The sequence below is a fragment of the Diadema setosum genome, chromosome 4 (assembly GCF_964275005.1).
Source record: "Diadema setosum chromosome 4, eeDiaSeto1, whole genome shotgun sequence".
In the NCBI taxonomy this organism is placed as follows: domain Eukaryota; kingdom Metazoa; phylum Echinodermata; class Echinoidea; order Diadematoida; family Diadematidae; genus Diadema; species Diadema setosum.
Genome location: NC_092688.1, coordinates 15630479 through 15918836, shown reverse-complemented (window position 1 = coordinate 15918836; position 288358 = coordinate 15630479). Strand labels below are relative to the sequence as shown.

The window sequence follows — 288358 nt, the reverse complement described above, 5'->3', positions numbered from 1 at the left end:
CCAGCTCTTGATCTCATTTTTTCGCTATTACTCAATAGCTGTCCATCGCTTTATGGACTCTGCACATGGACTGTTCTTTTCTCACTTGATGATTGACGGTAGGACAGAAATGTCTGTGCAGAAAAAGTTGTACTTTTTTGTGTAATGTGGCATCTGTTGAATTCGCTGATTGATTTTGTGAGCTGTGAGGATAAAAAAGATAATGCATCAATAAGCGTTATTCTCTTCTCGCATCTATTTCCTGGTCACGCGTGTCAGGTGTTCATAATGTGATTATTTTTTTTTTTTCAATCGAGTGGATTATCGAGGATCAAGATACATTTTCATTTTACATAATGTACGCTTCTCTCACATCACCAACCACCTGAAAGTTTTCCTCTTGAATTGTTTAGTGGAGGAAGCAGTGAAATGACGGCTGGACAATCATTTGATTGCTTTCAAGACTATTCTGTCATTACTGTAAACAAGATCCTCCTCGTTATCATGTTGATACGATTTTGGAAGAAATTTTACCCCTAAATATCTACAAATATGTAAACCAAAAGGGAATCGAAGCCAGAGAGAAGAGGTTACTTCAAAATAAATTATATTAACTACTTTTCCTTTTTTTTTTAGTTTTTGTTGAAACGGATAATTTCTTATTTTCTGTGAACTCGTAAATATAATAGATCTGATCATAAGTGCTGTGTGCGTAGCAAACGTTATCATGGTTATACAGTTAATAGTTCCTTTGGCCAACCTCCTTGGGCTGATCCATAATTTTGTTCACCAAAATGGCGCGAACTTGTACAACAGACGACGATTGTCATTGCACACGGAACACTCGTCTTCATCACTGCACTGTTCAACTACAAGGTGCGTGGAGTCGGTCGCTGTGTGTATAGATAATGCCTTTACGCCTCTCCGAAATTTAATAAACTAGGTAGATGGCGTAACTTGAGGACTAATCAAACTGTAGAGAAGAAAGGATTCTTTTTATTTCGATCGTTTGCTGAAACTCGACACCCAGGTGGTGTGCAAGAGCATGTGAGTGCGTGTGTGTGTGTGTGTGTGTGTGTGCGTGCGTGTGTGTGTGTGTGTGTGCGTGCGTGTGTGCACCTGCATGCAGATTTTTATGTCATTTCTCTTATAAAAACAGGGTATGATTTGGTAAAAAGAATCAAATATATCGTACTGTATGTTTGAAAAATGATTTAGCAACACAAGAAAGAAGAATACAGCTGCTTTCTTTTTTTGTTGGGGGACGTATTAATTTTATTGTTAATATGGATTTCACATTGAATGAAACTCAAATAAAAGAATATCAAAAAAAAAAATGTGTGCCTGCTGCGTGTGTTGCCGCTGTGTAATTGGAAGGTAGTTTGAAGATATTCATGGAAATATATACCGCCAACTTTGATTTTGATTTTTTATTGAACACTTTGTTTTTCCTCGGGGCTCTTAAAATCAACAACTCGCCAACCACAGTGTGATCAGTACCATGCGTTTATTTGAAACGAACGTCAATTAAACTTTGACGGAGGTTCTTTGGGTCAAGGTCGGTTATTTGTCTTGGTCGATCAGTAAAAACATTCATGACTGGAATGTGTTATTGCACACGGCATCATTAGCCCAAATTCTTCGCCGTGTTCTGGTAGAGAAAAACAGCTCTGCTGAGTTCTCGCTAGTCAAACCCTACTGGAAGGAACACAGTGTCAGGCATTGTGTTCACAGTGTGGTCTCATAGTCGACTAATAATGTGAAAACGCTCGAATTGAATAGTGTGGAAATGATTTCACACTGTGGTTTGGTTTGCATGGTAATGTTCTGTGTCACACTGTGAATGAGTGATTTACACTGTGTTCACGCTGTTAAACGCTCGAATTTGACAGGGTGAAGAGATTTACAATTTGTTCACATTGTGTTCACACTGTGATTCTCACACTGTGAGACACTGTGTTCTTTCCAGCAGGGAAGAGTCGACGGTATGCGACAAGGCACGACGATTGTGAAAGATCTTTATACAGGTTGCCTGTATGTGTGCAATCTCGAAGAAGTCAATAGGAGGCTTTCTCTAGTCATTAAATCCCAAGTAAAAAAAAAAAACCAAACAAACAAAAAAAAAAAAAAAAAACGTTGCAGGTGTCATCAAAGTCCAACCTTAAAGGGTTGCTATAGTCGATGGCATTATTGCTTCTTTTAATTTGCATGTGCAGTTACAATCCAATCGGTTAAAACTTGAGAAACTCTATTATCATCTACATTGTATTTGAGGCATTTTAGCGTTACCTTTGTCCGCTTGACTTTCGTGTGCAATATCAGAGCATGTTCGATGAAACACACCCGTAGGCTAGTGCATTTATTCCCCACGGGCTTCTGTAGTACACGGCCGTGCAATAATGCACCGTATTTTATCTAGTCTGTTACGCGAACTCGTGTCACAAGTGTACGACATTATCAACAGTATTATTTTTATTTTTTAAGTATGGAGTCTTCTTCAAATTGCAGTATCTAGGACTTGCTTTTTGACTTCTCTAGACAAAGATTATAGGTGATGAATAAAAAGTATATTGGATGGCTTTATTTCAGTAAATACCACTGAATTTATTTCAGTGAATATTCATCTCCATCGAATCGTGCAATATTGGCCCTAACTCGGGCAATATTCCATGGCATCACATTCATTGCCTCAGTATATTATAGTCCCAAACTTTTTTCTTTTTCGTGTCTGGTTTTGATTAAACTCCTATTTTTAAGTTCAGTTGATTAACTCTGTTTCTTGAACTCACATTGCAAATGTGGAATTTTGCGCTAATCTGGAAAAGAAAGCTTCATTGATCAAATCATAATTAGACAAGAATAAAACTTATAAAATATCATTAAGTGTGACTGTTCAAAGTCATCACAATGCCGTTTTGCAGCTGAGATGGGATAAAGTATACCTCCATGTCAATGACCCACTGTTTGCAGTCCAAACATGGTTTGTCATGAGTAATAGTAAAGGGTTCGAGCTACACGTTCGAGACCAAACCTCTAGAGAGTGTAAAATAAACTAGTCTTCATGAACACTTCTAATGTATCCACACGTCTACAAGGTATTACAAAGGTTACAGCTCATTATTCCAAAGAATCGTTATTCAGAAGGTTCGATATTCCGAAAACAAAGTGAGGTTCGTAATTCCGATTTGTAGTTTTGTTCGGAATTAAAATCTTCTGAATAACGAACATTCGAAATAACGTCTCAAATGTTCCGTTTAACGAACCCCTTTTCATTTTATATTAACGAACATCTTGGTATAGGAAATTTGTTTGTTATGGAATAACGAGTCTTCGGAATTAAGAACCTTCTTTCATTTTCTGATTAACGAACATTTGGAATCACCCATCGCAAGTAGCATGTCTTTAGGTAATCTTAGGTAATAACAGACATGGTCTAAAATCTGCAGTTTAGCAGACGACATTGCATTCCGGACTCCCGGGTTTGAAGGAGTAAAACGTGCTTGTGTGCAAATGTGTGTTTCTTTGTGTGTGGGTGTGTGTGTGTGTGTGTGTGTGTGTGGTGTAGGCGTCTATGTCTGTGTTGGTGTCTATGTATTGCTGTCAATGTGTGTGTATGTAAGTTTCTGAAGTATCAATATTGCAAACCCTAGAATTTAGAGTATCCCAGTGACTTGATACACACGTCTTGACGCATAAGTTAACTACTTCGTACTCGTCATAATTCATACAGTCCAACGTTGGTACCTATCAAACGTGTCAGACTTCAGAAGAAAAAAAAAAGTGTGTGTGTGTGTGTTTACCCGGTTTTTTCTTTTCTTTTCTTTTCACAATTAGACTGACACGAAATGAAATTATAGTGATCTTAGTTGATCAATAGCATTTCGGTAAACGCTAAAATGTCAACTTATAGGAAAACCTATCTTACTCCTAATTTTCACTCAACATACCAACCTTTAACCCAAAATTTCGGCTGGTCTCGGACGCATCGTAAGTTGTTGTTGTTGTTGTTGTTATCTTATTCACTGCGTCTTCTCAGACCCTCTCTCTCTCATCATTATTGTCATAACGACCCGCCAGAAATCATCTCAGAAATTTCCCAAGTCTCGTCAGATGGATGGAGCCCAGGAGAATTTCTGCCCAAGCTCGCCGATTACTTCTTAATCCATCGCACACGGCGTGGCTGACGTGCAACAGTTCCCCCGAAGCAGACGAGAAAAAAGACTAATCCGTGATTACTTTTTGTTTTTGCAGCGTATGCTGTGATTGATTTCACTGGTTTTTTTTTGGTTTTTTTTTTGTGCCTGTGAGATATATATATATATATATATATATATATATATATATATGCGTCATATTGTAAAAACAATACATAAGTAAGGCATGTGTAAAGTAATCCCCTAGACAAAACTATGTCATTTAACATCGCTGTTCACACGGACTAATAATGACTGCGAAATGAAAATCGGTGTCATAGGGTCATGTTGAGTTGAATCGAGTTGAGTTTACTTATTTCTCAGCAATTCCATAAAATGATAATATATATATATATATATGAAGAGTTTGTTTGCAAAAACCGATAAGTCCATATTTGTCAAATGGAGATATTTGCGATTAAAGTTCAAGAAAAATAAAGAGAATAATAAGAAAATCTTTGCTTCTTTTGACCATAACTTCAAAAATATACCTTTCTGTGGAGTGACCAATATATCATTTAAAAGGTATTATTTTTTACTTTATGACAGAGACCATATTTCAAAATCTTCAAAAATGGAATTATCGGTTTTTGCAAACAAACTCTTCATATATATATATATATATATATATATATATATATATATATATATAATACAACATAGAAATCACACAATGGAGAGAACACAACTAAAAGATATGAAATAATCACTACAAACAAACGCGAAAACAAACCGAGAAAAAAGTCACCAACTGTAAGTACAGATAGATAAAAACAAAACAAAAAACCCTAACAAACAACATATAGGCCTATTTGCAAATTTAATCGGACGGTAATTATTGACATTGTGGAGTAAGAAAATTTGATATAATCAGGTGGAATAATCTTACAAGGTATGCATGAAATTGCTTTTAAGAAAGTGGTAATTGAATTTATGGATTTTTGTTTTCTGTTGGTAATGATTGTCTTGAATAATTCTTGAAGTTGCAAGATTCAAAAGGTGAGAACGTTGTAACCGCTCACAGGATTTTCCTGAGCCCTATAACACGGAGTGTTGGAAACAATTTTGGAACTAGATCAATTTTGCAAGCAAATGTTTTTATTCATTCGAACCACTTTCCCCTAGATGGATGACACAGAGTGATTCAACAATAAAAACAAAACAACAACAGCAGGAGCAGCAACAACACAACAACATTCCTTTAGTATTTACAGAGCCAAGTCAAGAAAAAAAAAAAAACTCATTCCCGTCTTCTCTAGGTGTCGTCAGTAGACTCACACGAAGGCAGAGCAAATTTATTCCAAGGCAAATGCAAGGCCCTGAGGTCAACCATTAGGCCTGGAAACAGTCCAGAGGTTCGCGACCCGCGGTCTGATTATTGATCCAGCTGAATGGAGACCCAGATCCCAAACGGGTCTACGAGGATTGTCAGGGGTATGAAGTGAAAAAACAAAAACCCGAAAAAGGACAGTGAGAAAAATGTGGGGAAAGCAGTGGAACGGAATATCGAGCTGAATAAATTGGCCTTCAAAACAGAGGCTTACAAGCCATGCGGTTGCGCATGAAGTCACATTTTTGTAGAGCCAACCGCACCCACAAACTTTTCTTGCGCATTCAAGCGCGCCCACGCTCAGTTTGTGTTCTTAAATTTAAATGTTATCACCTACGTGATTTATAATGAAGGAATAAATGTATTAAGAAAATAAACAAAAAATAAATAAAGATTTAAATGAATTAACAAGTAAATAGATACATAAATAAAAAAATAGATGAAATAAAAAAGCAAACATGTATTTTGTTGGCATTAAGCATTGTTGGAATCTCATCGTATAATGTCAACCCAATAATATTCACTTTGCATTTCGATTGGGAAATTTTACATGGACCAACATGGTAAACGATCACCAATTATTACTTTAATATCAAGTTAGTAATAATGTGATGAAACGATCAATGTCCTTCGTTAGTACATCATAGGGATACTCCAGTAGACCAATGTATTCAATTGGACTTTCATGATAACAGTAGAGTCAAGCGAACACGGGAGAACAGTAAAAACTCTTGAAGTCAGACAGTGGATTCAATGATGTTGAAAAGTCATATAAATTTGAGGCTTAAAGTATTTTCGCCAGCCAGTCACAATCACAAATGCAAAATAGACAAGGCGAAAATTGGTATCACAAAATCCCATTGGTTTGCATGGTACCAAATCTCTCTCTCTCTCTCTCTTTTTTCATCTGTATTAAGGAGTCATTATCTCCGAATCGCTGATTTTCTAAAACAATTTGATTGGATTTAAAATGTTTTTATTTGAAAGCGAAAATAATGTTGTTTTTGCTTTGCTTTGTTTTGTATTGTTTTTGTTCATTTTCTTTTTTGCTGAGAACAGGAGACATGATAGCCGAAGACGTCACCATAATATCTAATTAGTTTTAATTTCTGTTTTGTCTAAAATAATGATGTGAAACCATCACTTTCAAGTATTTTCCAGATTTGAATGAATATTCAGTACAACGTGCTGATTTCATTCTAAACTTCTAAGTAAAGTTGAACATTGAGTGAATTTTTCATTATAGAGGAAAAATTCGACGAGAGAATAATGCCTACAAATAAATGCTATTCCAATCCAAGTTTTGCCTCCTCCCCGCAACGTGAAAACGGATCGACGCCCCATGGTCACTTGCTGGTCGCTGATGACTGTGTCTCTGTATAGCCATTTTCGCTCTACTTCAGCCACGGTGTGTTACCTCTGGGTTTATCTTTCCTCTGGGCTCCTGTTCCTCTTCGTGCCGCTTTACCTCAGTGATGCTGAAAGTTGCCATCGACGAAATTTTGGCCGAGAGTGCGCCGTCTTCCAGCATCATTTCATGTCACGTGATGTGCATTGCGCAGTTGTTTTTTTTTTTTCTCTACGCCATTTATGTAACTGTTGTATGATGCGCGCCATATGTCGTCGAATCTGCGTCTATTTTTGGACAGCAAATATGCACAATCTTACCTGTGGCAGCTTGTATTGTTGAAATTACGTGTATGATGGGCTCAGTAATGTGACCCCTGTGACTAATTGCTGTGCTGATCTTGTATAGTAGTCGAATTAAAAAGCAACTGCAGCCAGTGAGTTCAGTTTCGGGTGAGGTTTTTTTTTTTTATGACGTCATAAATAATTAGTCACAAGCAACTGAGGACAGTGCAGATACTCTTAATGACAAAAAGTACTCACGGAATTCTTCTTGTACGCGTCACGAGTTACCTGAATCAAACTTGGAAGTATCGATTACTTGATCAAACTTTGACAAGCCGAAGCATTCGTGCTTCGATAATGTTGAAAGATTAACTCGGGCCAACTCGGACTGAAATCAATTAATCCTGTCAGAGTTGCAATTTCACAATAGCATCGACAGCATACGAATCAGGGCAAAAGTGACAATGGAAGAGGTAAAATATTTCGATCGACACAAAAACCCGTCTATATGACGGATCAAAAAAATGTTTTAATAGAGCACATTGTGTCACACAATGTAAAATTACCGAATTAAGTAATATTGTCTTATTGATTATAAGCGTTGATTACCAATTAATGATATTCGAGTCACTTGTGTACATGAGCACGTAGGTTGCTGAAAGGGCCGTCTACGTGGCATCAAGGCGAAATAATAATTTTATGCACCATATAGTAAGGGGGATAGGTTGTCATTGTTCTTCGCATGTGCGCGAGATACAAGTGGCGCTTGCAAGTGCATTTTTTTTTGGCGCCATTCAGCCATGGTATACACGACGATCCAAATCGATTAATGCTAACGCGAAGCGATACCTAGCTGTCTGTTCTCGTCAAGTTAAGATGATCGTGGCAAAACAGTGTACTGCCATGCACGGCGACTAAAAGACAGTTTTTACTTCCCCGATGCAGGAGCTGTTTTTCTAGTTTGAACTCGACCCGTCATCGCCACGGGAGACCGGGCAAACACCAATCTCACCCGTCATCAGCGGCATCATCATCGCCATCATCGTCATCATCAATGGCATGCGAAGACGAAAGTGGAGACATGACAATTCATTTCGCTTAGACATGAGCGCGATCGATCGAACCGTGCAATCGATAGTTTCCCCTCCGGGGCTGAAGCTGTTTTTGTACACATGTTGTTGTTGATGTTGTTATCATCATTTTGCATTGCTCCATCGCAAGCAAGGTTTCGCCGGGATCCCCTGAACTTGCAAAGGAAGAAAAAAGAAAAAGAGAAAAGAAAGCTCTGTATAAGAGGGAAGAGAGAGGTGTCTGACAAATGCATGTTTGTGTTCTGTGCTTCAAAGCCAAGTGCAGGCACTTGCCCTCACGCTGATGAACATTCTTCTTTTTAATCTCTCTCTGCTTTCTTGATGACGTCTTTTTCTAGGAATCTTGATCTGAATATGTCTAATAGACTTAGTTTTCTGGATTCTCTCTCTGAATCTTTGACATTAACCTTGTAATGAAATCCCTCTGCTTATTCACATTGTTGCAAAAGAGTGACAGAAGGGTAAAGAAAGGGAGAGAATTGAACATGACATTCCTAGTATTCTGACAAAAGAGGGATTCAAAAGAGGACCATTGTTGTTGTTGTTGTCTTGACTTGATTACAATTTCAGATATCACACAGTGTATTCCTATGTCCATTCTGTGCAAAAAGTAAACGTGATGAAATGACTGATTGTTATCAGGTATCATGCACATTAGACTATTCGTTTTGGTCAATCATGACATACCGGTAATTATCAAAACGTCTTTGACATCAACATCCTATGAAACCTTAATGCATTATCTTATAGCGTTGCTCGCCATCATTTTATAAGATATTGTGTGTGTGTATGTGTGTGTGTGAAATTCTATTTCACAAAAAAAAATAATTGCTATTTTGGAATATTCAATTAACGTCAGAGAAGCTAAAATACTGACTTTATTCTTCAAATTACAACATGTTTTTAATTTCACCATTTAAGTACTAAAAATTATACTATAAACCAATCTATCATATATTATAGGAGGTACTAAAAATTTTGAAATAATGATAGAAATAATAACAATTTTATTTGTTACAGGAGGTATTAACAATTTCAATCACAAACTATTGTCTGCAAAAGAAAGACAATCACTGTGCATATATTGTTGATGATTTTAAAAACTCGAATTGATCCGAGATTTTTCCAAAGCGTATCCTGCGTTAAAGAAAAACAAAACAAAAACAAAACAAAACTAAACAAAACTAAACAAAACTAAACAAAACCCTTGCAAGCACACTGACGGAGCAATAGTGTACTGTTGAGCTGTATTTGATAAGTCAACGATCATTGAATCATGTGAACATTAAACGTTGAACTTACGTAATCACTGACACCATTATAGCCAGGTGTCGGGGATCAATTCTCCATCTGGTCCGATGAGATTTCGCCGTAATTACACTTACAACAAGATGATGAGATATCGAGTGACAAGGAGAAACGAAGAGAGATAGATAGATAGATAAAGATAGATATATAGATAGATAGAGAGAGATGAGATGAGAGTATGCATAATATATGATATTTATAGTATATGATACAATGTAATATGATATAATATAGTATAGTATCATACAATACAATATGATATAATATAATATAATATAATATAATATAATATAATATAATATAATATAATATAATATAATATAATATAATATAATATAATATAATATAATATAATATAATATAATATAATATAATATGATATAATATAATATAATATAATATAATTATATTAAGATATAACACATCATGATGTAATATTGTAGCAACAAAATAGAGACAGAAAGGGAGAGAGAGATAGAGAGGAATACGCAAATAAAGAGCATGGGAGAGAGAGGAAGGGAGATAAAGAGAGGGAGAGGGAGAGATGGGGGAGAGAGAGGTATAGGTGGTATAATAGCGCATGGAGAACAGTACTTCAAATAGATGAGACTGACCGGAGGGAGCTACGCAGTGGATGTATAAAACGGAGGCGTAACGGCTTTTTAATACGACTATCAAAGGGTACGAATAGAGACGGGGGTAATCTTTAGCTAGAGTCATTAGAAGACAGTGACAGAGGTGTGTATGCTGATGGCAGACGCGGCATCAAGGGGTTGTATTTGATTAAAAGAAATGGCGCGAGGGGCAAAGGCTCGCGTAAATTCGGCCAAATTAATTCGAACGCCTCCTGTTACGGCTCATTACAAGCGCACTCTCTTAAAGGTTAATAAGACGGACCGCAGCGCTACCAATTTCCTGCTTTATTGGGCGGTTTATTGAAATCGTATCCGATACGACGCTCCCTATGTAATGCTGTATTATCATGCGAAGGATTGGGGAGGGGGTGGGTGAGGTGGAAGAATAGATAAATAAAAATAGATAAGGTTTTTCGTCGGAGTGTGTGAATGACGTAACCGTCAATGTCTCACCCGCCCGCCATGTTGATTTTGTGGAATATAAGAGCAGTAATTAGCGCTCCTTTTATTCAACCTGTACGGGTGATTCACGCATTTCCAGAGCAATTACGCCTTTTCTTCAACCATTATTGGACTCTGTTCACATCTTCTTAATACCCCTTCTGTTATAAATTTGCAGCATGGTAAATCAAACTTTCTAAAAAGAGTGCTTATTATTTCTCGTTCGGTTTGATGAAGAGGCATAATTATTCAGTTGCGACGTTGCTTTCTGGGCCCTGGGAGTTTGCGCTTTTTATAAAAGACTATATTTGTGCTGATAATTTCAACTGGCTTAAATCCTTCCTTCAGAATTCATTCAAACACACTAAGCTTGTACATTTTACTGCATATAATCTTTCCTGCTTGTGACGGTAAGAGCTCTTATACGCACTAACATAAAAAATCTATTTTGGAGGCAGTTTCTAAGGTTTTCCTTTGTATTTGGTTTAATTTTTTTTCATTCTTTATTCAAACGTTTAGAGTGGTTATATGATTCCAGATTGCATAATGAAAGGTTCCTATCGAATGTTAATTTGAAGGAAATTAAATATATGCGCGTAAGAACATTTACTATATGAGTGTTAATACGTCATCAAACATGGCGCCCCATGGGGTTGTCTGGATTGCGTCACAATGACGTCACAAGACCAGTTCTAATCTTTACGTGCTCTCCTAACCAGATGTTTACTAACTGATATCTTATATACATTCAACGTCATCGAAGTCGAATCCAAATTGACCGGAGAAAAATCCTCCGACTTTCATGAATTTGACTTCCACAATAGAATTAAGACATACAATATTACAGCTGTACCTAACTTTCTCTTCGACTCAGCCAAATTTCCGACCTATGTAAGGTTGACTTTATACATACATAAACATTATATATATATATATATATATATATATATATATATATATATATATATTAAATGTGATCATACTCGTTTTACTGGTTATTTGAAAATGAAAGAAGAAAAAGCCCAGACTCATATAAGCATGGAAGTCAAATTCATCCTAATTCACGTAATTTTCACATAGTAGATACAGTGAACAATCAACTCTACATTTACATCAGTCTTTGTTACGGTATTTTTTTTTTTTTAATTCAAATACTGCAATTAACCCGTGATGAGAATCAACTATACCTGATGCCTGCAAAAAACCTTTAATCGTGAGTGAACATTCTTCATCAGGCTGAAAAGAAAGCTATGAATATGCACCGACTATAAATCTGTGTTTTTATAGGATATGGGGTGGATTGTTGAAACGGGTGCAAACCCTCCATGATTACTGAAAACAGGCTAGACAACATTTTCAATGAAACCTTCTTGGAAGTTGTAAATGCACTGTCTACTGCGGACAGGGAAAAAGGATTGTCAAGAACACTGAAATGTCTTCTTTGTTGTCCACTCGATCATGAAAACTCATAGCAGAAATTAATTTCCTGGAACGATCTCAGTCTTAATTTTCTGATCGGCGGCAATATAGATCTCCCCTCGTCCTTGATGATTAACCCCCTATGTATCAATCAGTACAATATATCTTGACAATGTATAGGGCCTATACGCTTAAAGATAATTCATTATTTGATTAAAATCCCTACAAATGCACAGCAATGTATGAATAACTTCATACTAAGCACAACTGATAAATAGATACTGTGTGTGCTTGTGTTTACGTGCCCTGTCCACTTCCCAATAAGATATAAACATGAATGTATCGGAATGCGTATGAAAATGTACGTAAATATTTCTTTTAATTGGTGGATTCAGTGCACGATTGGTCCGATTCAGTCGGTCATTTTCCCCCCAACATTTGGAAGATTGCCTATTTCCCGAATTTTGACGTCACGCGAACGAGGGCCTAACGAGAAAGCTGCGCGTTTAACGAGAAATTCGTCGCGGATTATTTACATAGTGGCGTCCCTTTGCGAAGAATGGAGAGCAGAATAAAGCGTAGTGACATAGACGGTACCCTGTCCACTTCTGTTTCCTTAATTAAATATCATATTTAAGACTATATGACTGGAGAAGAAACAGCGTTTGTCACATGTACATTTAAAGCACTTTGTAGGTCTGATGGCATGATTAAAGAATTTGGTCGCAAAACTTTCCAAACCATTCCTGTCAAGTTGAGATATTTGCGATTAAACACAGAAAATAATAAGAAATATTTGATATTTGTGATCATAACTGAAAAAATATTCCTTTTTAAGCAACAGGTGAGGTATCACTGGAAAGGTTTTTATTTGGCTCTAGTTGATGATGGACTAACTTTAAAGTGTTTAAAAATGGCACTTAGCCCCTTTTGCCATCAATATCTTCATCAAGCATAGTAAAGGAGGGGACCACGATGCAGACAAACTCATGTTGCTCGTATATAGTTTCTAAAAGTTTGCTAATCACCTCTATAGAAACCTTGAAAGTTCTCAGAGCTGCACTGCACTGGGAGACTAATGCGTTCGATTGTACCTAGCTGCTCGGAGGTGAGATGAACAGACTATAGGGGGACAGACCGCTGGGGGAAAATGAAGAGTTATTCGCGAAATCGCTTTCATCTCACACTCCTTGCGCACTTTCCGGTAACCATTGATGGAAAAGGGCTCAGAAAGCAGACAAAACGAGCTGCAAAAAAAAAAAAAAAAAAAAAAAAATGTAGAGAGCGTTTTATGCCGTGAGCAGCAGAACTTGGAGCAAAAATGTTGAATCCCCAGCAAGAGCTGGTGCAAGGGGTGCGGACCTTTTTCGGGAAAGGGGAGAAGGATTTCGAGTCAACCGACTGCCCTGGAAAGGGAGCGAAGGAAAAATCGATAATAATATTTTCACGAAGCTCGTCGAAGAACGAAAAGGGTGCCCAATTTACAATCATGACGGTGCGGAGAAGGTTTAATTAAAATACAAACCTGCGAGCGACCGGACCGACGGGGTGGTGGTGGTGAGGGGGGGGGGGGGGGGTAGGGGTGAATGAAAACATTATTGGCTCGTACACACAGGTCGTAGATATGGACATGAAAGAACTAGAGTCGGACCTCGAAGGAACACACAGACTTTCAGACGAAAAGATGACAACAAAGTCATAAGATGGGCAAGAAAATGAAAAAGACGCATCTATTATGTATACCTCATGTCTATAGCCATTCTGTGGGTTTGTCTGTGTGTGTGTGTGTGTGGGGGGGGGTGCCAGTGGTTCGCTATCTTATGATGGCTAAATTAAATGGCTAAATTCTTTAATGTACGGATTAACATTGAAGAGTGTGTAAACTTCAAAAAATGGAATATAACATTGGGAAGGATATACAGGGTTGCAAAATGAAGCGACCTAGTTCCCAGAAACAACTGTAAATTCTTGCAGAGAAGAACGTATGAGAAGCACGTACTCGATAGTGACAAAGCAAGAGCGAGGGAGAGAGAGAGAAAAGAGAGAGAGAGAAAGGGAGAGATGGAGAAGACATGATTATTTTACAGAAAGGAAGATGGAGAAAGGGAGAGAGATATAGGGAGAGAGGGAGACAGAGACAGAAATAAAGAGAAATCATGTTTACGCATGCGCGCATGCATTGGGGAGGACAAGCCCTGTCGAAAGTTTTCATACAGCGTAGTGGCGTGAATCGACCTGTTGCGCGCCTGCTCAGCAGCCTCCGCACCAAACCCTGATTGATGTCAGAAGCGGCCTGCGAGCCCGGAGTCAAGCGTCCGAAACCCTGCTCCTCTCCGCCTCTCTTCTGCCACGGGAAATAAGATCGTTTTTCTTCCCCCCTTGCCCTCGTCCGGGGGAAAAATATCCTTGATATCCGATAGTTTGGTTTTTTGTCTGAAAGTGCTGGAATCCTGGATGTTTTAACCCGAGATATCGTTCATGGGGATGCTATGATTGTCTTGACATAACCACCAATTATCTGTGACGCTGTCATACTCGGCTTTCAGGCTTCCGTTTGAAAGAATTCCAGAACGCTAACTTGGACTTGCCTTTGTGAGTATATACACAACTTTTTGTCATTCTTTTCCAGCTGATGCGGTCTACAACGTGCATCTTATTTCGCAATCTCAATTATTCTTGGATCATACACAAATCTACTCGTTTTTAGTTTTCAATGTCTTCACCTTATCAGTTTTGTTCCTGTTTTTGAGAAAGTTATGAAGACGTTTGCAGGATTACACAATAGCCTAGATGTCATTGCATGTAATACGTTTGCATGATTTTTCGAAGTGTTCAAAGAGTTGAAAAAAAACCTTGGAAAATGCAGCCAATTTCTCTCTTTGTCGTCACCCTTCATCCTACACGATCATGTCCCTGTCCCGTCGTGTAATATCCCCTCCAGTTAAGTTGATCATGCCATAACTACAATGTAATAGGAAAATGACGTGACCAGCCACTAATCCTTGGTGAAATATTCACCTAGTATAATTATAGTACTCGTAGTTCTATTCAACGAAAACGTACTAAAATTAATGTCGCTGTCTGGTATCACCGACACTGTCACAACTCCCTCTATACTTTTCCGTCCGCGGAACTGCCACAAGTTCAGCAAAGGCAAAAACGACTACCAATGAATTCACTCGACACTTTGTCTCGGACGTATACTGTCCGTGTCAGGGCAAGCTACGTCGAAGTCACCAAGTCGTGTATGTTCGTCAATGATGTGGTGGTATTCATGAATGTTCCCCCCGTACTGGTCTGACGATTGTTTTGGCCAAGCACCCCTTCGTTGACAGATAAGAATCCCTCGCGTCGCGTCGCGTCATCATCCAAAAGGAGCGACCTGACAAAGGGCTGTGATTGTTCACGCTCCCGTCTGAAGTTCTGAAGTGAAGGGCTGCTTTCATAAATGCAATTGAAAAAAAAAATAATCAGAAGTGTTCGTACGAATTTGTTCGCTTTGAACCCTTCTAAACTCGGGAGCCACACATGTTCTTTGACCTCAAGGTTCTGATCCCATCACCTTCCCTATTTCATTAGCCCACTAAACCAACCCGTTGACACAATATTGCTTCTGTCTGAATGGCATGGCGAGTAAGGATTAAAGAGGAATGGGTGAAGATCGGAGGGAGACTGAGGGGCAGATATTTTGCCCACACTGTGGAATATACCAAAGGAGAAAGAGAGAGAGAGAGAGAGAGAGAGGAAGAGAGAACAAAGGGAACACATACACACACACAGTCACATAGACACACACACATATATTCGATCTAGATTTTTTTTGGGTTTTTTTTCCGAGCTATAACAACTAATGAGACCAGATGTTCGTTTCATCAACGAATGTTATTTTTTCACCATGTTGTGGATGAGGAAACTGATCTACTTTGTCATTTATTGCTAGAGGCCAAATTGAATCGTGTCTTTAGGTACCGTTTTACAGCTCGCACCCTTCTACCAGCATCAGTTGTCAGACGTTTGCCCCCATGTGATGCCCTCCCTGTTCAGCTCTAAGAGTGGGCCGGCGGGGTGTAAGTCCACTCATCACCGGGTTCTGCCCCGAACACCTGTCGCGGGCAGAACATGTGATGGAGATGAAGACAAATTTTGGGGGAAAAATCTAGGAAATCATCTATTCTGTCCCAGTGGCTCTTGTTGGAGATTTCGTTGTGCTTTCTGTTTTCGTTGAAATTGAAAATTTAATGTTTGATTTTCCCTCCGTTCTCCATTAACCAATTTCATCGTGTGAGGTAATACTTTTCATCTTTTGTCCTATAAGAAAACAAACCCCAAACTACATGCATTCGGGGGTTTTACTGATCAGACATGAACATAATGAAATCCATGCAGTGTTATGGGTGCAAAGTCCTCGACTGACCTTGTCACCTACTCTACTGGGGCCTCAAAGCCAAGATTGCACTGACATACGGGCAGCGTAGTTACCGGTAGTAATCATGTCAGAGCTAACGTGACTGCTGAAATTTTGCCTACGTTTTGGGCAGACAGTAATCGTTATGAACATTTCATATTACAACTGTCGCAATTCAGTACGAGGTAGATTTGATATCGTACGAAAAACTCCTTATTTCATGCTCCGAACGTATTACGAAAATCAATACTACGCCACAAGTTGCATACGTCTTGTCTGTTAAAGTATTCAGAAAGAAACATAAATCTTTTAAAAAGATCACAATAAATGTCGTACTCAAGCAAATGAATGTAACCCCGTCAGGTTTTCTGTCGTTATTCTGTTATGGTATGCGACATAAATGTATGCATCCTGGAAATCATAAAAACTGGTCTAATATTTCTCGTTTAAAAACAAAGGTAATGGACAAAATAGCTTGGTGACGGCATCAAACGCCATGTCTGCGACGGGATTGGCATACTTGTTAGATTTAAAGACGATACTTTTGACATGAAAAATTGTGAGAGTTTACAAACAGAATACACGAAGTCAGTTTCCTAGAATGATCTATTTTTGTGGGATGATTCAAAATCACAACACTGACCGACATTGACTTACTACAGCATTTAAATTGTGCAAGTTTGCTCGCAAAATATCATGCAATGTTGCTTTCGAGTCTGGCGACCCGTTGCTGACTCCTAGCATTTCATTGTCTATTAAAAATTGGTGTAAGTGCCTCAAGAAATGTGACAATGCATTAATTTGTTTGAGGTGTTGAAGGAACGCGATGATGACTCGATATTGAATACCTGCTCCAACATCAGTTCTGTGTAAATGGTCGGAGAAGAAAAAGATGACTATTGAGGTGATACTATTACACCGCTAAAAATCTGTGGCCCGTATGTATTTCCTGGGACGCACGCAATCTCTCGCCTGCTACCTGGCACCAAGCAAACATTCAGGGGTGTACACTACCTGCTCGTATGGTATCGCGACAGCTGCTGTCGAACAGTCGAACGCCAATGTGGGCGACATTTGACGGCCTGGATTTTGTGCTTTTCACCAATTGTCCGACCTGAACGACGAAAATGAGGAGAGGCGACAAAAGACACCAGCCCAGCGATCTGACTTTAAAATGCTCTCAAGGTCCCCCCCCCCCCGTCCAGTTATGTTAGCAAACAAACGGGATTTTTTTTTTTTCCGCGCCACTCCCTGTTACGCGCCTCCACAGGAGAACCCCGTCGCCTTGTGCTCCAGGCCGCAATCTCATTGTCATGGTGACCGTTATGTCGCATTTTAGCGAAAAGCATCAATATTTACAGTTCTTTTTACCGAAACATGACACGCCACTTATGTATTGTTTCTTTTTCTTTTCTCCATCCCTCTTCCTCAACCCCCCCCCCCCCTGACTTTCTCTACAGGTGAGTGGCCGTGGTAACCTTGTGCTAACATCATGGATAACGCGGTAGCACCGGGAGGAGCCATGCAGGATAAGGTCTATGCGTTTAATATGAACCCGGTTGGGGGTAAGTTTGGTTCCACCGGGAGCTTGTGTGTGGATGCATGCTCCTTCGAGCTCCCTCTCTCTCACTTTTCTCTCCCCCTCTCTCTATGTTCAGGTATCTCCCCCTCCCCCTCCCCCCTCCCCCCCCCTATATGGGCTATGACTCTGAAGCCCAGTTTTTCTTATTCTGACTATGATACGTTTTTCTTTTTCTATGAAAATAGTTCTATCCTTCACTGATTTTCCTCTAAATCTATTACTTTTTTTAAAACTTGATTTCTTACGAAAAATTTTTCCACACAGGGTCTACTTTTGGTAATCATTTGAATCTCAGTTGATATTTACTTTCTTTTGTATTTTATTTCCCCTGGGCGATGCCAAACTAGTCATCTACATGAATATCAACCTGCATTCCCACAGTTTCTTCGTTATTATAATTATCATCATTATTATGATTTTTTCTTCTATTGCTTTTACTGTCATTATTATCATTATTATCATTTACAGTGTTTGTCTGTTAAAGCAGCACCCTTTGCTTTTCGTCGTTCTAAAATTCTAAAATACGATTCCAAAATAACTCTGAATATAATTATTATCTAAATTAACAACTTTTTTTTTTCATTTGACGCACTGACTTCTCAGTTATCCCAGTCTTCTCCTGCAGTGAATTTTATATCTATGTAGGTTTTGTCAATTCTTGTTTTTGGCATGCAAAAGCAGATTTCCTGATGTTATTAGCATTTACTCATTTAGCCCACATCCTTATCAAGTAGCAACTACAGTGTACTTATACTAGTCTTTCCAAGGGGACTTAACATCGTCGGTCTCGTATAAATGTTCGTCTACAAGTAATTATTGATTTCCCCCAACAGCCACGCCAAACGAATCTTAATATAAAGACAAATCATATAATACATATCCATGCAAATTTAAAGTTTAATGCGTCTTTTTGCTGCTGCTATGACGTCATAAAACCATCTGTCATATATCATTATCTGTATACGTTAAAGCTGAATATGGATTTTTCTGCTGCTGTGACGTCATAAAATCACCTGTTATATATTATTACCTGTATGTGTCCCGCGTGGACTCTTGTTCCCCTTTCGTGTCCCTTCAGGCATCCCTTGAACTTTTCCGCTTTTTTTTTCCTTCAAGTGTTTATGTCTACGTGTGAGCCTCCGTAAACTGGTAATAATTTCGGCCCCTCCATCCCATATAGTGCGTCCCACATTGTATGATCTGGAGCTCATGCCGACAACCCATTCACCGAAAAATCGAGCATCGATTTTATTCACAGCGCAAACTATTAAAAGCCATGTAGGGCCGGGGAATATAGGGAGGAAAAACATTTACGGAGAGGTCGCATACCGAACATGACAATAACGACGTGAGCCTTGGTTTAAAATCACTGTTTATCTTTGAGGACCAAATACTCCTTTCTCCTCCTTAAAAAAACCCCCACGAACCAAACCAAACAAAACAGAAAACCACACCATAAAAAGCTACAAATTGAACGAGACTCAAGTTCGACGTACCGTTTATAATATCCAGAACAAACTCGCTTACCTGAGGTCAAAGGTCAGGGAAGACGGGGGATAAAGAAGGGCACGATAATTAGCCCCGATGGAGCTCCAGTACCTCCAGGTGATGGGATTGACATCTACTGTCACTCCTCATTTTATCCGAGGATAGTGGTACTCGACGACTTATAAGGTGTTTAAAGTATAGCTTCCCTCAAATCTAAGGTGACTCAAATCATCCTGGTCTTACGAATTCCTCGCATCATTTCGCATTTTATCGTAGAGGTAGTATAGATAAAACGTTTACATCGCACCCAATTTTTTCTTGAAAAGGGATGGTACAGTATTGGTTGAGGTCAGGATTCAGCTTTTAACTTTTTGTGAGATATTTAGAAACCGTTTAATGAAATGTTAAAGAGCATACAATTCTTAAGAGGAATTCAAAGTTTATTTGACGAAAATTGGTTTTGAAATGGCTGAGGTATGCAAAAAACAAAGTAAAACCGAGCGATCCCAATAAAAGGTGGATCCCACCTTTTATCAATAAGATCGCTTTGTTTTGGATATCTCAGCCATTCCAAAACCAATTTTCATCAAATAAATAAACCTATAAATAAATTCCTTTTAGAATTATATGCTCTTTCACATTTCATAAGAGGTTTATCATTATCTGAAGTCCCATCTCAACCGAAACTGTACCATCCATTTAATCTTTATCATTATGTCTTAGTGCCGAACTGTCTGAAATGAGCATCAGCCAAGATTTCAAAGAGATACGTTGGTGACGACATGCCTATCTTTAATATACCAATAACACCTTTTTTCAATATGAAATATCACCCTTACGCATTACATGGTGCAAATGAGTATTCGTCGAGGTTTCGATTTACAATTCACACGTCTCTATATGGAAAAGAATTATGGTGAAAAGTATTTTAGTATTAAATTCAGAGCTACGTTTGGTTCCGTCTTCTGCAACCATCACCATACGGGTCTTCGTCGGTCTATTGTCAGTGGTGTCCAAATTCATAATATCACTGTCAATTTGAGAACACCTTAGGTTATAATACAGTCTATAGGACTTATCTCATTTAGGTATTTATAACTTTATCCAAGCAATAACTTCCAAAGACCGTCTAAGTAATCGTTATTTTCATTTTATTTATTTTTTTGCTCGCCCTTCTGAAGCGTGCATTATTTTCAAAGTTACTGTTGGTGTAACCATCCGATACTAATCGTTCTACAGAGCCAGCTAGATTTTTGTAAATATTTCCTTGATCACATTTTATCTAACCATAATACCGTCTGGGCGTTATAAATCGAATGGCATCAGATGTGATCCTTTCCCTGCCCCCCTATTCATCTGGAATCTTTCAAGTTTTGTCTGCATCACTTAGCTGATGCTTGAACTCTGTATGAGCCCTCAATGCAGACTCGCCAACTTCGGCCTCCATCATAGTAACTGGGACTAATCGTCCACATCAGAAACCTCCGCCGGTCGTAATGAATGTGACAGCTAGGATCCCGTTGATGTCATTGCGTTTGTCGTGAGAGCTATTCTCAACGACTTGCACATGCCAACGGAAGGCATGAATAACACTCCTACAGACGCCGGCACATGCCAAGTGAGCCCCTTATAGAGTTAAAGGTAAAACATGTATAGTTTCCGTCAATACACGCCTGCAAAAAACCGTCGATTTTTTTTCTCTCTAAATCAAATGGTCACATAGGCATTAAAACATATTATGTGAAATAACGCTGTGATAACACGACTTCACTCGGATAACGGCGAAATGCGAAATAATAACCCAAAAGGCACGCCGAGTGTATTGTAATCTACGAAATGCTTTTTAATCGACTATCGATAATCGAAATATCGGGCCCTAACACTACAGTATTGATCGATCTTTCCCACGAGAGTGAGAGCTTGTTGTCCTACCCATCCGTTACTAAACGGGGAGGTCTCTTCAGAAATAAAAGTCGGATACTTCCTTTTAAAATATTTTATTCTTTTTATCTCAAGATACTCCAAAACAAACTCATTATCCTGACAAATTGCCTCAGCCACACAAGTTTCCTGCTAGACAATTTCGTAATATCAAAAGCGAATTCCAGATGGTGGGAATGAATTTTGAGCCCTTCTGAGAACTTTATTTTGCCTTCAAAGAGACTCGAGGCCCTACCTATTATTCTAGAGCTGACGTCGATCAATAAACTGAATTCAAATAAACAAAACGGCAGATGTTCAATGAACACCGACATGAAATGAGAAAGTCGTAGAATATGAATATGTCACATGTCGTTATGAAACAATTAGTTTAAAGAAGTCCAAATAAACAAATAGTGGGGTCTATAAACATATAGATAAATAACAGTTAATAGGCCTAATATCACAACCACATTATACCCCCCCCCCCAAAAAAAAAAAAAAAAATCGTCGTCTGACAGCTCTGACACGTTTTTTTTTTTCAAATATATGTATATATATATATATATATATATATATATAAATCGCATTTTCTTTTAGTTAATTATCAGCTGCAAGATTCCCGTAAAGGTTATCTTGGCAAAGTTATCCCAATTTTACAATAAAAATAAAGGAATTCCTACTGGAAAGAACACAGTGTCGCACAGTGTGTTTACAGTGTGGTCACATAGTCCACTATGTGAAAAACGCTCGAATTTAACAGTGTGGAGATGATTTCACACTGTGGTTTAGTTTTCACAGAGTGTTCACATGGTAATGTTCTGTGTCATACTGTAAATTGATGATTCACAATTCATACTTCACACAGTTTAAACGTTAAAACAGTGTGAAGAGATTTCACACTGTGTTCACGATGTGTTCACACTGTGTTTCTCACACTGCATACTGTGGGACACTGTGTTCTTTCCAGCCGGGATACCATCCACTCTCTTTGTTGTGACTTCATTTCTGAAAACCCGGTGAAGTGGTCCCGCCTCGCATCCAAACTGGACGCCATGGAAGACCAGTTTAGCATAGCTGAATATGGGTTATCCAGACATCTTCGCAGACTGTCAGACATGCCAGATGGAAAATGAACAAACAAAAGGAATTCTGCGAAAAATTTGTCTGAAGGTCAAAGGGAAGTCTTTGATTGAGATGATGACATCATTACGTCTTCTGCTTTGTATAATACATCTAGCTGTACAGGAGGGAAACTTAACAACCCTATTGTGGTTACGAAAGTAAGTCGCTATCACTGTAAAACGCAAACGAAGGATAACTTATACTTCATGCCCAATTTCAAAGAAAGTTACTCCGTTCCTCTTGTTCAATATCTATTCCACTTACCAAAGTTAAAGGGATGGTACAATTTTGGTTGAGATGGGGCTTCAGGTTTTCATCGTTTTTTGATGATGATTTTTTAGATAATGAGTAATCTCTTTTGAAATATGAAAGAGCATAATATTCTAAGAGGAATTCAAAGTTTATTTGATGAAAACGGGGTTTGAAATGGCTGAGATAACAAAAACAAGGCATATTCTTAATTAGGATCGATTTGTTTTACCAGCTTTTTTCTTTGATATCTCAATCATTTCAAAACCAATTTTCATCATGTAAACTTTGAATTCCTCTCAGAATTTTATCTCTTTAAAATTGCATAAAGTGGTTTCTAAGTATCTCACACAAAGTTAAAAGCTGAATACTCAACTCAACCAATACCATACCATCTCTTTAAACTGAAAAGAGGGCAATATTTTTACCAATGATATAGATACTTCATTGATTTTACTAACAAGCCTGCACCTAACATATACAGAACATCAGCAATAGGCATTAAACTCTTTTACACATTCTCGTAGAAAACAGGATTGGGTAACGATGTCTCTTACATATGGTAGTGTGTCCTGTTCAAGTCGAAGTGTAAACTACTATTTCTTAGTTAACGTTTTAAGGGGGATCTACACAACAATACAAAATTCAATTTTGGAAGTGGATTTCATAACCTTATATGCTGATTCATATTCTTTATGGAAATCGGTCGATAATCGATTTATCAAGCTATTTGCGAACACATTAACTACTTTCTATGAATCTGCAGTCTCGTTAGTACCAACGGGAATCAGATGTAGGGCCTATAAGCCAAGGTGGAGAAAGTAAGATCAAACTAGCATTTCATAATCATATATCGTGATCAATAAACCTACAAAGCTCTGTTAATGGCGGTCATTTCTAATTCTGGAAAATACTTCTGCCAAGAATGAACCAAGAAGAAAAATGCCACAGACATATCACATCTGCCACAAATGCTTATAGCGGCGTGTCCTTTGGGGTGCTTCTTAACTTCACTGATACAAGGCAGATGGTCCCTCTCGATTTTAAATTTATCATTTGATTTTTGTTGGGATATTTCTCCAAATTACGTCTGCTTTCTATTCGTTTTGTTTCTTCTATCTATCGTGTTTCCTTTCAAAGCTGTCTATTCTATCTTTGGCAATCATTAGAATTTTTGAGGATGTGTGAACTATTTTTAGTATTTGCAGAAACTCAAAGATATGTTGGTTTAAAGTATCAGACGATAAAGTCAATGTTTTTCCCCGGAATGGTTCCCATCACGTCTGCGGGAGATGTGAATAATCTCTTGTATATCACTTCATGATAACATCAGTCTCTTTTGGGGGCTGTCCCTGGTGGGTGTAGACACTCCTGGGGCGACACGCTGGGTAGCTCTCCTCCCAAAAATTGGCCTCAATTCGCTCAGCAGGGAGAAGATTCGTTGGCTGCGGGGCGAGAATCCTCTTCGGGTTTTTTTTTTTCTTTTCACTGTTCTCTATATAGCTGCTCAAAAATAGGGGAGGTAATGATCTGATACTGACCACCAGATTCGGTCATTGACCCAATTGTTGATGTATCGATGAAAAACGCATGACGCAGTTACCTGTGAATGCTATATAGAGAGAGAGATGCCCCACCCTCTCCAAATAAAAGGTCTCTCCGAAGATCCCCCCGAATCCAAGAAAAGACTCCCAAAGTGAAATCATTATAATGTATTATTGTTATTATTATTATTATTGTTATTATTATTATTATTATTATTATTATAATTATTATTATTATTTTCATGAGGCATTTCAACATAAAGTACAAAAAGAAAATTATATTAAATATATGATATAAAGAATGTATTTATTTCAGGTTTATTGTGAAAATAGTTCATAGCCTCCCCTCCCCCCGCCGACCACACAGGACACACCGACACACGTTTACTACACGAAAAAAAAAAAGGTATGAACAAAAAAACTCCAACAAAATAAAGACAAAAATTGCAAGCCTTTGCTATATATACAAAACAAAACAAACACATGGAAAGGAAGGGGGGGGGGGGCAAGAAAACAAGCAATCAGAATATTCGACAAACCTGGTCCTCATGCTTGGTGTCTGATTTCCATTTCTTCGTCTTGAACAGGGAATCACGTTATTGCAAAATGGCGCAAAAATTGATCGTTGGCTGTTAACAGCCATATGCTGGCCAAGGATGATAGTATCAATCGCTTTCCCCCTTGACATCCGCCTCTCATTGCGAAGGTGTCAATTTCCACCGGAAGCTAATTTGAATTTTTCCCGAGCGGAGTTCACAGGAGGGCCACGGAGTACTATATCTGTAGTTTTATCGCATCCGGGAACCCACATTTCGTTTGGCGCTCTCTCATGTCTTTTCACTTATAGTAGGCCAGACAGGAGGCAGTGACTGTAGTGTATGTACCCTTTTTTGTAGAATTCAAAGCTGACAAAAGTGCAATGATGGTTTATTTCTTACATCCGTAGAGACTCACTTATACACGATCACTTTCTTCTCATATCCAGGTAGGTGTTAAAATGTTTAAAATGTAGAGTGAATGAAGAAAATCAAGAGAGAATGTTTAAAATAATCTTGCGGGGGATACTCTTGAAAACATTTCATTAAACATGGATGCTGCGAAAATAAACTGTTTCCTAAAGAATGTTGACATAAAATGAATCGATGTAATCTATCTGTTATATCAAAGGAACTGATCCTGACGCCGATTACTCATGAGTGACTTTTACAAGGCAATGGCGAGTGACTTGTCACAAGGCAATGGCAAGTTAATGAAAAGTAGATGGCGAACTTGAGATTTCGTCATCCTAAGATTCAGATTTAAATCAGTTTAGTTCTTGGGGAATATTTAAGAAGTATCTGAAGGCGAAGAAGCGTGAATCCAGATTAAACCTACCGATGTCTTAACTCTCGTGCGTCTCAAAAGAGTAAAGTTTGTTTGTTTGTTTTCTCGCTTAGGCGCTTCTTTTATTCTTTCTTTAAAATAAGAGAGAATAAGGTGGCAAAACGATGATATGAAGAAAAGATTGTGAGTTGTATAGTCCTGTATGAATAGAGCTGAATTAATAAGAAAATAAGTACGCTATCATATAAAGATAAAAGACATTACACCTGTCGTTGGTATGAATTACCAATCCTGCTCTTATTTTTGAACAATCCAAATCACACGAAGCGAAGTAGACTATTCAAAAGTTACGGAGGCTGAATAATTTAACAAACGTCCGTCCAAGTAATGAGCATTATTTGTTTTATAAAATGGTAACGTTGCGTCAAATTTTGCTTCAAATTTCCAGGCCAGCAACATCTCCAAGCTATAAAAGTGAACTGTACACACGAACAATAAATTGCAATGCATTTTTATTACAAAGATATGAGCAGTATGTAGCACCGGTCAATAGTATGCTAACGCCCGGCAAAAAAAAGTAAATTTGGGCATTTAGCACTGTTCACGTGATAGCTCTCAGCCAATCGTTTTATCAGAGGCCATATCACCATATTATAGATGATATTTGGAGAGACGTAGGAAGGATTTCTCAAACATTGTGGGATGTCCCGTTGATGAAAACAAGCTTCTTTGAAACAAACATTGTGACGCAATTCCACGTCATGATGAGCACGGCACGTGATTTTTAGCTTGAATTCAAAATCAACTTTAAGATGAATAGATAGATTGATCATGATCAAATAGCGGTATGACTTCAGCAACTCCTTTGAGAGAACATTTATTTTAAGAACAGAACTGATGATTATGTATTGTGGATTATTTGTATTGGTAGTTGATTTATATGTTTGTTCTCTTTTGATAATTATTGTAAAGCGCTTCAAAACCTGTTTGTCGTAAGCGCAATGTAATTTTTCCATATTATTGTCATTATTAACATTTCAGTTGCTGTTTTACGAGTACAGACCCCTTTCATGCAGAATACGTAATTCTATTTTTATTTTTTACCTTGCATATTTTCGACAAAACTTTCAAAACGTCATCTTGTCTTTTGCATTTTTTTGTGGATTTTTCAGCATACTCTCTCAAATCATCTAAATTTTGGGGTTAGCCGAATATTATCTATTTTGGTAACGAAATTTATTCGACGACGTCTTACAATTTCGTCACAGTTCTATCATGTCTATAAATATTTTTTCCGAAGTGTGGGTAGACCTGACCTATCGATCCTGTTGAATCTAAAGCAGTTTTAATCAGATAAGGCATGTAAAAAGAATATGAAATGATGACGTCTGCGACTTAACATTATCAACTTTCCCATGGTAAAAGTTGGTGAGCCCAAACAACATTTCATTGGCAAATCATAAAGGCGGCTCTTGTGGCAATACTTGTTAAAATCACCAGTCGTTTGCGACAAACAGAAATCGTTGCACTTCTTTTCGTACACATTCCTCTAACCAACCTTGATTTCGGTAAACGTCAATACGGCGTCTGCTGTGGACTGGAAAATGAATTGAAAAGCGTGGGCAAACCGTCGACAGTCAACGTACTATTTTTTTTTTCTTTGCCCCAGCATTCACGAATTTCATGTCTTTTTGCGCCATCCAACCGCACGGGCATGTGGCGATATAGTAGAAATCCCCAAACGGCGAAACTTGGGTGGAGCTCGTCTTCCCCTTCAATCCTCCTATCCTCTCTCTCTCTCACCCTCTCCCTCCCTCTCCCTCCCTCTCTCTCTCCCTCTAGCTTTCCTCCTCGATTTGTTGCCCTCTGACAAGATGGCGTCTGCTCAATAGATGGTAATACATGGCCCGGTGCAGAATAATCACTTGTTGGTCCCGCGCGAGATCGATAAATGCACCGAATAGCCGTGAGCTAGACCCTAGCGTTGCCCTGCCGTGCAGCGCGCCAGAAAACTAGGTGAACAAAAAAAATCGAGAACATCGCGCGGACCGCGCGTCGGAGTGGGGTGCGCAGGAGCTGAACGTTGAGTGGGTTCATGCCCAATTTGATCGATATGAAAGGCTGATATCGTAGATACTTTAATTATCTGCCTTGTTGCTGTTATCATTAATTTCATATTTCCCCCTCGACCGACACATTTCCTCTTAGTGATGACAAACAACTATATAGATACACATACGAAGGGAAATTACAGAATGTTTTCATTATGGAATGGTCTGGTCATATGGCAAAGATCATGCTTGTAAACATAATTGGAGCATCTCACTGAAAGTCATGAGATAACACATACAGAAAGGGCCCGTCAATAATTATAAAGTACATTTTACGACCATCATTATGCACAACAGCGAATATAGAATTTGTTTTTGTTTTTGTTTTTTATTATCAAATTTTGAGACATTGTTTATCGAGTCAGGACAAGGGTTCTTTTCCTCCTTTTTTTTTTTTTTTTTAGAATGGCACTAATCATTCTGCTCAGCGTGTTCAAATTTGAAGACACAACCTTCTAAAGAATTGATTACCGTCCTCTTCGATCATTCGAGATGGACTTACTCTGCCAAGAGAGAGAGAAAAAAAAATCTTGCATTTATCAACATTATCGCGTATCACTTACGCGATATCATATCGATATCGATTCTTGGCCATCACGGGCGAGGAAATGAGCGCAGCTCCTCGACAAATATCGGTCGGCGGCCAGAGAAAAATGACAGGATAAAAAAAAAAGGGGGGGGGGGGGGACTGGGAGAGTATTGGGAAATGCGCGCCATTGTCATGGACACGTGTTCACCTGACACGCGGCCACATTTCGCTGGATATTGAACCAAAGAGAGAACAGCGGACTCTTACAAGACAGCTCCCCCGTCATGTCTGCCAGTTGTACGGGCAGGCAGCGGAGTGAATGACATTGGCGAGAAAGTAAATTTGTTTAGTAGCGGCGTGCCATACCTGCTTAACAGAGAGTCGTAGAGCCGCGGCAGAAGACACAGACTCGCCTAAACGACGGTGGATCAACGCCTTCATCAAGAGTTTGCTCTTAAAGTTTCAGTCCAGCACAAAAAAAAAAAAAAAAAAAAAAACCGTCAGCACGTTGATAAAGCAACGTGCCCCTGTTTCCAGCTGGTTCTGATATATTTTTTTTTTTATCTTCGTTATTTACATTGCAATATATTATGTACATATCTTTCTCTCGGGGATATAGACATATAAATATTCACTTACCAGAAGCATTTTTCTTTCATTCTCAATGGAACATTCTTGAAGAGGGTCCCATTACCAGTATATAGTGTGCCGATCCCCCCCCCCCTTTTTTTCTGGCCTCAGTCAGACATTATTACAATATCAGTCAATTGTTTTGCGATATGAGCACTAGAAATAAGTATTAGCAGAAATGGATGAAACCTTTAGCATATTTGCATTCTTCTGTCTGGAGGAAGAGATGGACACTGTTGAATTTGGGAAGCTGAGATGCATCGAAAGATCAATATCTGGATACCTGCTTCAAAACAAGCAAGCACACACAAAAAAACTAACAAACAAACAAATGAATAAATAAACAAACAAACAAACAAAAAGGAACAAAAAAACATTAACCACAAACCAGATGACATTGTTATCGTGTTTCCTTTTCATTTTGGAAATCATTGGCTTTTTTATGCAGGCTCTGCTTAATTTCATTACAGGAAAGTTAAGCAGTCTATAAGAGCCTATAATGGAATTTGATACACAACGCAACACATTCATTATAACAAAACAAATATATCAAATGACACACTGCGACTTACTAATGACACCTGTTTCCTTTTACAATGACACCAGTGTCAGTGGTTAAAAGTTCTTCATTGTTTTTTCTGTTATTCCATATTTTTTATGTAATAGTGTTCATTAGAAGTCAAATTGAATGTTTCAATCCAAAGGATACCTAATTCTTTAAACACCAACTTGTACAAAATATACTTCTCCACAATCGCCGTATCTCATAATCGTAGATTGCGTTTACCACTGTATTTCGCATAGTGATAACACTTGAAATATGATCACTTCATTCCCTTATTCTACAGTCTGACAGTGTCTAGATCTCTCTTACATGAAAAGGTGAGACCGGCTTTGGTTTAAAGTTTTTAAACTTTACGTGATGTAGTATATGGGGTATTCACATCACGTCAATGGACGCTCCACGCGTAAACGGCGGGACTGTTTGTTCCGTGCCTATAGCAAAGCTTGAATGATTCAACAGTCCTCTACTTCACTGATCTTTAAAGACCCTCTTTGTTGTCAGAATATACGAAATACTATCATATATATATATATATATATATATATATATATATATATATATGTGGATATGTGATTATAGTGATACTTGGTAAATTACGGTGGCAGTCTTTTCACATCTTCAGGAGACGAAGTGTCCGCACCTCTGCAGAAATTTTACTTTAATTGCCAAGGCGTCACTTTCTCACCGTAGTTTTCACACAAACTTCCTGTTCTTTTCTGTGTAACTATTCAATCGCAGGCTTTGCACCTTTATTTCAAGTCATATCTTTTACTTCGTAGTACCTTAAGGCATTGAGTGTAGGCTTTTACTCACTACTGTGATTTCATATATTTTCGAAATATATATCAATATCTATGTCAACATCGAGCGACTGCGAAAATTCAAGATATCATCGGCATCACAAAAGATATGTAAGGATAAAAGGTGCTCATGGAATTACAAATCAAAGGAAGATAGGAAAAAATGCATACAAAAGATATAATAAAATTTAAAATAGCTGAGCACTGAAAGTTACAACTCAGATCACGAAATTGTAAGAAATGTGTGAAATATATTTAAGCTTCACTTGAACTCCATGGCATTAGCCAGAGTCGCATTTTGAAAGGAAATAAGGCATTAACGGCAGGGCCTCACAACTCCCCCCATTTGTTTATATGCAATACTAAAATATAAAATCTTTCAATCCGCTTCTTTTGAGAACATGGTTATTGTCTCTGCCAAGTCATTACAACTCTGGAATGCTTTACGGTAAAGTAGGCTACCTGCTTTTTCTCTTTGAATTCATTCGAAAGTATAGAATTTTGTGCAAATATCTTTGCAACTCAAAGGAAGACTGGTGAGAAGACCAACATCACTAACTTTGACTGCATAACTGTGTGGTGGATATCTCCGTTTTGTGAAAACGCGCAAAACGGTATAGTTAGGCGATATTCATCAGTCAATCAAATGACGTTTTTGTTTGACCTTACTGTGCTTACTAAAGTGTAGCTGAAATTGGAGTGCACAACACATCACCAACATTTTACTAGGAAAAATACAATACAGTGTATGACATCTCTTTTGCATCTAGCAACTGAGCACATCAGACTAGAATACGAGTTTGATCATCATGTCTAAAAAAAAAAAAAAAAATCTTGTGGAAGCATGCATATTTCTGATGTATTAGGCGTCTTCTGTTTCTCATATGTTGCTCATTATGAAAAAAAAAACACAAACCACCCAACAACAACTAAACAAAACAACAACCTTACCTACATCATTATATTAATCATACTTGGGCATTGCTTCATCGGAAGTTTATTGCGGAGGTCAGCGCCCCATTCCTTGTTGTTGGTTTTATCCCTAACCATCTTTTGGTTACCTTCCAATTTATAGATACTAATTGGTGTTACGTAATACACTCTGACAATTCCGTCTTCGATAATCATTGACAAGACAAATCGATGAATGCTTCTCAGTGTTAAAATATCGTACTGATGATTGAGCAACACGTGTATAGTTTCACTCGAAAGTCAGTCAAAAATAAATGAATGAGCCGAGATCAACAAGTAGAATAAAGTCTGTCAGACACATCGCCACTGTGTATAGATATAATCATATAAGGCAAACCAAATCAACTTTGATAGCGCTTGAGATAGGTTTATAATCGTTGCCCATACTGCACTGTGTATTTTAACACTTGATCAGATTCCATTAACCATACAACGGAGTCATGATTAACAAGCACGAAGCAAAATTAGGATGATGGAATTCACTGGACAAGGTGCCGGGAGGTGATTATGGCGTATCGAATTTACATAATCTGTATCTAATTGACGATTTGCACTGCCCTGTAATTCGCGTTAACACTTTCCACGGGGACCGTAGTAATGAGAGCACAGGGTTCGGAGAAGCAGTTACTGGCATTGCCCGCTTTAATGAGTTTCCTGCTGGCCTAGCTGCTGATCGATAATGGTACTGGCTATGCAGTAACTTCGATTTAATAAAACCTTTCGTTTTGTTTCACGATTTTAGCCTTATTTATTTCTAAACACAAATAATTCTATATGTGTCACTTAGTTTGAGTATTTTTTTTGCATCACTATGTTTGAATAAAAGAGAAGCTCTTTCCAGTTATTTCATGGAAGAAAACATTAACGGTACCTGGCATTCTCAAAGTATCTCTGTCAAAGAGATTGCTTCTGAAAGACCGAAAGCAAAACGATAAAGCGGAATAGATTCTGTCACTACCATGACTACCACTGCTCCAACATTGCATTGTTCTAAACTTGTATGAATAAAGTGTAATATATATAAATGCATGCATGTAATAAATGCATGATATCATTAAATTAATGTACAAATTGGATTACAGGAAACATTAATTTTGTAACCTTGCGACAGTGAGGCTTACTCGGCATTCCATATATGAAAATGATAGTTTACGCTTTTGTTTAATTGCTATAAACTGATATTAATCATGCGGTATTTAATCATTTAAGTTTTTACTTTGCATGTTGTAACCATCGGATACCAAGACGCGCTTAACAAATTCGGAAATGTTGGGAATATATCATTTTGTCCCGGTCAGATGTGTGTTTAGTCGATAATTGAAATGTAACCAACCGTCACGTGGCGCTAAGTAACCTCATGTGCGCCAAATATTAAACCACTAATTGGTGGTTTCTTTTTTTTTTCTAATATGAAGCTTTTGCAGACATGCGTGTCCAAGCATTCCTCCAGAAGGAGAACCCTATTCGGACAAAAAAAAAAGAGAAAAAAAAAAGAGAAAGTCTTAAAAAAGCATCAATAAAAGAGTCCTGGTCAACTTTCGGTCAATGCTTGACCATAGCTGAAGGTTTGGTGCGAATATTTATGAAGGAAACGATAATTAGCAAACAGGAAGAAGAAGAAAAAAAGAGGACTTCGATTTCTCTCATCCGATTGAAGACAGTAACCAAAGGCGTGACACAAATTGTACGGTAGCCGCAAGGGCGCGACCGAGGGGTATAAGACGTTGCGTCGGCGTCCTTTTACCAGATCAGTTTACCTTCGCGCCGCGTTTCGCGTACTCGTCTCTACATTCAGTTTGGGGTTGCTAGCCGCGGGCGCCCAGGCTTTCTTCTGTTTCTCCGAGACTGGGGCGCAATAACTGATTCTGTAGGCTCACCTGCTTGTTTTCTAGCCTACATTATTGCATGCCGCACCGCTCTTGTAATCGTGTCCCAGAATAATGTTACTACTTCAAAATACGACACATCCAGGGTCTGATGCTCGTTCCCTAGAAACTCTCTTCTATTTTTTGTTTTCATTCAATAGGCAAAGGTAACGAACGTAGAGATCTTAAATTCGGGTTGCGAGTGTTCTAATTCTTTGATGCCGTCGCAGACACCGCATAATGGCGTCTGAATTCAAGTCCAACCTTACTGATATCTCTTCCCTTCAGGTTTGCTCCACATTTCAGGGATTAGAGAGACACGCAATGTGAAAAAGTTGCTTTCGGGTCAGGAAAGGTATTGTGTAGCTGTCCCACATTCCAAACAAATGAGCAAAGATCAAATGTGTATCGTCGTTACGCGTAATCATTATTAGCAAGAGACATGACACTTTATCTAAACAGACAAAATAAACAAGTGTGCTCGTGAGGTTCATTTCTCTTTTTTTTTTTACCCGAAAGATAAAAAGTTGTCCCATTAAAGAGGCAACTGTTATAGTTGCTGGTCTAAAGTAGACTGATGTGCGTGGAACGGGACACAGTTAAGGTCGCACTGCATTATAAGTTGATAGTGATCGTAAGAGGTATATTCAACCAGTCTGTAAAAGGGCACAAATTTGATTTTTCCCCCCAAGGATTTGCAAAAGGGGCTTGTCTTGCGTTCTCCATGAGGACAATCGAACGTTTATATAATAGACAGGATATGGTATGAAAGCAGGTGCACAACAACTAATACACAATGCAATCTGCAGAATTTTGTAAATATAGAATAGAAAGTTTACATTAGAATGCTGATCAAGTGACTAAGTGAATAGAAATTCCCTTGATAAAGGGTCAGAGTGAAGTCTGCAATGAAGTTTGTAACAGAAATATTTCTATTTATAGCTTAGTGAGGATAGATTTCAGTTGTTGTTTTTTTCATTTGTCTTCTGATGGCTGCAATCGATACCAGTAGGGAAGTGTCAGAAAGTTGTAGCAAATAGTGCGTTGGTATTAAGATTGTGATTGGTCGACAGTGGAATCACGTGGTATTCATTGCCTTCGTGTACCTTTTAACCACAAAATATTGCACGCGAATCAATGTTAAGAGAACCCCGCCACCCACCATTGACTCCACACTCCAAAGGTTTGTTAGCAATTTGGCAGTATACAAACGGGTTATTACGCGTTGTCCATATTTAGATGTTTTCTAGATCAGACACTATGTTTGCTATAGCAGAGTGCTTCGCATGCGTTGTTTTGCACGAAACATGGAACGTGGGGGTTACCTTCATCCGGTCATTTTGTATGTGTCGTTCGCCGTTGTTCACAGCTTATATGATTCAATTACTGCCGTTGTTATTCCACTCTTCTCATACCTTGATTCGTTATGGAAATTGGATTGTGGTTCGCGCAATGTGCTGAGTAGCTCTTTCAACTTATCAAAAAAACAAACAAACAAACAACCTCCTCCCCACAAAAATCAACAAAAACAAACAAACCCCTGTGAATTCTCGTCATGCACCTGATCTTATCAGTGTTGCTATGTTCATTTCCTTGACATGTATAAAATATGACCATATGTGTGTTTATGCGTTTGTGTATTTTTCTTTTTGTGTTCAGCGGATCAACTTCAACGGGTATGCAACATTCTATTTTTCTAAATGAGAAGTGATAAGGGATCTTTTTGAGTTAAGAATCTCACGCACGGAAGCTTTATTATCTTCAGTAAAAAAAAAAAAATGTAAGAGGTGCATCTCTGTTCTTTCATTGTATATCTTTAAAAAAAGTCTGCAAAAGGCAGATTGTAATCATAAATGCGGTGTCATCACATCGTCTGCATATCCATCAGAAATTTGTGCTACTACTGGCGTTAACGTGGCAAAATAACTTGAGCCCCAAGTGACGACTGCCGGGAATGTGCAAGACCTGGGTAAAATCTCGGGGGGAAACTCCTTCTTTGCAGGTGCGCATTGCCCGGGATGAGGGGGGGGGGGGAGGGTCTAGGGCTCATTGCTTCCACTATATCATTCATGTAGCTCTTAACCTTAACTAAATTGAACGCTGGATTTCGCTCTCCTTCTCAAAAAAAAAAAGTAGAAAACGTTCGACTGGATTTTTTTTTTTTGAAATTTCGAAATGACGTATGCATCATTTACCCTGCTTTATTAAGACTGCTGGCCTAATTATCCGCAAAGATTGGAATAAACGGGTATATGCCAGTTGATTGTGCTCACGAATTTCACCCCTTCAGAATATTTTTTTCACTAGATATTTGTTCTTCCCCCCATTTTTGTTATACGTTTTTGTTTTATGACTTCTAACCAGTAGCCATATCGATGCACTGTGAGTCAACTGTTTCTGTTGGACTAGAGGTCACTCACAACTAACCACATTGTGTGTACAGAAAAGGGAATATATCCACAAACAAACTCTCAATTGGTTTTATTTCATGGCCCGGTTTGTGTTTAACATGAGTGGTGATCAATTTCAAGCCACTTTTAAGTTCAATTCTCCTGATGCATTCTGCATAAAAGCAAAACAAAGCATATATTCCCAGACCTGATATCCGTTCTAATTTTTATAACATGATGTTCATTTGAAATTAGTGTTAGCATTTAAAACAATGTTGGAACAATTATATCCCCTCCTTATTTTGTGTAGAGCTTGTTTGTTTGTTTGTTTTTTTTTCTTCCAGTTTTTGATGCATTGTGATTCCGTAATATTTCTACCCGCAGTTATGAACCATGTAAATTTAACAACTATTCTCACGAGAAATGAAAATCGATTTCGTTTTCTTCTTTTTTCAGCGGCCCAGGGCAAACTGATGGAGGTGACAATGGACGCAGGGTCAGAGGTCGCAGGTCGTGACCGGGGCAACAGCGGCAACCGCGAGACGTGGGGCGGGAAAATCGACTTTCTTCTCTCCGTCATCGGCTTCTGTGTCGATCTGGCCAACGTGTGGCGCTTTCCATACATGTGCTACAAAAATGGAGGCGGTGAGCATTTTATTCCTGTATGACTCCTATACGGCAGCGCCCTCTACCATTGAGGAGGTTCCCACTAGGGGTAACATAAACCAGTAGGCATGGTAGGACCTATTCTTTCCAGAAAGAATTTTGGACTGGATGAACAGTAAAACAGCCAAGGCCCTAAATATAGCAGAGTCCTTCTATGAAAACGCATTTGGCTAACTAGGTTTTACAACCTTTTCAATCATCATGCCGGTTTGATACTGTTGACGTACAATTCAGTACACCTTCCAACTCCAGATGGTTAACTGTATCTCAGAGTAACCATGTTACGATATTCCAGTAAGCTCGAATGTTATACGCCATAGGCCTACTGTTTGTGTACCATGGTGAAGCTATGTGCGGCGAAAAGGCAAACATCAGAACATTCGCAACATATTATTGCATAAAATGTACGTTCTGCGTGAACTAATAATAGACTATGATCCCTCGCGCCGACGCAGGTCTCAAACACACCTTGACGAGAGTCACTTTGACTATAAAGAGTCGATGTGAAGACGTGTAAATTGAGAAGCAAGAGATGAAATTAAATGTGTCTAAACACGATCATTGATTTGTGCTGGTTTAACAAGTGGTGTCATGGCTAATGCGCGAGCTGAAGCGCAAAATTCATTCATGACTTCCAGTTTTATGGAACACACACACACACACACACACACACACACACACACGAAAACACACGAACACCCGAAAACACACGAAAACACACAGATGGAAAATGTCTCCAGTGAGCCGGTCGAGTTACCTTCGCCTTCCTTTAGCTCACTCTTGGAGCAAGGCGGGCATGGCTCGGATGAGTAACTTTGTAGCCTGCGTGCCAATTCACCCAGAAAACGGCATACGATTCCTACGATCGCTGAGAAAACAAAGTAATGATCCTGAATGGCGCCCATTACGGAAATGAGAATGTATGTCACTACCTAGGTTAGTCTCTTCAGCAGTGTCCAGTGTTGTAGGGTTCTGAAGCATTCTGAAGGCAGGGCACACTTTTATATATAGCAATGACTTTTATTTTGTTTTGTACACCATTGCAAACCTGATTTATACACAAAGCCTCTTCTTCATTAATATAGTATGGCAGGACTACTGTGCTAATTGCCATTTCGATAAAATACTTCACTTTTCTCGAGAAGAATAAAAGTCTTCTCAAAAGGTATTATAAACATTAATCTAATATCCTTTGCAATAGCAATGTGCAGATGCGATCGAAGTAACATGCTAATGGTTCGATTTCGATTCCTCAATTTTGCTCTGACGTGACAGCAATACAGACTCTTGGTTTTCACTGTAAGATGGCATTGAGATGGCATTGGTGATTTCTTTTCTTTTTCAACATCGATTGAGTTTGACATATGAGACGAGAATCACGTTGGACTGACATCATTGCATCCACGCTTCTTTTGGATTCTTCCGACCTGGATTCGTCGGGAGGTGACGATATAGCGGGAACAGGACGGGCAGCTAGTGGCGTTTAGCTGATGAACAATCAGCAGCCATCATTTCATGAACACATCGGTTTTTCTAAGGCTAATTATCATTTACTCTAACTCGTACTCGGCGTTGTTGAGCACAAATTAGTCATGAATAGCGAAGCACCTTGGTCAGATATACTCACAATCGATAGACATTCTAGTCTAATTGACTAACTATTGCAAACCAAAGCTGTGAGCATCATGCCTTATTGTTTTGTCTCTTTTTCGGCTGTACTATATAGACAAGCGGGCCGCGAGCTGGCTTCAAAACACTGAACGGAGTTGTTCCGCTGTGGATTATTAACATGTGCATCAATTTGCAGGCCGCTTACATCGAATCCGCGCGACGATTAATTCCGTGATCATCATAAATCGATAAAAAGAGACGACCCCCCGCCGCGGGGAATTGTGTTTGATTAAAAGCGCCCAGAGCATACCAAGAGCGGAGCAGGGACAAAGAAGAAGAAAAAACCAAAACCAAAGCGAAGACAGATGGGGAGAGTTATGGGGAAAGACAGATTATGGGAAGGAGAGAGAGAGGGGGAGAGAGTGGAGGGAAAACAGTCTGCAACAAAAAGAAATGAAGAGATGGGAATGAATTGAGACTAGCGTACAAATTTGCGAAGTAAGACGGGGTAAGCAATATAGAGAGACATTAAACAAAAGAGATGGAGGAGGGGGTGGGGTGGGGGTCGGATAGATGTTTATTGGGACCCTTGGATTATCAACAAACTTCAGTTATAGCGGGCTTTCCACGGAAACTTGCAGAGTTTTGACAAGTAAATCAGAGGCATGTAGGAGACGAGCGAACACTGGAGCTTGAGAGCAAACCAGATAACGAGAGATCTTAGGGGGTAAAGTATAGCGCTCATCACTCAAAATGAAAATAATCGTGAGTGGAAAAGTAGTCAGGTAGTACTGGCTCAGTAAGAGAAATGTGTGTGTGTGTGTGTGTGTGTGTGTATGTGTGTGTGAAAGGGAGAAGCATAAAGACAATGAGAAAGATACATAGACAGAATGAGAGAATAACTAGAAACTGAATGTAAAATGCAGTGACCTATGGTTTCAAAGAAACCCTTGCAGAATCAATAGTTTGAATTAAAAACCCGAGAGACACGAAGGCACGCAAAATCTCAGACGATCAAAGGGTACCAAAGTTTCTAAAATTGACCATATTCTCATGAAGGTTTTTCTCATGGGGTACATGGAAAACAAATTCTATTGTTCTTGTATTTTTTTTGAACACAAAACGCTAGAGGTATTCAACAACTATTGAAGTATGACAATGATGGCTACCTCTAAAAAGGCAATGATAATCATGCTAAGAATATGAAAGTCAATCGAAAGTTGATAGTTGCATTATTTCGTATGCAGAAAAGAGAAAATGCTTCACACGCAAGAAGTAGGGCCTACAACTTACCAAGAACCTGTCTCAAAAGGAGAGATCGAGTGTATTTGCTAAAAGTAGGTTAAAGTATAATAACTGTCAGATGGGAGACAAATAGCTTTGAGGATATGAAACGTAAGAGAGTACGAAAGGAGGATAGACGAGTGATCGGAGTGTCAGAAAACTGAGATTTCAATCAAAGAATGATAGATTAATACGAGGAAATGTAACTCCCTCTGGTGAGGGCTGGATGTTCCGAGTTGATGTTTCATAAGAGCAGATAGGAGAAAGCGCGAAAACACCCTTTCACATTCACGCAATAAGAACGCATAAAACGATGTAACTGGAGTCCTGCGACCGCGTTTCGGGTGTGTGTAAGTGCCCCTATACGTTTGTCACGAGAAAGGAGTTGGAAGAGTGTTGCGACATGAGATTGCGCTCAACTCGGGATCGTCAGCGAGAACGCTATGAACAACGGTATTAGATTGCACATGTGAATGGGATCTTGTGACAGGAGATACATTAAGGGATATACGATGAGACGGAACATTGAGGACCGAACGAGACATGAGACAGAACGGGCGGACGAGGGGAGGTATCGAACTGTCTCCGCCAGTGATGAATTTGTTCCACCCCCAGTAAAGACGCCGAAGTCCTACACATGACCTGCCAAGAATGTGGCGACACATTTCAGACACCGAGACATGCTTTCTCAGGGTCTGACATTATTTGGAGACCCAAAATATCCTTCCACGAAACGGAAAAGTTCGCTAACTTCAGCATTATACTGTTATTGTTAGTCTATCAGCTACACTTCTTTGCATCCAGGTAATATTTCTTTTATTTTTTTTTTTTTGAGCAGAAAATGTTTAGCAAAACAGTATGACGATATTTTCATGCGCTTCTTTAACATCCACAGAAGATAACAAAGAACTATCTTCAACTTTTTATAAAGTGTTCCGCAAATGTTACTATTCATTTACATATACTATCATTGCTGCTTAAGATGAAAACTGTTTTTTTTTTTCATCTTAAAAGTAATGAAAAATGATGTTTTCACAAAGTTTGCAGTTTTAGCAAGAACATTATTTGAAAGTCGACTAACTTCTATGAGTATACGATACAGAAGACGAAATGCATTTCATATAAAACAAAAACATGCCTTACAAACTTTCGCTAATCTCAAAAATACGGCTAAAATAAAGAATTTGTCGGTAAAAACGCAAAGAGTAGGGGAGACAATCTAAACTCTATACAGCCCTACAGTGTATAGCCATTACGGTTTCATACGTGTAATTTGTGTTTATCGTGTCGCAAGTGCAGTACACAGAAACGGAGAGTCCAGTAGGCACGCATCACATCTAAAGCCAGTTTAAATCCTACCAGACTCTGCAATTATTCTGATGCACGGTCACTTACAATGATTGATCTTGCACGCCAGTCTTAAACACACAGATATCCTCACCAGTATTACCCCACCCCACCACTACCAGGCCACCGTATCATCCGCCGGACGGCAGGTTGACCTGTACGCCCGCATTGCCGCCTGGCTCGCTGACAACAGCACACGGCTGGGCCATTTGATACGACGAGCAAGCGAAGTTAATGGGTCAGGGTGCTTGAAGAATAGATTTCCCTCGCAGTGTAGAGGCGCTACTAACCTGCGATGAACAACTCCAACCGATGGGTCAAGGGTCACTAGCTAAATCTAGATGACACATTGATGTCCGTCGACAGGTTCAAACGCATTTGGTGTCATCTCCATCGATTGTTCTTGTTGGTCTTTCTATCTGTGGTACCAACATTAAGTTAAATACTGTTTTGGAGAGAAGCCAACTTTACTTTTTGATTAATCCATCTTTGAGTCTTTGTATTTTTTTTTCTTTTCAGTACCACCAAGATCACATTCTTGAAAAAAGTGCAATAAAGTGAGCCCTTCATTTTTTGAACTCATGGAGTATAGCGAATCTGTTTAGATACGCGTTCAAACGACATCAGAACTTTGCCCAACAAACATATCAGGGAAGGAAGATTAATTGAATGCTCAAAGTGGCGAAGCTGCACCTTAAAAACAAACTTTGGGAAAACTTGAACTTCATGCCAGATCTTAATTACCTCTTTCAGGACGTGCTTTCACTACTCACACATCTATAGGAGGAAGATGACGAAGAAGAAGAAGAAGGAGAAGAAGAAGAAGAAAGAGACGAAGAAATAGAAGGAGAAGGAAGAGGAGGAGTAGGAGTAGGAAAAGGAGGAGGAGAGACAGATAGTCCAACTCTGGTCCCTTCTTCGCGTGAAAACATCCAAAGCGAGGATTTTAAGCCTTTCCTCTTCTCATTTATAGAAACGAAAAGTAAACGAAAGGCGGCCGCTGGTGTCAGAAAGGTCCTCGGAAAGAGCAGAGAAGAAGATGTGATTGGTCGCCTTTCTGTTTCTCGATTTCCTCCTGTCTCTTTCCTTTTTATCTCTCGTGATTTATCAGGGACAGATTTTTCCCCCTAAGTCCGAGCGAGCCTCATCAAACACCTCGAGACAGCCGCCGCGAGGCGCGCTTTTTTTACGTGGTCCGACTAGCGATCGGGGAGGGTCCTGTCACTTCGGTGTTGGCTATAGACTCAGAGAGGCTCGTCCAGATCATGAAATGTTAACTCTGCCAATACCGTGGGCAAACTGTTTGTATGCGAAGTCAAGGGCACTTCAAGTTGGTGGTTCTGTGAGGGGTTAATTTGTTCAAAGACGGCACCTTCCCGCCCCTCCTACCAATCTCTCTGTGTAATGAAAAGTTTGAGTGGGTCAAACAAGATTGGAACTCCTTGCTTGGCGAATGCAGAAGAACAATCACAAAATGTCATGGATGCATATAATGACTGGTTTAGATTGTAATCAACTGTCTTCACGATAAACAAATTAGCAGGAGACCTAAGTAACCGAATCAGCAGGAACAGCCGTCTTTTTTCTTTTTCTTTTTTTTGAGATCACATGAAATCAAAGCCCAGCCCTCAATCATTACTTATGCATAGCAATGTAAAGATAAGAATATTCTAAAGGACACCAGGGAACGGCTGTACACTCTTAAAACATCCGAGTCAGAACTGACCCGGAACTGGGTCCGTTGGGGTCATACACCGTTCCGGGTCAGAAATGACAAGGAATGTGGTCAAATATGACCCATTCAGAGTCATGAATCGGGTAAGGATGATCCCATTCGGGGTCTTCATGACCAAATTCCAAGTCATTTCTGACCCGGAACGGTGTATGACCCCAACGGACCCAGTTCCGGGTCAGTTCTGACTCGGGTCTTTTTAGAGTGTATGTTTGTACAACTACTACCATCTGAAACTTCCTTCCCTTTTTACATATGTGTCATTAAACAAAGACATTGTGTTCACTGAAGGTTAACGTAAGTGCTAACACTCCTTTAGACATAATTACAACTCAATGTACGATAGCGAACATATATATCGTTGCAGGTACAAGTTTACTTCCAGTTTCCAGGGTATAATTACTTGTCAATGGTTTGAGCACCACGACCATTACTCCCTACCATTGCCAGATAGGCCTATCCATTTACACATGCACCTTGCTAAAAAAAAAAAAAAGAACATAATAGGTAAGTCATCTTGTCCCAGTGTACACACTATAGGCAGCTTTCGAACCTATCATCTTCTGACCATGAACCCGAGCTTTAGCCATTAGATAACACAGTGCTGCTAGGATTTAAGGGGAAAATATCAAGTGGCAAAAGACTTTATAGCAAAACTTCATAGGCTCTTGTTTCAACATAGTCTTAACTTAAGGCCTCGTGGCTTAGGTATTGCTCCACACCAAGCGTCTTGCTAGTCGAGGTGAACGCACGAGCGAGTGTCGTCAGCCACGTGACACCATTACGGTGCGATTTGACTCCAGCCTGTGGCTTGTCTCGCAGTTCTTTCCCGTACCCCGCTAGTTTCGAATAAGTAGCGGGGTGTGTACTATGTGGAATATAAATTGAAGCCACGAGGCTGGACAAAAGGCTAAATCTAATGTAACACAAAGCATTCAGTAAGGAGGAGAACAATTGCTATAATATGAATATACATGTACGATGAGTTCAAGAAGAATGCATTTGCAATGTAGTCACTGTATTGTAACAGGAAACATCAGGAAAATTGAAGAGAAACCGGAAATGTCTCAAAGTCTCTTAGTCCATAAAGTGAAGAAAGATGGAGCTGGATGTCGAATATGTGCCCAATATCCCGTTTGTGGCTGTCGAAGAACAATGCAAAGTACATTAGTTTATGATAATCTTATAATGAGATGGTGTTCATAAAAGTATATGATTATCCTGTGTATCTTTTCTTTATTAAGTGTAAGCACGGGCAAGTTGAAAAAGAAAAAGATGTTTGGTAATGCTTATTGTGGAAGGGAATTATAATTGATGAAAGTGTAAAATCACATTTCACCAGTTTTAACATTCTTTCTAGAATGTACATTTCTTTGTTTTACTGACATCATCATGGTCGGACGTCACATCACAGTAAAAGATATAAGTATTGTTTATTTGTGTAAAGGCAGAATGTCGGCTGACCAATCGGGGTCATCCAATTGCACGAGCTGCAAACACACGAGTCATATAGCCCACGAGCTTGACATCAAGTATAACAGGCCCACTATAGCTAGACAGTATAAGCTCTTAAGTAAAACGCGCCCTTGAGCTAGACTCTAAACAAAGAAGGCCCATGAACTCGGCACTAGATAACTAAGGCCCACGAGCTCGACACTTAGCAAAAAAAGGGTCCACGCGCTCGACACTAATTTTGTACATTGAGCCCCGTGATATAATGTCGAGCTCTAGGGTCTTACTTGCCACGCGTCGAACTCATGGACCTAATTTGCCTCGTGTCTAACTCGTGGACCGTATAGCTCGTGGACCTATTTTACTTGATGTTGAGCTCATTGTCTTCACATAAGAGTGTCTAGCTCGTGGGCTGTATGACTCGTTTGTGTATAGCTCGTGGACTGTATGACTCGTGGGTGTCGAACTCGTGACGTACATCCGACCAGCTGACATGACTACAAACGGCAACTAAACCTCACTTTATCATCGACATCCTTCACAGGCAGGTTGCCAGAAGCAAAGATTAAGTTAACCGTTTTCGTTATATCTTCGTGATTCGGCACGTCACACTGCGTTAATATAGATAACGCAAATAATGAAATCTGATTGTATCTGAAATGATATCGCCTTGCATCCCCTTGAAAAAAACATATGGCAGAGATCAAGAATGAAATCTACCTCAGTGATACGTGAGTCGACTGCACTGGTGCTCAACAGCTATATAAATTCAATCAAATTCAGTTTAACAAAGAAGGTTTTGCTGCGATCAGTTAAATGACTGTTCGTAACATATGAAGTGTAATCGATTGCAAATTGATTTCGTCGAACTGTTCCAGGTATATTATGACACAGCTACAGGTAATTTCTACTAACCTGGGAAAACCCCAAAACAAAACTGCAAGCAACAACATAGACATCTCTTTCAATTTAGTAGCCGTTAAATTCTTGTGCAGCATAATGGGACAAAAGTATTGTTTTTCATTGTTTTTTCCTTTTTTTCAGTAATGAAACATCATAAAGATGGGGTTTGTTGAGACTCTTCCATCAAACTGTAATAGTTCTGTAATAGCTGGTTCTGTAACAGTAGCTTGAACACACGAACCGTCTAATCAACCTTGAGTAGGCAGGCTGATTTCAGCAAATATTGATCTGAAGTATTGTTTTCCGCTGAGATGGGTATGCAAGGGCAAAAAAAGAAAAAGAAAAAAATCCAGATACAGCAATACCTGTTTCCCCATTACCAGTTCGTCTCTCTCGCAGAGATGTCCGATTTTTAATCTGGGCCCACATTCGATGGCGATAACCGGGCACCGTTATAATTTCGAAACGATACTGCCGATCGATGCGACATGGCGAGGCTTGCCCGGGCGCGCTCAATATCGAGAACCCGCGAAGAATACAACGGCGGAAACATTAGGCGGTATGGCTTGACAACATCAACAAACCATCGTGGTTTGTGTCTTAGAAATGACCGAGTGATACGGATTCTAGTCAAGCTATTGCCCTTTCAGATATCTTGGTTTTTATAATTGTTGTTTATGTATGGACCAAGAACTTCGGGAAATCGAAGGAGTCTAAAAGTCAATTATACGATGACAATTGGTGATGTTATCTTTATTTATTATCATCTTATTTAAGATTTGGATTTTTCGTCGACTGAGCAGCTCCGTGTTTGATGTCGGGATATCAGTTACACGTTATCTGATGGAAGTTTTATATTCGAGATATTCTTGAACATGTCTGAGAACCCGTCTAGAATCCGTCAGTTTGTTTTGACGTTAATAAAATTATGTGGATATTGATTGAGGCTACTCCAAGGATCATGTCGTCTTTTCTTTGTCATTGTGCTAAGTCGAAGTATAGATGGTGCTTTTATTTATGGTGATTGCACGCTGAAGTCATATTTCGCCCTGTGCGCGCTATCAGTGTATTTCGGCGTGCTTTTGCAACGTTGAATCCGATAGTGATGTGTGGAAGAGTAACGCCCTTTCCTTGGTCCGAGTGTGCCAGGGTAGGGAGAGGGCAGTCGGTGCAAAGATTTAGCAACTGTCTCGTTCCAAATGAAAACATCATTAAGAAAACTATATTATCGCTTTGCATCCCATAGTCACGAACTATTGACTTATAACCCTTTAGTTGATCATGTCACACGTTAAGGAGACTATACATACTGAAATCAACCTGATGTGGACGTAAACATGGTAAAGGGGATAGAACTGACAACATTACCGCTAATCTCAAACCTCTGTGCTAAAAGATGCATTTAAAACAAAAAATCAATTTCTCTGCGGTTTGAGTCGCAGACAAAACCACGATGAATGTTTCCTTTCTCTCTCTGTCTTACTGAATACAATTACTACGTGAACGCGCGTAAATTCAACCAAACGAATTCATTGTAATCGACTTTAGCCCCGACGTGCATCGATGTTAATGACGATCACGGTGACTTGTATTTATCGCACTCACGTTTGTCATAGTTAGTCTTTCTCTCTTGTTTTCGTCCTGCCTTGTATGAACCGTTTTATTACGCCACAGAATGGCCTGTATGTGACATAGTTTTTTTTTTTGGTCTTTTATGTATCATTGAAATTAAATTTCATGAGGTAGAATATAGGAAATGTGCAGCATGAAAGTTTTCTTTACAAAGCGTGGTGCACAAACCATCTCCTAAAGATAGCATTCAACTTCAGTTGTTGAACTATTCCGGCGCTAGAATTTCTCATCCCGCATCTTGCTAATATTACAGTTTTACTCCACCACGCACGCTCATGGGTACAGTCCGCTGGGTGCTGGATTGAATTGAAATTACCACTCATTATAATCGACAATCTTGTACCCCCGCGGCTACGCTGGCCTCAAGGGTGCAGCTGTGCTACAGGACAGGTCGATGCCAGCGATACGTCACGGAGACATCCTCGCGAGCGGACGGATATATACAGTAGGCACTGGTGAGGACGGGAGAGTGGCTGGGTTCAGTCGGCCGACTGGGTGTGGCGGAGTTTTCTAGTTAATCATTTTCACTGCTACCGTCAGCTTCCTGAGATGACTCTTGAACAAACTCGATATCTCACAATCGTCATTCTCTGTCGCCGTGTTATTGGTTTATTTTTGATCACGTTTATTTTCGGTGGTACAAAAGAAACTACATGTATAGTTTGCTTACGTGCCACTTTAGTATTCAAGCTTGCGGAGTCTTCACTATTCCTCTCGCCTGCTCTATGATATTACATATACAATCATGGAGGCCTATCATTGTATCTAAGACGCAGAACACTTACCAAACCTTCACGAAGAATACTTTCATAATGAAAACGTAGGATTTGTTTAAACACACACGCTTGAGATGAACATGATGAATGTGCTGCTCTTCCTCGTAAAATATACCTTCCTACGAACCACTCCTATAACCATGATAAAAATCCCCAATCGTGCAAATGATGATTTTAATTACAAACAGTCGTTAGTGCATGCATATTTTTATTTCTCGCAAAATAGCTCGAATGTTTATTCCCCTGTCGTGTTAGGATTTCACTGTCACACAAGCGGCGCCATTCTCTACGTCTCCTTGTAATACAGACATCGACATCAGTTTAGTGTGTCTGTTTCAGTAATGGGTGTAAGAAGTGTGAATGTAGATTTATCTCCGTGGCCACCAAAGAAGGATTGAAATGCATTGTACTCGTGAGCAAACTAGCTGTCACTGGACCGATGGCTTCAAGTCCCCTCCGAAAAAAACTTAAAGCGCTGCTGTCGGGGGACGCGGACCCCATATTTCAAGAATTGAGAGACCATGGTCTTGTCCACTGAGCCACATACACGGGTCATCGTGGAACGTGTGTCTTCATAATAATATAGGCCTATCCTTTTCTATGTTAAGCCAACTTTAAAGTCTCTCTCTCAACCAGGTCTCTCTCCGACGCGAGTCAGTTTCCGTTTTAAGATATTAGCAAGGTTAAGATCTGCAACGCGAACGCTAGAGTCGACGCTATTAGGCCAAAAATTGTGTTCTGCACATGCACGGGACGGCTGTTTCCATTGTCCAAGCCGAGAGAGTACGTCATCTTAGCGTTTACGTCGGCCATCTAAAACTCACTTTTATGTGCCATGACGGGGCAAGACTGAGATAACTCTAAAAGTTGCTGCCATTTTACTCTTTGTTTGTTTGTTTCATTGTTCGTTACTTACCCCCAGATAAGTCAAGGCTGTATAGTGCCGAGTCATACATTATAACACTTCATTAAAAAAAGTGTAAATGAAGAGGGAGAAAGGAAACTAAACTGGGTGAAAGTCAAGCCATGTAGATTCTTAAATTAAACAGCGCCACCATGATGATGGTGGATCCCGAGTGGGGTCTACCGTTTAATTGTTCTTGGCATAGATTGTAGACCTTTGTTAATTAGCTTTCTTCCTTTTGTGTGTCTATACACTTTGTACTTTGTTTGCAGAAGCAAAATATAAATCAACCAACTCTTTCAGGTAAAGCGTTTGACGATATTACTTATTGATTGAAGGGTCAACTGCAATTTGAAGCAACGGGCACGCATAATCCCTGCTGCCTCCCCCCCCCCCAACTTTCTCTCGTCCTCTCTTTCTCTGTATTGGTCGCAATCTCATTCATTGCTCATGGTTTCACATATCGTGCATCTTGTTTTCCGTATCATCACAGGCGCTTTCCTGATCCCGTACATCTTTATGCTGATCTTCATGGGCATCCCGCTGTTCTACATGGAGTTGGCCCTCGGTCAGTTCAACCAGACCGGGCCCGTAACGGTCTGGGACAAGGTCTGTCCGCTCTTCAAAGGTAAATGAACACCGTAACGTACAATATTCAACATCATTATGTGACATCAAAACAATCAAATCAGTAGATCCTGGCATGTAATCTTAATTCAGTTCAATTCAGTTCAATTCAATTCAATTCAGTTCAATTCAATTCAATTCAATTCAATTCAATTCAATTCAGTTCAATTCAATTCAGCTCAATTCAATTCATTTCAATTCAATTTAATTTAATTTAATCTAATTCAAACTTATTTTCATTTTCTACAAAAAGTAATAACGTTTGTCCTTCTTCCTGTTTTCTCCCATCGTCTTCTGTAACGAAATGTTCCTTCCGTCATTTTCTTCCCCCCATCCGGGAATTCAGGTGTCGGCTTTGCGATGATCTGCATCGCTTTCTTCGTCGACTTCTACTACAACGTGATCATCTCTTACTCCATCTACTACCTCTTCGCCTCCTTCAACCGCGTGTTGCCGTGGAGCACGTGTGACAATTCCTGGAACACCATCTACTGCTTCCGACCTATCGACGGCCCGACCTATTACTACAACTACACCACCGAGATCGACGGTATCAATACGACCTTCGTCATCAACAAGACGAAGTCCGCGGCCACGGAATACTACGAGTATGTCTTCCTTAGTATAATCGCCATCGCCGTCGTCGCACTTGTGTTCGGAAACAAAAAAAAAAAAGAAAAAAAAAGGGGGAAAAAGAGCCATGTGCTTGCTGTGGCTCCTTTGTTCAGATATAGATGGTGTACGCAATAATCATGTTTTTAGTGTGTTTTTAGTGCAGAAATGCAATAGGAGTGCTTCGGTACAGTTGATTATGACTGAACTTTTGAAACTTGAGATCCAAAGTTCTAAGTGCTAATATCCTTTATTTTCTTTTCTTTTCTTTTTTTTTCATCCACGATGTCCTTCTCAAAATGGGTACTTGGCAATGCTGAAGTACTGTAATAATGATGGTGGGGCTATAATGTGGAAGCCCTGAAATGGTTCGAACCTGTCTAAAGCCTTGCCAGTGAGGTTTGTTCCCAGAGTTGATGAAAGTTTTAATACCACCGATTCATGAAATGCGGCTGTGTGCCATTATAATGCTTTATTTCAAGGAGCATTTAACAATTATACTACCCCTTTGTGTGCTTTGAGTGCTGATTGCAGTACAAAAAAAAAAATCCCATAACGTTGTATACACACACTGTCCAAAGGCCCTGGTACAGAAAGAGTTTTAAAAAAGTAAAAAAAGGGGAGGGGGCCTTAACTGCGCTTTTCTGGTGCCACTTCCGGGTTTACAGATGGGTTTCATCAGCATAAAACATCTTTTCAACACCAAATGAATCTATTAAAGCTTTCAAAGGAAATGCGTACAATGAAAACAAGACTGGGCCCAGTACAGATCCTTGGGACCTTAACCACAATTTTCTGGTGCCACTTCCGGGGTAAAAACAAGTGGGGAGTCCCAAGTGGGCCTGTCTATTAAAATCACTTCAGTTTAATAATTCTGCATATCCATGAACGCATCACAATCGTCTGTAACTTTACTCTTAATCTAGGATTCTATATTCGACGATTTATGGTCTAGACGCTGGACGGTTGCGCTATATATTCCCCAGTCTACTCGAATGACGGATTTTAAGCCCTTATGTCGTTTCCCTGCAAATCAATTCATTGACTTTCTCACTCCACTTCTCCGGCTACAGGCGAGCCGTCCTGCAGATGCACGAGAGTCCGGGCATTCACGACCTGGGCAAGGTGGTGTGGCAACTCGCGCTCTGTCTTCTTGCTGTCTACATCATCTGCTACTTCAGTCTCTGGAAGGGCATCAAGGGGTCAGGAAAGGTCAGAACCCAAAATGCAACACTACAAAACAACAACAACAACAACAACAACGACGACGACGACGACAACAGCAACAAAAAACATACAAAAACAACAAGAAGAAAAAAGATTACTATGAAAATCTATTCATGTCCAAATCATATTGTCATAACTTGAATAGGACATACAAGGTGTAAGTCTATCATAATGAATGATTTTACTCCGTTTCTATAAAATTCTAATCATACCTATAATATTCCTGTACTCGCATGTAGTTGAGAAGTGCCGGAACGGTTAAAAACCTCCTTGACGCCACATTGATGACATCATTATCATTATGCCTTTTACAGCTTTGAATATGATATCGAAAATTCAAGCCAGCAAGAGTTGCATTTGCAGATAATTTTTTACGTACCTGCATGTTAAGTCTGGAAGATCAATTTATGCGAAAAGCGATAGTTCCAGGTGCTGACACGGGAAACCATTTTAAATGCATTCTTACAGGAAATAATGATTAGACTGAGATTTTGATTGTTTGCAGTTCAATTTTGTATTACATCAAGCTTCAGTGCTTTATGAAGCATTATTCTTTACAGAGGCGACAACACCTCACACATTAAGCACTTGTGAAGACCTGTACAAATTTCCAAGACAATATTTGACAATATAATTATTTTCCCACGACGTCCCACGAAGTGCTGCAATGGTGAATCGAATTATAGCAACTACAGTAAGACCTGTCTATAGCGGCCACCCAAGGGAGACACAAAAGCGGTCATTATAGACAGGTGACCGCTCTAGACAGGGTTCTTTGGCATGCTCTTTCTCTCGGAGGGAATTGTTTTTATTGGCCGTATGTGACAGGTGGTCACTAAGACAGGTTTGACTGTACAAAAAAAAAAAAGACAATCTCTATCCATGCTAACTCCAGGTTGTGTGGATTACGGCCACCCTGCCCTATATGGTCCTCTTCTGTTTGCTGATTCGCGGTGTGACTCTGCCGGGAGCCGGCGAGGGCATCAAGTACTACCTGATCCCCAAGTGGGAGCTTCTCCGCTCCCCTCAGGTGAGTTCATTAAAGAAGACCTCCGGGTGATTTTCAAAATGTTACATTTGAACAACTATAACTCAGTTATACTGAGTACAGAGTTTCAGAATTTATAGTGATCGGGATGAGGTAGATACGAATGTTTTCAAAATTTATAACAAATTGCAATGAACAAGGATGATGACATGGCAGCCTCACCATAAGAATGCATGAGTTGGGGCTTGAGGAAACAGAACAAAAGAAGAATGCATGCATAGATTATACTCAGGTGAACTTGTTAAGCAAGCGGTATTGTAATGGAAATACACTGCTACATTTCTGAAATATGTGAGGCTCCTATGTCATCAACAGTGTTCCGTGTAAAGAATTGTAATTTGTTTAAGATTTTTCGTAGTATTCGTTTCTCTGCTCAAAGACCACAATAAATTCCACAAATTTAGACATTGAGCTGTCGATTTATGTACTGCGTGATGTGAAATTATGAAAATCGTCTGGAGTACCCCTTTAAGTTGACACTGTAACCATGTCCCACTGGCAAGCGACCTTAAAGGCTGCGGTCACACGGGCAAAAGATCGCGATCTTAAACTTCGCGATCTTTTGCCAGTATCGCGATCTTTTGCCAATGTGACCGCGGCTATTGTGTATATAGCAGGGACGACATTTCAGATGATTGTCCAGAAGAAATCATGCAGACGGTTGGTTGTTGTTCTTCTTTTTTCTTGTCCTTCTTTCTCGTCTTTCTCCCACCTGTTGTTGACGTAGAAGTCGAGTTAGCCAAGTGTTTCCTGTCAAAAAGTCCGCACAATTTTACCGACAAACAGACGAGAAAAAGAAAAGTCTCATCAATATACGCTAATCCTTCGAAACGAAGATTAAACCATCGATTTTTTTTTTATTTACACGATTTTGAAATAAGGGAATAAAAGCGAAAAGTAACACCGTAATTTGTTGTCTACGCCATCCACACTGATTATTGTTTATATACCATAACTCTCTGTTTGTATGGGGGTTGAGTTTATTAGACATAGTGGAATCACTTCTGTTAACATTCGGCGACAAGCGCTTTTGAAGCAGTGATACGGTCCTGTCGGAAAATGCCCCCAAAATAGCAACTGTATAAAAGCGGCATTCGTCTTATTCCATGCGTAATATTCTTCCCAATCTCCTCTTTATGATTCCATCATTTCCTTCCACTAGGTTTGGGTTGATGCAGCCGCCCAGATCTGTTTCTCGCTTGGTCCCGGCTTCGGTGTGCTTCTGGCTTTTGCCAGCTACAACAGGTTCCACAACAACATTTACAAGTGAGTCTTAGAAAATGAAAAGCGAAGAGGCCATTTTTAAATGTATATATTCGGTAGGTCTACTTCAATGTCAGGAGTGAATTGAGAACATTAAGATTAAAGAATACATTTTCCCCTGATTCTTTTCTACACTTCATTATAATCTGTCCACAAATTTTGGCATGATGACGAAAGAATATGCCTATATCTTCTCCTGCCACAGTCTTGAAGATTAAGTGGAACAAAGCATGATATCATGTTCTCATGTATCAAAAAATGCATTATTTTCGAGAAAACTTGGGTGCCTCGCGCACTGATCCATTTGATATTGTGTCACATACTATTATGTCATTTGTAGAATTTACGATTCAACAATAAAGGCAATGAATTAAGAAGAGCGCATTAGCTATACCCCTGCGATTGACTGGCTTGCAAAGTGTTTATATACGTGCAACCAACAGACTAAAACTTGACTGAAAATATGCGTGTCATGTAGGGCATATTATTGCGCGTTTGCGAGTGCATGCATTTACATTGTACACAAAAGCTCGCATTATTGAATTAGCCATACAGTAGTTTCCTAACGTCAAGATTTGTTCCACTGTAATTCAGAGGGGAATTTAGAAGATGAATATTTCTATGCATCGGTCATAGGCCAACACAGAGGAAGACGACAAAGCATAATACATAATTATGAACCTTCATTCTAGACCCAGTTTCTCTTACATGCTGACGTAACTTACTTTATAATTTGCAGCCATTATTCAGTTCCAGGAAACTATTATAATTATTCTGTGAAGGAGACTATGAATTTCTTCATAGGCACGCACTGAACAAGATGGTAAACGAGTAAGAAATAGTTATAATGTAGGAAAGAGTGAGGTGAGGTGAGGTGGAATTTTCTTCAAACTTTCGTTTTGCCATTCAGAGACGCTCTGCTTACCAGCTGCATCAACTGCATGACGAGTTTCCTTGCTGGGTTTGTGGTGTTCGCTGTCCTGGGATACATGGCCGTCAGGAACGGACAGAGCGTCGACGAAGTGGCAACGGAAGGTAAAGATACACTATGCCCCTGTCACACTTTGCGGTCAAGGCAAACGCAAGAGAAACGAATGTCGACTATTGGCATCCGTTGATATCCGTTATAATGCGTTTTATGTCATTGTTTATGTTTTGGATGGACGTTTATCTTCCGGTGATTTCCGTCAGAGCGGCCAGAAAATTTTGTGCATGCACAATTTTTTTTTTCTCGTCAAAAACCGTAGTAATAACCCTAATGTCAACGTACTGATGTCTACGCTTGCCAGAAATAAGCCGATAAATATGTGTAGGGCCTACATACAGCACCGTACGTAATACACTGAGTACACCTCCAACGGCTAAAGTACCAGGTAACCTTCCACGCTAGCATGCTCCTTGCAGAGCAGCAGCGCTGTTACTAAAGATCATAAAGCATGCGCTTTTATGATCTTTTGTCATTACCATTCGCAACTAAAATGAGGACAATTCCATTGGCATATTACGAGGGTAACCCAGAGAAAGTTGAGTTTGTGGTGTCTTTTTGATCTGAGGAAGGGGTGTGCCGTGAAATTTTGGCCTATACAACTGGATGTATAGACGAGCAAATTGTCACAGGTACATTAGTAGTCGAGTTCTGTGTGGCATATGATAGTAGATCAGGCAAATCAGACATGGGGTTCGAAACTAGATGCGGCTTCGAATCATATACCTGTGGTGATACCTATACGACGAGGATATGGATATCAAAGGAATTATGGATGGTAGCAAATAGTTATAGGACTGGTCCTTCAAAATTAACATAATCTAACCCGATTTTGTTTGATTGTTTGTTTGCTTGTTGGTTTCTTTCTATCTTGCAGGACCTGGTCTTGTCTTTGTCACGTACCCCGAAGCCCTGGCCACCATGCCCGGATCAAACGTCTGGTCAATTCTGTTCTTCCTCATGCTTCTTACCCTTGGTCTCGACAGCTCGGTAAACTTTACTCTCCCCATTTCCTTGAATAACCCTGTTTAAACAGTTATGTACGCAGCAATGATAATGATGATAATCATAATCATAAAAGCACTAACAATAACGACAATAGACCTGATGCTAATAATAGTAACAATGACAAAATAATGGTGATGATGATGATGATGATGATAATGATGATGATGATGATAATAATAATAATAATGATGATGATGATAATAATAATAATAATAATAATAATAATAATAATAATAATAATAATAATAATAATAATGAATAATAATACTGCTTTCAATTTGAAATATTCAAATGCTAATGATTTACGGTACACCCAATAGAAGATCAGACAGATTAACTAAGTTGTATGTAGCATACATTATGTTGAAGTGTTGGAACCAGGCGCTGAAGTGATCACTATAATTCTTTCTTGGGGTGTAGTTACAAAATCTCTGTCAAAACAAATGTAAATTGTTTCCTGCTGGATTTACAATTTCGCCTTGATTATTGTTTCTTATCAGGAGAATGACTGGATTGCTCAATATCCCTACAAACTCCTACACCCATGAAATGATAATATTAAGGAGTCGTATACTTAGTGACAAAAAAAAAAAGAAAGAAGTAGAATACTCATTCGATATTACTTTTATGAATTTGGTGTGTTTCAAGTTTGGAGGTTCCGAAGCCATCTTGACTGGATTGTCCGATCAGTTCCCGCGGGCCGTTAAAAAACATCGCGAGGTGTTCATCGCCATTCTTTTCGCCGTCTACTACTTGGTGGGACTATCGTTCGTTTCGCAGGTCAGTTCATTGTCTGACATTTTTCCCTGCTAGTCGACAATTGAATAGACAAAAGGTTAAGTGCTTCTGCATTTGCGAACTCTTCACCCCGTCGTTTTGATATTTTTCCGTCTTCTTTTTCTTCTGCGTCTTCTTCTTGTTATTCTTTCTCTTCATTTGTCTGTCTTTTCCAAACAAGGTTATTATCACATCCCTTAATATATACACCGCCTCATTACCCCATCTTTTTCCTTACAATAAAGTCAAGAGTGTATTATCGATATGCTTAATGTCTGTTTGAATTTTCTTGTTATACAGGGTGGAACGTATCTTGTGAACCTGTTTGACAACTGTGTAGCTTACTACGCGATTTTGTTCACTGTGGTATTCGAGACAATCGGCGTCGCATGGCTGTATGGTAAGCAGCGTGTCACAATTAATATATTATGATTACTGTTTAGTATAGAATAATATGATTATCGACCCCCGTGGCTAGAATGCTCATATAACAGCTGAATGCTTGACTCTTGTCTGAAATCTACAAGTACGTAGAATACACTTCTTAATACAGGTGTGATCGAATAATTGCGTCTACATGTTTGCATGTGTTAACGTTTAGGCCAATCTTGATTTAGTATCTACTGTGCATAGTTACCGTGTATCAAACTGGCAAACCTGATATCATAAAGTTGATTATAGATGCATACATAAAAGCCTGCATAGCATCATTGATAGTATCAATATGCTTGAGTTTGACACACAGTTATTCTTACAGGTTTGCAGAAAGGCATTAACAGAATCGACAAGATTTTATGTATTCTGCAGTTGACCAGGGATAAAACATGGCGATACCATCAATATCCAGTGTGCAACAAGTCTAACCTATGATTTCAATTTCAACTGCAAAAGGCGTATTCAAAGTTACCTTGGGATCATGCATTACATTTGTCTACGCACTAATGCTACAGGTCTGACGATACCAACCAAACGCATTTCAGAAGACATCAATCAGATGTTGGGCTGGAGACCCGGCTATTACTGGCGGTTTTGCTGGATGTTCCTCAGCCCAGTAATGATAGTGGTAAGTACACGTGTACATGCCACTAAGATAAAGCTCAGTGGCTTCTCTTGATGATGAATGCATTGCTGATGACGTCGGTGATAATGATCAGATTGTTTTTGTTAATGATGATGATGACGAATGTGATGATCCTGATGATGGTTATTATTTCTGATAGGGTTAGAACGACGAGGATGTTGACAATAACGTTGCGATGCGATGTGCGTTTTTACCATTTCCTTCTGGCAGTTCATCATGGGGTTCGGTCTCGCGAATGAAAGATCGCTGCGTCTGGACAAATACGTCTACCCTGAGTGGTCAGTGGCAGTGGGCTGGTTGATCACGTGCACGTCCATCGCCATGATACCGATCACGGCCATCTACCAGATGGTATCAACACCTGGCTCATTAACTGATGTGAGTTTCTTACACCTTTTATACATGGACAGGCTATTGACCAGTCTGTGAGTAAAACTGTTGGGACTTGACGGCCAAAAGAATACGCCCTCCGATTTTTCCCCACGATTGGGATCGCTGCCCTGCCCAATTGTAAACACAGAACTCTATCACATAGCGAGCTAAACCTTGCCATATTGACATCTATGGCAAGCCAACTGTTCCTAAAAGTGAAAACTCAGTTTATCGACAGAAAAACCTCAGCTTTTCCGCGATGAAATGAATTTACGATAGATAAACCGAGTCTTTCGTTTTATGGGATAGTTGGCTTCCACAGGCAAGCCAATTAATGTCCCTTTAAAGCGATAAACTTTAATACTTGTAGTTTATCGTCGAAATAACTTAGTTTATTAGTCGATAAACCAACTTTTCCGATTTATACCACCTTTGGCGTGCCATAGACATCTGTATAATGATATCGAAAATGTTTGAACACCAAGGTTCATATTGCCGGTTAGAGAATCACGCAAAACATTACTTAAATTGCTTTGTCACTATTCATCTCATCAGTGTAAAGAAAAATTGTTCGACTTATACCCATTTTTCACTATGTTACCGACAGGCTCATAAATTTGTATTATTATTATTATTATTTTTTTTTGTAAACGTCGTAAGCGCCAAGGTTTACTGATTCTTCATTTTAGTGTAAAGAAATGAATTAAAGCAGTTTGTGCATCATTAAATCGTAATTTGACGATTTCAGCGGGGTTTGCTATTGGAGCGTGCTATAATACCCAAAGAACATATTTGTAAGGGCAATGAAACAAAGAAGCCGCAATAGTTACAGATAATTATATTTTGTTTAAAGAATGGATGTACCAATTCTTGATCGTTTTTGGGGTCCATATAAAAAGTCTCAAGATTTGTAGATTGAAGACCCGCTTGCGTAGGGATTCATGGATGGCCCGATTTCCATTCGCTGCCCTCTGGGATACATTCGAAAAATCATCGGTCAGCGATTGTATAACGTGCACCGGAGTGTACGCTCATCAGTAGCGGTCGACACCCGTCGAGATTTTTTGGCTGTTTGAGTACACATGTACCTACATTTAGAGATCAGTGATAAATCTGTACACAATTCGATACTCGAATTCTCGAATATTTCATTTCATTTCTTAATTTTTCCACACAAACTACATTTTATCATAGGGGCCTACATCCAATCATCAATGAATAGTGATAAATATACATTAAAGAAATTGAGTGTATACGGACTATTATGTCATAATACAGAATGGATATGAATTAGTCTAGAGAACGTTACATTCATATTGGATAGTTAACCTGAGCGGGGCCAACCTTCCCACTCTATGGTATCCCTACGTGACAGTTTCATGAGTACCATCAAACCATCAGTCTTAGCGTTAGGATTGTTAATGAATGTCCATTATATTGTAAACATAGAGGTATGATACACACAAAGCTTGCTTCTAGTTGGCTCAACAGTAGGCATGTGGATTGGATCAAGGAGAAGACGCAGACCCTCTCTCAGAGGGCGAAGAAAATGCTCCACTTCGTTGAGACTTGTCGTAGAACGTTGGTGTATAGTCATGATAGTTCCGAATATTGTTATGTTATAGAGACAGTGCTGTTTTTTCATCACCTCGTGATTATCATCTACGTTTTCCTTCATCTTCCACAGCGTCTGATGAAGAATCTGTACACTCAAAAACAGTGGCCCAATGGATACGACAACAACATGTACACGGCAGAGCAGGAAAGTAGAATGAACGGAATGGTGCTTGAAGCTAAGCCAGTAACGCCTGTCTGAGGAGGCTAGCCGAAGTCAAGCTGTCAGGGGTGGATTGTAAATACAAGTAGACGTAGCAGTCAGTACTGCTGCTACTCCTTTACAGCGCGTGCGTCACGAAGCAATATGGAAAAGAACCGACATCGAATTGGAAGGATGTTTAGAGCGCGCGCATGCGCAAAGAGTGGTCAGGACAATTAATCATGTAGCCTGATTGTTACTGTACATATAATTCTGACAAAACTCTGAGCAACATTGCAATTACCATAAACATCCTCACTATTCACCGTCTTAACAAACTTTTTTCATCAAAACTACAGAAGAAAAGAAGAGCAAAGTAAACAGGCCACGAGGAGACGAACTGTGGCATTCATATTCCAGCAAACTCTCTCCCTGTTCGCCGTATATCGATATAGCATATTTCCGGTAGGCTCGGAGTGAAGATTTGTCGTGACGTGAATAGGCCTATAGGCTTTACTGGATATTAAACACACACTCCCAAACAAACGCAATCAACATTTAATGCATTATTCTGAATTAACTGCATAAAATGGAAAATTGTGAACAGAACTCTTTGTCTAGTTCGGAAAGGTTGATTCAGACTTCGATATGATTTAAGAAACAAATATTGTATAGGTAAATCGTGATGATAAAGTTGCTCATGAATCTTTCCCTGTACATACTCACCTAACATACTCGTGTGGTTTTAATGAACGTAATCAATATGTATATTGTGATAGAAACCAGATTTCATGTTTTGTTTTGGTTTTGTTTGCCCGGACCAAAAACCCCAAATGAACTAACGCTCAAATGCTGACGTGTTTTGAGTCCGACTGGTGATATAGACCAAAGACTACTGTTTACTTGTACACATTCATGTCGAGAAGACAACGGTGTTCCTTCCACGTGTGTAAAAAGCAATATTCCAGTTATCAGTGATCGTGTGAGAGGCGCCTCATGGTACAGTCCAGTGTTTTGCGTGTAGGGCAAGCGTGCCACGTCTTATATCTGTACAGTATAATCTTAACATACATTATCAAGCTTCGTACATTGTTGCGACTGTCGATCCCCGACGTTATCCAAGTACAGCATGTTATCTGAATGTTCTTGACAGCAGCATTCTTGAAGGTATAGGAGTCATTTTACTCTAGATCGATGAATTCTGATCACTGAATATAAAGAAGACTTACACGACATCGGCATCGATTTTGTCTTTGAGCTGTAAATTGTCAATCGTGACAGAGTCATGAACAAGAACGACTTTATTCATCAGTATGGTAAGATAGGACCGTTGAAGATCCTTAACTGTATCATAACATTATGAGGAGCGACAGTACTCCAGTGCGCCTTTGTCGACGTGGTGTCGCAGTCGATTACTCTCACGAGTTTCGCACTCGACATTCCAAGAGTGCAGACCGCGCGGGGCCCTCTGTGCGCGGTACATCACGTGGATGGTAATTGTAATGTCCAGGCTACACAACTCACTCTCCATTGAGTGAAATCGTTTGGATAATTCGCCATCACTGATTGAAAAGTTGCCCTCCAATCTCAACTGTTAGTTCTGCAATAATTCACATTGCTGAATTAACATGTATACCCTATACGTCGATTTCGCCAAGGACAAAGCTCACAGACCGTATAACAGATACCAGTCGCCAAGAAAGAGACCGGTAATGGGCAAGATATTAGTATTATGCAGTGGCGGATCCAGGGAGGAGCGCACCGGGCCCGCCCCCCTTTAATTTTGTAAAGACCTCTTTACGGAATTCATGGATCCGCCCCTGTTATGTTAGTATTGTAATGACGTTATTTTGATCAAGATGTGAATACACAGAGTAAATATTTATTATTCTCCCAGGGACAATCACTCTAGTTTGATCACATTCTCTTACTTCGGTGCTGGAAGGGAAAAGATTTGTAAGCCTAGTTTGAGCGCTATACTCAAAGTGACGGCAACTGTCTATTAGTATACTTATCTGCTGATCATGCACAAAAACTGCATTTAAACGTGTCGTATTTTATTTGAAGTGAAAGGATCAGCTACAGGAAATCTTTCCTGTGCTTGAAAATCCCTTTTATGACAGTAAGCGATTGTCATTTTAGTACCCTGCAGTATGACATAAATAAAACAAAATGAATATATAAATATTTCACTGCATTTGTCCAATTTTAAGGATGGAATATGAGTAACTGTTGGACCAATACAACACATTTATTTTATCATTCTATTTTTTCTTATATATTTGGACATACAGACAGCGTGGTTGCATTATGCTTTGCTCTGTCATTAATAAGTTAGAGGCTTTACTTATTGCTTTTAAACAGTGCAACACTTTCCTTGTGATTCATTTTGTCTTGTTAATTGTTGAGATTGAAGTGAAAAGTTGATTTGTCCATTTTGAACATATTATAATAAGGCATTTAAACTCTGGGAGCATAGTCAAGCGATCGAAGAAACATTATAGAATATGATGCGAGCACCATTTTTACGTCCATAGACTGGATGAAAGTACAATAAGAACAATCTCAGGCATTCCGATCAAAATGGCCAAAAATATTAGTAGAATATTCCCAGAACAACGTCATTCGTAAAATCATTTTTGTGTGTGTGTGTTTGGTTTACAATTAAGTATACGACTTCAACTGGGAGAAACAAAATGTTCGGTTTACTCGGCACAGAATATTGAACAGCTAGAAATGTATGCAAAACAATTCCTGACAGTGTGTATAGGGTAGGGAAAATATTCGATGCAGATGGTGCGTCACGACTTGCACTACTTAATTTACTAGGTCTTCAGCTATTACATTGACGGAAGATTAACAGTTAGGTACACGTTGTAAAGTGCACCAAGTTTTCCTTGAAGGTGCTTGGATTTCCTTTTTACCTTCATGTCATTTCTGTGCATGCAGATAAATGTATACAAATCATAGCCCATATGAAACTCTATTACCACTTTTAGAAACACTCTCTCAAATCATTGTGACGTTTTGTGGTTATGTTTTTTCACACAGCTGGAGAGCAGAGAGTCACAATAAATACAACTACATATCGAGGAATACGTATAGTGTTCCTTTTTTAAAAGTTGACGGGGCATACCGGTGACAATTTGAATCAATTGATTGACGCGTGGCATTGAAATTATTTCATTATTTTCTTTTTCAATACACTGTGTCTAAAATTTGTTCTGTATCTTGTACAGTTTGTTCATATTATCATTTATGGATTGAGCATATGCTCCTGAATTAATGCGCTGACGACGTTGATCACTTTTTCTTTGTGATTATTTATTTATTTATTATTATTGTTATTGTTATTATTATTATTATTTATTTTATTTTTAAGGGGAAAGGATTCGTAAGGCTGGTTGGGAGTGTCCCTGCTGAATATAACAATTACAGTCACAGGAGGAGAATACTGCAGAGGCACATATATTCCAATTCTTCGAATTCTGTGAAGAATCATTTGAGAGCATGGGGGCCAGGAGAAATGTATATATAGAGATCGTACCAGTGGAGACGGAAGTTAATCACTCGTTTAAAATGTGTCATAAAAATATATATATAAAGTGGCTAGAGCAGATGTGTTCTCCATTGGCCATTATTGAACAATTGCGATACCGAGAAACCGTCCGTATGATTTATATTACACAAACAAAACAAACAAGCACACGCATGTATAAGTACATACATGTATACATAAATATATACTGCAATACTGCGCAACGATGCTCACGCGAAACATCACAAATCAATGTGAGCATGGACTTTGTGTTATACAATGTAATATCAAGAGACGAAATGAAATGGTTCATAGATATGGACTGTTTCGATGGGCATAGTCAAACTATTTGCCAAGAGGTGACTTATCAACAGAGCTATGCCCCTCGACTTTGTTTCGGGGCATTGCACTGTTGAGAAATCACCGAGGGCAAATAGTTTTAACCGCAACTCGATCAAAAGCAGTCGATATTTGTTTTATATATCGCATTGCTATTTAAGATATTATGCTAAATTAGGACATTGAAGTTGTCGTTCTACCGGTCAGAGAGAAATTATATTAAGTGAAATTTTACAATGCACAAATATAGATACGCGCGCAAGATATCCCAACGCGCATCTTGAAAAACCGCTAGCTGACTGCCGGGCAGTATAACGAAGCCTAATGACTGTACCTTTGACCAATCTGAATCGATGATTCATTAAAAAAAAAAAAAGGTATATACATTTTAGTCAATGTGATGTGACTCCAGTAAAGTTCTTCACAGACGTTAAAAAAATGTCTAACGTCGACGGGAGATGATAAAAGCAGAAACTCGAACTATGTTATGAACACTGTTGATTTCTCTCATTACGGAGGGGATATTTGACACACACAGCATCTATGCTGCGATACTATTTCTTAGAAGAGTGTAGATGAACTAGATTCACTAAAAATGTCTGGACTTTGTGCGATGTGTGTTATGAAACATTTTTTTTTGTGACAAGAGTGCGAATTTGTGTGACCAACTGTTTGGACTACATTCTTACGCATTTCCTTTACCACTCCACCCGTCCACTCCGTGTCTCATATACTTCCACACTTGTGCATTTGTATCGATAGTTTTTGTTAACGTGTGGTGCTGCAAGTACGGAAGTTTGTAGAAGTTTTTGTATTCAGTTGACACATGTTTATATACTCTAGCATTGATGATGAGCTAGTTATGTCATCGAATATTGTATAGACATATTTGTTCAATATTGCAGTCACAGTTGATGATGCTTTAATACTGTGTAATCAGATTTGTATTGAATGGAAATCAGTTTGTCGCTGTATAGAGATATACTACTGCTCAGTGGGTGCTAAATTGTAGCTATAGATATCTTCACCGTACATTCAACGATTTGAAGCGTCTGCTTCTGGATTTACGTGACAGGAGATGGTTTACAAATTTACTGACGTAAATTTAAACCCGCCACTTTTGAACGAACACCTATACAGCCATACTATTAACATACATACACCGTACGTTAAGAAATGTCAAAAGCTGTGGACCGTCTACCCTCTGCAATGTACAATATCAACTTAGCCATTTAAGTTATTTATGTCAGTTGATATTCTTTTTCCTGATAAGAAAACCCTTGCAAGATTGCCGATTTGCTGGTTTGAGCTTTCAGGAGAAAAACACAATTTTGCTGTAAAGCTTTACCCCTTGTGCACAAGGACCAGATGTGTTTAAAAACTTTTTGTTTTAGTAAACCATCTTGCCAAAGCCGTGTTATGTCACCCTAGAGGACATGTACTCAAAGATACACGTGTCTACAATGTAACATTGCATTTAAATTTACCCTTGTGTGATCAATAAATTACTGCAATTTTCCCCTGCATTTTTTATAATCGTTTTTGTTTCCGTACTATTTCTGACTGTCTGAATAATGAAAGTGTAGCATATGTATTGAACGTCTGAATGAAAGACTACTAAAACGTTTACACATAGCCAGTTTGTGGAATAGCGTAAGACAAATGAACCTACAAGGCTTATGAATCAAATGTATATGTGGCATTTCTTCCCCGTCGTGAGACTTGTACTGATGGAGTCACGTCAGACCTTGTGTATTGTAGCAGAGACGTGTTTATGTATAGTCTTTTATCTAATCTCTATTCCTTGACGTTGAATTTCGTACATCCAATATTATATTATATTATATTATATATATTTTCACCTGCGAGATGTTTTGACGTCCAGAATCATATTAATAAATGGTATCGATATGAACATCTTGGTCTCATAATCGTCCTAATTACTTTGTCTCAGTCTCATCCTGCAATATTACTATGTATACCATATATCATATATACAATGTATGTGTATACATCAAATATATGCATACATATACAAAGATATTTATCTACATTTGCTATGTGAGTATATTCTGCAGCAGTAATAAGTATATGATGCATTTGGTTTACTATCTTTTATAAGTCAGAATTTGTGGATAGTTTGAAATCATTTTTGGTACGTAAGTCCAACATTGATTGCTGCATACGACTGAAGGGGAGAGCACAGGATAAGGTTAGAAGCTTCCTGTGTATCTGAACACAATCGACACCCTATTCGATTCAATGCATAGAACCAAAATAATCAGCGAGTCAGGATTTATCTTTTACCTCTTACTAACTTGTGAATTAAGTTGATACACATAACAGACACTCGTATTCTGCAAGACAAGGTTTTCTATAAACATTTATTTTTTATTTACATTTGTGCAGTCAATCATACATGCAAATTTGAATTAAAAAAATGAACTACTCAGTCGTACTCACTAGAAAGTTGACATTGTTTCCTCAAGTTGTACAAATCCAAATTTGAAATCCACCAATCAGGTAGATGTCTGTGTATTGACATGACCAATGAGACCCAATTCCCTTTACAGATTCCAGGAATTTCATGTAAATGTGTACATTTCACAGTAAAAGAGCACACAAGAAATCATTTTGTGTCATTGGTAAAACTGTGAAGATCTAATACAGGGCTCGACACTAACGGTGGCCCGGTGGCCCTGGGCCACCAAAAATGAAAGTCGGGCCACCAAATTTTAAAAAAGGGCAAATTTGGTGGCCCGACTCGGGCCACCAAATTTTAAAAAAAAGTATGTCAATAAATTCGTAACTTTTTGCTCCGGAAATGCATAAATGCATGCAATGAGTTAATGTTTTTTATTGTTTTTTCGGGCCACCAAATTTTGCTCTCGGGCCACCAAAAATGTGAAATTGATGATTTTGGTGGCCCCATCGGACCACCAAAAAAAATAGTTAGTGTGGAGCCCTGTCTAATGTGTACATGTATTTTATTGGAACACCTGTTCCTACATGTAAAAATGCGTACTCAGTATTCTGTGACTATGATGTAGATAATACCCGCATGGAAAGTAGCTTAGCAACATGAATTTTTAATAGTTGACAACATTTCTTCTCCCCTTAATTTATCAACGTGATTTCATCTGGCTGCATGGCTTGCTGCGATACAAATAATATGGCTGTGTCCCACATTGAGCGAGATTATCTGTTTTATATTTCACTTATCTGTTTAACAATGATTTTTTTATTTTTCTTCTTTGAGATAGGAGTAACTTGCAGTGGAGTTACACTTTCTTTACAACACATTATCACACTCAATGTCACAAGCAGTGACGGCATACAGCCCACTGTATCATAGAATGCTTGTAAACACTATGCTTATCCAAGAAACAGAAGGAACAGAAATAGGGAATGAATGCTTTTATGGCATGTGATTTGATACAGAGACCAATTCCAAGTGTGTTCTCTTCATTAATGGAGAAATCCAGAACAAATAAAAAAGGTTAGTCTAAAAAGAAAGACAAATACCTTACAAGCACAAGAGTGAAAGTTTGATCAAAATGGGAAGAAAATTACAGAAGTTATGAAATTGCACAGTTCTATAACAGTCAATATAAATATGTAAATGGTGAATTGATGATGTCATCCCCTCACAATTTGCCATATAGAAAGTACATGACTTTAGGAAATTTCCAGTTTTTGGTCAAATGCAATTATGTCAATTATGTAAAAAATGGCAATTATGCCATCTAGACGTGTACTGGAATGCGCTCCCAGCCACTGTTAACAGCGGCACACCATGCACACAGGCAAAGGCATCCGTCAGCGAGCCGCCACTTTATCACACACAAAGTTCTGCCAGCGGTGATCGCTCTGCGGCGACAGAAAATTTGTCTCCAACGAGCAGTACCGATTTCAATTTGAAAATTGACCATTTGGACTACTACAGCGGCCAAGATAGCAACAATGAGGGGAGTGATATTACGACCAAGCCTCATGACGTTGACATCCCTCATTTCGCCTCCAAATTTGCTGCCCCATCGGATATCAGCGTGCCTCTGTATCCAAGTATCACTAAGGCAGTGGATTTTATGATGGGGAGAAAAAAAAGTGAAGAAAGAGCTCTGTCGCCGAGAAGTATAAGCCCTGACAGCTGCGAGTCCTTCAATATACCCAAAGTTAATACAGCCATCTTTGAAAATCTTTCTACACCAACGAGAATCAAAGACCAACTACAGGGCATTGAAAAGTCGCTTACAAAGGGACTCTGTGCATTTGCTCACACACTCCACCCAGACACTATGACTGAAGCACACCAAGACACCTTGGCGTTGTTATGCGATGCTGTATTGCCCTGAACTGCCTGAGAAGAGACTGTATTAAGCCAGAGCTCAACAGTAAATATCACCACCTGTGTAAACCAGCCAACAAAGTGACAAAATTTCTCTTTGGCGATGACCTTGGGAAACAGGTCAAAGACCTGCAAGACCAGAGAAAGGCAACTGCAGGGTGTCATGAAATTAAGACAGCATAACAACACACCACATCACCATCCATACAGGAAGTATGGCACATCCAAATGCCAAATGAGACAAGCAGGCTGGATCCCTAGGGATCCTTATTGCAATCTTGCTGCAGGTACTGGGCATCCTGTTTAAGGCTGAGGCCAGAAAAGGAACTAAGGAAAACATCCAGACTCAGGTCCCCACACGTACACCCCAGCATCGATCAAGACAGAGCACTGGCCACCCGGCCTCGCAGGCAGGGACTAAGGAGGAAGTAGTTCGGCGCTGCAATCCATCAGAGTCAGACCCAAGCCCCAACGAGGTAGGTGCTTTTGATATACCTATAGACAGCCTACATCATGTACATCTCATTTGCACATTCATATCAACTTTATGAGTTGGATTGCAGAAATTAGCGAAACTCCACAATGTCACAACTTCTCTAATTTTGCTCTGAATTTGATCAAAATTTCACTGCAGTGGTTGTAAGAATATACTCTTTCTTACCAGACTAACTTATACAATGTAACTGGCCGGGAATTCCCTTTAATATTCTATGAAATCCTGGCACCTACTGTAGCTGTTGAGGTCTGTGACTGAAATTCCTTAGAAAAGAGGAAGTGCCATGCACTAGATTAGCAATGAAAACTCAATGCATATCGGCCATATTCACGGATGGACAAACTAATCAAGCATAGAACCAATATCTCGTGGTTTTACCACAAAATAACATGTGATAAATAATATTGGCTAATCATATGCTTAATGGGGGGGGGGGGGGGGGGGAGAGGGAGGGGTGAGGTACCTCTAACATGTTGTCCACCTTGTTCTCCTTCCCCTGATACAAACTGCACATCAAATAGCTTGCTCCTACCACCCAGAGAAGCTTATGACCGCGACTGCAGGATACCATTGACATGAAAAATAGCACTGGCAGGAAAGTCTTTTGTCTTGGAACCAGAGCTTGGACAGGTGTGTCAGGTTGAGACACCACTTTTCTGCTATCCCATCACCAGGCACTGAAGTCGTTGAGTTGAAAAGCACTCTTTATCTTCTTCTTATTACCCTGGTTACCGCTACTGTCTGTCTCACTAGCTCTCTTTGATGACACGCCGCTTGTACCTACCGCGTCTGTTAATGAGCTGCTCGTTGATGGCCTGGGAATGAGAGCAAATGATCAAATTTGACAGAAATTAATGAAAAAAAAATTCTGGTGACACAGAAGATGCAGTCACAAAAGTGGCAAAAACTTAATCATTAGTATAGCTACAATAATATCTGTTCAAGTTGAATGAAACTGGCTAATTCATAACAGTCAAATTCCTGTTCATTTTTTATCCTCACAACTTGGCAAATTTGACATCTGTTTAATATGAGGACATGTTCAGGCAGTTACAAAAAATGCTAATCATGGTGTGCATAATTGGACTGTGAGTTTTTGTTTGTTAAATTTGTGAAAAATTATGCCTCTTATCGAATGGATAGAAGTTATACATTATGTTTTCTTTACTGAGATTTAGCAAATACGTACAAAAAGTGTACATTATTATGATATGATTAACATACATAACTGGTTAACATGAAACGAGTGCCGACTTCCCATTTTTAGATGATATACGTTTGTCTGAATCTTACTTGATTACATGTTATGTGATGTCCCGTTCCTTTAAAGGTAGGGGATACCTTTTACAGAACTCCCAAAATGCAGCAAAACATTAAATATGAACCTCAGGGGACTTGTTTAGGCCACTGCTTAGAAATTTGGAAGTCAACAGTTATCTACAATTTGAATAATGCACAAAACTCAACTACTCAATAGTTCTGTGTGTCAGCCACACTTAAGCCTTTTTGTTGCAGTCTTCTGTATTTTTTTATCTATGAACACAAATCTAAAAGTATAAGAGCTGATGTAATAACATATAGAGTGTGTGGCAATAATGTATATAGAAATGTTTGTAAGTTTTGATGAACTTTATTCACAAAATATACATGATGGACACACATGCAGTGCATGGGTCTGCAAAGGTAGCCTAGTAATGTACTGGAATTTACGGTGAGCCCCGAAAAGAATTCAATTCAAAATCTAACGGTCAATAAAAATGTACTAAATGTTACCTTCCACTTTCAATACTCTATGGGAGTTTCTAAAATGATACTCTCTTCAACATACCACTGTGTTTATACAACTCTTCATTTAAGGCATGCAAATGGGATTCCCTACCTTTAAACAATTGCCAGAAAGAGAAAAAGTATGATTATACATATATACAAGAGAGCATAATGGTTACACAAGAGAACTACTGAATACTGAAAACTTGACAATAGTATCAAGATTAGCACCACATATATGATTGAACATTTTCACATCACATTATGACTACACTCTTGATCACTGCAGAGCATGACAAGACAATTCACCTGTTTTCTTCAGCATCCAGTGTCTTCTTGGCCATGTACTTGCCCACCCCACTGCGGTACACCCTGGGTGGTTCCGCGGTACCTGGTGCCACCGCCGTGGAGTGGCTTGGTGCCTTGGTCTTAGCCTCCTCTTCAGCCTGAAGTTTTGCTCTCTCCTCGGCAATCTATCGGTGTAAGCAGTTTACAAGAATGTGGTGCAGGATAGCTTTATTAAACCATGACAACTGGCATTCATTTTTATATCTTTACTCAGCATTAGAGGAAGTGTAGCGATACAATGCTAAATCAGCCAAACACTGGAACAAAGATGACAACACACACGCACACACACAGACACACACACAAAAAAAAACCCAACAACAACAACAACCTTGCGCTATTTCCTCAAAGTTAAAGTGGCAAGAATCTTACATTAATCTAATAAGGCTTATTGCTAGAAGAATATACTGGGTACATGCAAAGTTCAAGTATAAATACCCAGTTATATAAACAAGGTGGGGTGTGGTGTGCACTCAAATTTTTGAAGAATGTACATACAAAACATAGGTTCCAATGAGATCAAATACGAAAAATCATTCATCATAAGTACAAAACATTAGTAAAAATATTATGAAAAACAGTATATAAGGAAAACAATCTTTAGCAAGCTTAAAAGAAATTCCCATGGCAATAAATATTCTTAACTCATACATAATTTGAAGTTTTATAACGGACAACAAATATATCTATCATCTTTTAGAAAGGAACTTTTTTTTCTTTTTTTCTTTTTTTGGACCGAGGAATCACTTTAAATCTGTACAACAGGTCTTCTGAAGTAGCTAGCAAAGTCTGCTGGCAATATGGCTTTCTTTTATAAACTGATCTCTAAACTCACTTCATTGTGGTATCCGAGTACTTATGCACAGAAAATGAAGAGCACAAACCTCCTTGTCGACTTCTTCATAAGGGTCCACAAAGATGACGGTATCTTGGATGATGATGTCTTCCACCGGCCGGTCCTTCTTGTCCGTCTCCACCTTCTCCATGGCAACAAGGGTCTCCAGTCCTCCTACCACACTAGAAGCACGATCAAGGAAAACCTTGATATAATAATCACATCATTTTGATATTTCTATGATGATATGAAGATACCACTCACTCTACAACCAGTCGACCCTCGTTATAGCAAATTCTAATAACCAGTAAAAGTAATCTTTAATATTGAAATTTTGCCATATCAGGGGTTGAGAAAAAATGAAATACAAAGAAACTTTGAGCTCTGGGGCAAGGAAATATCTTTATTATCATATATTGAGGACTTGATGAATCAGCATTTCATCTCATAAGGATCCACCGTACTACCACTGTAATAGTCACATCAATGACAATGGTAATGGTAAAGATAATAATGGTTACACATATGTAGTAACAGCAAATCAAAAATATATATATATATTTACCAGCTGTATTTGACTTCTTCAGTTACTATTTTCTGCATTGATTTTTTTTTTTTTTTTGTCTATACATAGATCAGCACAAATCAAAGAGACTTTCACGAACTTGGGACACACCATGAATGTTGTATAGTTCTAATGCTCATATACATATATAAAGCAATGCTTTTTTTCCCCACTTAGTTTGGTTTCTGTGGGTGTGCACATTTGTATCAATGTGCAAGGATATTTGATTGAAAACATTTTGGTGGTGAAGTTATGCCTTCATTTGCTGATATTTTATCTCAACAACAAAATTAAATCTTTTATGGGCACTGATTTCAAGGCTAACACAAAACTTAGCTATATTTTGTATGTGCTTCCCCAGAACTTTCTACATCTACTTTGGCTGGAAATAGCACCAAATGCTGACAGGGTAAAAAAAAAAAAAGGGAAAATTCCCTGCAGACTCACCTTCCAAATACAGTGTGCTTCCTGTCCAGGTACTTGCAGGATCGGAATGTGATGAAACTGGAGAGAAAATAGTTTGTTTTCACAGTTAATTCATGCTTTGCCTCACCGAGGCAACACATACCTAGGTATATTTTGGTCATGCAGTTGCTGATTTCTGCAATGTATGAAGTCTTTACAGCACTTGCTACGATTCAAATGCTTGTGACACAGAAACACACCAGTGTATGTATATGATATCAAAACATATTCTGGAATAACATACACCTACATGTAGCACTTGAAAGAATGCTGCTGTATTACAGCATTTTCTTTTCTCCATAGATTCATTATTCTTTTTAAAATACAATATTACAGCCACTGGGAGAATGCAGTACCATGCAAGACAGACTCTCAAAGTGGAAACATTGTTCAACAATGCCTCACAAATGGAATTCCAATTTCAGAAGTGAAAGTTATTAACATTCTATCAGTCTGGGAGCTTGCAGTAATTCAGGCCAAATACATAATTACCTTGTCTCATTGCACTATTCAAACTATCTTTAATACTTGATTACACAACTGATAGAAATTTGCACAACGATGGCACTGATTGGCATCAAAAAGCAGAATAACTAAAAGTATTTAAACTTTCTGAAGAAGAGGTGAACTAGAAATTAAAAACAGTAATGCCAGTAAATAGGACATATTTACGCATATCAACATCTGTTCAGCAAAACAGTAATTTCCATGAATTCTTTACCACTATGTTCAATCTGATAAATTCTAGCCTAGACTTTTTTCCCCATCAAATAATAGAGAAACCAACATTGGCAGTACTAGTATCTTCTGGAAATTCCCCTCCCCCTCCCAGCACACAAATAAGCAGACAAACACACAAAACAGACAGACAAACACACAAAAACAAACACACTGCGCATGTGTAAGGAAGATACCCAGGAGGCTTACAACTGTGACTTGTTGGTGTCTGGCCCCGAGTTGGCCATGCTGAGTATGCCGCGCCCTGTGTGACTCAAGTTGGACTTGAATTCATCCTTGAAGGCCCCACCCCATGCCGACTCTCCCCCTGTGCACCACAAAGGAGATGTGGAAAAAGACAAAAATAAGTCATTGGTGATTTCGCTAAATGCGAAAGAAAGAGAGGAAACACCATTTGTCATGAATCACAGTGGCCATAAAGACACCATGCCCGACCTCCTTAGGTCAATTATATGTATGAAGGTACAATGTACCTCTCATTTACTCAAAGACTGAGGAAGACATTCATTGTCATGGTTGCCACGGTAATGCCTCATGGCAATATTTTGCACAGTGACATCTTTAACCTTGTTATGGCTAAATTTTGAAAATTGCGGAACTTAGCTGACTGAGCTTAATAATGATGTTCCAATGGATGAATAGACACTCAGAGACAAAATTTTGAAAATCATGCTGCCACTGTTAAACAATGTATGACAACAATCACCTTGCTACTGAACTCCTAACTAAGTTGTCTCTTTAAACACTACTGTCTTGTGTAAAAATTGAGTGAGGTAAACCCGACCAATATATTTTCACTTCATTGAAGAATTCATGATTCATTTGCAAATGCAATCCCTCCGCCCCCCCCCCCCCCCCCCTTCCTCCCTTGGCTTCAGGTTTAAATAATGCACAGAGCCCATGAGGTTAGCATGACATGTGTGCTGCACAGTTTTGGTGAAATTACTCAAAATTTGGGGAAATATTCAAATCATTAATATCACTACTAACTACTGCATACACTAGCTTATATGCAATTCATTTATAATCTATATGGCCTGGGTATAGGATGTAGGCAAGAAAACAGAAACTCAATTGCAATAGTGCAGATAGGGGGAACAGTGTGTGCATAATGATTAAACCAACATGCATCACAATTCATGGCTTAAATAGGATGCATAAATTCCCCTTGGAAGATATCCCCTTCCCAGTAAATTAGAGTCATAATACATGGGACAATGTTGTACAGTGTCACTTTTCTGTTTTTATTTCTCTAAGCTACAGGGCAAACGAAGGACCCTTCCGGTCACGAGAATCGGGAAAAAAATGTGGTCAGACTTACCGGTCCCAGTACCAGTGGGATCACCGCCTTGAATCTGCAAAAGAGATGAATAAATTTACTAGCATAATGAAGCAAATTCAATATACTGGAGATCATGACAAAGTGATAACGTGGATAATCCATTTTATTTTTCCAGTCAGTGATTCGGAGGGGCCACTATAAGCTGTGATGGATTCTAGTTGACTCACCATGAAATTCTTGATGGATCTGTGAAATTTTGTGCCCTTGTAGTAACCGTTTGCACAAAGCTTCAGAAAGTTCTCACATGTTTTGGGAACCTGAAATGAAAAAAAAAAGGAAGAAAGAAAAGAAGAGGAAGTCACAGAAGAAAGAAAAAAATAATGAGCTAGACAGTGGCACTCTGGAACAGGCTGATTAACATCTTGATGAAAAAGGATTGCACAACTGTATGATGTACTTCAATTTCTATTATTCTGCTATTTCTGATTTCCTCAGGCTTGATAGATACACATATACAAATGTACTAAAACAAACCAGAGTGAACGTCTGATTATATTCTATTTGAAATAGCCACAGTGAAACTTAAAGGTTCCCTTTGCAGTGTATGTTACTACCACACACTATGATATCTACGTTTCAAAGGTTAGAATCTGTTGACATGCCCTGCCTTACTTTCCTTGCTACACACATACATGTATAAGGGATTCTTGAAGTCTTTGAAGGAATTGCTATATATAGATTACAAAATATCATGAAATGCCACATATTCTATGAGCACATTCTATTCTAAGTATTCTAAGTATTCTAAATTACGAGTGCTCATCTTGCGGACAAAAGGGATTTTCTACATACATTTTCAAGACCTTAAAGTGGAAACTGGAGAAAGACACTGCAAGACTGAAAACATTGAGGTTCTACAAGAAGGTTTGACAAACACTTAAATTTATTTTGTGCCTCTAAACTTAAGATTTAGATCCTAATGATTCTCTATTGACAAGAAAAAAACAAACAAACATCAGCATAGAACACACTATCATATTTAACCCGTTTAAAACTACTGTCATAGCAAAATCAGTCCATCCTCAATGGGTTAAGGACAAAAAGTAACTGTGAATGTGCAAAAAGTGTTGCGTATTTGTTTGGAACGTCACATATGCAAAACACATTGTTCCCTCATGCTTACCAAGTCGCATCGCAGCTCAATGTTTAGCATACCCTTGTTGGTGGTCATCCTTACATATCCCTTCTTCTTTATCCTCTCATAGCGTACAATGTCTTCATCGATCACCGCTGGAGAAATACAGAGCAAAATATGACACTTATCACATTTCATTCATTTCAAGACAGGAGTAGCATGCAATTACTGTACAACCAGAAACATTCATGCGTGTGAAATTTTCACAAATTTCTCAAGAAGTCAAAATTCGCAAAACTAAAATGCACACTTAAGTTTTTGTCAACACAATGCATGATTATGTAGTATACTGCAAAATTTTTTATGGTCAGCAATTCGCGAAAGTTTCATGCCGCGAATGCTTCTGTATTTACAGCCTCCATGAAACAAGAGACCTGTGGGTTTAAAGCTGACCTGAGCATCACACTTAACCTTTACAGCACTTCACAAACGACAAAATGTTTACAAAATCTTGAGATTCGAGGACTGCTACACACCCCCTGGCCAAATAACCTGCTCATCTGGGATACTTGCACCCAACCTAAAAACCTCCCTCCCCCCTTGACACACCCCCACCATTTGTACAAATTACGATCCCCTCCCCCATCGATGATTCCTGCCAAGTTTTAGCCAGATCTAGCTGTCAGATTTCCAAGAAAAAAGGGAAAATGTCAAAAATTGTAAAACCTAGCTCTAATATTTAGTACTTGGGTCCTGCCCTAGTGTTCCCATTAAGGGCCATTACCACTGTTTGTACTAACTTAGATTCATTCCCCCTCTCCCTACCCCTTCCCCTCGGGTCATATATAATGTCCTCAAGTATCCAAATTTGAAGGTTCCTTTGACTTCCAATTCAGAACATCTAATGTAAGAAGAGAGACAAAATATTACCTGCTTCATGTATTGTTGCAGGGGCCATGGCAGTAGAGGTAAAGCCGGCTGCAACCATGCCTGTGCTGTAGTGAGCCTTGGAAATGAAAATCATTTGATGATAAGATCAACTACACTTAGGATGTGAAATCGACAAACGGTAATGGCAATGCATTGCACATCGCAAATGCCCTCTGTACTTTATGAATAGGCCATATCAGTTCTAACACACACACCTCTGTACCCACGAATAAAGAAACAATTTCATTTCTAAGATAATTCAGAGAATTTTATCAATTACAAAGCACAACAAACACTCTTATATTTCATATTTGCATGTTTGTATTAAAAAGATGCTTTTGACCATCTAACTAGTACAATGTGTTGTCAATTCCATTTCCAGTTGGTTGGGGAGTCTAAAACCCCCCCACCCTTATCTTATAGGTCAAGCTACAGACATAACACATTTTAGCATCAGACTTGCATACACTGTGGGGTAATTGCTGTAGTCATGCTGTAATTTCAGCCTGTTTCATCCAGAACAATGAAGCCAATATTCATCCCTTCTTTCTATCTGAAAACAAATACTGTTAAAGTGGATATTTTTGTGCGACAAATTTTTCACGCCCTGCCAGGTAAGAAGAGTTTCGGGTGCTTTTAATTCCGCGGAATCAAGACATCTACTACTGGGACATATGACAAGCAAAAATATTTGTGTGCTTTTATTTGCACGCTAAATTTTAGTTGCTGTAAACTGTATTTTAGTTACAGTACATTCATGACTATTAAAAAAATACACAGGAAATTTTCAAATTCGACATCAATGTTCACATTCAAACGTCGCTGTAGGGCAATTTGTCAATCAGTTGCAACACAGGAAATGCATTCAATATACTTACTGAATTGAGTTTATCTGCTTTTTGCCTCTCCTCTTCCTTCTTTTCCTATGGAGGACAACAAATACAGGAATTGAATAGGTACAGAATGTATATATACACGCATAAATATCATTCTGAACTGCTTCGTCAAGCTGAAGATCAAAGAGAAACAAAATCTTGAAATCTACATGCATAATACCACTATAAATATCACATCATTAGTTGTCTAGTCCTACTGGCTATTTTAAGTCTATTTCATCTACTCAAAAATTATACATTCTTACATGTAACAGATTCCTCACATGTGATTATTTCTCCAGCATTCTATAGCTTGTTAAAAAAACAAATGTGGAAATTGTCACAAACCATAAAATCACGGAGAGCATAGTGATTTTCTTCCGATAGCTTATCTCCTAAATTCTGAAAGAGAAGATGTTCAATCTTAACAGCTGTAGGTTGTGACAGTTATGTAATAGACTTTCCTTGCATGTTCAAGTTTTCACTTCTTACAAATGTGAAAGATCAGTCATGATACTCCAATGGAATTGTGACATTAAGGACACAAAACTGTGCAAATTAGGGTAATCTGGCTGACAAGAAATCTGCAATTGATATTTGAAATTATACATGATTTGACAGGACTGAATAATTATAGCACTACCTCCTGCCACAATTTCAGCTCTGCACTGTAAGTGCATGTTGAACTTGGATTCCTTTTTTATTTAGATGCAGTGTGCCATAACACGAATACAAGGCTTTCCCCATTTAGTCATCGTACCAGTGTTGAAGAAATATGTTTCTGGTCAATTACTTTATAATTTAACATATGACGTCATCATGTGCAGTGTAGCATCTTATTAAGACTTTTCCACACACTTACAGCTGGCTGATACTCCTTGTATAGGGTGCCCAGAATATCTTCTGTTTCGACGTTGGTTTTGTTCAGGGTGTATTTTGGATCTTGCCTGGCTTTCTTCTCGGCTGGTGGAAAGGATGGTGTTTGGGAGATTGTAAGGGAGCAAGTGATAAATAGACATAAAACCAAGTAATGAGACTACTGTTACAAATTACATTAACACAAATGCAGTTGCACATCTCTGTTTCTAAGCAACCAGACAAAAACAGACAGATATGAACCTATTGTAAATATCACAGAAATTGTTCATTTTGCATAGAGATTACCTAATACCCCTATGGTGACTGCGAAAAGGAACAACTACTGTGAAAGTGCAAACTTTCATGAGTAATTTTTTGTGTTTGGTTGGATAAGATGAAATTTGCATGTTATAAATTCCATGAAATCAAAACAGTAAATAGTGTTGCATATATAATAAGCAAATATGTTTGTGTGCTTTTATTTTCACGCAAAATTCTGGTTGCACGATATACGTGACAATGTCCGCTTTTACAGTATACTTTGGACATGATTACAGAAACATGTGATCATCTCTTTATTGTGTTTATTACACATTAGTGTTTATTAGTGATGTTTATTACTGTCATTAGTTTCTTGAGGACGCCTTACCCGCACTCTCCACCTTGAGGTTGTTCTTGACATGATGGAACTGAGAGATGTTGAACTTGTCCAGCTGGTTGGGGTCCTGCAATGTGATGAGGTCAGAGCGCTTGAAGGGTTCATCAGTCAGTAAGTCCTTCCAGTTCTTGGCCTTGATGTTCAGCTGGTCGATGGCCTGCAGGATTTTGGACCAATGAGACAATCTCATTGAAAGCTACACTGCATGAAGCTACGCTGCAAACTGGCACTGGTCAGATGGTCCCTGACCAGTAAAAATCACTGTCAGACCAGTAAGGTCCCTGACCAGTCAAAATCACTGTCAGACCAATAACATACCTGCCAACATTTCAAGATGAAATATCTTACTCGTGGATTGCAAAAATCTTATTTTATATGCAAACTAAAGTTAAAAATCCTACTTTCGGTCAAATCTTCAGAAAATACACATGAAAGGTATATCTAAACATTTTTTTTTTAAATCTGATTTCTCTGACAGAAAATCTGATTTTGCTATTTTTAACATAAAAAATCTTACTGAATCTGATAAAATCTTACTAGTTGGCAAGTATGCAATAACTTTCCAGGAATGGACCATTAAAAAATGTAAAAAAACAGGGTACCTGTTGGTTTGACAGAAAGCGTATCCGGGCACTTACCCCCTGGGCAACCACCCTCCGGATAACTACCACCCGGATAATTACCCACCAGGTCTATTCCCCCTTAGGGCAACTACCCCCCGGACAACTACCCTCCTAGGGCAATCACCCTCCAGGGCCATTACCCCCTAGGACAACTACCACCCGGTCATCTACCCTCCTAGGGCAACTACCCCCAATGGCAATTACCCCTAGGACATCTACCCCCCAGATAATTACCCCCTTGGTAACTACCCCCTGGATGACTACCCCCCGGATAACTACCCCCCAGATAACTACCACCCGGATAGCTACCCCCTGGATAACTACCCCCCGGATAACTACCCCCTGGGTAACTACCCCCCGGATAACTACCCCCTGGATAACTACCACCCGGATAACAACTCCCCGGATAACTACCCCCCGGATAACTACCCCCCGGATAACTACCACCCGGATAATTACTCCCCGGATAACTACCCCCAGGATAACTACCACCCGGATTACTACCCCCCCCCCCTTTAACCATACCCCTAACCCCCCCCCCCCCCCCCCCGCCCCGAAAGTTACCACCCGTTGTAATTTTTCCATAAGTTCATAACACCATATCAGAAGAGGCACCTTTCTCTTACACTGTCATCATTTACTCTTTTGGCTTGTCATTTTCTACCGTTATAACACATTAGACGATAAACATAAGAAAAGGAGAGTAATGTTGATTGCACTGCAATTCATATTCACTTAACATTAGCGAGGGACCCTTCGATTAAAGCCATAATTTCTGATAGGATCCGGGCACGGTTTTATAAAAGTTATCAGTCCTGATAAGCTGTCAGTTCCACACAATTACCAATCGTTGTAGGTCGATCAAAGCAGGTCCATGGTAACAAGTCCACTGACTTGTTACCGAGCTTATCAATCAAGCAGAACCCATGGTTTTATTGAAATTATTAGAGACTAACAAGATGTCATAACTGGCAGCTTTTATCAAACGGTGCCCTAATCTGTCATAAGAGTAAAATTACAGCTTGTTTTACATACAAGTAGAATTGTGCTAGTTTCCAAATTAAATGTTCTCGACACTGAAATCAAGTTCAAATATAAGTTAGTCTGATTAGAAAGAGTAAAATATTACGAGTTTAACGGTATTTTTTTTCTTTTTTTTTTTTTTTACAAAACACCCCTAGTTGTTAACGAAGTCTTTTGTCCTGCACCCTCTTTTTGAATAGATCTACAGAGAGTTGTAGTTGACAGAATCCTTTTTGCATTATAGGGCTGCTCTGTTTTATCCCGGCCACTTCAAGAGTATTTTTTTTTCACAAAAATTTGAAACCTTCTTGGAATAACATGCTCTTTAATATTTCGTAAGGGGTTTCTAATTATCTCACCCAAAAGATGTTTAAAACCTGAAGTTAGGTCTCGACTAAAACCAGACGATATGAAAAAATGTTGTTTTTTTTTCCAATTCAAATAGCAAACGTTGTTCGAAAATAAAAATGAGAGACGTAATTTTCTGGGGGAGAGTTACTGTAAGAGGGGTGATTGGTTGGAGCCTCATTTTAATAAGGAGTAATTGTCAAGGGAGGTAATGCTCCGCGGTGATCATACCAAGGAGGTGACAATCTCTTCCCACATCCTTGATAAGTACTAGTTGTTAATGCCCAATGATACAGTAGGGCAATTCTGAAATGAGTGTTAACGGTATAACAGTAAAATAGTTACAAAATTGATGAAACAATGCAAAGAAAGCAAATTAAGACAGAGACGAAGTACACAAATAAAGATACAGTGAACTCCCGTTACAACGAACACGGTTATAACGAAATTTCGTTATAACGAAGCAAAACTTCTGGTCCCAAAATTATCGCCATTAAAGTCTATGGTACAAAATTCGCTTATAACGAAGACGGTTATAACAAAATTTTCGTTACCACGCAGTCTTTTCTGAGCGCCACTGACAAAGAAAAACAAAAGAAATGTGCTCCTTTACAACGAAATGCGGATCGCATTCGAAAATGCGTAGCGGAACAAGCATTTTTATAGCGTCTCTGCATGCATGCATGAGCGAACGCTTCACATCATTGTATGTTCACTCCGTGTATCACGCACAGTTTCCGAGGGGAACTTGCGTTATTGTAATACAATAATCTGAATTCAGATAAGGTTTGTTTCATTGTTCCGAAGTCCTTTGATACAAAACACACAGATTTTGATATAACTAAATGTCCGTAATAGTTCGGAAATGAAATATTAAGCACATTTTGGCGTTATTCCAAAGGTTCGTTAATCCCATGATAAAATATGGTTCTTATTCTTATACGGTTCGTTAGTCCGAAAATGATAGGAATTCAAAACGTTCGTTAATCGGAACATTACAAAAAGAATCGTTAATCCATGGTGGAAAAAGGAGAGTACACTAACAAAACTTAAGAATTGCAATCCTTATAATCGTCTTAAGATAAATAAATCTTCGAAATAACTAACCTGTCTAATTTTTTTTTCATTAACAAACTTTCTTCGGAATAACGAACCTTATTTCATTTCGGATGAAAAAGCCTTCGGAACAACGAACTTTCTGAATAGTGAACCTTTCTCATTTTTTTTTTTTTTGATTTATAGTTAACCTTCAGAATGACGAACCTCATTTCATTTTCAGATCAACGAACCTTCGGAAAATGAACAATATATTATTTTAACTTAAATTATGAACTTTCGGAATAATGATTCTTCGGAAATGCGAACCTTCAGATAAACAAACCATCGGAATCCTGGGAATGGCAAAACTTCGGAATAAGGAGCCTTCGGAGTAACGTAGTTAAGTAAAAATAAAAAAAAAATAAAAAAAAAAACTTTGGAATATCGAACTGTAACCAAATCCTACACCGTCATTTTCTACACATGTGTGACAACACAAACAACTTTATGCTCTTTTTAAAATGTAATATTTAAACGAAATTAAAAAGGTACTCTCCCATTTCACATAGCTTTCCAGCGTATGATGAGGATTCAACAAACAGAAATTTATTTTTATGCGTGGTTTCCTTCTTTTCGTTATACATTGCATATTATTATAAGGATATTACGCTAAAACGAAAAAAAAAAACAAACAAACAAACAAACAACTGTCGGTCCTGGGCATTTCGTCCTAACGGGAGTGCACTGCACATGAACACACACGAGATAAATCCCTTGTAATGAGAGAAAGAGGAAAGGTGAGTAATGAATGACAGGAATAGACTACCTTCACGGTACATGGACAGAGAAAAGCGAGAGGGAAGAGGAAGATGATGGGTCAAAACCAGGGCACGTGAGGCATGAGATATAAGCTCCTCAAAATAAAGAAGTGTTACATGGAGTTGTGGTAAACGATAGACGATTGTGGTTAAAAAAAAATGCTAAAAGTGAAGTGTAACATTTCTTCAAAGTGTCTTTAGTTCAATGGTAAAGGCATTCAAACTTAAAACTTCTTTTATACTACTATCAAGAGAAATCCGAAATTTCGGAACAGTAAAAGAAAATACAGATTTAGCGAAAATAGTTTTGGTTAAAGGCATTGACATTTACTGGATTACCGGGTAGGATATGCAGGGACAGTTTCGTTTTTGATGAACATAGAGTCAAAATACAGAAGGGAGGAATTAAGCTTGTACATAGATCGTCCTAAATTCAAACCATATCGTAAATCCGGTGTTGTTTTCATAAGATGAAGTATCAGTATGGCATCTCCGTGATTCCTGGCAAATGATACAAAGAACTTCGTTTCCTGCAGTAATAATATTCTTTTTATTAAAAGTAAAAGTTGGGGGGGGGGGGGGGGGGCAATGACCCGGGAGGTAGTTATCCAGGGGGTAATTGATTGGTGCACTGTCCTGGGGGTAATTTTCCTTTTGATAGTTATATAGGGGAGGGGGAGTTACAGGCCTACATATCCGGGGTAATCATTCACGGGAAGTTATCGGAGGGGGTAGTTATCGGGTGGAAGTTATATGGGGTCTAGTTATCGGAGGAAGGGGTAGTTAACCTGGGGATAATTATACTGGTGGTAATCATCTGGGGGTAGTTATCCGGAGGGTAATTATCCGGGGGTAGTTATCCGGGGGTAGTTATCCGGGGGGTAGTTATCCGGGGGGTAGTTACCCAGGGGGTAGTTCTCCGGGGGGTAGTTACCCAGGGGTAGTACTCCGGGGGGTAGTTATCCAGAGGGTAGTTCTCCGAGGGGTAGTTACCCAGGGGGTAGTTCTCCGGGGGGTAGTTATCCAGGGGGTAGTTATCCGAGGGGGTAGTTATCCAGGGGTAGTTATCCGAGGGGGTAGTTATCCAGGGGTAGTTATCCGAGGGGTAGTTATCCAGGGGGTAGTTTTCCTAAGGGGGAATAGCCCTGGGGGGTGATTGCCCTAGGAGGGTAGTTGTCCGGGGGGTAGTTGTCCTAGGGGGTAATTACCCTGGAGGGTAATTGCCCTTGGAGGGTAGCTGTCCGGGGGGTAGTTGCCCTAGGGGGGAATTTTCCTGGGGGGTAATTATCCGGGTGGTAGTTATCCGGAGGGTGGTTTTCCAGGGGGTACTGTTCCTAGAACCGACAGAAAGGTCACACCAGTAGAAAATAAGGGCCAGTGTGCAGCCCTGCTGAAGGCATGCTACACTTCGACATGAGAGATATCCACTACTCACCCATGCATAAAAATGTGACTGTAACACAATACAGACTAGGCAAATTTCAGATACATGTGAATGGAAAGATCTAGATCTAGTCCTCATATTTATTTATCTTCCTATATTCTATACAATGTAGAGCATAAACACATGCACAAAATAAGATGCATAGAACACGTAAAGACTTGAAATAGAAAAAAAGTCAGTTAAATTAGTTGTTATTATGTACAAGATTTTCTCCACACCTGCAATGATTGCAATCTTTATTCTAACAACCATTACTACTGAATTATATCCCTCTAACAACCATTACTACTGAATTATATCCCATTTTAGAAAAACAATCGGATCAGCAGCCGATAGGCTTCATAAGTAGCGGTGAACATTGGGTGCTGAATATATCACTTGACATTCAGACTAGGAATAAACACCTTTCAAGCTCAACAAATGACAACAGCAACATACCTCATTACAGAAGACATTGCCTGTGGTTCGGACAGCCACGATGTGAGAGTGATTGTTGAAGACTTTGAAAGTTACCGGACAGTGATACTTCCCTGGAAATAGAGAGATAAATCAAGCAATTACAAAGTGTTTGCACAGTGTTAGAATTCTCATATACTACTATTCAAGGCAAAATCACTTGTGATATATGGTTGCTACAGGATGAACAAACAAGATGAGACCTGACCGAAAAGATGGATTAATACCTCAACCTGCCACTAACAGGAACTTAGTACGGCCTGTACAGTGGACTCCCATTATAACGAAGTCATCGGGACCGACAGTTTCCTTTTGTTATATTGAAATTTCGTTATAACCCAGCAAATAAACAATAAATAACATAAAGCAGATAATGCTGCGGCCTGAATTTTCATTTCATCGTAACTTGAATTGTGTTACAACTGTGTTTGTTATAATGGGAGTGCACTGTACAAACAAATTTGTGGTCTACAGTGATATAGCACAGTACACTGTACAAACTGTAGAGCTAGAGGGATTTCAGATGGTACCAGCCTCAGGGATTTCAGACTGTACATTGTCCAGAGGTTTTTTTTTCAGAATATCTGAGGAACATGAAATCGACTTTCCCTTACCACTTCACCTTAACCAGATGCTGACATAATGTAAGAGATTAGGAACTCAGTAAAACAAATTGAGCTGGTTATGAAAAGACATTAGGTACTTGTTCATGAGTCATGACTTTATAGTTCAAGTTTCAAATAACTAAAACTTTTTGGTTCCCATGAAGCATGTTACTTCTAGCTATTTATGGAGAAAGTTGTGCTTACATGCATCATCTACTACACAAGTGAATTCAGCTTTATACTGTTGAGAAGAGGCTGATTTTGCTACAACACGCATTTCCGATAGACACTTGCCCGAGTATATTAGGGACTTGTCCTTGACAGGTTTAAAAAAAAATATACATAAACTTCAAACTAACTTTACTCAACAAACCAGCCATCTTACAATTTCCTCTGAGGCTACATTGAACTACTGCTGTATAGAAATGAAATTACATGCTACTGGCAGGCTCACGGTCCAGGGAATTTCAAAATGTTCAAATCAGACAAGAAATGTTCTGCTAATTCATTAGATGACTTTCAAGGTTCACAGATCACAAAATGTGACATATATGGACTTCTTTCATCACATTTTCCCTATTTGATGAAACACGACCATGAGTTAGTCCTTGACATTACAGCACTTACTTTCCAGATTCTTATTACACATTAAGTCAAGTCTAAGCAAAATTGACAATGTTGCATGGACTTATTACATATCTCTACTTTCATCAATCTTAAAACAAGATCTGGGCAATTCTAGCACCAAAATATTTTGGTATGCTGTACAATGTAATATCTTAAACCTGTACTTGGAAACGTAACTTCTTGGAGCGAGAAAAATGAGAAAACATTACCATCTGCATTTTTGTGAAAATTCAGCTTGATAAGGGACTTGGCATCAAGAGCCTGAGAAACAGAAAAAAAGAAATTGATTCATTTTTCAAAACATAAACCAGAACTTAGCTGTGATTACAATGTCTGCTCACAAGTCAAGCAAAATTATCAAATTCTTCATTCGCCTGTGTACACAACGTGTAAGTCTATATGTGGCAAAAAAAAAAAAAATTACTTCAAATAATCAAAATCATTTCTGATTACTACTGTAATATTAGTAATTTTATGTTATGAATGTAGTTTCTGGTTGGTGAAACAATAAAATTTAGCAAATTTTACAGGCAAGTAAGTACAACATTGACAAAAAAAAAATACACAAGAAAAAGATGCCTTTTCTTCAGGTATTTCTTCACATGAAATCAGTTTGTTATGAAGAAATTCATGCTTTTACTTTACACTGTATCAAAAAGTGTGAAAATGTGATTTGCTCACTGCAAAAAGTATATTTCCTGTTCACAGAATTTGATACTATCCTTCTGTTTTGGGAAACATACAATAGTAATATACAAACTGTACAAATCAATCGATACATGAAAAGACCAACAAGTGGGTAAAAGGATTAGATTATGTGAGTATAATAACAAAACTGCACCTTACCTCTCCAGTGATGGGATTGGCCTTGAATTTCTTAATGTAGGGCACTATACTCATCAAGTCAAAGATGATACCATCCAATGTGCAGTAGGGGTGTTCAAATGGTTGGAGGGACAAACTAGGAGGGGGAAATACAATGAACACAATGAAGGAAAGGAAAGGGTTATGCAGCCAACATTCAACATGTACCTGATCCTGTATTCATTACACAAGTAATTTCAGTTGCCACTGAAGTTACAGAATTTGGGATTGAGTGTAACATATGTGACCGTGCATCACAAAACGAACAAAAAATCGCACACATTGATTTTGTGTGAGGACTGAAAATAGGTGAAATGGGTCAACCTAGACGATCTTGACTTTTTCATATTTTCTGAAAGGGCAAGTCTTCTTCTACATTATGCTAAAATTTGGGATCATAAAACGGGAAGGAAAGTGTGTTTTTAAGCAGTTTATCTCAAACATTTTTTTGGTAGAATAGTGTGATTAAGTGTGTCTTGAGAGTCCCCTTTTCATTTCTTAAAGACCTTGCACACACTCTTCACTTTCAACTCTCATAACTTTTGACAGGATGATGCTACTGCTTTGAAAGTTGGCATGAAGTATGGACAGAATGTGTTAATAAGACATGCTCAATTTCAGTTTAATCTGATAATCTCTTCATTGTTGTTACTCCAGTGATTAACATCACGTTTTTTGTCCCATTCATCGCACAGCCATCACGGCTTGGTAAAGATTAAGTGCTTGAATAGACACTGTACAATGTACTTCAGAGCCTCTTTTCTTAGTTCACACTTTTCCAGAGTGTGTGCTTTCTTTCCAAAATTTAGATAGGTTAGGAGAGTCCATTTGATTTGAGTTATACATCATTTTAAAGCTTAAAGTCTGCTCTTTCAGAATATGCTCTTAACTAAAATTTCATGTCTTGCGACTTATTGTTTGTTCTGTGATGCAGGGTCACATATGTAGTACAATGTATTTGCAGAGCATACTTGTATTATTGCACTATGTGACTAAACCCCAGCTGACTAGGGTATAGTAACCTGAATAGGCTAAAAATCTTTATTGTTTACTTCTGGTACTCTTACTTTCTTCCAGTTCTCCTGCAGTTACATGCTCTGTGATTTGAAGTTGCCCCTGAAAATGTCATTCTATCAGTAGTTTAATTACCTTAAACCTTTGTGAGAGATTCTACCCAAAATCTAATCAGGGTATCTGTACTTCATGTTCATACAGAGCTGGGCCAAGTACCACGAAAATTCACGCAATGTTCTTTTTGGGGCAGAGGCATATCAAAGACAATTAAAAGAAGTAGCAGTAAAACAAAAACTACTGTACCTGCAATGATCAAAAGGTAGTCTTCTGAATTCCGCCTTCTTTCCTTGCTCTGAAAAGATGTACAATTGGAATTATTGATCAAAATTCTGTTGTGTTTCTGAACAAGCATCAACCAGTCAACTCAAATAATCTATTGTTTTAACAAAACTTCCCCAAAAGGCACCCTAAACAAATGAACAAACAGGAACAAAACAAATTTTTGCTGACATAATCTACTATTGATAGGGTTAAAGGGATCATACATACATTGTATAGTGTAGTTTTGGTTGAGACCAAACTTCTTTCTGGGATAATGAGAAAGCTCTTATGAAAATATGAAAGAACATGTCATTTCAAGAGGAATTAAATGTTTATTTGATGAAAATTGATTTTGAAATGGCTGAGATATCAAAACCAAAGCAATCCTAATAAAAGGTGGGACCCATCTTTTATTACAATCACTTTGTTTTGTTTTTTAATGTCTCAGTCATTCCAGACCAATTTTCATCAAACATAGTAAACTTTGAATTTTTCTTAGAATGGTATGTTCTGTACTATTTCATTTTAAGTGGTTTCTTGGTATTTTGCAAAAGCTCAATCTTCATCTCCACCAGTACTATACCATCCCTTTACTATCTTATTAGGTTAGTACACATGATATATCTCTAGCTATAGAAATACCAGTAGATGTTCTGTGTGCATTTGTTCTGTTTCAATTTTCAATTTTGAGTTTTTGGTCAGTCAGTTTTTAAGCTTTTTTATGTTTGTTTCATGATCTAAAAAGAGTCAAAAAAGACATTTCACATCTTCTGTTTATAATACTACAATTCACTGTTTTGCCTCAGAATGTTGGTTTTATAAATTCTTACAAGTTTTTCATACAAATATTCTTTTAAAGCTGAATGAGGTCAATTATTTTTCAAACTGACTAAAGAAATAATATTCCTTGAAGTCGGAAAGTAACACTACATACAAGATTAAACACACACAAAGAAAACAGAATCAAACTTACCATTCTTTTTTCCTCCATAGAATGCTGTCCATTCCTTTGAGGTAATGTACCTAAATAGGCAAGCAAACAATCTCTTTAAAATCATAATGTTTACGGTAGACATCATTCCATAGTTTTTATCTCTTATTCCACTGTCAGATAATTCAACTAATTGACAAAATGCCCTACAATCAATGTAAATAAGTGCTCATTAGTCGTAGTCATAATGAAAAAAATCATGGGTATACTGTAAATACTCGAGTTCGATTCGAACAAGCAGTGCTGGTTCTCATCCTTATAGCATGCAGTGGCTCCTGAGTAACTTTGATAAAGGGCAATTTGTCATTCAGTTGCAATGAAAACTGTAAATATCTCCATGCTCCATCTTGCAAAGACTCGAGGCCTAATCCCTAGTAATATCAAACATCTCCAAAGTTGACTCAGAGAAAACCAACCACAAGGCACTCTTCCAAGAAGTTAATGTATGACCACAATAGATTATTATAAGCCCATTTGTTGCCTAAGGGCAAAAAAGAGATGCTACCAGCAGTCACTCTAACCAAGGACAATTCCCCAGTTGGCAGTGGAATGACCTCCCACTGTCCCAGATATAGATGAAGTAAGAGAAGCTCCTACAATCCAAAAATTTATTGACCTCCTTGAAAATATTAAGTTTGAGTAAGATATGCCTCCAATTATGCATTGCTACCTAAATGTAGGGGATAGCCTTGCCAGGCGTTTGTACATCAATGACATCGTTAAGAATAAGATCAAGATCTCCATGCCATCATTGGCATGGAGATATTGTATCTAGCTTCATGTACCCATACAAGCTGCTTCAAGGGATTACTGCATTAAGGCATCAAGCTTGAAGCCTTGTCCTGAAGGCCTGCAAAGGGTAAAGTTCATGCATGTTCTACAACGTAATCTAAATGAGTGCTAAAAAGAGTAGATTACTAGGTCTACCATGTGGCCGAACTAAGTAAATTAGATATGGTATATCTACAATGTTGGTAGGGCCCCTACCTGAAACTTTTATAATGTATCTATTAATCTAATAATATCACTTCCAATAGACTATACAGGGTGGCCCAGAAAGAACGGAACACCTAAGATCTGTAATTTCACCAATATTGTTGCAAATATGTCATTATTTTGCATATAGTATTGGAAAGGCCATTCCTTTTCCAATAGCATGAAACCAGGTTCTTTAATTTTATTCAATGTGTTATGATTTAAGAACCATTTATCTCTACCCTAGCACTATTCAAAATAAGAACATTTTGCACTCTCAGAGATACCACAACCAGTGACAATTTGGCTTGCCGTAGAACGAGTAGCATTCACTATGTGTGGAATGTGCTATGGGGCGGACAGCGTGACTGTCATTATCCGTTATCATTGTGAATGAGACGACTTGTTGGGCTCATTGAGATGCTAAATTTAGCTGGAAAATAGCAAGGTTTATTCAAAGGCATGATTGGCAGTGATGTGAGTTCATGAGTGGTTTAGGAATATTAAAAGCCAGTACAAGTTTAAGGCCGTACTGTTACCAAGTGTTAGTGTGAATTAAATAAATTTACATTGATAAATACAGTGAGAACTGAGTCTCCTGAGAATATTAGTAAATTTAAATTTAGGCCCTACCAAAATTAAAAGAACTTGGTGTCATTCTATGGAAAAAGATGGTCTATTCTATAGGCCTTTCCGATCTAGTATGCAAAATAATTACATATTTGCAACAATATTGCTGAAATTAAAGATCTTAGGCGTTCCGTTCTTTTTGGGCCACCCTGTAGCTCTGTATAGAATCCAAGTCAACGTTAGACACTCTACAGAGTCTGCCACGGCCAAAAACACAATGCACAAGCGATCAACAGGACTGGTACACACATAATTCCCAATACATGGGACTGTACAATGGGACACCAATACGCTCTCAGTCGGTCTCCGCGCGCCGTCAGGCTTTCTAGCAAATTTCACAGGGCAAAGAAAGAGCGGTTGGATGCACTTACATTTTATCTGACTGATGCTGACGTTTCCCCATCTTGTCGCTTTATTGTCGGTCTCCTGCCAGGATATTTAATAACTCAATGAATTGTTCTGGTTCTTTCACCTGCCACCGAAAACATGTAGGCCTACAGTTTGTACTGCTCTGCTGTGCTTGGATTATCTTTGACTCGGCTCTTCATGCATGCGCTGTGTTGTTATTGTTGTTCGTTGGCGTTCACGGTGCACCTTTGTACACCACACCGGCGGTAGTTGGCGTCTTTTTGCACAGCCAACAGCCAACAGGTGTATCACGATATTAGTATAAAATGATGTGATATACTCAATCCGCGTAAGGGTTACTTACTATCACGATTATTATTTTAGCTTTTTAACAGTGGAATATTTATTTTTCCGTCGTTGAGAAAAAAAAATATATATTTGAGTGTGAATTTCTCTCTCTCGACTATATAAGATAATTAAAGGCGTATACCGGTATTCAACATTGAATGAAGCACCTTTAAGCGCCAACAACTCTTTCACCAACAACTCTTCAAACCTCTCTAAACAGACCAAGAGTAATATCATATGCACTACATGTACCACTATATTAAATGTGTACTTCATTACTTGCAGATTTTCTGTCCAGTCTTTGGGGAAACCAGTCAGACCCCAAGAGATGCTTCTGAGATGGGCACAGATCCACTGTTAACATGACATACAGCCAAGCTTGGCAGTACACTCCAGTTTGTCACCTTCACTTTCCTACCCTTCATCTTTGTGTTGTTCCTCATCTTGTTTGATGTTGCCTCCCTATTCATCTTTATCTTTCTCAGGCTGCCCCACATGATCCCTGGGATCATTATGGCCCCACCTCTCCCTTTTGTTTGATCCTTGGGATCATCACTGGCCCTATACCTCTCCCTTTTGTTTCCTCACCCCTTTGCTTTAATCCCCCTCCTTACTTGGCAGCCTCCCTGCTATCAACACCCTCTTGATTTCTTTTGTTCTGTCTCCCTAGCTTCTCCAAGACAGTGTCTGTTACTTTGTCTGTAGGCCTAGTCTTTTTCTCAACCTTTGTCTTTGTTATTTGACCTCTGACAAAGATTCTGCCAGGATGGAAAGCTAAGCCTCCTTTTGATTCGTCCTAGTTAGAATGATTAAGGTCAGATGATGAACACAAAGTCAGCAGCATCTTGCAAATGGAGTACGTGTACATGTACCATGTGCATGGATTCGATCCTACATGCCTATCCTACTGATTCCATAACACCTTTTGTCTGTGGGTGCGAATGGATTGGGGGAGGGGGTATCAAAGACGATTTACAGGTCACAAGACATGTAGAGCCCTTAATTGATTACCTCGTTTAAAATAGTTATCCCTCACAGAGATCTACTGCTGTTCTGTTTTGTTTTGTTTTGTTTTTTATTCAGATAAATCTGGTTTTTTTTCCTGTAATCCATGGCAGTCTATATCAAAGTTTTTCTATGGAAAAAAAAAATTGTTGTATGATGATCATTAAAACTGAGTCCAAAGGGGCCTGAAGTTTTTGATCCTAGCAGAATCTCAGTCAAGGTCAGACTGACAAATACAGAAAGTAGACATCAGAGACTCCAACTCTCCCATTTTCGACGGGAGATCTCCCGCCGAAAACCCATTTTTGCAAAATCTCCCGTTCTCCCGTTTGAGATTTGATTTCTCCCGCCCTGGCTCTGTGTCTCCCGTTGGATAGGATTTCTTACTTATTGCTATTGTATGTTGAAAATAAGCCTTAGATAGCACCAGAGAGCATCTAGAACCCTAGGAACTTTGCGCTTCGCACTCGTCAACTTGGAGTCTCCCATTTGCTAGGGGTTTCAGGCGGGAGAATCTCCAGATCAGAAGGTGCTTTGGGTTGGAGTCTCTGAGACATATATCTACATGGATCACAGACACACGCCATCGAATGGGGTACCTAGGCTTGTTGTCAGAACAGGGAGCCAATCAGGTAAGGAAGGATATGAAAGCAATGGAACAAACAGACACAAAAAGTAGGCCTAATGATAGTGAAAGGCCAGCAATAATCCTAAAGCCCAAGGGTAGGCAATCTGTCAGAGATATTAAGTTGGAAGGAGAGACAACATCCTATATCCAAAGATTTTAATCACCAAACGAGTTCAGGGCACTTTTGTCAATTTGAGATAGTTTTTGCGAATAAACCTGCTAACAATTATTTAAAAAGAAAATAATAGAAAAATGTTGGATATTTTTTATCATAACTCCAAGAATATTCCTGTTATGCAACGAGTGAGGTACAATGTACAACCATCTTTGGAAAGGTCATGCTTTGCTTTATTTGATGATGGAGTTACTTTAAAATGTATAAGAATGACACTTAACTCTTTCTGCAATCACTCTTCATATTATACATAGATTCCAGTGTACAATGGGTTTGCTAACTTTCTACTCACTACACACTGTATGTACATTTGTAGGTCAAAGCAAGAGAGTACTAAGTTGAGGGGTGAAGGTTGAGGTGTGAATTTTCTTCAATCTTGTCTCCCTCTAACAAATTAAATTTGTCAGATTGCAACTGCTGATCTGTAAGTTTTTCGACATGCTTTTTAAATTACAGACCAGCACTTGTGATCTTACAAATTTATTATGTACGTCAAGTTGGATAGATTATTGAATGCTGATGGAAAATCTTTAAAGTTAGGCTTAGTGCCCAAGCACATAAAGGGTTTACCCAAGACCATCTAAACATAAGCTCTGGTAGTTACAGGGAGAATGTGTAGTAGAATAAGGCTCATAGTTAGTCCCCTGGGAGTGACCAAAACATGTGTAATCATGCAGAGAAAGTGAGGAGATATGAAATGAATGTTATGAATGAAATTGATTGCTCACAGGTACAATGTATATACACACATAATATTGTAGTTTTAACAGGAATTCAATACATTTTCTACAAATACAACTAATGAATGGAGAATGTTGACATTACAATGTATGTGCATGTTCAGATTTATGCCACTGATAAAGCAGTCAAAATACAAAATTATTTCACTTTTCATCAAAATCATTTTAATTCAAAATATGAAACCATATGATTTCATGTCACATTTGTGCATCTCCTGTGCCCCATGCATGCACACCTGGAACAAACTTGCATGGGAAGATGCATAACATTACAGTGACCACAGAATACTACCATTCAGTGTCTATGGGTTGAAAACTTTATGCATGGACAAATAGTCAAATTCATGTCCTTTCTTCTATCACCAAAATATGATGTTGAATATAATCTCATAAATAAAGATGTTCATACACATATTTTTTGCATTCACTGGGTGAGTTCCCTGAAAATGTGGTTACAGTGTAAACACAGTACTGCAAGAGGAGAAATGTGAATAGCAATCCTGAAAAGTAAGAGTTGACAATGGGATCCCAGTTAGACTCATGACAAGGGATGTACATGTATCTACATTTAACATTGCATGTACATGTTGTATTGCCATTCATTAGGTTGAAAAAATACACAGATTTGAGACCTGCAAAATCCCCTTGCCATCCTATAGTGTTTGTTATACTGTATACATCATATATTTCGTGAGTCTAAATTTTCGCGAAATGGGAATTCCTGACGATATCACGAGTGGTTAAATTCGCACTCGTGGAGTCCTGAACTGAACGGAGAAGTGTACATGCGTACGTCACATTCTCATTGGATCAATATTTTTGCACGTCTTTAATTTCCCGAATAGCACCTCGCAAAATTCGCGAAAATAAAAACCTCGCGAAATATTTGGCGTATACAGTATATGCCTGACCTCTTTATAACACAGTTCCATTGCACTATGTGACACCTGGATGCATTAAAAGTTCTCACTGATACACAACTGTCATAACAATTAATTGACAGAAGTGACTTGGACACTTTATTTACCAGTTGAAATGAGTTTTCAGAGCGAGCACAGGGAATGACACCAAGCACAAACCATGTAGTTTGAATTGTCATACAATTATCACTAAGGCAGATGAACTTTTACTTTGCATGGAAGAGACAAAGCAAACAAAAACTCCTTTTCATTGTTGCCTTTTTATACATATCATTAGAAAAGCACAAAAGGCCTCATTTGAAAAGAGCAAACTCCCCCCAATACCAACAGACTTTTTCAATCAATCTGTTTAAAGGTATGCTCCAAAGTGTTAAACAGTCAGATTAGTGTAAAGCCACATAAAGCAGAGTAATTTTGATGTTTATTTCATCCATTTAGGCGCAATTTTTATTCAAGCATCTTGTGTCTATACCACTATGCATTGCTCCTCTTTCATAAAAAGGGATGGCATCGTAAATACCGTCATAAAGGCATATCTTCTTTCAGAGTGACTGGCTATTCTGCAGTGACACATGAATCCACTGACTTGTTAACTGGTGGGGGCAGCTCTAGTTTAGCACATGTTTCAAATAGTTTTGAGTGGCGGCATCAAACAGGAGATCAAAGGGAATAAGACTTTTGTTTAACACTCCCATCTCGTGAACCTTCTTGGTGTGACAAAAGTTAGTTGCATTTTCAGGAAAACACACAATGAATGACATTGACACAATATACGTGTACTTCTCCATTACTGAGATGATGTCTCAGGTGAGACCAATCTTCTTCTTCTCTCTCTCCCTCTCTTTCTCTCCTTTAAATATCAACAATTTTGAAGAAATTGCACAATCCTAGAGAATGTGCGTAAATTTTGTGGCATGGCTTTAAAGACTTACACAGCCATTTCAGACTTGACGTCAAATAAACAATCTATTGTCATCACAAAAATGATGTTGATATTGGGCATTTTGACGACCAGCATCTCATCACAAAATAAAATAAAAATGTGATCAGTTGCAATTTGAAGTCTTTTCACTTGGGTTTTGTTCAGTTTTCAATCTCACAGAAAGGTTAATAATATTAGCCAGAGAAAGCTACGTAATGGGTCCATATCTTTTCTACCTCTCCCTGGAATGACATTATGAAATTTGGAATAAGTGAAAAGGTCAAAGTTCAACTTAAATTTTGCAAAAAATTAGTGATTCTTGAGCCTCAACTCGGGCTCTTTAATACATCATGGTGGCATCTTCATCTTATTTTACCATGAACACATATCAAACCTGTGACTTGTTAGCATCAAGAAGTCTTCTACCTCACATTCCTGGCCAATTGCTTATACTTTTATATAATCCTTTTTTCTTTATACACATATGCACAGCTATATGTACAATCAAAAGTGCCATCTTGGATAAATCTGGTGAATGTGCATAGTCGTTGTGCGAGCTACTAGCTCATCATCTCCGCGTGCTTCTTCAGCATCTGTCCGGCGATGACGAGTTTCTGGATTTCGCTGGTTCCTTCATAGATCTCGGTGATCCTGGCGTCCCTGTAGTGTCTCTCAGCTGGCATGTCGGTGACAAAGCCCATTCCTCCCAGTACCTGGATGGCCTGGGTGACACCAAGAGGATTGTTTTATTATCATCTTTTTTTTTTTAAGTCATAGGAAACAGAAAGATTTACAGTGGACTCCCGTTATAACGAAGTCCTTGGGACCAGCACTTTTCTTTCGTTACATCAAAATTTTGTTATAACAAGACAAATAAACAATAAAAAACATACAGCTGATAATGTTATGGTCTTAATTTTTACTGCGTTGTAACCGGAATATTGTTATAAGTGTGTTTATAACGGGAGTGCACAGTACCAATTTACAGGGAAACCTCGTAAAAACTTGATTGGGAACAACAATTTCCTTGTTATATTGGGTATTTTGTTATGTCAGGGATACAAATAAAAGTAATGGGACCTGCAAAATAACCTTGTTTTATCAGATAGCGTAAAACATAAATTATCACAAATATCACAAGGAGCCAAGACTTGCAAAATTACGAAAAGACTTACAAAAACAGTGGCAATTCTTGAAAATTTTGTGCCGGGGAAAAAGGCCGTCAGCTTGAATTCGTAAAAAATTACATGCCACAAATATTTCTTCTTTGACAGTATCCTGCTATATCTGACTCGTTAAAACAAGGTTACACTGTAATCATTAATGCTGTGCCTATCTCCACCACAATGGGTGACCCTGACAACTGGAAACCTTGCTCATATCTTTTTCCTTAACATGCCAGGATCTAATGCATACAGATTGCATCTTCATTGAAATGCTTTAACTTACCTGGTGAGCACAGTAAGTCGCTGCCTCTGATGCTGCTAGTTTTGCCATGGCTGCTTCCTAAAATGTGTTTAAAAAGAGATTGAAAGAGAGCTAAATGGACAAGATTATGCACAGATAATTTCAAAGCAATCAAAAAGACTTGGTACATTACAGGCTTTTCAGCTCACACATTCCTAAAACCAACCGACACTAAAATGGACACAGATATAAGCAAACACACCATAATCAGCTAATAACTATTCAAACAAAGTACTAATCAAACTGAATACAGTGCTCACCCGTTAATCGGGAACCGCTTTTAAAAGCAGGAACCCCGCTTATGTGCAACAAAACTTGATGCAACAACATTTTCATGTGTTATTTTCACCCCTCAATCGGGACCATGAACCGCTTTATCGTGACAAATCTGGCTGAAACACTTCCATTGTCCGTGTATTAATGTCTAAAAATAATCCTTAGAAAAAATTACAGGGATTTGATTTCCTTGCCAGTAGGACTATTTTCTTAGTAGTTCCCGATAGATTATGCCGCCTGCAGTCTAAACATTTGCCATTAGACAATGAGATGTAGCGCAGTAGAGGCGGTCTTATTGAGCGTCATCTTATTGTGCGCCATCAGACTGAGCTCTCTTCCCGCTGTAGCTCTCTTGCACCATACCATCAAATTGTCATTACGATCGCTAATCATTTTGTTTTTCTGAAGTCCCAAAGTCAGGTTGTGTCTTATACACGGGTGCATCTAAACACGGAACTTAACGGTATGTATTTTCAACTCTAAAAGAGGGTTATTTTGTCGATCAAATAAATGGAGGTTTGTTCCGATAATGCATTTGCCAAAATTGTGAGACTGCCGTGTCATGTCCTTTCTTATCGCCATTTTGGGTCTGCGTGTTGTAGAGTGTAGGTATTTGACACCGTGGCTATCGTCGGGTGTGACGACTGTGCATGGTTTAATGTTATGCCCACATACTTGGCTTCATGTTGTGTGGGTTGCACGGGCCAATACCGGCCATCGCTTACACGGGAGCACCCCTCAAATGGGAGAAAAACTTGTCTCCTGAAGCGGTGAGCACTGTACAATTATACACATCATGTTCTGTAATTCCATCACTGTAGAGTACAGTACCATTTGAGGAAGATTCTCTTGATATTTTGAAGTGACACTCTACGCAAGTGATGCACAAATACTTCAGTGAAATTCCATGGACACAGAGGTAAAATTCAAAATAATACATATTTATGACCAAGAATGGTGGTGCAGTCTTGAGCCAAGACTAACCTTTGTATAGGGCAATCCAGCATCCTTCAACATGGCTGCCTTCCAAGTCAGCAGCCGGGCACTTTCTACCCGCACCTCCATGTCGGCCAGCTTGGTCTGGATGATCTGGAACCGTGAGATTGGCTGCTCAAAGGCAGTCCGCTTTGTGGCGTAGTCCACAGCGCAGTCGACGGCTGCCTGGGCGATTCCCAAGCCCTGCCCAGCTATACCGATTCTTCCTGCGTCCAGTGTGGTCTGTAAAGGGAAAGAGATGACCATCATGCCAAAACTTGAAATACGTTAACATCATGTCTGTGGCTACAAAAAGCAGTTTGTAAGATGCTGTTACTTCTTGTTGCCACGCTGAGATGACATTTATGTATTAAGCAATTAAAGCAATGGTCCTGTTCCTGTTTATGTGGCGTATCAGAATGTTATTTGCTAGTATTTGCAGAATACTTGATGAAATTGTGTTGAGGAAGGATAGTATCAACATCCATGATGGTTCGTTTCACATTACAGTGTGAAATAGATGAGAAAATTACGAATTTAGTACATAGTAATTTGCTGCAAGAAGGCAAAATCTATCAGGATGACCGTTACCTACAGAGCGCCACCTGCCGTTTCCATTGCAATAAGATACTGTCTTTGCGTTTTGCGAGCCAAACTCCAGCCACCACTCCTTCCATTCCACGAAGCGACAGGCCCTCCTGACCCCTTGACCGAAACACATCTATTTTTAGGCCTTCCTAAGGTTACACTCTGCGAGCTCCCCAAGGACTCTCGGCAGAATCTCTCTCCCCTTCTCCCAACTCTCGCCGTTCAGGCCTACACACACCACTTCTCCCAACTCTCGCCGTTCAGGCCTACACACACCAGAGAGACACACACAATACCCAATGCCCAGCCACTTGCTTCATTCAAAGTGTACGGTGGAACACACACCGGTATCGTAACCCCATTGAACGTGTTGGGTCGCCGATACCAGTACCCCTACCTACCTGGTTATGGAAATGATCCAAATGTCTAGTCATGTACAGCTCCATCCATTGAATACTATGTATTCACGGTTGTGCCATTGGGTACTAAACTTTGCGAGTCCGAAGAAAGTAATTGAATGATTATGGCACCGACTGTAGATATTTCACGTATGTCTGTACTTGAGAACCACCGGCATCAACGATTTTATCATCTATTCGAACATGAAAGTTTGAAGACTAGATACACGTGTACTAGCTACTACACACATAGAGAAAAAAAGATCCTAGATGGATTTCGATTGAATTTTTGATGTTCAAAACGCCAGCGCAGAGATACGTTTATACATGTATTTACATGACTGTCTTGACACAGGCTTGATCAGCGCATGTGAGGCACTATTGAATAATCGCGACCATAGTCACCCTATAATTCTTTCGGACACAATTCCCAAAAGTAGGAAAAAACACGGTAACTTCCGATTTTTTTTTTTTTTTTGTCAAGACATTTCAGAAAGTATCCAAACAGATAGACGACGCCAATGATATTTGAAACGCTACACCTATATTGCAGGCTGCAGCTTCACACACAACATGAAACGATATAGTTTGCATCAAGATTTCAACCTCCAAATGAGCCAAAATACATTAGTATAGACACTACATCTTTATAGAAATTAATTGTGAAGTTACAGCCCCCTCCCCCCCCCCCCCCCAAAAAAAAAAAAAATATGCTGGGGTGAAATTCAGGCAATCTATCGTCCGCTCATGTATTATCATTTTTTAAATCAAAATTTACCGCATGCACTCACCTCCCGTTACAACTGCCGAAAAAAAAAGCTAACGAGCGGATATTTGTTTACGTGAATGACCCATGCATATTACGGGCAGGTATCACGGAGTACCTCCTTGGTATCACCAGGGAGGTGCTCACCTCCCTGGTATCACAACGTTTTGTACGTGAAGTATTTATAGAATATAATAAAGACAACACTTGGTTTCTTATCATCAAACGATTATTATAGATTTAGTGTTAATTTACTGTTACGGAACTATTGTGGCAAAGTCTGTATTGTCAATCACGTCATGAATAATATGACTTACCTGCTTGACAAATGGTTCATTGTGCTTTATTCTGCTTAGCGCGTGTAAACAAAATAAGTAAACACGTACCGAACGCGATGTGATGAATCATTTGAATCAAAAACATTTTAATCAGAATTATTTTTGGTACAACCCCCTCAGTGACTTGGTTACATATTTATGTTGTATTATACTTCATGGAAACTTCTGGTTAGGATGCTACATGTATATATAATATCAATTGTCAGGTATTTGTCACCGATGGGATCGTATGTTTTGTTCAGAATAATTATAGTGGCCGAAATTTCACTGATTTCACTGTGCATAGCATGCAAACTGACTTGCCCATGTTTAGTGGATCGAGCTACAATAGAGCTCCGATAGAGAGCCTATGTTTGATAATAATGTGAGTTAGGCGACATAATTGTCATTTGAAAATCAACGACACTGCAATTACCGGTAGGCCTGCAGGCAGTACTTCAGTTTCTGAAATTCAAAGTTTTTTCTTATTCATGTCTTCTTAAAGATGGAAATAAAGAAATTAATAATTATTATATTGAATTGAATTAGAGAAGGAAAATATACACCATTTATTGGCTGGTTCCTTGATTTGGACTGCCAAATCGGTATGTTTAGCAACTAATGGTCATCTCTATAGGTATGTTGATATTTCAATCTCACTGCTGCTTCTGAACTGTATGAAATTCATGTCCGAAATCACGCGACAAAATAGTAACAATACACGTTTGTATGAATGAAATCACTTTTTCTTATAGCTGTGTCTGATACACATACAGTCACTTCCCCGTTACAACTGCCGAAAAAAAAAATAAGAGAGGGGATTTGTTTACGTGAATGATCCATATTACGACCAGGTATCATACGAAACGGTTTGTACGTGAAGTATTCATGGAATATAATAAAGACAACACTTGGTTTCTTATCATCAAACGATGGTTATAGATTTTGTGCTAATTTACTGTTACGGAACTATTGTGGCAAAGTCTGTATTGTCAATCACGTCATGAATAATATGACTTACCTGCTTGACAAATAGTTCATTCTGCTTTATTCTGCTTAGCGCGTGTAAACAAAATAAGTAAACACGTACCGAACGCGATGTGATGAATCATTTGAATCAAAAATATTTTAAACAGAATTATTTTTGGTACAACCCCCTCAGTGACTTGGTTACATATTTATGTTGTATTATACTTCATGGAAACTTCTGGTTAGGATGCTACATGTATATATAATATCAATTGTCAGGTATTTGTCACCGATGGGATCGTATGTTTTGTTCAGAATAATTATAGTGGCCGAAATTTCACTGATTTCACTGTGCATAGCATGCAAACTGACTTGCCCATGTTTAGTGGATCGAGCTACAATAGAGCTCCGATAGAGAGCCTATGTTTGATAATAATGTGAGTTAGGCGACATAATTGTCATTTGAAAATCAACGACACTGCAATTACCGGTAGGCCTGCAGGCAGTACTTCAGTTTCTGAAATTCAAAGTTTTTTCTTATTCATGTCTTCTTAAAGATGGAAATAAAGAAATTAATAATTATTATATTGAATTGAATTAGAGAAGGAAAATATACACCATTTATTGGCTGGTTCCTTGATTTGGACTGCCAAATCGGTATGTTTAGCAACTAATGGTCATCTCTATAGGTATGTTGATATTTCAATCTCACTGCTGCTTCTGAACTGTATGAAATTCATGTCCGAAATCACGCGACAAAATAGTAACAATACACGTTTGTATGAATGAAATCACTTTTTCTTATAGCTGTGTCTGATACACATACAGTCACTTCCCCGTTACAACTGCCGAAAAAAAAAATAAGAGAGGGGATTTGTTTACGTGAATGATCCATATTACGACCAGGTATCATACGAAACGGTTTGTACGTGAAGTATTCATGGAATATAATAAAGACAACACTTGGTTTCTTATCATCAAACGATGGTTATAGATTTTGTGCTAATTTACTGTTACGGAACTATTGTGGCAAAGTCTGTATTGTCAATCACGTCATGAATAATATGACTTACCTGCTTGACAAATAGTTCATTCTGCTTTATTCTGCTTAGCGCGTGTAAACAAAATAAGTAAACACGTACCGAACGCGATGTGATGAATCATTTGAATCAAAAATATTTTAAACAGAATTATTTTTGGTACAACCCCCTCAGTGACTTGGTTACATATTTATGTTGTATTATACTTCATGGAAACTTCTGGTTAGGATGCTACATGTATATATAATATCAATTGTCAGGTTTTTGTCACCGATGGGATCGTATGTTTTGTTCAGAATAATTATAGTGGCCGAAATTTCACTGATTTCACTGTGCATAGCATGCAAACTGACTTGCCCATGTTTAGTGGATCGAGCTACAATAGAGCTCCGATGTATACCTATATACAAGTAAATTCGACAGGATCATGCTGGAACATTCAACTCCCTAGCAGTTATCATGATGTACATCTCTCAAACACCCCACCGTGAAATTCGACTGCAAAACTCGAAATATATTGACAGAATGGAGTCATGGTTCATATTACACAAATCTTACTGAGCGTTGTTTATTATATTGTTATAAACAACGTATACATTGGAGGCGATGTGATGATCCATAAAAGTTTCGGTACCGAGAAATCAACAATGTTTTAATCAAACAATTTTTAGTAAGACACCCTGAAAGACATTTTATATGATTCTGTATTTAGGTTTACATTATTCTATAATAATATGGAAATGTCGTGTTACAATTTCAAATCAATGATAGCTTCTTATACTCACGTATGAAACAAGTTGTCTTGGCTCATCTGCAGGTTGAAATCTTGGCTGTATATGGAAGAGTGCTGTTCGTTATTCCGAGGGTTCTTTATTCCGAAGGTTCGTTATTCCGAAGGTTCCTTAATCCGAAACACACAAATTCCCTATACCTAGAGGTTGGTTAATCTGAAAATGAAAAAGGGTTCGTTAATCCGAACATTTTCCTAGCGATATTCGGAAGGTTCGCTATTCCGAAGATTTTGTTAATCCGAAAATGAAATTCGGAATAACGAACCTTCGGAATAACGAAACTTCGGACTGAAGAGCCTTCGGAATAACGAACCTTCGGAATAACGTGCTGTAACCGTATGGAAGACGATGCCGTCAAGCGAAAACTCTTGTCAATTTATCTCCACAAGCAAAATCTATAACATGCAGTGACCATCATACATTATCACAAACTGTACAGTGTTTGACAGTGTTCATACAGAGATGTTTGTACATGTGTATTTCAGTGTTGTAAATTTTGAACACCGCTTGTATATTCGCGTGTCTTTTCCCATTCTTCAGAATAGAACTGGAAATGTGAGTAATTTCGAGACAGTTTTACATATATATATATATATATATATCTGTATATATAATAAATACTTGTATACATGTACCTACGTAAACCACACCACATATTTTTTTTTTCAATCACAATTCTGAGAGTGCTAAACAATGTATCTTGTTTGATATGGAAAGGTAAGTAGTTAAGAAACAAACCTTATAATAAATAATGATAAATCTGTTGATCTTATATACAAAAACATTGTAATATTAAAAAAAAATGCGTGTATTATGGTAAATAATTTTCACATATATGTAGTATAAAAATATAACGATAGGCCTACAGACTGCAGCAATTCTCTTTAAATAATAGCAAGACTCTTTTGGGCTATTTTGGAGGGGAAAACTATAAAGTATCAATATGGAGACAATTCGCAAACCATAATACAGATGAGACATTGGTGTGAACTATAGATACATGTATCATTTTATAGATTTTGTATACATCACATCCACCTCATTTTGGGCATACACAGATACATAGATGTAAAAGACAGTGTACCAAAATTTTGTGTAGGAATAAGATGTCAATATATTCCTGAAAATACGCCTGTCCGGAGATCAGGAGGTCGTAGGTTTGAATTCTTCTCGATTATGTACATCCGTGATTTATTTTGTCAAAGATACTTCAAAAACACTGATCAGATTTCTAATGCTTATAAACGTCGATGTATAAAAGGCAATTTCTCAATCGGATGCAGTAAGACGAGGGCTGAAAATGTGCGGCAGTACACCTCCCCGACCATGGATTACATTCAAATCTTTTCCGACAATTCTGATGTAAAAACTGAAACAAAACACCACGGTAAGCCTGAAACTAAGGTCAGAAAGAGAGAGAGAGAGAGAGAGATAGAGGGAGGGGATATCTTTCCATTCACAGTTCCTTGCTGAAACATGAGGTCGACAAAGCTGTGAACTTGACGAACATAACAAAACAAGGTTGATCTTGTCAAGGATTACAAACTCGGTTCTAGTTTAGTTCAGTCTAGTTTTATTCACCATCATTCCAGTACAATGAAGTGCAATAAAAAGACACTAAAAAATAATTGAATTAAAAAATAAATAAATAAGAACAAAACAAGAAGAGTTGATCTTGAAGGTGAACCCTATATACATATTTTCATATGCTTTATATTCCCTGGAAGAGCATTTCAATTGTGGTTAATCAAGTTCCCTCGATTGTTTACAGTTAGTTAGTTTCTCATCAGTGTATAAAGCTTATCTTGCAAGTGCTCTGGATCGGCATCTCGCTTTATAATTATCCCTCTTGAAGCTAACCGAGCTAACCAGTATCAACGATTATTGCACATTATGACCTCGGACAGAACCGGAGATGGTGATATCGGACCGTACATACCAACATTTCAAGGGAAATGTAAGTACAATTACAAAACGAAGTGTCAATCACTTTTCAAAATGAATATTTCTGTGATTATTCTTATCAACTCGTATAACAGCTAATGAGGCCAACGTGGTTGCGTGAAGTAATTAATGCACTTAACTTTTTTTTTTTTCATCAGTCACAAACACGCAGTTCGTGGTATTAAAAAAAATCGAGGCTAACTCCTGGAATTGGTATTGCCGCTTGAAATTGTTGCCTTTGTTGTTACCGTTTTTTATACCATTGTAATGATTATCATGAATACTGTACTATTATCATCATCACAAATAACTTCATTCTCTGTATAAGTTGTCATCACAAACCTCCTGAGAACCTCTGTTTTGATTGAGGAGAAAATATGTTTTGTCAAGATTATTTTGACGATGCTCATAACGTCAGAGTACGTGGAATCCGTTCCAGTTAGTGCTAAGGCTATCGACCACGTTATCTGATATCATTTGGCTCCCAGCCATTAGCCTCTTCACGATTCGCGAGATATAGACATATATAGCACACATACAAAAAAAAAAAAAAAAAAAAAAAAACACCAATGACCAGTAACAGGAACAACAACGTTGGCGAGACATAATACTAATAATGTGAATATTATACAAAAATGAATTACACTGAGAATACTGAGCAGTAACATGTGAATTATCATTATCTTCGGTTCGACAGTGTTCTTCCCAGTCGTATTCAATATACGTGTATCACCTATAATAATTCCACGTCAAGCATATCGCTGTGCTTGAAAGCGCAGATTTAAACTTCTCTCTGCCATTATTTCAAAGAGGTGCGAACATTGCCTGTTTGTTAATATCAAAATTTACATACTTACCGATGTAATAGATTATTTATAAGAAACTTACGGTCGATCCACATATTTGCAAAGAAAATTCATACAGGGATAATTCACAGGGATAATACATTGTATGAGAAAAGGAAGAGAGAAAATATACCTTCGACATAAAAAAGGAAATGTCTGAAAATCAAGCTTATCCGAGATACTAAAAAGGACAGATTACGAACATCTTGTGGGAATTTACCAGCAGGCCTGTACAGCGTTTTGCACTACCAAAGAAATTATTAACCAGCATACATGTAAACATGTGTGTATACAATGTGTGAACTAATGATTGATCGTCGAGTCAATGTTTTTACTGTTTGAACATCACAGTACAGTGTAAATTAGGCACTACGTCCGTGTGACGGGGGATGGGCATTCAGGGTAATATCTTTGGAGTGACTGTTGCGTAGTGTATACTGAGTATAATATTATTATTTTGCATCGTAATTTGTTGTTTTGTTGAATATGACAAGGGCAATAATAAACAAACATACAGCCTGAATAAAATAAACATGAAAAATAAGTGAAAACGCGCTGGCATTCATTACCCATCTATACACGCCTATAGGGGGATTCACACGTATACAAATTACTGGGTAACAAAACGAGAAATTTGTAACCCGCTAGTGAACTGAGTTCTTTGCACGAGTGGACAAAAACCCAACAAATAAGCGCGGTCAGCAGCGCAATGCTAAACCCAAGAAATCTTGCTGTTATTATTAGCGCGCTAATCTTTGGCCGGCAGATACGTGTGAACGGTCAACCACAAAAACTCGAATCTTTCATATCCCATCATTCATAGCGCACGCCACAACAGTTTGCACTCGACAATGTATGTGAGGTTCAAGAACAATGCTTGTAGTTTTATCAATTTATTGATAGGCAATTAGCGGGTTACTAGTATTTCTGTGAGGGAGAAAGGCTGCAAAAATAAAAACAGACAAATAAAGAAACAGACAAAAAACCCAACAAACTCTAGTTTCCGAGCGCATAGTATACTAACCAATTAATTTGGAGCGTGTCAATTAACGGTTTCAATAAAAAACAAAGAAAACAAAACAAAACAAAATAAAAACTCGAGTTTCGGGGAGCTTGGTAACCCGCTATATTATGGTACGTACAAACGCGGCTATACTAAGTAACACTCGTAGGCCTTATACGTACAATTTCCTTCATAATACCCTATCAGTACAATGATACAACATGCGCTTGTTCACCCGGATCGTTCGCATTCATTAATATCATGCATGTATTGATATTGTGTTTACTATTTTTCCATTCTGTAGAATACCTACGCGCCATTAGCCGGATCTACTACCCATCATTCATTTCATAGCGGGATGATGACAGGAAGCATTTTTTTTTTTTGACACAGTTCTCCGATGGAACCGTCAAAATAATTATTATAAACTGTTTAGAAGTTCGGTGGTCTGATTTCATTTTCAGAGGTCCCGAGAAACCACTAAAGTGCCATTTGAGATGTAGAGTATCCATCCAGCCTACTTCTTGTTATGATGAAAGTGTAAAAGGAAAAGACATTGGTTGCATTCATAACCGACAATCTATGAAAAATTATACACACATTGTTCCCAGGATGAATCCCTTTGAGAAAAAAAAATACATCTGAAAATTATTTTTTTTTTCTCAGAAGGGATTCATCCGGGGAACATAACCATAACATCCTAAAAAGTTTATCTTTCCATTCTGTAGAATATCTACGCGCCATTAGCCGGATCCACACGTATAACAACATGGCGGGATGACGACCCAGGATGACGATTGAACTCCAAATCTCGAGATGTTCCCCCTCTTCATGCGTTTGCATATACCGACAATATTTACACAGCTGTCACACAGTAGTGTGATGTTGTCATTTACCCGTTATTGTGATGCTCGCTTGAATGATGGAGTATAAAATCTGGAGATTAGTAAAGTATTTTCGGTCAACCGTTTACGCGGTCACCGGGAGCAAATCAGCGAACTATTTCAGAAATCAAGTGCAAGATTTTTTTTTGTTTTTTTTTTTTTTGTTTTTTTTTTTTTTGTACCGTCGCGATGCTGATCGCGCAAATTAGTGGGATTTTGTGTGCACATGTGCAAAAATCTCGAAATTACGATGGCCATGTAAATCTCGAGATTTGTATCCAGTTTTTTGGCACACGCGCGAACCCTAATAGTGGCTCTTGTGTTTGTGGGGATATAGTTGTGTGCAAAACTTAGAACAATGTACAGTACACTGTATTAAAAAAAAAAATACGACATAATAGTACACCATGATCTAGTCTACTGCCGATTCCACAGCAGAGTAGATTACCAAAGAAACTGTTCACACAGTTTGAACAACCACCGTGGATACTCGCTGTGATGCCATCAACGTCGTTCCCCAATGTTCAACTCTTCAGACAGGTGGGCTGTGTATGGGTAGCAGCGGGCCAGATGGAATGACAGGCCTCGGGCTGGGCATGGTTTTCGCCAGGAACGTTCAGGCTGTGAAGGGGCTCGGCCGAACTTCGGAGAGGTGGAGGAAGAAACTTTTCAGGAGCAAGACAGATGGATAAAGCGACTGTCTCTGGCGATACTTCGTGGCCGGGCATAGAAAATCGGCATGTCCGAACCTCTCCAATTCTTTTGGTGTTTTTTTTTTGTTTTTTGTTTTTTGTTTTTTGTTTTGGTTGAACACATCTGCCTGTGTAATAAAGAACAAAACAGAAACATTTTCATATATAATTTCATTACCATGGTTCCATGAAGAGACATTTTCTTCAACTAATATACGATTCAATCGCACATCCCCTAGTTTATGTACCAGAGTAAAATGATATTCACACAATGCCTTCCATTCTGACTAATAAGAAATTCGCGGAATAAAAATAAGCGTCATATAGGCCGATATAGGCCTTACGTGTTTTCACAATCTACAGACAAAAAACAAAAACAAAACAAAATAAAACAAAAACACAAATACACATGCACACACACACACAATGCGAAAAAGAACAGGTCATGTTTGTTTATATATTTACTAGAATAACATTACCTTTGGTGACTGGCTTCCAATGCGCATTCCTGTCTTTTCTCGATTTGCTCCTGAGATCTATAAAAAAATTGATACAGTGGAATTTAAGATTCATTCTTTTTTCACGCGTGAACGTATATTGAAAGAGTAACGTCGGGTATAATACAACGTATCTCATTGACTACCATGATTCATCGCAATATCCCGCGTTCCCTGTTAATGGAATCAATTGAGTTTTCACAGCTTAATTCCGAGACAAACTTGAGTTTTATTTATTTATTTATTTTTGGTGTCCTGTTCGTATCGCTTACAAAAACGTTCAATTCGAATTTTGATGGCCCGAAAAAAAGAAATGTATCGTGGCCTACCAATGAAAGGAAGCATTTTTTTTTTCGACACAGTTCTCCGATGGAACCGTCAAAATAATTATATAAACTGTTTAGAAGTTTGGTGGTCTGATTTCATTTTCAGAGGTCCCGAGAAACCACTAAAGTGCCATTTGAGATGTAGAGTATCCATAGCCTACTTCTTGTTATGATGAAAGTGTAAAAGGAAAAGACATTGGTTGCATTCATAACCGACAATCTATGAAAAATTATACACACATTGTTCCCAGGATGAATCCCTTTTGAGAAAAAAAATACATCTGAAGATTATTATTTTTTTCTTCTCAGAAGGGATTCATCCGGGGAACATAATCATAACATCCTAAAAAGTTTTAGAACCTGACATCAAGCTGCTCCCACTGACTGTGATAACAAATTATGAAATGGAAATGGAATTATGCAACCTGCAAATCATCTTATAGCTTGTCAAATTAAAAAAAAAAATCATATTTCCATCTATCATAACTTTCATAATTATTCAGCACACTTCAAAGAAAAGGGCGCATCAAAGCAAACAGCAATTCATCATGATGGATCTATGTACAATATGTATACGATCTACATAGATGGACAAAACTGACACAGTGAATGAACAACCTACAGTCTTCTACGGCATATAGCGTCTCAGTCAATTTAATAATAACAAACAGTAATTGAAGAGCTTTGAAAACAAAAGCAGACAAATCAAAATACATATAAAAAAGTATATAGGATACTACGCAGAGAAAATTGAATGAAAATGATACGCAAACACACGCACATAATCATGATGCATCGGACCACTGAACCTCCGCCAAACGGCCATGTTAGTCGTTATGTTGCAGGTATTGTATACTTCATTTTTATGATTATGATATGACAGATTAATTACATCATAAGGCTGAGCTATGTAATATGATGTAGAAACGGTTATTATAAATAGGGGCTACTCAAAGGTAGGGAAAAGAAAATGACACGACGAGGGTGTAATGCTGCCGCGCCATTGTGTTCCCCTGTTTCTGATACTACCTAGTAGTACAGTGTAGATCATCCCCTTCCAAATCTCATGTAAACTATACTCGACAGAAATTATAATCACCCCTCCCCATTCTCTTTGGGCACATATTATTCACTTTTAGAATTAATAACGAACATTCCTTCATTTTTGACTAACGAATCTTCTTTTTGGAATAACGAGCTTTATTTCGTTTTCGGATCGATACACATAATCTTGAGAATACTATGGACGCTTCAGAATAAGGACATTTATTTCATTTTCAGATCAAAGAACCCTCGGCATAAGGGACCCTACTTCATTCTCGTTTGGCCGATTACTCCTTGCGAAATTCATTATTTAGAAATCTATTTTTCTGAACTTTTTACACGCAAAAAACCTTGAAAATCAAGGTGAAAAAATAAACTAATCAAGTCTTTTGTGGGTCATCCTACATACATCTTTTCTAGCAGGCACAGGATATTCTTCACGAGATAAACTTCAAGCTCTCACATCATGCACTTATACGGATAAAGATGGGTCGGACTGACTATAAACTTCTACACTCAATGCCTGTATACTCACTTTTTCACTCAGGACATCGCGAGCTGGGGTCGGTAGATCCAGGTGTCGCGTCGGTTCATTTCTACGGGATGAAGGCATGCATCTTGTCCAGTTTCAATAATCGCGATCCCTTCGTTGTCCCTTACGCCTCATTTCGAAAGGTTCTATATTCTTTTGCGAGATTTCTGGGTCGGAGACGTATGTATACCTCGTCTTGCAAAACCTAATTGTTTTAGTTGCTCTCGAGCCACGTCGGAATCCGTAGAGCTCTATACGCAGCATCACACCGAGGAAAGGAGACTATGTGCCCTCAAGTAAACAAACGGAACGACGCGACGGCTGATATACATGTATAGCGCAGTGCGATCACAGAACTCCACACACACGCGACGTGCATACAGTTCTGCAAATGTGCCATGAACCCCCATGATTACGCAATATTCCCACGCCGCGCCGTCTCTCTCCCAAATTCACGGAGGTGAAAAGGTCAACCTCCCAGACCAAGCCGTGCGGTACACATCGCTCTCGTGTGCGGAAGATAACGGTTGAAAAAGCCCAAGCCCAATGTAGTCAAATTCAAACGGTAGAGGGAGGTAAGGTCGTATCACAGGGAAAGTGTGGGACCCACACTTTTAATCGGACGACGTATTTTTGCATTTCTCAGCCATTTCTAGACCAATTTTTGTCAAACAAACTTTGAATTCCCCATAAATTTCAATGCTCTTTCATATTTCATAAGTAGTTTCTCATTATCTTGCCAAAAAATTTCATCCCGACGTGCCATCATCAACCAGAACAGGACCTCCCCTTTAAAGGTATATTTCTATGATACCTTGTTTTTGAATTGCATATACATCTATCTAAACTTAAAGGTGCATGGTCCCGGTGTTTTAGTCAAATGCATACGTGGGCGCACGGCGCAAGTTTCCTATAGAGACCTACGCTATCGACTCCTCTTCAGCGCTTACACTTTGGCCCACTTCCCCGAGTCCGAAGAAGTCCGATTCACTGTAGTCAGTGGTCGGATCACAGTTCGGCTCATGATTCGGCTGAGGGGGATGACAGCTTTAGTAAACTTCTTTTGTGATGTCATAATAAGAAGCACATATGCACGCACCCTGGCATTACTACAGACTGCGCGATGCGCAGAGAAGACAACGAAGGCAACGTTACTTAGCAACACCTACGCACTTTACTCTTGATGACAGCTCAACTTCGGTAATCTTCGTATCAATGCTAACGGTGATCGGCAGTATCATCAACAGCGCCCTCTACATTACCTGGACTATGCACCTTTAACAAGAATGGAAATTAAGTTGTTTGGCAATAAAACTCTTCATAGAGACTGACCTTCTTGCTGGTATGAGTGAATTCTAGTACACGCTAATGGACAAAGTGATTGTGTCAACTAAACTCCTTCATTTAGACTTTTCAAAAAGTAGCATAACTGTTGTATATTGGAATACCGTAAGATCCTATTTAGGAAGTAAAGCAGCTTATTTTGAACCCTAAATCAATATCTTGTCAGTGAAATTGGGAAGTCTAAGGTTCTACTTCATTCAAGACTCTTGATTACAATCACGTTGATATCACTTGACAAATAATCATTGGACAATCTGAACTTGAATGCAACATGTTCTGTATCATCTAGTACATAACAATTAAAATGAGGTTCATCACATTGTAATGTCCTTAATGCAACAACATAAACTGAGTAACAATAACTAAACACAGACAAGGTACAACAAAAGCAGAGCTAGCAAAAGAGTAGTAATAATAATGAATTGTTTGCTGAGCACAAAAAAATTAATCCATACATGTACATTATGTATTCCACTGTGCTGCACAAGCTTTTTGAAGCTATTTTGCTGTACTGTCCTAGATAATTCAAATACATAAATATTATGTGACTATTAAATCCATAGAATACATAAACCTTCTGTACTAATTTACTCAACAAATCAACGAATAATAAATGGAAAAAAAAAAATAGAATCAGGCATACCATAGCAATTTTGAACCCCATCCCTTCCTGACCCAGGATGTTTTCCTTCGGGATGCGGCAGTCTTCAAAGATGAGCTGACACGTGGATGTGGCCTTGATACCCAGCTTGTCCTCCTTCTTGCCGAGTGAGAGGCCGTCGTATGGCTTGGGGACGACAAAGGCACTGATACCCTGCAAAAAGAGACAGGTCCACAGAGCAGAAGAAGAAAATAAAGATCTAGCTTTAAAAATGCAACCATCACAGTATGCTAGTCATGACAAAAATACACGTTAAAGAACAGACTCAATGTAAGCACCTACATATCACTTTCTAACCCGCTAATTAACTTTCATGTCATTGACTCACTGATTTAATCATACACCAAAGAGATTTTCTCCTCACCATCACTAGACGGCGAGCTATACAACGGCGTCTTGAGATTTCATGGAGGCTGCCATTACCCACTTAGTAATGGCGGATTTCGCGCGCTCAAGTAACATTTTTACAATGTGCATTTGAACTTTTTAACTTTTATGCGAGTATGCACTTCTTGATTTGGCTACTCCTCGGTGCTCTTATGCTAGCGTGTTAGCATGAGGGGTGAGCCTACCACCTCATGTCTCCCCGTGCTCTCACAAAGCAATTGTACAGGGCGTATGCATACTTCACACTCTAGTACCTCCTCATTCTAAGCTCTTTGTCATACCCCCACCAAATCAGATTGAACTACCATGGTATTCACATTCCAGTTAAAGAGTAGATTTCTGACGTCTAAGTCATAGGGGGCATTCAGTCTCCAGTTTTCGAACATGCCAGAGCATATCTTAAAGGGGATGGCTAGTAAATGATCAGTGGGAATCAGTGCGAATGCTGGGGGATGATTGTTGCGATCGTTGTGGGATTCATTTAACAGTACATTACGTATCTATTGTTCTGTGAAAATTATTTGCTTCAGAATGGTCTCATATTCAGGTAATGTGCAGTTTAATGTTTCCAGGTTAGCATGCCTGTACAGTGACGGAGCGATTAAACTGCACATTACTTGAATATGAGACCATTCTGAAGCAAATAATTTCACACAACAATAGATATATCATAATGTACTCTTAAATGAACCCCACAAGGATTGGAACAATCATCCCCCAGCATTCCCACTGATTCCCACTGATCAGTTACTAGCCATCCCCTTTAAAATGCGAGTACCCTCCTCCAAAGCCCTCTCGGTACACTGTAGCATGGTACGCTGTGCCACCATTTGCCTACATCAAGACTGAATGTGGCAATAAAGATAATTATAATTATTTCAAATAATCACACACGATATGTTAGCAGAATTGTTAATGATCAGTCATTTGCCAGCGTATTAATTTTGGTCAAGATGAGCTCACTCACTGTAGCTTATGATGATCACAAGCCTTATACATGAATCTGCCATGTTACGATTAGATGGACGTCACTGTTAGTTTGTATGATACAAAAACAGTATGTGCCATTGCGGTCATCAACAACTTTTATCAAACAATGACTGGCTTGTTCCAAGCTGTTGCTATGGTAACTGTAACTAATGTAACTTGTGAATATAGCAAATGCTTCATGGAACGTGCTCTAAAACATCCAATAGGGTGCCCTTATGAAATAAGTATCAAGATAAATATTACTTTATGTTTATTTCAGGTGGAGCAGGATACACAAATTTACAATGCAGGGTTCTATCAAATTTTAAGTGACATTGGTTGAGTGTACACATCTCACACTTTTTGGACATTGTGTTTCCCTAAAAAGAAATACATAGCCAGTTGAAAGGAAAGATTTGTATTTCAATGTGTGTAGCTCGGCATGTGTCCATGGAATTTGAGAAAATTACAAAGTGACTTGCACATCTATTTTCTTTTTTTCCCCCTTTAACACATGACTGGACTTTAATCAATTTTCTTTCTTGAATATCAATACATCAAGTTGTGAATTTCTTATACGATGGTAAAGAGAAATGAAGTTTAGCAACATCATGTCATATGACGTGCAATACACATGCAGACTTTTCCAGGTCACAAGAAATTGCCATGGAGTGACCTAAGCCTGAATTAATAAGGAGGCGCACAACTATTGTAAGCTTCAGTAATCATAGTTCGATGCATGCAGGCATGAAAAACAAACAAACAATGAGCATTGAGTATGTTTCTGTAAATGAAATTGATGAAACATAAATGCAATTCTTCACAAAACAGGCCCCTAATTGTTTCTGATAGCCACTATTAAATTGTGTAACTGGAGTCGGCTGGCGGTGCTATCACTGAACTTCTCACTGCGCATTTGGTCCACTTTGCCCAGACGGGGTGTTACATAACATGTTTGCTGATGTCATGACAAAAAGCAATGTCCAGCAAAAGATAAAAAGCTCAGTAGGTAAACTCACATGGCTTCTGATATCACTATCTTTGAGATGAGAAAAGATGAGATAAAAGTATAAAAACTTTACATCATCATTTTTTTCAGTCTTTCCCTAACCAAAACACAACTTGACCAACCAAAAATCTCCCATTGTGATCCTGTCATAATCATTAATAAAAAATAATTTAATGTACATACCACATGAGCAAGAGCTGAACTCGAGCAAAAGATGACTTCTTAACTGTATATGACTAGACAATGCACTCAACACAGGAAAAGGACTATACAAAAATTTCTTCTTTTTTGAAGGCAATATTTGAGCTAAAAGTCAGCACATGTAAATTTGGTGCACACTGCCACCTCGAAATTAAATCAGACAGATACATTTGTACTGGAAGAGCTAGAAAGTGATGGCTACTCCTTCTATGTTGCAGTTGGCTGGATTCCTGTACCCTGCAAGTCCCTCACACTGTCAAAGCTTTCGGCCTCTCATCATCACATCACCAAGAGTGAGGAAAAGGGAGTGTTGGGGGAGAGAGCCCTTATCTATGGTCGGAGGCATAATGGTGAGCATTGTTCTCATCTTTAACCCTAATCAGGCCAAGGGGGGGGGGGATCTGCCCCCCGCCCTCGACGTTTCGCGCAATAATTTTTAAAATTCAATTAAACAGCAGAGAACCTGCTGCCCTACATACTCCCCTAACTTGTGCTGTCTCACCACTATCTACCTACTGAATAAAATGTGGTTGAAATCATAAGTCATGTCAGGAACACCTTGTCTCTTCCACTCTGTAGTCCCATACATAGATCAAGAGGATTTGACATTGGTATCTTCTGTTACTAGACATACCCTGTGCTTCATAGCTTTATCTGTCCTGGCAAAGACCACTGTAGCCTCAGCTTCGTATCCATTGGTGATCCACATTTTTGCCCCGTTCAGCACCCAGTGGTCACCGTCCAGACAAGCTGTAGTTGATGCCGCTCCAGCGTCACTGCCATTGTCTATGTAAACATGATGAAGCCATATACAATATACTTGGTCCAGTTTTTCTCCGTCATGTAGACCACTTTACAAACATTACACAGATGACTAGACAAGAGACAGTCTGTTCAAAGACTACTTTCCCTTCCAATCTTACCAATGAAATCTAGAAGACACACCCATGCTTAAGCACTGAAATTTCACAATTACACACCATTCAGTCACAAAGGGTGTAGTATCATCAAGTTATAGTAATGTACATGGTGGCATTGCTGTTTAGTATAAATACTCAAGCTTACTTATCTCCAGTTACCAAAAGTCATTACTGTAAAAGTGGTTTCTTTCGCGGTGGTTTTATTTTCGCGCTTTTCGCGCTTTGAGGTTGAACCGCAAATTTAACATCACGCGAAAATGTTTTGAACTCGCTGCTTGTTACAACGCTATTGCGCACATGCACACACGGAGATTCTGCGCATTGAGTGTATTGATGCTCGACACACACACAGCGATACCGCGCAATGTAGGTACAAGCATGTTAAAAAGTACTCGAGAGATGGGATTTCAGGTAAGCCTGCCTTTAATTCTAATTTCTATTTAATAAATAAAAGAGTAATTGGATTATAGTTGGGGTTTTCGTGTGCAAAATAAAAGTTTTTGCCGGCTGTGAATTCACAGATTTTGCTGACCGCGAATGAAAACACACGCGAAAAAGTCAGCAGCGATGGAAACCGCGAAAGTATCTGCACGCGAAAGAAACCACTTTTACAGTATATTGTCCAGTTCAATAGCTCAAACCACAAGCATACAACTGAAGGGATAACAGTACTACTGATTTTCAAAGATCTGAGAAGCAAGGGAAGTCACTGTAGGTTAAAATTTGGCATTGAAGCCTGCATGCAGTGCTAATTCCAATGTTTGTTTGGGAAGCTCATTAATTCATTTTTGACTTGTGCTTGAGCAATCAGTTATGTTCTTTCACAAAACAGGTAACAAATGAATTTGCGCTACATGCTTTCTTGGCCAACACAACTACAATTTGAAGGTATGTAGTGCATTTTGTTTCTGTTAATTTGTTCGTTTGTTTTTAAAGAGACCATTGTATAGATCAATCATGTTAAATCAAATCTGAAATAACCCCTACACAATAACATACCCACCTTTTCTTTCATTTCAGAAATATATTTCTATATCCTTTGAATTATGATGTAATCTTTTTGAGGGGATGGGGATGACAAAAAAACATACAGTGTACTATTAAAGTATTGTAAAAATACATTATACTTGTTGGCAGCTGTGTATACCTGGTTCACTTAGAGCGAAGCATCCTACTCTGTCCCCATTCAGGAAAGGCCTGACAAATTCGTCCTTCTGTTTCTCGGTTCCAAAGTCCATGAGGGGACCCAGGTACAAAGACTGAAAGAAAAAAACAAAAATAAAACACACATGCATAAATAGACAAACCACATTTCTTTGCATACAGTTAATAATCTTGGCCAGAGTAGGCGTTTTCACATCAGCCCGATGTTTTTCGAAATAGCGTGCTATTTCTGACTTGGGAAATTTTCCCGATAGCGAAATAGCGCGCTATTTGATAATGTGAACACAAATTAGTGCGCTAATTGTATCGCTCTGATCGAGAAAATTTCTCGACTCCAACTCGGGAAATTTCTGAAATAGCGGGATAGTAGCGCGCTATTTGATAATGTGAAAACCACTCGAGAAATTAGCGCGATGAATCCCATCATGCCTAGCGTGTGTGACCCTATCGATCGAGGCAAACTGCATACAAATCACGAGGAATTTTTGAGAGGGCACACACATTACTGATGCTGTTTGCACATACTCAGCTGTCGAATTAGCTATTTTAAAATTTTTAACTATTCGGGCTACCCCCTCTTCGGGCTGATGTGAATAAGAAATGAAATAGCGCTCTAATTTGCAATCGCGGAAAATATTTCGAGCTTGGATTTTTATCGGGCTGATGTGAAAACGTCTAATGTTACTGAATCCTGAACAAAAACAAATTGTTACAACACAGATATGCTCCGATCTATTATTGAAATGTCGACAGTTTCCTTTCTCATAAGAAAGGATCTAGCTACTCGCATAGGTTATGTAACAAAGGAGTTCTGATCTCAACTCAACAATGTCTATTCCTTTGTCATGACTGCAGGGATGCCAACTTTGTAAACAGCATTCTGAGAGCTAAAAAGGCATGTTTTGGTTGAAAATTGTATTTGTATTTACCCTGTTATAGACATGTGTAGTATGACAATTAGGGAAACAGTATTCTCCATGAAATCTGCAGTATTTTGGTACAAAATACAATTGAAAAAGCAATAGTTGCCATCTCTCTGACTGTTATTGTTTTAAATCTAGGTGTATAAAATGAATGGAAATTTATTTAAGAGGATGAACAAAGCACAATCAGTTTCATCTCTAGCTGTTTAATAATCCACTGCCTTTGGGAACCTGTTGTGTATTGTGCTAAAATCTGTAGGACTTTGAGACTTTCATGGGGAAAAGATATAGATAGGCGACCACTATCACCACAATCATCACTGTGGAATTCAATTTGCATGGACGTTAGGTAGTTCTTTAGAGAAAAGCTAGACGGGTAACATGCTGTAAATAGTAATATGTTGCAACAGACTTGAGCAGCATGCTACTCACTCACATTATTAACTGACATGATGCACCCCGTGCTAGCACATCCTCTACTGATCTCCTCCATGGCAATGGCATAGGCCAGGTAGTCCAGCCCTGTGCCACCGTACTTCTCTGGAACAGACACACCCAGTAGCCCCAGCTCTCCTAGTCCTTTTACCTGAGTGACAAAGAGGGACAAACACAATGAGGGACTCAACAATTTAAAAGCTGTCATATCAATCCATGAAATGCCTGTAGCAAATACTTGTAAAAGGTAGTAGGCCCATACCCTGAAAACACTGTTACAAGCTATACATTGATTAAAACAAAACAAAACAAAACAAATCAAGAAAAGGATCACTAATCTGAAATTAATGGCAATCTTGTGTAGCTGGAACTGTTAGATATAAGCAAAATTTGCCACATTGTTCAGACCAGCAAATTTCCCTCAGCATAGCTGATGGTTATATTTGAACATATGGTGAACATAAACAAATACATGTGGGACTACAGGATTAAAGATAAAATTTATTGCCACCTTTCTCTGCTGTATTTTAACAGCAATCTCTCACTGCTTGCTCTATTACTCCTCTGATTGTTTTCCCGGTCAACTATAAAATCATGCTGACATAATCACAGTTAATCTGAGATCACAGTTAAACATTTCTTTAATGTGTACTGTAGCTCTGTAATGAAATAAAGCCAACTACCACCAGGCTTTTTAGACTGTGATCATATTGTAAGTTTACTTCTGCACCATTTCCAGATGAAAAGACAAACTAAGATGGACAAGATGGAGATTTCATTAAATTGGACCTAAACTGAGAAAGAATTTTTAAAGTTCCATATGATATTCTAATTGCAACTAAATATTCAAAATTGTAGAGGTGATAAAGTTTGATAACATCTCAAAAGTCTCCAATTAAGCTGCACATGTACACTGAATATTCAGTCATTATCTTATTTCTTTTTTTCTGATGAACCTTTGTCCATCTTTCTTGGGCCATTACCTGCTCAGCTGGATATATGTGGTTCTTGTCCCACTCTGCAGCATTTGGAGCCAGCTCCCTGTCTGCAAAGTCTCGGCATGTCTTTCGAAGCATCTCATGCTCCTCAGGTAATGTGGCAAGAGTCGACAATGAACATTTTCGGTGGAGACCTGCAGGGCATTAGTAGATTATGAACCAACTCCGAATTACTGTGATGGCAACATTGAACAACTTTACTCTGTTATTTTCCACTTGGAAAAACTGCATAATCATGTGATATCAAAAGCTTTTTGATACAGGGGTAATAACGATGGCTAGAAGATAATTTTCTTTGAACACAGAATGCCAGTTTGAATGTTAATATTTCCCCTTCCCCACAGCTATTACTCAAATTTGAGCTATTTGAGTTACTTTATTTACTTACCCAAGACTGTCCTTATTCTCAACAAATACTTGACATAACAGTGATGATTATGTACATTTTGTATAGTCTTCAAATGTTTTGTTACAATCAAGTGATAGGTAGATGTACAACTGTATGTGAATACAAATTATGTACCTGTAATTTGTGTGGAAATAGTATCCCAATGAAATAGATCTCCACATCTATACTATTGTACACAACACATAAAAATTTGGGGTAAAGTATTTCAATCACATTGTGGAAATGAGCAATAAGAGAACAATTAATAGTAAACAGCAAAATATTTGAAAGACAAAAAGGTATGTAACCACAAAGATTACATGCTCATCAAATCTTTGTGTATCAAGTGCATAATAACATGCTTATTCCCACGGATTTTCCACCACTTTACATGTACATCTGTCTGTAGTCCCAGAGGCTAGTGTGCCTGGTAATTTGTGTGTTCTGGATTGTCTGATGATAGTCTGGCTACAACCAGCAGAAATTTCAGAAGAGGAGCCTGGTGTGAAATTGCATTTGAACCTGAATATACAATGTAAAGAGTGATTTTTGCTACAGTAGTTTTAAATGCATTTCCTTTGCATAATGTCAAGTCCTGTTGAAAGACATCTGCACTCAATGAATAATATGACATGCTCTCATCGCATATGCTTGATTTGAAGTGACCATGGACAGCTGTAAATTTGGAAAAGACTTTCTTTTGACTCCCTCCACTAAAAAGAAAAGAAAAAAAAAGTGTCTATTTTGTATAGGGTTTGAGTAAACACAGGGACATTGTATTTTAGGAAGAACATTGGTATTTTTAGGGAAAACATCATTCATACAGTTGATATTAAATTTAAGAACATATATATATTTCTGTCTCACAGCTCTCCATCTCTCCATTGTTCACCTGATGTCTATTCTTAATGTTAGTACATGTAGTAAACATCAATGTACATGTACATGTGGTATGCAAAAACAATTAAATCAAATGAAGAGAAACAAAACGTATCAAATATTGCAGATCAAACCCGGGACACTTCAACGTCACACAGCAGTAGTATGATATCCCATGGAGCTAGCATCAGAGTCTGGAATGATCTAGATAGCAAAAACTGAATATGTGGCATAAGTCGTAGATGTCAGTACACTACACGCTAAACCTCATCCTAACCCTAAGACTCTGGAACCCAACACAAACCGCAATTCTTGCTATTGCATAAAACTGTAAAAACTCAAACAGCTGTAAGTTCTGAAAATGCATAATTTTCTATTGTGAAGTGACAAAGTTTTAGTCATGATAAAAAGGGGAAAATCAGATGTGATCACCACATGTAGGCTCTGCCCATGACTGCTGCACAGTATAGTATGTATTTACCTCCGCATTACCACAAGTGCACAACTGAACCCAGAAAGTGTGACCCACTTGACCTCGGTGTGAGCGGTGGTGCAAGAATCAGATCACTTCATTCACTTTCACACGTACAATTACAAATACATCGTGTATGTACGCCCAGCCTATAATGAACCCAATTGCTAGCGACTAAATGTTAATATTTTACATGCGATCCATCAGACTTTTCAATTTTTGCACCCTACAAATAAAGCAATCATGGGTGGAAGTATAAATTTGAGCCATTTACAAGTGTAGGCCTAAATTCTAAGTTTTTACAGTTTAGAATTTAGTACATATTTTCTACCTTTTCTTTTCTTTTTTGTGGGGGGGGGGGGGGGTCTACAACCACTCAGTCTCAGACGTTAGAAGGAAGTCTTACCATAATATTTTAAGTGAAAATACTCTTCCACTTCCACTTCTTCCTTAGTTTTGCTTTGGAATTATTCATTTCAATTTTAGATAGCCCTCTTTTTTCCACCCTACCAGCACTGTTCACAAACTGTGCTGTGTCAATGACAGTTCAATGACACAGTACAATCCAATCACTTGCTGTACCACCTTCACTACACTAGCTAAGGTCACACTGATGCTAATGTCTGTAAATACTGGCACTTAATACTGCTTATGCTTTAGTGGATATTCTCAAAAACAGGAAAAAGAACAATTTTAGAGAGTAAATGGAGATTGACTCCCTCGCCGAAATCTAATGGCCAGCCGTGGCCGTGCTGCCTCCCCTGCCCTGGCCTTGTCCGTAGCCGATAACCATCAGATAATCCGCCGGTGCTACCCGCCTCGAAATCACACATCTCGCTGGATCCTGCGCTGTCCTGCAGAGCTGCAGCGATGACTGTATGTCATGTACTTTCGAGTCATTATGTGACGAAAAGAAGAACGACTGATAACTCAGTATAGACTAAAATGGTAATATGCTGAATATATTTAAGATTGAATTTGTCCCTTACCTGCAGATCTCCTCACTTGTGGCAGAATTCTGCGCGCAAAGTTACAGAGAACAGTCGACATCTTTGCAGTTGTGTAATGAGAATCGATGTAAAAAATGTGTGCATACACGACTTCTTGTGCCTGGCCTTGTGTACTATGCATTCACCGTATAAATGCGTAACAGACCATCGATACAGCCGAATAATGGAATCGATCAGAGAGAGAAAAAAAAATGGTATGCCGCCATCTACAGTCTACTATCCAAAACTCTCTATCCTCACCAGGGATCTGTTGCATAAAAAGATGCAATCAAGAAAATCAATCATACGTCAGGTATCAGCTAATTAGAATTGAGTATTCAGAGACTTATGTTTGCTTTCCTGACTGATGCTTTATCTCAACTATTTTTTCTTTTTTTGCAACAGGGCCCAGCTCACATACCACACACTTGGAATGAGTCGCTTGGTACAGTACTTATTGTAAGTATGAATTTTTTGAGGTGCTTACTATCGTATAACGTACGAGCGTATTCTCTTTTTTTGTACACTGTACAAACATTTTTTTTTTAGGTGATGTTTACATAAGGAAACCTTGTGGCTGAGCTATTTTTTTTTTTCATACTGCCTCTCCTGTAAAGTAGCTCTAAGCTGAGTATACTGCACTTTTTCTTTCAAAAATTGTACGTGGTACTGTAATGGGAGAACAAGAGCAGAGTAATCATTGTTGCGCGTTGCGGAGATTAGGCCTTTACTCAGTAATACATTGTAAGACTGGAAGACAATGAGTCAGGGGGCATGGTTCTGGAGCAATATTTAAAGACGATTGTCAAGGCCTGAATTTCCCCTCGTTTTCTAAGTTGTTTGACTTCGGTGGTACCATACAGAGCTTCTCTACTGAAACGGCCGCCAACTCCCAGGATTAAGCATAGACGCCTGTTTTGTGATGTTTGAAGCTTCTGAAGTTGGGAAGCACGTCCATTCATCCAAGCCATAGTACAATAGTCCAGCTGTGTCTGAATCAGTGTTTGGTACAGCACCGTATACTATAATGAGCGTCTCCTGTCGAGGTAATGACAGACACGCTTTACCAAATAAAACGTTTTCAAAGTCTTTGGCCCACTTTTTTATTTGGGGTGTCCGTGTTAAACTGCTATTAAGGATAACTCCGAGGTATTTGCCCGGGGAAACTCTTTCCAATGTACTGGATTGAATGGAGAGATTCACATTTTTAAACTTACGTAGTAATCTCTTTGAACCGACCAACATATAATTATATTTTTCTATATTGAAAAGAAAGTGATTATCTATAAGAACCAATATGACATCAACTTTAAATCATCATTGATAATATATTCTAATACATCTACTCTTGGATCTTTGGCGGCAAAATAATAAGCAAGTCAATGTCAAAATTTATATCAGAGTTAACAAGTGTTCTTATCTAGATAAAGATTTCCGAAAAAAATGATACCAGAATGTCATAAATTCTTTCTTTTTTCATCAGATTATGATCATTTTTTAACTCTTCTGTATGGAATGTTTCTATATAAAAGATTCTGGAGTGGATTTATTCTTTAACTGTTGTAGAAACTGATGATTTTCTTATCCCCCTTTCTTATACACCTGAAGGTATAAGGTTTGCTCATCTTTAGAGGAATAAGCTACAGACTTAGGATTATTTCTACTTTTCACGAAATGCCGTCAGCGATTACTTGAATTAAGCATCTTATTTTCAAAGCTTTCGTCTTGTCAAAATGTTATTACACACATCATTTACAGTTAAACGAACATTGAATAGAAGGTAAAATAAGTATCTTATTATGCATAATGGCTCTTTTGAAAGGTGCCACATACTATACTCCATTAATAATCAATTATTGATCTAAGAAACATTTTTTTTTGTACCTCGAAACATGACTTCGATGAAACGCATCTGTGTGTTGTTATAGGTGTGTGTATGCGCGAACAACACACACACACACACACACACAACACACACACACACACACACACACACACAAAGAAAGAGCTTTTTTCAAATGTGTTATGGGGGATGGGAAGTTGGGGATTTTCATGTCAAAGATTTCATTCATAATGATTATGTTTCTTGTCACTTATATTGAATGGAGATAATCATGCATTTGTATATTTGCAAATTGGTACATTTTTGTTATATATGAACATTCAAAAATTATTTAAATGTACTCCTTGACAGGAGATATTCAATGTTGTGAGTACATATAAATCATAATATAATAATTCATAATATGCAATCTATATACATGTATCGTATATATATATAACATGTATATTATATATATATGTATATATATATATATATATATATATATATATATATATATATATATATATATATATAATATATATATATATATACTCACAACACAATTTGCAAATATACAAATTTATTATATACCAGTAAATGTTCACTGGCTTTAAGACGCACGTCGTTGGTTGCGGCGAGCAACACATTGAGATATTTTACGTAAAAAAAAATACGTGTGGCAATAGTAGGTGCCTACATGATATTAACTTGCCATTCTATACATAAACAATACTGAAACAGAATTCAACAACATTATAACGTGTCACATGGTGTCGTGTACTGTATTCTCATTTTATTCATCTAATATGAACTATAAAACGAAATTTCGTAAGAAAAATAGTGCATAATGTACATCATTCAGCCAAAATTTCAGTAATGAATACAATACAAGTATACGATTCTATTCAGTTTTGGGATATTGGCACGCTATGCGACTGTCTGCATACTTGACAGTGTGTGTACATGATACCAGTAGTGCGACTTTTACCGCAGGTCTTGGGAAAAACCCGAATGAAACTCATAGTACTGGTAGGCCTACATGTACTGCTCTTCAAGTATCTATATAGACTATGTACAGTACGTCACTTCTTACAGCACAAAACAACGATTAAGCTGTAAATTCTTTGAACCTATGAGAAATAACAAACCAAGGAAACATTTACAAAGAAAACGTGCAAGGACTTTTCTGGATATTACCATGTTAGAGACTCTATTATCCAGAATTCTCACATAATGGAACACAATAAATCACAGAATGAGACAAAGAGAAAAAAGTAGAATACAATAGCCCATCTAGTCTAGGCAGTACTAAATTATATAATAACGTTAAAAGAATACAATATAAGTACAACATTACTGTGTACACATGTATACATACAGACAGACAAACGCACACACACACACACACACCATAATATCCACATTGTCTTAATTACATGTACACAAGTGGGGTATGAAAACAGCAAGAGTAACGAATACACGAAAATTAGGAATGCGTGTATGCAATTTTGCGGAATACACGATGTACTGTACATGCATTTACAGGTGGCATGAAAGTGATGAAGAATGTGCTCCTACGAGTAAACGAGAAAGAAAGGAGATAACTAAGGAGATGGGGTGGGGGGGGGGGGGGGTACTGTTAAGCACCTAAGGAGCCGAAATGAAGGGCAAGTATGGTCCATGTTACAAACGTTAGAAAACTTTGGTATCAATTACAGTTGATGACCATATTTAGTGTCATACAATAGTAACCTAGTCGCAGCGCTATGAGGTTTACACCATGTATACATAATGTATTGCGAGGCAGAGGTTTGTGATGATAGTACTGTACATTACCTCTTCCAAAAGGCACTTTACTTGTTTTCCAATAGGCCTACTGATCTGGGCATAGTAAGGCAACCACTTCATAACCTTGCCAGGAAGAACCGAAATCCACTGGAATTCGAAAGGAGAGCTAACCAAAGTACTGATTGCGGCAACATAACTGACGAGTACATTGCAAACTATGAATACACAGTGTAGGATTGTAAACTTATATACAAGTATGTACAACATGGTAAGCTTCGTATTTGCAAAAAAAAAAGAAAAAAAAAAAAAAAAAGAGAGAATAAGTTCGGTCTCAGTCGTTCTGAAATTCAAATTGTTTCATTTCGGCTCATTTTATACATTTGAAATTAGACCTCGCTTTCGCTGAGCAAATGACTACGTTGCCAAGACACAAGGCATATTACGTTACATTATTATGAACGATGCAATAACCCCCCACCCCCCGCTCCATTACTCGAAACAATGAATTATAAATTCACTTTCATTATACTACTTTGTACTCTGTCTCAAACAAACCCCCCAAATCTGGTGCTAGCTATGAACAGATTAAAGAAACAAGAAATCATGTTTACTCGTGTAAAACTGCAAATAAAAACAGTGATATTCCTATGAAACTAATAGTTATGAGACATGCACTACAAGAGAATGAATTGCATTATGGAAAGAAATACATGTAGCTTAAGAAGTTAAGTACTGTATTTGGCAGTCTACAAGCGATTCAAGTAAAATACTTTTTTTTTTCAGTCATCGTGCTGGCGAACATCACCCTCCCGATTTCGATGTGCATAGTCCTTCAAGAAAGTCTCCAGGAGTATAGCATTTGCGGCCCCTTCGTTCTCCTCTCTCGCGGGCGACTTCAGGATCAACGCCAGCGTGGGTATGACACCGGCGACGATGACGGTAGCGATGAACTCTATAGTAGCTGGAAGATCGCTGATACCGTCGATGAAGACGATCGTAGCGAGGCCGAACGCCATTACGACGGCGATGACTAGCAGCTGTAGCAAAATTGCCGCGACCTCAAGGTATATCGGCTGGAATGTCGCCACTACCAGTTCGAAAAGACGCAGGGAAATGACGGGAATACCTTGGTTAACTCGTAATAGAGGAGTTCCTCTTGAATGTGACAGTAAGTTTTCCTGCTGCTTTTTCATTTCGACTTCACCCGAGTTTCCCTCTCCATCCGATGTTCCCACTCCACTTCTCCCTTCGTTGATGTTTGTACTTTGATCCTGCATTTGCATTCCCTCATTACCGACTACACGTTCCTCATCTGTTGGCCGATCCTCAAGTCGACTCTGCTCCGACGCCGACTGCGTATCGACGCGCTCCGCAGCTTCCATGACGCGCTTTAGAAGAATGCAGTACTTATCGTAAAATGTCGTCGCTGCTTTGATGAAGTAACCAGCGACTGTCAGCGCCACCACCAGGAAAGGCCCAGCATAGTCGGAGTTCAAAACGAACCCGATGAAGGTATAACCAAGCAGTTCTGCTATGTATACAAACGCCGCGACGAAGATGAATAGAACAGCATATGATAGGAACATGGTGCAAAGTGCAATAACTATCTCCGAAGGTCTGATCTCATTGCTGAGAGATTTCGAGACTGTCCAAAGCAGAGTGTAGAACATGGGCACAGAATTGAACAAAAGTAAGATGAGGAATGCCGCTAGCGCGAAGGGAAAAACGAAGAGCAGGAAGAAGAATGTGAAGAAATATCGGCAAGCATTTTTCATTCCCTCGCTTCCTCGTCCACCGAAAAGACCATATATGTATGTCCAAATCGAATGGAAATATAAAGTCCATACAGCAGGGTTGATTGCCATCTGCGTTCTATACAACATGGTGAACATGAACACGGAGAGATGCGCACCTCGCTTCTCAGGAACGCGAATACTCTCCGGCATGTCCCACGCAAATCCGAAGTATCGACGATCAGCTCCCCTCACTACAAGACTGTTTGCCACGAACTTGTCATCGTAAATGTAGAGACCGATGAACAACGCGGCGATCGCCAAGAAGACGAGGTTTATGGTAATGAAACAAAATACCACCAAGCTTTTGCTGAGGAGCAGTTCGAACGCGACGGCAGTGCGTTGGGCGAACGAATCCGTAATTATGGCATGCGAAACGATGAAAGGTATGAAAGGTATCAGCATGAACGCACAAACGTAGATCGTCCAACGCGCAGCCACGATTAGCGCATAGTCCTGAAGACTGAAGCAGAGAAGATGCTTCAGTCCAAGGGGTAAATCTGAGTTCAAACCCACATATTGCTCATCGTCGATCTTCACCGGAGGGTTTTTTCGAATGAAGAAACTGGCAGCGAGGGGAGAGAAGAGAGCCAGGAGAAAACCCAGGGCGAATATTGCCCCCAACCACCCATGTTTCCTCACCCTCATCGGCTCTTGGTCAAAATTATCGCTATCAACCATCCAGCAGTCATAGGCTGTGCTGCCTTGAAAGACGTAGTAGGTGCAGAGTGGAATGGCGTAGACCCCAATCAGATCAAACTCCTCGGAAGTCAGCTGCCTCTCAAAACACACGAGCGACTCCTTTCCAGCATTCATGTCTGTGTCGTTCACAGACTGTACGAGCTCTGATACGAGCAACGCCACCATTTGTCGTTTGACACCATCATCAGCCTGTTGGAAGCATCCGTCAAGAGGCACAGCAACGTGCAAGTTCATGTGGAAGACACCGTAGCTGAGCGTCCCTAGTGATAATTGCTCGAAGTCAAACGGGTATGCCAGGAGGAGTTTCCCTTTCCCGTCGGCGGCCCAAACCCACGTCAGTGGGTCGACCACGTATGAGCTGTTCGAGTACATTGTGAAAGTACTGTTGAAATCCAGTTTGAAATACACAAATATGGCTCCCTTTGAAAAAATATCGCGCAACTCTGTCATCGTGGTCTCTTTGTCTCTGATTAGGAGAGTGCATTCCATAGCAGACGACGAATTCTGCGCTTGCGTACTAGACTCCTCAGTGGGTGCGACACTAGAGCTGGTACCAATGGTTGTGTTCCCTTCAGTAACAGCACCGAGTATCAAGGCAAATACCAAACATAGTTTCAGAACAGTGAAGGCCGCGAAAGCCAGTCTTGTTGCGACTTTGACATACGCCATGTTGAAGACAAAATCCATCACATTAATTAAATCAAGAGAACTTGCACTGAGTCGAAGACAGAACGAAGAGTTGCCAGATTCCAATCTCTGCGTGATTTCTCGCAAAACGTATAACTCTTGGTTCCCACTGTTACCGTACACCACGTAATACAATGGAGCTGTACCTGAGTAGGGGCAGACACTCTTCCGCGTTGGGCGTATGTAATGTAGGGACACTGGAGTACTGTAGGTCCTTCTTTACAATGTGCTTTGCACTAACCATGGAGCTATGCACTAACGGAACAATCATAGCACAATAACACTTTCAAGCAGTCTATGAAGAAAGTCGAATTCAGATACTCACGAGCGACCTATTCCACTTACTATGGCCACCACCCGTCCCCATAGCTCTTTATCGTGCACAACAGGCTTTCAGTGATCCATGCACCCGCGCTATAGAGTGCTGCATATAAAACGAAAGAGCGTGGGTGCAGTTACGGGTCCTAGGGGGCATAGTTCGCACCCATTGATCATTGTTCCAGGTATTACGGTTCATTGTCTTAGGACGGGGGGGGGGGGGTGGTTTCATTGTGTGCTGGCATGTTTGAGTGAGATCGGAGACTTTGTCCCTCTCTGATCACTCTTTTCAGAGTGGGTCTCTCTCTCTCTCTCTCTCTCTCTCCCTCCCTGCTCCTGCATCTCCCACCTCCCCTATTTCTGCATAATGGTAACAGTTAGGTTTAAAAATTCGAAGATGGTATATCAAACAGTGGAAAGGCATTCTCCCCCCCCCCAAAAAAAAAATAATAATAATAAAATAAATAAAAGCCAAAGTCTTTCATACCTACCAATTAGTTCGACATGAGACTATAATAGATAAAGAAAGAAAGTTAACCAAAAAATTGTGTATAAAGAAACGATGCACGTACAGAGGCACTCCGGACCAGTCAAAGGTAATCTGAAAAGAAAGAGTACAATTTTACACGCGCATCAGTGAAAATTGATCAAAATGGTATAAAAATTAGGACAGTTATGAATTTGTGAAGTTTCGCTTTTTTTTCACGAAAACAGTTCTTGAACAGTCAATTGCAACATGAATACGTAAATAGTGAGGTGATGATGTCATCCCCTCACAACTTGTATCACAACTCACAACTCACAACTCACAACTCAACAACTCACAACTCACAGCTCACAACTCACAACTCACAACACAACACAACACAACTCACAACTCACAACTTGTAATAAATCTTGACATTTTTCAGTTGTTGTTGTTTTTTTTTTTTTTTTTTTAATCAGGCCACTGTCTCAAATCGTAACACATCTGACTAATTCATCTATTTGAGGTTACTCTCTTAATTTCTAGGACTTAAATTTTAAATCTTTCTTACGACTTAAAATATTTTAAGTCTTTAAGACTTATTTTAGGTGGCTTCGATTAAAAGTTGAGTGTCGAAGCTGTTCGCAATCTAAATCTAACAAGGACTTAAACTTTCAGCCAATCAGATGACTTGTAAATGACGTCATGCGCTATCTTGAACCGCCTAAAACCGGAATTGGCGCTGGCCGTCACTTTGCTTCATGCGATGCATGCTAGCGATAGCGTAGTCATACACACACATATTGTACATTCAGTGCACAGCAGTCGACGTCTACTATAACCATCGACCATTTGCAAACAAACGCTATTGACTCGAACAGTTGAGTTGGTCTTGAAGGCAGAAGTCATGCAGGCCGGAGTTTTTTGAGGGCATGATCTGACGGAAGCTTGACCAAGTTGCTTAAAGGTGAGCATATTACTGTATGAATGCTTAAGAATGTGTTTGATAACTCTGGGACTCAGTAACCAAAGATAAAAGATGTTAAGATGTGCACTAACCGCCCTACATTTTTGGCGAGTTTGAGCCTTGCCGCTGTATACAGCGTTGTCCATCCCTTTGAAAGCGCCAGTGCTAACGTTAGCTGTTCATGGCTAATGTGTCTATCCAAACATTGTAGCAAGTTACATGTAGGCTAACGTTATACTAGTATTGTGGGGGCTCTATCTCGGTGAAACTGCAAGTACAAGTGTAACAGGGACTCTTATAAAGCGCCCATTCTACCTATAGACCTAAATGATTTACGATGTTGGTGTCTTGACTGAAAGGTAAAGCTATGGGCATAACGACAGGCTACTGTAGCGTAGGCCTAACTCAACTGTCGTCTAACACTGACTGAGTAACAGTAACAAGTTAGTGTCAGTTCACCCCTTCCTACACTCTTGTAATTAGGTTTAATTTATCAATTTCTACGTAGAAAGGCACAGTTCTAGGCCTTATCATGCCCTATGCTGTGATAAAATGTAGGGCATATGCTGTTAGATGGGTTTTATTTTTAATGTTGTGTTTATAGGCCACCAATAGTACGTAGACCCTATGGGCACTAATAAAATAGAACTGCGACCAGCCCAAACACGAAGCCCCCTGAGGCTATGTGATGAGCGCCCCAGGGTTTAGGGCGCCAATGTTGCAATGCCAGTGCAGTGGCGTCAAGCTCTGAACTGTAAAAACTTCTATCGCATGGGCCATATTGGCTGACATCACCAATTTCCATTGACTCCCATATTAAAATAGGGGGTCTACAATTAATAAACAGTTTCTGTTCCATTGCATGACTAGGTCTACTGAGTCTGATGTCACAATAAACAATTACCTTTGGCGTGTGCACTCAACACTCTTACTATCAAGCGTGCATCATGTCACTCATTTTACTGGAATAATCAACTTCAATGCTACTTGCACTCGGCTGCGTACATGTGATTGTGCTACTGATTTGCATTCCATGAAAATACTTCTACTATTATTACTACCACTCAGTAGTAGGCCTGGACACCTAGGCCTTATGGTTGCCATTTCTGCACTGAATTCAAGACTCTTTCTTGAACTAGTACGTCTCTTAGTGTTATTGTTGAAGGCGTTGTATGAAACAAATAATGTATGGGATTAACTCGTGCAATGGAACAAGATTTCGCACCTGGATAAAGATATTCTACTCCAGTCTTTCTCTTTGTAGCATAATCAATGTGGTGATCTGTGTTTGAGTAGAAGGATCTAGACTTAAAAATTCTACAGATCTACACTTCTGGCCGAGATGTATGCTTTAAGCATCACATACACCAGTGAGAGAATGTAGTGAAGTTTTACAATATATGAGGCCTTTTTTTTATATTTTTTACTTTTGATATTTTTTAAGATAAAGGGAATGCAAATTACCTGTTATTTGTATAATTTGTACTCCAAGAAGTACTCTGTCAGGACTATCCCTTCTTGGTGTTTAGATATGCAAGACATCCCTGGTATTTCTAAAAATTGATTTTAACGATAACATCTGAAACAAAAATCAGAGATATCGGTCTCATTTTTTCGTCCAGCATGAAATACAACCCTCGAGACCAATAAGAAATAATTAATTACATAAAAATCTAAAAATGTGGCTATGGCGACCGTTTATACCCCCGAAGCATATTTGTTTTCTTCCTTTTTTTTTTGTCAAGCGTTTCTGTTTTTCATTTTCAACTTCCTTATCACTGATATTTCACAGTTTTTGTGTTTATTTTCAGATCAATGCGGACTTTGCCCAGTTGTACCGAGAAAAGTGCAGGAGATGGTGAACAGATGGGGGCCATTTTACGTCAATAGAATCTTGCACTTGCCAAGCGAAACTACCCTTAGTTGCAAGACATCGTAAGAAGATGTGAAGACATGGATGGAGACAGTAAGTCCTTCCGCCAATCCTCATAGATCTTGTGGCATTGATTATAATTACTGGAACAATTTCTGTCCAAAGTGTAAGAGTAAAACTTACTCATTTGTTTATGCTTCATTGCTATTACATCTTTCAGGAAAGTGAATGTGTACGAGTTTGCTCTTCATAGACTGATATTGATAATAAGTCGAAAACTGAATGTTAGGGATTGTCAGAGCTTATACAATACGTCATATCTAATATGTTAAAGAGAATGTGTGAAATACTTAAAGTTGAAAAAAAAATATTTTGTATTGTGTTCCATTCTATAGGAATTTTGTGGAATGTCACTACTTGCAGCGATGCTTCACAGACCCAACATCCCCATGTACAAGAAAGGGAGAGGACCTCTCATGCTCCCGAGGGATGCCCAGCAGTACCTGGTGCAGAATGACTATGTGCCTGTAAGTACAGTATATGCTTAATGTTTATAGACTTGAAATCAGTTTATGATCAAATCATTGAGCTTCCAATTTTGAGAATTATCAATATGCATGTTTCATTGGGCTTTTAAGTACCAGCTCATGTTTAGAGAAGAATATTTTAGCTTCGTATCTTACAAAGCAAGACTCGTGTAGAATCTGCAAGTACTCAGTAACAGGTGGAATTTAAAAATCTGAATTTCTCATGCTGTCGTGAGAAATGCAAAGTTTTCTTCTCTGATATATCAGTGTTTTTGAAGCGATTCTTCTCAAACAAACTTTAGAACATTCAGCAATGAGTATTGTGTAGGGGTATCTACCGTGTTTTGACAGTTTTCTTTTAAATTCATTAAATTACGGATTAGAAATGCATGCTGACTTCTATTGATTTGTAATAATATGTATATCAAATATCTTATGAGTCTGGAACATGTAAATATCAAGTAGGCCCCACCCCGATGATGGCAAAAAGTAATCTGATTTCTGGGCATTTTTTTCAAGGCTTTGAGGTTTACCAGATGAGACAAAATGTTTTAAAATAATATGTTCTGAAATATATCAGAAATATTTACTTGTACATCACAAACTAAAAGTTATGTGATGAATATTGTATTTAAGATCAATATGTAAAATTATATTTTAATATTTTTTCCCTCCAGAGTGCCCTCTCACTGAGAACTTAACTTACGTTTAGTTTAACTAACTAAAGTTTATTTGATAATAATTGTAGTCTTTGTCATTTGCTCAAACGATTCAAGTGAAATTTAGTTCGAAATATCAGTAGTGCTATACATGTTTAATCTCTTTTCAGGTAGGAACCAATGTTCATGGCATTGCTGATGCAGAGACTCCAACCCCAGCCCCAAGCATCTTCTGATCTGGAGATTCTCCCACCTGAAAGCCCTAGCAAACGGGAAACGCCAAGTTGATCCGCGCGAAACGTATACATCACGAGCGAGAAGCGCGAAGTTCAGTGATGCTAAAGATGCCACCTTCAGCCAGCCCTGCTTAGTCAGATAATGGAGTGACTAGACGTACATCCAGTATTTTCTCATCCTGGACGAGACCATACTAAGTCCAGGCTGGAGATGACCAGAAGCAAGAATTTGACAGACTCTTTAAAGCCCACTGTGTCTTCATCGTCAAATATGCTTGGGTGCTTGAAGCATTCTTTGATTTTGTGGCGGCATATTCATGTACTACTACAATCCCAAGTGAGGGCTTCGTTCTGGGCATTAGCCACGAACTTCAAGAACACGTCAGTGTATGATGCTAGTAAGATTTTCCGACATTGTGCCGCAAACTCATGCACACAAGAAGCATATCTGACTTGCCCTGATGTGCAGCAAAGTTTTCTTAATTTTCGGTGAATTCTTAAATCAAAGTAACACAGGTAAAATGCTGCAATATTTCCTTTGAAGATACTATCATGCATAATGTTTGACTCATGGATATTGAGTTATGTTATGTGTGCCTCACTTTTCCATTTATATTGAGCTACAAATCCATGCACACAAGAAGCATATCTGTCATGCCCTGGTTGTAGTAAAGTTTCCTTGTAATTTTTTTTTGTGTGCATTTTTAAATGAAAATAACACAATAAGGAAAGTTCATGCCGCAATGTTACCTTTAGAGGTACTATCATGTATGTGTGTGCCTCACTTTTGCATTTGCATTCCTACGTGAACATTTAAACAATATTTCAAGTTTTTATACACGTCCAGTTTCAATTTATTTATTGTTCATCTTTGGCTTGTTTTCTGTATATTATGTCTGGTTGATGATGAAAAAAAAAGTAATGCCAGATCCGCATTGATTTAAATTGAAAGAAGAAAGTTTTAAGTTCCCCTGAACACTTTTGTAATTATTCAAAGATTACCTAATTTTCATCACTCCCACAGTGTTGTTGAGCCATTGTCCATCACATTTATTGAGCGCTGATTTGTTGCTATTTTCATTATGACGTTGTGGCTAAACACTTTAATATGAAACTCTCTATTTATAAAGAAATAAACTTTGGTTTTCCAGCCAAAGTATGTGCTTGAACCCACGAGGAAGGATAGATTCAGCGCCGGTGGGCACCTTAAACAAATTTAGAGCATTTGACTTGAAATTTGGCACACATGACCACTATGGTATATAGATATGGAAACAATGTGGTGAGCAATGCTTTGCCATGGTAACAGCTTTTTTTAAACCAAAAAAAAACATACAAAAATATTGTGGATTCAGCTCACTTCCTTTAGTCTTCGAGCATTTAGCTAGAAATTTGGCACAACAGACCACTGTGGTATGTAGATGTGTAAACGTATTCTTTCGTAAGTGTCGATCAATGTGTTGCCATGGTAACGGCATATTTTGAATGAAAATCATACAAAAATATTGTGGATTCAGTTAACTCCCTCACTCTTTGAGTAATTGGCTTGACATTTGGCACATGCAACAACTTTAGCATATAGATGTGCAAACTTAATCTTTCATCAATGGTGAACAATGCGTTGCCATAGTAACAGCATCTTTTCACTAAAATGCATACAAAGATATTGTGGATTCATGTAACAACCTCAGTCTTTGAGCATTTAGCTTGAAATTTGGCACACCTGACCACTATGGTACGTAGATGTGCAAACTTAACCTTTTGTCATTGTTGATCATTGTGTTGCCATGGTAACAACATAGTTTGAATGAAAATCGTACAAAAATATTTTGGATTCAGGTAACTCCCTCAGTCTTTGAGCATTTGGCTTGAAATTTGGCACATGCAACCATTGTAGTTCAGAAATATGCAAACTTCATATTTCATCATTGTTAAACAATGTGTTGCCATAGTAACGGTGCATTTTCAATGAAAATCATACAAACATCAGAGCATTTTGGCTTCAAATTTGGCACATGTTACCTCTGCATTACCTAGATGTGCAAAAAATCTTTTGTCAGTGTGGAAAATGTGTTGCCATGGTAACAGTATATTTTGCATGAAAATGATACAGTAATGTGAATTCAACTAAACCCCTCACCCTTTTAGCATTTAGCTTGAAATTTGGCACATATGACGGCTATGATATAGGGCCTTTAGTTGTGCAAACTTCATTTTTTTTTTTAATGTCCAACATTGTGTTGCCATGGTTACACAATTTTTAGTAAAATTAAAAACCATAGAAATCGTCAGTTTATTTATCTTGCTCACTCAGTTTTTGAGCACTTGATTTGAGAGGTGGAACAGTGCATTGCCATGGTAATTTTTTTCTTTATTAAAAAGTAAGAAAAAATAATCCTGGTTGAGCCAATTCCCTCAGTTGTGGGTGGGGGTATATTAATCACAATGAGTGATAATTCTAGTTAAAAATTCAGATTGCATCACTTCAACATAGTGCTTTGTTACGAGATATGACATCAAAGTAATTAAACTAGTGGTCCATCTCACTTGAACAGTCTCTTGAGATGGTTCCCTGTCATCAGTTGAGATGGATTCTTAAATATCAATAGATTAAGCAGGAATTTGTATATTCTTTTGTCAAACATTTTGTCTACCAAAATGCAGTATGGAAATGTACTTATGTAAATCCATTTCAGACAATCGATATTCAAGGAATTTTAGAAGTAAGTTTAGAATGTTAATAGTTATTTGAGCTTCTTAATGTTTTAAGGTGAATTTACTTCAGAGTTTACATAGATCTTGCTCCCTACTGTTGTATGTAATACAGTTTGGATTCAATTGTAAATTTTCTCTACGGAATAGTGGAAAAATTAGGAAAGTCTGGTAAGAAATAAGGAAATGTAACACGTTTTCAGAAAACATGAATATGCAAATACATGCAGGTGAAAAGTGTAAAAATATTTTGAAGGAATGACATCATCAATTCCCTCATTTGAACGTTCATAAAGACTGGACAAGATCTGTTTTCTGGAAATGTGTGAAATTGAAAAGAGGCATATCTTCCTTATTTCGTAGCTGATTTTCATAGTCTTTACACCATTCTGTGTAGGGAAATTTCTTCTCTTGATTACACTAATTTCGGCCTTTACTTCCCTCTTGATTAAATTTATACTATGCATCATTCCAAAAAATCAAATAATTCTTTAAATTGCATGCATGGGACGTACAAATCGTGTAAATCTAAACGTCAACTTAATGGAGGCTGTATTGTTTATTACACAGCATCATTTCTAAAATTTAAGTTATTAGAATTCATTATGATATAATCTTATATTTGTTCATAGTTTCCATCTTACGACTTAACGATGCTCACCAGGGAAAGAAATACATAAAATGAAAGTGAATCGAGTCGTATGGAGTCATCTTGCAAGATTTAAAAAAAAACGTGAAAAAAGTAATCTATTTGGCAATGAAGGTTCCAGTCGTCTAGTAACTTGTTTACAGAACACAGTGAAAAAAGCATCAGTAACATGAATGTGAAGATGTGACCATCTGAGACTATTGCAAAATATGCTCTGTTTTCATCATGTCGTATTTCATTTTTTCTGGAGCCTACATGTGTATGACAATCATCTCTATATTTTGTAACTTATCGATGTTTGTGAAAAATGCATCTGTTTGATTTTGTTAAAATAAATAGACCTTTACATGTGAAGAAAGTGCATCAACTGGCTGTCATTTTCAGTAGTCTGATTTTAAATCCATGATGGATTTATTTGAAATAAATCCAAGGAAGGCTTAAAATAAGTCTTTTGTCGTTTAAATCCAAGCTGGATTTATTCTAAAAACAAGTCTAAGAAAGATTTAAATGTAATCTAATAAGACTTAAAAAATAAATCCTATAGACTTGAAATTTAAGTCGAACATAGACTTAAATTTTTAAATCCTAGCTAAGACTTACTTTTAAGTCCTAAGGTTCTGTCCGTATCTACAGTCCGCTAGGACTTAAAGAAATAAATCCTTAGGACTTAAAAATAAATCCTAGAAATTAAGAGAGTATGCAATGAGAAATAATATAATATTTTACACTTTTATTTCAGGAAATTTGATTTTTGTCATTTCTGTTTACACAGTCGATGGAAAATTATTATGAGGTGATGACATCAAATTCTCAATAATTTGCATATTCATATCAAAATGCTCCAGATCTTTGGGTTTTTTTTTCTTTGCAAAAATTAGCGAATCATTGAATTTCATAACTTCCTTTAATCATATTTTGATCAGAATTTCGCTGTTGTGCTTGTAACATTTTGCTCATTTTTCTCAGATTAACTTTAAAGTGAAAATATAATTCACTGTTCAAATCAAATACACGTTAACGAATTGAACGAAAAGAAATATGCAAGTAAGTTTTATTTTCTTTTCACTATGAAACTTGACGCAAATAAAAAAAGATCAACACAGTATCGCATGTTTCACATAGCGAGGTGATTATCGAGTTCAATAGTTTTGGTTGAGAATTCATTGACCGAACCAGAAATATGTACAGGGTATGTACAGGGTATATACAGGGTCTGTTGAATCTCCGGACAGTAAGGGGTCAACATTTTACCTGTTTTCTGACCCTACGCCGAAAGAAGGAAGAGTGTTTAGCCTCGAGGTGTATTTTGTAAAAGGGATCACCCTCATCAATCACACCTAAAAAGTTTTTTTTTTTTTTCTCGACAGACTTGTTTGGCTCACTAGTATTTAAAGTTTTCCCCCAGATTTATTTTGGTATAATTATTGTTATGAAAAAAGTGATGGAGTTCGGGTATGTGCATTGATTTATTTACAAATGTATTCGTCTGACGCCTTCAGCCGCTGGGCAATAGCCAATTATAGACAGAGAGATCATGTATCGCGCCATCTATCGACCGTCGGACAAAGTAATGAAAATTTATGGATAATTTTTTTTTTAATAACATACCTTCGCAATCGGTAGCAAACAGTATGTTGACTAGACGAGTATGAATGTATTCATCAATGTGAAAACCTATCATGATGCAACTATGCAGCCAGCTTGGAGTTTACCTCATGTGCACATGGGCACTTAATAATGATCAGGCTTTTTGTTTCTGTTGGTTAGGTTTTCGAGGCGATAATAGATATGCATAAACATGCCCAACGTAATTTATGGTATTCATCTGTCATGTTCAAAGTAAGGGTGAACTTGGGTTGACTAGGTGACCAGAATGGTCCAGCATCTATTTCATAATTTTGCATTAAATGTATTGACAATCATTTTCCATTTATGTAAAAAAAAATCAAAAAAAAAAATCTCGTTTGCTGTCAAATGGATGTGCTGGCAAGCACCATCCAAAATGGTTATTTTAATGATCATTACATCAATGATGCTTATCTCTGAGTTTAAAAACCAACATGCCCTGTTGGTACAAATGGCCTTTACCTGTTCATGCCCTATCCGAGGGACAGGGTGTTTTTGCCTCTCTATACTAGAGGAGACGGCATGATTACACAGGACTCAATGGCTAGAATTCACGAAGGTGGTAACAATGAAACCATGGTTTAAACCATGCACAAAAAAAAAAACAAACAAAAAACAATAGAGAGCCAAGTGTCGCACGGAATATTTCGTTACGAAATTGTTCATTTCGTCGACAAAATGACAGTTTCGTTAACAAAATTATCATTTCGTGGACGAAATGTTCATTTAGTTACAAAACGTTGTCATTTCGTTACAAAATAAACATTTCATCGACGAAATGATTGATTTCGTAACGAAATATTCCATGCAACACTTGGCGCTCCATGGTTTTTGTCCATGGTTTAAACCGTGGTTTCATTTGTACCATCACCTTCGTGAATTCGGGCCAATGGGAATATAACCAGAATCATTTTGACTGCGAGGAGGATGCGATATATGACCGACTGAGCCTCATCACCTCTCTGTACTGGTACCAATAATTAATTCTATGCTTACTCCTTCTTCTCCCTAAGACAATGAAAAGATGACATAGCAAATTATCATCTTTCCATAAAGCCGATGTAGCAACATCTCTGATCACGCGCAGTTGTCACGAGCTCGAGTTAATGGATAGCCACATGAGGACAAAACTACTTTGGAAATGCTGATATTACATTAGAATTTATAAATAGATAACATCAAGTGATATTGATAGAAAGTAAATACTGTACCACACAGTAACATTTTGTACGGTGGCACCGTGTACACCTGTTGTCAGCACCATGGATCCGGGGTCAATGTAATCGTGTCACTGTGTGCCTAGTCATGTTCCATTGTACTCAGCTCACCAATGCCAAATATTCTAATGTTCTCAGAATGTTTCACTTTGCATTCATTTTACGTTTAACCTTATATTCTCAACAACCTGGTGCAGTTCATCTTCATTGTTAAGCCGTACAATTGTTTTCTACAGTGGGGGGGGGGGGGGGGGGAATGATGCCAATAAGCCATTTCGTAGTTCTATTTTAGGAATGCTCATGGGCATGGGGTTTGAGGTTTCCATCTTTTCTTTCTTTCTTCCTTTTTTTTTTGGCCATGATTGTTTGAGATAATGAGAAACCTCTTATGAGATATGAAAGAGCATCAAAAAGGACTAAATTCATTTGGTGAAAATCGGTTTTGAAATGGCTGAGATATCCAACACAAAGCAATCCTCATAAAGGGTGATGGGACCCACCTTTTATGAGGATGTTTTACTTTGTTTTGGATACCTCAGCCATTTCAAAACCAATTTTTGTCAAACTTTGAATTCCTCTAGAATTGTAGATTTCTTTACATTGGTTTTCAAATACATGTATCTCGCAAAAAGTTAAATGCTGAATTCTCATCTACCAATATTATATCATTCCTTTAACTTATGCTTCACGTTTTACTATCAACGACAACTAATGTTGGTGATATGTTTAAATGAGTACTATTGCCGCTATTTCAAACACTTTGATATTTTCTACAATAACCACTAGGTCTACTACTACTGATGCTGTTACTGTCACGACAGTTGCTACTCTCTATAATTCTACTGCTAACATCCCACAGCTTTTACCGTCACCACTATACGATGCAAGATAGCTACTTCTAATATGTCTATACGATACTGCTATTTTCGCTACTCATTTTCTCTCTTCGACTTCACAGCTACAAATTCCATCCAAACTGCTCCTCCCCAAAAGCAATGAACCAATGACTTGGCTTTTTTTTTTTCCAAAAAGGTGATGTACCGACTTCTCTGATCACACTTGATTAGTAACATAGCCAAGTGCGGATAAAACACGTTTGGAGATGCTGATGTCAAACATGAATTTATCATGTTTATTGACAATATTCCCTATTGTGAATAGAATGCAAATACCGAACGGTACAGCATTTGTACGTCTCCAACGATGGCACCTTGAGCACCTGTTGCCGTCGCCACAGCACTGGAAGAGGAATGGGACACAATCATATCATTGTGTGATGTCATCTTTAGAGACGCTATTGTAGCGCAATGAAAACGAAGAGACCCCTGGCGTCGGTCATGAGGACCCTGGATCGAGTCTATACTGGCTGGCGGCGGTTGTGCTTGTTGGCAAGAAACTGAATAGTCACTGCCTTTGTTTTTTGAATTGAATAACTGAAACTGCACCGGTCTTACACTCGAGACACAGTAAACAGTTCCAGCATATTTATTTTCATATTTCACATGAGATATACATTTCATCAAAATACACTAAAAAGAATACAAACCAAGCAAGATACAAAATATGTTATAAATCGGGGCATGGACAGAAAGTGTGTCAGCGTATATAATGTACATAAGACAATTCTCTATAACTTGTGAAATATGATGGAACCGCAAAAGCAAAGCTTGTAAACGCAGGTTCCAAGAAAATATACCAATGTAAATTTGATATGCATTCAATGGAGATAGGACACAAAGTAATAATGACGAAACTATATAAAAACTAGATTATCAAGGTACAAAGGAAAAAGAAAATAAAAGAGATGAAAAAGAAAAGGAAAAAAAACCAAGAACCTAAGGAATAACAACAGGGTAAAAAGTTAATTTAGCATATAGATACACAAGTATATACTCACACATATCTAGAATCAAATTCATAACGAGTTCAATATGTTACTACAATGGTACGGATGCAGTGATTATATAATGGGAGCATAAACCAGAAGCAAACAATCATAAACTGCAGGTTGATTCATCATACATTGAATAAGGATACTGCAGATAACATATCAAAGAAAAATTCTAATCAGACTGATTATATATTGTTGGGGGGGGGGGTGGAATATTTTTCATCTGGGGATTAGAGGTGATCATCGTTTTCTTCATGCTACCGTCAAACTTCTTCAAAATTCTTCCAAATATTCCAAAGGTATGTAAAATTAGGCCAAATACTTTGAAAATGAATGAATGAGTTATTCAATACTAAACGAAGGTGCTGTTTAAACTTGCCAAGTTTATTACAATGATAGTACAGAAGATTAGTTCATAATCATCTTTAAAGAAAACTGTTATACCTTTTTACCCTTTAATTTGTATAGTCATCTTATTTAATGTTCTTTATATATTCTTGTTCTCAGTTAGTATCTCATCTCATGAGTTTTCAAAACTTCTATTTTGTAATTGTTTTATGTTGTACAATATTGTAAATATGGTACATTATCTCACACTCGAGAAGGGGTCAAAGAAATAAAGTTCAAAATTTGATAGCAACATCATGTTATGAAGTTGCTTTGCTGTACCTTCTACTGCATGGCTCACTGGAGAATCTTGCTGGCACTATGAATAAAAAGATAATTACATGAGGACACGCTGAAAAGTTCAGTTCGGAACCTGACCCTGGATCGGAATATAGTCTTCCAGCATAACAATGACCCATGACATTCATCATTACTCGTAATAGAAAGTGCCAGAAGATGAACAATGTGAAGTAGTAAACCCAATAGAGAACATATGGACAAAACTCAAGAAAAACAAAAACACACAAAAAAAAGAAAGAAAGAGAAAGCCAAAGGTAACATGCCGTTGCTGTGCATTGCAGATTTGACGAAGGGCTGAAGAACGAAAGCTTGTAATATCAAACGCGTTACTGCGAATGTGGAGACGTCAACTGGTGTCACATCTGTTCGGTGGTCACTTTGTACATAAAGTTAAGATACAATCCCCACCAATTGGGTAACATAGTATAGCAGCAGGCAGGACCAATGAATTGCAGACATCTTACCTGAATCAGTGTGAAAACATTGAAATATATACAAACACATACATAGAATGAAAAACATGCCATAAACAGTTGATGAAAAATAGTCCAACTTGAATGTTGCACAAGGCCCTATATACTTACTCGTATTTTTATACATACATATCAATACACAGGGTTGGTTTTTTTTTTTTTTTTGCGTATATATGTGTGTGTGTGTGAGATATGAGAAAGGAAGGAGAAATCGGTGCGTAGCGTTGACATCATTATTCCTCTTACTGTTCCTCCTTTTCGGAAAAGCGCAAGAGTTGAAAAATTGGTCTCCGCCGGGAATCGAACCCGGGTCTTTGGCATGGAACGCCAAGTATTTACCCTTACTATATATATATATATATATATATATATATATATATATATATATATATATATATATATATAGGGGACCGATGTAGATTAGCCATGTAGATATATATATATATATATATATGTGTGTGTGTGTGTGTACATGTATAAACATTTTGGTATTTATCCATGTGTCTTATAGTTTCTATTTGATAGCTTTGTACTGTTTAATGACGAAATAGATTAAACGTAATCTTACGCATATACAGCTACATAAACCAAAAAAATGCACGCCATTGCAAAACGCCATCTCTCCTTACTCACGGTTTTCAATGCCAATTATAAAATTTTATGGGTACATCTTTTAAAATTTCCCCAGCAATTCAAGAAAAGCATTTTTAAAGGAAGCACTGTGTCTAGGACTCTCAGACGAAGTCGGCAAAATATATGCGTATTGACAACCAACATGACCAATGTGTTCAAACAGAGATTAATGATTTTGTGTCTGTAGCTAAGACTCTTTTCCTTTTTTTTTTTTTTTTAATGGTTGAAGGTTTGGCAGTAGTAGACAGGACTTTGTTAGGTGAAAGGTCTGTAGCCAAGGATGGTAGCTGTAGAATTTTAAAGAAATAGAATATTTCTCTAACGTCAGCACTTTTTGTGCCCGGTTATGCACGTGTCCACCGCGAAGTCTGTTCTGCTTATTCAGCAATCATTAAGACTATCCTAACCATTTCTATGAGATAAAGCGTAGATAACCGTACTTTATTATGAAGAGATACATTATTTTGTCGACTAAGACTGTCGTACTTGCGTCAGTACAGAGTTAGGCATAATTCAAATCTTAAATATATCATTGTCTCTCAATAACTCACAATGTGAGCTTGTGTCCGTTTTTTCGTACAGTACGCAGCCCCAGTGCGCAGCCCTGATATCAACCAATGAAATTTGCGTATTTGGCCTGAAGTGTTTGCATTACGGCGCACTGGTTGGGAACAGAACACCCTGCCATGGCTGTGTGGAGAGGTACACTGAATAAATATTGCCAACTGACTGCAATTTTTCGTCACAATTATCTGCCCTGAAGATAGCCCTCTTAGCGCCCTGAAGATTATCACCGTCGCTGTTTCATTCAACAAACAGTTGGTCGTAAGCAAGGTGAGAATTTATCTGATATATTAGAGTTTTTCTTTAATATATATTCAATTAATATGATATTCACCTAATACAGTATGTATACATGTATATCAGTTTTGATTGCAGCTTGTATTTATGAGTAAGAAATGAAATATGCTTCGCCAGCAGGCACCTTTTTTTTTTTTACTCTGAATCTTCTAAGAAAAATTGTAAAATATCTATCTAAATCTGAGGGATATAGCAAAACAAAATACCCCCACAAAAGAGATTAGAATTAATGATATACCCTGAACACTACAAACAACTTTTATTTGATCATTGCTTTGAGTATAAATTCCTGCGTGCGGCAGTCAAAGTTTGTGATTTTTGTTGAAAATGAAAACTACTTGAGGTTGAAAATGCAACCAATTTTGAAGCTATAAATTCATACATTCTTCTTCATGAAATACTTGTATATAATGCACAAATGGAGCAATCTTATAGTTTTTATTCTTCATATAACTTGAAGACATCACGAATCTTTGTAATCCAATGTAAAGAAGTCCACATACATGATATTATTTCCTTAGCGCCAATTATTGTTATTATTATTATTATCATTATCATTATTACTACTATTACTATCATTATCATTATTATCATTATTATTATTACTATTATAATTTGGTTTGTTAAAGAGAGAAAGAGGGGAGGGGAAGCGTTTGGGGGAATGCTAACGAGGGAGAAAGAAAGAAAACATTTCTTACATTTTGAAGGAACTTGAAAATCACATTTTTTGTATGGCTTTGATAAGGCTCACTAATTATACCTGATAGACATCTACCTGTATGGTTATTCTTGATTCAGCGCTAAAAAGCAGAAAGAGGTTTTTCACCCACTGATAAGTTAAGCGTGCATATAACAACCCTCGGCAATCATCCGCAACTCTGCATGGTGCATATTGACTTCCGTGCCTGCCCTGCGCTCAGTAGTCCGATCGCAAGCATTTCGATATCGTGTTTGTTCTGGAGCCTATTTCATGAAGAGTTATCAGATTGATCTGAAATACAGTAGGTGGTGTGTTTATGGATTTCATGCAGCAAACCTGTTTTGAGTTTAACCCCTCAACTTCTGACAGTAGTTATTATGCAACTATCAAATTTATTAAGAATTTCAGAAACTCTAAGAACTTCAGTTACATGTACACTCACCAGGAGTTAAAGTAAGAACTTTGAATCTTTCGAAACCCTTCTTTACACTATTGATAATTTTCTTTGATTGAATTGTTGGTATCACAGAAACTTGGTTCCACTTTTCTTCAGCGACTCTATCTAATATAATTAGCAAATCTATTAATATGAAAATATCCTACGGTAAGAGCAAACCGTGAAGAAAGGAGAGGTGGAGGTGTTTACGGTTTTACATTAATCAAAATTTGCAAAGTAAAGTTACATCTGATAGTTCATCTGAAGAATGTCACGTATCATTTGTAGAATTAGAACATTTAAACAACGAAAATACAATTGTCGGTCTGATTTATAGACCCTCTTAAAGTTATAATCAGTTATTTTTTGAAGATTTGGAAAATATTCTTGCTGTTTTCATGTAAAAATAAACAATTATGATCAATGGCTGATTTTTCATATTATACAGTGCATCGTTATCTAATTATGACAATGATAGGAATTTTGAGGAAAAAAAATCTTCCTTTGATGTTTTCAATTGGTTGTTATCCGCATATAAACAAACCAGCAAGAATCAATTCTGTTTCATCCACTTAATAGATAATATATTTTCGAACGTTTTTGATAAAGAAATTATTAGCGGCTAATTGTATTTTGATATATGTGATTATCTTCCCATATTTACTATACAATTCTTTTTTTTTTTTCTTCTCTCTCTCTTAATATCAATCCTAATCTGGCAAATAAATCATGACAAAAATGAAGATTTTTTGAAATTTCTTCCAGAACTTATTTCTTCATTGTAATTTTTAAATCCTACAAATCCTACAGAAATTATTGATACAATATTAGGAAAGATCTGATTTTTAGTGGGGGAATTGGCTGTGATAGAATAAGAACATCAGTTCCCAAACATATAAACATATTTAAGCAAATAATATTGACCCTAGTCTGGCAAATAAATCTGATGACAAAAAATAGATATTTCTTGAAATTTCTTCTTGAAACTACTTCTTCGTAGTAATTTTTAAATCCTACAAATCATACAAAAATTATTGATATCATGAAAGATCTGAATTTTAGTGGGGTAATTGGCTGTGATAGAATAAGAACATCAGTTAACAGATCAGATAAGATCAAACAGTTAACATAAATATTATACATCAAATTGACTGATCAATTTACTCACATATTCAATCCCTCCATATTTTCTGGCAAATGTCCCAATTCTTTAAGAATTGCAAAATTGTAAACCCAGTTTTTAAGAAAGATGATCCTTGTCAAATTAATGATTATTCACCTAGCTCTATCTCTCCTAGTTTATCCAAAATTTATATGATGGGCTTTTAATTTTTTTTGCATCATCAAAAATGTTTGAATTTTGATCAATATGGGTTTAGATGGATTTAGCTTTGGTACAGTAATTACGGAAAAAAAGCAAACGCGATGGCAAAAAAACAAACAAACAAACAAACAAATAAACAAAATGGCAATGGAATTCTTGTAGTTACCAAAATAAAATACATGAACTGCTTTGAAAATAATGGAAAATCACATAATATTGATACAACAAATTATATTCATCTCAAGCATAATACTCATCGAAATGACACGCACAATAATGATTGATAAGTGTACATCTTGAACGTAAAAATCCTATCAATTTTTTAGGTGTTCTCATCAGTAAAAAACAAACAAACAAAAACCAAACAAAACCTAACTTGGAATGATCATATACGTTATGCTACAACTTTCATTTCCAGAAAAAGAAAATGTATTCTTTTAAGACTATACGTTATCCTCCTGAAAATTCTCTATGTATACTTTACAATTCCCTTGTCCTACCATAGTATATCATGTATTGTAATCTATAGCGTGGTGCAAAGATTAAACTCAACTCCATTTGCAAAGAAAAAACAAAAATGCGTTTGTCTTCCTTAGTCAGATCTTCATGTAATTTTGATCTCGTTTGTTTCATTTCCTTTGGCAAAAAAAGCGATTGTACTAAGACATTAATTTTGAAAGCACGAAATGACACAAAATAAGTACAACAATGTAATCAAAGAAAATACTGTGAACTGAAATAGTATACCAACGGCAGATGCAGATCTATTGGCAAATGCCGAATCAAAGTTCTTGGAAATAGAGGGGACCGTATCCAGGCACTAAAAGTTACCCCCAGATCGCACAGGGCAATTATCCCCGGCTAAATACTGGTTAGTGGTAAGGTTAGAGTAAAGATTAGGGTTAGGGTTAGGTTTAGGGTTAGGAGTTTGGGTTAGGGTTAGGATTAGGTTCCGGATTAGGATTATTATTAGGACCAGGGGAAGGTTCCAGGGTAATTGCCCAGGGGGTAATTGCCCTAGACCCGGAGAGGACTTTTAAAAAGTAGGGCTTGTATAATAATAATAATAATAAATAATAATAAGGTCTTATTTATCCAGGGTAGCCTCTTCAGTGTTGCCACTGCTCTACCAGAGGGCTCTGCCATTATCATTACCCCAGCATTGCCAGGTAATACCCATTTATACACCTGGGTCGAGAGGGACATGGTGGGTAAAAACATCTTGTCCAAGGACGTAAGCACTGGGCGGGACTCGAACTCTGGTCCTCCGATTGGGAGTCGGGAGTCTTATCCACTATGCCACAGTGCCCCCTGTTGCAGTGTCCTCATAAAATATAACTATTCATTCAGATACGATATGCATGTACAAGATCGCTGGGAGTGGCAATAAATTGTAATGTACATGCATACGATTACAAACCATATTGATGTTTTATGCCGAATAGAGCCACTCGTAATATAGCGCGCATTTGCCGAAGAGTTACCACGGAGATCACCACTATATCCCGACTCTGACCATGTGTGCAGACGCAATCTCCTGGCCCCACAGCTTGCTTGACATTCAACATTAGTTTTCTGATTTTAAGATGCATGCGACACTTTTCATTAAAAACCATCTTTAAAACCCTTAAGAAGATAAAAAGGTGTGTCGTGAACCCTACTTATAAACGACATCGGGGGGCATTTTATGAATGCATTTTGTCCGACAAATTTGTCGGACAGAATTTGCTCTCAGCCAATCAGATGCAAGGATTTCACTAGCTTGTAACGGTTTGTCAGAAAAATATTTGACCAAACTACTTCATGAAATGCCCCGCAGTGTGAGATATCACACCCGTTTCTGTTCTCTCCCTCTCTTGCCTTATCTTCAGACATTATGCTGGCGTTCTTTACAATCCTTCTCGTGGCAGCCGCCTCGGCCGAGCTCGCCCCGTTGTACCACAACTCGGAGCCTATCCCAGGCAAATACATCATCAAGCTCAAGGCAAGTGTTCAGGACCAGGAGCCACGTAATACTTTTTAACAAGTGAATGTAGGTGACTGTTACGAAACTGGTCTCGCATATTACGTTTGGTCGTTATCAATGGATGTCCTGAAATATTGGAGGTGTAGGGTACAAAGTTTGTCATAATTTGTTGCTTCAAACTCAGTTTTGAAAGACGATAAGATAATCACCAATAACATAGACAAATTCCGCAAATTCCTGAAGTGCAACTTTTGACGTTTCCAATGACTGGAACCGTTACAGTCCATTCAGACTGGTCTTCCAGAAATCTTTAATACAAAGATCACTGGCTAGTTTCATAAGGCTTGATCTCAAGATTAATCTTACAATTGATTAAATTAAAAAAAAAAAGTTACACTCGATCTGCTATTACACCTGTGCTTCAAATCAAGCGTAACTGTCTTTATGAAAAAAGACTTACAATTAAATATTGATCCTACGCTCGATTTCACTGACTTATATCGAGCATAAGGTCAATGGTAGCTCTTTATGAAACGGGCCCGAAAGAAAATGTTTTTTGATGCATTTCGATATGATTGGTCTGAAGTGTTTTGCAGTTCTCTTAAAAACAAAAGGAAATATATTTTCATTTGAGATAAAGACATTCTACCTCATTTCGAGACGGCAAGTTGAACTACGCTCATTTCATTTCATTATTTCTGTCATTCGACGAGAATAAAAGACGCATATAACATAACATACAAATCAAGACAACGATGACACATAGTATTGATACAATATGTACTACGCAAATCAGAAATATTACACAATACGCTGATACATATAATGGTGAAAAATGGAATGTACATGAGAAAGCCTTTAAATGGCTTGTAAGACTGTACATACCTATAACAGTGTAGAGAAACAAATTGGAACCGGCAAAAAAAAAAAAAACCAACAAAAACAACTAATCAGACTGAGTCAGTCTAATTAGAGTTAGTCTAATTAGTTGACTCACGAGTACTATATATTATTGTCCAGAAAGCGATTAATAATGAACGCAGTTGATAACGCAATCCTTTGTGTCATTGTCTGGAAATGCTCTCAGGACGAGTACGATCTCGATGAGGTGACCTCAACAGTTCGCATCTCTGGCGGCCACGTGGGATTCACTTGGCGCCACGCCTTGTATGGATTCGCAGCCGAGTTGGAGGATCGTGTCCTGGAAGTTGTAAGCTGTCTGTCGATGTACTTCCGTTCCCTACGTAGGGGCCTCTGCTCCCTAAAGGGGCATTCCAGACGATGTTCAAAATTTCACATCATGTACATTGTAGTACATAAATTGACAGCCCCATGTATAGATTTGTTGAATTCATTGTGGTCCTTGGGCAGAGAAACCAATACTTTAAAAAAACCTCAAACAAATTACACTGAATATCTCTGCAATGATGATGACATTGTAGCCTCACATTATTTTAGAAATGTAGCATTGTAATTCCGTTACGATACCGCTTGCTTAGCAAGTTCGCTTGCGTATAATCTATGCATGCCTTCTTCTTTTGTTCTGCTTCCTTGAGCCCCAGCTCACACATTAGCCGGGTTCACACGTACAAATTAGCGGGATGACGATCGCGATGCAAATCTCGAGATTTGTATCCCGCTAATTGGTGTACGTGTGAACCCGGCTATTCTTATGGTGAGGCTGCCATGTCACCAATCGTCTTCATTGAAATTTGTTCTAAATTCTGATAATATTCTTATTCCTCATCCCAATCACTATAAATTATGAAACTCTGAACCCAGTATAGCTAACTTATAGTGTAAGTTAGTTAAAATGTAAAAGTCTGAAAATCATCCCGAGGTTTTCTTTAACATTGGATTTCGAAGAATTAGGATTGTTTAATTCTTCTAAATCCAATGTTAAGGAGCAGAAGCCCCTACGTAGGGGACGGAATTACTAGTCCAATAACGCATCAGCTTAACAATAAGAGGTATTCAAGTCGAAAACGAAGAAATCCATATTTTCACTTCCCCATGTTCATGCAGAGCGATTTATTCAGTCATACTCGAACAACTGCATTCAGTGTCTATTATCATCGAATGGCTGCAATGGAGAGGTTGAATTGACATGATCAGAGCACTTGCTATACCTGTATACAGTATGTTGATGACATGAACGCATGAGAGCCTACTGAGTAAAACTACAAGTTGTCTTTAAAATACGTTATATGTTTAAATCCTGAAGTAATTTTTTTAAGTTCCGTTTCAGTTCAATTGAGATTTCCATTCCATTCGTTCACAAAAAAAAAGTTAAAAAAAATGTATGTCGTTCCTTGCTTTTAAGGGATATGCCATTATTTGGAAGACATCAGTTTGGGAAATTTACAAGAAAGGTACGATTTATGCCATAATAGGAAATTTGCTCCCTCACTTAAAGTGTGCCCGAGAAACATGCACAAATATTACACACAAAAAATGACAAATTTTCCAGAGAGATTCCGTAATGTATCATGAATAAAGTTTCATGAAATGAGCAATACACAGAAGCTTTTTTATTTTACATTTTACCTATGCACAAGACGTCAGTAATAGTTTTCTGTCAGAGTGATTTATTGGCTGTTATCACTTATAACCATTTCTCTTCATGTCTATTTCTTATTTTTAGGTCTTATTTTTCCCATGAATTCATCAATATCAAAATTTATAGAAACGGGTATAGGCCTACGTATTCGTAATATATTCAATTCAAATGATTTTATTTTCTTATAAAGTATACAAAATACATAACGCTTGTCGTATGATTACATAATATTTAAGGAATTTTGAACCACATAAGCTTCAACGAAGTATACAATTATAGTAACATCATCTTGGTATTTCTATAGATAACTAAGTAAGGAAATGCAATTTTTTTTTTAAACGTATAATGGAAAAAAAGGAATTCACACCAGAAGCATAGCTTGTAAGTTTTGTGAATTACTCTGGGGACGAGGGCATCTCAACATCTGTCAAGGACTCCATGTATGAAAATTTTGATATCATGACGAGACAGGCGAAACAGACAGACAGAAAGGACTATCACAAGGACAAGAACGAAAGCAAGGACGTTTCCCCTCCTGTTATGGTTCTCACGCTAATTTGTATACTTAGGGCACTGCAATATTACACCTCAGAGTAAAATCCTGCAAAAATCTTTCCGCGTAGGTTCGGAGTCTGCCTGCCGTCGAGTACGTGGAAGAGGATGGCGTGTACCGTACTCAACTTGGCTCTGACGTCGAGTGGGGTCTTGACCGTATCGATCAGAGGGAATGCGTCTATGATGACACGTACAATCCACGAGGTAATTAATCAGTCTAACATCGCATTTAAGACATGCTCACAGATTAAAAGGATGGTACAGTATTGGTGGAGATGAGAATTGGGCTTTTAACTTTTTGCGAGATACCAAGAAAACACTTATGATATAGTACAGAGCATACTATTTTAAGAGGAATTCAAAGTTTATTTAATAAAAATTGGGTTTGGAATGACTGAAAAATCCAAACACAAAGTAAAACAAAGCGATCGTAATAAAGTGTGGGTCCCACATTATAGAATTGCTCTTTTTTTTTTTGATATCTCAGCCGTTTCAAAACCAATTTTCATCAAATAAATGTTGAATTCCTCATAGAAGTACATGTTCTTTCATATTTCATAAGAGGTTTCTCACTATCTCACCAAAAAAAGAAAAAAAAAACAAACCCTGAAGGTAAGTCTCAACGTCAGCTCATTTAAACAAACTGAGATCCTATCACCCTTGGGATGCTACCTAGTTTAGTGAAAATCTGTCGAGGGGTCTTCAAGAAAATAGAAATGGTAAAGGTTCATGCGCAGCTTTGTTACAGAGTTTATGGACCATCTGTACGTGACAGTGTTGAAGCAAATGATTTGCGCATTATTTTCTCAAGTGCGTTTGCACATTTCCTGGCGTCATGTTTGTACATTTCCCGTTGATGCAATTTTGAGAGTTACACATTTTTCGTCGAGACGTTTGCATATTTCCCGGCTCCACAGGCCATCGTGAAAAGTCTGAATGGTGTGTCTTCTGCAGGAACCGGCAGTGGCTACACAGTCTATGTAATCGACACTGGGGTCCGAGATACCCACGAGGAATTCGGTGGTCTTAGAGGTCGTGCTAAACAGCTCGTTAACTATGCCGGCGGAAGCAATGTAAGTAGGACGATCTTTGAAGAAAAAAAAAAATCTTTACAAATTTTCTTTAGAAACAGAAACTTTAGAAACAGAAATGATAAGGTAAATAAGCTAAGTTAGTGCAATGAGTATATAGGCAACTGCAGTTTCAAGTTTATTCATGGCAGATCAGGGGTGAGCCCTGTGGGAGAAAGGATCGAGGACCAAATTGGGAGCTAATTTCCACTTCTTTTTTCTTTCAGAAACCTTATTTCAGCGACAAACACATGCAGCTATATATGACTTTGATTTTCTTGATATAACGTCGTGGTTCCATCCTCTTTCAATATTTGTATCATACTAAGCACGTGCAGAGAGATCAGCTATACATTATTTTCTTCCTTGTTACAAATTATTTGAAAATACTTGTAGTAGAAATAGAAAAAAATCGGATGGGCGGTGGAGTTTCTTTTTACTTCAAAGAAGATTTAGTTTATCAAATTCACAGCGAACCAAGTGTTATGAATGAGGACAGAGAATTTCTCTCAGTTGAAAGTAATGTTTCTAGTTCTAAAGATATATTGATCATGGTCATTATAATTATGGAGACCACCTGGTTCAAGTTGCAAAAACAAAAAACAAAAACAAAAACACCAACATATTCAAGACGTCTAACGCATAATCCTATTTTTTATAATAATTTTTTGTTGTTGTTGCAGGGGACTACAATATCCGAAGTGTTAAATGTCACAGCCAAAACATCCCTCAAGAGCTTCTCAACTCCATGTTATCTGTATGAACTTTGTCTATCATAACGAAACCCTCCCCAGTCAGTTACCAGTTTCTAATCATTCGGCCACTTTAATGGATAATTAATATGTTTGAAGTATCAACCACGCTGATCAACCCTCGCCCCTATGAAATCAAGAAATGTTTTAGTTTGTTTGTAATTGAACTTTCACTTCACCATTTTTGAGACATTATCATTTTACGTTTCGAGATCTGCATTAAAGCATATTCGTCATCTTTTTGAAATTATCTGCGTAACTGCATATTCATAATCACTTAGAGACAATCTGCGTAAATACAAATTGATAAATCGAAAAAACAAAACAACGCAGGGCTAAGAAACTTCTCTGTTTCTCTGCAGGAGGACTGTAATGGACATGGCACTCACTGTGCAGGAACCGTTGGATCAAACACCTATGGCGTCGCTACAGGTGTCCAAATAAGGGGAGTGAAGGTGCTTAACTGTTTGGGATCTGGAAGCAACAGTGGCGTCATCAGCGGTAAAGCTTGTGCACATGTCTCTTTTTTATCTTTTTATCGTTGTGAGCAACATGTGTTTCTCCATGCGACATAAAGTATGTGTAGAATCCAAGTAAGGTTTTTTTTTTTTTTTTGTCTTTTAAAAAAAATCAAGAATCAAACCTCGGAATTTGATTGAAAAAGCTTCTTCTATTGACTCATCCTGGATAATATTTCTTGGTAACCAGAGTATTCCATTCTGACTGAGCAAATTCACAAAAATGAGTTCAAAGCCATAACAATATGTATTAATAGCTGACCATTGAGCGATTGTTCTTCGTTCAAGGCACTCTTAGTTTTCAATTCAGTTTTTGGGTTACAATCATCTTATTGTCATTCAAGAAATGGGTGCTCGATCGTGTTGATTGTTTTCCACGATCATCCCTGTTAATAGGAGGCGTTATCTTACTGTAAATGGTATGGCAGAGCAATTTGTGTATAATGCAATTGCATTGTGTTTAACTATCTAACAATACCAGTCAGAAAAATTATTGTATACTACAATCACACACAAAAATCGCACATTTATATGGGCAGGAACCCTTTATTCAATAGTCATATAGGTCATGTTATCTGTTTTCTCTTTTGTATTCTATTATCAGGTCGTCTTCACACATAAACCATTGCAACTTTGAATAGATCCAACTTATGAATCTGAAAAAAACATTTGGACGTGGTAAAGAAGATATGGTAAAGCTTTTCCAATGATTTTCTTCGCTTTTTTTTTTGATATCCGTGCATTTACTTATTGATGAAGAATGCTAGGTAAAAAAGAAGAAATCGAGTCCACTTATTAAATAGATGATTCTGTCTATTATCCCAGGGGTGGATTACGTGAGGAAAAATGCTGGTTCAAACAGCATTGCGTCCATGTCGCTTGGAGGCGGTGTATCCACGTCTCTCGATACCGCTGTCTCAAACCTGATCAGTTCTGGTGTCCCCACGGCTGTGGCTGCGGGCAACGACAACGCAAATGCGAATTATTATTCACCTGCTCGTGTCCCAAGTGTAAGTAGCGTGAAATTGTCATGGCTTTGTGTAACAGACGAGACAATTAACTTACTGATACACTACTTGTAATTCACTGTATCAGTTTTCCAATTAATTATACTTAATCAAAAGTGTTGAGGAATGATTATGCACCTCGTCATATCCTACGAGGGCATAATATTATCTGCACCGAAAGTAAATGATATTACTGACTGACATTTTAAAGAAAATATAGGTAGGCATGCAAGGCAAGCATTGCGAAATGTTCATTAATTTCAACAGCCATTGTAGACAATGATGACTATCAATAAGTGCTTTCATCCTATAGTAGTAGACGTTAACAAGCCATACGATATCAGTATTCTAAAAGGCCATTCAACGATTATATGTACACTCAGCAAAAAAAGAAAATAAACACTTTATCGAGTTCATATTTTTCGTAGAAGATTTTGATGAAAATCAACGTATTACATACAGTACCATATTAAAGGTAATTAAATTGGCTATCAAGCTACTAGGTTAATACAAAAGGACATTTTACGCATGAGTGAACACATTCGTTTTTGTCCTCCAAAGCACAAAAGTAAAAATTGCAAAAATTGACATGTTGTCTTTCATTTGCAAATGCCCTTCACGATATCAATGACAACAAAAGACCAGTTTAACACGAGAGACATGAATGAAATAGCAAAAATAAGTTTTAGTTTTCTTTGTCTCTTTATAACCTCCGAAAAAAACAAGGTGGGAATTTCCATCAACTCAAACTTCAAATGACGTAGGGAGTAATATGCATAAACATGATTAAGTGAACCGATTTTTTTTTCATTTCATTCTTTTATTTTATTATATACATACATATTATGTATATATTTATATGTATGTATCTGATAGTTCATTATTCGAATTGAATCTTCTAATTACAAGGAAAACCGAGGTAACATTGCGTAACAAAATACCTCTGAAAATCGATGAATGAAAAAAAAAAGATGGTCCATCTTATAAGAACATTGTACAATTCAAACCCTACAGAATGTGTCAGGAAATTTGCACGAAATATAAAAACACAGGTAGATATATTGAAAGACCCGAAAAGAAAGCCTCATATAATATGCATATACAGGGGTATATAAGTATGTATATGCAATATTTTTTTCAAGGCAAATCAACATGCATCAAGAAAACATTAAGGAAACCTAAAAATCATGGACTGCATTATTATGTAGGCCTATAACCAAAACAACAACCACGGCCGGCGGAACAAGAGGGGCCATGTGGGCTCCAAGGTTATGTTTTTGCGTTGAGGACCTTTGTTTTTTTTTTGTTTTTTTTTTTACTTGTCAGGAAGTTGCGCTGAAGGCTTTTTTTGTTTTGTTTTGTTTTGTTTTGTTTTTTTGCTCGTTAGATCATGAAACCCGGAAGTTCCCCCCCCCCCCACTTCTTTTGAAAAGTGCAACAACAACAAAATGTGCATCTGGCACTAGGAGATAGAACTAGATCAATTTCATCTAATACAGCACAGCTATAAGCACTGAACGATTACCTTAATTGTCAACATTAACAAAATAAGCCTTCCTTCCTTCGTGTTTCAAACACAATACTGTTTTCCTTTCCCAACAAATGATCATGAAATACACGATACGATAAAAAATGAACCAAATTCAATCTTAATTTGTGAATATCATCTTAATATTACCTTGACTCTTTATAACCTTCAAATATATATATATATATATATATATATATATATATATATATATATATAATGTATTTCTGTTTTTTACGCTAATGTTATTTTAACTTCTGCAGAAAGAACTGCATTGCATATTGACCCATAAGAAAGTTAATCCAGATGATAATTAAGATAAATTCTGTGGATTGAATTATTATCACGTTTGCGATGTTTGTTTTCTATGCTCTTTCCATAGCATGAGAACTTCTTTTGCCCATTTGCCTGTAAATCCAGGTTATTGAGATGATATTAGAAAAAAAAGTCTAGTCCATATCCGACCTTTCACTTCTACAATGATCTTTTGGAAGTTCACATTTCTTCCCGTGCTTAAAAACTTCTGTTTGTATAATTCTGGATCTATCTGTTAATCTCATATCTATCATAAAGAAAATAATGTATCATATTAAAAATGTGACATTAAAGCACATGCACCCGTGCATCTAAAGAGGCATATTCATAGATATCATGAGTTTCGTAAGGCTACAATCTAACTGTGATAAAAAAAAACCTTTATATCATCGATACAGAAGTATTTGTTACTCACAATAAATATTTGTTCAATACAAAAAGATTTTTTTTTTCCCATGTCGTTCTTTTGGTGAATTTGTCAGCTATGGGATTTTACTGGCCCTTCAGATCTACTATCAGAGCCCTGAGTATACATAGGCGTTTTTGGTATCTCTGTTGTATATTCTTAAGACCTACTTTCATTGCAAAAGAAATCGGCCGTGACTCTTTTCAGCTAATAAAATCATAAACGGGGTGGGGGAATTTTGTGGCTACTTTCTGGGGACCCCGTACAATAGACTGTACAAGATGAGATAACTGGCTAAGGTATTTTGGGTATCTGTCTTTTGTATTATAACTTAAATTGTAAAAGAAATTAGCCATAAATTCCTTCCCTTTTCTTTAATATTTCTATGGGGAGGCACTTCTGTGCTGCTGTCTGGGAACCCCGTACAGAATGCAATAACTGACCTTGGTGTTTGGGGCATTTCTGTTCAGTATTATGATACCTAATTCCATTGTAAAAGATATCAACCATCACATATATATGGGGGGGGGGGGGCACTTTGGGGTTACTTCCTGGGGGCCCCGTACAGGATTAATTAACAACTGCATGGCTTAGTGTTTTTGGTATCTTTGTTGTGTATATGCTACTTCAATTGCAGAAGAAATTAGCCATGACTCATTTTAGCTAAATAAAGTCGTATGGGGGGGGGGGGGGGGAGGGACTTCTGGGTCACTGTCTAGGAACCAGTATAGGATGCAGTGAACGGTTTTGATATTTGGCAATTGTTTGGGGTATCTCTGTTGTGTACTAGGGCTTATACAGTGTACTTCCATTGCAAAAGAAATTAGCCATGACTCTTTTCCGCTAAATGATATCATATGGGGGGGGGGGGTACACTTTGGGGCTGCTGTCTGGGGTCCAATACAGGATGAAATAACTAGCTTTGCTAGGACCTACTAGTAAAGGGTATCTCTATTGGAATGTGTACTACTTTTACTGCACAAGAAATTAGCCACTGCTCTTTTTTGGCTATATAAATCATACTGGAGATGGGGAGGGACACTTCTGGGCTACTGTCTAGTTAGGCCTCGTACAGGATGAAATAACTGGCTTCGGTGTTTCGGGAATCTCTGTTGTGCAGGCCTACTACTTACTTCTACTACTATTGAAGATGGAGCCCTCTGGGGCTACTGTCTGGGGCCCAGGATAAAACTGGCTTTGCTGTTTTCATATTTATAGGTAAACTCAAAGGAACGAGATCCACCAACATCTGTTAATGACCCTCTTCGGCTGAACAAATGCTTTTTATTCATTTTTTAATTTTTTTTATTTATTTATTTATTTGTTTATTTATTCATTTATATATATATTTTTTTCCTTTTTTTTTTTTTTTGGGGGGGGGGGGGCTTTGTGAGGCCCTTATATACACCTATGCGGTATAGGATGTGTCTTATCAGTACATGTGAGTCATTTTATTGACCTTTGACCACATACATTGAGACCATACAAACCTAGATCCTCTTCGGCTTAGTAAATCCTCTGGGCTCCCGGCCGAATTCGCACTTTATTCAATTATCGTAAATTTGAAAAGCCGAGCCACAGTCTAATATAGCGAGATGTGTTTGCATGCACTTTGCAAATTAACAGTCATGACATTTTCAGGTGTAGAAAAGCGCACACGATCCCATTATGAATAGTTGGAGGGGCATCTTAGGTAACTCTATTAGGCCTATGGGATACGAAAAAATTGTTTTGACAGTATTGCTTGACTTATCTTCCGCTCATCGTTGGGTGAAATCAGGCTATTACTGTGGGCGCCACCACCAAGCAAGACAGGGAATCTTCCTTTTCTAACTACGGTTCCTGCCTCGACATCTACGCTCCTGGTTCCAGTATCAAATCCACGTGGCACACCAACGACAGTGCCACAAGAACCCTAAGCGGAACGTCTATGGCTTGCCCACATGTTGCAGGTACAGCCACCCACCCAAACTCATACACATTAGTCGATGACTGAGGTTAGATCTCAGTGAATCAGTACGCCAATTCGGAGTTCCACTTTGCTTATGCATGAGCCCAAAAAGTTATTTGTACCTGCCACTGATCTCTACATGAAAGGATACCTCCACTCTGGAACTATGCTACTGATCGAGGTCTCCTATGTAGAGATCAGTGGTACTATAAGGCAGGTTGGTTTTTAAGTTCACCTAGATAAGCATCTGTTATGTAATGAGTATTCATGTAATCCTTTCAAACGGCGCTTGCCAGCACATCCACTTGACGGGTCTAGGCCAACTACCCCCTGGGCAATTACCCCGGACCCTTCCCCTGACCCTAATCCTAATCCTAATCCCAATCCTAATGCTAATGCTAATCCTAACCCAAACTCTATTCTATACCCTAAACCTAACCCTAACCCTATAGATAATCTTTACTCTAACCTTATCACCAATCAGTATTCAGCCGGGGTAATTGCCCTGATACGCCACTTGACAGCAAGTCTGGCGCTTGTAAAAAAGTTTGTTGGTAAATTCGATGCAAAGTAATGAGATGGATGTTTTCTCGTCACCTTATAGGTCTGATTATGTAAGTTCATACTTTGTTTGAACAGGATTTACGAATGATGATTCCATAATGTTACGTCGAGGAAGCATATAAAATGCATCACGAGCGAAGTGAACTAACCAAGTGAGACAGAGAGAAAATGTCATTTGTACCAATGTGCACATGAGGTTACTCCGAAATGGCTTATACTAGTACTTTGCAAAGACCTTAGGATGTGCCGTTTCACGTAGGATCCAGCAAATTGCCGCATGTCAGATGAGAATTGAGATCTGGGTAACATTAAGGGGAGTTAATTAGTTGTTACAAATTTAACATTCTGAGGCCAGTTTAGCAAACAACAGGATAAATCTATTTTATTTTCTCTGTGAGAGTAACTTATACGATCTGTAATCTATTGGGAACAGCTATAGACTTTGTCGGTCAAGCACACATGATATTACAGAATAATTGATAGACATAAAATTTTGTCATAACGCACCCCGTTGTTTGGGGGTGAGTTGCAGATGGGGCAAGTTGTTAGAGTGTGTACAACAACTTGAACCGTTACACGTATTTCAATGACTTGAACAAGTGTGCTCAATCCAATGACTTGAACAAGACGAGTGTGGTCAATGAATACTCCGACATCATATGATGTTACTACCACCAAATAACACAAAGACACCCACATGCCTATCATTTACTGGAGATGAATCGATTTGATGAAATAACAGAAAAGCGAATATTCTGAAATTTTACCAGTCTTATGTTCAGGCATGATCAAATTTTGCAGACAGAAATCGTTAGATATACAGATTTAAACGCCTAAATAGATCCTTGTCATTCGATTGGTTGTTTGACGTTGATCATTTAGCCCGTTTCACTATGACGTCATCATCCGTGCAATTGTGGTTCCATTTACCGTTCAATCTTGGATCCATATACAATTTGTTTCATTGCACGCACGCCGAGAGCCCGGCACTACGCGTGTAAAACGCTTGCGTAAGGTTTAAAGGCCCGGTCCCACTGGCCGACGGACACAAAGCGTATGCAGAAAGGACACAGCGGACGAGCAAAATTTCGGGGATGGCTTCATCCGCTTTCATCCGCTCCAGAAATTGACAAAATTGGCGAAAATTGGCGGTAACAGAACGTAAATAGAATGGACGTGGGTAGTATGTAGCGGGGATGTTAAACGGATGTTCATCGGAAGCCTAGCGGATGAAATCGGATGGAAGGGGATGACAGCTCCGAAGGGGTTACCGGAGATAATTGCGAAACGGACGCATAGCGGAAAAAGCGGATGCAGAGTGGATGCAGAGCGAATGCAGAGCGGATGCAGAGCGGATGCTTTCGAAATGCTTTATATACGAGATGCATACGCTTACAACCTTTAGTGCTATTAACGATGTAAAGACATTCCATGTACCATATCTTTCCTCCCTCTTTCCGTTTTTAGCTGCAGCGAATGTGAGTTGCGAGGATGCCCAGAGGATGCAGAGAGGATGCAGCGGATGTGTAAGGGATGCCGCACGGACATACAACGTTTGTTGCTCGTATGTCGCGGATTTACATCGTACACAGCGGAAAGTTCATCCGTTCTAAAAGTTTTAAGCAGCTTAAAACTTTTTGCGCAGATGAAATCACAGTGGACGGATGCTCGATGGATAGAGCGGATGAAACACGTATGCGATGGGTACACAGCGGATTCGTAGCGTGTTCCAACGGATGGCAAGATTTTTTGTATCCGTTAACGGGCCTTTAGGTTTTGCGACAGCGCTCTAGCGTAAAGCGCTCAGTGAACACTTTCTCGATCTTAGATTCTCTCTGATTTCTAGATTAATAAAACATCAAAATAAATGACGAGGATCTATTTTAGGCGTTATGTAAAACAAATAATAAATGTTTTTCATTCGTGTAATGGACAGAATATTCTCGACTTAGCATAACTTGCATGTTTCTGTCATATTAATGTGACTAACAAAAGATATGGCGAGGGAACATGCAAGTTATGCTGAGTCGAGGGGAAGGTGATTCCAATGTCTTTGGTTAAACATTGCAGTACTTTAGCAATGATTGACAGATGATGTCATCTCAAGAATATTAATATTGATTGGTTTGGAAGGATTTTTTTTTTGTGGGCGTTCCCAAGTAATCTGAAGAAAAATAGAAGAAAAAAATCGTTGAAAATATATGGAATGTTTCTAGATATTTGTTTTACCGCAAAAGTGATGTTGAGGGTATCATAAATCGACACAAATCAACGTGCATTTGGATTTCAGGGCCCCTTTAAAGGCTTTTTCAAAGCAAAGCACAAGTCATGGTATAGAGATTTTTGCTTTGTCTTTGTTTGTTTGTTTGTTTGTTTGTCTGTTTACAAACACCCGTGCAAATGGTCTTAAAGGGGGTATCCAGTCCAAATATAATCTGTCTGGTAAAAAAGAGTAAAATCCTCTGAGTTCAATGGTAAAAATTTGACGGAAATTGGTAAAAATTCGACTGAAATCGGATGAAATATAAGGAAGTTATGACATTTTTAAGTTTTGCTAAATCTGAAAAAAAAAAAATCTTTTACAGTGGATATGATATGTAAATGAGTGAACTGACCATGCCATAACCTCACAATTTCCCATTGATCGTGTACACACACACGCAAAAAAAAAAAAAAAAAATGACGAAATTCAATGTTTCTGTCATTGGAGTCTGAAACATGATGTTATTCCTAGTCGAATAACTTTAGAATGGTGATCAGTTAGATATACGACGATATGAGGCTCGGGCATAGTTGGGTTTGAATGAAAAAAAAAAACTGAAAATTTCAAACTTTATGTACAAACTATATGGGAAGTTGTGAGGGGATGACATGGTCACTTTGCCATTTGCATATCCATATTGACTGTTCAAGAACTGTTTCCAGAAAAAAAAAATAGCGAAACTTCAAAATGTCATAACTTCCTGAATTTTTCATCCGATTTCGATCAAAATTATACGTTGAACTCGTAATATTTTATTCTTTCTTAGCAGACTAACTTATATTTGGACTAGATTTCCTCTTCGAGCACATGGAGTATACCAGTTCTGATTTCGTTTGCTTCATGTTTCAGGAGCCATAGCTCTGTATCAGGGCAGTACATCAAGTATGATCCTGAACGCAAGCAACAATAAGCTCTCGGGCTGTGGATCAGGATCTCCAAACAAGCTGCTCTATGTGGGTATGTATGCATTATCATTCTGCGTGTATCAACCCATTGAAGACTAGTCCTCGAGTATACTTGGGCAGGTATCTGTGGGGATGTGTGTTGTAGCAAACTCAGCTTATCCTCGATGGGTTAACACAGGGAAACTCAGTCAAAAGTACATATACCTGCTGCACGACACATAGCAGCACATACTTTGATTGGAAATGGAGGGGATACCGGTAATAACTACTTGCTGAACTAACAAAACAAGGCAAAATGCCATCAAAAAAGAGAAGAAAGAAAGGCAAAAAGAAATACACACACACACACTCACACACACTCACAAACAAATATATAGATAGGTAGATAAATGGATAGATAACAATAATAATAATAATGATAATAATAATAATAATAATAATAATAATAATAATAATAATAGTTGCATTTATATGGGACTTTATACTGGTGTTTCTAAGCGCACTGGTGCTATTCATACAAAAGGAATAGAAAACACAATAACATTAGGACTATGCAAAACCAAAATTACAGTCACAAAAGAAGAAGAAGAAGAAAAAATACATGTGATACAGTGATACAATAATTAATAACTGACTGTGTGCGCCATTGATGACCTTTGATAGAGACAGATCGTTTGCTTCTGGACCACTCACTGCTATTCCCTTCCTTGGGTATACCATAGTGAAATGATATATAAAGAAGTGTATTATGCCGCGTTATGCGGTCGATGATATCAAAAGCGTTGGAGAGGTGCAGGAAGACACCAATCATAATATGATGAAATTTATCGACGGCCTATGAGACTATGTCAAGGAAAGTTATGCATGAGATGTATTGTAACAAAAGGGGTAAATTTCCCTTGCTTCTGATAATGAGAGTACAGGGAACCTTCGTTATTAGTTAGTGTGTAGATGTACAATGTATTGCAAAGCATGGTACCACACACTCAGCATGCAGTTCAGTCGGACACTCGGGTGAGAGAACAGCTAGTATAAAGTAGAACGGACACAATCTCTTCCGGACATGACAGCAAGTTTATTGTCTCGTCCCAATTCGCAGTGTTACAACTCAAAACAGAATCTCTTGGCTGAATCTTCAGCCCGACTCGTAGTGTTCTTAGTAAGTTGATTCCCTGAGTGACTCTACATGTTTAGTCCGAACTCGCAACAATGTTTTGATCTCTAGAAGTAGCCGATATCTATACCATTCATACGTCCCTGGGACTGGCCTGGGTGGCACGCGACCAAGTCCCAAGAGAGTACAGATAACTGGCCACAAGGCTGGACCTAAGAACTTAGTCCTTGACCTATCGCTGAGGGCAAGTTGAGGACATGGTCAGGTCAGGTCAGTGGAGCGAGGACAGTCCCGAAGGAGAAGATAACAGTCGGGGAAAATCGAAGGGACTTTTGGATGGGGGACTTGTCGCAGACACAGTAATAGAATAGCAGATGGGGGAAGGGGAAAGCGGGACCAAGACCGTTGCATTCCAAAGCGTTACGTAACCACAGATAACAGGCTATAGTCTAACTCACAATATTCACATTTGATGTGGGATCATCAATTTCAGAAATATGGTGTTTTAATGTAGAAATGTGGGGTTTATCTTTTTTTTTTATGTTGTTGTTGATGGCTATAGTTACGGTACGCGAGTATACGCAACACATATACGAATAACACACACACATACACACACACACACTATATGGTATACATAACATGTATACTATACGTATGTGTATGATATGATATTATGCATATATGCATGTATAGAATTGGAAGCTGGAATTCATCAGAGAGTGCCTATAGAGACGGGATTTTTTGTTGTTGCTGTTCTTACACACTAAAATATCTACAAGAACGATTCAAAACACACTCCATGTGAACTTGATTCAAATAACAAGACTAAAATAAAACGATATATATATATATATATATATATATATATATATATATGATTAATATTTACTGGAAATAAAAGTCATAAAACCTGAGACTGAATGTCGTCACATCACAATTTCCATATTAGTTTGCCTCTGAAATAAAGAAACTCGCGAGTTTTAGGGCACAAATTTTGAGCTATACAGTCAATTCAATTCAATTCAATTCATTTATTTCATTCTCATTTTCTTTCCAACAAAATATAACACAAGGTAAATCAGAAAATCCATCATAAGCATGTATACAGTATAAAGTGCGAAGGATTAACGATATACAACAAACTAATAGAGATGAATCATGTATACATACGGGAAAATACAAAGTTATATTTTGAGGAGAAAAAAAGAGAACTGAGAGGTCCACTAAAAAACAGTGCTTGTAGATTGTGGACCACTCAAGAATTTCTTCCAAAAATACTTACTTCACATACAATTATAAATACATTACAAAAAAAAAACAAAAAAAAAAACCGAAAAGTCTGAACTATGTAGTAGCCCTTTCCTTTGAAATTAATATTCATATATCATTACAGCTTGCAATTTTCATACTTATTTCTTGCAAATCGTAATAAAGTTTGTATGCACTCGCTTTTGATTTAGCTTCATCCCCACCCCCTCCCCCCCCCAAAAAAAAAAAGGAAAATGAAATGAGTAACAGCAAAAGCATGTAGGTCTATTGTAAACTTATACAGCAATGTCATTTTACACCCGACTTCCATCACTGTCTATGAAACTTTCAGTAGTTCTTTGTTTCATTTTGGTCTACTGTATTCATTGCTGTCATGTTAGACATGAAGTGGATTTCTACTTTATTCAACACTGTCGTTTATTTCTCTCAAATTGACGTAGGCTAAGGGAGAGCTTCCACTCCACTCGCACCGAGGCGTGACGTAGCTACGACTCTCCCCTCATTTGTCTTCAAGCAGACGATCTGATGTGATTACAACGAATTTAGGGATAATCAAATCGTCGATAAGCCATCATCATTCATCCAAACGTTACTTAGTGAGAAGTTGCACGTTAGGTTTCTCAGTAGGTGGATACGTTAATCGTGTTAAAAAACATGCATGGGCATGCAGTCATTATCATAATGTAGACATGGTAGAAGGAAAATTGATATCCTTCGAAAACTAATTCAGGACAGCCAATTGGGTCGCAGAGATTGAGAATCAAACAGATAATGGAGCAGTAATGATATGAACTATCTCCGGCATGATTGAATGTTGAAAATTTTGCAGTAAAGTCTCCTCCGCCTTATGTCAGACACGCATGAAACGAGACATCAAAAAGATTACTGTCTTTACAGGTATACAACCAACTCATGAGCTTCCATAATAGACCTATAATGGTATCTATCAGGTCCTACCTATACCACGTATTACTAAAAAAAGGCTCTGATTAAGCGAAATCGATATTTCGACAGACACGACTGGCGACATGTAGATTTTATTTGATCCTAAGTTGTTGAATTCAATAAGTGTATAGTAATGCTATAGCTCTATACAAGTAATTATGATGTGTGATTTCCAATAAAGACGTCTGCTAGCAAGCTACATTGCATCAGTGTGTCATGGTGACTTGACTTGCGTTTATTTCTTGCGTGTGTCTTGTATAATAATGCATGGGAAAAATTCGAACCCCAAAATGTCTTTTCATTTTATTCATTCATTCATTTCATTTCAAACAAAAATGCAAATTGCTATAAACTTTTGAACACACATTAAGTACACAAAATCAATACAAAATTGTGATCAAGGAAGGTGCTATATGAATAATATTGAAATACAATAAATTAATGTTATGTCTTTTATGGCAAATACAGAAACAAAATTGATTGGAAATGGATGGGACTATACCAGAAAGCAGAGCTTGTAATAACTATAATAATAACCATTTGCCGAACCAATTGCACAAAACAAGGCAATATGCCACACACACACACACACACACACACACACACACACACACACACACACACACACACACACACACACACACACACAAAGACAGACAAAAAGAAATCTACGCACACAGACAGAGGGAAGCTCTCTTGAAAGAGAAAAAAAAAATGATTAGCGTGGAAAGAATAACAGAATGAGACTGAAGAGCTCAGGGAAAAGGGGCAAAGAAAGAGGGGTTGGAAGGTCAAAACCAACGCACTGACACGAGGCACAATTGAGATGAAGTAATGAAGTAAAAAAAGATAATCGATTATGATAGAAAAAAACAACAACAACCAAATTAGGGATTTCAAGAGTTTGCTACAATGGGAGTTTCTGAAAAAAAAAATCTGAAACTTAAAAGTAATACAAGGACAAGTTCACCATTATCATGTGGATTGAGCAGTCAGTTGTTGAGTGATGAAAGCAGCAATATTAGCAAAATATATCAGTAAAGTTTTTGAGGAAAATCGGACAGTCCATTCAAAGATATGATATTTTTGTGTGTGCAAAAATCCACAACTTTTGAACGATTTTCCTCAAACTTTCACTGATCTGTTCTACTGATGTTGCTGGAGTGGAGAATCCCAAAATTTAATAGGGCCAGAAAAAGAGAGTACAGATTTGGCAAAAATAGCTGATCCTATACTGCATGCTAATAATGCAGGAGAAGAAAATAAAAACTAATTTGGAAAGTCCAGAGTACGTAATGATACCCAAAAGAGCCCACAATTAACCATGTTGCGGTGTGTTGGTTTGCTTGTGTGTATGTGTGTGTGTGTGTGTGTGTGTGTGTGTGTGTGTGTGTGTGTGTGTGTGTTGAGGGTGGTAGATATAAATACATGCGTATTATAACACATCATCCTAAGTGGATTGATAACTGTTGTCCAGCTTTGATAGTTTGACAGTATGACACTTGCGTATTAAAGAGAAACTTTACTTTTTTCTGAGGTCCTTACTTTCGGCACATGTAAATCTTCATTTGATCTCTGTCTGGGTTAATATCTAATTTAACAATACCGATTTTGTTTGCAAGACCTATATACTGCACTTCCTTAAGGAGTGGGGTTAGTTATAAAGTTTCTATTCATATACACAATAAACTATAGGCGGAGATTATGCACTTGATAGACACGAGCAATGATCGTTGTAGTAATCATCATTAGACTGTTCCCTTGAGTTCCATTTGCTGAGCACGTAATGGCTATACATTAAAAAGTATGCCTTTAGAAGGCACAAACTAATGGTCACCTTCCTGAAATAAGTAGGCAAATCAAATGATAGTAATAATTTGCTATTACTGTTAGCATGTAAAAGAGGATAACTTTCGGATATGATACGTTTATATTGCGCAGGTGATCAGGGAATGTTGTCCTTCTTTGATACCTCGGGATGCACGTCCGAGTTGAAAATGTATTTTTTGCATTAAACTTGGATAACTCCAAAACTCCAATCATGACTTCGAATGAACATTAGCAAGCCTAAGAAATACTCATTTTTAGCATGGATTAGGTATGAATTATTCGTTTCCACAAAATTTCTGATGAAGAACTGTCAGAAAACAACTGTATGACCAAGATTTAAAAAAAAGAAGACGCCTTATATTTTTTTTTTATATTTTCCCCAAACAACAACAACAATAACAATTAAATAAGGAGATATACAGGTAATCCATTCCGTGAAAACGAGGGTTTTGATGAAAAAAATTAATGGTCCGTTTTATGAATTATATTGTATATAAAAAAAGACTGCAAAGTGAAATTCCAGGAACATTATTTTTTTTTTTCAAATCGAGCAGTCTGCAAGGGGCATTGTAAATTGGAGTGAGATTCCGGGGTGAGATTCTCTGTAAGATTTCAGATAGTTCTGCCACAAGAGGGCAGGCTACAACTTAACGAGACGTGGTCACAACCAAGTTACCGTAGATTCCAGCCGGTGGTAAGTCGCCGTTAGTCACGCGCACAATAATGTGTCGACTATAATATCAATTGCCCCCACCCCCCCCCCCCAAAAAAAAAGAAGATGGATAAGTTGCGACCAATGGGTATACCGCAGGTTGCCGAGAAATAGGAAAATTCAGCTGTACCCCAAACATTGCAATAAGCAAATCTGTTGATTAGAAAGAGAGAACGATGGATCTGCATTTATTTTGATTGCACAGCAAAACGAAAACAAATACATACTGGTACGCAGAATCTTACGTTTGTACTTTTATTTGTTGGTTTTTGTGTGTTCAGGGGGAGGGGGGCTCCGTGGGCTGGTCCACTGCTAGAATTACATTATCAAATTTATTAAACTGAAATAATTTATTATGATCTCATTATTTATTTTGACTCACATAACTGTGAGTCAAAAAAAAAAAATCGACACTCGCGAAAGTCGCATTTTCTTTTTTCTTTTTCAGTCCCTAGAGCTTCGGCTCGTGCGAGGTTTGCTGTACCCAGGTACATTTGCCATAGCATTGTAGCTTGTCACTACAATGCATTTTCATACTTATTGTTGCCTCTCTGTACTACTCCCTCTGAGGAATACTTCATTTCAGTGTTGTCATGGGAACTATTATCATGTTTTCGTTGTTTGTTTGTTTGTTTTTTTTTTGTGCTTGTGTTTGTGATGTAATGCATTTTTGTAAGGCAGCTCACCACAAGCTTTGCTTTTTTGAGGTTCTGCCTTCCTGTACAATAATTTCATGCATGTGATTTCCTACATGAAAAAAAAAGATGGAAAATAAATGTTATACAAACTTGAACTTGAAACTTGATCTTCAGTTCGACACGGCAAGATTGATATTAATCCTCGTTCCGCAAAAGTTCAAGCTTTCATTGATATTTTTAAGGCACCGTCCCACTGCACTTTTGTTTCAACGATCCCCTTTGAAAAACGAGGGCGCTCATTTAGTAATTTACAGATGCATCTGGACATTGACAGACGGCGGTGCTATAGCGTTTCAAACTTTGGACCTATCCAGATTTTCCGATGTCCAGCTTTGGATACGCAGTATAGCTATTCAGGGCTGAGGTCTCATTCTGGCTTCTTTTCGTTACTCTGGCCGTTTCACCGTAATCTTGCAGAATATTGTCGGTTTTCAGACTTCATTTATTTGATAATTCGGCTTTTGAATCTAATGATGACATATTCAGATAGGGCAGAAAATTTAGTCGATGATCACAAAATCTATCATATTCAGAAAACGAGAAAGACACGTAGACAAAGACTAGAGTGAAACATGAAGAGAGAGGGAGGGGGCACAAATTAGATTTATTGTTTTCTTCGATGAGCATCTATAGAGGGCGCCAAACAGCAAAAGTGCTTTCAAGCCTTTACAATCTTGCTTAGATAGACAGTTTTGCAAAATAGCACAGTAATTCAGAGAACAGAAAAAACGGAATAAGATACAAGGATAGTGAATAGTAAGATCATACTATAACCACTAAATACCGGAAGAAGCTGTATCTGCAAGGTGTCGCGTGTTCAACACAATATCAAAATCACGTAAATGTCGTGACTGAGCTGTATCTTTCTCACACACACACGCACACAGCTGCCACACAAGTCATGCACATACTTTTGACTAAAAAACAAACAAAAAAAGAAATTACTACAAACTTAGGAAACCAAACATTTTCCGAAAGTTCCGAGGATGGGGGGGGGGGGAATAATCCTACCACTTCTAACATTCCCCTCTCACACACACACACACACACACACACACACACAACACACTCACACACACACACACACACACACACCCACACACACACACACACACAACACACTCACACACACACACACACACACACACACACACACACACACACACACACACACACACATACTCGCACACTATTAAAATTACAATTCAGCTGTCCCTTGTTAAGTACAGCCGTTTGCCTGTACATTGGATTTCGGTATTGATAATGACCCTGCGCTTCGATTGTAATTGCCAGGAAAATAGTGAGGGGAGGTCTTCGGCTCTTCAGTACCATACGCATCAGGCAGATGGGGTTCGTCAGTCTGTGAGGACAGTGGGGAGGGTGCGTAACACTGTCCGAATACGAATATGATGTTTTCAATTTCTTGCGAAGTTTGACCCGAACTTGGTCAAAAGCCAATCAACAGCCGAAGCAAGAGTGTTCGATGCCCATAGAGAAGATCAATGGCATCTCGTGGACCACAGACGTATCGACAGGCTACACGAAGATTATGCATCTTTACCAGGACCTTGGTGTTTATCTATACTTCTTCTTCCTCTTGGTTACTGTCCAACACCTCTTAGGAGGGACCAACCGGACATTTTTCGCGAGGGAAATAATACATGATGGCTTCGCGAAGATTTTGCCACAGCTTAAAGGTCCAGTTTACCTTTGGGAGCAGTGATTTTAAAAATGTGCAAGATATCACATTTGATGCATATGAGTAGGTCTGTTGTACCACAAAACATCCTACCATATAAAATTTTGACAATAAGGCCTAAAATATGAGGAGATGTAAGTATTTTTCTCAATAAACCATAACTGTATACGGTTTAATCTGGAAACATTTCTATTATAACTATTGTTCACATTTTGTATATTTAACAATACTTAACATCGATTTTACTGATTCAAATTTTTACAGGGGTTGTTTCTATCCCTAACTCACATTTTAGAACTATCTTAAAGCACTAATGCTGGGTTTTTGTTTCATCTGCAAAAGGTAAATTATGCCTTTAACAAAGTTGCTGCTGGAGCTTGAGAAGCTCCACCGGCGGTCATAAGATGATCTCATCAGGGACGGATCCAGGAATTCCGTAAAGGGAGGGGGGGGGGTGCAAAAAAAATTCTGGTGCCACTTTCGGGTTTCTTTTATTTTTTTTCTTTATATTTCTTTTGTTTTAACAAAAATTAAAGGGGGCACCCCGGTGCGTCCCCCTCTGGATCCGCCACTACTCATGTATGACCCAACGTTAATACGCTCATAATCGAATTTGAACATTTCCATCAGTGTGTGTCCATGTGTTCATTATTGAGGGACGATGTGACGCCTGCATATCTAGGAGAAATAAACCCCAATCTCAAACCTCTCCTGCCTTTACGCTGTATTCAATCATGAGAAATGGTTCAGGGGTAAAGTTCATGGGGAAACTACGGAGAAAAACCTTGAAGTAAACTAACATCACATCCCGCCAGTCTTCCGGCAGCTTCTTCAGTTCAGTTGTGCCTATATAGGAAGATTATGACATACCCTGTTTCCCATTTATTTGGCTCACAGTATAGTGACCTGAATGTGTGCCGAGAGCAGTTTAGTGGAATTTGAATCGGCAATCCAAGGACTCTATTAAAGAAATATTGCTATTTTTTTCCTTTCACGTATGCTTCTGAGCTCTTCTGTGACTAAACACCCTAAAGTAAAGCTTCCATGGCATTTGCTCCTGCGACAATAATTGCTCCCGTGAAATATCTGCACGGTAAACCAATCATAAATTCTACCCATATACATGACCCTAAGTCCTTTGACTAAATAAGATCTGAGGTATTGTCGCAGGAATTTTGGGGCTTAATGTTGTGCCACCCAAACATACGCGAGTGAGGACAACTTTTATTTTGAAGAAATTCTTTGCTCTTTCTTAATAAGGCAAGGTATGGTCCCTTTTCAAATGACATATTATAGGCCTATACACCTCCAAGCCAAACAAAACATATTATATACGTTAGCCTCAAATTTGGCATGGAGCCGCTTGAAGTATGTCAGAAATTCAGAAAGCCGCTAGGTATATAGATAGGCCTATGATATTGATAATATAAACAGACCCGTGAGGCAAAGCACCATGCAGGTTCGGAAGGGGGGGGGGGATGGTCATAAACGGATCCAGAGGGGGCTCCCTATTTTTTTTTTTTTTTTGGTTGTCAGCCGATGAAAACCGGAAGTGACACCAGAAATAATTTTGGCGCCCTCTTCCCCCCCCCCCCCCCTTATTCGGAATTCCTGGATTTGAATTTATATCCACTTTGTGTTCACAGAAAAAAGTAACAAATATATAACTAAGCTATACCAATGGTTATACTCTGCAATAACATTTTTGTCTTTTTCGACGTAAAATTAATCGAAACTTATCATATATTTAGCAGTGATGAAAACCCCAATGGGGAGCATAAATCAAAAGCACAGCTTATATTACTCAGCCCCCCAAGAAAATTAAATCACATCATCATAGAGATACAATTAAACACATAACAATAACAAATTATATATCAGAATGATATAAAGAACTACACCTAAAACCGAATCTCTTTATTATGAGAGAGAGAGAGGTGGGAGGAGAGGACAAAAAATAGAGGGAATGGATGGGGAAAGAAGAGGTAAAGAGAAGAGAGGATGTCGCGCAGGAGGATCGATGATTTCAAATATCTTTCAAATATCTTTGTACCAGTTTATTCCTAAATTGTCTCTTAAAGTTAATCAAAGTAGATATTTCTTTTAAGCTTCTGTCCAATTAATTCCATAGTTTAGGCCCAGACCATAAGTCCAAAATGTAAATTAGGAAGAATCAAAGTAGAATAAAGTTTGAAAAGAACAGCACGAGAAAAATATCTTTTACATTATGTATGACTCCAGAATTTCGAGATATATATTTTTACCGAATAACGGACGACGCAAGACCTACAAAAAAACCCCGATATTTTCTTCTACTTTTTTTCCTCAGCTGACTTCTGGTCATAGGATTGTCGGTCAGCCAAGCAAACGTTGTAGGTATGATTTATTTAATGTAAAGTGAAGATAGTTATAAAGAGGATGGATATAATTATACTGAGTATAATTATAAGAAACCTCATCACGAGGTGGTTTAGCAAGTCCTAACTCTTTCTATTTCTTTGTTTTGTACCCTGATACAGTGAGCACCTGACATAACAAGATAAGTGTGATGCATCCTAGGTCATCGTTATAACAAAGTTTCCTTTTTTATTATTAATTTGCTTTGATTGATTTGTTAACTGTTGTGTTGTTTTTGTTGTTGCTGTAACACTGTATTCACGGCCTCTCTGAAAAACAGCCTCACCTGGCTGATCGAGGGCATTTTTATCCCGTGATTAAATAAAATAAAAAAAACAAAAAAAAACAAACAAACAAACAAACAAACAAACAAACAAACAAACAAACCACAGATTGTTTAGGCCTATAATTGTCTTTAGCTCCTATACAGTCAAAACTCCATCAGGGGTATTTGGGAGGGAAAACTACCAATTAAGTACCAAGTAGGAGAGCCTAATCACAAGTTACGAACATCTATGATGAGTACTAATTTTATTCTCTATATTAATTTGAACAACAACAACAACCAAAAAAAAAAAAGCCGTTGCGTGCCAGAGTGCCTCCATTAATTTTATTTATTTATTTATTCATTTATTTATTTTTTTAAATCGGGGGTGGGTGGACTGTATACAGTCAGACTCAAGTGTGTTTGCCAAACTTGTTTCATAAAAAAAGTTTGGGTGTATAACGATCAATGGTTAATGAGGGTTCTATTGAAAACAGGTCGAAATTTCTGGTCATAGGATTGTCGAAATTTTGCATGCTATTACGAAGACGGGCCTGAATCACCATTTGAATGTATTCTCCTGCGAGTCAATTCAATGTAAACATCTTCACTTTGCATCACAGTCTGGAAAGTGGTATTTGGATGAGAGAGTGACTTTTTTGTTGTTGTTCTCGGTGCTGCGCTGGTTTGGAGAACCTATCTTACATGGTCAATTTTATATTGTTTGTATAGGTTTTTGACTTAATTTACGTGGTCACTGAAAAAACAAACTTGTAAACAAACAACACTTGATGAACAAGATACCATTATTGACGGCTTCCGTGCAGTCCCCAGGCCTCTGAAGGACTATAATATTATTATACAATAAGGATACTGAGTGCCTGCTGATGCTGCGACACGGGGGGGGGGGGGGGGAGGCACACTCAAGTTCAAGCTCTGTGCATGATTGAGAGGGCCGTTGTCTTACCCGCACGACTGCTCCCAACTCTGTTCTTTCTATATGTTGCTTTCTATATACATGTTTCTCTATAATATGGCCTTGTATATATATATATTTAATATTCTTGTTTATATCTCTATAAGATTTATAATGTTTGTTTTATGTTAAGTGCTGTCTGGGACAAATTATTTGTATAGGGCCCCATTTTCTCTCTCTCTCCTTTCGTTCTTTAAAACAACAACTTGTATGTGTAGGGCAAGAGTACTTGTATCATAAGCACAAATAACTGGCAATGATTTACTCTCATAGAGTGTAATTTATCAAAGCAACACGAGTCTTTCCCATTCAAGTTGTTGATGTCTGCCCTTTTTTCTTTTTTCCCCTTTTTTTCTCGTTATTGTAATTTACATTAGGCCTATAATGAATCACAATGATTATTCTCTCCAGATAATTATGCTATTGGTTAGGAAGGAAAACTTACTGAAACTGAAGTATATAAGAGAACTGCGACGCGAAGAATAATAGTTTTCTTTGTGATTGCCAAGTCATATCAATTGAACTATTAGCGAAGATTGTCTGTATGTCAAAAGGAGACTTGTGTGAGACCATGACATCTTCACTTCAGCTGCTTTGCATATTAAATAATTATGTGGTCACTTCTGATTCAACCGTGAAAACACAGAAAACTTTGGACTTCCATTTTTTGTTCGATTTGATGAAACTTATTTACAAATTCCCGTTTCATGTATGTAGGCCCATACACTTGAATGTATCCTCTTGTTTTTATCTACTTTGGATGATTGGTCCAATTTTTGTATTCATCAACTTCTGTCATTCTCATATCTTCATTCATTCTTGTAATCTTTTATATTATTATGCATTTATGCATTGTGTATACCGGTATTTAAACTTCTATTTTGAATAGACCTACATGGCTGTTTCAAGATCCAAAGCGATTACTGAATATGGTACTTAGTACTTCACTGGTATTAGGGTAAGGGTAGTTATTCCCACTTTAAAAATCACATCGGCAAATTGGCAACGTTGCGTTCGCTTGTCTCACTGAGGTAATTGCAAGAACGTATTTTGACGTGACTCAGGCGAAGTTATTTCGCATCAGCAAAATTTGTTATCGGCTCGCTTCCCCACTGCACTGTATGTGTGTACCGTAGTAGCTGAATGAATGGATATTCTGCTGATTCTACTGTCATTTCTTGAGGATTATTTGGATTTATACTGATAGCACCTACCTTTTCTTCTTCTTGAGGGAGTCACAGTATATCCTTGGACGGAGCTTAGTGTAGTAAAATTTTCAGTATGAGAGATCGTCTTGGGTCATTGAAAAGGGTAAGTAACTAAAATGGTATGACTGTTCGGAAGGGAAAAGATTTACGATATTCGATTCATCAATAAAAGATAAGTAGGGCCTACTATTGGAAAGTGATTACCGATTGCACATTTCTGTAATCTCAATTCTTTATTTCATGTAGACAACACCTACAATGCGTATCATACTGTAGACTTATTGCGTTCTTTTGAGCTCTTATCCCGCATCGATAATTAAGACTAAATTCACGGGATGGGATGACTTCAGTTCAGTCAGCAGTTAATGACACCGGTGCAGCAGCTTTTCTACAGCGACCCCACCCACTATCGAATTCGCGCAGCACCCGCACCCGAACCTGCTGGGCTGGCTGGGCTTGGTCAAAGCGAGTATGCCGCGGCCTACTGCTTGCAGATCGATCATGATACATGTTTCAAACTATGGAAATCGAGATATCCAACATACAAGTTGCTAAATGAGGGAATCACTTCTTGCTTCATGTATAAAAACTGGGTCCAACACAAACTAGATCTGGTAGCGTTAGAGTTTAGACCCCAACGAGTCACTCTGTACTGTCTCTGCTGCACTGAGCTGAGCTGAGGGCCTACCCTACAATAATACACTGCACTCTCTGTAGATAATACATTGTTGTAACGTTACAGTGACCTACAAGCACAACATAAGCAACAACACTACCTGTGCATGTGAGTATGTACATAGTGTGTTGGTGGTGGCTGTGTGCCTGTAAATGTATTACAATTGGTACATGCAGGAGCTGGGACCCCTGTACATAGTGTATCGCTATTCACCTAGTAGACTATATTCCCAATTGCATTGCATTGTTCTGGTAGATCTATAATTTATGTTCTGGGCAATTCCGCCGTTAGTAACGTTACATTTAAGCAAATTTACTAGTAATTATTAACTTCTAAATCACTATTCATTTCAAGTCAAAATCATGTCAAAAACATGTTCATCATCCTTCCCAGGTTGATAGGAAAGAATTCAACTAAATTACAACTTGAATTGCCATGGTAACTGAAAGGGTGGGTTAGTAACATCACAAAAAAGGACATGACAAAGGACATGACAAAAAGATCCATGTCTTGTGACAAAAAGAGTGAAAAAATGTAAGTTGCTGAAAACAAATTGTAGCATTAATTTCAATCATAGTGTCCTGACAAACGTTAATGCAAATGTAAACTTAAGCGCAAATATTTTTTGAACAGTTAGACTGATAATTTTTTAGCTACACTGTAGACTGCCAAAGGCATGGCTATGGTAGTGATGTTACAATTACAACCGTAGTAATGTCACATTTATCCGGAGTAATTTGCATAATTTGCAGGTCATTTCACCCTTCTGTAATTGTTAAATACGAATGACCCCAGGAATACATTGTAATACACTTAAATGTATTCATCTTTTTCCCTTTTTAGCAAAACTTGTTGGAGGAAAAAATATTAAGAAACTCACTGTTTATATTTGCATTTCAGTGAATTACAGTGTAATTGTCTCCTGTTCCACATGCTCATTTTAAATAATGCTGTGAGATCTAACAAAATCAATGAAAAGGAAAAAAAATTAAATTTATAATTGTATTGAATTTGAAAAGCCTAAATGATTTCTATATCCGTGGCAGTAGTTGATATCTAAAGGAAAGATTAAGATAAAGAGGCACATTTCTTTTATTGGTGTCATGTCCTCATTGCGGATTGCCCTCCTGCGATTTGTGAAGTACAGTGTATGTGTACTTGTAATAGGACATTGTAATCTTGTCATGAGATAATATGCATGGTACACGTTGACGCTGTATATGGTAGACTTTCTACTATTATCAACATTACCACATTGGTCATTCAGTCAGCAGTGGTGCATGGACAATTCCGAGATGAAGCCTTTCAGAACTCAAATAGCCAACAGACAGTGGAGACATGTGCAGCATGCATACAGATGACAAAGACATGGTTTTAATTCATGTTTTGTACATAAGGCTGCTTTATTACAACTGTAGTCTAAAATATTCTGTACAATTGGAACAACAACTAGAGAATATCAGTCATTCGTGTCATTGTAATAAAATATGGTAAGAGATGTTCATGATTTATACTGCACATTTCATGCATTTATATGTGGTGTATTACATGGTTTTCAATGAGGAGTTACAATCAAAACTTCCAGTCCACTTGGAGGTACGAACATACAGTAAAACAGGATAGATGATTCCAAGTCTTACTGAGCAATGTATGGTGTGTATTTAAATCATTCTGTCCCCTCAAGTAACAGGCAAAATACTCCATTCCTCAGCTCGGATAGGTCCTGTACACTGTATGTGAGAGAGTCACAGCCCACACAAGTACAAGTACAATGCACAACTACATTGTACAATGTGCAGGTACAAGATCCCACTTCATTCATTCATCATAAAGCACGAGGTGCCAACCCGGTGAAATGGCCCCTTACAACAGTGTTCATTAGTACAGTACAGATGTACTCAATATTGTACCTGTACCTACCCACACAAGATCATCTTCATGATACAATACATGTACAATGTACAACGGTACGTACAGTACATACACATAATAAACCCTTTGAAGAAAAGCATTGTACACCAACGTTAATAAAGGAATATCCTTTGCATTTATGGATGGGCACAAATGTAACCAAAAGTGATGTACATCTGTACAGTATACTGCAAGTTCAGTACAATTGTACATGTATACTCAACAGCTGTACATAAGTACAATACATTTGTAATGTGTACACTGTATACATTACAATGTATGTATGCATGTATACAAGTTCATGATATGTATTGTACATGTACAGTATATGGTGTAATAGTCAATGCATTTCTTTAATACACTAGATACAAACTGTATGTTGTACACTACAGGGTGACTAAAACAAAGGTTTACACACACACACACAAAAAAAATTGCCATGGTTTTTTTTTTTTCTTTAGCATCAGCCATAAACAAAAGGTTATCTTGTACATTGTACTGCATGAATACCCAAATCTCAATCGCTTAGATTCAAACATGGCTTTAAACACTATTGTACTTCAGCCCAAGTTGATTTTTGCTCTCTCTTAGTCTCCTGCTTATTGAGGGATGGAAACACATACAAATTGAGAGTTTGTTCACAAAAACCGATAAGTCCATATTTGCCAAATGGAGATATTTGCGATTAAAGGTCAAGAAAAATAAAGAGAATGATAAGAAAATTTTTGCTTCTTTTGACCATAACTTCAAAAATGTACCTTTATATGTAGTGACAAATATATCATTCAAAAGGTATTATTTTGCACTTTATGACAGAAACCGTACTTCAAAATCTTCAAAAATGGACTTATTGGTTTTTGCAAACAAACTCTTCAAATATCTGTACATTGTTTGTACACTGTACCACAATACAGGTTATTACACTTGTATTGTACACTGTATACACATATTGAAGTGATTCAGGATGAAACAATCTTTTAAAACATGTAATACAGTATAAATCTGTACAGCTATAATTTTTTGTTTGTAGATGGTTTTATAAATGAATGGCAAATTTTTAAACTACACTTTTTTTTTTTTTAATACTAAACCTACGAAGGTATAGAATTTAGTGTACAATTGTATGCACTGTTTAAGTGCATGCTGTACATAGTGGGCATTTCATATGCTTTTCTTGTTTGGACACAACATACCGGTACCACCCTGTGCATTCTGTTTTTAACCAAGGTTTCATCGATGAGCCATAATTAGGAGCTTTATTGATACCGTGATAGTGTTGAATCAAGGATGTTTGCACAGATCAAAGTCCTGGTCAAGAGTTGTCTAACCAAACTGAGCTGTTGTGATTACATACATGTACATAAATGTACAAGTGTGGTCATCATACATGTACATACATACAACGGGGTGTATGTACAAACATGTACATGTACAATAATACAGGTACATAGTACATCATTGTACGTACAATTGTACAGTACAAGTTCTGTATTATGTACTGCACAAATGAATTGTGTGAGGACATGCATACATACCAGTGGTACTTGTACACGTGTGTAGATAGATGATAGTGTAAAACACAATATACAGTATTCGCGGCATGAAAATTTTGCGAATTGGAGCCGACGGCCTTTCTGGCAGCATGAAATTTTTTGTGAATTGCCACTGGCATCCAATGTATATTATGTAGGCAAGAACTTTCGCGCGCATTTTAGTTTCACGAAGATTCACACTCGCGAAATTCGCAAAATTAAAATGCAAGCGAACATTCCTCGTTTTACAGGGTTAGTCTGTTATACTGAATGTCACCACAGATGTTATAAAAGTGCCCTTGGAAGTTGTGTGTGTGTGTTTTTTTTTTAACCTCACTGAAAAAATGAAATGTATGCTTACGTACACTGTATACAAAGTAAAAGACATTCACATACAAAGATAAATGACCTTTCCCTGCATTGTTGGCAACTGGACAAAGATACAGTTGTACTGTGATATTGTGCAATCTCTTGATGGCTTACAGACTGTACCCATGTACACTACACTCTGTACATGCAGTGTATGCAGGGTACCGTACACATATCAGTATGTACAAAAGGGGTATAAAATGCTGAGTAAAATGGGAGTGAGACATTAAAAACTTTGCTTTAAAAATTGTGATAACTATGTACACAGAACAGATTCCTTAAAGGACAAGTCCACCTTCATATACATGTGGACTGAGTGAATGCAGCAATATTTGTAGAACACGTCAGTGAAAGTTTGGGGAAAATCGGACAATCCGTTTAAAAGTTATGAATTTTTAAAGTATCTGCATAGTCACTGCTGGATGAGAAGACTACTAGAGTGTATGATGTTACAAATGTACATGCGTACAACGATAAAGGAAAATAAAAAAGAGAATTTCACAAAATTTTACTTGTTGAAAAAGGTGCACATTTCTCCGACATGTCGCTGACGTATGTTTAGGGTAATATTATTCCCCCTTGCCTTCTGAAAGAGGGAAGTCAAGTGTTCTTTTAGTATGCGAGAAAAGTGAAAATATCTTTAAATTTCCTTATACTTTCTTCAGGTATCGTTGTACTCATGTGACATCACAAGCCGTACTAGTCTTCGCATCCAGCAGTGACTAAGCAGAAACTTCAAAAATTCATGATTTTTAAACGGATTGTCCGATTTTCCTCAAACTCTCACTGATGTGTTCTGTTAATATTGCTGCATTCACTCAATCCACATGTCTATGAAGGTGAACTTGTCCTTTAACTGTTTCCACGCCCACATGAGAATTTGTACACTGTACAAACTGTTAATTACACACTGTACATTAGTTGCTAGGATATGAATGTTTTTCCAGAACTCCTGGTAACAAGTGCTTTGTATGCACTGTTGCTGTGTGGGGGTTGCATGTACACTTGTACAAAATAAGTGTAACTCTACAAAAGTTTGCATCAGACACTGAATATGAGGTACAGAAGTGCATACATGTATTTGTTATGTACTGTACATGTACACAGTACAGGGTGTACAGTTGTACGTTCGACGGTACAGACCGTACAGGCTGTACGATTAATAGGGAGTACAATGTATAGCATTTTCCATTCACAAATGAACATTTGTAAAGTCTTTGAGGATTTTGACCCCACTGTATGCATACTGCATTCAGCTAAATGCTGTGAAAGTATTAAGTTATAAATGTAACATTTTGGCTGTGAATATAATGTTTGTATTTACATTGTAAGTACAAAAATATCATCTTGCTTACTACTTGTATACATGTACTAGCACATTATGCAATTTGAAGGCTGGTCATACGTACATAAGGTATGTACATGTACACTGTATGTGACAATCCTAATGCAGAGCTACAATGTACAGTATTAACCGGAGGGCCAAACCCCAAAAACTCGCTTATTTAACGAGTGAGTTGCACTCTCTCTACAAACTAAGTAGACCATGCTTATTTTCAAGATTTTATTGTAACAAACAACATTCCACTGGTCTACCTCAAAAAATTTGTTGCGAAAGCCTCCAAATCCAAGATGGCGTCCAAAATGGCCGCCATATTTGCTGAATTTGTTATTTGAATGATAGAATTCGAGAGAAACATCAGATTTCAACAAATGTGACGTCATATGAAAGAGAATAAAATTTTCTACAAGTTGATACCATTTTTGTGGGTTATTGTGATAACTGGATTGAGATTTTAAGGAAAAAACACTAATTTTTTGATATTTTTCTGAAAAAAGGAAAATCATGAAAATGCTTGATTCGGCATAAATCAGAGAATGACTGAAGGATTATCTTGAAACGTTTCAGGAATTTTGTTTGACATATAATTAATATTTGGAGAAAATTAGGGGTCAGTACCGCTTTTTGTTCAGGAGTAATAATGTCTCAAACTTGAAAACTCACTTTGTAAAAATGGGCACTTTAGTTGTGACAAGACATTGCTGGTCATAAAACAAGTCTGCGCGCGTTAAGACTACTACATGCACCACTGGCACTGGCGCGTGTAGAAGTGCCAGTGGTTCGTGTAGTAGTCTTGGCAAACGCAGACTCTTGCATTGACAAACAAGAGTTTGTGCCTGCAAACTAACTTTTCATACCAAGTGGTAGCTTAGGTGACGCTGATCGCTATTATTTCAAAGTGGATTGTTCTGAAGCAGATGAGATGAAGCAAAAATTTCTTTCAAATAGAGGTAGAAGCTTGAAACAACCTGGCTTTAGAAAGTTTCTAACAAAATTTGGATCAATCACTCAAAAAAAAAAATCAAGATTGCAGGCCATGAAAGCTGACATAGTGTGTTTCGCCAGAGTAATGTATCATTTCCATTTTGATAAAATTTTGTCTGTTTTGCTTATATGGTTTGTTATATGGTTTTTGTATAAATTTGAAAATTGTAACGCTATTTCAAACCATCTTAGGTTTTTATGGAGACATTGTTCAGAATGCACCGTAAATATTTCTCTAAAAAGTAAAAAAAAAAAAAAAAAATTAAATTAAAAATGTTTACGTAAAACCATGTAGAAATTAACATCTTTCCCATATAATCAATATTTGGAGAAAATTAGAGGTCAGTATTGTATTTGGTTCAGGAGTTGTAATGTCTCAAACTTGAAATCTCATTTTACATAATATCATGTATTTACACGCATCTGTTTCCAAAGACTTCACAGAGGGTCAAATCCAAGTTTGTGCTTACTTTTCGAGTTCCACTCTCTCTATGAATAAGACCATACATAAAGTTACTAAGCGTACTAAGCAATGTGTCGTAATTACACCTCAGTAGATTTGTTACAAAAACCTCCAAAGTACAGATACGGTCCAATAGGGCGCCATTTTTATTGATTTAACATTTCTATTGATAGAGACATCGGATTGCAGAAACTTTGATGTCATGTGAAGGAGAGTATAAAAGCTTCCTAAAAGTTGATACCACTTTAGCTGTGTATTGTGATAAATGGGGGGAGGGGGAGGAAATTCATATTTTAATATTGTTTTAAAGAAAGAATGAAATGTAAAAATGCATGATTTAGTATTTATCAAAGAAGAACCGAATAATTATTTTGAAACCTGCGATTGTGATTGAGATCTACTGAGAGGAGACATAATTCATATTTATGGAATTACAAGCAATATCATACACTGTTGACATGTTAATATCTAAAACTTAAAAAAAGATATATCTATGCATTATAAATTTTGCATACAATGTGTTTACATGGTCACATGTATAAATGGTCACATGTAATACTGTAATGGTCTATTGACTTATAAGTGCCTGCAAACTATCTTTTCATGCCAAGTGGACAGGTAGGTGACACTGGTCGCTATTACTGTAGCATTTCATGGTAGATTGTTCTGAGGCAGATTAGATTGAACATTGAACAAAAAGTATATTCCAAAAAGAGATAGGAGCTTGGAATTTGGCACAAATTTTGCCAATGTGTCATATTTAGCGACAAAAATAGTATCAGCGCAAAATTCAAGATGGCAGTAATTGATTGAGGTTGTCGTTCAAGGCATTATTTACCATAAGTGCACGTAACCAAAACCCACCTTTAGTTAATTCCTCAAACTAGTTCTAAACTGTGAGTTAGGGATAGAACAACTAATGTACAAACTTAAATCAGTATAATCATTGCAAATATTATTAGATATACTAAATAGATCTGATAAGAACGGGGTTTTTTTATACTTAGCTGTCAACAGTTATCATGGTTAATGGTTTCTTGTAAAGAAATGGTGATATCTTCGTATGATTTAGTCTTTATTTTGATTTCTATACATGGTAGAATGTTTTGTGATACAACCAACCTGCACATATAAATCGAATGTGATATCCCAATGGTAAACAATACATTATGTGTGTTGCGTCAAAGTTAAATCTCAACTTATGATTTAATATATTCTTTTAATCATCTTATATTGCTATCTATTATATGTTTCTATACATCCGAACGATATTGTATATTGTAAACCATATTGAGGGTCTTTTTTTTGCGGGGGGGGGGGGGGGGGGTGGAACTCATTCCAGTGGAACTCATTTTGGGTCACATAAGGCCCAATCTTTGATGAAAAAGAAATGCTTCTGTATCAAAGATATGCTTTTTTTTTTTTTTACTTGTATGCTACTCTGCTGTTGCAGAAACGTGAATAATGATGGTACTATGTGTAATAATGTCCGTAGATCCTTGTCCTTGAAAGCCCTTCTGATCCCCCCCCCCCCCCCCGAAAATCCGACATGGCGGCAATTTCTCAAATTTGCCTTTAAATATCTTGTGCGAAATCATTTTTCAGTATATTTTTCGAATAAAACTGTCCAAATGTATTTTTCGTGCTGTATATTCACATTTACAAATAAGCATGCTGAAACTGTATTTACTGTTATCAGATTTTTCCTACATTGTTTTTAGGCTGATTTCATGTTGGTTATAGTGTCACAATTATTGATCTGAACTTAGGCCATTTCATGCTTTCCCATAGTAGATATCAGAATCACTTGAGAGTGAAAATGTTCATTTTCATTCATTTTAGAGTGACCTCAGGGATCACTCGAAGAATGACGAGTGTTCCCTGAGGTCACTCTAAAATGAGTGAAAATGAGCATTTTCATTCAAAATTCACTCCAATTTCACTCTAAATTCACTGTTTTCTGTTATTCACTCCTTCAAAAGTGAATACTTCCACTCGATTTTTTCTCTTTTTTGGAGAGTAGAATATCACTGGTCGTAAAAATGTCTCCATAAAAATCTAAGACGGTTTGAAATAGCATTACAATGTTTGAAATATGTAAAAACATATAAATAGATAGTACAACAGACAAAATTTTATGAAAATCATGATAATACATTTAATTTGGCGCAATAAACTATGTCAACTTTGATGGCTGTCATCTTGATTTTTTTTTTTTTGTGGTTGATCTGAATTCTGCCTTAAAGGACAAGTCCACCTTCATATACATAAGGATTGAGAGAATGCAGCAATATTAGTAGAACACATCAGTGAAAGTTTGACTTTACTTTTTAAATAAAGTGCACATTTCTTCGACTTGCGACTGACGTATGTTAATGGTAATATTATTCCCCCTGCCTTCTGAAAGAGAGAAGTCATGTGTTCTTTTGTTATGCGAGAAAAATGGAAATATGTTGAATTTTCTTTATTCTTTCTTTATATCGTTGTACTCATGTGACATCACAAGCTATAGTAGTCTTTCCATCCAGCCATGACTAAGAAGAAACTTCAAAAATTCATAATTTTTTTAACAGATTGTCTGATTTTGCTCAAACTCTCACTGATGTGTTCTACTGATATTGCTGTATTCACTCAACCCCCATGTCTATGAGGGAAAACTTGTCCTTTAAACTATCTATAACAAGATTGGTGCCAAGTTTCAAGCTTCTACCTCTATTTGAAAAAAAAAAATGCTTTATCTCATTTGCTTCAGAACAATCTACTTTGAAATAATAGCGACCAGCGTCACCTGAGCTACCACTTGGTACGAAAAGTTAGTTTGCAGGCACAAACCCTTGTTTGTCAAAGCAAGAGTCTGCGTTTGCCAAGACTACTACATGCACCACTGGCACTGCTACACGCGCCAGTGCTAGTGGTGCGTGTAGTAGTCTTGACACGCGCAGACTTGTTTTATGACCAACAAGGTCTTGTCACAACTAAAGTGCCCATTTTTACAAAGTGAGTTTTCAAGTTTGAGACATTATTACTCCTGAACAAAAAGCGGTACTGACCCCTAATTTTCTCCAAATATTAATTATATGTCAAACAAAATTCCTGAAACGTTTCAAGATAATCCTTCAGTCATTCTCTGATTTATGCCGAATCAAGCATTTTCATGATTTTCCTTTTTTCAGAAAAATATCAAAAAATTAGTGTTTTTTCCTTAAAATCTCAATCCAGTTATCACAATAACCCACAAAAATGGTATCAACTTGTAGAAAATTTTATTCTCTTTCATATGACATCACATTTGTTGAAATCTGATGTTTCTCTCGAATTCTATCATTCAAATAACAAATTCAGTAAATATGGCGGCCATTTTGGACGCCATCTTGGATTTGGAGGCTTTCGCAACAAATTTTTTGAGGTAGACCAGTGGAATGTTGTTTGTTACAATAAAAACTTGAAAATAAGCATGGTCTACTTAGTTTGTAGAGAGAGTGCAACTCGACCTCTGTTTTAAGGTTTTGGCCCCCCGGTTATATGATGTTTTTGGTGTTGTCAATGATACTTTCAGTGATTACAATTGTACCATAAAACACTATTCAAATTTTTGTTTTCCTTTGTTCCTTTGTCATACAGTTACCTTGTACATGTACACCATGCATACAGCTGTAGGGTTGTACAATGTGTACAATGTATGTAAGTGCTTTAAAACAAGTTGGTGCGATAAACTGAATGCTTAGAGCCAACTACATGTACACTGATACCTTTTTTTTTTTTTTTTTTTTTTTTTAGCTCCATGGCTTTGACAGTGGAAAAAAGAAACAAAGCAAAAACAAATGCCAGAAAATTGCAATTTCTAGCATGCTGTGCTTGGAAAAGAAAGTGACTGCCTGAGGGGTGTTCATTGTACAAGTGTATGAATAATTGTCACGTGCATGCAATCTTTACCACATTTCCTCTTTCTGTAACCTAGATTAACTACTGTAAGTAGATTTTTGTGGGTTCTTTTTTTTGAAGGTATTGTAGAATTTCAATAATTGTAGGATCTTCTTTTTTTTTCCTGACATTGTTTGTCATGAAGGAGGACTGTACTGTATGCTTTAGGATGACATTGTCTGTTTATTGTTAATAAACAAAGATGTTGTTTTTGTACTGTTTGTAAAAAAAAAAAAAAAAAAGTACGTTACCATATTTTGTAATTTGGAGTGGTTGATTTGTTTTGGAATAGCTTTTAAGTGGAACAGAGACTACTGTAGTTACTGTGGAGACAGCAGTGCAAATTCTATGTGTACAGTGTACACTACAATAATCGTTGTACACGTACAGTATGTACATGTTGAATCATTACCTCTAGATGTAATGTACACTGTATACATGTATTGTGCATATATCCATGGCAACGTTCTAACCTTGCACTGGTCGTGTTACAGCAGACTGCACAGAACCAATTGGTATAGTACTGAGGGCATACTTGCTCACATATGAAAGAAGGATGCAGTGTACATTGTACACTGTACGTTTGTACATACATTGGAAAGAGGGTACAAGTGTATCACAAGGGCAATGGCGGTGTATCAGGATGACGTATTTCCTACAATGTACACGTAGTTGTATACAAATGTAATCTGTATTCAGTGCTACACACCTACTGTACCAGGATGGTAAAAACTACAGCAATATTGAGATCTGTAAACAATCATACAATTTAAAAATTTCGTACTTAATCTACGTACAATTTAATGTATGTACAGCTTCACTATCCAAAGCAAAGTTGATACTACTGTACATGGTACTTTATTACCTAAAACAACTCTCTTAATGCTTTTCACAGGAAACATGAAAATTACAACCATACATTTATCATCAGTACATGTACTTGTACATTTAATTTTGTTGCGTTCTTTTGGTCTTCTGTGCCTGTATTTGTTTACAGCAAAGTTAACTTGAGTGTGCGAGTTATTTTGTTTTTTTCTCCCAGGGCATTCATACGGCAAAACTCAGTCTAGATCACGGTGATTGTGTTCATCCTCATTTCTCTTTGATGGAAATGGCTATCTGTGGCAATCATACACTATTGTACAATTGTATGTACATTGTATGTGGGTGATTTCAGACTGAAATAAGAAACAAAAAACAAAAACAACAACAACAACAACCAACCAACACAGCAAATCCTTTTAAAAATGAAACTCCAGCTCTGGTTCAACTCAGTTTTCTGAGCTATAGAGACACTAATCAAGAAGTCAAGAGAAAAGTAAGGAAAAAAAACAAGGCAAGCAGAAGTCACCTGGTGTGTTTCTGGAAAGAGCAGACCCAATGCAGATCTGCACGGTAATATGTACAATGTACTGTATACCGGTATATATCAAAAGATACGAGTGCAAAACTGCTGTGAACATTCGACATGAAAACATTGAAGAGTCGACAGGCTGCAACGTGTAGGATTTTAACCTCAAACTGTATGTGCGGCTTGAATACCAATAAAATACAAGAAGTCGAAGAATGGAGGTAAAGGATTCCATCCTGCAGCTGACCATTTCTTCCTGTGATGATGAATGAGTGAATGTCAACATTTCTCAGGAATTCTTTGTCCACAGTTTCCATAAGGAATAGGAAACAGACCTGTCCAGCTCCTATTGGCCCGAATTCATGATGGTGGTACAATTGAAACTATGGTTTAAACAATGGACAATTTGTATTTTTGCTACGAAATTTGTCATTTCGTTGACGAAATGTCCATTTCGTTGAGGAAATGTTCATTTCATTAAAGAAATGATCATTTCGTTGATGAAATGTTGTCTATTTCGTTACGAAATGACTGATTTCATAACAAAATAGGCAATGCGACACTTGGCGCTCCATACAAATTGTCCATGGTTTAAACCATGGTTTCAATTGTACCACCTTCGTGAATTCGGGCCATTAAAGGGATCGTATAGTTTTGGTTGAGACCTAATTTCAGGTTTCTACAATTTTTTGGTGAGATAATGAGAAACCTCTTAATGGAAATATGAAAGAGCATGTAATTCCATGAGGAATTCAACATTTCTTTGATGAAAATTGGTTTTGAAATGGCTGAGATATCCAAAACAGAGCGATTCTATTAAAGTCTAGGACCCACACTTTATTACGATCGCTTTGTTTTACTTTGTTTTTGGATGTGTCAGTCATTCCAAACCCAATTTTCATCAATTAAACTTTGAATTCCTCTTACATGTAAAGTGGTATGCTCTGTACCATTTCTTTTCTTGGTACCTTGCAAAAACTTAAAAGCCTAATTCTCATCTCTATCAATACTACACCATAAGTTTGTACAATATGTGTATTTTCATTTTAAGGATTAAAAAAAAAAGAATATGATCTGTGTTATATAGGTCGTTTCAGTTGTTGTGATTATGCTATATGCAGTCACCACTGAGACAGCGGCTGTATACTGTAGCAACATTGATTCTAGATGAGGCGGTTCTGTGCAGATGAAGGATGGCCTGGTGCTTGATTCATTTGAGGCTGGTTAGCAGCGCTCAGGGGGAGGAGGAGGAAGAAGAAAAGGAGGAGGAGGAGCAGGAGGAGGAAGAGGAGGAGGAGGAACTAGACATGATGGTGGCTAACAGACATGAAAAATACCCAAAATTGGCACAGAATTTATAACTTTAAGGTCCACATACCGTGAGCTTGAATCTTTATATTTGAAGCGTGCTTTTAATAGGGAGGATGAAATTTCAGTCATGCAAATGATTGGAATTAAAGTGTGCCCCACCCTGACATTGCCTTTACATGTGTACATTTACATGCGTACATACATTGTACCCTTACAAACACAAATATACAACATCGAGTTTAACATTGTTGGTACAGTCTGTATTTGTGAAAAAACACAACACATATTATTTACAAGAGGTTATACATTGGACACAAAATAACACCTACTACATAATGCCCATCTTGTTACCTTTTCAATTTCATTTCATTTTTATAGAATGAGGAAGATGAGGTGGGAGCAGAAGTCGCTGTCAATGTGGAGACGGAAAAGTTTATGGAGGAGTTCTTTGAACAGGTGAGTTTTCACATGGTAAAGAGAAAAAGAGAAATGATGTATGGATTTGATTCCATTTGAATTTGCTATTTTTTGGGAAGCTGCATTACCGTGTTAACCTGATTTTTTCCAGTAGTGTATGATGTACTGTAGTACTCCTGTACAGTACAATACTCCTGTTTATAGAAGTCCACAGGACTGGCGGTTTTCTTTTGTTTTCATATCGAAATTTCATTCATTCGTATAGTGTCAGATATTTAGATAGTTCTTGGACCTGGATTCTGATTTTGTTGTAATGAGAATTTTGTTATAACTGTGTTTGTTACATAACAGGAGTGCACTATAACTGGATGATTGTAAAATGTACAACAACCTGTATACCTAGCTATCAAACAATAAAGTGCTTTGACCTTGACTCTGCCATCATTAAGCTTTGTACAGTGCATATCAACACTGAGTCTGAAGGGGCGTGGTGTGTTGAGAAGGTCATTCCTGCTAATGACCCTTTGTGCTGATTGAATGCATTTTCTCCAGTATATTATAAGTTCTACAATGACTGTTGCTTCTTCTGCAACCATAGTCTTACTGGTTATTACAAAGTGAAAAGGCAAAATTCTAAAACAACTACGTGTATCCCCACCTATCCTGCCAGTTTTGTTCCAATATTATATTTGTGTAACATTCAACAGTATGAATGTATATTTATACATACAGACTGTACAATGTGTATATGTTATAATACATAAAGTACAAGGTCGTACTACAAATTCTTGCAGCATGAAATTTCTCATGAATTTCCATTTGCATCCAATGCTCTGTAGTATCTAGGCAAGATCTTTCACATGCATTTTAATTTCATAAATCTTGGCCCTCACAAAATTCACGAAATTAAAATACGCATGTTTTTTTTCCCTTTTTTTTGGGTGTACAGTAGAATGCATTGTTTTGCATACAGTGTGAGAATACTTTTTTACTATATCATTATACTGATGACCATAATGTCAATCCAGTGCACTTGCATCACTGTTTTCATTTACTGCTGTTTCCGCCAGTGTATTATATTGTATGTCTGACCATCTGAGCAGGATTATATTTGTATTTGTATGTTTTAAAATGTCTTTGTTAATTGTGTGCAAAAAGTGAAAATAAATGTGTAAATGTGTTGATTCTTTCAGGTGGAAGAGATCAGAAATAGCATAGACAAGATTTCCAAAAATGTGGAAGAGGTGAAGAAAAAGCACAGCGACATCCTTTCAGCTCCACAGGCTGATGAAAGTAAGTTCCTCAGAATATTGTACAAAAAAAAGGGTAGACTTTGAACAATGCTAACAAACTGTAGGTCAGTGCATGCACCTCCCTTCTGACTCATGAATTTGCAACTTTACAAACATGTGTAGCCTTTGTATAGGAAATTAACCTCAGAAATACAGAACATGCATAAGTGTGTACAATGTGTGTGTACAGGTACATGTATATAATGCAGGGCTCCACACTAACTTTTATTTTTGGTGGCCCGATCAGGCCACCAAATTCTTTATTTCTGAAATTTTGGTGGCCCGACATGCGTTTTTGGTGGCCCTGGGCCACCGGGCCACCGTTAGTGTCGAGCCCTGTATAATGTCCATGTTTAATGTGTGTACAGGTGTGTGTGTGTGTGTGTGTTGTACAGTCTGTCTGTGTGTTACAGTGTGTTGTACAGTCTGTCTGTATGTATAAAGTGTACACGTGTACATTTAATACAATGTAGCTACATTATGTAGCTAGTGTAGAAACTAAAGCAAGTTTAATGTATCTATGTATGGTGTTTGTCATGGGTGTCCAATGAAATAAAAATGCTTGCATTGTGGAGTGTGTGTTGATGAAGAAAACTACAAATTGTATTCACAGTCAGGCAACCTCTCTTTTTCTAGCCTACAGTATGTGTACAATTGTACATTGTACACTTTAAACAAATACATCACAAATTTATAGGCTGCATTGTATTCATACATGTAGTACATTGTGAGAGTATTCAAATAGAAAGCAGTGTAATTGGGGATGTAACACACAAGGCTGTGGGAAGGGAAGTTATAAAGTATGTACCCATAATATTGCAAACAGAAATGGGAAAAAAAGAAAATAGGTAAAATTAAGACGTAAATGTAGGAAACAGTGACACATTGGAGGACAGTTGGAAAGGAAATAGTATGCTTTGTCTCAAAGGAAATATGTGCAGTTAAATTAATGGAAGTTACATTTGTACATTGTACACTGTAGTGTATGTGTTTATAAGCCTTTAAAGGTCCAGTTTACCTTTGGGAGCAGTGATTTCAAAAATGTTCAAGATATCACATTTCATGCATATATGCAGGTCTGTTGTATCATAAAACATCCTACCATATGAAATATTTGCAATAAAACCTAAAATATAAGGAGATATCAGGGTTTTTCTCAGTAAACCGTAACTGTATACGGTTTAGTCTGGAAACATTTTTATTATAACTATTGTTGACATTTTGTGTATTTAACAACACTTAACATTGATTATACGGATTCAAATTTTGACAGTGGTTGTTTCTATCCCTAACTCACATTTTAGAACTATTTTAAAGCACTAATGCTTTCATCTGCAAATGGTAAATTATGCCTTTAAAGGAAATATTCCCTGTATGGTGCAGCCAATATAGTGACTCCACACAGTAGACCTTTGCGTGTGCAATGTACATGTATGCCGTGCATACATGTATGTATCCTAGACACACAATACCACGTGTGTATAGGAATGAATCATATGTGTGTGTCGTTATTCAACTGTGGCCTGCGGGCCTGTGCATTCACGAGGCACGGGGCAGCAGAATTCAGGTAAAATACATGAGTGGCCCTCTCAAGTTCAACACAAATTGCACCTTCGATATATCATCAGTAATATGCCCAGTTCATACGGTTCCATGCCTGCCTTCTCAGATGAAGCAATCTGACAGGGCCTACAGTAGTCGTGTACAATGTAGGGCGGTTGTTTCGCTTTTCCTTTAGATTTTAGCATGAAATCTGAACAATATCATCAAAGTCTGCATTCTGGAAACTGTCTGGTGTATTGGATGATTCAAGAGAGTTAGCATAATTATTGTCTTGTCAAAGCGATTTACTTTGAATGGTGGGATTGCTTGCTTTTTTATTGGCTAAAAAATAAAAATAGGAAAACCCTAGTAAAGATGTGTTGTACATGTACACGATACTTGTACATGTACAGTGTAGTTTACAATTAAAGAAAAATGCCATAGAGTGCACTGTGTGATCAGATTTCACTGATCAAGTGTATTTAGTGTACAATTGTACATACAGAGCATTCATGTTCAACATTCAAAATGTGCAATTACAACACATTTTGAAACTTTAGGAATGAAAATTATGTACAGTGAAAACAGTTAGTACTAGTGTATTTGGCATATTGTGGAATATGCTTGAAATTATTGGTTTCTTTTATTTTATTCTTTTATTTTGTAAATGAACTACAAATCATGACTTCAGACTGGGCAATGGCTGTTTGTAGCAAAGTTATGATAAATAGATATAGGTGATAAGCACAATCAGGGTATGCAATCATGACTTTCTCACTTTAAAAAATTGTAACTTCTAAAAGAATGCACCAACTGACTTAAAAATTCACATGCAGCATGCTAAGACATCAGTAATCACATGTGGTAAGACAATAGCTAATTTCTTCTCATTTACTGTTAATTATTAAAGATTAGTTACCAAAAAGTCCCCCAAAACCCACGTAATGCGTCAAAAAAAGCGTTTTACAACTTACGTAAAATCAAGATTTGAGGTCCATATTTTAAGTCTACCCCTATGTGTTTGGTATCAAATGAATGGATTTTTTCCTGGCATTGCTTGCATGCAATAAAAAACAGTGGTTCTTTCAGCTGGAGAAAGTTATAAGGTCTGAAGTCCCATCCTGGTAGGAGTGTAATGCTGGCTTATTTTTGTGACATTGTGACCTTTTAACCCATGCTGTACAGCTATACATGGAGAAATAGCATATTTTTCTGCTTTTCCTGAAAGTACTGAAGACACACAACAATATGGTGCACTGTTTGCCAATAAATGTTCAGCCAGTTTTGAGTTTTGAGCCATTTTCAAATGCTGAGTAAAATAAGTGCAGCTGTTTTTCAGTATTTTCAGTGAGGTATATCCTAATTTGACTACTTTAAAGAATCTTTTCCCCTTATTGAATATCCTTGTTTTTTTAACCATGAATTGTACATATGTAGAAATCTATTGTGTGAAAATTTTAGCAGATTTTAGCAATAGGAACTTATTTTTTTATGTTTTTACACATTGCTGAGCATAAAAAAGTGCGATACACGCCAATGTTATACTGCATGAAGGTCATATGATAAGTGTTCAGTGTTCATATTTCAATGCTTGTTCAATTTCTAAAGATATTATAAGCAAAAACATAGTATTTTGGCTTGATATGTCATTGTTTGAGTGTCACAGCTTGGATATCAACTCAAGTCATCATAACTCTTACATTCATTCTTCTACACGTATCTGTGTTTACAAGTAAATATGAGAATTGATCCAAACACTGTGCGCACATTCAAGGTCAAACTGTAAAGATAATTTTTTGATGAAAAATATAATATCTTCCAAAGTACAAGCCCTAATTTCATAAAAATTTGTAATAATGGCCACTATATGTCTGTTACCTATTCCTGAAAGTTTCGCCTCTCCACTCTTTCGCAAAAGTGAAATATGATAAAATACAGTACGCGCAATAAGAAACGCCTCCGTCAATTTCGTTTTCCAACGAAAGTTCGTTATCGATCGAGTAGCAACGAAATCTGGACGAAATTTGGACGAAATTTCGTTATCGATCCATTAGCAACGATTCTGACGCTTTGTGGACGCTTTGTGGACGCATTTCACGCACGACCGCCCGCTCAATTCCGTTCGGCAAATGCGTTGCTCGTTCGGAAAATGCGTGTTCGGAGCTCGGCAGTTTCGTCCAAATTTCGTTAGAAGCGTCCGTGATCCAAGGCCCACCCACATGGAATACAGTACACACGTGAATCACTGCAAGATTAGACTCAACAAGTAGCACAGCGGTCGGGAATGAGAACAGTAGACGGGCGTGGAATTCACCTGATACACATAATCATATTAAAAATGGTAACATGTATACATATATCGATGCCGTTTTCATTGAAGCAATTTGTAAAAGTTTTAGTTTCCCTTACCCTAGCTGTAAGTACGGCACCGTTAGCAGATTATTCACTGCATTTAGTGAAAGTCACCTGATACATCACATGGTGGTATATCTGCGGGCTGCATGTAACCAGGGAATGTGCACGCATGGGAAAGGCGAGTGCGCCGTGCGTCGCCATTGCTATGGCATGGCTCGCTCGGCTGAACGAAACAGAGATGTTATACGATGTAGTAGTTCACGTGTTTTGTTTTGTTTTTTACAAGCAGAAAATAAGCAACTGTTGATCATGAAATAGACTAAATTACCAATCAGAGATCATTCGGGTTCATAGTATTTAAGAGAAATCACGCAATTTTGGCGAGGGTGAACCCACAGGAACCCACAGGAACCTTATCGTAGAATGCCGACCAAAAAGAAAATGGTTTCACTAAAATTGCGTGTACGTAAAATCCATTTGAGTATAGAAAGAAAATTAACCCCCAAAAAGAGGAAAAAAGAAATTAGAAGGATTTGTTCGCCGTTATTTGGTCATTAATACTTCAGCAATTGCGCGTTACATTGCCCGTTTTTTTTTTATTGAATCAGGGCCCTGTTGCATAAAACCCTTACCGCTGGACTTACCGCTCCTTTCTAGCGGTAAGTCTTCAAATCAGCGGTAAATTTTATAATCCTTGATGCTGATTGGCTGTGATGCCTAATTTTGACGGTAGTTACCATTGAAATTCAATGGTAAGTTTTATGCAACGGGCCCCAGAAAAGCAAAAAAAAAAAAAAATATATATATATATATATATATATATTCAAAACAAGACAATACGTTTAATTCTTAGTTTGATATCGTTTATTTCTTTATTGGACAGAGAGATAATTCAGACGGTACGTGGAATTTTCAAAGCGACTAATTCAGACTGATTCTTAGTTTGACTTGGCTCTTTCTTTCTTTCTTTCTTTTTTTTTTTGGGGGGGGGGGGGTGGGGGGTTGAGGGTCATGTTCGTTGTACCCATGCACCCATAAGGTTCGTTAGTACGAAAATGAAACATTCAGATACACGCGACTTCCCTACACGAAAAATAGATGTTCGTAAATGTGATAGTCAAATTATGATTCATAATCCGAAAATGCACGAATGTTTGTGATTGGATGGGTGCGTTATTGTCGGATTAGCAAACCTTCGGAGTACTGTAGTATCGAGCCTGTTGTATTCACGGATAAACGAACTTTTGGAATAATGAATTTTATATTCAGAGCAAGACAATAAGTTTAATTCTTATTATAGTTTGACGTCGTTTATTTCCTAGTTGTGAAGCGGGAAGCGAGAGATAATTCTGAAAAGAAGTATACAGACGGAACATGAAATATTCAAAGCAGCTATGAGATTAAATCTTAAGTTGTTTATTTGTTTGTTTGCTTGCTTGTTTGTTGTTATGCTCAAGTGTTGGTGTAATTATATATACATTTTTTTTTTTTTTTTTTTTTTTTTAGGGGGGAGGCATTTTTGTAGTACCCACTGCACGTAAAGTTCGCTGATGCGAAAGTGATAAAATGTTCCGTAACACGCAAATTCCCTACACCATAGATGTTCGTACCTAGTGTGAAAATAAAATGTATTACTATTATTATTTTTTTCCCCATTGTTCGATTAGCAAACCTTCGGAGTGTCAATCCTTTCGTTTTCGGATAAACGAACTTCCTTAACTCACAAAACCACTTTCAGAGTAACAAACTAGTCATTATTTTATTCGGGCATTGAGAATACACGTAGTTCAGGAAAATCTTTAAGGCAAGAATTACGATGGATTCTTAGTTTGAAATCATTTTATTGATTTCCGTGGTGTTCATTATTCCGAAAAAGAAAACGGGTGCGCTATTCCGATGGTTACGGCGTTATTTCGAATCCGAAACACGCATATTCCTTGTGCCTATCCATGTTTGTTGATTCGAAAATGTAATCATGCTGCGGGTAATTGCTATAGGGCCATATATTGTTTTATTTCTGTCTATTGTTATATTATTATTATTATTATTATTATTATTATTATTATTATTATTATTACTATTATTATCGTCTTTAACATTAACCAATATTTTGATTAACGAGCATTTCGTTGGCTGTTTTTTTTTTTTTTTTTTTTTTTGGGGGGGGGGGGCATTGCCCGATTAGCAAACCTTCGGAGTGTCAATCCTTTTGTTTTCGGATGAACGAACTTCCTTTCCTCAGACGAAGAAATCAGAGTAACAAACTAGTCATTATTTTATTCGGGCATTGGGAATAGTTCAGGAAAGAAATAGAAGGGAGGAATCCGAAACACGCATATTCCGTGTGCTTATTTATACGTCATGTTTATTGATATGCTGCGGCTAAGGGCCTATTGGAGGTCGTTATACCTCTCGTTTGGTGTACGATTTCTTTCGTTTCATATCACTTTATTTGTTCCCTTCATATTCTTAATCTAAATGTAATTCTTTCAATTGCCTCGCACTGTGTACATGCATTTTCGTAACGGCGATTTCCCGCTTTGCTGCAGTATTTCGAAGGGTGTTTGATGCCAGCCGCTTCGGTGTGCTCTGTGGTAATGTTTATGTAATTGTCGGGGAGGTTGTTGATACTTTGTCTGTTGACATTTATTTTCGTACAGGCAGGGGCGGATCCAGGAATTCTGTACAGGAGGGGGGAGGGGCGCAACTAATATTTCTGGTGCCACTTCCGGGTTTCACTTCTATTTTTTTTTTTTTTCCACGATAAATAAATGGGGCGTGCGCCTCATGCGCCCCCTCTGGATCTGCCACTGCTACGTGTTTATCTCGAGTGATGGTGATCGTGTTTCTAAATGTTTATAAAAAAAGGACATTATCTGAGTGATGCCTGATGATAGTGCAGGTGATGATAATCAACGATGCTGATGTAAAAGACGGCTTGCTGTGGATGCTGAGCGTTTATACGTGCCCTTCGTTTATTTAAATAAGTTTTCCCTCTTTTACTCTTCTTTCCCCTCCCAAGAATGATAAAAAAAGAAAATACTGTACCTACACCTCACAACAAAAGGAACCACGTGTGAACAACCATCGTTAAGTTCAATCGAAACGTTCATTATTAGCAAAGAATAAGGGGAAAACACGAGTGACGGAAAATGATAGAAGCGACGAGATTGTCTTCTTGTGTATAATGCGGTCTCTTGGGATTGGAAAAACCCCACCCTCGGATCCCTTTGTGGAAATTTCCACAAAACCAGGTGCGTGCCAGACCCCAGGTGCCAGACGAAAGAATGCGCGCACTGGTGTAGCAGGGAGGTGTAGTATATCGATCGAAGAACTCGCTGGTGAGTTGAGTTAAAGGAATCATTGCAAAGATGTTCTGATTCTTTCGCCTTTCTTTAGGCGCATACATCGAACAGTCGATTATTGCGTACTTGATCTAAGTACAATGTATTTATATGTTCCCGAGCTGTAAAAAGGAATTGATTAATCACTCAAAAATGCAATCACAGATTATGAAAGGTCTCATATGCCTAGACAAATTCACTGAGATGTCCTATGTGAGATGCAGCCACCACCCGATTAAACAGCAAAATCATGACAGTAAAATTTCACGCTCACCAAAACTGCCTATTACTTTTCATATGAATTTTGGTTATCAACACTCGTTCGTGGATTTGTTTGTTTGCATGTTTTGTGTGTATTATTCCTCGATCCTGAAAGAGTAATAATTATTCGCATCGAACGTAAACTGTTTACCGTAACTAAGCCTATGGCGCATTCGATCCATTCAACTTGCAGTAACCTCTAAGGCAGTAAGTTAGTAGCACATGGTGCATTCCTTTGAACCACATGTTTCGCATATCGGCACATCCAAACACATTAGCGATCGTCGTTATGGCAAACTTTCCGATTACAGTCAAGGGAGAAGAAATCGTAATACTGTACATGTACTTACGAAAGTGATTATGCTTAAGATCAAATAAAATGAAGAAGTTTGAAAACAACTTGGCAACACTCAATCAAGTTTTTCATTCTCTCACACAAAAGCTCTCTTGAGAAAATGAAAGCATTCCCCCTCCCCTGCTAGATAATGGAAGTTTTCATTACTAGCCCAGCAAGTTTTGGGAGTGTACATGAATGTTTTTAGGATAGAGTCAAAAGGGACCTAAGCTTTCGATTATAGCAGAATCTTCGTCAGAAGCAAAATGGCAAATAGGCAGAAAAAGCAACCACACACATGTAAAGCGACTTCACACAACAAGAACAGTCAGGACAAAGGGACACGGAACAAGGAAAACAAAAGGAGAGGGTAGGAAGTCATGGGCAAGGAGCCCAACAGGTAAAGGGAGGGGGATTAGAGCAGGAGGATGGACAGACAAAAGGCAGGGGAAGGTTAGTAATGGTCGCCGTGAGGGCCAGGGGGCAACCATTGAAGGAAAAGGATGAATATGGAGGCAACATCAAACAAGATAAGGAACAACAGAGAGATAAAGAAAGGTAAAGCGTGAAATAGCAACAGCAAAGGGGGGGGGGGTGAGCAAACAGCAAGCCCTAGAAAGGATCTGTACAAGTACCAAGAGGATGCAACAAAATGAAAGTGAGAGTCAATCAACAAATGCAATTAACCATATCAAAGTATGGTAATATTAATACAGTAATAATGATGATATTGACAAAACAAATTAGAATAATAATCATTAAAGCACATAAAAAAGGGGGACACAAAGTCCATGGGAGAGAAAATGTATACTTGCAAAGCAAGTATCAATAGGCAAAATAAATACATTTCAAAGAGCTGGTTCATATGAAATCACCTTTGATTTATGATTTTACAAACAAGAATTTTCATCGCTTACCTATTTCTTTTATTACTTTCGTAATGTCATGATATTTCATGATGGCATGTGTTCTGTCTTTACATGGCAAGATAGGGTTTTTTTTTCCATCCAAGGTCAAAAGAAGAAAGTGATAGAAAGATAATTGAAAGGATAGAATGAAACACCTACTCAGCAGGCTCTTGATATAACGCAAAAGCAATTCATCAGAAATGCAGTACAGTTCTAAATAATTTATCAGTGGAAAAAAGAGCAAAGAAAATGGGATTTCGAGTTCAATAGGAGTAGGAACATCGCAATTTACAGACTTGGACCTGATGCAAACATATTGTCTAGCTTCTGGTTGAGTTTCTTCAGAGACATAAATTTTGGTAGCAGTAAACCAGAGTGAACAAGCAAAAGGATACAATTAAGTGAAAAAATAAAATGCAGGTCTCTAGACCACTCCAGTGCACGATCGAGCGAGCAACACTAAAACAGCCCCCAGGGCCAGGCCATGTCGTCAGTGTCACTCTCGTCTTAGATCATACAGGCCTACATTGTACATACATCGTTTCGTACTCGTCATCGCCAACGTCATGATGGTCGGTCACACGAAATAAATTGCATCATCATAAGAGCTCTTATATCAACACCACTAGATAGTAGAATCATTATCATTATCACTATCATTCCAGTCAATCTCATCCAAAGCGAAACCCTCAAAATCCTCAAAATCATCGTGGTTTATACTCTCACAAAACACATCTGTAAACGATTCAGACATCGCAGACCTAGCTACACATCTTGCACACAAAAATGAAATGGAGGTGGAAAACTACGATGAATACACAAAAAATATCGACGATGGCATTTTACCGTAGCAGAAAATACACAGAGTATCTTGCACCGAAAAAAAAAATGGATGTGGAAAACTACGATGAGGAAAACTAGGGTGAAAACCGGATGCGTGAAGACGAACGATGAAGACACTTTTACGGTAAAAATACTTACACGGAAACAAACGAGTGGGTACGATATTCTCGCACACACGAAGATAATCGACACATCGTTCAATCGAAAAACTCAACAAACACTCGAACAAAAACTCACCCCAAATTGTGGCAAACAGGGTAATCACTTAATAAAAATGAGAAAAAAAAACACTCTCAGAAGTATGATTGTACTCTGAAAAGAAAGGGATACAATGATACGGAGGCAAAAGAGAGAAAATGAGAGAAATGGACGGGAAACCTAGAGAACTTCGACGAAAGAAGAGCTAGCGATTCGCGATTAGAGCTAACTTTGTATACACTGTAGCTGTGTGTTGATGTGTGATCGCGCGTACAAAGGGTTGAAAGCGTTGAAAGCGTTGAAAGCATTGAAAGCGTTGAAAGCGTCCACAGCTTCGGAAAAGCGTTCGGGGATTTCGTTGAATTCGTTGAATTCGTCCAAAATCCGTCCATGAAGTCTGGACGCAAAAAGCGTTGAAAACGTCCCAGGCGAAATCAATAACGCTAAAAGCGTTGGGACGAAATTTGGACGCACTTTCGTCGGGCGTTTTCTATTGCGCGTACTGTATGTAAAAGTTGTTTTATTTGAATTCAAAATAATGGCTACAAAATTGATCATCCATTTTGAGAAGTTAAAATATGAAATTCATTCATATTTTGTGATATGTCATGGCTATGTGCTGGTGGTGAATGAAAGGGATATTTATCAGGAATATATAACAGCAATATCAGATGAAAAAAACATTCTCCTTTTTTTTAAATGAATTTTTCCAATATATTAGTCATTTCAATGTAATTTGACACCCCTAATTTAAATGCTAATTTATGCGCAGTTTAATGCAAAATTTTGACTCTTTCTTTACATGAAATGAAAATTTGAACACTCAGCTACAACAAACAACAAAAAAAGCATTTTCACCAAGTTTTTTCATTTTTGCCCTGTTACACAATTGCATACCCTGATTGTGCTATTGACCTATAGATAGATAAATTGATAGATATAGATAAATAAATAAATTAACAAATAATGGTTAATAAATAGATGAATAAATAAGTAAATAAATATTGATAATGATAATGATGATAAAAATAATAATAATAATGATAATAATGTATTGTGCAAAGGTCTTTGCATCTTTTAGAAAGAGTGTTAATAATCACTAAATATGAAATTTATGAAAATTCAAACTTTCTGATAAAGGGATAGTGTGTTGACATTTATGACTTGCATAAATAGTAAGCCTTTTGTGTATTGCACCTGATACTTGTATAGATTAAAACTGTAGTGTGTTACTTCTTTTAAAGGGTGTGTACAGTTCTGGTCGAGGTGAGGATTTAGCTTTTAACGTTTTGTGAGATATTCAGAAACCACTCTATGAGATGTCAAAGAGCATGCAATTCTATTAAAGGGGTATCAAGTTTATTTGATGAAAATCGGTTTTGAAATGGCTGAGATATCCAAAAAACAAGGTGAAACAAAGAGATCCTAATAAAAGGCGTGGCCTGTCACCTTTTATTATTGTCACTTTTTTGGATATATCTCAGCCACTTGAAAACCAATTTTCATCAAATAAATGTTGAATCCTTCTTGAAATTACATTTCCTTTCATATTTCATGAGAGATTTCTCATTTTCTCTCTTAAGAATGTTCAAAACATGAATCCCCATCTCAGCCAGTACTGTACAGTCCCTTTAAGAGTGAATAACTACAGGGGAAGTACACAATGTAATCTGCCCAGGAAATGCAGTGGAACACTGCGCAATTCTCATAGCACTCAAAGGACAGGGGAAGTGGAACCCTCATTAATGCACATCAGTAATACGTAGTCATTCTACTGTATTACGAGGCAAATGATTTAGCCATGCTTATGAATACCTGGTACATCTGTATGAATCTGTTGTCTTGTTATTTATCAGTGTGGTTTCCTTGGTGACTCATCTCATACCACAATGCACACATGATACAAATAGACCATGGATGTTTCTTTTTCTACAGCATCGCCATAGTAACAAAACATCCCAATCACCTGCTCCCTCCAATTAATTCAACTTCTTTGGCAGGAATTCGGCTAACACTATATAAATACCTCAAATATATTTTGCGAATGTCTTATTTTCGGGAATTTTGTGAGTTGGATACTATTTGCCAATAAATGTAAAAACACAGGAAAATATTAACTCTGATCCCGACATGAATATGATGTGCACGCATACACTTCTCTGTATTGTATTCCACAGTCGCGAATTTAACCATTCGTGAAATTGTCGGGAAGTCCCAATTTGTGAAAAATTAGACTACCTAAATATATGGCATATACAGTAGTTGCTGAGGGCAATCCTTCAACAAGCTTTGTGAACAAAGCATGCATAGAATTTGAATACATTATTGAAACAATCTATTACCAGGCATTGTACATATAATTGTGGTGTTAAAACTTTTTTTTGTTTCGATACATGTATTTACATGTAGGTTTTGTGTTTTCTTCTTTTTCTCCCTTTTAACCCATTGAGGATGGGCTGATTTTGCTACAACACACATTTCCCATAGACACTTGCCCGAGTATACTATGGACTCGTCCCCAGTGGGTTAAAAATCATCACTAGAAGTGATGGTTGTTACCATTTGATTGTTTGTATACATTGTAGGGTGTTCCGTATACAACGTGTGTCCCACAATCGTGTACTACATTATTGTACAGATACATGTAGTTTGTGTACATTGTACGCTGTACTGTGTCTTGTGTGTAGGATTGTGACCATTTTCAAACACTCAGTTTCATACATTTGAGGCATTAAAACTGTATTTAGGTATGGGGTCTGTACATCAGCAAGCCAATGAGATGCAGACTTTGCTTCAAGTTTTGTGACCAGTTCTTAAAGAACGGCAGTGGATTTATCCTTCTACTCATTGACAAGAAAATGAAAAAGAAAGAGAGGGATAAGCTTTAATCGTACGTCTGAATGATCAGACTAGCGACTCAGCTGGATTGTCGTTCAGCATCAAAGTGGTTTCAGGGTGTTGATGAATAATCTGCCTTCACAAACATTAAAGGGGAATTCCATCGTGATATCGTGTTGCTCTGTATGAGAACAGAAAAAGTCCGAAAAAGTAGATCAGTGAAAATAAGAGGGGAAAAAATGACACAGACTTGAAAAAAATTATGAACTGTTCAAATTCACAGCTCTAGCAAAACAAAGTGACAACTCTATATATGACATCAAGGAGTTACCAGTTCACTGTCTTACTCTAAACTTTATCAGTTCATAACTTCTTTGTTTGTGTCTGATTTTTCTCCCAAATTTTTTGCTGATCTACATGTATAATGTACATTGTACTTCTCTGATTTTTCTGCTTTCATACAAAAGCAACATACAATGTAGTATTGCAATGAACTTTCTCTTTATCAAAGTACTATAAAGTTTAAAAAGCTTCATCAAATTTGAAATCAGTCATGGCAACATCCAGTGAAATACAGGATGACCTGTTTTTGTGGATTTCATTGTGATTAAAAAAGGCAGTTCACCATGGCATGTTTTGTTTGATTAATGGGTGACTCATCACACATTTTGCATTGATCAGCACATTCAAAGAGAGGTCTGTGCAATACAGACTAGCTGGACTGAGTGACGTGCGGTCGAGGGCTTGGTGCACACAGCTATGATATGCGATCCTAAATTTTCATGTCAGCGCGGCTCCACGTTTTCTGCCCAAGAGTTTGACATTTACCAGTTTTTACTATGCGTGTCCTTGCACATATGACATTCGCAGGCCTGGTGTAGAAGGTGGGGTATTAAAAAGAAAGAGATAGAGGGAGAATGAGAAAGAGAGGGGGAGAGAAAGGGAAGGAGAGAAAGATCAGTTGCTGTGTAGATACACTTTGCAGATTATTGCACCTTGTACAAATAGAGAGGGAGCGGGAGAGAGAACTTTGAGTAATATTTAATGTTAGGGAGGAAATGTACAATACCACTACTGTTTACCAAACAGACTACTCAAACCAGGGCTCAACATTAGTGATGGGGCAGTGGCGCGGGACCACCAAAATTGATGTCTGGCGACCAAAAAGTTTATCTGTTCATGATCTTATCCGACAACTAGGATTCAAAATGAATTGCATGACGTTTCCTTTTACTGTACAAGCTGTACGTACATGTACACGTGTAGGGCCAATAAATTCATTTTTTTTTCCAGCCACCCAAATTTGACATTTTATTCTAAGATATCAGTGGCCCCAACACAGAGAAAAAAGTTAATGTTTAGCCTTGCACATGCTCTACTATTTGTAGAATGTTGTCTTGTATCAGTTCTCTCTTTTTCTTACCAAGGAAGAATTAAGATTTTAATGGAAATGAATGTACAGTGTTTATTCTGTGCAAACTGAGGATTGCATGGGGAGTATTTCTGTTAAATGCTCTTGAGTAGAAAGTCATATAATAATCCCATGTGTCTTTAAAAAGTACTGCAAGACTTGCTGATTTCATACGGTCGGATAAAACGCTCTTATTCAGACATGTTCCAAGAGTACAGTATTTTCACAAAGCTGTCTAGAAACACAAAGTGGCATGTTATGGGCTTACCATAAAGAATAGGGAGATGTTTGAAGATGAGAGCCGAGGGACGTTTTAAGATTCAGGGTACCACAGGGACCCCAACTCTCCCCTTTTCGGCGTTAGATGATCTCCCGCTTAGAGGCTATTTTTGCAAAATCTTACGCTCTTCCATTTGAGTTTGAATTTTCCAGCTCTACATACAATGTAGAGCTTTGTGTGTCTCCAGCTTACATAGTATGTACAATGCACAGTGCATTTCATCCGGCAATAGGATTTTGCTTTCTCCCACCAAACTGTAGTTGCTTTTACAAAACATAAAAGGTAAGATACAATTTAGCACAAGAGAGCATCATAACCCCAGCCACAAAGGACATTGTGATTCGTGGGATTGCAGAGTTTCCAGTTTGTGATGGGGTCCAGGCAGGAGAATCTTCTGTTGAGGAGATCCACGCTTGAGCTTGAGTCTCAGGTTCCAACACTGCAGCATTGGTAAAGGTCTACCGACACTGCATTAGGCCTATACCATGTATTGTACTCGTCTGTATAGCTGCATCAGAGGATAATGGCACGAGAATGCTTCTTAATACATTTGGGAGCAGTGATTTAAAAAAAAAGTTTGAGTTATCACATTTGATGCATATCAATATTGTGTAGGTTAGTTGTATCACAAAACATCCTACAGATTTTGCAATAAAGCCCAACATTTAAGGATATGACCAAGTTAAGTCCAGAAATAATTCAATAATTACAATTATAAAATGGGTTCAAGAATGTAGCCAATTGGAAGCGCTGAAATGAGTCATGTGTGCGTGTATTAATTTCTCACTAACATGCACGGCCTGACGTCACAGTGTTTACACTAGCAGTGCGCACTCAATCAGTTGTTACAAGTGCGTCGTGCGCTACTATACGCGCTGTCAATCCTGTAAACAACTTCTAGTTCGGGCTGCCGGCCAGCCTTTCTTGTGTGCATAACAATGTGTGGGGTACGTATACCCTTATACGTACAGTACTTATGTACGGGATTTCCGAGTGCGACGTGCGTAAATGTTTGGGACGAACATCTTCGGACATCTTGACTCTTGAGCGAGTGCTACATGTAGCTGACTGGTATTGACCCACAAAGGTACGTGAAAAATGCTGTTAGTTTTCGACCCATTTTATAAAACAAATGATGCACAGGATTATTTCATGGCGTTAGTGGAGATGCAGCTCACTCTCGGGTATTTACAATGTAGTGCAACATGCACTCGGCTTCGCCTCGTGCATGTTTCACAGTTGTAAATACCCTCGAGTGCGCTACATCTCCACTAACGCACTCTATCCTGTGCATCATTTGTATACTATTGTTCACATTTCATACATTTAGCAGTAATGTACTTAACATTGATTATACTGATGAACATTTTTACACTGGTTGTTTTCATCTCTATCTCACATTTTAGAACTATTTCTAAGCACTAGAGCTGGATTTTTGTTTCATCCGCAAAAATTATGCCTTTAAGATTGTATCAAGTTCCTTCTTTCCTGAACATTCTAAGTTTATACTACTGTTCATAGAAGGCATGTACATGTGTACATTGTACAATACATTGTAGCGAAGAGCCAAAAAAAAAAAAAAAAAAAAAATTGGAGAAAGAGAGAGATATGGGTGGAAGCAGGATGGTCACTGTACTATTAAACAAGGAAAGTGTTGATGGTGTTGCAATGTGCGAGTGCGTAGGCAAGGGACATTGTATGTTGTACACAAATGTTCTTATTAATTATACATGTTTCATATGGAATTCAAGACCACTTCAGGAAGTGCAGGACCTTGTGGGTTGGCACTGTGACAAACAACATGCCAGCCATGTTGCATACTCTTTACCACGGTTTACTAATTGATTTACAATTGTAGGTAGAGTGAAAAAGTTTATACAGAAAAAAGCACAAATACAATATTTGGGGAAAATTATATACTGCATGTTCAAGCACCCTGAAACACTGTTTTTATATGAATAAAGTTGTCAGTAGAAGTAAAATAATTAAATAACATTTGATAATGATTATTAATCAGTAATACACCTGTTTCTGAAAGACCAGCTGGCAGCAATCAAGTGTCCACTTGGTTTTGTTATTGAGTACAGCCATGGAAGGGAGAGCATAGTACCGTTGTACCCAATTACCCTATAATTGTAGACAAACATACAAAATGTAGTACATGTACTGTATGTGTACATTGCACCATCCTTTTGCAAGTAGGGACCTGCTTAATAACAAGACCAACAGCAACAAAGAAATAGATGCTCAACAATTCAAATGATCTGTACAGTACAGTGTATGTTCATTGTACAAAGTGTACATAGCTGGGCAGGTCACACTACACCCACATCTCATACTCTGTCTGTATGCACAGTCAATGTAAAGCACATTAATGTCAGATGATACTGATACACCCCTAGGCCATTGTTTCTCTCCAGGATTACCCTGTAGCCATAGCGATGGAAGAGTTTCAAGCTGTTCAAACACAAATAAACACTTTGTTTGGAGAGCTTGTATGATAGGATAATACCAGAGCGTGGTATCATGACAAATAACAACAGTGACATGCACTGTTACTCATGCATGCTACCGAATGTTAAAAGTGTATGCTACATTTACACAGTATAGGCAGCATTCCAGGGCAACCATGTACCATTTAATTTAGGCCTCTGTCATTGCACATTGGTTTCCAGACATTTCTTTCTCACTTGAATCAAATTTCTTTTGCTGTTTAGAAGTGGACATGTACAATTACTGCTCGATCTTGATGCACAGTAGTAGCTGCATCCAACAGTAGTGTTGCTCTTTTTTATAGCCCAGCTAAAGTTGAATATCAGTTGTACATGTATCATACATGTTCATGTATTGTACACTGTTAGCAATGCGTCTCTGTTGATTTGCTGTTCCATATCTACAAATTTGCTGGACAGTCATGGGTCTGGGAACCCAGACTACAACAGCGCCCTGTAAAACATACACATGATACATTGAATACGACAAGTTAGACTAATTGCTAAAGGGATGATACCCAAGTATAGAGGGCAGTCGGTACCAAAGTTCAGGGTGCCGCCCAGGCAGTTTTAGGAGGGATGCCCCGCCCTCTTTTGTCAAAGCAGTGATGTCATCATGTGTAGATTGTTTTGACGCAAAGGGTGGATTCCACCATGGTATGCCCCAGTTTACGTTTGATATCAGTGCCATGACAAGTTACAGTAACCATATTCCGAAAGAAATATATACCCGGTCTACTTACAGGCACAAGTGTACACGTGGGTGTTGTAGATCATACCGGTATGCCTCACAAAAAAAAAAAGGCCATTGGCTCCCATTCACAAAAATTTCATGAAAATATCTTGCTTTTATGTATTAGTATTACATACCCTTGTCATTTGCCAGGGTTACCTACAATAATCCAAGTTCTGCAAGGTAAAATACAACTACATTTGTAATTCCCCATACTTGTACATAGTACTGCATCTCTTTAGGTACGATGTACCATATTTCCCCCCCAAAAAAATTACAACAGGACCCTCTGCAATGATAACTTTTAGAAAATGGGGAATCAATCCAAATACAATTTCAGGGTATGAAACTATAACTTATTACCCACATCTTATAGAAAACCCCATTTGGTTTTAATACATGTACTTCAGTGGTCAAAGAGAAATGGGTTCACCTTCATTAACATAAGGATTGAGAGAATGCAGCAATATTAGTAGAACACATCAGTGAAAGTTTGAGGAAAATTGGACAATTGATGCAAAAGTTATGAATTTTTAAAATTTTTGTGTTGGAACAGCTGGATGAGGAGACTGCTAAGGCTTGTGATGTCATATGAGTACAACAGTATAAAGAAAATGTAAAGAAAATTCAACATATTTTCACTTTTTTCGCATAATAAAAGAGCATTTGACTTGCCTCTTTCTAAAGGCAATGGGAATAATATTACCCATAACATATGTCAGTAACGAGTCAAGGGAATGTGTACTTTTTTCAAAAGATGAAATTTTGTGAAATTCTCTTTTTATTTTCCTTATATTGTTGTACGCATGTGACATCATACACTGCAGTAGTCTTCTCATCCAGCGTTGACTGCACAAAAACTTCAAAAATTCATAACTTTTGAACAGATTGTCCGATTTTCATCAAACTTTCAATGATGTGATTTACTAATATTGCTACATTCTCTGAATTATGTTAATGAAGGTGAACTTGTCCTTTAATAGAGCATGTCAGGAGTCCCTTCCCTCCAAGTTCTGTCCATTGTGCTCACACATTAGAGGCATTATTTATCATTCAAGTACCCCAGGTAGATAAAACAAAAACCCAGCTTTAGTGCTTGAAAATACAGTAGTTCTAAAATGTGAGTTAGGGATAGAAACAGTGTAGAAATGTTAATCAGTATGGAATCAATATTATATTGTTATGAAAAATATGAACAATAGTTACAATAAAATTGTTTCCAGAATAAACCGTCTACAGTTACAATTTGTATGGTTTATTGAGAAAAATAGTATTTATATCTCCGTAAATTTTAGACTTTATCACGATTTTTATGCCTCCGCCACGAAGTGGTGCCGGAGGCATTATGTTTTCGGGTTGTCCGTCCGTCCGTCCGTCCGTACGTCCGTCTGCATTCGTTTACGCGATAACTTGAGTAATATTGACTGGAATTTTACCAAACTTGTTCCAAGTATAAAGTATAATGGGGCAATTACTTGATTAGATTTTGGGTGAAATCGACCAAAGGTCAAAGGTCAAGGTCAAATCATGAAATTGTATCTGTATACGCGATAACTCCAGACTGGATCACTCAAATTTAACCAAACTTTGTCCGAGGATAATGTATGGTGGGACAATTACTTGATTGATTTTTGAGTGAAATCGGACAGAGGTCAAAGGTCAAAGATCAAAGTCAAATCCTAAAATTTATCTGTTTATGTGATAACTCAAAACTGGATGGAGCAGCTTTCCCCAAACTTGGTCCAAGGATGATTTATGATGGGGCAATTAGTTGAGTAGATTTTAGTGACATTGGCAAGAGGTCAAAGGTCAAAAGGTCAAGGTCAAATGCTAAAAATGTTGCTATTTCCCCCATATCCATGCCATGCCCAAAGGTATTTTCTTGAAACTTAGTGTAGACATGTACTACTGCATAAAGATTCTCCAGAGAGAGTTTCATGTCAAGGTCAAAGGTCAAAAGGTTAAAGGTTAGGTGAAAATGTTACAATTTTACTTTTCTCGCAGATGGTTCAATATATCTTCGTGGAACTTGGTACATACACGTGTACGCATGTACTGACTGGCAGGGATTATCTAGGGAATATAGGGGTCATGAGTCAATAGTCAGGGGGTCAAAGGTCAAGGTCAACTCCTCAGTATTTTACTATTTTCCTCATAAACTAGTATGTGTATGCAATGCTTGCATTATTATTTTTAAAATTTATGTACATGTATAACCTAATGGAGATTCTCTTGGAAATTTCCTGCCAGAGGGTCAAAGGTCAAAGGTTAAGGGTCAAAGCAAGGCTTTAATGCAAACAAAAAAATCTATTTGGCACTGTTATTACATTCTTTCTTCATACCTTTAAAATTACTCAATGCATAAACTTATAAAAGGGTTGGTCAGGAGTTAAGTAAAAATCCTCAATTCCCCAAATACATGTACCTGAACTGTTTCATAGACAATTATAGCAAACCTAGTTCAAGGAAAGTGAACATTCAAGATATTTCTGACAAACCTGTCATTTCAATATTTTGCCAGTTATGTGAAACTGTCATCACACATTGTGAAGACATTGTACTATACACCTACTGTATTGGGAGAATCATGCATTATGGCGGAGGCATCAGTCGCCATAGCGACATTTCTAGTTTTTTTTTTTTTTTTTTTTTTTATATGGTAGGATGTTTTGTGATACAACTGACCTACACATATTATGTACAGGTACGTAATGTGTGCATCAAGTGTGATAACTCGAACATTTCTTTAAATCACTGGCACTACCAATAGTAAACACTACCTTCAATGTAGTTCCAAGAGCATCCAAGTGCTAAATTTGGGAAGAAACAGACCCATGACATGCTTTACAATGCTGATTCTCTGTGACCACTTCAACAGAATTTAATGGGGTTTTCTGCAAAATATACAATGTAGGTATAAAGGTGTATATCTAGACCCTGAAATAGCATTCAGACAGTGTAATCATATTAAAAGTAATCAATGCGGAAATCCGACTGTAATTTTTTATTTTTTTTTTTCGGGGACATACTGTGTAGCTACTTTGCTGCACTGAGAGGCAAGGACAACTGGAAGAGAACATGGTAGTGTTGACCTTTACCTTGGCTATTTCCTCAATGTAGCGACCTACACTGTATTGCTTGTCACAGTGATGGCAAGGTCAGTCATATGATAGTTATACAGTAATCTTGTGGCTTTGATTGATTGCGGGTTACTGTAAATTTTATTTTCACCGTAGTGATGAATCATTCTGAAAGTTGCCTTCTCCCAAAGCCTAATGCTGGAATTTAACAGATGGTGCAAACACTGAACATTGACAGACATCACAGCTGAACTACACTTGTACACTTCTACAGTAATATATATGTACATGTTTACGATTGTACATAAGTACAAACATGTACGGCAGGCCTAATTTAAATGTACACCTTCTGTTGTATAGCGTACTATACATTTTTGGTCTTGGTTCCAGACTTTTGTCACTATTCCTCTTTCCCTCATTAAACAATCCTACATGTACCGATGTTTATGGGACATGTAGCACTGTATTGTACAATAGCACTCAATCCATAGTCATTTGAATCTGGCTGTCTTTGTATTCCCATGTGGTCTAATTCATAGAGGAAGAAAGACTGCTGTCTGGATCCCAGACTAGCATAGCCCTAACACTGATTGATTGATTGATTGAGGCTGTGAGCTCCAAATTTGCATTTTTTTTTCAATACCACACTAAGCATTCCTGTACACCAACAAAGTAGTCTTTTGTTTTGAATATAATGCCGACAGTACATGCATTATGCATCAATACTCAATATTGCTCATTAGTGGTTATTGTTGTCCGCAAGCTGTATACCTATTAAAGCTCAATTTCATTTTGTTGTTGTCTTTGTTATTTAGTCTCTTTGCTTGGTATTAAACTCAACTAACCCTTTTTATGGTTTGGTAGCCTAAAACTAATTTGTGGCTTATCTCACCCCCCCCCCTAACAATTTGTGCACAGTCTCACTGCTCCCATACACATACAGTAGTTGTCTTTGTCTTTTGTTGAAAGCACAATACAGTTGAACCTCTCATATCCGGACAAGTCGGGACCGGGGCTCATCCGGATAAGGGATTTGGCCGGATACGGGAGACTCAATGCTTTATACATGTACATATACATACACATGTACTGATGTAGCCCATTGTAGTACCACATGTAGTAATGTGTATACTGCAACCTTTTCATTGTTACATTTGGGGATGTTTCGGGATGTTGAAATGTCTGAAGGTAAGCAATTTGGAAGGAAATTTGATGCAGTGTATGTTAATCATATTTGAAGTAATATGTAATTCATGTGTGTTTGGGTAGGAGTTCTCAAGGAGTTGGGAATCCCCCTTTCTTCCCGTATCGTGTGTCCGGATAATTGAGAGATCCGGATAAAGGGAGGCCGGACAATAGAGGTTCAACTGTACTTGTATCTGGTGTCTGATCTAGATTGACACTGACGAATAATCCAGTACAGATCAATGTACGCACTGTACGGTACGTGTGTGTATGTGTGTGAGTATGCGTCTATTGTAGCTGTATGGTGTTCAGTTGTGTGCATGTTACCAGGGAGGTGGAAGACACCTCCCTGATGTTACAGCTCACATCCAACTGGACCCCATGGAAGACCAGCTAAATGTAGCTGAATATGGGCTATCCAGCCATCTTCTCAGATGGAAATGAACAAACAAACAAACAAACAAACAATCATTAAACATCGTACAATGTAAGGTACATAAAGGAACTGCGAGTATTTAATGTGCTCTATCTGTTCCTACCTTTTTTGAACCAATTAAATGAATGATATTGCTTAACAGTCTAGAATTAGAGTGTTCAGCCATGATACAGGGCTATTGGAAATGTACATTTGTATTGTGTACTGTACGAGCTGAAATTTTTGTGTACAGATATTTTCGCGAATTGCTACTTGGAGGACATTTTCGCATGTTGTTAATTTCGCGGTTGTGAGGGTCTAACTGAACTTAGTTATTCGCGCGTTGTTATTTTCGCGGTTCAAAGGCGATTCGCGAAATTCACAAAAATAAAACCACCACGCAAATTTCAGCTCGTACAGTATGTATATTTGTACAAAATGTGATATATCTGAAAACTCTTTTTCGATGTACTACATACACTGTTATAAATACATCATGTATGTGTAGCATAAAAATGCATGAATTCACACTGCCTGCCCATCGAAGGCTGTCTCGTAAACAACACGGCACAGCATGCCGCGGTGACCTTATCAATGTATGTGTAATTGCCTGCATCAAAACGTTGGCTTCTGTTTTCCTTCGTCAATTAAGAATAGTGCAGCCACATCCCCAGCGGCCGATGATGACATCACTTCGCATCACTCCTCTACCATTGATATCAACTGATTGGCAGCATTCAGAAGGCCTACAGTTTAACCTGTTCCATACTGAATTCTGAAATGCCCATAGACTTAATACGCAGGCCACGAGGTTCCCGTTTGGAACGGGTTAATTGGGAAATTATCACACGAGAAAGTATATTCATTACTTAACACTGGCACCAGTCCGACAGTCCCAGACCGTTAAAAATCACTGTCGGGCCAGTAACTTTTCTGGAATTGCCAAATATACTGGTCTGACATGACTGGTAATAATTCAAAATAACGCTTTTTTCGGGGGGAGGGGGGGGGGGGGAGAACAGCCAAAATAAGAACAGGGCTGGTAAATTTTAGGTTCAGACCAGTTAAAATGGAAAAAACTAGATAAAAATCTCCTGGTCTGATAGGAAAGGTCAGACCAGTAGGAAAAATGGTTTAGTGTGTAGCCCTGGTTTACTGCGAAATTTTGATTACAATCTTCTGGTCATGTCAGGGAAACATCTTAGTTGTTGTTGTTGATTTATGAAATTGCTCAAAATGTATTCACAAGTAAAAAAAAAAAAAAAGAAAGAAAAAAATAATAATAAAAAAGGACAGAGAAGTATCATACTTCAAAACATATACCTATACCAGTACCTACAACCCCATTTGATATTTAATTTGGTATGATAAAACAATTGGGTTACCGTATCAATTCATTTTTCTTGAACACTTTTTTTTTTGTAGAGTTGTGGGATTACTGTTTATAGGCCTACAGTGTAGACGATATCTCAGAGGTCCCTTCAATTTCTTAAACCCTTTACACACTCTTCACTTTCAACCCTGATAACTGTTGAAATATAATGCTACCGCTCTGAAAGTATGTGTTTTAATCTTAGCTCTCCTCTGCAAACTTTGCATTCTTTGTTGTAAGTGTGGGAACGGGCGGTGCACTTCTTGTCGGGCAAATTTTCGCTTACTGTGGCATCAGGGAATGATGAAAGAAGTCCGACGCAAACACACACGCACACGCTCGTGCGGCAGCCTGCGAGAAAGTTCATAACGAGAAACCCAGCCTGCTGAAGTAAATTACCCAACAGCATTTGGATAGTGCCTGGTGCATACATGTAGTACTATACACGTATTACAGGAAGCTATAGATTCTACAGTTTTCTGTGGGTTTTCCCGTTGTTTCAAGTACAGTGTCAATAATACAGTGCTCAGTACATTGCACCAGTGTTTTCCAATCCCAGTTCCTCTTTTGTGCATGGAACATAAAATCACTTAAACATGAACTAAACTGGCACTCAATGTTGTTGTGTCAATGATGATTTTGATTCAAAGAAATCTAGATCTATCTAATAATACATGTAAGATGTACAGTTGTATAAGTTTTCATACATTAGACCCATGCAGGTACAATTAAAACGATATTGTGTGTTCTGTAAACTACATGTATGACTGTACATGTATGTTGAGATTTTCAAAGACTGTTCAAGAATAAGTTTACAGTAAATGACATGTTCCAATGTACATTGCAGTCATAGTGTCATTTTTCTGTAACTTCATGGTTTAATACAAGAAGAGCATCATTGTAGAGAGATGGAAAGAGAGAAAAAGAAAGAGAGAGAGGGAGAAAGGGAGAAAAAGTGATGGGAAATATATTAGCTCACAGAAGAATAAAAAGTAATACACATGTGTGTATATATGTGCATGTGTGTACAGTAGTTAAAGAAAATAAGATTTTGCTGCAGCAACCTGTAATCCCCCTCATAACATGTGTCCTGCATAGTAGGCAGACTCAGCATTAGATACAATTTATATCTCTAATCGTTACATTGTACATTCTCTTTGGAAGGGATGGTGACTCTGTATTTCACATAAAATTGATGAAAGAGGCTTATACAATGTATTTGTGCATTGTACATTGTAGATGTGCAAAGGCATGACAGTTGATGGCGAGGATAAAATTGAGGGTGAGATACAGCTAAAATAACATGAGTTTTATAATGTACAACAATACAGCAGCCTTCCCCATTAGCAATCCCTCATGATTATCAAATTCTCTCAATGTGCATTATTGCTGCAATATAAAGACTTACTTTGCAAGTTGCGTAAATAGCAGAGTACCAAAAAAGGGGAATTCATAGAAAAAAAAAAAGAATATTTATATGAAATACATTGAAATCGAAAAGAGGGAAGAACTGATCTGCGGAGTGGCTGCAAAGTAATGCCAAATGGGGTTAGGAGGCAGGAGCTAATACTGGGTGTGGAGCGCGTTACACCAACGTGGAGTCACGCCGAGCCCGTATCGATAGAAATTGATTTTCCTGGTGTGCCAGGCTTAAATAGCTGGGTCGTGTGTGCACATGTGTTATGTGGCACCCTCGCCTCAGCTGCATGCATGTTTCTGCATCTCGGTCTGTCCTCTTTCCCACCCCACTCATCTCTCCTCCACTGCACTCTTCTCCTCCACCGGGTCTGCCTGCCTGCCTGCCTGCCCGCCCTTCCCCCCATCCTCACATGGCAGCTCACTCTATATATTCATGCATCTCTTAAAGGTCCAGTTTACCTTTAGGAGCAGTGATTTAAAAAATGTTCAAGTTATCACATTTGATGCATATGTGTAGGTCTGTTCTATCTCAAAACATCCTACCATATAACATTTTTGCAATAAAGCCCAAAATATTTGAAAGAGATTTTTATGTGAGTGTTTTTCTCAATAAACCATAACTGTAGACGGTTTGGTCTGGAAACATTTTTATTATAACTATTGTTCACATTTTGTGTATTTAACAACACTAAACTTTGATTATAAATATGAATTCAAATTTTTACAGTGGTTGTTTGTATCCCTAACTCACATTTTAAAACTACATTGTATTTCAAAGCATTATTGCTGAGTTTTTGTTTCATCTGCAAATGGTTAATTATGCCTTCAAAAAGGGAAACCGATCGGCAGATATTATGACTCTTCCATTGAATCTATCCTCATTGGTTGCCTGCCACAGTACATTTGAAAAGCCACGAATAGCGCAGGCCAGCTAGTCGTGGAATACAATTGTCTGTCAGCAAATTATGATATGAATCTCGCGCGTAGACTTGGGGGCCGGCCTGAAGAAGTTCGTAAACACTTTGATAATTTTTCTGAATGGGGCCTCTCGCAAGAACCTTCAAGTACTTGGTGTGAACGTTTTCCTGAAGCATTACGCAGAATTCTGAATATATGAAATTCTGAGTCAGACCAGCCTGTGCAATTCATAGCCATCCCATTTGATACAGTTCTTTCGATCGTCAGCTGTGAAAACTAGTCTTGTACATTGGATTGAAGTGGGTGATTCAGTATGAATATAGGTATACACTGTAGAAGTATAATAATCTGCTCATGTTGTGCTCTTCCATGCAAGGTAGAATTCAAATATTAAGGAATTGTAGGAAAGAAATCACTATATAATGACACAAACTGAAACATTTATGAGCATATCTAAATATGCAGTATTGAATTTCAGACCTTGCAAAATTTCATATGAAAGCCTGAAGACTGGGGAGGGGGCAAGAAGAAAAAAAAAATTCTTCATCCATGAGTTGCAGAGTAAGAAATAAGGATATGGAGACGATGATATGTATTGAAGCTGTACTGTTTTCCCCTTCATGAGATTTGTGCACTGTTACAGGTATGGATGTGTGTTTTTTCGCTGCTGCCCCTCCTATGTACTGGCTGCCCTCAGTAATCAGATACAGGTGTACAATGTAAGGGGCCCCGGGGGCACCAGCCCGCTCCCCCACCCCTCCCCTCCCCAAAAACAAAAGAAAAAGATGAAAAAGGAGGTGACAAAGAGGCAAGGGAGAAGAACAAGAAGAGGGTGAAGATGAAGATGCAAAGGGGTTCGGCATACGGCCCAGTAAATCTTGTTGCCTTGACAGCGAGGGGAAACGCCGATCGTCGGAGGCATCTTTTGGGGGCTTGCTCATCCACAGCTATGGCAATGCAGTGTCAGTGCCTGCATACATGTATAAAGGATAGTGACTGTTGAAGATGTTTAAGTGGGAGAATCATGTCTTAAACTTGTACGAAGACACATCCTTACATGTAGCTCCACACGGAGGACAATTGTAATGGTTCCAAAACAAGAGATGTTTGCTCATCTTGGAAAACAAACTGCAAGAGCAGAAACCATAAAACATCTGAGTTTTTAGTGGTACATTGCTATACACATATGAGTATCTGAATATAAGAATGACCCAAGTCCATGGAAGGTCATTTCGAGTAAACTTAAAAAAACTTCATATCTTTTTTATTTGTCCAATAATATTCTATTTAACTGTGATGGGAAGGCAACATTGTATACACAAATTAGAACATATATTATTATGACAATTAACATTTACATTAATTGTGGAGAGGCCATTTTGTGTGATGGACTTAGGTCGTTCTTTGAATCATATGGACTTGGGTCGTTCTTTGAATCATATAGAGTATAGGCTGCTGTATTAGATGAGAGAAGCGTTGAGAGAGGGCGCTATAATATGAATGTAAGAATGACCCAAGTCCTGGACTTGGGTCATTCTTACAGTCATATAAGTTTTCACTCATTCATTTCAGGCACTTCTGGGGGTGATTAGGATTTATCATTTACAATTTTATGTATACATAAGATGAGTCCATGCAAGCTACAATTTCCCATACCAAACTGAATTTGGCCAAAAATTGGACTTGGGTCGTTCTTACAGTCTGTGCAATGTATATTCAGGTCTACATATATTAAGTAAAGCTGTATTGTCGAGTTTTATTGATAGTCTGGGATCCATGAGTGTCAGAGGCTATCTGTCTGTACAGTTGTAGAGAGATCTGCTAATCAGTGAAAATACATGAAAGCAAATAACAGAGAGCTGCAATCATGCAAAACACCAGTCGAAACCACTCTATAATTTTTACGGTATACTTATTGGGTATAGCAGCCTTCATTTTTCTTCCATACATTTCTTACCCGGTACTTTGTTCATATATAGTAACACAGTGGCTTTATTTTGTGGTTTCCAGTTATAACCCATGGGAAAGTTTGCCATGATGCAGGTACACCAAAACACAAATTCTTGATTGTAATATCTGGCAAATTGTAGCATTTTTTCCATTTCTGGTACATTGTTGGGACTGATTGTGTGTGTGTGTGTGTGTGTGTGTTTGTGTGTGTATGTTTGTAGATGAGTACCGAATACCCCACCGGTGGCATCCTTCCCTTTTTCCACCCCACCCCCTTCCCTCCCCACTGTGCTCAGGATGTTCTCTTGTATCTTTCAATCCTAAATATGACAGCCATTAATACCACAATGACAAACAACCTTCTCTTGTGATGATATCCTCTACTCATCACTCTCTCATCCCCCCCCCCCCCCCCCCGTTCTCCTCCTACCTCCGATCTCTTCCCTTAGGAGATGAAAAATAAAAATCTAAACAAAAATGACAGCAGGGAGAGAAAGATTTAAAAAAAAAATGATGGCTGCGCTGGAAATGAGTGAGCCACCTTGACTTTCCTGATTTGCTAACTTGGTTGATTGGTGTGATATTCACTTAGGATTGGAAGATGTGCCCAAGGTCTCCCACAGCTATTGGCGGGAGTCTAGAGCAGACGTGGGCAAAGCCTATTGCTCCACTTCTCAATCTCGTCAATCGACCCCCTTTCACACTGAGAGGAAGATTTGCCTGTGCAATGAATATCACCTACTGTACAGTCAGTCTTGAACTATCTCTCAGAAAGTATTAATTGCAGCCCCATGTAATTTGTTTGTTAAATTGTAACATTGCACTGGTTTATCTATTAAATATTTTGGACACCAACATCAGTACACTTTTGTATTATGTCCATGCATTCATACTATTGTAAACTACTTTGGTTTATGTGTAGATTTTATAGGTATTAGCAATGCAAGACGTTTTTTTTTTTTGTTGTTAATGTTGTTTCTTTGCAGCAGTAGTACAGTATTTTATTATTAAAATGGAAAACATTGCATTTTTCTTCACTTCTGTGAACAAGTATGTAGCACAAGATGTACAATTTGTTCGTAATTCATGAATCAAGCCATTGTTTGTGTTGATCACATTGGCTATTACCATGATTGCAAACAGTACAGTGATATGGGGAAGGGGGATGTGTACATGATTATACACATAAGATTTGCTACATGTTAAAGCCAAAACATAGTTCTGGTATGCCTGCAAAAGTTGTGAAATTTCACTCCCAAATGTGTATGTATGCCTAAGAAATGTGCGGAATAGCGTAATAACAAGATATTAGACGGTTAACGACGAGAATGCGAAAAAACCAAACCCTTACCAGGACTATGTTTTCACTTTATAACATTTTCTGTCACTTCATTTGACTAGCAAATGATGGTAGTGATATTTTTGTGATGTTGATGGTGATGAAGATGATGATCAATTTGAATATATTTCTCTGTTTCCTGGATCAGAAATCCGTTTTGCCCAAAGAACTTTCTGTTGGGCATGCACCAAATTTAGCTGAGGAGCGGATTCTATTTAATGACAGAATAAAGTTTTATTTCACACTCAGCCATATCGTGCTTTGCCCACATCATCTGACAGGGTATTTCTTGAAAAGCATGGCCAACAAGTACAGGTCGCATTCATTGTTGTTGTTCTTTTTTTTAACCCATGGTGTCATAGTAATGTTACTTGTCGTAGCCATTGTGTATTTATCACAGCATTTCCAGTTTTGGTAAGCAATGGATTAACTAGCTGGGGAAAGTTGCGCAATGCCCGACACTTTGGGCCGTCATGCCCAACACAGGAAGATGCCTCTCCTGCCACATGTGAATCGGGCCTGGAAAGCTAATTACGTGACAGAACGCATCAAATTGGCTCAAGTCAAGCGGACTCTGGGGCTTCCGCCGGGAATGATACATTATGTACACTCCTGGTCAGCCAAGTCTTCAGACTGTGTGTTTGTGTTATGTGTGTGTGTGTGCGTGTGTGTGCTTGCGTGCATGTGCGTGTGTGCATCAGTAATTGTAAGTGTTTATGTGGGGGTGGGGTGCAGTGGGATGCATTGTTGGTGTTTTGGTGGCACTCTCAAACACCTAATCAATCTTTCTACCAAAATGATTGAAGAGACTTGATGGCAACTAGCTCTGATGAGACAAAGGTAATAGAAAAGTGTCTTCACTGCTCTTATACCTACTGTACACTAAATTAAATATCAATTGGTCATCAGCTAGTTGGTGGAAGGTCATGATGCAATCAAGTGACTAATGCACTGAGGATTAAAAAAAAATTATATTGTGAGCAGTGACGTCACTTCAGGCAATAATTTCAAAATTTGAGTGGATGCCAATGGCACAATACAGCTTTGCAACCATCCAAACTTGAGTGACTCCACGCTATAATGTATAATGAAATATAGTGTAGTGTATCTATAGAACATAAAGTTTTATATTAAAAGCATTGCCTTGTCTATGATTGTGATTTAACACTTCACAGTCCCTTCGGAATTACAGCATGTTTCCCCTTTGGCCAATATACACATTGTATTTTCCCTCAGTGCTGTGAGCTTCAGAGAAAATATAACCTCACGAGCAAACTATAAGTCCTACATGTGTGGGGATGTAAAGGTGATGTATTACACCCCTGAAAAGGCAATATATCTGTGTAGTGTTTCACAGAGAATTGCTCACTATCCCTAACACTGTGTGAAATAGCCATGACCCTGATACTATTTGCATAGGGGTTGAGATTGTGCTATGCAAACAAGGAAGATGCGGCAATGAGTGAAGATTATTGTATCATCTCTTTTTGAAGTCATTTCTGTGCATATCTATCTACTATACACACCCTCACTTTTAACACGCATTGTGTGCAGCAAATGAAATGGCCGTTTGTGTGAATAATTGATTTATAGTGACTGGCTGTTGCAAGGGCAATTTGAGTGTAATGCAGTTAAGCACTGGTAAGGTTGACTGTGCTATTGTGTTGATACCCATTGAATGCCACTAGCTCACAAAGCTGTCTCACAAATGTAGCTCACTTTGTGATAACACTATTGTAGTGAGAGGTTTTGCTGTAGTTACAGCATGGAACACTTGATGTTACAAATACACATGTATAGAGTTTACTCATTATGTTGTGGAATTCCCTTGTATAGTTCTTGCAAGGAGGTTCAAGAGAATGGAGTCACAACTGTCGTATTTCCTTTGAAGTCACGTTTGATGCCGCCACTCGAAAGTACATAATGTATTTGAAGCATGTGGCAAACTGGATCTGCCGCGCAGATAGGAAGACAATTGACTCATGTCTCATTGCATAATCATCTGCCACTTTCTAACGAAAATATGTCTTTGTGATGGTAATTACTTTTCGCCATCCCTACTTATAAAAGATAGGTGGTATATAATGGTAAAGACACAGGGATGCGCGAATAGAAATTGCGCAAAAAATGATGAAATGAAAATGAAAATTACTCGACTGGCCGTGCCCGGCCACTAATCTGATATATCTATTAATATAGAATTATACTCGAAGATTATTCCATATCAGTTTTATTTGGAGGAATGAAGTGGAAAAGTGATAAAACCGGCTTTCCGGGAGGGTACAGTTTTAAACACTTTCACATGATACAGCTCTGATTTACACTTTTGCACATATTTCTTGAAAGGCTTGACCTTTGTTTAATGAGCTTTATCATTAAGTGAGATTTTGTTTCATTTAATAGATAAACAACCAAAATATAGCCAACATTAAGTTCATGTTCAAAATGAATCTTCAGATTGCTCAGCAAGACGGCGGCATCAAACCCCGCCACCAAAGGCACAGATGCACCTGTGGAATTCTTTTGTACATCAATAGAAAAGTGACAACTGTTTGAATAATTACAGCCAGTTGGAACTCAATCTCTTAAACCTCCTTGGTTCTTGTCAGCAGGACTTCCCTCACTGATCTCAGTCTCAATATTAGGTAGGCCATGGCAGATATACTATTGATGCATGATAGTTCTTAAAAATTTACTCTAGATTTCTTTGGACCTTTGCCTACAAATTATTGTACATATACATCTGTTGTAATAAATAAAAAAAAAAAAAGGCAGATTGTTGCTATGTTAAAGACCTGAAAAAACAAATGGAAAAGCATAATCTACATGTAGTTTAAGTTATTCTTGAAGGAACAAAGACACAAAAGCAATATGATAAAACCAAGGAAAGGGCATGGCATGGTTGACTTGCCCTTTAAGCCTGAACAGAGGGAAGGAAGAACTGGTTGCCTTTAAGTGCACTCCAGCTCTCAGGCCATGTTTGTGTACTCTAAACAGCAGTGGGCTCGGCCGGGCTGGTTTGATTAATATAAAGTGAGTTCACATCTGGGGAAGATAGTGACACACCCAGGAAAGCCGAGAGCTCTGAACACAAAGCCTTTTCTCTCTCTCTATTTCTTTCTCTCTCACAATCTGTCTCTAATACAAACACTCTCTCTTGTTTACTGTATACGCCGTATATTTCGTGAGTCTAAATTTTCGCGAATCGGGACTTCCCGACGATTTCGCGAGTGGTTAAATTCGTGATTGTGGAGTCCTGTACTGAACGGATAAGTGTACACTCATACGTCACAGTCACAATGGGATCAGAGTCAATATTTTCCTGTGTCTTAAATTTCGTGAATAGCACCTGACTCGCGAAATTCATGAAAATAAAAACCTCACGAAATATTCGGCGTATACAGTATTTAACAGCACAGTGTACATGTATGTTGTGTTACACTATGTAATGTAAAACCTGATAATAGCATAAAGTGTATGGAAGACAAAGCAACTATGAGCAGTGCTCCTTCTGTTTGATGTATGCACTCATGGAATTATTATAAACATAGCTTTGCTGTGACAGCAAAATGAAACAGCAGTGATTTGTTTCTCTGTATATCGAAATTAAAAAAGAAAGAGATCTTTAGACATTAAGGTAAAGAGAACAGCAAAAGGTTTGACCAACAAGAAGAATTATTCATGCGTGTATCATTTGACAGTTTGTAGATACTCTTCAAGAAGTGAGCTTTACAGCTGATGACAAAAAAAAAAAAAAAAATCAGATTAAACATCAAGACTTTTGAGCATACTGTATACTCGCCTGTGAGACTAATGTATCAATGTACACTTGGTATCTGTCCCATTCATTAGCAGCTTGTTCTCACTGTATGCATCACTATTTCATCCTGTAAATGCAACATGGATCATTTTGCTGAAATGGTGGAGATGGTGGTGGTGGGGGGAGGGGGTTGGGGGAGGGGTGGCGGAGGGAGGAAGTTTGCCTCTTGTGAAATTGGAGTCCATATTATTGGATTTCTAAGTGGCACCACTGACAGGAAACGCAGGAAATACAAGCAGTTGTGAACCATTCAGAACATTCTTGAAGGAACACTCGCGTCTCAGAACTACTTGGTCTTCTCAGCGCGAGATTGTTTTCTCCAGTTTCTACTTTTTCATTACATTGTACTCTTCTGATTTGTAGATTTGGTTCAGACTTGCAGTGATTATGGCCTAAAGTCGACAGACCGCGAGAAGTGGACGTGGGATTGTTTTTTGTTTTTGTTTTTGTTTTCAAAAAAATCCGACGGTGATGGATAAAGTCTCGGCGAGTAAGGTCACAACGTTCAGTTCGTGAAGAAAACTAGCTTGGGAGAGGGAGGGGGTAAGAGAGAGAGCCGTAGAACCAGTATGAAGGGTGAGGAAAATTGGGGGGGGGGGGGAGGGGTTGAGGGGGGGGGGTAAGGGGGAGAGGAAGTGGTAAAGTGGGTTGCGTACAAAATTTCTGCCATGCAGATACGATCTCTCGGGTAATGTCCCATTGGGTATATTCATTCATTAGCATGCAGAGGTGAGGGGAGGCAAGCAGCCAGTGCTAGAAGTATTAGTCTCCAAGTCCAGACCGGGTATCTCTTCTTTGCTGTCCAATGTTTCTCAAATATGCAGCTGTGTATACTGTAAAATACGATATAGTCGCGGCATGAAAATTTCGCGAATTGGAGCCGACGGCCTTTCTTGCAGCATGAAATTTTCGCGACTTGCCACTGGCATCAAATGCAAATTGAAATGCACGCAAACATTATTCGTTTTACAGTAAGCCGCTGAAGGTTTAGTACAGTACATATGTAGCATAGTAGCGATGTACACTGTAGCATCACTATATGCATTGTATAATGTAACCTTCAATATTGATGCTACTATGTTGGGTAATTGAATTAATTTTCTCTGAAAGTCACATTTTACAGTTGACTACAATCAGTTAACCCCCCCCCCCCCATCTTACAGTTGAATATCTGAATATTGGACTGGCCCAAGTCCAAATTTGGCTATCATCTTTAGAGACCCCTTTGAGAGCAACACAACGTTATGAGTCCAGGTACTCGTAATCTAGCGGCTGTGAAATGAAGATAACTCCAAAGCCACATTTAAAATAATTTTTATGCTCTGTCCATTATTGAAATAAAAATTATTATTATTTTTTTAATAAGTTTTCAATTTCTCTGATAGTTATTTAGATATTTGTCATGTAATGTCGTGTATTCAGAAAATAATGAACAAAATATTTGTGCATAATGTATTTTCTTTTTTTTTTGTGGGCAAATACATTATTGTGTTACAGCATTGTGGTAAGTGCTTGACAGTTTCTACACTGGGATATATCCATGTGTGCAGTATCTTTAAACCTAAATCAAGTTTTCAGTAAACTCTTAACACATGCAGCTTAACTAGAGAAGTACTATGTTGTACTAGAAAATACTTTGTTCAATGTATATTGTATGTTTAGTGGCATTTTTGGTTGGTTTTGTGAATTGCCTAGTATTTGTGAAAACTTAGCCCAGAGATAACACTGCTTCGCAGTTAAGAGAAATGCAACGACATGAAATGCAGAGATGGGAAATCTCTTAGTTTTTCTCTGGAAAAGGGATAATGCTTCCCTATCATACTGCCACTGGTTCTTGATTGCAAAATTCAGTGACATGAGGATTTTATTTTTTTTTCAAGTACCAGTTTAAAATTGTTTCGCTCGCAAAATATATTGTGCAACGAGTACATTTTATGTGATGCAAAAAGACAGATTGTGATCAATATTTGCAAAGTAGAGTCTGGAAAGTTAGGCTATACTGCAGGAGGGCTCTTGTGAGCTGGGCAGACAGGAGTGTAAGGGGTGCGCTGGATGCATGCGTATGTGTGTGTGTGTGACCATGTGTGTTAGCTTGCATGTGGATGTATCAGGGAGGTGTGTGTGTGTGTGTGTGTGTGTGTGTGTGTGAGCAAGCTTGGCTGTATTATACATGTGCGGTCGGAGCTTACACTGTGCATGGGCTGACACTGGTACATGTGCAGGGAAAAGTGGGGAAAAAACGACGAAAAAAAGAGAGATGTCGGAAGAAAGGGGGAGAAAGAGAGGAACAGAAAATGAGCAAGTGGCACCAGAATGGTACGAGGTACTCCATAATGCTGTATGCGGTAGTTAGAAATGCTCCAGCCCTAAATGCTGATGCATTCCTGTTTGCTCAGTTTAAGTCTGTGACTTCTGCACCGGGCATATATATCGCTCTGCGTGCAGTCACAACAGAATTCAGAGGTTTTAATATCTTGCGTGAGGCTCGTCTTATCTTTCACCAACTACCTTTCTTGCAGGCATGTATAGGTATTTCTATCATACTGACATACAGTCAGTATTTGGGCAAGTGTCCTGTACAGTCAAAGGAGAATTCCATCCTGATAATAATGTTGCTTTGTATGAAAGCAGAAAAATCAGAGAGGTACATTTGTAGATCAGTGAAAATTTTGAGAAAAATCAGACACACACAAATACATGTAGTTATCAAGTGATTAAGTTTCAAGAGTAAGACAAATTGGCAACTCTATGTGACATAGATGTTGAGCTGCTCCCCTTTTGTTGTACTTGGCAAAATTTCACTCATTTTCATTTTTCTGGCAACAAAGATTTTCTTCAGATCTGTTCTTGGTATATAAAAAGAGTAATATGTTTTTGCACGTCATCCTCAGCGGTTAAGTACTGTTTGTGCCAAAATGTCTGAGAAAAAATAAAATTTAAAGGACAAGTTCACCTTCATGGACAATGGGTTGAGTGAATGCAGCAATATTAGTAGAACACATCAGTGAGAGTTTGAGGAAAATCAGACAATCCATTCAAAAGTTATGAATTTTTGAAGTTTCTGCTCAGTCAAGGCTGGATGAGAAGACCACTTTAGCTTGTGATGTCACATGTGTACAACGATATAAAGAAAGAATAAAGAAAATTCAACATATTTTCACTTTTCTCGCATAACAAAAGAACACTTGACTTCTCTCTTTCAGAAGGCAGGGGGAATGATATTACCTTTAACATTACATATACGCGTAGATGTCAGTAACAAGTCAAAGAAATGTGCACTTTATTCAAAAAGTGAAATTTTGTGAAATTCTCTTTTTATTTTCTTTATATCGTTGTACGCATGTGACATCATACACTGTAGTAGTCTTCTCATCCAGCAGTGACTGCGCAGATACTTTAAAAATGCATAACTTTTGAACGGATTGTCTGATTTTCCCCAAACTGTCACTGATGTGTTCTACTAATATTGTTGCATTCACACAATCCACATGTATGATGAAGGTGGACTTGTCCTTTAAGTCAAATTTTGTGTAGAAAACAAAGGGGGAGCTGCTCGACACCTGTACATCTCACAGAGTTGCCAGTTTTTCTTACTCTCTAAGCTTTATCAGTTCATAACTTTGCCTGCTTGTTTAATTCTTTTCCCAAATTTTCACTGATCTACTTCTCTGATTTTTCTGTTTTCATCCAAAGCAATATAATATCACAATGGAATTCCCCTTTAACAGACTTGTAGGTACCTCTCAGTTTGCTTGCCCAACAGTGCATTTCTGTTGCCCTTGGCAACCAGGCCTGTGGGTTTGCATCACCCTGTGTCAATACAAGAACCTTCTCGTAGAAACTAGAAGTGATTAATTTTGGTATTTCACACACTTACGTCTGGGAAATAATTGAAATAGATTATTTTGGTAGGGATGAAGAAATATGAAGGGGATCTTTGTAAAAAGCTGCTTTTTTATCAGAGTAATGATAAAAGAGGCATAATCATAAAATGTGTCTTCTTTGTCAATTCACACATATGTAAAGAAATCCTAAAAAGACAATTTACAGACACAAAAATGAAAGAAGTTTGGAAGGAGAAGAGACTGACCTTCTCTTCTGCACTGCCTCTGTCATCAGAGCCCATTATACAGTACATATCAAAATTTTGATTTCAATAATGACATTGAATACCGGTATCAATCTTGAAATCTCATACAATACTACTCAAGATCTTTTCATTTTGCAGACTTTTGTCTGAATGAAGCTAAGCAGTGTATTACAGTATGCCAAAAAGTTGGTGTCTGCAGTTACCTCCCAGCTCAATTTATAGCAGGTTATAGAAACTGCCATTCATTTCCTGCAAATCTGGTGGATTAAATTGCAACTTTTGTTTTCTCAATACCCCTTCTGCAAAAATTGGCTCTTATGGACCCAGTGTGAGAAGGTACATGTACGTGGTTCTGAAGATTCCACATTCACAGTGTTAGTTGAATTTTAAATGCTTAGCAGTGTGCTGAATATAACATGCAATGTGATTGTGGAATGTGCACGCTTTTGTTCATTTTTTTCTTTATTTCATACATTGTAGCCTAGGTTCAGAGGAAATTATGTCACATGTTCTTTTTTTAATCTGAAAATGAGTGGCTGCAAAAACTGTTCAAATTTATTAGAGAAATGCTACAAAAACAAATTAGTGCCATTGTTTTAGGGATCTTCATTTTTGATGTGTTGTTCAGAGCATTTTTGTGAATGTGGTCATGGATTGCAATTATGTACACATACAGCATAGTTTATTTGCAGAGCTCTGTACATCATGTAAACAGCAGAATTACACCGTCTTACATTGTACATTTTCCTGAATGCTTTCACAGCAGGATTTGAGATACTGTGAAGTATATGATCCTTTGATATCAGCAAAATCAAATAGATGGGAGGACAGCTCAAAGATGTATCTATTCTTTGGATATATGCATGGTATATGTTCTTTCTCAAAGTAGTCATACTGATTTTGCTATCACAACACGCATTTCCCATAGACAGTTGCCAGAGTATACTCGGGGACTCTTCCTCAAAGGATTAATATTATGCTGTCTTCTTTTGATGTGAACGTACCACATGGTAATTTATTGCAATAATACAGAGTACAGTTGACCATGCAAACAAATCAGTTGAACCTTAAAACATTTGCATTTTCTACACAATTGTATGTGTGAACAAACCCAACTCTTGACTGTATCATGAATTCATCTTTCAATGCAGAGCATGTTGTTAGTGCAAAATGGACTGCTGCACCTACATTTGTAGCTACTTGTAACTGTAATGCTGTGTAAATTATCTCATGCAGTTTTATGCCATGTGTATAGACCATGAAAGCTCAGAACTTTGCCATGACACCCCAAAATTTTCACCCAATATTTCACTTGCACACTACATGTAAGTCCTACTGTCCTCTTGACAACTACTTGTATTTACAGACAGTTGCATTCATTTCTGACCCAGGTACTCATATCTTTTGAATGTAATTTGTATTTTGTGAAAATATTGACACATTTTTAATGTTGTCCTCTTGTGTTTTGTGTTTTTTCCATGTCTATTGCAGAAGTGAAGGAGGAGCTGGAGGAACTGATGAATGACATCAAGAAAACTGCCAACAAAGTCAGGGGGAAGTTAAAGGGTAAGATCACGATAGCTCACCAACCATCTGCCTGAAATGAGCACCATCTTATTTTATCCATCTCTAGGAGTCCAGAAAGAGAATTCAGTTTATCATGTTTTTGTTGATTCTCATGCCCTTCAAAGTACATATTACATGTAGATCTTTACCTTTCTTTTCTGTTTATCATTTCTTGTTTTTGTGTTTTATATATATATAAATACATTATATATATATATATATATATATATATATATATATATATATATATACACATATGTATATATAATTTATTTATTTAGTTTTTTTTTGTTGGGGGGGGGGAACCCCTCCTGTAGAATATGTGTGAATGTGGTTGCACACTGTGTGCAGCAGATATCTATCAAAATGAAGTTCGAGTTACAGTGGTTGGTGTTTGCACCCATGAAGATCATCACTATGGTAGTGTCTTCACCGAGCAAGAAGACGGCAATGCTGCCATAAATTTTGGACGTTAATGGCCTGTTTCTTTAAAGCCACGCTGTGCTGATCGCACAGAGAAAGGTGAGAAAGCGTTCGGCTGTGTTGAGACATATCACGAACCGTCCCCATCCATATGACTCTGCCGAAAAGTCACGTCAGCATCAGGCGACATAACAAGGACTGTTGCCTAGCAACCATCATCTTTCTCCAGACACATCCTGCAAATTTTACGACTCCGTTCCAAAACAGGAGTGGTCGGGCCTCGTAGATGTTTGCGGATCATTAGTGGCAAAGTGAGATGTTGCCGTTAAAACAGACTTTTGGTTGAAAATTGGTCTTTTATTTGCGATGAGGGAATTTGCGAATGGGATGACCTTTGATGCAGCCCTTAAAATGGGGTTTCTCCACAGGGGAGGGTATTATTGTTACAAATTTTCCACAGTGAAAGAAGTGAAGGAGAAAAAGATATTGTAATGCCACTTTTGAAGATCTTCATGAATGATTATAGTGTCTTTTTACATTACCACAAACTGCATGTCCTTTTAACCTAACCCTAGCTGATTTTAAATGCAGGGGTCAATGCTGAATCTAGATCCTCAAGATTATAAAGATTCTCAGACCACTAGTCCCATACACTTGAGATGGTGTTGCATTTAATCAAACAAATGAGAATTGCAGTGCAAAAGTAAAGTATTATTCGATATTCAAGAAGTCTCAAGTGTGTACCATACTCTAAAGTGGATGTTTACAGGCTGAACAATAAAATCAACAAAAGTACTGTGAATAATGTTTTTAAAAGGATTAAACAAAGCAGAAAGAATATATTGACAAAGATGAAAAAGCCATGGCTTGCTATTCATTGGAAAAAAAAAAAAAAACAATTTACAGTATGCTTAATTCAATTTGAATATAAAAAGTCAAATATTGCTACGATAAATTCCACAGTCAAATATCTGTAGATTTTATTTTGGTTACCCATCCCCAACTCTAGCATTTGCATACAATCCAAGGTCTAGCCAGAGTAATTTCTTTCTTCGGTGTGCTTCCCGATTAAATACATTTGTAGCTGATGACAGATGGTTATAGTGATTTTATCTTTTATTTTTGATTTAGCCATTGTGATATGACGGGAAACAAAAAAAATATCTGGAATTGTTGACCAAGAAAAGAGCATAATAGAAGCAAACAGACTACAATGTATAACCATGTACTTTCAAAAAACAAAAATATAAAATGACTAGAATTGCAAACACAAAACTTAGGGGACTAAATCCATAGCAGGCATTTTAGCGGGCTTCATGTAAATTTATGTACGACTTTTGCCCGTCCTGAAAACATGTGAACCCATGTACTTGTAGTCAGCTGTGCGCGTGGGCAGTACACTCACCATGTGTGGGAGGCTATTAGTATTGCAGTGCGTGGATCGCGGGACAGACTGACAACGAACATGTTTAAATGACCTGGGTGTGAATTTGCATAGCTGCTGTACAATATCACGGGGGTCTGTCAATTATGCCATCATTTATTCCTCTGTTCACGCATCAAGGACAGACCCCCCCCCCCTTTTCTTTCCCCGTGACTAATTAGTCTATATTGGTCAGTTAAGGGTTGTGGAATCAATCTTGCAAGCTGAGAGAGATTGCATTATGAATCTTACATTACTCACCCTATTGATATTGCTTAAAGGCATTGCCTTACAATGCTCCCAGTTTGCAAAAGCTGACCTGTGTTGTCCTATGATGCACTACCACTGTGCATTACTGTTTGACAATAGAGCCTTTGAAAGATGGCGGTTGAGAGTGGATAATGGTTAAACAAATTAGTGAAAATCTGTGATGAGAAGCTTTGTACCAAATTCCCAATTTTTCCTGTAGATGGCATACAGTTGTGTCAGATTAAGCCATTCCAGAATGGTTTATGAGCATGATGATATTTGAGCACTGTGATAGCCATGACATCGCCTTCACATCTTGTGAGTTTGAGGGTTTCCTCTTCCAGCTTGAGCATCATTATATAGCTAACCAAAATCTGACAATGTTTTCATAGAATTGAGCAACCATATTTGTTACAGCATCCTTTAAAGGGCAAGTTCACCTTTCAATGTGGATTGAGTGAATGCAGCAATATCAGTAGAACACATAGGTGAAAGTTTGAGGAAAATGGGACAGTCCATTCAAAAGTTATACATTTTTAAAGTTTCTGTGTTGTGATGTCATATGCATAGAACGATAGTAAGAAAAATATACATAGTATATATAGAGAGAGAATTCCACAAAATTTCATTTTGTGAAAAAACAGACATTCCCTCACCTTGATACTGATGTATGTTAACAGTAATGTTATTTCTCCGCCCTTCTGAGAGAGGCTAGTCAAGTGTTTGTTTATTATGCGAGAAAAGTGAAAATATGTTTTATTTTCTTGATATTTTCTTTATATTATTTGATGCATGTGACATCACAAGTTGTAGTAGTCTTCTCATCCAGCAGTGGTGGCAGTGAAACATCAAAAAAATAATCTCTTTTGAACGGATTGTCCGATTTATCCTCAAACTTTCTCTGATGTGTTCTATTATATATAATAGCGCTGCATCTTCTCAGTCCTTATGTATATGAAGGTGAACTTGTCCTTTAAACTTATGGGGACACAGGACAAGGTAGCCTTTCAAAGGATTTCCATTTTATTTTTTGCGTTTTAAAAATGAATACATTGAAAAGTAAACAAGACTTATCTCTTATTTCTTAATCCAAGTCTGTTCCTTTTTTTTTTCTTCTTACCGTTTTGCTTTATAACTCTAAAAGCCTGCAGAATTGCAGTCTCTCTCTTTCCAGCAGCCTACCGTTGATAAAGATACAACGCTCTTGTAAATTTCATCTAGATTTTTTATTCTTTTTTTTGTACTAGTAGCTGAGTAATAAGGTGCATGTAGAGACAGCCTGAATCCAAGGTGCAGTGGGCGGATCCTTAGCTGAGCCAGCTCGGTGTTTGTTGCTGTGAAGCCAAACATCGGCTTTAATAGCGGATCAAGGGGCCATTACGAGGTCATTTTCCATCATCAGCAACCTCTTGAATTAGATGTCACTCTCCTAAGTTCTTCTTGTGATGCAGAGAGAAGAGAGAGAGAGAGAGAGATCGAAAGAGAGAGAGAGAGAGAGGGAGTATGTGTGTGTGTGTGTGTGTGTATGTGTGTGTGTGTGTGTTTTGTGTGTGTACAGTGCATGTGTCCTTGCATGGGTTGAATCAAGATTTTGATCAAATCTATTGACGGGACTACATGTACAACTTGTAGGTATCACCAGAAGTCTAACCTCTGGGAAAGTGATCATGGTGTTTATGTAATGAATTATTGTCATTTATAATAAACACTGTTCCTTGCTCATTTAAAATATGATTGGTCATGGAGACTTTGCTGATATATATATATTTTATATGAAATATTAAAGAGAATACAATTCTAAGAAGAATCAAAAGCTTATTTGATTAAAATCAATTTTGAAATTGGTGAGATATCAAAGAAAAAAACAACAACAGACAAACAAAGAAATCCTGATAAAAGGTGGGTCCCAACTTTTATTAGGACCGTTTTGTTTCACTCTGTTTTTGGATATTGCAGCCATTTGAAAACTGATTTTCATCAAATAAACTTATAATTTCTCTTAGAATTGTATGCTCTTTAAAATGTCAGATAAGTGGTTTCTAATTATCCCCCAACCCCCCCCCCCCCAAAAAAAAAACACACACAAAAAAAACTAAGATCTGTATCCCCATCTCAACCAAAACTATGCCATAAGTTACAGCACACATGTAGCATACATCAAATATCATTTAAGCATTGACATATGCACAGTGTACAATATGTTATTTTATTGCCACTTTTTTTTTCCTGATTTTTGCAAAATTTCCCATGATCTTTTGCCTCAGATTCTGTGCTTGGATGAAAAAAGAAAACCATAGTAATCGCTCATCCAATTCTTTCATTGAAAGTTGATGTTCATTCATAGATGATATCATACCAGTTTGAATGCAGAGCTCCTTTTAATGTCCTCGCTGCCGCTGCTGCTGTACTCGTTCTGATTGCATGTCTGCTATGGAGTGATCAGTTAGATGTTTGTAATTGTGTGTTCTGATGCGGGTAATGACTGCGTGACAGGTTTCCTTGAATACCATTCTGTGTGTCACTCACCACAGTCAGATTGAAATTGAGGAAAATACCATGATCCCTACCAACCCATCTTTTAGAAGGCAAAAAGGAAAGGACAACCCCTCCCCCTAAAAAAAAAAAAAAAAGAGAGAAAAAAGAAATAAGATGAAAAATGTACTTAAGGTGCATGAGAAATACAATGTACAGCACTGCAGTTTTTAGATATTTTGTAGTGTTAGATTTTTTTTTTCACAAATTTCACACTAACTTGATCTGTTACAAATGGTTTGGAAAGTATTGTTGTTGGTGTTGGGTTTTTTTTGTTTTGTAAAAATACTCTCGTTTGTGAAAATATAAACAGGTTAAGTTCAAGAAGATGGGCCCAGTCAGTGTGAAAGCATCCACTTTCATATGAAATGTAACTGAATGTTTTATGGGAATTGCTTGCTTGATAGCATGTTTTCAGGCTCTTACTAACGAGAAAAATGCATGAAGATTCTTTCATTTCAATTCACACCCACAAAGGGGTGGGGGTGGGGGGAGGGGGGTCATTGGAGAAATAGTGAAGAAGAAGAAAAAAAAATCAGCCTACTTTATTGTATAGTGATCTCATACATGTATAGAAGTAGAAGTACATTGGACATTCATTGTAGAATTGCAATAACATCAAAGGAGACCTGAGGTAAAACTGACTAATGACCAGATGGCTCGGAGGAAGAGATACCTAGAGAGTGTCCACAGAGTAAAGATGAAATCTTTATTTGCAGGTTGTTATTTCCTTTTCCTGAAGACTGTATGACTGGATGTGGGTAAAGGTTACAATTGTACGTTATAGAGAAGGGGGGGGGGGGGAGAGAATGAATTCAAGTTACCTAAAGGTAGGACACGCTGAAGTGAAGGAGGAAATAAAGAGAAATGTGAGAAATTCAAGTCTTGAAATAGAAAATAATTGAGTAACAAGGTTAGAAGAGACATCAAAGGTGAGCAGGATCTGTGCATTGAAGAGATGAGATACATAGGATACATGGACAGGTGACACAGACGGAGACAAATGACTGAGAGACAGACAAGCAAACAGAGACAAACAGACAGATGGAGGACTGGGTTCATATTGGGAGAGGTATACAAAGGTCAAGAGGGAAGTAGAGAAGGAAAGGAAGAGGAGGAGGAGAAGGTGGAGAAGGAGGAGGCGGAGTACGAGGTGGAGGTGGGAAGCATTCAATCTGTTCTGCCCGATGCAGTGTGTGCATAATTTGCACGTATCATGCTCCCCGTTGAAATATGTGTGGGAGGCACTTGCCGACATTTATGGAAATAATCATGTTAATTCCCGCGGAGGGCGAAAATAGATTTTGGGGGAAGAGGGCTGCACGGCAATGAGTCAGCCCCCACTGACTAATGGTTCTGGTGCTTGGCCGGGCTGGCCGTGGTGGTGGCTTGCACTGAGTCAGCATGATTGTGATATATCAAAATGTGATGAAGCAGCTGGGGATGAAGGTGGCAATGGTGGTAGTGGGGGGGGGGGGGGAGGCTAGCAGTGGGAGAGAGTGGGAGAGAAGGTATTGGATCGTGGAGGGGGGGGGGAAAAGTGCTGGGACGGTGAATTATGCCCCGACAGTGATGAGAGCTCATGGTCCAAAGCAAAATTTTGATGAGTTCATCTCCCCTCGGTCGCAAATCTTTCTTCCAGATCTGAACACCAGCCTCTGTAAATATGCCTAGGAAATTATTCATCAGTCAAGTAGGCATCTAATGAGGAGAGAGGGAGAGAGGGAGAGGGAGAGGGAGAGGGAGAGGGGGGAGATTGGTAGAGAGTGGGTATCGGGATGGATGCGGTATGAGAATGGTTTATTCTTTGTTCTTTGTTTTCATTCACCCAGTCTGCCTCTCTGTCGAGCACATTTTGTGTATGGCACCTGTAATTAGGCGAAGTCCATTACAATAAAGTTACAGTGAAATTATTGAGGATCAGAGTTCCTGCTCTGTATCACAGGAGATGTTTTGTGCCAACATCTTCAGTGAATGATAGATCACAGTGGACTCCCGTTATAATGAAGTCCTCGGGACCGGCACTTTTCTTTTGTAATATCAAAATTTTGTTTTAACCAAACAAATACAAAAAAAAAAAAAAAAAAAAAAAACAGAGCGGATAATTTTGCCGCCTGAATTTTTACTTCGTTGTAGCTGGAATTTTGTTATATGTATGTGTTCGTTATAATGGGAGTGCACTGTACATGATATTGCTTAATTCCTCAAATTGGCAACAGCAATTTCATTACATTGGGCGGAAGGTCATGGTGATATGCCTTTAACGACAGTACGAGTCATAGGATGTATCATGAAGCTGAATTGCCAGTATACATTACCTGATCATGGAAACATTAATCTCCTGTTTCATCACACAGCAGTGTAGTGTTTTTGTTTTGTTCTTTTTCTTTCATTCAGAGATTCATGTCTCATACACACAATATTAATATCCACGCACAATTTTGGTATCCGTGTAGAAAAGCCAATAAATCATTTCTCCAGCATACACGTACTGTATATTGCTGCAAGTCATAGGCTTTGAATGTGTGTGTGTGTGTGTGTTTTTCACAAATATGACTGAAACTCTGCTCATAGCCCCAGAAATTGTTATGACCATCCAATTTACTTGTATTGTAAAGTGGGACGTTTCTGTGGTAGGGAAGGATTATATATCACCCACAAAGTAATTTTCATGAAACATGGAAGATCTAGAGAAACCAATAAGTTAAAGTTTGACTTGCAGTTATTAAACATTGATAAATGTGCTGATGTCGAGGTTTCAGATGATATACTCGTGTTAAAGATATTGTGTTAAAGATTATGTTTTTGTTGGATCTCTTTGGATTGGCAGGAGTTGTATCAAACTCATTTGTCGCTGCATTTTCCTTGCCCCATTAAAAGCAAAATGGCCTTTCAGACTGTTGAGATTTCCTGTAACCTTACTTTAATCTCTATAAAAGGGTGTTAGACTAGCCATGCTATTGTGATGGACTGTGCAATGACAATGGTCCTATTCACACGAGGCGATTTTTAATACTGATGCTAATATATTAATGTACAGGTTGCACGGTATACATTAACTTGTGTGCTTCATCAGAATGGGCCTTGATCTCCCATGGGGTGGGGCAGAAGGGCAGGTTATACTGTATATGCCGTATATTTCACGGGGTTTTTATTGTCAAGAATTTTACAAGTCAGTTGCTGTTTGCTACATAATTTAACAACAAGCAAAAGTATTAACTCTGATGTTTTGTGATACAACTGACCTACACAATGCATCAAATGTGATAACTCAAAACATTTTTTTTTTTAAATCACTGCCCCCAATGGTCAACAGTTCCTTTAATACATACCCCTATATTCTGCCGAGTCATTAACCTGATCATTAAAGAGCCCCTTCTCACTCTTTTATTTTTTGTGTTTCCCATTTTCTGGTCTGATTCTTTTTTGACTCTCAGTGATGGAGCAGAGCATTGAGCAGGAGGAGAGCTCCAAGATGAACTCGGCCGATGTCAGGATAAGAAAGACACAGGTGAGATGCCCTCCATTTTTATGTCAGATTCTTCTTGTATTAGGGCAAGTGGGAACTGTCTTATTAAAATACTTAATTTATCTACAAAGTAATGACAAAAGAAATATGTATAATATCAATGTAAATGCGATGCGCTTTGTGGATAGAGAAAAAGTAGAAAGCATTGAAAACAGTTTGAATGATATATTTTTTCCACTGTAGCACCATCAAGTGTTACCTCAAAATACTATTTTTCTAGGAGAAATATGTCAATCATGATGTTGGCTAAATCAGAGAGAATATTAAAAAATGATTCAAATTTGAGATCTTTCATCTGTCACCTACAATATCTGTGTGTGTGTCTTTGTATGTGTCTGTGCTTCAGTGTTTATGATGTATATGTGAAATTGAAGAAAATTAGTGTCAGTAACATTGATCAGTGGCAATTTATTGTACAATGTAGCAAAGAAGATCCTTACATTTACATTATATACATAATCTATAGAGTGTTAAAGTTGAGGCTAGTGAAGAAATTCATGGAGTATGTGAATTACTTGATTTCATTGCCATATTTACAGTGTACCTTCTTATTGTACTCTGTAGGAGCTGAAGTATGGTACCTTCAATTATTTTTTTACAATCTCATATATTGGTTTATGCAACTCTTCTATGAACGAAATTGTACAAGGAAAAATACATGAACAAAATAAATTGTGTGACAAAACTACTGTAAGGGTACGTTGTTATTATGTGTTACAAATTATTAAGACATTATACGGGCCTATCATCAAAAATAAATTATATTTTCTTTTGCAGAATGTTTAATGGAGGGTGGGGGGGGGGGTTGCAAGGGATGACTGAAGACCACAAGCTGTAATGAAATGCAGGATAATGAATATAGGAACATTTGAAGCACAAGCTATCTATCAAATGATTCTGTGTTCTTTCCCAAAAGAAAGAGAAGATGTGTTTTCCCTGTATACAATCTTCTTCCTTTTTTTTTTTTTAATTTTGACGACGGCGAGTCTTACGTGTGATGTTCACCTCACTGCTATCCTTCATCCGGCATATTTGGATAACCTTTAAGCGGTGATTGGTTTGGGGGGTATCGCTGATGTACGGGAGGCCTGGTCTGGTCAAGCCGGCAAACCAAACTCGGCGGAGGGATTTGCGATACCTCCCGAGCTTCTCCTTGATCAAATCGGTTTCAGATTTCTATTAGGTGCGCTCCCCACTCCACACCCCCGGCATTTGCACCGTCAAATGTCGAGCGCGCGGCACTAGAAGCTGTGTGAATGACCTCAATGTGGTGCGGGGGGGATAAGATTTGAGCGTCTGACGAGAAGATTTGGAAGTGTGAAGTCAGATGTTCCATTGTGACATTCCAGTGGCTCACATACATGTACATAGAGTGGAACTTTATACTATGACTTCAGTTTAAAAATTAGGTACAGAGATTTTCCATGTACAAGCTTGTCTGTTTGGTTACCATACTACAGTACCCCAGTCTAAATTGTTTTATGATAGATTGACCTCTCTCCTTGCATTCATGTCTAAATTTTATTTTCATTTTCTTTCTAATTTCTTTATTTGTGCTTTTCCACATATGTAAATGCACATAATTATGCATGACGTACAGCCAAATCATAGTAAAGTATGATTGAGATTAATATTGAAATTCTAGGATGTTGTATAATTTGTTCTAATGCAATATGAAAAAAAAAGAGCATACAACTAACTATTGGGAAGTAATATTTCATTGAGTTGATACATGACAAAAGACAAATGAAAATGGAGCCAAGGAGTCCAATGAAAAGGACTGCTTGTTGGGAATAGTCTCCTTGGAGAAAATGTTGGGTCCAATTCAAATATTTGCTTTGGAAGAGACCTGAAATAGCAGGATTTGATAAATATATGCATATTTTTACAAATGCATGAATTTGGAATACTGAGGTATTGGTATATGGTATTAGAGGCAAAGGCAGAAAGAGAAAGAGAAGAAGAAGAAGAAGAAGAAGAAGAAGAAGAAGAAGAAGAAGAAGAAGAAGAAGAAGAAGAAGAAGAAGAAGAAGAAGAAGAAGAAGAGAAGAGAGAGAGAGAGAGAGAACTGCTGTTTATATAAGTCTCATTGGTGCTGTATTTTTAAGAAGGAATTCATTTTAGTCATTGTGAAATGCATTACATATATGTATACATTGTACATACCTCTCAGATCAAGTACAAATTAAACATGCATAAATCACTGGTAGCTGTGATTCAAGGACTTGCTGCCTTTTGGCGTTATTCATTGGTACACTTCTTTAATCATGGCCTTGTCTCCCCCTATTGTTGTTGTTTTTGTGTGTGTATGTGTAGCACTCAACATTATCGCGCAAGTTCGTGGAGGTGATGACAGATTACAACAGCACGCAGACCGACTACAGAGAGAGGTGCAAGGGGCGCATTCAGAGGCAGCTTGAGATCAGTGAGTTACCCACAATCCACCTGGCTATTGACATACAGTTGAACCTCTCGTATCCGGACAAGTCGGGACCGGGGCTCATCCGGATAAGGGATTTGGCCGGATACGGGAGACTCAATGCTTTATACATGTACATACCATATAATAGAGCTCTATGGTACATACACATACACATGTACTGATGTAGCCCATTGTAGTACCACATGTAGTAATGTGTATACTGCGACCTTTTCATTGTTACACTCAGTAACAGACCCCAAAATAGAGGTTCGTGTTTGCAAACGGAAATAATTTTCTTTTATAAATTCTTGGGATGATTATTGAAACTAAATAATTATTAAGAAATGTATCAAGTATATGTAATTCATGTGTGTTTCCTCCCATAATTATTAAAAAAAAGATAAAAAAAAATCACGGCGAGATTGCGTCCGGATAATAGAGAGATCCGGATAAAGGGAGGCCGGATAATAGAGGTTCAACTGTACTGTGTAAACTGTTATTTTCACATACAGATATTTTTGTGAATGAGGAGGTCACAGACATTTTTTTGTGATTTGACATTGAGGCTATCTTGTAAGTGCACTGTCAGCCTTGTGTATAGTGACGTTTTTGCATGTTAAAAGTAGCACAAAAAGCTCCTGAAACCTGTTTATCAGATAGTGGCAAGCCAGTGAAGTAAAATGGAGTCAATAGGGCCCTGAGCTTTTGATCCTAGCACAATCTTCATCAGAGGTAAAATGAACAAAGGTTCTGCAAGGATCGAAAGCTTAGGCCCCTTTTGACTCCATTTTTGCGTCTTGTTAAATTAGTGGTCTAGCAATGATTCGCAAAATTTGGTGTTGGAACCACTGGATGAGGAGACTACTAAAGGTTATGACGTATGAGTGGACAACCATACCAAGAAAATATAAAGAAAATACTACAAAAATCCATTTTTCATGAAAATTACAAATTCCATCAACTTGATATTGACATATGTTAAGGGTAGCAATTATTCCCCCTGCTTTCTGAAAGCGGTTGGTCCACTGCTCTTTCATAATTCTAGAAAAGTGAATTTTTGTTGAATTTCCTTTATATTTTCTTTGTATCGTTGTCCACTCATACGTCATTTCCTCTAGTAGTCTCCTCATCCAGCGGTTCCATCACCAAAACTTTAAAAAGTCATAACTTTTGCATCGATTGTCCGATTTTCCTCAAACTTTCACTGATGTGTTCTACTAATGTTGCTGCTTTCACTCAATCCACATTGCTCTTTGGGTTTACCTCCCCTTTAACTGCAATGTCCCTGTTTCGCACACATACAAACACTGTATGCTGAATGTATTCATGGGCACGAACTGGTCGCCATACAATGTATAATCATGCATTCGCCATACGCGTGCGTTCATGGGACATTGCAGTAATGGCAGATTTTACTGCTACATTGGATCAGTCTATAGTATTGTCAGTGAAAATGTCTTTCCTCTGCTATTGAACTACATGAAGACAAAATGATATGTCAATTCATTGAGGAATGCGTGCCTAAATTGTAAAGTTGTTTTCGTGATTCGCAGTTCTGTGATATTTGTGCGACCTATAGAAGAAAAGTGGAAATTATTTCATGGGGTAGGAACATAAAATGTTGTTGGTGTGATTCAGCTTCAAGGGCATTACTGGCCTAGTTAATGCAATATTTTGCAGGGACCTTTAAAGTACTTATCAGTGCACACTTGAAGACACTTGAAAATTCTGTAAGCCAAGTTGGACAAGCTCTGGCAGAGATGTACAGGTAGAGATTTACTGTAAAGTTAAATGTTTTTACGCAAGTTATTTTGTTTTGCGCTCGGCTACATAGTGAGATGAATTTCTCTTTAATTTCATTCTGTGGAATCAAAATATGAAGTATTACTACATACCTGTATAGCAAGCCAAAGTACATATGTATGTGCATATTTCTATTTTTGCACTAGTTTCATGTTGTGCAAAATGCACAAAATTATAGCAGGGTATCAGATACACATGTAGTGGTTTATGAAGTGATCTCTGGAAACTATAAATATAACCTTAGCTGTTAGTGGATAGGTTTTTCTCTTCTGCATTGGATGTTGATATGGAGTGCTGCTTCACAAACTTTGTTCCATTCACTTGATATACAATTAATTTCATACCAGCATGTACATGTACTTCCAATCCATTTATGCTTTAATGTTTCCTAGATTTTTTTTTTTTTTTTTTTTTTTTTTTTTTTTGAGTGGCCATGGGACATGTTGTTAGTGGACACACTTGGTCTTCTTTTCGACCCACACATCTATGACGGATTAGAAGCAAACTTTGTTTATGCTTGTATTTTTTCGCTCTTTTTACCTCCCAGCCGGAAAATCGACTACAGATGATGAGTTGGAGGATATGTTAGAGAGTGGAAACCCAGCCATTTTCACATCAGGGGTAAGTATGGGAAGCAAGAAGACTGGAACACTGTTTGTCTTGATAATGCTACATTTACACCATGTTCCTGGCAGCCACAGCAATCGGGATTAAGTCCACCCTGGACAAAACGGCATGAATGTGAGACAACATGGGGGAAGAGGGGTTTAGTCTGCAGTGTAGCCTGACCAAATGCCGTGAAGGGTGGCTTCTGATATCTACATGCTCATTGAGTGGAGGACTGGAATGAACAAGACTAGAATACAGTGGGGGAGAAAAAGGAGAATATCCCACCTACCCATGGTGCACTACGTTTTTGGGCAAATGGGGCTGCCTTGGCCCCCAGGAACATGGTGTAAACATAGCATTGAGAGGAAATGCAGGATCTTGGGGATAGTGATGAGAAGATAGAAAGGTTTTGTGGATTGAGTTATGAGATGTAGGTTTTCCTAATTCATCCAGTTAAAGTAGTCAACGATGTGTACTTAGTAGTTGAAATGAAAGAACTGGAAATGAACTCCCTTGAAGCGATGCTTTACCAATCAGTTGGCTTCCTCAGCCAAATGAGGATCCTGCCGAAGGAACAGCACTTTCATGGTGTGAGATTGTGCAGAGACCATCTGGGAACGAGTGGAGGGACCCACACTCAACAAGGCAGGGGGCCTCCGCTTCCATTTCAACTTTAATTTCAGTTCAACACGTGGAAACGGGCCATTCACAGGATTCCAAGTCATCTTTCGTGTGCTGGACAAGGTCCAGTGTGCACAGACTCTACACAATCTCACATAATATAAAGGTTGTTCCTTCCGTGGGCTCCTCACTTGCCTGGGGAAGTCGATTGATAATTGGCAAAACATCGCTTCAGCTGAGTTTATTTTCAGATCTTTGATTGAAATGTACATTGTTGTATGATATGCACATTCTTATACCATTTTGATTGTTTTAGGCTACTTTTCTGCTGAGTTAAACCAACAATGAAGATCTGATCTTGCATGCTGTTCAAACCATCAATAGGAGTTGTGGTTTACCGAGATGTGATAAGCCATTTCAGGTTCAGTGTAAAATGTGTGAGGCGGTTTGAGATGTGACTTTTAGTAGTTTCGAAAGGTTATATTTTGGGTAATGCTTGATAATAGAGAACTAATACCCTGCCGTATACTGTGTGAATTGCTTGTGTCATGGAAGTATACTTGCATGCATGGTTGATCTATGGGGTGGTCAATAAAATGTACATAATAAATAGTGCAGATGAATTCTGATGAACATGTAGGCAATATGAATAAATTATAGTAGCCACACATGTTTTGGATTGACTCTTATTAGACAGTTCAAGAAGGCTCAAACTGGGCTGTGGAGGTATAAATAGGGGGATATGAACTAACTCTCTTTCCATTTACCACATCCCCCCTTCCCTGTCTGCCCCTCCCCTCAGATCATCATGGACACTCAGCAGGCAAAGCAGACGCTGCGGGACATCGAGGCGCGGCACAACGACATCATCAAGCTGGAGAACAGCATCCGAGAGCTGCACGACATGTTCATGGACATGGCCATGCTGGTGGAGAGCCAGGTACAGGAGTGGAGGAGGAAGAACAATGATGAAAAATCAGGAAAAAAAAAAGAAAAAGATATAGGCCTGTATAGCTTTTTTTCCTTAGGAAGAAAAAAAGCCTCAAAGTTTCTTCTTCCACTGAACAGTCTTTACTAAAGGAAATTGTACAAAATCCCTCTGTAAAGGTGAGGTTTACGCAGTGATGCTCGTATCATAGTGCAATTTCAGTTTTTATCTGTTCCACATACACATATTTCATTTCATGTATGGACAGTTTGGTCATGTTTGCACCATCAAGGCCATTATTAAATAAAAATGAAAATGAACAACCATTATTATTATTAATATTATAATTTATTCGGCAAAATCATTCAATAATTTATTTGCCAAAACAATTCTGTCTCTTCAGAATTAAAGAATAAAGAGAAAGAATGAAAATATAAGGCATAACACATGGTATACGTATATGTCCTTATGCACTCAAGAAAAGGAAAGACCATGATAGAATAATTATACAATTGCAATGGTTTCATAGATAATAAGAATAATAATAATAATGATGATGATGATGATGATGATGATTAATGATGATGATGATGATGATGATGATGATGATGATGATGATGATGATGATGATAATAATGATGATGATGATGATGATGATGATGATGATGATGATGATGATAATAATAATAATAATAATAAAAGTCATTATAAGATACTCTGACTAGTCACATGCATTTTACACTTTGGTTTGAGGCACTGCTGTCTGTGGTCCTTGTGAATCTTGAAGTTGGGCATTCCCGTCAGAGTGCTGCTGGAGGGAGCCAGTGGCTCTCCTTAGGTGGTGTCAGCTCATTCCAGGGGTGGAGGTGCCACTCCCCAGGTGGCAAACATGGCCCGACTGGAGCCGACCGCATTGTCCACATCGGGTTTGATTTGGGTCAACCAGCCTTGGACAGTGCCTTGACCTTAGACTCTGTGTCTTCAGAATAAAAGAAAGAATGAAAACAGAAACTCATTGTTATGGTGGTAGGGTTTACATTGAGCATAAGAAATATCAATTTTACAGTAATTTAATGTCTTTTCTTCCATGTTCTCTCTTACATCGTTTCCTAATCTGCACCTAACAGGGAGAGATGATCGACAGAATTGAGTACAACGTAGAGCAGTCGGTGGACTATGTGGAGACGGCCAAGATGGATACAAAAAAAGCTGTCAAGTACCAAAGCAAAGCCAGACGGGTAAGTGACCTCTTCCCATGCCGGGCATTGTGGGAAATTTTCTACTGTCCGTTCTTCAACCGCATGAGGGTGGCAGCTCTTGTTTGCAAGTCACCACAAACTACACTACTGCGCTATGTCAACTTCTGTTTGGCATCAAAAGTGGAATGCTTCAAATTTGAAAGCCTCGATGCAATACTTCAGCATGTTTGGTGGTGGGTTATAGGAAGAAGGGATGTGAATGTATAAAAAGAAAATGGAGAAGAAAATGTTTGTGAAATTACCCAGATTGACTGTTGTGTAATGATCATTGGAATAATGCTTGGATATTCTATATCAGATTAGTTTCTGCAAGACCATACTGATACTAGTGTCTCCTTTCAAGATCCCATTGACTCTTTGCAAACAAGCCAGCTGCCACCCTTATGAGAAATTTCTTATTTTTGTAGATCTGGTGTAATGCCACTCACTGTTCACACCCACACACAACACACCCCGACACATACACACACTTTTTCTTTTCCTTGTCGACCCTTTCCCAGTATGTATCATCCCCCTTTTCCCATTTGCTTAGTAGAAGTATTTCTGCTTTATTTCAATTTTATTTGAATTCTTTCTTTTCAGAGAGTTGTAGATTTTCAAGCGCAGTCTGGTTTGGAAGAGTTATGATCAATAAGTAGTTTATTTTCATCTTCTTTTTTTTTTCTTCATGTATCTGATATGATTGGTTTTGTCATAGAGATATGTAATCAGATTACTTGCAACATTGAGTTTTGCTCTTATGAAAGGATTATGGGTTATTTTCCTGATTTCTTGTTACATCTCCTTTGATATTCTGTTTTTAGGTTTCCCTGAATAAGTTCCTATCATACCAAATATGTTGGCCATTCTTTTTTCTCCTCTCAAATCCTTATTTCAACACTTTCAGCAATGATGCAGCCTGTTTTGAATACCAGATGTTATTTCATTGAACCTGAATGGGTGTGAATCACTGTTCTATAGTGGTGGCACTGTCCCGTAAACAGCAGGTGTTGAATTGAAAAGTGAAAGAAAACAAACAAGCAAACAAACAAAAGCAAAACAAACAAAGAAGGAATACCAAATATTACCGTCAACGTGATTCAGAAATCGGCATAGACAAAAATGTGACTTTTCTATGTCATTAGCAAATGAGAAGGCCTAGATGCAATGTTTCTGGCATTTTCAGTGACATCTTCTTTTCTCTCTATTATCAGTTGTGTTACATATGACACAGCATTCTTCTTTTTGTTCTCAATCTTCTGTTTCTCATTCTTTTCTGCTTTATATTCTTTTTTTCCTCCTGTTTTTTAACATTTCTTCTTCTTTTCTTTGTCTTCTTTTTGAGGTGTACAAGCAGAAACAATCGCTGTATAGCAATTGATTCTGTGCAGTAGCTGGAATAGGGTAGATTTTGTAAAATCTGTAAGGTACAAGTTTGTGTCAGGTCAAATTGGAATCTTACAGATGACTCGGGTATTATTCTGTCTTTTTTTCGTTCGATATGCAAAATACCTTAAGTGTAGATTAGGTGCTTTTGTAAGTTTAGGAATAACTGGATGTTGTGTAAATGTCGAGATGGATTCCTAAGATGGGGCAAAAAAAAAGAATAAATAAATAAATAAAACAAATCCGGAGAGCAACCATCTGTGCACTGATGTCTCAACCAGCTACAGAACAAGCCTCTGCCAATACTCTGTATTATCCTGACATAGCAACTATTCCTTGTTATTGTGCCCAAAGATACTTTACACTTTACAGATCTCTTTATTTCTGAACAGAGTAATTTGGTTTCTGTGACAGTAACCAAATAACAACAAATAACACTTGGTCACTCTCTGTTTACGGTAAAGACACGCAGAGTTGAGCTTGGTACGATGAAAGAGCACAATGAACAGTGACCTGCACCATTCACATAGCTGCACGGTTTACTCGCGCAGATTTGCCGAAATGGAGGTACTAGAAGCAGATATTGCGTCAAAGCATTGAAGAACTTTCTCCGCAATTCACGGAGTAGATGTTAAAAAAGTACACCAACTGTCTGTGTATGTTGGGTATGCTGAGATGCAGATGGACAAATTAGAGCTGTTGATGTGTAGCCACTATGAGACACAAAACACACCTACATGTAGTATTGCATACGATGTAGTGTGAAGATTGCAGTTCCCGAGACGAACGCACAGCAGTTGCACAGACCAACAGATACTACATGTAGATGAATACTTTCTGGTTAACTCGTCGCCGGTCACACGAACCGACGAATCCCTCAGGTTTGCGTAAGAATGACAATTCGAGAAAATCGCATTTGAAGTTAACCCATTTTTGACTTATGGTTGCTACACTTTCATGTCTACAATTTCCAATTATTTTTGTAGTACATCAGACTTCAACTCTTGCTCTAACTTGTGAAGTTTTTATCGAATTGTATTGTTAACAAATAAGCGGGAAATCGTCAAAGAGCTGCATGCATGTATTTTCTGTCTGCAAAGAACGTTGTCATTTTCCATGGTCAATGCGCACTGATTCGTCGGTTCGGTGAACGCGCGTACGCGCTTACTAGTACGCGCGGTCACCGAACCGTCGAATCGCCTGATTGTTTAACACACGCGTCTATGGGGAAAACAAATAATTTTCACAAATGGAATTACATACTTCTACAAAAGTGATAACTACGTAAAAATTACACCGAATTACACACTGAGAATTTCAGGATATGTAGTATGGAATATCTACTATCGAAATGATTGAAAATCTCAAAATCGAAAATTTGACCCAAAATCGAGTGATTCGTCGGTTCGTGTGACCGGCGATGAACTGTCCAAAGCATGCTTGCAACCAAGAATGAGCAAAAGAATGAGAAAAAAAAAGAGAGTTCCACAGAAGTGAACTTGACTGGAAGGGACAAGGTATTGGGGTTATGTCATCAGTACCTCTTGCATGAAGGATTTCTGTCATCAATTTGGGACAAATCAGTGACATGCATTTTTACAGTGATGATCATGCGTGGCATTCATTATCAATCACAGCTATTTCTCCCCCCATGCTGGTCGACACCTAGACAGACTCATTTCATGTGTGCAAGTTACACACAATGTCTTGGTCATCATTTTGTGTGCCACATTTCACCACTCCCATCACAGCTCGCATTGTTCTTGGAATGCGATGATCTCTTCTATCCCTCTCGCACCGAAAATCATCTCGATTAGTTTGTAGTGACATTGTAGGGTAGTTGTGTGCTGCTGTCTGTCCTGGCCGTGTGTTTACGAGACACAGGAATCAGTTTCATCCATGCCGCCTCTTGTGTGGGTCTTATCTAGGCTTGAGCCAGGCAGTGCACTTTAACCCATTGAAAATGAGCTGATTCTTCTATAACATGCATTTCCCATTGATACCTGCCCGAGAGTACTCGGGTCTAGTCTTTAGCGGGTTAAATATTAATCTAATGCAGGAGGGTTTTGCCCTTGGTCTATCTTACTATGCTGATTGTGTTATAGAAAGCATTTTCATCTGACCAAATTTGCTTCATGTAGAGAGCTCCTCTTTGCTATGATAAATGTGAACAAAAAATTTGTATTTCGTAATGAATAATAACTAGACATAGACATAGCAAACAATAAAATCATGGATACACAGAGCACTGAAAACATCCAAGATAGGTCATGCAATATTGGTCTTTTTTTACATTTTGCTGTTTTTATTTCTTTTTTTTTCCTTCAAGAATTTATGTGAACTGTCTTCAGAAGTAAAACGTGCTGCAAGATTGTATTATTCTCTTTATATCAACTTTAAACATTTCTTTCTTTTTTTTTTTTAATGATGAGCCATGCTGCACACTATAGACACTCATAGGGTGTGTCTTGATGATTTGCTTGGTGGTAAAAGCTGTGCTATTCTACTTTAAATAGCCCTCCATATTTTGCTCAGAACTTCACCTGTTTGCTCTTTTTTCGTTTTAACTATATGCCCAACTTGTCTGGGTTGTGCCCCAATTGACTTTCTTTCCTCCTTCTGTTTTTTTTTTTCTTTTTTTTTTTTCCATATGCGGTTTAAAACTTGATTTCAACAAATGTCGTGTAAGTTATGGCAAAGAATTCTGTGTATTCATCGGCTTATGAACAAAGATGGCGTCTCATTTCACATTGCAAATCAATATTGCTCAAATAATCATATCTTTTTCTTTCTAGATTTCTTTTTTACTTATTTTTTTCCCATGTTGCACACAGTAATTGGTAGCATAAAAACTAACCTCAGTAGTAATTAACATATAGCTTAAGTAGTCTCTCATGTAAATCCATGATAATGTGTTTTCTTCTGCTCTTTTTTGTTATTAATCTAAATGCCTACCATGACTACATTCTTTCTGACATACCATACATGTATGAATGACAGCTCTCATAATATTGCATCTCACCAGTACTAATTATTTTTTTCCAATCTTGCGTTCTCTCCCATTTTATTCTCTCCCACATCATGAAAATGCACACTGGTTTTCTAAACCATTCTCTCTCTCTCTGTTTTTCCCGTGGAATCGTGCTTGTGTGTTTTCTCGTGTGCGCGTGTCTGCTTGCTTGCTTGTATCGGACTGCCTGTACCCGTCACGTTCTCCCTGTCCAATGCCCGCTCGCTCACAATGCTGACCAACAGAAAAAGATCATGATAGTCATATGCTGTGCTGTGCTTATTACTATCGTAGTCATAATCATAGTAACGAATGTGTAGTAGCACACCCACGTGAGACGTACTAGGTTTACAGTACCTTCAATGTTCAATCTTGTACGGAGGATGGTCACCTGACCGGAGCTTTGCAGTTGTGCAGATGTTTATCCGAAAAAAATAAAAATAAAAGAAATTGGATGAGGGAAAAGCTGTCCACCAGGAAAGAACGCAACTGAGCTGCAGGATTTTTGCGGCAGTGTCTGTTTAGGGAAAGAAATCTTCTGCGGCGTATGAACATTGAACACGGAAAGCAGGGATAGAAATGTTTGCTTTGTAAGGGAACCTCAAAAAGAAAATAAGAAAAGAGAATTATCAAAAACAAATTACCAGTGCTTGGTGATATTTTTTTTTTCCAGCTTGGTTCCTGGTTATTGTCTGGATGGATAGATGATGAAAAGAGGAGAAAGTTATTTAGATTGACCCTGCAATACTTGGGTCGGGAATTAGACGTTGGCAAACAGCTGCCCATTGCAGTGTGTTGTGGGCGCAGAATGTGGCTTGCGTAAATGTGCTCTGTGTGCTTGTTTGCAAATTAGAGGTTGACTTCTGCTTGTGCAAGGATTAGATTAGAGCTGTTGAGTGGAATCAATATCCATAGACTTCTTGAACATTTTACTGTCATTTGTGTTACCCCCCACCCAGGATGATAGCATCCACAAACTATGTGCGTTTTTTTTTATAATATATATATTTATCAATCTCCCCCTTCCCTTTTAATGCCTATTTGAGTATTATTCTTTATTTCTCCTTAAATGAAGTTTCATCTGTCCCAGTCCAATATTCCTTCCCACTATCCAAAGTAGCTGGAAAGTGTCTGTGAATGGCTAAAATAGGAGCTTGTAGATAGTTTATTTACATTTTCTTGTGCTTATGAGGTCAGATCTGTTGTCCTGTTTTGAATATGGAATACAAGAAATGCTTGTCTGTACTCCATTCAGCTACTCGATCCAGTGATTATTTATATCCTTGTTTAATATCTATCTTGTTCTTCGTCGAGATTTTGATGTGACGGTTCCGTAATGCTGAAAGTTGTACATTGTACTAACCTATATACATACATATATATATAAATACATTATATCTATAAATACTGTAAACACTAGTGGAAAGAGAGGGTGAGAGAGAGGGCCGCAGCAAATAAAGAAAATGATGGCTGTTTGGTAACAACAGCTGTGGGACATGTTTGTTTTTGATTTTTGTTTTGTGTGTGTGTTTGTTTGTTTGTTTGTTTTTTTGCTTTCAGTTTTTCTTCTTGTGTTCTCTTTCATTGTTGGTTTCCATCAGTGTTTGATGAATAAAGTCAGTGTTGATGCCGTACATGTACATATACAAATATGAATATTGCATTTACTATTCGAAAGCTAGAATTGTACAGTCAGTAATACAACATGCCAATAGACTTTCATAGCGTGAGGACGTTGACTCCGGACAATGGACATGTTATCTTATGTAGAGAATATTTCTTCTGAATTGTAGTTTAAAACGACAAGGACTGCACTATTGGTACTGTATTTGTGTGTCTTTTATAATGGACTTCATGTGTACACCTAGTTACTATAGTAGTATAGTTTGTGTTGAGCATTTGAAGTAGGAAGAGTATGATGGTATTGTATTGAGATGATTTGTGACCCGCTACAACAAAAGGATCCGAAAGTCGAGGGAGGTCGATTTCCTGAAAATGACATAATCTCATTCCCTTTATTCTTCCACTTAAACTTCATATATAACACAACTTTATATAAAAGTACTCAGTTGCGGATGTATTGATGATTTTATGAGACCATGTTGAGTGGTCTAGGAAATCAGCGTTTCGAGAAAACCACCTTCAAAGTTTTCTTTCTGACGCAATCGTGATCAAGGGGAGGTAAGACAGTTTTCACCTCATAGCAACCTTTGCAATGTTCATTCATGCTTAGTACCAGCGGCCTACGCATGACCAATCAATAACCAGTATGCCACGCATTGACCAATAAGATCACTCCCTCGTTGCTAGGGGTGGAGTCTATCTGTGGCGCTAAATTTAAATCTTCAGATATGTTTCTGAAAAACGCTGGTTTCTTGCCTTTCCTGTAATCATTCAGCTTCGAAGTTTCTGCAGATGATAGACGAAACATTAGACTACAACCTTATGCCGACAATAGAAATTCGATGGTTTTGACCGATTTTGATCTGATCTGACTTCAAACTCGATTTTCTCGGCGCAGCCATCACCGACTTTTGGATCCTTTTGTTGTGGCGTGTCACATTTATAAGTCCCATGAAGATGACACCTCCTTTCTTGTAGATGTATGCAATGTGTACACTGACTGGCAGATTCTCAGTTGCCTTCGTACAAGTAATCAAATCGAATCGATGAAATTAAAAGAACAACGAACATATATAAACTAAACGAAGGGATGTTAGTTCCACAAGATACGTGATGAAAGATTGTGGCTGTGACCCAAGCTGGGGTGGATGGGTGTGGGGGTTGGTTTACTCCATTCAAACAGAGACCATTCATAACAGCACAAACTGGTTTCGACTAGTTGAACTCCCAAATAAAAAAGCGTGTGCAATTTTACTCGGGCTGAAGGATTTGCACAGATTTTCTTGGTTGCGAATGCCATGTTGCCTCACAGTAATCTGATCGGATATCAGCAGACACTGTTTCCAGTCAATAAGGTCATTCATTAGGCCTCTAGTTGTGAAGGTCCCTCATCCTGACTAGTCAAAACTCCCAGGTAAAACTCCCTCAGAACTGGTGCTCTGAAATATTAATGACAAAATATCGGTGGTACTGATGCATTAAAGCACTCCAGGTGCATGGCCCTACTTCTACAAAACGTTTGACCCCTCTGACCCGAGTCAAAAAAGCAAAACGTTTGATCCCTCTGACTCGAGTCAAAAAATACCCTCATGAGGTACGCTTTCTCCACAGAGCGCTCAAACTCCCCCAATCTGGCCTGGTATGGGAACAGTACACATTAGTTTGGATCAGCTCGCTTTGAGTGCTGGAAGGCGGCCTCCATAGTCCCCATTGTCAATACACTACTGAGGTCAAAACCTAAACTCTTCTTACAGTCAATGGAGAGTAACATTATTGTATTGTCATGTGCAATCAGAAAATGTACCACACCTCGGATAAAATGAAAGTGATGATAATGATCTCGATCTCTCTCACTCCAAAAGAGATAAAATAATGGATAACTGCAGCGAGACAGGTGGAGAAGAAAGGAAGCATGCATGCACGCTAAAGTAGATATCCATACTCAAATCTAACCCATGGAGCATTATCTCATTTTGAATGCAGTGGTCATTTTATCGAGGAGAGACATTTTAGGAAAGAAACAGGAGAGGGGCCTACTTTTAACCCCACATTGATGTCAGTTCATTGTCCGTCAAGTACATTATTGTAGATCAAGTTGATGCCACTCTTTAATTACAAAGTGTACATCAGCTTTGTTTCATTACAAAACAAACCAAGGGAAGGATTTTGACTGATCTGTTATAAGTAATGTATTGTAGCATTACAGCTTGTTTTGTCTGTTTTAGGAGCACAACTTAGACCTGTCATTTTGGATGATCACCCTCGACATTCTTAAAATTTTATGAAGCAGTCTGATAACAGTAATATCCATACGTGTGTGTGTGCAAAATGTCTGGAAAATGTCTGGAGCCCAAACTTTACCTGAAGAGTTTTAATTGTAAAGTTTTTTTGTCAACTATCAATCAGGGTCTAAAATCACCTGTATTTTCTAGGACTGTAGATATTTGTAGCATAGATAATTATGGTAGAAAAGATTGATTGAATTATGTATTTATATAGCATAAACAACAATGTACATACATATGGCTCTTGGCAAAAAAAAAAAGAAACTTTAAAGGAGAAGGGTTTGTAAAGAAGTAAGTTGTTGATTGGTGAAGTGGTTTGCAGAATTTGGTGCAATCGATCGAAGATTTGAAAAAGAGGGAGATATGATTTTCTAGAATGATAGGATATGGGAGTTGTTTAATTCAATTCTGTTCCGCTCTAAAGGTGTACAAACATACTTATGCTCAATAGCTACGTCATGACATGTTTAATACATCGATACTACCTATATACTCCTTTGACGGACAGCAAATGTATGTTGTTATTCATTATTAAGTAATAATTGATTGAGCATTTGCAAATGACAGAAAAAGAAACATTGTATATCTGTATTCTGTGTGTAAAAAGAAAACGAGTAAGTGTTGATGACTTTGCTGGCGTGTCTTTGGGAATAAATTGTGTTGTAGACATTCAGAGCGTATCTTAATTTGTGCATGGAATTTTAACAGCTGATAGTCACATGCTGGTATTTTGGCACAAAGAGTCTACTAGTCTTTCTCTTATCTGTTGAGTAAATAAGAATTAAAAAAAAGGTAATACAATGGTGGCACTTTGTACATGACGTGTATGTTCTGTGGCATATACATGCAAGGGATTTTTCTTCAACAACTTATCTTGGAAAGCGCTTCAATATATTATGTCTAATGTGATGACCAATGTTTTCTTCTTTTTATAAAAAATCTCTTTTAGCTGTTTCCCCTCAAAAAAAAAAGTAAAAGAAAAAGAAAAGGCAAATAAGCAAGAAACAGGACTAATACAGGTATTTTGCAGGTCAGTGACCATAAGCGATGTCACAAGACTTGGTAAAGTTGACATAGGAATAAATAATCATCATGATTTCTCAAAATATCAATATAAATCATAATGGTACATGGAATTCGTTTCCAATGCATTGTGTAACCCCCATCTGCTCTTATTTTTTTTTTCCACATAAAATACAGGCAACAGAGATGAAACTCCCGGGTTACTGTAAATTTAATCAGAATGCCAGAATTGTAGCTTAAAAAAAAAAAATGATATGATCAATTAAACAACAGCTCAATTACAACAACAAACGCACAGTACCTAGGCATTTGATCCAACATGCCACTTTTTTGCCATTTCTGCCATTTGCTCATCTGGGTGTGGACTTCTGAAACAACCCAAACTGAATCATGACCATGTATTTAAACTGTAAGGCATATTACACAAACCCAAATAATATATTAAAAACATTTTTTTTTTCTTTTTTTTTAAATAAACAACATGACTGTTAAATGACTTCTGGAACACATTCAGAGATTTTGTGTTTGAAAGTTTAGAAGGCTCAATCATTTTTTTTTTTTCCAGGTGCTAATGTTTTGGTAATGCAGTGTATCCAAAAGAATGAAGTAATGGAAAATTCTTATTGCCCGAGAACAAATGGACATGAAGCATTTGTAACATTTTTCCTGTCGTAAATGCATCTGCCACCATTCTTTAATTGCCAGAAGTCCTAATGCTTGAGAAAGATTGAAAATTTCTTCTCTCAAGCACTCACGAAGGTTTCATCATTTGAAGTGACAATATAGGAAACATGGCATGTAGACCCGACTGTGGCAACATGACACTTGAATATTAAATCTGACACTGTTTTCTTCAGGGCTGAAACCAGTGAAAGGGAAATGGATATTCAGCTATGTATCAGATGTAATTGTAATGTGATATTCATTCACCAAATGGTTATCATTCCTATTTTTGCTTGTTTGTATTTGTTGATGATAAATATGTAAAGACGAAATTTATCTTCTTATGAGATTGTATGTACTTTTATTCCAATAGGTCTACTCCTCATTTCCCCTCTAGTTGTTATGATTGTTGTATATGATATTGTCATTATATCTTCTTTCATATTTTTTTTTTTTTTGTCAGTGTGCAGTTTATTCATTTTTGTAGCAGACAATCAAGCAATACTCCTATGTTAAGGATTTTCTAAAGTGATGATTACTTCTTTTTTTTTTAGTTTTTGGGAATTGGACAGAGAAATTTACTCAAGAAAGATATGTGATCTTTAGGAGTGAGGAGACTTTTAAAAAAGTTGATCACTTTCTTGACAAAACAATGTTGTCTGACCACTCCTCCTTAGCCACATGTTAATATTGAGTGTGCCGACACTGGCTTGTACATGTACATACGATTATGTTAGGACGATTTCGATTACATTTCAGTATGCTGCGATGTTCTACAATGTTGAAAACTCACAAAGAAGTTCTCTGCCTGAATTGCTCAAGTTTCTTTGATTATCAGGTATTCATCAGTGCAGTTTGCTCATGTTCCCAGTACAGTGTTTGTATGTAAATAATTGATTTAATTGCCCTCTTTTTGATCATTGGTTTTATTGGCAAGGCTATTTTTGTTGGGAAGGTTGTTAGGGAGGCCTAAAAGATGTATATGACGGTCTACGATAGTCGACACCACCCAATTTTTAGGATCTGATGATGAAAATTAGTAAATTAAAAAACAAAAACAAACAAACGCCCAACAAAAACTGCAGCATTTGTAGTTTTAATGAAATCATTCAAAGCATGAGGAAGTCATGGAATTTTACTTTCGTAAGTATTCATGCAGTGGTATTGGTCAGTATCACACATGCAAATTAGATGAGCTGATAATGCAAGTGTTCTCACAACACTTGTATCTGTTTTAACATGAAGGTATTGTAAATTCAATTTATTTATAACTAATTTAAAATGGTATAATACTCAAAAACAAACAAGTAAAAAGATTATGATTGCTTGGTTACAACTTGGTACAACTCTGTAATAATTTTTTACAAATTATGCTGGTTACAACTTGGTAGCGAACTCTGTAATAATTTCTACAAATTATGTTGGTTCTTTCATTTCATCTAAAGACGATAAATTTTGTGATGAATTATAGGTAGTAAACTGGAAAGAACTGTTTAAAGGGATAATGTTACCCCTCTTCTACTTTGCAGAATATGGCTGATATTACTGCTAGGTGATAACTTGTGAAACTTTGAAATGCTTTGATGTTCTCATATGTCTGATTTTGCTGAAACTATTACAGTCAACCTATCCAGTAAGAGGAGGTTTTATTCAACATTCCTGCTCCCAAGCAACGAAATCATTCCATCTTGCACACTGCAAATGCAAAAGTAGCCCAACTGAATTAGGCAGATTTGACCAAAAAAGCTTTGATGCAATCTACTTGTCCACATTCCACTGACCTGAAAATCCACATACCAGTGGTATATTGTTCTCTTATCTGTGTTTCATTAGTAAAAACCACCCTGTACAACATTCAGTGGTAAATACTTGCTACCAGTACACATTAGACATTCCCAGTACAACTGACACAGTGACTTATTTCCTTGTTTTTTCAATCAGCAGGCCCTGTGATTTCTTTTCAATTTTTTCCTTTATTTGAGAATGAAGCTGCTTCCTTTGGAAAACATTATGTAGCTTTACCACTGCAATTAGTTTCCATTGAAAGCAGTATTCATATGTTTATTCATTTAATTTTGTTTTTCGTTAGTTGGCTGGAGGATAAGAAAAGGGGGAAATCCAATAAAGCTATATTACAATTGTACATGGCATTGTTGACAAACAGCTTTAAAAGCAGAAAGGCACTGTGCCATAGACTTTGCATATAGTCGAATCCTTCTGCTTCTGAACTGAAAAGGAGTATATATTTTTTTTTGCATTTGTTGCATTATGAAACCTTTTTCAATGATTCCTCCATCCCTGTTTCTGGCCTGTGATAGATTTTGTTTTGTTTTGTTTTATTTTTTTTTAACTTGTCAGAGGCAATGCAATCTTTCTTGAGTGGGACAAAATTTGTTTCGTTGAAGTGCTGAGAATCTGAACTGTATTGACCGAAAGCAAGAAAATATTTATAATGCAGAGGGGTGAAGACGTGCTATGACACTTTTTTTTTTTCAAATCGATTGTCACCCTCTTTCTTGGATCACAACTGCTGATCTACTGTTAAACAATCATGTTAGAAACTTTTGTATCACTTTAAACCTCAATGTCTGAATGAGATGACTGTTTTAGCCAATGAACTTTAAGTTAGATGACGCATCCCAAGTAAAGAAAAAAAAAAGTATGATTCACAGGTTTCTTCATTATTCAGCGTTATCATTCAAGGTGTTAAAATACCGACATAATGAGATTTGTCATTATTTGATGATTGTGAAATACTTTATTCATCATGTGATCAAATAAGCAATTCTGCAGGATTGACATGTTGGGTTTGAAATGCTACAATATTCTCACATTGTGATATTTAAGAGCACTATTCATTCAACACTTAATTGAATAATGCCTAAAGCTGTATGTTGTCATCATAAATGGAAGGGGTATTTTTCCCCTTTTTTTGGGGGGGGGGGGGGGAGGAAGGGGTGCATGAGGAAGTGATATCTAGATTTTACGAGACAGTTGTTTCTGAGAGTTCACATGGCTGCATTTTGCACACAATTCAAGTATCCTCTTGCATACAGTGTACCTGCTGTCTGCTGGTCATATCATAAACTGTGCACTTGTGCAGCTATTGGCCCTACATATTACTTACAAAAATTAAAGTGAGGAAAATTAAAAGATGAGGATAATTAATTTCCACCTGCATGTAATTTGTCAAATCTGCTGCCATATGATATTTAAGAGTTATAATCGACCTGAAACATATAAATCCATAAAGATAAGCTTTTAATAGGATGGTTTCTGGCACTGTCTGACAATGAATACGATTTGATTGATATTGATTCAAAACAGCTGTCGCACACTCGCTCTAGTTCCACAATATGCGTGCATTCGTGTAACCTGGGTGACAGCATTTAACACGTGCAAGAGATTTATTCTTCAGAATCAGGCGTGCTTGGGTATACACTCTGCAGTTTTTTCAAGTTTTAATCAAGCTTTTCTGGTTGTTTACCATTGTTGGTATAAGTGTTGAATTGAGATATCATCATCACAACTTGTCTTTTATTTTAATTGACAACTGTGTGACATCATGCATTCCTAAAACTCTGTAAATGGCATTTACTTTCAATGGCTAGCCCTTGGGGTCTGCACAGACTTCAAATATCACCTGGAACAATGGGGGATATGTGAACACAAGAAATTGTGGACTCGATTCACCCAATTTCCTAAATTGTGGACTTCATTCACCCAATTTCCTTATGGTTTTCTGTAAATGTATGCTGATTATTCAAATGATGACAGTAACCCAACAGAAGTTAATTTTCTGTCATATTGATTCCCAGGACATATATCTGATACCCTAAAACTCACACTGACTTCATATCAATAATTTCTGAATGCTGATTTCCTGCCAAAAAAGAAAAAAGAAAAACAAGCAAATAGGTGTTTGTTGAGATGTCACTCTTCCTTGTTGTCACAAAGTTACTCTTATCGTGTATTCAACAAAGTCTGTCTAGAGTTGAAGCCATCTTCTGGTTTCCACTTCTAATTTGTGACTGGTGTCATCATAATCTCTTTCAAACACACAAGCAGGAGAACAAAAAGCATAAAGAACTTCCCTGCAGTACATCGCTAGAGACAAAACTTTGACATTTGCAGAGTGATAATTTTCTACACTGTACTTCAGTTCCTACTCCAATCTGTACCACAATCGTGATCTGGCGTTTGTGTCTTGAAGCTGTGCCACACACACACGAACGTAGGAGTCGTAACTTCCAGTGTTTCAAACTCTATAACTTTCAGTGTTTTTAGATCATGTGTAACTGAGATATAAGTTTCTATTCGTTCCATACATAGAAAGAAACCTTAGGCGAAAAAGCTTGTTTTCGTTTCTTTTTTTTAAAGCTAGGAAATGTAATAATTTCATGGAATATAAAATAATTATTTTACATGGTTAATGATTATAGAATTAGATGCAGTGATCAATATCTATTTATATTTGTGAATGTAATGACTTGTTCTATACTTTAGATTTTGAAACCAAGTATTTTCAGAGACTTTAAGATATATCATCTCATAACTGGACAGGTTAATGTCATTCCCTGATCTGTGGTTGGTATTTGTGCTATAATCTTACACTGACTGATCACATGACAGTTCATGTGATCAATCACATGATCATCCTGCTGCAGCTCTGTTGTATTCTATGTTGCTATTTATATTTATTTGTTTTTGTTTTTTCTTTTTAAATCATGCACTTTGTAATTAACTGGTATACATTCTATTTGATATACTTATGATGTGGATGATATTTATTGTTCTTAAGTTTTTACCCGAAGTTGTGAAAATTGATACCTAGCTAGTGTACCTATGATATGGAAAATCTGAGATAATTTTTGTTGTTGTATATGTAGTTATCTAACATTCTAAGTGGAATAAATTTTCAGATGTTATCCGAGTCACTGTGGCATTCAAGTTTTTGTTGCATGATTGCCCAATATACTTTGAAAAGAACAGAACAGATTACTAGTTTACTTATTTAGTGACCTTCAAAGTTTTTTTGCTGATCATTTCAGAGAAAAAAAAAAAACCACTTACAGCTAGTGTACATTCCAAATGAGGGGAATACTTAAGCAGTAAACTACAGATCACATATTTGCATCATCTTAGTCATATATTCATGCCAATGACAAAATGCATTTTCCACAGCTCTTCTGAGCCTTGGCTTCCATAGAAAAAATGCATCACAGTCGTAATATCAGAACTGGAAAACGGAAATAATCAAAACTTATCAAAAATGCATCACAGTCGTAATATCAGAGCTGGAAAACGGAAATAATCAAAACTTATCAAAAATAATCAAATTCATGCCAATGACAAAATGCATTTTCCACAGCTCTTCTGAGCCTTGGCTTCCATAGAAAAAATGCATCACAGTCGTAATATCAGAACTGGAAAACGGAAATAATCAAAACTTTGGCAGAAGCGGTAAAGGCCAATAATGTCCATAGAATCGAACACCATATCAGTGAGTTGACTGAAGCATTTATCTTGGTGTATTTGTGTTTGTTTGTTTGTTTGTGTGTGTGTGTGTGTTGTATATGTGTATGTGTGTGTACTGTATGTGTGTGCGATTTGGTGTTGAAGAGTGGATGAAAACATTTTGATGATGGTTCCTGTGCCTCACACAGCAAGGACAGTGTTTTTGCTAGCATTCTAGATGACAAATTGTAGAAGATTAAATTTCATATTTGTAAATTTCTTTCTGGCATAATTTAAACTGAAATTTTTGCACAGTTTAGATATAAGATATGCAAAGAAATTTAGAGTTGCCAATTTGATGATGACTATTAAAGATGATCATCTCTGCTGCAAACATCCATTAGGACTTGATATGTCTAACACTGTACACTTATAAAAAAAAAATAAATACATGGACTCACATGAAGAACAGTAATTGGTTGAAGTGAGTGACCTTTGGTGAAATGAAATAAACTCAGACTCAAATCAACTTCAGTTTTTATAAATTAATTAAATGATTAATTCATTCATTGATTTATTTATTCATTTATTCATATATTTATTTATTCATGTATTTATTCATTTATTTATTTATTTATTCATTTATTTTTACATCCTGGAAGAAGAAATGTGTGTAAAATCTCAGAATGCATGCAATGCCACATGTCACGATAATATTTTAAATGGGGAGGGTGAAACTTGCGTCCAAATATGTACATACCTTGTCAGTAACTGCTCTTACAGGAAAATGATAGTAAAGAGGAAGACAATGAATGGAGGAGGGAAAAAAGTGACAAGAGTCGAGTGTATAAGAGGAAGAATGAGAGAGAAAGATATACATACATAATATAAAGACAGTGAGAGATGATTAAAGCTATTGCATGCATATTGATCTCGATTTGGAAGTGTGCATTTCTAATTATCACTGAAATTACTGGAAGAGTGTTAACAAGGGAACAACAAAAACAAAAACAGGGAAGTGCATTCCACTTGTCATGTCAAGATTGTTCATTTGTGCCACACATAGGTGAGTAGGTACGTTCATTTTAATAGCTGTGTATAAGATTGATTGTCTGTGACTATGACAGTGCCTTGGTGTGCTTGTGTTTGAGTGAAATTGTCTTACTGTAGCCATGTGGTATTTTAATTTTTTTCCTCTGACTGAAAGAGTCACCCCTTGTTTGATGTGACTCTTGTAGATAGTCATGCAATCTAGCCTCTTTGCTTATGATATATATATACCATCCTGACTATTCCCCTGACTAAGTGTTGCCCAGTGGTTTTGTGTAGATGATAGTACCTATGCCCCTATACTATACTACTTGTGCTTATTTACTCTTCATTTTATTTTCTGTATTCTTAATAATTCACCTACAAGTATACTTGTATCTAGTCTTATAACCGTATCTATTATTATTCCCCATTTGTCTTTTGCAGTGCTTTATAACTGTCTTTTGCAACACCCAAAAGAAGTTCTTGTGGTAGATTCATTACGTATGATAAGTATTGTGTTGGTATACTTTTGATGTTGATCTTGATTTTCTATCTATGTCTGTAAATCAACATTTGGCGTCCACTTGTCAGGCGTCAGGAAGTCTGCTGTGAAAATCGGTGTCAGAAAAAAAAAAGAGCAACGTCATATCAGAATTACTTGTGTAAACAATATGGACGTATTGCAACATTTGATTTATGCCCACAACATTACGATTATGATTAAGTTTATTCCCCATGACCCCCCCCCCCCCCCAATGTAAAAACATCAGTTATGTTGTTGCTGAAACAAAATATTATAGATTTCAACACAAAGTCCAGAAACGTCTCACTTCAGTGCAGGGTCCAGTGAAAAGAGAAGGAAAAAAATTGTATAAGTGCTTTACAGTACAAGATTTTGTGATGAGATAGTGCAGTTTGCAGAGCTTTTTCTGATTGGGTAGACCTGATAGTTTACACATCTTTAGAAATATATGTACAGTCAACCACAGACCTGCTGAGAAGTCATAGAGGTGATGTTGTGTGCATTGTCTGGTAGAGAGACACTGAATTATAATCATTATAATCATAATGACACGGATATAAGTTATACCAATGTCATTACAAAGCTTTGATAACATCCTGATCCAACTCTGCAGTCAATTCCTGTCAATGATGAATCTCCCCCCCCCCCCCCCCCCCCCCGAACAATTGCGTAGTAAATAACCGTCATTAAAGGTCCAGTTTACCTTTGGGTGCAGTGATTTCAAAAATGTTCAAGATATCACATTTGATGCATATGTGTAGGTATGTTGTATAAAAAAACATCCTACCATATGAAATATTTGCAATAAAACCTAGAATATAAGGAGATATCAAAGTTTTTCTCAATAAACCGTAACTGTATACGGTTTAGTCTGGAAACATTTTTATTATAACTATTGTTCACATTTTGTGTATTTAACAACACTTAACATTGATTCTACGGATTCAAATTTTGACAGTGGTTGTTTCTATCCGTAACTCACATTTTAGATCTATTTTAAAGCACTAATGCTGGGTTTTTGTTTCATCTGCAAATGGTAAATTATGCCTTTAATGGTTGTTGCTAATATTGACAGACCCACAGACAGAAAGGAATAATTTCCTAGAACTTCCTTAGCACTCTATACTGTACTTATTGAAAACAAACTTTGGAACAGTCAGGCCAGTATAAACAGCTGGATAGTATGGCACACACGCCAAGACACTAGAGCATTACGTATTGAATCTGACAGATCACATGCATACTTTCGGTGTATGTGTGCAACATATTGATTTGTGGGCATAAGCAAGTCAACACCACCAATACTTCAGCCACAGTGCCGGTGGTCAAACATTCTTGTTGTTGTCTTTTGCTTTTCTCAAAGTGAAAATCCATAATGACTTATGCGGGGCAAGTAGCAAAGAACTTCTTCAGTTTGGACCAAGAAATCATGTTGATGTATGCAACACTGTATGTCAATTTGTAAGTGTCTGCTGACATGCAAAATGTCCCAAGAGGTAACTTAAAAAAAATAATAAATCAGGAATTATACATAACCCTTGATTTACAGGATTTGTGGACTTATGCAAGGTTTAGTTTTTTCTAAGATATTTCAGAAATTTTAATTCAGTGTCCACTCCACTGGGAATGCACTTTATGTTTTTGCAGGCTTCAGCTATGTCTTTTATGTTTGCACAAAAGGCATGCAGACCTTTAAGAAACATTGCTCTCAACATATTTTGTTAATGCAAAATGTATGTCTTGGAGAACCTGATTTGTTTTTCATATTTCCTTATTCTTTAATCAGTTGGTGATATTCTGGCCTGCAACATTCTGTTCTGAGGAAGGGAATTCAGTAGGGTAGAGCTTTGGTACATGAATGATGACATGTGGTTGGTCCATTTGGGCAGGGCAATTTTTCACGAGTTTCATAGAATGACCTTTTAAACTGGAGACAAAATACATTTAACAGTATACTATTCTTTGAAAGTTAGTAAGTGAATGTTGGACGAATTTATGAATACTAGCTCTACAAAAACTAGGAAAACATTTGTGTCAAACCCTGCACTTGTCTCTGAAGATATGACAAATGCAGGCCTCGAATTAACCGACGGCCACCGACGGCCATGGCCGTCGGTGCCCCTCTCGTTGGCCGCAATGCCCTTTTTTCCGTGATCAAAGTTACTGCCAAAAAAATGTGCCCTTTTTCTTGTGGCCGTGGTGCCCTTTTAGAATGAAAGTTCTTGTTTATGACGTATAATATGCCCTTTCTCAAAGTCTACACTTCAATAAGCTTGAACAAATTTCCTCATCTCAAATATCATACCTTCTGTTCAGTTCACTCGCGTCCCAATATATCTGATTCAAACTCAACGAGACGACGTGTACGTACACTTGTACTTATGTACGTACGGCCGACCGGCTTTGACCGTTCCGACTTCCTCCGCAGCGCAGCGGCCATAGAGTTACTAGCTAGGTAGTAGTCCACTTCCTGGACTGTATTCGTAGCTTGCCCGCGCGTACATACGGAAGTACGTTGATGGTGTCTGTACGTCGAGTGTCGCAATCAGCGGTTGAGCGCGTTGGGTGGGTGCAGTATGTGCATGCATGTGTTACTGTGGGGAATGCGGAAGATTAAAATCGTCTGGAGCAAGTGGTCGCAAGCCATGTGCTAGGCATGTCGGACAGCTATGAGAATTGCCATCTCTCTCGCTCTGCATTCATGCCTGCAAGCTCAAAGTAAATGTGATCGAGGGCACGCATGCGAAAAAAAGTGAAATAAAATGTAAAAAAATGTAAATGTTGGCTGGTAAGTTGAAAGTGGGGACGGGGCGGAGGGGGCACAGCCAAAAAGGGGGTACTTCCTGATTTGAAATGGTCATTTTGTGTGCGAGGAAAACAACAACAACAACAAAAAAAGAAAGAAATAATAGTAGCAAAAACATGATTTTGCTAATTTTCAACTTTATATTTTTTTAAAGAAAGTTGCAAGTGGGCGAAATGAGCAAGAAAAATTGTCGCCCTTTTTGACTTAAAAGGAAAGTGCCCCTTTAGGGGCGGCAGAGTGAAATTTATTTATGCAAGAAAGCGAAGTGAGCGAGCTTGAAATATTTGTGAAGAATGAAGAAAGTTGATAGCTTCCATACAAATTGCGAGTGAGCCGAAAAACTGAAACAATAGTAAAAAAAAACAAAACAACATGATTTTGCTCTTCAAATCAATAATTTTTGCCAAAAGGTGCGAGCGAGAAAAATTGTGCCCTTTTTGTTCCTTAAAGTGCCCTTTTGTTCCTCAAAGTGCCCTTTTCGTTCCTCAAAGTGCCCTTTTCGTAAGTGCCCTTTTCGTTCCTCAAAGTGCCCTTTTCGTTCCTCAAAGTGCCCTTTTCGTTCCTCAAAGTGCCCTTTTCGTTCCTCAAAGTACCTCTGCTCCCCCCCCCCCCCCCCCCCCCCCCGGAGAGTTGCCCCTGTGCTCCTTCCAGGCCCTTTTTGTACTTTCAGTTACCCTTTCTAGTGCAAAATCGGTCCCATTCTCCTAAAAAGGGGCATATTCCAGAAAAGGGGGCACATTTTGATGGTGCCCCAAAAAGTATGGGGTGGGGGGGGGGGTATGTGCCCCCTGCCCCTATAGAGCCGTCCGGCCCTTGAATGTGAACATCACGTCGACTAAGGATGAAGTGGGGAGGTACAGCAGAAAAGGGGCACTTTGTAAGTTGAATGGCCAAAGGGAGATATTCAATCCATGCAAGTGAGCAAAGAGAGTGAGTTTTTTTTTTGAATTTTCGCAAAAATTGCAAGAGGGTGAAGAAAGTGAGCCAACACATCAAAAAAAAAAAAAAAGAAATGAGAGGGAACAAAGCAAACCGGCCAATTGTTTGCCTTTTTTTTTCTCTTGACTCTTTGCCCATGCTTTGGCAAGAAGTGCCCCTTTTGCCTAAAGGTATTTTCCAGAGGGGGAAATAAGGCATTCGTTGATGAAAATGAGGCGGGGTGAAGTTGAAAAAATAGAGGGTTTGGCAGAAAAGGGGCATTTCATAACTTGTATGATTACTTTTTTTTTTAAATGAAATTTGACAGTCTTCATTAAAAGGGGGCTAAAAAAACATCCAGGCGGACAATAACGTCATAATGTTTTTAATGCAAAGATTGTCAGAGTTAGTAGGCCTAGAGATAACACAGAATTCATGAAAGAACCTCTTATATTCTCATTGTTGGCGACAGTGGTCATCAATGAAAAGATTGAGAGTTTGTTTCACGGGGTGGTTAGTATGTGTGTGGCACGTGCGGTACCACGAGGATGGGGGCAGGAGTGAATTTTGAAGAAGTGAAAAATATGGGGAAATGTGTTGAAAGGGGGAAATGAAAGGAAGCAAAATAAAAACAACAACAACCAACGAAACAAAGGGCAAACAGTAATCTGATATATTTATCTATAGGCATCAGGGTGTTTTGGTAGGAGGGCCGGTGAAGGTGGCAAGATGACGTTACTATGTATGTGTTTGTGATAAGCGGGGATAAAAAAAAAAGAACAAAAGTAATGCACGATCCAGAACGCTATTTTACACTTTTCTATCCTTTTTCCTCGTATTTGTATTTGGGGGGGGGGGGGGGGGTTGTTAGAATATGAAAAAAAACATAAAATTCTTGCAACGTCGCAAAAATCACCCTTTAAAAAACACCCAACATACCCTTTTCAATGTGGCCTTGGTGCCCCTCTGACTGACCTAAGTGCCCCTTTCATGGCTGGCCTCTTGGAAAAAGTGCCCTTTTCTAAATGGCCTTGCCCCTCCAAAATCCTATTTCAAGGCCTGCAAATGTAATTGCGGTATTCTTCTCTTGCTATTATTTATTTTTATGATGTCCATAATGCTTTTTTTTTCCCCCTTGTTCTGATGTCTTTATTCAGCCTTTGACTACTTTTAAGTAGCAAATATTTTTGTAGCTGTTGTTTCTTTATTATATTCTTTATTTGTTTTTATTGAATCTGTATTAGTTTCCCCTTTTCTGCTTTTGTTCCCCCTATTCAGTACTGAATCACTGTACTTTGAATTCATCAACTGTATTTGCTTTTTAAAGTGAAGATATAGATGTCAGTCAAATTTTGTACAGCTGTATGGTGTACCCCTTCAAGACTTTTCTTGCCCTCTAGTCACCCACACGTTTACTGCTGTTATTTGAATTTCATTCTCTCAACTCTCACTTTTTAAAAAGATTTTATAGTTAAAAATGCTTCCATATTTGAATGGGTGTATTTTTTGTTCTTTTGTGCTTATAATATATCTAATCAGCATATGAGATACACTGTAGGAGATAATAGTTTTCAATTTACTTTTTTTTAGGTGAATGGGAAACAAATCTGTTTCGTCATCAATAGTTTTATTAGTATATAATTTCTTGTGTGTGCTTTGTTTCATTTAATTTGTTGCGTGTGCACTTCAGCTGTGTGCAATCATGTGAACCTGTTTTGTATGTGCGCACTGCCTCACAGAAGTAAGTTGATAATGATATTGCCCACTTTGCCATTTTTTTTTCCTTTGATATCAAAATCTGGCAGTTGAAAAGGTAGTAGCCTTCTCGATGTGAAATTCCAGGTATCATGATCTATTCTCATGTTTAGACGGCAGTCAATATACAGTATTGTCAGTCAATAGAAGTCAGTCAATATAATCAGATACCAGTCAATATGATTAAATTTCAGATGAATTCACCCCCACCCTAGCCTGTGAGAATAAATACTAGTAGGTTTCTGGCATTTCTCTTCTTGGAGTGATTCTTGCATGAACAAAAACCTATAAATTATATGTTATGAACCATGTTTTTCCTCATTTAAACTGCTTATATAAGCCTGATTCGAATGTGATAGTTCATCGAAACACATTTTCCTTTACAGAAGGCTACTACCTATGATTTTAATTGAATTTCAGAATCAGCACCTGCACAACTCACATCCATGTCCTTTCCACATAACTTACACTCATGTCACATGACTTCAATAAAAAAAAAAAGCATATAAGGTCTAGTCTCTTGTTCTTATCGATAGGAAGAAAGGGATTGTATCAGCCTCTAATAATAGTGACATTCACACTGATGTGAATTAGCAGGATACAAATCTCAAGAATTGCATCGCAATCCAAGTCTTAAGATTTTGCCAGTGTGGACATAAAAATCTCACTAAATAGCGTGATCAGCAATGGGATCCAAATTCCAAGAAATCTTGCGCCGTATTTCAGAACTGTCGCAATTATTTTAGATATGGTGTGATAAATTTGCATCACGGGGAATGTATGAGTGCTGTCCAGGGCAAATAATCTCAAGACCTTTTATCCTATCATGCAAAACACGCGTCACAACAGCATACAAACAGAAACGCAAAGTCTCTCCATTTTTGGTAGATTTCAGGCATGCACTCGGACGAAAAATGATCACATTCAGCAATTATGAGGATATTTCTGTCAAAACACACAAAAAAGATTAGTATTTGAATCACAATCGACATCCGCTAATTTGCCTGTGTGAATGACATTATTGCTTCATCTCCTTTTCTCACAGTTTGGTTCTTTGGCTTTGTGCGTGTTAGTCTAGAGATTTATGGTTCAAGACCTTTCTATGCGGCCTGGCGACACTGCGCCCTTCGGCAGGGTAGTTTGGACTCTGTGTGCATGTTATGTGTCGCTGTGTGAGAAGTTACTCTCTCTCTTGCTCTTGTTCGCAGTGACTGTGCAAATCAGTGCACACAGACACCACCCCTACATCAATGGTATTTTATATTCCCCTCCCTGCATGCTTCCTGTCCCAGCATGCACTCACCTTTGCACAAAGCACACCTGAAAAACTTTGTAATCATGGATACCCTCGATGAAGTGATGGTAGTGATACTCTCAGACTGGATAATTTAGATTTGATTGCGTGCTATGTTAGAAAATATGTATTTAAAGTATATATCCAATGTGTGTAGAGTAGTTTCTTGGTGTACTGGATATTCTCAAAGTGCTAGTGTGAGTAACCATATTTTTGTGTGTATAAAGTTTTTGAACTGTCTTCTGGTTTCAATAGATATATATTTGTGTGTATTCCATTTTTGCGATGGGGGGGGGGGGGGTAAAGTCAAAAGCAGGTTGGGGATCAGCAATGGGAAAATACAATATGTTCTGCCTCAATCAAAATACAAGAAGTATGGACAACGATATTTTGTGAGCATTTTTTTAATTTTAGTGATTACTATTGTCAGAGTACAGAGCTGTCAATGTTTCCATACCCAAGCTTGTGAATACCTTCTGAAAAAGAGCTAAAATCTAAATAGAAATGGGTCTACAAACGCAGAAGACCAGATTGGGGAGTTCTGCCCGTTTTGGATACCAGTTTGATGTTTTATTTGGAAGAAGTTGCAACACAATCTTGTTTAGCGTAACACCTTGAAAGGCAGTCTTCCATGAAGGAATGACAGGATAATGGGTGTATAACCCTGTAGATGATTACTGCAATTTGGCAGCAAAACTCACCGCCTGATCTTCAGAAATAACCTTCATTATGCTACATTTACGCTATGTTCCCGGCGACCACGGCAGCCCCGTTTGCCTGAAACGTAGTGCGCCGTGGGTAGGTGGGATATTCTCCTTTTTTACCCCCTCATATTCTAGTCTTGTTCTTTCCAGTCCTTGCTCCAGTGATTACAAATTCTATGTAGCTCTATAAGATGCCATTCTCACAACGTCTGGTCAGGCTAGACTACACATAGTTTCTGTCATGTCCCAATAAGAACTGCCTCCAAGTTTTGTTACATGCTATCATATTTTGTTGCATTAGTACGGCCTACAAGGTTTCTCATCAGCACTTTGACTGCCATGGCAAATGTTTTGACAGTTTAAAAATCTAATGCGGCATCCGCAGCAATCACGGTCTGTCACGTTTGCCCATTCCGTCCCCATGCATTGTCTCACATCAATCTTGTTTTGTCCATAGTAGCCTCAAGTATGGTTGCTGTGGCAGCTGCGAAACATGGTGTAAACGTAGCATTACGAATGGGTCCCTGATAGTGGTGCTCCAGTTCTGGTGTGACCCATTTACCCTGTGATAGTTGAACATCCTTTGTCTGGACCTTAATGTCTAACTTTACAATGTTCTGCTTTCAATAGTCCATGCTGGGAGGGTCTTTTGATAGTGGCATAGGTACAATATGATGGAAAAATGTAATGAATGATATTGGACCCTGAGACATACAATGTTTTAAAAACCCTATGCATATTTGTGTGTGTTTGGATTACTCTAATTTCCTTCCTTCCCTCTTTCCCTTATTTTACTATTATTTATCACATTTTACTCAATATCTTTTCCATCTAAGCTTTGCAAAAGGATACCCTTGCTTCTAAACTCTGTACCCAGGAATATCTTTTGCTTTTAAACATGCCAAATGATTAATCAGTACCTATGTTTATCAAATTCATGCTCGTTGCTTCTCAACATACCATAACACTAGGCAACATTTCCATAAGTTTGTTCTTATTTGATTTGTGTGAACCTGTACAGTTATTTTTCTTTTTTTTATAAGTAGCTGGTTACAGAGTATCCAATTTAAAAAAAAAAAAATATTTAAGAAAGGATGCAACATTTTTACATGTGAGTGTTGCTCCTAAACATGTACATTTCTCTGTGTCCAGATGTAGAAAGGATGTAAGTTTTTGATGTGATTTGAAAACAGATTACTTTGCATAATTGTGACATGATGAGGATAAAATAAGCATATATACAGATATCTTTAATATGCTGTATTACAACAGGAGGCTAGATAAATACTCTGTTAATAGGGGATACCATGCTATTTGCTTGAACCAAATGGGAATATATACCTTCTGACATTATCACTTAGAACCAATTATATGTGACCAATCCTCCGATCACATCCCCCATAGAGATAAAATGTGCATTTTATCGACCGAGTGTAGTGCTGCATATTAAATTATGTCTTGTGCAATATTTATATAATTTTCATAAAAACATTTTTCAGGTATTTTTAATTGCAATTTTATACAAATGTTCAGGGCTTAACTGGTCGGCTCTAGACTGTTGGCGTAGAAACTCAGTACTGTAAAACCACAAAGATTTGCAGCTTGAAACTTTTGGGAATTGGAGCCAATGGCCTATTTAACAGCATGGATCTTCTGTGCTTGCCACTAGCATTCACTGCATGTGTATTGCATGCATTTCACTTATTTAGATTTTGGCTTCTTGCGAAATTGGCAAAAGTTTCATGCACCTAAAGATTTCTGGTTCAATATCTTATTTTTATGATAAATTGCTAGAACTGCAAACAATACAATTCAATACAATTTGGTACTATTGTATCTCTCATTGGTCAAGATTAAGTTGAAATTGATTGCTTTTAGTCAGTGATGAGGCTTTACATCACATCATCATCTGTAGTACAGCTGCTATCTATACATGGCAGGTATTATATTCTGCATCTGCTTAATTTCTCTTTTAATTGTGTATACCCAAAATAATTTCAAGCCTACATGTAAAAATAATCTGATATGCACTTCACCAAGACATACAGAAGCCTTCATGACCGTTTGTTTCTGCTCCAGTCTTTACACTTTCTCTATATTCAATTGCTTCAAATCCCTACCACTAATATTGCCACCTGGGTTTTACCATTTATAGGACGGATGTGTTTGTTGTTATAATCATGTATATGAACTCTGTGCTTTAATACTGCATCTCGATTCCCTCATGCAAAATATTTAGTGGTAGTAACCATATTTCATAGTTTTGTATCCATGTTGAAAGTTGGGATGGGGTCGTTAGGAGTGTGCTATCTGTGAAAAGGGGAGAATGCCTCCTTAAAAGGGCAGTTTGAGAATTTGATACACTTTTACATGAATTCAAATCATGTCATTTATACATTATAGGCAAACTGCACATAGGTATTAAAATTGCTTATTTTGCAATATAAAAGTTGGGTGTTTTTTTTGTTTTGTTTTTTTTTGTTTTTTTAAGTTATAATTAACACCATGATATGACTCAGCAAGATTAGTACACTATGAAAGGTGGAAAAGTGGTAATACCTTATAGAGTGTTTTTGAATTCTAACTGCCAGTGTGCATTCAAACATATGGTATGTCCATACTACAGTACATGATATCTTACTGAGTAGAGTGGCAGTCCTAGCTTTTCCGGTATGTAAACCCTCCTGACCCCCAGTTGGATTTTGACTGTATAGCAAAAGTTTTTCCATTTTTTACTGGTCCATTCCTGAAAAAGTTACAGGTCCGACAATGATTTTTACTGGTCAGGGACCGTTGGACCAGTGCCAGTGTGCAGCATTGATGTAAGGTTCATTATTCTGGAAGTTTAAATCTGAAAATGGAAAAAAAAAAGTTTGTTATTCCAGAGGATTATTAATCCCAAAATGAAGTAAGGTTTGTTATTCTGAAAGTGACAAGAAATTGGGTACTAATAAACCTTCAGAATTACAAACCTTGTTTCCTTTTTGAGATTAACAGACTTTTTCTTATTTTCGGATTAAGGAACCTTTGGAATAATGAACTGCAACCTAGCAAATATTGCCAATGAAGCAAAATCTAAAGCAGATCCCAACAATGGGAAATTAGCAGCTATGGCTGCAGGATAGTACCGTTATAGCTTGTTCTACAGGATGTAGCATTTTATCATTCTTACGCCTTCTTGGTTCCATTTCTGATCACATACACATTCAATTTTGGGTTGCTGCAGTCACTGAAATCACTGCTTAGGTAACGTTCATTGGATCTGAATGTTTTGTTTTACAGCATGCATGTACCAGTTTTGTGTTGTATCATATCATAATTACCTCTTCATTGCATGATACAAGAATTATCAATTGAACTGTTCTCTTCACAGTGTTGGTTTTCCATTTCTTTTTAAATTGCAATGTTTGTTACTCTGTGGGAGATAATGTTTCTGTAGCACTCCAGTGAATTACGATTTTAAGATTCAGAAATTTAAAAATTGTAAGATTTTTAGATTCAATTAAACCTAGATGCTTTTTTTTCTTTTGAGCCCATGCAGTCAAAAGTAGTGTTTGCATATCTACCAATTTTTCCTACATGATGGGAACATTTCCATTTATCACAAAAGGAGGAACTTCAGTAAACCACCAAATTCAAACCTCATTTCACTGGCTTAGTGTTACCTTTTATCATGTTGGTATTTCGTATCATTTACTTCTGGTGTTTCATAAGGTAAAATAAAACTTCTCCTTTTTTAATCTTTTTTTTTTTTTTTTGGGGGGGGGGTAATATGCCATTTCTTTTTCAAAAAACATAAATCACCAAATTCCTAACTGATCCTAAAATTGGCAACATATTTCTGCAGAAGTTGGCAAAGTTACAACATATTTTCTTGAATTTAAGCAGTTTCGTTTAATTATTTTTCCCATTTAAGATAATTAATTTCCTTGTGATGTCAAGATTCCCCTAAACTTGACGGGATCATCCAGCATTTAAGTAGTGTGGGAGATTTAAAGAAAGAATATATGTATAGATATAATTTCTTTTATTGTTTTTCTCCATTTTATTCCCATTTGTTCTGCTTCGAGGCTGGCAAGTATTCCAGTGGGACTTTTCGGGGATGGGAGTACTGGGGACTTTGTCACAGATTCTAAATAATCAACTAATGTAATAATTAACATAAAACCCATGTAATGAACCTGATGATTTTGAAGAAAGGGAGATGATGTCCAATTGATGTGTAATGAGAATATCAGTGATTTTCCAGATTTGTTTTTCTTTTTTTAGGATCATAGATGAGGGCTGTTGCTCAGGTCGTCATTCGCGTCAAGTAAGAAACAGGGGAATTGTTTACAGAGAGCTAATAAGCCATTTCCAAACACGTAAAGTGTGTATCAAGTGAAAATGTCAGTGATTTTCAGCAAAATTGATTGCCCCATAGCACGGGGAATTGAAGACTTGGTAACGTGGGGAAAGATGGGTGGTCTGATTGAATTGATCTTCATTCGCTTCCCCTGGGGTACATTGAAAAACAACAAATAGTGCCCATCAGTGAATATGTGCATTGAAGCATGCACTCATCGGCAACAGTCAAATCCAGTCAAGATACTTTGGCTGTTTGCGTACTTCACATAAAGATGCACAATTCATGGGGATTCTCAAATACACCCGAACCGGGTAACCAGGTATCCGGTTCCGGGTAAGTACCGGGTAAATATGCCTAAACCCAACTTTCCACTCCCATGAATCCCCATGCAATGGGGTCATTAACTGGGGGGGGGGGGGGGGGGGGTGCATACGTCATCTTTCACCTCAAGCAAGAGACAGTGGTGTTGCCCTGTGAATTAAAAAAAAAAAAATCATCTTTACAGCAAATGTGTATTACTATTACACAGATAACAGAACCAGTTCTAAACACAGTATAATGTTCAGGGTCTAAATTAGTTAGCATTTGGAATTACTTGATATCTACAGATGATTCCAGCAGTGCATATACCTCTGTAATCAATTTTTAGATCTGTAATATGTCTGTCAGTCTGGCTCCACTCACACATGCTCATGTCATCTTTACTGTTTGTATTTTGTTCTCATCCTCATCTCTTTCTCTCTGCAGAAAAAGATCATGATCATCATATGTTGCTCCGTGTTAATAGGCATCATTATCCTGATAGCCATCGTAGTACCAGCGACAAGAGCTTGATGTTGTCACGCCCTCTATAGTCTAGCTAGCTTGCGTGCTCTGCCTCACTCCATGTCTGCACAACATCACCGCATATGAAAGTGTTTGCACACGAGATGGATAGGGACATGACAAGACATGAGAAAGTGCAATCTAACTCTGCATCATCTGGGGACATCTTCTCTGATCCAGGCTCCGAGCACGCCATTGAACCATTTCATGAGCGATATCATTTGCGATCATCATCAACTTTACCCTGTGTACCATCTGTAATCTGGTGATGTGTCAGGATCGACTGTTGCCATCTGTACACATTTTCGTCATCCATATTTGTTTGCTTTGCATCCAGGCTTTTGGATTATGTTTTCCAGGGGATTCCCTTTGCCTCCTTCAGTAAAAGGACACATGTTTCAAGTGTGTATTACTGTTTTGTTTATATGTTGTACCCATACATTGCAAAGCATCAATAGGCAGAGAGGATCATCAGAATGAACGAGATTCAAAAATTGTGGAATGTTGCACTTGTAAGCATACTGCCACATTCAAGTTAAAGTAATAGTTAAGCATTCTGTTGTAAAATCACTATTCTGCATGATGAACATGACTTCACAACTCCCCAAAATCTGCAAGAGAAGACCAGTATCTCAAGAGAATGCCCCAGTTTCCTTTTGCCAAACCAGAATCGAACTCGAATTTTGTGGCAGGACTTCACACTGTTTTATATTATATTTTGTAAAATATCAGCAAGCTTTTAATGAGGCTAGCACAATGGTTAAAGGTGTATACAAATATCTTCTTTCTTTTTTTTTTTATCAAAGGCTAAATGGTTTTCATTGAAACTCCTTCAATATTTTTCACTTAAGAGTCTGTTGTAAGTATAGTTTTGGGCTTCACTTCTGTGATCTGATTTAATGCATTTTAAACAAACTGTAACTTCACAAGGGTATTCAAGTCATGACAATTTTGTAGTATTCATCTGGCCCAGTAGTAGCTGACCACTGATAAGAACTAAATGCTCTCTCCAGGAATTTAGAAGTAAAACCATGCAGTGAAATAGGAATTGACTAGCTTGTTTGAAAGGTCTTTACCAGAAAATTCAGTAGAATTGGTATTACAGTGCACACCCATTACAACGGAAGTTGTCAGGACTGGCAGTGTTTTGTTTTTGTTTGTTTTTTTTTTTTGTTATATCAAAATTTTGTCATAACTGAACAGTAAAGTATAGAAAGATATAAGATACTTATTTTGGGACCCGAGTTTGTACTATGGTGTAACAAGAATTTTGTTCTAACCATGTTCGTAATAATAGGAGTGCACTGTATAATGCTAACAATACTATATAATTGGTGCCCTCTACATGCAAATTGTGGAAGTCATATATGTGTAGATATACATACATATATCTAACAGCACTACAGTAATTACTATCACTTTGGAGTTAAGAAAGTCATAAATTAAATTTCTTACAGTATTTCTAAATTAACTAAGAAAAATTCTCCTAGTGTTTTGCATTTGTAAAAGCAGACAGATCTTGAAAACATTCCTAAATAAAGCAAAACTAAAGTATTTCCAATCACTTTGGAATTAAGGAAATCATATAGTAGATTTCTTACAGTATTTTTAAATCAACTGAGATAAATTCTACTAGTGTTTTACATTTAAATAAAAGCAGGTAGGTCTTGAAAGCATTCCTAAATAATGCAAAATCATTAATCAATGTGATTTGAGTAGGACCCTTTTTTCTTTTCTAGGCATAATTTACCATGTGCAGATGAAACAAAAACCCAGCATTAGTGATTCAAAATAGTTTTGAAATGTGAGTTAGGGATAGAAAGAACCAATGCAAAAATTTTAATCAGTATGATCGATGTCAAGTATTGTTAAATATACAAAATGTGAACAATAGTTATAATAAAAACGTTTCCAGACTAAACCGTCTGCAGTTACGGTTTATTGAGAAAAATGCAGATATCTCCTTATATTTTAGACTTTATCGCGAAAATTGTATATGATAGGATGTTTTGTGGTACAACATACCTAAACATATGCATTAAATGTCATATCTTTAAAATTTTAAACATCACTGTTCCCAAAGGTAAACAGGACCTTTAAGTGACATGGCTGACATATCAAACAGAGAGACCTTCATTTCAATTTACAGAAACTGCTAAACTGAAAGAGTGATATATACATTACCTGTTTTGGCTTTCCACCCCCCCCCCCCCCAATTTGTGAAGGGCTTGCTCTGCAAAGTAATACAGAAAAATACATTGTCTGGGTATAAGAAGTGTAGTTTGATTGTTAGCTGAGCCATGCCTTGTACATGCTGTACCTGTATGTCATGTGTGGGAGTGAACATAAAAGAGGCTTTTTGTGAAATTATTCTGAATGAAAAGCAAATCTGTGAGACTGGATGTGATATCTCAGTACCAGCAGGTATATCAACGAATGTAGCAACAACTATACCTTCGTGTTAAACACTTATGTGTCAGTATATTCTTAGATTCATGTACTCTTCAAAGTTTTTACAGACATGTCAGTTGTTACATGTTCATCTTCTTCTTGAACAATGCTGTGATAGGTTTTGGAGAAAAAAAAAAGAAGAAGTCATAATCAGAAAATGTGTGTCCATTCTTCTTATGTCCTTGAAATCTTTGACAACATTTAATAGGAGAAGTTTGTACATGTTTTTTATCGTAAGGATTGTATCATATTTCTGACCTTTTACATGCCAGGAAATCTTGTACAGCACTGATAGGTATAAAGCACCAATAGTGAGTAGCTTCCAATGATATCATTTGTGTTGTTTTAAATGCGATATTATCTCAAGCGTGAATTTGCAAAGCCATTCCATTAATTGTGTTTATTGTCACTCGGAAATGTGGATGATTGTCCAGTTCCAAGGAGAACAGAATAACATTGTAGTAGATGATATTGAGAGGGTGTTGGATCTGTCTGTCTGTAACTAAGTGAGACACAAAGCGTGGCAGATACGTGAGGGAATATGACTTTCGGCTTGATCTGAAATGATCCCTTGAAATAGCTGCTGTCACCTAAATTGATGAAGGGAAATGAAAATCAAGCAAACAATGAAATGGTTGCCGAACATGAAGGATTAATACCCTTTACTCTCCTGGAGTCTTTCAGTTTATCCCCTGTGCTCGTTTGGAAAGTCATGTGGGTCTTTGTCACATCTCCAAAGACAAAACGAAAACAAAAACAAATGTCATACAACTTGAGAGTGGCCATGACAGCAGCCCATGTTCTTAACCCATTGAGGATGGGCTGATTTTGCCACAACACGCATTTCCCATAGACACCTGCCCAAGTATACTCGGGACTCGTCCTCAACGGGGTTAAAAGCGGGATAGCAGGTGACATACCATTATCATATTTACTTGATGCTTTCATTGACGTTACCCTTTTCATGTCATATGCCGTGTGACTCTTTACTTCACACTCATGAGTATGACTCGTTTGTAATCAACACTGTCAGACTCTGTTTACTGACAATGTGATATTTGATTGTTTGATTGAGAATAAAATGTATCCAAAGCTATGCCATTATTCACATACTGAATAGCAAATTACTGTTGTTGTTTTTTTTTGAAGCAAAAAAAAAAATGCAAATATGACCTAGCACAAGAAGACACCCAATAAGTTATGAAAATGAACATATCATTTGTTTTACATTTTATTTAAGGTTAGATTCTAAGCGTTGATCGAGAGCATTTTTCAGTCCAGAGAAATTAGTGTACTGTGAAAAGACAGCAGCCCATGTTAGCAGGTATACAAGGGGCAGCTACCTGTTCCACATTGTGTGTGCACAAAAGATGGAATTAAATTTCATTAGCATTCATCATGCAGACTTTGTCAGATGACACTGTGGATGATTGTAAGTGACACACTTTTCTACTGTGCACATTTTACTGTCTACCTCCCTGGTCTGACAAAGTTATGATAAGTTACATGAATTTAGGCCGAGTTCATCCTCTACTTCTCATCCACATAAGTGTAGCATTGATTTCAACTTCTGTTTAAGTGTACACCAAAAAGATTATTTTTTTTCTAGTGCTTTTCAGTCCCACAAATATACACACACAGTTGACAATCAAATGTTACTAAAAATTTCCATTTAGATTAAAAAAGTGAACGAATAAATGTAAGTCTACCTTTCCCAGGAAAATGTCACACTGCAGCTGTTTGTATGACAGTTAACCATCGTGAGTTACATTGTATTGGTGTTGTTGTGTTCTGTTGTATATGTCAGGCAGCTTTAGAGTTTAATGGCAGCGGGTTTTGGCTGCCAGTCTGTTTCAAGTAGGAATGTTTGCAAACAGATTTCCCCACACGTGTGAACACACCATTTGTATGTCCTAGGAAAGCTCCAAATGTAGAAATAATGTAAGCTGCTAAGTTAGTTGATAATCAAAATCATTTAAAGTTTGAAGCTTGGAGACAATTCTGGAGAAGGGGGAAAATAATGAGGCTGATTCACAAACAATCTTTCACCATTTCCAGTATGACTGCATTTATGGTTAAAAAAAAAAGAGAGCTGTATTTATCATCTTATGCACATCCTCATGAAAAACAAACAAAAATCTTAATCCAGAGCTTGACATTAGATTGAAATTGATTTTGGGCCACCAAATTTAAAAGATGGCCCGATTGAACTACTAAGATTTGAAGTGGATAGTTACATTTGTTTTTATTTTGGACCACTTCACTTCTTTTTTGGGCCACAAAAATTTAAGATTTCAAGGTCAAGGTTTTAGTGACCCAAACGGGCCACCAGAGGAAAAAAAAAAGTTTGTGTTGAACCCTTCTTTATCTATGATGCATTGTTTGATAGCAGAGTTTATATGCTTTCACTTGAGTGTGAAATTGTTTTCATGTTTTGAGATATTCTCAGTAAGTTAATATATTATGCATGACATTGTTGTTGATGGAGTTCAGTTAGAGTCACATGTAAGGATGGGATTTCACGGAGCACGCGAACGATTTGCGAAGGACGCGAATGACAAAATCCAACATTCGGAAAAGTTTTTCTCCGAATGTGTTCCGACAATGAAGCCGAAAACTATTCTTGCGCAATTTGTGCGAAGTTTCCACGACGTATGTGCGAATGTCGTGTGTATCATTGCTAAAGTACAGCATGTTACGTATACGAAGAACACGCGACGGAAATGCGAACAACGAAAAATTTTCAATAATCATGGGAGAAAATGTACCCAAGGAGAGGTGGAAGCTGTCTTGAGTTGATTTTTTTTTTTATTTCCTCTATTTCTCCTTTCTTTTTCTCTCATTTCTCTATCGTGTGCTTGCCTACATTTTTTTCCTAGGACCTATCTCCACTAGTAAAGCATTTGATTTTTTTTTTTTGCAGTTCCTCCAACACATAATCTCTATAGTTCAAATGAAATTTTACACACTTTAGATTAATTTTAAGTGTATTCTGCGATTTTTTTTTTTTGTATATCAAAATTTCTTTCTCTTTGCTAGTCTTTAATTTCTTTTGTTACTATAGTTGTTAATAATTGTTTGATGTTTAGATGTATGCTACGATTTTTATTTGTAGAAAACGTATAGGTCATACATCCCCCAAACGTGCGCTAAACGTTCGCGAGAATGTCTCGAAAGGTACGCGAACAGTTTGCGATTACGTCGTAAAATGATCGGAAAAACTTCGCAGATTTCGCGTAACATGCGCGAGACATTCTCCAGAGTTCCGGAGTCTGTTTGGGGTTTCACGAACATTTTGCGAACATCGCGCGTGTCTTGCGAAGGTCTGGCGCATATGACGAGGCTTTTAAGACACTTTCGAGAACAATTCACGAGCAAATAACGACCAAGTGTGCGGAAAAGGTTCGCTGAAAATTGCAAACTTTTTTGAAATTCTAGCCGAAGTAAAAACGACATTCGCGAACAATTGACGACGCTTCCGAACCCTCACGTTCGTTTGGCGATCTTTTGCAGACTAAAATACGAATGCTGGGTTTTGCCATTCGCGTCCTTCGCAAATCGTTCGCGCGCTCCGTGAAATCCCACCCTAAGCCTGACCCCAATTTGGTCTTTCTGTATTTGCATATTAAAATCACAATGTAATCTTTCACCTCAGAGGGACATTAATTTTGATGAACTGTCAACGTTTAGTGAGACATTTTTATATTGTGCCCATAATCTTTAATTGACGATAAACATTAACGGCGTGCAAAACTGCATGCATGTAGTTGCTATAGTCTTCGGGTGTGTCTTATGTCCTCAAGAAGTGATTGTGAAATAGCAATCTGGTTCATGTGTCATTTGAATTTTGCCAAAACCACCAGAATGAAAGTTACACGGACTGAGCGTTACTGAACCTGGTACTTAAAGTGATGTGTTACCATTGTATCATGTCGAACGTAGTACATTGTGGTTGTGTCGTACATGTATCTGCGTACGGGAGTGCCATTGCAAGGAACTATTACTAGGGTGAGGGCTGTGAAGAAAAAGAATGTTGAAATACTTGAGGTTGTGTTTGTATCTTCTAAGGCCAATACCCTCACTTAACTTTGTATCTAGAAGGAAAGTGAGGTTTGGCCAAGCTCACCGATGATGACACGACAGTAAGAAGGGAAACACTGTATTTATTTCGGTTTTAATGCATTATTGTATGTACATGTAGATATTTCCAATCTTATGAAACCTGTAGGTTTGAGCACCACTCTTATATTTGAATTCTCTAGTCTTGGGTCGTGTAATGCCCCCTACTCTGTACAGAACTGTAATTACTGTATGATTATACATTATAATGCTCTGAAGTAAAAGTGTACAATAAAATCTCCGTAACTATCTTTGTGAAACATCAGAGCTTGCAGCTTCTAGTTGCTATTGAGCTTAGTGTCCATGTGTGTGTGTGTTTGTGTTTGTGTGTGTGCATATGTGTATGTATGCATTTATCCAGTAGGAAAAGCATGATGAATGTAGTTATATAATGTATAAAGCATTTATTGTTAATTACACTGGTTGTATTTTATTTTAATCATAAGAATGGCATTTATTGCCACAGCTGGCCTTTTGAAAGTTGAATACTAGTACAGAGACTCCAACTCTCCCGCTTACGACGGGAGATCTCCCGCCGAAAACCAATTTTTGCAAAATCTCCCGTTCTCCCGCTTGAGATTAATTTCTCCCGCCCTGGCTCTGTGTCTCCCGTTGGAAAGGATTTCTTACTTATTGCTATTGTATGTTGAAAAAATAAGCCTTCGATAGCACCAGAGAGTGTCTAGAACCTTAGGAACTTCGCGCTTTGCACACATCAACTTGGAGTCTCCCGTTTGCTAGGGGTTTCAGGCGGGAGAATCTCCAGATCAGAAGGTCCTTTGGGTTGGAGTCTCTGCTAGTACTCCACAAGTTGATTGTAATTTTGAACTCATATATTTTCAGAGCATTATGCGATATCACTTCTACTAATATTTTCTTACCTCTTACTTTCTGAGACACAGACTTCCCAGTCCTCATGTTTTCTTTCCTGTTGAGGAGACTCTTGGAGGAAGTTGTCAGTGCAACGGCAGGAGAATGCATACATAACATTTGTGTTCATCTTTTCATTGTCTTGAACACCTGAAACATGTATGCATTTTTTTTTCACATTAGTTTTTCAGATGAGAGTAGTAGCAAAGCAATAAATAATTTCAGGTGCCAAGTTAGCAAAGAACAGCATGATAGATTTATAGGCAGATGATGGACTTGAAGGGAAATGCCATCATGATATAATGTTGCTTTGTATGAAAACAGAAAGATCAAATAGGTAGATCAGTGAAAATTTGGGGGACAAAATCACACACACACACGCACACATACACACACCTCAAGAAAATTATGAATTGTAATAGTTTAGAGAGGAAGGCAAATTGGCAACTCTTTGGATGGTGGTTGTGAGAAGCTCACCATTCATTACCCCCCCCCCCCCAAAAAAAAAAAAAATAAGATAAATCACCCATTTTCATTTTCCCTGAAGAAAAAAAAAAATCAGACCTGTCCTTGGTAAAAAATAAAAGAATAAAAAAAATAAGAGTAATACAATTTTTGTGCCCTCCTCAGTGGATAAGTACCGTCTGTGACACAATATTTGATAAAAATCGAAATTGGCAAACTTATGTGCAGAGAACAAATGAAAAGCTGCTTACACAGATTTGCCAATTTGTCTTCAAAAACTGTACAATTCATTTTTTTTTTTTTTTGTCTGTGTCTGGGATTTCCCCCATTTTGACGTACTTATTACTGTGATTTTCTGTTTCTTACAAAGCAATATAATACCAGAATTCAATATTCTTTTAATTTTCTAATTACGATTGCAACGTAGTTTGAGAATGGGATTGCAGTTTGGGCAATGCATGCTTACAACAATCACACGTACAGAAATAATCCAAAAAAAAAAATAATAATGATAATCTGGTAGATCCTGTAAGCAGATTAAGGGGAATTGTCGTATATTTTGTTGTTGTTGTTTTTTAAATCATGCATGTATCTCTGCAAATACCAATAGCTGGTGTTATCATACTAATCGTAAAGAGTGGTAGGCCTACCAGTATCCTTTCTATAAATAAGAAATCATAATGACATTGAAGTGGGGACTGAAATTCAAATCAAATAATACAAGTGTTTTTTAAAAAAAGTACCTGGATCTAATTATCTTTATAAAAATCAAAATTGATAGGTTTATCCTCGTGTTTTTTTTTTCTTTGAGACGGTAACAAAGTACAAGTTGTATTTTCAAAATTTGCCCCCGAATCAATGGCGAATGCAATCTCTCTCAAGTTTTCTCTCTTCCATTCATACCAATTTCAATTCCACCGTCAAATTCAATCACGTCTTCATAGTGAAAGTCTCTTTCTCACCATCTCACACACCCATGCCACACATCACAAATCGTTACAATAACTGTGTGTATTCTCTATTCGAAACCCACCTGCGTTCGATTACTTTCCCTCGTTGATCCTCTTGCAGAAGAAGTTTTACATCGCGATATGTTGCGGTGTGCTAATCGGCGTCCTGGTCCTAGTCCTGATCATTGTGCTGGCATGAGTGGAGGGCGACCACGAGGCGACGACCATTTTGATGGTTCGCGACAGTAGAGGGAGCGCTGTAATACTCGAGTCGAGTTCTCAAAGGGAGAAAGAGAGTGACGCCTCTTTTGGGCCAATCACCGCTCCTGAACACCAGATTTCTCCACGGTTCAGTGACCCCATGGGCAGTTACCACAAGAATGGTAACAAGGACAATTTTGCAGAGGGGCTTGGAGAGTATTAATGATAAGACTGATGACCATCTGTATACGACACTACTAGTATTCACATCTCACTTAGATATCCAAATGCAGGAAAGCATAGTGCATAGCATAACAGCAAACACCAACTAGAAAATTTTTAATTTAAGAATAGATTTCTCAAGCGACGCGTAAGAGGAGAAAGCAACAAACACAAGGTAAAACAAATACCACGATTAATCATATGCCAGAGTGAATGTACGTGATTGTATATAGGTCAGAATGATAGCTTCTAAAGTTGGGCTGTATTTGCTGTTTGTAGGTGATTTATTTCCAATTTATAGTCCAGAATGTGTGAAGGATAGATCACCCAATCTGTATGTTCGTTTAGGTGCACCGAATTAAAACATATTCAAGAACTTAACGTTTCTTAGAGGTTAACAATGCGAAGGTAAAGTGACCGCAAACTTTTAGAGTGCATGCAAGAATAAGGATTAGAAATAATTTCCTATAATCACTACGAATCCTGTAACGTGAAAAAGTAAAATCACATAGCCTCTGTAAAAGTAACTCCAACAACAACAACAACAACAACAACAACAACAACAACCTCCAATTAAGGAGAGTATCGTATCCTTTAAAGATGATAATATTATGCTTGTATATCAGTGATGTTTATTTTTGTATTCTAAATTGTTTTGGTTACTTTGTATTGAGTCTGTTTTCACTTGTGAGTTATAATGGCAAAATTGCTTGGTTTGAAGTCTTGATTACTAACATTCGATGTAAAAAGTTTGTATAAGCATGAAAACCATGCTGTAATGGATCACGCTGTTTATCGTGATGGTAGATGTATTTATCTAAGATGATTAGATTCGTCTCATTGGTAAGATTTAGCGAGTGACTTTTTATCAGCACACGAAGATTTGGCTGCCATTGCTCCAACGTGGTATATTTTCCCTTAAAAAAAAGGAGATATTCTGCCAAAACTATTAGAGGTAGCAACGGCGTAAATCCATACTGAGGAGTGGGGGGGATGGTCACCATCATAACGATTACAAGCCCATAACCGGACCGGCGCAGCCTTTTTTTTTTTTTTTTTTTTTGGGGGGGGGTGGTGGGGGGGGGGGGTGGGGGGGGGGGAAGCTCTGTGCCCCCCTCCCCCCCCCACACACACACACTTTACAGGGATCGGATGCTTTACTCTTTTGCATGAAATATAAAGTGGGAGAAAAGTGGCAGCAACAACATAAAGACTTTTTGTTCTTGTTGTTTTTTTTTTTTGTTTTTTTTTTTGCTTGTCAGACGACTTTCGGCGGAAAATCAGACCTTAAAAGTATGGAAACATTTTTTTTTTTTTTTTTGGGGGGGGGGGGGGAAATATCTGTGAGAGGGAGCGGAACGACCGAACGGGGGAAGGGTGTGTATGGGGGGTGGGGTATCCCTCTCCCACATGAGGAAGATTTTGCATTTTCAGACCTGAAATTCAGCGATCTGGTGCTCACTTGTGGTGAAAATTTGTTTTCTTTTCTTTAAAAAAAACAATAAGAAAATGAAATATTCACAATATATTATTGAATGACAAAATCGTGGTATTTCAGCTCTTGCTGTGCGACATCACTGTGAAGGCCTACTAAATAATGGGGCCTATCATCGGCGTAGACAGGATTTTGATCTTAGGAGGAGCGGTTATGTGAGGGAACGAATCAAGCGAGGGGGGGGGGGGAGGGTATGGTAGGGGGGTTTCCCCCTCCTACGGTGAAATCTCTTTGCGTTGAAAATTTTGACATTTTTCAGTCCAAAAACTGCCGTTTAATTGTAGCTATACTTTTTCGCTTTGGAAATTAAGGGGGCCGCATCAGGCGCAACTGCTGGCAATTACTGGCAGCAACATCAGGAGAATGGCATAGCGATTAAATGCGAGCGAGCGGAGCGAGCGAGCATGAAAATTTTAACATTTTACAGTCTAAAAACTGCCGTTTAATTGTAGCTATACTTTTTCGCTTTGGAAATTAAGGGGGGCCGCATCAGGCGCAACTGCTGGCAATTACTGGCAGCAACATCAGGAGAATGGCATAGCGATTAAATGCGAGCGAGCGGAGCGAGCGAGCATGAAAATTGTAACATTTTACAGTCTAAAAACTGCCGTTTAATTGTAGCTATACTTTTTCGCTTTGGAAATTAAGGGGGGCCGCATCAGGCGCAACTGCTGGCAATTACTGGCAGCAACATCAGGAGAATGGCATAGCGATTAAATGCGAGCGAGCGGAGCGAGCGAGCATGAAAATTGTAACATTTTACAGTCTAAAAACTGCCGTTTAATTGTAGCTATACTTTTTCGCTTTGGAAATTAAGGGGGGCCGCATCAGGCGCAACTGCTGGCAATTACTGGCAGCAACATCAGGAGAATGGCATAGCAGTTAAATGCGAGCGAGCGGGGCGAGCGAGCTTAAAGATTTTGACATTTTACAGTCCAAAGACTGCCGTTTGTGGCTGTATTTTTTCGCTTTGGAAATTATGGGGGCACACCGGTGGCCGGGCGCAACTGCCGGCAATCGGGCAGCAACATCAGAATGGCATAACGATTAAATGCGAGCGAGCGAAGCGAGTTAGCTTGAAAATTGTTGATATTTCACAGTCCCACATGTCCTTTGTGGCTGTACTAGTATTTTTTTCGCTTTGGAAGTTAAGGGGGGGGGGGGCGCACCGGGCGAAAACTGCTGGCAATTACTGGCAGCAACATCAGGAGAATGGCATAATGATTAAATGCGAGCGAGCGAAGCGAATGAGCATGAAAATTTTGACATTTTCCAGTCCCCAAAACTGTCGTTTGTGGCTGTATTTTTTCGCTTTGGAAATTAAGGGGGCGCACCGGGCAAAAACTGTTGGCAATTACTGGCAGCAACATCAGGAGAATGGCATAATGATTAAATGCGAGCGAGCGAAGCGAGCGAGCTTCAAAATTTTGACATTTGACAGTCCAAAAACTGCCGTTTGTAGCTATATTTTTCGCTTTGGAAATTAAGGGGGGCGCACCGGGAGAAAACTGCTGGCAATTACTGGCAGCAACATCAAGAGAATGGAATAATAATTAAATGCGAGCGAGCGAAGCGAGCGAGCTTCAAAAATTTGACATTTTACCGTCCCCAAACTGCCATTTGTAGCTATATTTTTCGCTTTGGAA

General features: G+C 37.9%; 6 protein-coding genes across 7 annotated transcripts; 3 read left to right on the top strand and 3 right to left on the bottom strand.

Moving 5' to 3' along the window:
• Positions 1-17925: 17925 nt before the first annotated feature.
• Positions 17926-58649, top strand: LOC140226943 (sodium-dependent dopamine transporter-like). Its single transcript, XM_072307371.1, has 14 exons — positions 17926-17998; positions 35983-36171; positions 48327-48461; positions 48807-49068; positions 50146-50284; positions 51195-51329; positions 52510-52613; positions 53521-53645; positions 54473-54585; positions 55252-55383; positions 55681-55780; positions 56331-56443; positions 56672-56839; positions 58521-58649. Exons 1-14 carry the CDS (start codon positions 17926-17928, stop codon positions 58647-58649), a joined length of 1917 nt encoding a protein of 638 aa, XP_072163472.1.
• Positions 58650-64836: 6187 nt separating this feature from the next.
• On the bottom strand, positions 64837-89969 carry LOC140226941 (RING-type E3 ubiquitin-protein ligase PPIL2-like). The gene is made up of 18 exons (XM_072307370.1): positions 89915-89969; positions 87921-87970; positions 86930-86978; positions 85595-85709; positions 84958-85009; positions 83499-83590; positions 77758-77923; positions 77113-77213; positions 76254-76298; positions 75376-75451; positions 74494-74600; positions 73538-73627; positions 73350-73383; positions 72218-72335; positions 71273-71329; positions 70310-70442; positions 69387-69550; positions 64837-68125 (listed from the first exon to the last, which is right to left on the bottom strand). The coding sequence occupies exons 1-18, from the start codon at positions 89944-89946 to the stop codon at positions 67978-67980; spliced, it is 1629 nt and encodes a 542-aa protein (XP_072163471.1). The 5' UTR covers positions 89947-89969; the 3' UTR covers positions 64837-67977.
• Positions 89970-92198: 2229 nt separating this feature from the next.
• LOC140227576 (short-chain specific acyl-CoA dehydrogenase, mitochondrial-like) lies at positions 92199-121808 on the bottom strand. The gene is made up of 9 exons (XM_072307991.1): positions 121723-121808; positions 118980-119128; positions 117998-118147; positions 116622-116733; positions 115189-115340; positions 111971-112141; positions 97357-97590; positions 96079-96135; positions 92199-95351 (listed from the first exon to the last, which is right to left on the bottom strand). Exons 1-9 carry the CDS (start codon positions 121781-121783, stop codon positions 95190-95192), a joined length of 1248 nt encoding a protein of 415 aa, XP_072164092.1. The 5' UTR covers positions 121784-121808; the 3' UTR covers positions 92199-95189.
• Positions 121809-125833: 4025 nt separating this feature from the next.
• On the bottom strand, positions 125834-128879 carry LOC140226940 (uncharacterized). Its single transcript, XM_072307369.1, has one exon. It carries the CDS (start codon positions 128515-128517, stop codon positions 126115-126117), a length of 2403 nt encoding a protein of 800 aa, XP_072163470.1. The 5' UTR covers positions 128518-128879; the 3' UTR covers positions 125834-126114.
• A 15324-nt stretch (positions 128880-144203) lies between these two features.
• On the top strand, positions 144204-166616 carry LOC140226939 (aqualysin-1-like). The gene is made up of 10 exons (XM_072307368.1): positions 144204-144285; positions 148644-148756; positions 149826-149948; positions 151922-152057; positions 152808-152926; positions 154038-154176; positions 155019-155203; positions 159230-159401; positions 163077-163184; positions 165959-166616. Exons 2-10 carry the CDS (start codon positions 148649-148651, stop codon positions 165961-165963), a joined length of 1095 nt encoding a protein of 364 aa, XP_072163469.1. The 5' UTR covers positions 144204-144285; positions 148644-148648; the 3' UTR covers positions 165964-166616.
• Positions 166617-176171: 9555 nt separating this feature from the next.
• On the top strand, positions 176172-276588 carry LOC140226938 (syntaxin-like). Of its 2 annotated transcripts, none has more exons than XM_072307366.1 (10): positions 176172-176351; positions 190487-190564; positions 191719-191818; positions 230436-230510; positions 238575-238648; positions 240983-241091; positions 243439-243512; positions 244924-245061; positions 246177-246287; positions 275862-276588. In XM_072307366.1, exons 1-10 carry the CDS (start codon positions 176322-176324, stop codon positions 275946-275948), a joined length of 876 nt encoding a protein of 291 aa, XP_072163467.1. In that variant the 5' UTR covers positions 176172-176321; the 3' UTR covers positions 275949-276588. The 2 variants fall into 2 exon arrangements, with proteins under 2 accessions (XP_072163467.1, XP_072163468.1); XM_072307367.1 differs by lacking the exon at positions 275862-276588 and adding an exon at positions 250929-251041.
• The last annotated feature ends 11770 nt before the right edge of the window (positions 276589-288358 follow it).

Coding starts and splice junctions, on each gene's coding strand:
- LOC140226943 (XM_072307371.1), top strand. CDS start 17,926: ATGGATAACGCGGTAGCACCGGGAGGAGCCATGCAGGATAAGGTCTAT. Junction 49,069..50,145: donor GCGGCCACGGAATACTACGA/GTATGTCTTCCT, acceptor CTCCGGCTACAG/GCGAGCCGTCCTGCAGATGC. Junction 52,614..53,520: donor TTCCACAACAACATTTACAA/GTGAGTCTTAGA, acceptor TTTGCCATTCAG/AGACGCTCTGCTTACCAGCT.
- LOC140226941 (XM_072307370.1), bottom strand. CDS start 89,946: ATGGGGAAACGTCAGCATCAGTCAGATAAAAT. Junction 73,384..73,537: donor GATCCATCAAGAATTTCATG/GTGAGTCAACTA, acceptor TCTCTTTTGCAG/ATTCAAGGCGGTGATCCCAC. Junction 69,551..70,309: donor ATGAAGAAGTCGACAAGGAG/GTTTGTGCTCTT, acceptor TTACACCGATAG/ATTGCCGAGGAGAGAGCAAA.
- LOC140227576 (XM_072307991.1), bottom strand. CDS start 121,783: ATGTCGACTGTTCTCTGTAACTTTGCGCGCAGAATTCTGCCACAAGTG. Junction 115,341..116,621: donor CTTCGCTCTAAGTGAACCAG/GTATACACAGCT, acceptor ATGTTTACATAG/ACAATGGCAGTGACGCTGGA. Junction 112,142..115,188: donor ATAAAGCTATGAAGCACAGG/GTATGTCTAGTA, acceptor CTCTTTTTGCAG/GGTATCAGTGCCTTTGTCGT.
- LOC140226940 (XM_072307369.1), bottom strand. CDS start 128,517: ATGGATTTTGTCTTCAACATGGCGTATGTCAAAGTCGCAACAAGACTG.
- LOC140226939 (XM_072307368.1), top strand. CDS start 148,649: ATGCTGGCGTTCTTTACAATCCTTCTCGTGGCAGCCGCCTCGGCCGAG. Junction 155,204..159,229: donor CACCTGCTCGTGTCCCAAGT/GTAAGTAGCGTG, acceptor GGGTGAAATCAG/GCTATTACTGTGGGCGCCAC. Junction 159,402..163,076: donor GGCTTGCCCACATGTTGCAG/GTACAGCCACCC, acceptor TTCATGTTTCAG/GAGCCATAGCTCTGTATCAG.
- LOC140226938 (XM_072307366.1), top strand. CDS start 176,322: ATGAGAGATCGTCTTGGGTCATTGAAAAGG. Junction 191,819..230,435: donor AGCTCCACAGGCTGATGAAA/GTAAGTTCCTCA, acceptor TGTCTATTGCAG/AAGTGAAGGAGGAGCTGGAG. Junction 230,511..238,574: donor AGTCAGGGGGAAGTTAAAGG/GTAAGATCACGA, acceptor TTTGACTCTCAG/TGATGGAGCAGAGCATTGAG.